Source organism: Pocillopora damicornis, chromosome 4 (assembly GCF_964200805.1).
Source record: "Pocillopora damicornis chromosome 4, jaPocDami1.2, whole genome shotgun sequence".
NCBI classification, from domain to species: Eukaryota; Metazoa; Cnidaria; class Anthozoa; order Scleractinia; family Pocilloporidae; genus Pocillopora; species Pocillopora damicornis.
Window position 1 is genome coordinate 12,029,379 of NC_142673.1, and position 261,734 is coordinate 12,291,112.

The following is a 261,734-nucleotide window of genomic DNA, read 5'->3' on the forward strand; positions in this document are numbered from 1 at the left end:
TGTGCATTGTTAGTTTTCACTCTTATTCAATTATAAGTTATAGCCCCGTGAACTTTTAGAGTTATTCCGTTAGTAAGTTAGCATCTCGTGCACTTTGAGTTTTTATTGTTATCCAATTATTACATTAGTGTCTTGCGCACTCCAAGTTCTCATTGTTGTTCAAAATTTCAGTTAATTCCCTTAGCATTTTAAAAATTATCCAATTATTCCGTTAGTACCTCGTGCCCCTTCAGTTTTTGTCATCCAGTTATTAAATTAGTATCGCTTGCACTTTTTCTTTTCCTTGTTACTGAATTATTACATATTAGTATCTTGTGTATTTTTAGTTTTCCTAGTTGTCCAATAATTACGTATCTCGTGCTCAGTTAGTTTTCGTTGTTATTTAATTATTCCTTTGGTTTTCCTCGTTGTGTTAGATTAACATCTCGTCAACTTTTAGTTTTCCTTGTTGTGTTAGATTAAAAACTCGTCCACCTTTAGTTTCCCTTGTTTTTTTAATTGTTTCATCAGAATTTCGTGCACTTTTAGTTTATCTTTATATCCAATGATTACGTTAGTATCTCGTGCGCTTTTATTTTCCTTGTTATTCAGTCATTACATTAGTGTTTCGCACACTTTTACTTTTTCTTCATGATCAATTGTTACGTTAGCATCTCGTGCATTTACAGTTTTCATTGGTATCTAATAATTATATTCGTATCCTGTGTACTCTAAGTTTTCCTTTTTATCCAATTGCTACATTACTATCTCGAGAACTTCTGGTTTTCTTTTTTGTTTAACTGTATATTAGTATCTCGTTAGCATTAAACACTCCTTGCTGCACTTTTAGTTTTCTTTCTTGAATAATTGTTATATTAATATCTCGTGCACTTTTAGTTTACTTTGATATCCAATAATATTTTTAGTATCCAGAGCATATTTAGTTTTCCTTGCTATCCAATTATTCCTTTGGTATTTTGCACCCTTTTACTTTTCCTTGATAATTAATTGTTACGTTAGTATATTGTGCATTTTCAGTTGTTGTTGTTATTAAATAATTATCTTATTATCTAGTGCACTTTTGGTTTTCCTTGTTGTTTAATTTTAGTTTTCCCGTAATTTTATTATCATGGACTAGTTGTTACGTTAGGATCTCGTAAACTTTCAGTTTTTCTTGAAATCCAATAATTACGTTAGTATATCGAGCACTTAAGTTTTTCTTATTGTTCAACTGTTACATTGATATCTCGTGTACATTGTTTATTAGTATCTCGTGCACTTTAAGTTTTTCTTGTTGTTCAATTGTTTCATTAGTATCTGATGCACTTTTAATTTTTCTTGTTATTTAATTGTAAGATTAGTAACTTGCGCACTTTTAGTTTTCCTTGTTATCCAACAATTTCATTACAATCTCGTCCACTTTAAGCTTTCCAATTATTACTTTAGTATCTCGGGAACTTTGAGTTTTCCATTTTGTTTAATTGTAACAGTATCTCGTTCATATTTAGCTTTCCTTAGTGTTTAATTGTTACATTAGTACCTCGCTCATTGTTAGTCCTCCTTGTTATCCTACCATTGCGTTAGTACTTAGCACAATTTTAGTTTTTCCTCATGATGAATTGTTACGTTAGAATCTTATGTACTTTTAGTTTTTCTTGTTGTTTGATTGTTTCATAAGTATTTCCTGTATTTTTAGTTTTTCTCGTTGTTTAATTTCTTGCACTTTTAGTTTTTTCATGCTGATTAATTGTCTCATCAGTATCTCGTGCACTTAGTTATCCTTTTATCCAATTTTAACAGTAGTATCTCGTGCACTCTTACTTTTCTCTGTTTTCCAGTTATTGAATAACTAACTTTTGCATTTTTATTTTTCTTTGTGATCCATTATTACGTTAGTATTTTGGAAAGTTTTAGTTTCTCTTGTTATTTAATTGTTACATTTATATCTTGTGCGCTTTTTAGTTGTCCTTGTTATCCAATAATTACATAAGTATTCCATGTACTTTTAGTTTTCCTTGTTATCCAATACTTACAGTAGTACCTTGTCAAGTTTAAATTTTCCTAGTCACTCAGTTGTTACACTGGTATTATATGCATTTTGTTTTCCTTGTTAATGAGATGAAAAAAAAAACAGAGAAAACTAAAAGTGTACAGGATACTAACATCATTATTGGATATTACTTTGATGTTTTGCATACTTTTAGTTTTCCTACATGAATAACTGTTACGATGGTGTCTTGTGCACTTTTAATTTTCCTTCTCATCCAATCATTACCTCAGTATTTGCATACTTTAGGTTCCCATAACTATTACGTTAGTATCTTGTGCACTTTTAGCCCTCTTTGTTTTTCAATTTTTAAATTGGTATGGAGCAAACTTAGTTTTCCCTGATGATTAATTGTTAGGATAATATCTCGTGCACTTTTAGGTTTACCTGATATTCAATTATTATATTAGTTTCTAGTGAAATTTTTTTTTTGTTTAATTGTTACATTAGAAACGTGTGCCATAATTACTTAAGTATCTTGTACTTCTTTGGTTTTCCTTGTTGTTTAATTGTTACATTAGTATCTCGTGTACTTAAGTTTTCCTTGCTATGCAATAATTACGTTTGTATCTTAGGGTTTCCTCAATTAACCAACAAGAAAACTACGTTATTATGGTAGTATTTGGACGATTTAGTTTTCCTTCATGTTAAAATTGCTATGTTAGAATCTCGTACACTTTTAGTTTTCCAATTATTACGTTAGTATCTTGCCCACTTTTACTTTTCATTATTGTTTAATTGTTAGGGTGCCTTGATCACTTTTAGGCGTCCTTGTTATCCAAATATTTTTGTGGTATCTCGTGCACTTTTAGTTTTTTCATGCTTATTAATTGTCTCATCAGTATCTCGTGCACTTAGTTATCCTTTTATCCAATTTTTACAGTAGTATCTCGTGCACTCTTACTTTTCTCTGTTTTCCAATTATTGAATAACTAACTTTTGCATTTTTATTTTTCTTTGTGATCCATTATTACGTTAGTATTTTGGAAAGTTTTAGTTTCACTTGTTATTTAATTGTTACATTCATATCTTGTGCGCTTTTTAGTTTTCCTTGTTATCCAATACTTACAGTAGTACCTTGTTAAGTTTAAATTTTCCTAGTCACTCAGTTGTTACACTGGTATTATATGCATTTTGTTTTCCTTGTTAATGAGATGAAAAAAAAAAAAACAGAGAAAACTAAAAGTGCACAGGATACTAACTTCATTATTGGATATTATTTTGATATTTTGCACACTTTTAGTTTTCCTACATGAATAACTGTAACGATGGTGTCTTGTACACTTTTAGTTTTCCTTCTTATCCAATCATTACCTCAGTATTTGCATACTTTAGGTTCCCATAACTATTACGTTAGTATCTTGTGCACTTTTAGCCCTCTTTGTTTTCCAATTTTTAAATTAGCATGGAGCAAACCTAGTTTTCCCTGACGATTAATTGTTAGGATAATATCTCGTGCACTTTTAGGTTTACCTGATATTCAATTATTACATTAGTTTCTAGTGAAATTTTTGTTTTTGTTTAATTGTTACATTAGAAACGTGTGCAATAATTACTTAAGTATCTCGTACTTCTTTGGTTTTCCTTGTTGTTTAATTGTTACATTAGTATCTCGTGTACTTTTCCTTACTATGCAATAATTACGTTTGTATCTTAGGGTTTACTCAATTAACCAACAAGAAAAACCACGTCATTGTGTTAGTATTTGGACGATTTAGTTTTCCTTCATGTTAAAATTGCTATGTTAGAATCTCGTACACTTTTAGTTTTCCAATTATTACGTTAGTATCTTTGTGCTTTTATTTTTCCTTTTTATGCTATTGTTTCATTAAAATCTCGTGTACTTATAGTTTTCCTTGCAATTTAATTATCCATCAGTATCACGAGAACTTTTAATTTACCATGTTGTCTAGTTGTCGCGTTAGCATCTCGTTCATTGCTAGTTTTTCTAGTTCTTCGATAATTTTATTAGTATTTAGCACGCCTTTAGTTTTCCCACACGATTAATTGTTACGTTAGCATCTCGTGCACTTTTAGTTTTCCTTGATATGCAATAATTACCTAAGTATGTCGTGCACTTTTAGCTTTTCTTGTTGTCGAATTGTTACATTAGTATCTCGTGCATTTCTAGTTTACTTTGACATGCAATGATTACGAAAGTATTTCTTTCACTCTTAGTTTTACTTGTAATTTGACTGTTACGTTAGACTTTTCACATTTTCTGTTTTCTCTAATGATTAAATGATTTAATGATTACTATCTCGTTTACTTTTAGTTTTCCTTGTAATGCGTCAATTACATTAGTATCTTTTGCACTTTATGCTTTCCCTGTTATCCAATTATTCCATGAAAATCTCGTAGACTAAAGAACCTAGACTTTTTGTTTTATTTTTCCTTGTTGTTTCATTGTTGTATTAATATCTCTTGTCTACTTTTCCTTGTCTAATTGTTATATTGGTAAGCCGTGCATTTCTAGTGCAATTGATATCCATAATTACGTTAGTATCTACTGTACTTGTAGTTTTCCTCGTTACTTAACTGTTACGTTAGTATATATTCTGCGTACTTTAATGTTCCTTAGTGACTAATTGTTACCTTAGTATCTCGTGCTTTTTTAGTTTTTCCTTGTCATGTAATAATTACCTTATTATCTAACTCACTTTAAGTTTTCCATGTTTTCCGACCGTTACGTTAGTATTTAGCACACTTTTAGTTTTCTTTCATGATTGTTTGTTACGTTAGCATCTCGTGCATTTTTGGTTTTCTTTACTATCCACTAATTGCATTAATATCTTGTGCACTCCTAGTTTTCTTAATTTCCAATTATTGCGTTAAAATCTCGTTTCCTTTCACTTTTCCTTGTCATTCAGTTCTTACATAAGTATCTCGTTTACATTTAGCTTTCCATGCAGTTTAATTGTTACATTGGTATAACGTTCACTTTTAGTTTTTCTTGTTATCCAATTATTACGTTACTATCTCGTTCAATTCTTAGCTTTCATTGTTATCCAATTGTTACATTACTTAATTAGGTTAGTATCTTGAGCACTTTTAATTTTTCTTATCATGCAATAAACATAGGTAATAACGTGAGATCGAGTGCAATTTGTTGTTAATGAGCACGAGTAAATTTTTCAAAGACAACAAAAATTATTACAACAAATTTCAAGAGAAATCATGTTATTACTTGATAATAATGTACATGGAAAAACTTGAGATATTTAAGACAGACGAAGTTTTGAAAACATGCGCGCGCTGTATGTAATTTTCACTTGTATTACATACGAATGCGCTCGTTTTCAGTTTATCAAAAGCGTGCTAGTTCTACATGAACATGATTATCACCTGAATATCGAGTGCACTTTTTGTTTTCCTTGGTATTCAATTATTACGTTAGTATCTCGGGTTCTTTTAGGTTTCGTTGTTATTCAATTATCACGTCAGTATCATACACATTAAGTTCTATTTGTTATCGAATTATTACGTCAGTATTTTGCACATTTTTAGTATTTCATCCTGATTGTGACGCTAGTATCTCGGGCACTTTTGCTCAATAGTATTAAGCACACTTTTAGTTTCCCCTAATGATACGGTAGTATCTCGTACACTTTGAGGTTTACCTAATAACCAACAATTATATAAGTATCTCGAGTACTTTTACCTTTCCTTGGTATCCAATTGTTTCATTAATGTCTCTTGCACTTTAAGTTTTCCTTGTTACCCAATCATTTAATCGATTATTACGTTTGTTTTTTGCATACTTTAGTATTGCTAATTGTCGCGTAAGTATCACGTGCACTTTTAGTTTTTCTTGTCATTCACTGATCGCATCAGTATTAGCCGCACTTTTTGTTTTCTCTGATGATTAATTATTACGTCAGTATCTCGTGCACTTTTTGGTTTACTTAATCTCCAATGATTACATGAGTATCCTGTGCACCTTTAAGTTTACGAAATATCCAATAACTACATTGGTATCTCGTGTACTTTTAATTTTCCTTGTTTAATTGTTCCGTTAGTATCTTATTTGTTGCATCAATATGCTTTTTTAGGTTTCCCTGTTGTAAAAATTGTTACATTGTTATCTCGTGTAGTTTTAGTTTACCTTGTTCTTTACTTGTTTAACAGTATGCACTTTTAGTTTTCCTTGTTATCCTATTATGGCCTTAGTATTTAGCACACTTTTAGCTTCCCCAGATAATTAATTTAGAACATTAGCAATATAAAACCGATCTACCGAGGCCTTGAACTGCTGTATAAAAAGTAAAATCTAAAATCCAAGCTTTCGCCGATCAACGGCATCATCTTCCGCCGTTGATCTGCGAAAGATGATGCCGATGCATTTCTTGTGTACTTTGATATAAAAAATTACGTTAGTATCTACTGTACTTATAGTTTTCCTCGTTACTTACCTGTTACGTTAGTATTTTGCGTTATTTGGTGTTCCTTAGTAACTAATTGTTACCTTAGTATCTCGTGCTTTTTTAGTTTTTCCTTGTCATGCAATAATTACCTTATTATTAAATTCACTTTAAGTTTTCTATGTTTTCTGACCATTACGTTAGTATTCAGCACACTTTTAGTTTTCTTTCTTGATTGTTTGTTACGTTAGCATCTCATGCATTTTTGGTTTTCTTTACTATCCACTAATTGCATTAATATCTTGTGCATTCCTAGTTTTCTTAATTTCCAATTATTGCGTTAAAATCTCGTTTCCTTTCACTTTTCCTTGTCATTCAGTTCTTACATAAGTATCTCGTTTACATTTAGCTTTCCATGCAGTTTAATTGTTACATTAGTATAACGTTCACTTTTAGTTTTTCTTGTTATCCAATGATTACGTTACTATCTCGTTCAATTTTCAGTTTTCCTTGTTATCCAATTGTTACATTACTTAGGTTAGTATCTTGTGTACTTTTAGTTTTCCTTATCCTACAATAAGATAGGTAATAATGTGAAATCGAGTGCAATTTGTTGTTAATGAGCACGAGTAAATTTTTCAAAGATTAACAAATTTCAAGAGAAATCATGTTATTACTTGATAATAATGTACATGGGAAAACATGTGAGAGATTTAAGACAGACGAAGTTTTGAAAACATGCGCGCGCTGTATGTAATTTTCCCTTGTATTACATACGAATGCGCTCGTTTTCAATTAATCAAAAGCGTGTTAGTTCTACTTTAACATGGTTATTACTTTAATATCTAGTGCACTGTTTTCCCTAATGATTAAATGTTACATTAGCATCTCGTGCACTTTTAGTTTCCCTTGATATCCAATAATTACCTTAGTATTTCTTGAACTTTTAGTTTGCCTTGTGGTTCAATTGTTACATTAGTATCGCGTGCACTTTTATTTTTCCTTATTATTCGATTATTACTTTATTATTTAGCACACTTTTAGTTTTTTCATGAGCAACTGTTACGTTAGCATCTCGTGTTCTTATAGCTTTCCTTAATATTCACAATTACATTAGTATCTTGTGCACTTTATGTTTTCCTTGTTATCCAATTATTACGTTAGTATCTCGAGAACTTTGAATTTTCCATGTTGTTTAATTGTAACATTAGTATCTTGTTCATATTTAGCTTTCCTTAGTGTTCAATCGTTACATTAGTACCTCGTTCACTGTTAATTCTCCTTGTTATCTTACCATTACGTTATTATTTAGTACACTTTTAGTTTTCCTTCATGATGAATTGTTTAGTTAGCATCTCGTGCGCTTTTAATTTTCCTAGGTTTCCAATTTTTGTATGAAAATTTTGTGTATTTTTACTTTTCATTCTTATCTAATTATTACGTTAGTACTTTCCCACTTTTACTTTTCATTATTGTTTCATTATTGGGGTGCCTTGATCACTTTTAGGCGTCCTTGTTATCCAAATATTACATTGGCATTTCATGCACTTCTAGTTTTCTTGTTGTTTAGTTGTTATGGTAGTATCTCGTGTACTTTTCGTTTTTCTTGTTATCCAAGAATTTGCAGTTTAAGGTTTCTTTGATACCCAACTATTACGTAAGTGTCTACTGCACTTATAGTGTTACTTGATATGTATGGTTAATTCTTACGTTAGTACCTCGTTTAACTTGTGTTTCCCTTGTTATTCATTAATAACGTGAGTATCTGGTGCGCTTTTTGTTTTCCTTGTTATCCAATTATTCCATTCAAATCTCTCTGACTTTTGGTTTTATTTTTCTCTTTGTTTCATTGTTGCTTTAATATCTCGTGTCTCTTCTTTTCCTTGTTGTCTAATTTTTATACTAGTATGTCATTCTCTTTCAGCTGACTTTGATATCCAATAATTGCGTTCGTATCTAGTGCACTTTTAGTTCCTTGTTATCTAATTATTACGTTAGTATTTTGCTCACTTTTAGTTTTCCTTAATGATTAATTGTTAGCGAAGTATCTCGTTCGCTTTTTTCCTTGTTATGCAGTTATTACATTAGTATCTCGAGTACTTTTAGTTTTCCTTGCTATCGAATTGTTATATTCGCATCTGGTGAACTTTTAGTTTTCCTTTTTATCGAATTGCGTTATTATCTCGTGTAATTTTATTTTTTCCCTTTTGATGCAATAGTTACCTTATTATGTAGTGCACTTTAAGTTTTCCTTGTTATTCAACCATTACTGTAGTATTTAGCACACTTGGCGTTCCTTCATGATTAATTTTAACGTTAAAATCTCATGCACTTTTAGTTTTTCTTGATTTCCAATTATTGCATTACAATCTCGTATACTTTTACTTTCCCTTTTTATCCAATCAGTACATTAGTATCTTGTTCACATTTAACTCTCCGTGCAGTTTAATTGTTACTGTAGTATCTCATTCATTTTTATTTGTTATTGTTATCCAATTATTACGTTACCTGGTGTAATTTTAGTTTTCTTTGTTATCCAAATGTTTCATTAGTATCTCGTGTTCTTTTAGCTTTCCTTGCCATCCAATTACTACGCTACTATCTCGTGTACTTTTAGTTTTTCATCCTATCCAATTGGTACATTTGCTTCTCGTGCATTTGCGATTTTTCTTATTATCCAATAATTACTTTAGCATCTCGTACTCTTAAAAGTTACATTTATATCTTGTGCACTTCTAGTTTTTATTGTTGTTTAAATGTTTTATTAGTATTTCGTGCACTTCAAGTCCTCCTTGTTCCCCAATAATAAGGTTAGTATTCCATGCACTTCTAGTTTTCTTTGTTATCCAATATTTCATTTCACAGTCGCGTGCTTGGTTGCCAAGCGTTTGAACAGGAGTAAAGCTAAGGTTGATCTCGATATGTGTAGCAACTAAAATTTGCACTTCTACTTATTATGAAGCAACTGCGAAATGATTTTATATAGTTTTTCTTTCTATTGTACTACTATTGTGATGTTTTGTTTCTATTCAATTAAGTTCCTGTTTTTGCTTGAGATTATTTACGATTTATTTCTCGCTAGTATACTCGTTGTTTTTGTTAGATAATTCTCATTACCATTTGATTTCAACTAAATCAGTTATTTCGTTAGTTTTTGCTAGTGTCATGTTTTTTTTTTGTTTAAGAGTTTTACTTCTGAATCTGGTGACGCTGCAAATTGTAAGTTCGTTTCTAATTTGCTTTCATCGTTATTCTTGTTGTTGCTTTATATGTATTTAGATATTTGTATTGATTATTTATATTCAGTCGAATCTCATCTACATATCTTTACAGCTAAATACACGTCTATCTGGCTGATAGTTTAAATGCGCATTCATTTGGTCACGTTAAACATGTAGTATTTTATGTACAGTATGATAAACGTTTCTGCTTTTCAAATGTAAATTCACTTATTTTCATGCTAACTAGATACTGGTCTCTCTCACAACGTGGTAACTTCAGCCCCACTCCAAATCATTGCTTTGTAACCAAGTACACAACTTTAAAATGGTCTATTATTGAATTAGTGTTTCATGTACTTTCAGCGTTCCTTTTTATCCAATTAGTACATAAGTATCTCGTGCACTTTTAGTCTTCCCTGTCGTTTAACCGTTACATTAATATCTCGTGCATTTTTGGTTTTCCTCGATGTCTAATTGTTACATAAGTATCTCGTGCACTTTTAGTTTTCCTTAATGATTACTTGTAATGTTAGTGTCTTGTGTTTCTTGTTATGCAATAATAACTTAGTATCTAATGCATATTTAGTTTTCCTTGATTATTGCTTGTTACGTTAATATCTCAAGCCCTTTTAGTTTTCCTTGATGATTAATTGTTGCGCTAGTATCTCGTGCACTTTTGGTTCTCCTTAATATCCAGTAATAACATTTAGTATCTTGTGCACGTTTTGTTTTCCTTGTTATTTAAATATTACGTTATTTTGCACACTCTTAGTTTTTCTTAGTGATTTATTATTGCATTGTTACCTTAGTATTTCGTACTCTTTAGCTTTCTTTGTTTTCCAAGTATTGCATTAGTATTTCGCATATTTTTAGTTTTCCTTGATGATCAATTGTTACGGTAGTATCTTGTCCGATAACTACTTTAGTATCTCATTCATTTTAGTTTTACTTGTTGTTTTATCGTTACATTACTATCGCGTGCACTTTTAGTTTTCCATTGTTATCCAATGAGTGCATTAAAATCGCGTACTTTTAGTTTTCTTTGTTATTCAATTACATTGCTATCTTGTAACCTTTGAGTTTTCCATGTTGTTTAATTATAGTATTAGTATCTCGTTCACATTAGTTCTCTATGTTGTTTAAGTGATACATAAGTATCTCGTTCACAATTAGTTTTCCTTGTTATTCAGTTATTTCGTTACTATCTAGTGCACGTGTAATTAGCTCTTGTTGTTTAATTGTTACACGAGTATCTCGTGGACTTTGAGTTTCTCTTGTTATCCAGTGATTACATTAGTGTGACGTGTACTTTAACTTTTCCTTGCTATCTAATGATTACGTTAGTATCTCGGGTACTTATTGAGCTCCTTGTTGTCCAATTATTACATTAGTATCTTGTTTACTTCTGTTTTTATTTGCTGTGCATTAATTACGTTGTAACTTTTTCACAATTACTTTTCCTTGATGGTTAATTGTTGCGTAAGTATCTCGTGCACTTTTAGTTTTTCGTGTCATCCAATAATTACGTAACTATCTTGGGTTTTTTTTAGTTTTTCTTGTTAATAAAAAGTTACATCAGTACTTTAAGAACTTTTAGTTTTTTTTCATTTTGTTTAATTATTTCACTCGTATCATGTGCACTTTTAGTTTCCTATGTTTTGTAATTGTGACAGTTTACCTTTCGTTTTCCTTACTCTCTAATTATAACATCGCGTACTTGTTTTTTCCTCTTTATTACACCCATTTTGAAATTACTGGTGGTCCCCGTAATCTGATTGGCTCTAATTGGTGCAATTTATGCACGATTCGCACCATTTTTTGCTTTAAATCTCATATTTTTCCCAGCCAACGAGCAGGCCTCACTAAAATCAAAACAACCAATCAGATTTCAAGGCCCGTTTAAAGTAACTAATCAAATTGTAGGAAAATGAAAGACAAAGAGTATCGTGGCAAATTTTGCAACTTTTGTTTCTAAACTCTTATTTTTTTCCTTCCAAAATATGGATGAATTTAATTTCAAACCAGCTCAGTACTGCATCAATAACATATTTGAACTGACCAAGTCCTGTATTTGGGCGATTTCAAAATGGATGTAATAAAGTGGTAATTAAACCTCATGTCGTGCAATTTTTGTCTGAAATCATACTTGTGATTTCAAATCGAGTTCGCACTGCGCACTCGTTCGATTTTGAAATCACGCGTATGATTTCAGCCCAAATTGCACTCCACTCAGTCCAATTACCATTACTTATCCAATTATTACATTAGTATCTCGTGCTCTTTGAGGTTTCCTTGTCGTTTGATTGTTACAAATTACCTTTAGTTTTCCTTGTAATCCAATCATTAGATTAAAATCTCGTGTACTTTTAGTTTTCTTTGTTATTCAATTGTTCCATTAGTATCTCGTGCACTTTTATATTTCCCTGTTATCCAATTACTACATTAATATCTTGTGTACTTTTGGTTTTCGTCATCAAATTATTTATAAGTGTCTCGTGTACTTTTAGTTTTCCATATTTTGCATTAATTGCGTAAGTATCTTATGAATTTTTTGTGTCCTTGTTATTTAATTATTACGTTAGTACCTCGTGCACTTTTAACTTTCCTTGTTATCTAATTAGTACGTGAGTATTTTGTACTCCTTTAGCTTTCCTTCATGTTTAATTGTTACATTAGAATCTCGTGCCCTTTTAGTTTTCCTTGTTATGCAATAATTACGTTAGTATGTCATACGCGTTAAGATTTCCTTAGCATCCACTTATTATCTTAGTATCTAGAGCTCTTTTAGCTTTTCTTGATGATTTCTTGTTACATTAGTATCTCGTGCACTTTTAGCTTTCCTTGCTACGCAAAAATTGCATTAGTATTTTATGCGCTTTCAGTTGTCCTTGTCATTCAATTATTACCCTAGTATTTAGCACACTTTAAGTTTTGCTTCGTGTTTAATTTTTACATAAGTACCTCGTGCACTTCTAGTTTTCCTTGTTATATAATAATTGCGTTAGTATTTCGTTCAGTTTAAGTTTTACTTATTATTTAATTGTTACATTAGTATTTCGTGCACTGTTAGTTTTCCTTTTTATGCAATAATTACATTAGTATTTCGTGTACTTTTAGTTTTACTTGTTATCCAGTTATTACGTTAGTATTTTGCGCGTATTTAGTTTTCCAAGCTATCCAATATTACCTTTGTATTTAGCACACTTTTAGTTTTCCTTTATGTTTAATTATGTTGCATTAATATCTCGTGCTTTTTTGGTTTTCCTTGATATCTGATTGTTACATAAATATCTCGTGTACTTATGTAACAATAAGACATTATCATATAACGTGTACTCTCTCTCGTGCACTTTTAGGTCTTCCGTCTTGTTTTACAATTATTACGAGAGTATCTCTGTGGTTATAGTTTTTTTTGCTATGCAATTGTTGCATTAAAATTAGTTAGTTAATTTCCCCCCGTTTTGTACGTTCCCGCGAAAGTCCAGTTAGAGTGCGCGAAACCTATCGACACAGTATCTCTTGATTTTTAAGGTTTCTTAGTAAGTCAATTACTACTTTAGTATCTCGTGCACTTTGAGTTTTCCTGATCGTTTAATTGTTACATTTTACCATAAGTTTTTCTTGTTTTCCAATTATTACATTTCTATCTCGTGTGCTTCTAGTTTTTCTCGCTATATGATAATTACGTTGACATCTCGAGTCATTTAAGTTTTTTTTATTGTTTAATTGTTACATTAGTATCTTGTGCTTTTTAGTTTTTCTTGTTGCCCAATGATTACGTTAGTATCTTGTGTACATTGAGTCTTCCTCTTTAATCAAAAGTTAACTGAATATCTCTTTGTCCGACGATTACATTAGTATCTCGTGCACTTTCAGTTTTCCTTGTTTTTTATTTGTATCATATTGCTTTCTGTGTCCCTTCGTATCCAAGTATTACATTTGTATCTCGTGTACCTTTGATTTTCTTTTTTATCCAATCATTTCATGAATATCTTTTGCAGTTTTGGTTTTCCTTGTTATCAAATAATTACATTAGTATCTCGTGTGCTTTTAGTTTTCATTGTCATCTACTTATCACGTTAGTATCTCGAGTAGTTTTAATTTCCTTTTCGTTTATTTTAACATTTTACTTTTAGTTTTTCTTATTATCCAATTATTGTATTTTCTTCATTATTACGTTTAACTTTTAGTTTTCCTTGTTAAGCAATTGCTGCAATTAAATCTCGTGTACTTTTAGCTCTCCTTGTTATGCAATAATTACAATAGTATCTCGCACACTTTTAGTTTTCCTTTTTATCCAGTTATCACGTCAGTATTTTGCACACTTTCCGTTTGCCGTAAGTATCTCGTGGAGTTTTAGTTTTCCTTGCTTTTTAATTATTACGTTACCACTTTTGTGCTTTTAGTTTTTCGTGTTGCCGGTTAAATTGTAACATTATCTCGTACACTTTTAGTTTTCCTTATTTTTTTAAACTTTCGTTTCAAGTCAATTATTACTTTAGTATCTCGTGCACTTTGAGTTTTCCATATCCAATACATCAGTTTCTGGTGTACTTTTAGCTTCTCTTATTATTCAATTATTACATTGGTATTTGGGATACTTTCTGAATTTCTTGCTGTTTAACTTTTACATTAGTATCTAGTGCACTTTTAATTTTCCTTGTTATCCAATTTTTACGTCAATATCGTGTGGACTTTTAGCTTCCTAGTTGTTTATATTTTACATTAATATCTCGTGCATATTTAGTTTACTTTGATATCCAACAATTACGTTAATATCTGGTGCACTTTCATTTTTCCTTGTAATCTAATTATTACGTCAGTATTTTGCACACTTAAAGTTTTCTCAAATGATTTATAGTTACTTCTATTAGCATGTCGTGCACTTTTAGTTTTCTTTGTTATGCAATAGTTATGATGGTATTTCGTGCACTTTTAATTTCCCTTGTTATCAAATTATTACTGCAGTATCCCTTTTACTTTTAGTTTTCCTTGCTATTAGTATTTATTATTTTACGTTAGTATTTTACGCACTTTTAGGTTTCCTTAGAGATTAATTGTTATGTAAGTATCTCGTGCACTTCTAGTTTTCAATCTAGGTCATTATCATCACATCAGTATCTTGTACAAAAATTTACTGTCTTGCTCACTTTTAGTTTTTTTTGTTATTTAATCGTTACATTAGTATTTCGGCACTCTTTATTTTTCCTGTCATAGAATAATGGTGTTAGTGTCTCGTGCACTTTTGTTTTCCTTGTTTTCTAATTACTATGTCAGTATCTCGTCTGCTTTTAGTTTTCCTTGTTATCCTATTATTGCATTAAAATCTCGTTTACTTTTAGTTTTTTTTTTCATTTAATTACTACTTTAGTGTATGGTGCACTTTTAGTTTTCCCTGTTATCCAATTATTGCATTACTATATCGTGAACTCTTAGTATTCCACGTTGTATAATGACATTGGTATCTCTTTGACATATAGTTCTCCAAATTGTTTAGTTCTTAAATAAGTATCTCGCTCACTTTTAGTTTGCCTCGTTATCCAATTATTAGATTAGCATCCAGTGCACTTTTAGTTGCCTATTGTTTAATTTCTACATCCAATAATTTTATCCAATTATTACACTATTATCTTGTGCACTTTTAGTTTTCTTTGATATCCATTAATTACATTAGTATCTCGAGCACTTTCAGTTTTCTTTGTTGCTTAATTATTACATGGGTATCTCGTGCACTGTTAGGTTTTCTTGTTATTCAAGTATTACAGTAGTATCTCTTGTACTTTTAGTATTCCGTCTTTTCCAATTATTAGACTTTTACTTTTCCTTGTTATCAAATTATTGTATTACAATAACGTGTACTTTTTGTTTTCCTTGTTATCCAATCATTACGTTAGTAATTATTTTAAAGCTTTTAAGACCACTTGCAATTTTATAATCTATCACAGTATTGTTGGGTGTTGCTTTTCTATTACACTTACATGAATTTGACATTATGCGTCAATAATATAAGACTTGCCGCTAAATTTATATAAACAGTAGAATTCTCAATCACCCTTTCTTGGAAGTGAACAGAACAAAGGAACAGAACAAAAGAAGTGCACACTTCATGCACATTTACATGATTTTAATTTTCAAACGTAGTGTCCTTATGTAAGTAAAAGAAACTATCAATCCGTGTCTGCTTTTGAGGTTCCCTGATCTTAGGATATGCGACACTTTTAGTAGAGTGATTTAAAGTTCCTTGTTACTATGTTAGTTAGCAAACTCCACGGAAAGCTCGTTAGTATCTTTTGGACTTTTAGTATTTCTTGTTGTTCAGTTGTTATGCTAATATTTCTCAGTCTTTTACATGACGAGCTTTGCTCAAGAAAAGAATTCTCACCAGGGATGCGTAAAATGATCCATAGGCTTGTCAAAGTAAAGCGAGAGGGCTCAATTAGCAAGTGAAAGCGAGGTGTTTGGCTTCGAGCGTGAAATTAATTGAAGTTAACAATTTAAATGTAAACAGGCGCGAGGATCCGTGCGGCTTGCGCGTTAGGAGTGCTACGTAAATTTAGGACTCTTTTGCACAATTTTCTCTTTGGAGATAACTACGCATTCATGGCGTGAATGGCAATTTTCATAATTGTAGAATGATTCAGCGACAAGAAAGGCTTAGCTAAGCCGTAGTGTGTCATGGCATTTGAGGATAGCCTGGTTGTAGTGCGTGACATGACTATCAAGTAACAGTTATTGTACCCAGCATGTTTTGTTCGTGATCTACAGATTTATTGGTTTGTGACGCAAAGAGCGATTATCTATTCTGTCACGACAATACCAAAATTAAATTGTGTTAGCCTACTTATATTTCACTCTGATCAGACCTTTGACCCTAAGTCAACATGGAAGCCGGTGAGCCGCTCGGTAAGGACCTTGTTTTCAAAAGAGATTTCGACTGCAGTATGTTCTGGAGATACAAGAGTATCATTTAACACTTGAAACGATTGGGTAGATATTTTGATAATACTTTTCTGGCGTCCATACTGAGGAGCTCTTTCAGTATAAAATATCATTTTAGTAAGTCCCAATCATCAGGTAAGCGCGGGAACTTATCCCGCGAAAATTCTGTGCGAAGGTACGAGTATATTCGGCGGTATCTGCGAAAAGGGGCCATCGTTCTTTCCTTAAGGTAAGGTCTTAACTGTGTAAAACTTCGCGAGGAAGAAATTCTACTCGCTGGCCTGTCCAATTTGGCTTTTAGATAAGGTTGTATGCCTGATAATATCTGTCTAGAGCTATATGATGACGCGCGATAAATCTCGCTGCTTAATAACCTTTGAGCGGAAAATGATGATGCCCAAACCATTTAATCAGCAAAGCAAGGTTTACCTTTACTTCTGTGCTTTCGAAGCAAGAGAAGGAATTATTTCTGTGATAGTTCGGTGACAGATGCTTAAAATCACATGGTGTATTATCAAACTGTTGAAACCTAACATGAGCAAGATGAACTAATTATGGAATGAACCCTGACATCACAGCTCAAATATTCCTTCCCTGTAAGATGACGCGCTCTTGGCAGGTTAGTGTGTTTTCTTACTAATCGTACTGTACTATTTCGCAGTTTCGAAAGCAGAATCCTGAAGATACTCTCGTTCTTTTGTTATTTCTTACCCACTCTCTCGTGTAATCAGACTTATCTCCGTGAGGGAAGAACCTTCATTTTTTAATTTTTTTCCCGGTTTTGTCAATCGTATGTGAGCTGTTGTTATCTGAAGGCAGAACCTTTCCCTTTTTTTTCACCTGGTTCTGTCTCTCTTGGGTATTCAGTCCTGTTTGGGCTGTTGTTATCTGAAGGCAGAACCTTTCCCTTTTTTTTCACCTGGTTCTGTCTCTCTTGGGTAGTCAGTCCTGTTTGGGCTGTTGTTATCTGAAGGCAGAACCTTTCCTTTTTTTCACCTGGCTCTGTCTCTCTTGGGTAGTCAGTCCTATTTGGGCTGTTGTTATCTGAAGGCAGAACCTTTCCTTTTTTTCCACCTGGCTCTGTCTCTCTTGGGTAGTCAGTCCTATTTGGGCTGTTGTTATCTGAAGGCAGAACCTTTCCTTTTTTTTTCACCTGGTTCTGTCCCTCTTGGGTAGTCAGTCCTGTTTGGGCTGTTGTTATCTGAAGGCGGAACCTTTCCCTTTTTTTCACCTGGTTCTGTCCTTCTTGGGTAGTCAGTCCTGTTTGGGCTGTTGTTATCTGAAGGCAGAACCTTTCCCTTTTTTTCAACTGGCTCTGTCTCTCTTGGGTAGTCAGTCCTATTTGGGCTGTTGTTATCTGAAAGCAGAAGCTTTCCCTTTTTTTCACCTGGCTCTGTCTCTCTTGGGTAGTCAGTCCTATTTGGGCTGTTGTTATCTGAAGGCAGAACCTTTCCCTTTTTTTTCACCTGGTTCTGTCTCTCTTGGGTAGTCAGTCCTATTTGGGCTGTTGTTATCTGAAGGCAAAATCTTTCCTTTTTTTTTATTTGGTTTTGTCTCTCTCTTATGACAAACTAATTTTGAATTGCGACATAATTAAATTTACTTGTCTTGATTTTTTTTCCTTTGCAGATTTAATTGAACGTTAACCGCGAAAAGCCGTGATGAAAAAGCAATGATTGTTTTAATAGAAAAAGATAGTTTTCCTGTTTAGATGACCAACCAACCTTAACGTAATTACACATCATAAGTGCACGTTCCGTTGACTGATAATTTTTACGTCGATGTTGTGTTTGCCTTGGTGGTGTCTGTCCTCAAATCCCGTGATTTTTCAATTAAAAATAAATAACGAATTTAGGAATAAAATTACCAACGAGTAAAATACCTCTTCTCGTAACGTATTAAATTGCATTTACATTTCCAACTCTTGCTTCAGACACGAGATGTAAAATCGGTCATAGATTGTAAAAGAAATTTGTGAGTAAAGAACTTTTTCTACTTGTCTTTGTTTATTTTCTCGCAGCCTTATACATGAGGTTCGCTGTGTTCGCAGTGGCGCGCCAGGAAACCCCAGCAGGAAAAATTTTTCTAAAGATTTTACTCCTTTAATGATCTCTTTAAAGTATATTACTTCCTTAGCATTTAGCCAATTATATGGTGCAGGCGGAGGGTACAAAATAACTCCATTATATATTTCTTTACAGGCCAATATTATCGGAAAAAACCCAAACAAACAAACAAAATGAGTTCTGTTGCGCTGTGTGATTCATGAGTGTTCTCATCGCGGTTAGGGCTTGCTGTTGTTTGCGGTATTATTTTCCGGAGTGGACATACCATTACTACATTTTTGTTAGCGTTTAAAAATCGGAAACACATGGTTTTGGTAAAAAAAACTTCATCTTTTTCAACTCTTAACGACTGTCGAGTTGTGTGTATCAATAGAGTGGGTCAGCAAATTTGCATTCTATGTTGCGCAAGGGGCAAGAGAAAATGGTTGACTCCCCGCGAGTGAAGCTGACGCTCTAGGTCGATGTCGATCCATTATTATCCTTTGTAAACAAAATTTCGATCATGGAGTTAAATTATAAAATTACTTTGGCTTACATTGTGCGCTTTAAAGTAAACTTGAGTTGTTAGATCCACGCGAGGGTTTAACCTTGAAAAATGCAATCACGCGAGTGGAGCTGACATTAACGCGTGTCCCTATCTGGAAAACATTCGTATTGTGACATGAAGGGTCTGCTTTAAGGTTTTGGGTTACTCTCGCCATGCAATTTGGACGCCGAAAAGTGCCAAAAAAGTAATTACTGAAAATTCATCCGCAACACCTCGGTCGTTCTGTGGGCGCGAAGTCAGTTCTTCTCTTACAGTTAATAATTGCCAGGCGGATCTCAGATCCGCCTCAGCCTCATTTGCATAAATTCTTTTGGTGAGCAAAGCTCGTCATGTTCCTTGCACACATTTAGTTTTGTAAATAAAGGAGGCAATTTTAAGCCTAGTGATTTAACTAAAGGTACATTTTATTTAGTGAATGACATAGGCGTCATTGGAAAGAGGAAAATAGAGTGAAATTGACGATTGTAAATTTTATCCCCGGAGATTTAAGCGAAAGAAGAAAAAAAACCTACGACCTTCCAATTAGGACTCTGGACACTCTAACAACGAAGTATAGGATACCCATTGCAAGCTAAGCCGTTAAATTAGATCCATGATAACTAACTTCCTGCATACTGTGATGCCAGCGTGATTCGTTACCACTGATTCCAGTTAAGTCTTATAACTTGCATGTTAAACGAAATGCTTAACGTTGGAAAAGACATATTTAACCCAACTATTCACAGTCTGAACCTCTCCATTATTGATGTCATATAGATTTATATTAATGAGATTGACATTCAATGATTTTTTTGAGCTAAGAAAAAACATTGAGTCGACGTGAACATGCCATAAAAAATTATTTGATAAGACATGCGGGAAGAAATGGGTCGTTACAATAATTCTGCAGCTTTTGACACGGTGGATCACAAGATTCTTCTGCAGAGACTCTCTCGTCGCTTTGGTATTAATGGAAAAGCCCTGCGCTGGTTTAAGTCTTACCTTGAGAATCGTAAACAAGTAGTCAACGTGAAGGGGGCAACATCGTGTAGCAAGGACCTGCGGTGGGAAAGCGTACTCCGAAATCCGTCAAAAGGAGGTCATCTCGGGTAGATCTTCAATTACGAAATCGGAGCTCCCCCGATGTTGTGCTCGTGATAAAGGCCCTATTTAGCATTTTTGACCCGCATAATAGAGTAGAAAGGAACATGTACTTCGTTTTTGCTCATGACTTCGTATTAGCGTTAAGATATTTGCATTTTTTTTCGTTACTAACCTATATTACAGACTCCACAAAATTTTTGCGATGCTTCCTTTTCACGGATGGCCGATCACAACTACAACATAGTGACACCTCCACGAAATCTGTCAAAAGGAGGATGTTAAAACACCGGAAATGGAGAGGAAAGATAAATATTACGGTCGATTAACTCCCAGACAATTGAATGGTTCAAACTCGCAAAGGCGGGAAATTTGTTATCGTCCGAGATATCAAAGTATCTGTTTCCTCACTCAATTCGTATTCAGCGTTCGGCCGTATTCCAGTCAATAATTTCGCTTTCTGAAAAAAATTTCCAATTCTATGATGGCACGTAAATTAACTTCTCAAGAAGTGAGTTCCTTGTTTGAGAGAAAGTTGTCTGAAAGGTCAGGTCTGGTGAAGGATGTCATGTCAGCAGAGTTCATTCTTCGAGAGTATGAAACTGCTACCGTCACCAAAACTGCGAAAGAGCCCTTAAGCAGGAAGAGAAAAATAACCATTAATTTAGCATGTAGCATTAAAAACTGATTCTCAGAACATCCCATGAATTGTTTATTAAGATAATCGTCGAAGTGAAATACATCTATGTTGTAATTTTTATCTAAGTACAATTCAGCTAAAAGAATTTTAAAACCTATTCATAAGAAACTGTTTCTTGTAGATCTTTCCCTAAGTACGCTCTTGCATTTTGAATTGAAAATCCTCATCTAAAATATTGTAAAAATATTATCGTGAAATATTTCCAATGATATCATGGCACAACGCAGATAGAGAACATGTAATAGTTGAGACAAGTCACGGATTATCCTTGTCGGTAAACAACGAAAAAAAGAGCAAATATCTTACGGCTAATACGAAGTCATGAGCGAAAACGAAGCACGTGTACGTTTCTACTCTGTTTTGCAGGTCTAATACGCTAAATAGGGCCCTCATCACGAAGACAAAATCGGGTGAGCTCGGATTTCGTAATCGGAAATCTACCCGAGATGACCTCCTTCTGACGGATTTCGGAGTGCGCTCTCCTGGGGAGTGGCGTATGTATTGTGCGCGTCCCCGCTTGGCGACATTATTGTCAGAAGTCGTGGCCCATCATGTCATTTCTACGCTGATGACACCCGCCTTTACTGCTCATTCAAACTTCATGATCAAGCGGCTTCAGTGCAAGCAATTGAGTCTTGTTTAATTGATATTGATGCATGGATGCTTGCAAACATGTTAAAACTGAACAGGGATAAAACTGAGCTCCTAGTGATTAGACCAAAGGGTATTCATGTGGCTGGTGAACACATTAAAGTCTCAAATAATGCTAGAAACATAAGTGTAATTTTTGATTCCCATGTCAAATGTGAACACCTACAAAACGACCTTCTATCATTTACAAGATATAGCAAAGATAAGAAACTGTCTCTCTCAAGATAATGCTGAGACACTTGTTCATGCATTTATTTCATCCGAGTTGGATTTCTGTAATGCCCTCGTATACAGCTTACCCCAATTGGTTATTGATAGGCTACGGTATGTACAAAACTGCGCGGCTCGACTGGTGACTGGAACTCGAAGCTTAGAACATACAACACCAGTTCTTCGTAGACTACACTGACTACCAGCCAGACAACGAATTACGTACAAAATACTACTTCTTACGTACAAAATACTACTTCTTACGTATAAAGTACTGAATGGCATGGCGCCAAAATATATAGCAGATCTCCTTCAGCCCTATACTCCGACGAGGCGATTACGATCTTCTTCAAAAGATCTCTTTGTAACACCAAAGCCTAATCTCAAGTTTTACGGTAACAGATCTATTCAAGTTTCTGCGCCCAGGCTCTGGAACTCCCTAACCGATGACATAAGATCAATCCAGAACCTTGATGTTTTTTATTGTATATATTTTCCTCAGTTAATCTTAGCAAGTCGATTGTATCTTATTTTTTAGAAATTAACTTCTATAACTGTTATATATTTTCTTTAATAATTCATTTTTTATTTTTATTTTTATTTTTTAGAATTACGATGATTGTAAAGCGCCTTTGAGTTCACGGAAAGGGCGCTTTATAAATTTTTGTATTATTATTGTATTATTAACAATTCAATTCAGTTGGAATTTATGTATCATCCGATTCAATTCTAATTTATCTCCTGGTTTAAATATTGTTCTGACGTGAGCAATTTTCCAGATGTTTGGAAAAGTACCAGTTTCAAAACTCTGATTCATTATATAGGTTAAGGATTCAACAATTTCGTTGACACAAATTTTCAGAAGTCTGATGAGGACTTTATTGACTCCTGTACCTTTATTAGCAGTCATTGACTTTATTCATTTCTTGACAAAGCTGTTTGTCATTGGTGGAAGAGAGAACAGTTCTCCAGTCAGTTTCTTCTTCATAACAAATTATTCCAATTTTTGAAAAGTGGGTTTTCCCTGGAGACTTTGATGGAGGTACCTCTGGAGGATGTTCACAGAGGCATAGAGTACATGTCTCTGGTTTTTGGTTTTAGACCACATGACTTTGTTTTGTTTTTTTTTAATTCCATTTACAAGATGTTGTGCCATATTCTATTCAACCAAGATGATTCCTGTTAACTATCCAGCTATATTCTAAAATCTGAAAGGTTGTACTACAGGGTTAGTTAGGCAACTGAAAAAGTGAAGTGACAAAACAGTCAGACTTTGTGATATCAAGATTGATAAATTCAAAAAGAGTATAAATTGCTATGTCCTCTTAGCATAAGCCATGTTCATGGGATTTTCTGGTGATTTCATCCATTCCTTCTTGAGTAACTGTTTTATTTGAGATAACCGCATGTTAGGATTTTCTGTTTTAAGCTTTGGTAGTTCACGCTCTTCAAATGCATTATATGCTGCTTTCATTCTCTTCTCTGGGTGCCGGTCAGTGGGAGTAGTTTTGCTGACATTTAGTACAGCTATGGCATCTTCTACAGAGCGTGCTTCTACAGATCCTTCAGCTGCCAATAGTGCTGCCATCTGCTGATTAGGGTTTTCTTCAAGAATATCACTAGTATCCTCATCTGCTTTTTTAGTTTTAGCTGTTGCAGAGGCAGCTGCGACAGCTTTTCTTTCACGTTCTGCCTGAATCTCTGCAACTGTCATTTTAGCACGAACACTGGAACTTGGCTTTGGCAATTCACTTTCTTCAGCTTTCAGGGCTTCTTGGTTGGCTATCTTACGCTCTGTTGCTTCTTGCCGTTTGCGTTCTTTATCATCCTTAATGAGAAGAGCATAAAAAGCAAGATTAATCACTTCATTTGAGCACTAATCCAAACTGTAACAAAATTCTTGAATGTGATTGGTTATCACAAGTGTGATTTGAGCACTAATAGGGTAGTGTATGCCTCATGCTTGTAATTGGAAAGTGTAACTGGACAGTACAACAGGACAGATAAAGGGACCATTTACACTTCATGCCTGTGTTAGAGGACAGGATGCATCATGTGAGCATGCTGTTGTCTTGCATTTTTCTGAGTTAACTGTTGCTTTTTTTCATGAAAATGTATACTAGTAATAATTACTAGAAACTAGACAACAATTATTGTTGTCTAGTTTCTTTCTCAAATTTTTTCATACTTTTGATTCATTGGTATCAGGAATTCATGTCACCCAATTCTGTCTGTAATCATACTCATAATTAACAAATTAGAAGACTGTAACGGGAGAATCCGATTTGTTAATCCCAAGTATGATTACAGACCAAATTGGACTCCAATCAATCCTATAACCAGAAGTCAAAATAAGACTTTGAGCCAAATTCTAACCTTTAATCTGTTAACATTTATCTAATAGCCATGCATTCAATGCTTGACAATCACACTGCTCCACAAAACATTAGTTTATTTGGCATGATAATAATGAAACTACCTTAAGTAATCAAAACCCCCAAAAAGTATGTACACAGAACTAAGACTGGGTGTGACAAAAATGCAGAGCTCGAACTTTCTTCAAAACTCAGACCTCTGAAAAACTCAGAAACTTGGGTGACTTGAAAACTCAGACCCCCTCATTCCCACTAAGTTAAGTAATTTCAAAATTTATTGTACTTAATGATTTAAACAGCAAAATTTAGAACAGTCATTATTTAGCTTTGGTCACGTCTAGAATAAAGTCAAATGGGGAAATCAAAACAATTGCTGGGCTCATGTTCATGAAATCAAAGAAATAGTTACAAAATTTCTTAAAGAATAAGGGTCCTTGGGGAGAGATGTGTGTTGTGTGATACTTGTCACAACACAGTGACTGGATACTCAAGTTTAAAATTTTACCATTAACATAATTTCAAATACTTGGCCAAGAAAATATCACATTACAAAGACGGAATACTTCTAAAATCTACAACTAACTGGCAAACAAATGATTTGAGGGCTGAATTGAAATAGTCTGTCCATAACCACAGTACTCACTCACAGTCATGGATTGTTTAATTCATGTTAATCATTAACTGCCTCATTAATCTGCCACGTTATGTTGTTTTTCACACCCCCACTTTTTTAAACCAACTGTTTTTTCACTAAAACAATAATGATAGTTCTTTCATACTCTCATTTTACTGTGAGACCAAAGTTAGCCTTTCCTAAATGTATGTAAATGTACAAATGGTTGAGTGTGATGAATCTTGAAATTGCACTAGTAAGCCAGAATTAGAGGGTCTGAGTTTTTATCTGGGTGTGAGTTTTGAGACACCTTGGGATTTATGTCTTTTTTGTGGGTCCAAGGTTGTCGTTACTTCTCTGTTAATATCTGTGTGGAGAGAGTTGTTAGCTCTGTTTTGTAGAACAAAAACAATCTACCAGTACAGGTGTCAAACCTGGCCTCTTGATACTGAACAACAAAATAAAACTGGGTAAAATTTCCGCACAGCCCCATCCTACATTATGCATTCAGTTCTTGGATAGAGAAAACAACGACAAAAACAATACATTGCCATTGGGAAAACAGATTTGTTTAACAATAGCATGGGGCTATGCGGAAATTTTATCTAAAACTGCAGGGCCCTTCTATACCCCCAGACTTTAAGGAGCTCGGTCACATTGAATCGATTGCGAAAAATTTTACCCTTAAAATTATTTATCAGAGGCATGTCCTCTTCGTTCGAGTCTAATTGTCATTTCAAAACAACTTCCAAGCGATATTACAGAGATGTAATCTTTATCTCGTCCTTTTCGCAATTAATATTCAAATTTGAAATGTCATTTGTCTTGATTTTAAATCTACCAACTGACCACAACAACTGCCGTAATTCACCTACAAACAAAAGCGCACCTTCCTTTGCTGTTTCTTCATCACATGTTTATCATTATCCTCCCAGTATTTATCTTCTTCTTCCCTCTGTTTTCTCTCTTTTTCTGCAAGTCTAACAGCATCTTTCCTAGCTCTAGCTTCCTCTGCCTTTGAATTTGTTCCTTTAAACTTTTTAGGCATCCTCGGACAGTGTACTGAGGAAGCTTCTCTCGCTACTGTTTGTGTCTTCAAGGAATAGCTTTGTAGCCAGGCCTTACGAAGAATGATGGCGGTCCCAAGTGGGCCGAAATTCACTCATTTAAAAGATGAAACCAGGGACAATCTGGTGGCCATATTGAAATCGGTAAGTGCTTGAAGAATGTTTTCTTTGACTTAAAACAGCAAATGATTGGATAGATCTTATAAACGGCTTTCGGCTTTTTCCGCAAATCGAGCCTTGACAGTTCTCTCCAGCAGTGTTAGCACGACGATATAAACCTGTATAAACTTATAAATCTACTCTCCCTAACAGCACCAGGTAGTCGGCTGAGTAAATCTATGTGTTATAACAAATTCTCTTTAACATCATGCGATACGCAACGCAGTTCGGGTTTAATGGTTTATTTCAAATATCATTATATTGTGTAAATTCTGAAGCCTGGTATGAGAAGCTGTCAAATTAATTAATTAAAGAATCGGATGCAAGTATCAAAAATGTAGAATACTTTAGAGTAACTGTCAGGGGCTTTAGTAAAATATGGAGTGATTGGTGAGAAGATGTTCTGCCTCATGTAGTAGACAACGGTAGTGAAGAAAACGAAGACCCCGAAAGCGAAAACCTAAGACCCCAAAACACGAAAACGAAGACCCCCAAAAAAGAGCGAAAAAGGCTCCCCGATTGTCATAAATTACCATAGAAACATGACCTTTAATATTCTTGGCAAAGAATAGAGTGTTAAATTGTAGGGATCAGTTGTTTTCGAGTCTGTTTTTTGCCACAGCAGGACCACGTTATTCAATCTGTCATTTTCTAGCTTTTGCCTCAGCAGGACCCCAAGCATAATCGGTGCTATCCGGTCATTGACCGAATGGCAATGACCAGAAAGCATAAGCTTTCTGAGCAAGGCATGAAGTGTTGATAACAAAAAAAGAGTCTCTTCTTCTTACTACGTAACGATCTTGTGGTGCTGATGGCCCACAGTCAGCAGTCTGCAGCTACCCACCAGAAAGCTCCGATTATGCTTGGGGTCATTGTGGTGAAAACAACAGATTGAATAATGCAAGACACAGCGTGTGTATAAAGCTCAAAGATCGAACATGTAAAGATCAAATTTGGCTCCTCTGCTCCCTATAATTTAACATTCTATTCCTTGCCAAGAATATTAAAGGCCATGTTTCTTTGGTACAGTGTAATTTACAATAATTGGGGAGCCTTTACTTTTTCATTCTGGGGTCTTAGTTTTTGTTTTCTAGGGTCTTCTTTTTCATTTTTTGGAGTTTTTGTTTTCGTGTTTTGGGGGTCTTCATTTTCATGTTTTGGGGTCTTTGTTTTCGTTTTCAGGGGTCTTAGGTCTACAGTCTTCGCTTTTGTGGTCTTTGTTTTCTTCAGTACCAGTAGACAACACACAATTCATGTGTTAAAGCACACCTTCCCCCCCTCCCACCTCCTAAGGGGGAATTTTAGATGTTTCCCCAACAAATGTAAAGACATTTTGAGGTTCTGCAATGCTTTCTTGAGCAGTCTTGTGTATGTTAAGTGACAAGGTGATGATTATATTAGTAAACTTTTTATAGCAGTTGCTTTCTTTAGATTTTAATGAATGAATATAATTGGGCTAACATCCCTGTTACAGCTAATTTGGCAACTTAGATCATGTGATAATTCCTTAAGTGGGTTGCAATTTTGTTTTGTTTAAATGTACACCCAAGTACCTTGCTACATGTGGGGATTTGCACAGTAGTAACCTCTGTAAGGAATAATGGTGTGATCTGGATTGGGTGGAAACAAAAATGTAAACAAGTTAGCTGGATCTGTCTGTCACAGAATGTACAGTCAGGTAACTGTTCACTTCTTAAACACATAGGGTTTTGTGACCAATGGATGGCCAAGGAAATGAAAACACTTTTTTTTCTTTATTTTAATATAGCCAGTTGTTGGTGCATATTAACTAGAACTCTTCATTGTGAATTTTTTTATTTCCAAACTTAATCCACAGGTTCCAGAAATGAAAGACCTTGTCATTGATCCTCAGTTGATGAAACCATTAGATCACTTCACAGGTGCATCTTTTCTAAAGGTGACAAACAGACCTTGCAAATAAGTGTAATTTTCATTGGCAATTTTGTCTTTCAACCATTAGATTTATGGGGAAGGGTCTTCAAACTGCAATAAATTCTGGCTAGGTCAAAGTTTTACCCTTCATATTAACCCAAGACAGCCTATTTTCCACCAGTTGTACTTTTTTCTATGTATGGTATTGGTTTAGTGATCCTGTTCAGTAACTAACAGTGAGGAGGTTATTCAGGAGATTGACCAGCATCTAATTTCTCCTTGCAACGTCACCCTGAATCCTAATAAGGTCATGAGAATGAAGGAAATGGTCACCAGCTAGAGAGGCTCTTGGTTTTCAAACAAATTCTTCTTGTTTGCTCTTTAGGAAATGAATAGAGCACAGCATGGAGAAAATGCATACTGATGTTAGGCTTTAGAGGGTTATAGAGTTGCAGGACATTATATTTTCAAGAAGTTTTCAAGCCTTCATTGTTGTTGGTCACTAGAAAGTAAAAGAGAGTGTTTCACAAAATTTATTGCAATGAAAGTACATGATTTGAGATTAATTGTCAAAGGGCTGGTGGTATGTTCAAACAGTAAAATCAAGCCTTTCATGTTGAGGCTTGTAGATTTTTTCTTTCATATTAATTTTTCAAGCCAACAATTAAGTCCATGATTCAGGAAATTCAAACACTAAAGATGTACTCTTATCAGTTGATATAAATTGTAAATTTTTTTTTTAGGAACATGGTGTTAACAAGATATTTAAATTGGAAAGTGGTAAACTTGAAGTTGGTGGAGACAAGTGAGTGATTGAAAAATTAGCCATAAACTAAGGAAATGTTCCAACTGCTGGTAGAGGCTAGCCAAATGTGGGAGGTTGTTCACTTCCAGCTATTAGGGAACTTGAGAAAACCACAACTATGATTGTAAAGAGAGAATGGCAAAAGGAAAGATCTAATGGGCCGAAAAATAGCTCTGCATGTGCATTTAAAAACTTTGTTCATTTCTTAGCCCTCCTCTGCAAAAAAGATGTGAAATACAAAATTAAGGCATGGTGCTGTAAGAGACAGTAAATACATCAAGCCAGTAGCCAGATTCTAACTAAAAGTATCAATTCAGTTTTTGATTGACATCTGCATGGAATTGTTGTCCTTACTGCTTAAGATCCCTACAAGGTGGACTCCTGACATCTTAACCCTTAAACTCCCTTTAGTGACAAACTTTCTCCTCACAGTATCAATAAACAATCAAGTGGAGAAGTAATGAGAGTAAAGTGACATACTAATTAGAAGATTATTAACTGTTCCAATACCAAGTTATACAAACAAACATTACAAGAATTGCATAGCAGACAATAAGGAGAACTACTAATGAGATCTTGGGGGTAAAAAGGTTAATATAGTTTATTTGATATAGTAATAATGATACTGTTTAATAATATTATAACAATTATGTGGATATTTTCTCTTTTTATGACTTTTGAAACAGTGTAAACTTATTAGCTATTGGTAAATGGTTTGAACATGTATGTATTATAATAATTCATTTGAATTTGGCAAGAGACTTCTGCTTGACTATTAACTCAAAGATTGTAAATATTTGTTCAAATTTCCACACAGGAGAATTTACTTGCTGAGACCAGAGCTTTTATCAACAAAATATGTTGCTGGTAAGTGTCCCCAACAATTAAAATTTCAAATGAAAGTTAATTGAAAAAAAAAACCACAAAAATTAATTTACAATATCATTCATGTATGTTCAAGCATACAGTTTTCTGAGACAGTTTTCTAGTATGTTTCTGGAGTACAGAAGATATACCAGTAATCTTTGTGCAAGGTAATGATCCTATTTCATATGCTATCATGGTTTTTTTTCTCTCTAGATCATATAAATAATGACAAAATGAGTGGGAAAAACAGGTCATATAAAATTGTGTTTGTTCCAAGGAAGGTATGTCTTTGATTTCTTTTAATTTCTTTGTTGTCTCAATGTAACTAAATTTAATTCACCTTTTCTGGTGAAACTGGTTTTTCCAAAAACATTTAAACCAGATTGGTCTAAGGTTTCTATTGTTTTTGGCTCATTATCTAAAACTGACTTTGGACAACATTTTTGAGACTTACTGTATTTATTTGTGTAACACTTCTTCCTGTGCAAACTATGTGGGTGACGTAATATACTTCCAGTAAGAACTGTGTGAGTTGTGAGTCACCATGTGGTCTGGTCTTGATATTGAAACACCCATCCACCTTACATGTAGGTCTGTGGGAAAGGGAGGAGGAGGTGGGGGTTGATAGGATAGAAAGCAGACTGTAATTTGTATGAAATCCAAAACCCAATTTTTATCTCTACAAGTTTTATCCAAGATTTTAGCTTCATGAAGAATAATTAGTTTTATGGTTAAGGTTGGACCACTTTATACAACATTCAAGTGCACAGGACTAAAAAGATCTTTCACTCCACTTTTCTCAGTAATACTATAATTTCAACTTTTCTGCACTATTCTTGGGGAAGGGAGAGGATGTTTCTGAAATTACTTGATGGGCTAGTTTTTTTTACACCAGTGCTTGAACTCAACTTTTGAGCTCAATAGTCAGATGGCTAGTACATGGTCAGGATTTACTTGTAAGATTGCTCATAAATGAGCAAAATCCACATATAGCTGAAATTTAAATTCCACTGGTATTTGGCTGGTAGACCACCACCAGGTTGGAGCTCTGTATGCATTGCAATAACAAGTAAAAATTTTGTGTTCCTGTAGTTGTACTCTTGTGAGGTGATTTTGGAGCAGGAAGGAGTGTATGGAGGTAACATTGGGAATTGATTAATTACTATTAGATTAACTATATAAGCAATTTGGAGCCATTGCTAAGGAAGATGTTCAGTTTCCAGTAGATTTTAAGGATAAATATGACCAACAAAGTAATTATTTTACAGGCATGCATTATGATTAACTCTTTAAGGGAAGACATGGTATTTTAATTAAAGTTTAATTTTTGTGATAAAAGATAGGTAACAGTAGTTTTTGTTGAAGTAAATTAATTCATATGCATTTCTGAAGAAGGTTAAATAGTCAAGATGGCAACATAGTAGCCAAGTTATAGAATTCAGCTTTCTTCATTTTTTAGTACTGAGACAAAATCAAGGGTAATTTAAAAGAAAAGTGTAAAAAGGCAAATATTGAAAACAAATGAGGCAAGTACTCAGTCATCTTGATTGTGTAAGCTTTGTCTGTAGGAGATTTATTGTACTGTCAGCAAGATGTTTTCATAAACAAATTGCAAAATGGATCTCTTAAACTTGTGTTGGTTTTCTTTGTCTTTGCTTTCCTTACAATGTGATTTGCAAATCCATTGCTGTAAAAGTTGATATTTATCATAATATTACAGAAAAAAGTTTCTCAGAAGTTATAGAGTATGTAAACTGGCTGGCTACAGATAGTTTTCCTTAGGGATTACAGAGCAAGATCCTGTGTTTCAAAAACTATAAGCCAATTAAAATTTTACAAAATAATTAGAATAAGAAATCCCTTATTTGATGGTTGAACATTAACATGTAATACTGGCAGACATTTTGCTCATTGCTTGCATTTTTCCTCACCCAGGACTTGGAAAAATAGTACTCAACTTGCAAAATATCTGCCTGTATTTATATGTTAATAAATCAAGTAAGGTAAACTGTATACTTATTGTACTAAAAACAAATATATAGTTGCTTCGTATAGATACCCAGATCTGGATGTTTAATTCAATCCTTATGAGAGATTGTACCATCTGTCATTGGTTCAGGATTTAACTGATTCTTCAATTTAATTTATAAAACAATAAGTTTTTCTCAGAGATGTGTGTAAGTCATTCTTAAACCCTTCCAGTGCTCAAAGAGAATCTGAGATGATATGTGTACTAATTATCAGTATTTGATTACATTTTTTAGTAGTGTTTGTCACTTTTTTTAAACTATAAAAATATATTGAATTTTTAGTATTAATGTGGATGTTTCTCTTTGATTCAAGATGTATCTTTTGATGAATTTCAACTGGGATTTATTCCACTTGATGAAGATGTACTGACGTTGGAAATACCAAGCTTTCTCAAAGATTTTTTCTTGGTGAGATTTGGCTGTTAAAAGGTCTATTTTCATAATGTTTATTAGATGACCACTCTTAAGGGGGAATTGGCCAGTTCTTACTAAGGAGGAGATTATTAGAAATTATCATTGTACACAATCATGTGATTGTAAAGTTCAACTACTTTGTACAAGAAATATCCATAACATTTTTCTCACTGCTTCAGGATAGTGGAGACTTGTTACTTATCAGCCTCTTCCACTGGTACTTAACCCTTCAACTCCCAGAAGTGATTATCATGTAACTTCTCCCTACAATACCCATTCAGTATCCAGCAAACATGTAATGATAAAATTCACACTTGAGGTAGAAGATGTAACCTTGATCTAACACCATAATTATTCTTGTCACTGATTTACAAATGTGTAGCAGCAAGATGAGGAAATTATCAATTAGATCTTGGTAGTTAAATTGGGTTAAGGTTCAACCCCATCAAACTGCTTAATAGATAGTGTAGAAGAGCATGGGAAGGCTCGATTGGAGCTCCTGAAGGGGCCAAATGGGTGCAGTTTAACATATACTGAACAAAGCTGACAGTAACTCCACTCATGCTGAGTTTGAAGAAACCCCTGTCAGGTCATCTGTGGCAAGAAGATGTCTCTGCTTGTTTTCTGACACTTGCTCACTGGACTAGTGATGTTGTGTTCCAGTTCCAATGGGAAAGATGGATTTTATAGGTTTTTTTCCCTGGGTGACCACTGATATAGCTTTGATGGTGATTTTCAAATTCAGCACATTTATTAGACATAAGTGAAACTTTGAAGTGATGCACCGCATAAATCATTTCATTTTACTGAAACAGAATAAAATATCTATTTCTGCTCCAGGATGGTGACCAAACATCACTTTCTTTTGTTGCTTGTTCTCTGATGAATCTGCAGAGATGGTATGGTACAATCCCAAGTACATATGGCCTAGGAAACTGTGCTAAGGTAATGATAAAATGTTTTAGATATTAACTCAAACTGCACCAAAAAAAAATTGGTTTCAGATGTTAAACATTTTATCATGAGAGTGGTTATCTCAGATTTGTTTTGGAATGTTCTCAGTTACAGATGGCACATTTCAAACTGTGTCACTGCAGGTGTAAAGGAAACCACATTGAATATAAATTTTGTCGCTGATCTTTTGGTGATGATTTCTAGATGGTTGGAGAATTGCTTAAAAATATGCTGGATGAGGAAGGAGACTATAAACCTGTTGATGGTCCTGAAATAGGATCCCTTATCCTTATTGACAGAGGTGAGTATCAGACAGCTGAATTTGACTGTTTTGTGTTGTGTACTATATATGATCGGAAAAAAGAAAAGAAAGAAAGAAATTAGAATGTCATGTGGCTCAAAGCCACAATTTGGAAGTGCATTATTTACAGTCTATGTATGAAGGCAGGTGCAATGGTGTGGTAGGGGTTTTCTCTTTTCTGTCAAGAAGTATAGGTCTATGACAGTAAAGATTTGGCAGAAACCGGGTTACATATTGACAAGTTATATTACCAGACAATGCTTTTTTGTTTAATTTAAATTTTATCAAGAAAAGTAACTTTACCACATGACTGTTCACCTTTTTCTTTTGCTCATTGAAAAGAGAGTAATGTGTAACACAAATCATTTTCTAATTTTCAAATAGGAGTGGACTTTGTTACACCACTCTGTTCTCAAGTCACATATGCAGGAGTTCTTGATGACACCTTTGGCATTAGAAGTGGTATATAAACATCAATAATATTATAAAAATGGCCAATTTGTCATTCAGTCAATCAGTCATGTATTCAGTCAGTTAGTTGGTCAGTTAGTCAGTTGTTTGGGGAGTCAGTCAGTGTGTCAGTTGTAACATGACATTGTAGTGTGTCAGTTGGTACATCAGTCAGTCAGATAGTCAATAGGTCAAATGAATAAAGGGGTAAGTTTCTAAAGAAACTGTGGTGCTGCATTGGTGGGAGAGTATAGCAGGTAATTTAGTGTTAACAACTGGGTTGAAAACATAAATTAGCCACCGTAAAGGGTAAAAAAGCTGACGTTTCGAGCGTTAGCCCTTCGTCAGAGCAATGGTCAAGTAGTTAGTTAGTTAATTAGTCAATAGGTCAGCTAATCAGTCAGCCATCCTGTAACTCCTAGTGCCAATAGGGACAGTTGATGAATTCTAAAGTTCCAAAATTGGTTTGAATAAATGTATCCAGGAATTGTGGAGCACAGGAAAATTGGTCATTTAGATACTGGTATAAAAATTTTTTTTAAGATTGTGTGTTTCCAGAAAATATCCATACCCCCACCACGGAGGGAATTTCATATAGGACCGCCCCACCCCTTCGGATTTTCCATTTTGGGGTAGCAGTGGTAGCCCCCCCACCCCTCTGGAATTTCCAAAGAATTTTCTACCACCCCCTATACCCCTGGAAATATATTTTTTTCTCGTAGCAAACAACAAACAAGAGGGACGTGTAATTATGTCGCGTGTATATTCGAGAGATGGCGTACACGCGCAAGGTAAACGTCGCTAACTAGCTTAAACTTAATGTTTGCTTTATTTTTAAATACAATACTTATCCTTAAACATTTAACACAGTATTCTCAGTACACGAAAGGAGAAAAAAAACTGTACAAGTCGCAACAAAACACTTTTGAACTGTTAAGTTTGTACAATGTACTGAGAAAATTGCGTGCACTTGAAATGGAAACGTTCGAAATCACATTGAGCAACGTAAATTTGTACAAAATTGTGTCAAATAAGAGAGCAAAAGAGAAAACCGAGTCAGCAGTAAGTTATTTTGAACTCATCTTTCCAAAGTCCAGCCTCTAATGTAAAATTTCTTCACACAAGCATTGATTCTTGTTAACAGCGGGTCGATAATTTCGTCCGATTGTGCATAAACAAACCTTGGCTAGTCACCAGTCCCACGCGCATATATACAAAGCCCTGGATCCTAATGTTTCTCAATGTTACTATCAACTGTTTTCTACTACGGTACGACTGTACTTATCATTCATTGTAACATCGCAAGCAAGTAAGCCATAAAGAAATCGTCAAGTCTCCTACACATTATGATGCAACGGAATTAAGCTCAGTGCAGATCAAAATTAATAGATGGCTGGAGTCAATAAGGGGTAGTGAATGGTAAATTTATGCGAAACTTTGCGAGACGGCGAGACCAGCGTTTTTTTTTTTTTTTTTTTTGCGGGACCGAGACAGTTATTTGTAAATTTTACGAACGCGAAACGTGTTATGACCGAGGAAAATCCCTAGGTAACCACTCCTGTTGGTTGTAATCTTTGGAGACTGGTAACGAGTAATGGCGGCTCCGTTCGAAAAACAAAGTGATTCTCTTCTTTATTTGATGTTATTTATGTTCCAAAGCGCTACAAGGATAAAAGAAAACTTTCTTTTGCTGCAGAACTGTTAGAAGCATCGTAATTTAACAACTTAAACTTCAGAACGTCCCACTAAAGTAGGTAAAAGGCGCCAATTGACATACGAAGAAAGTCGATCGACTTCCTACCCTCTGGACGAAAATTTCGCCTCTTACCCCCCATCCCCTCTGGAATTTCCCGGGACTTTGACCCCCCCACCCCTCTGGAATTTCCAATTCCCTCCGTGGTGGGGGTATGGATATTTTCTGGAAACACACATTGTGATTTTAAGTTTGTTTCATATTTTACATTATGGAAACGTTTTGGAGCATATGTTGAACATGTCTTGAAATCATTAATGTATTTGTGCATTAAAACTTGAGCAGAATGTGAATGATGACCTTTTTTCCTCAAGTTTCACTGTATCTTTTCGTTTTTCCTGAAGGTGTGGTGGAGTTTGGACCAGATGTCACCGGTAAAGATCAGAACACTAAGATGTTATTGAATGACCAAGACTTGGTGAGGTTTGCTTGACATTTAACACAACATTGTACCACAAATGATTATTAATTCTTAAAACACACTTGCAGAATTTGAAAAATCCTGGGGTAAATTTAATGAAGAAAATACAATTGTAGCTTTTACATGTGTAATTTACAGGGGTACAAAGTTGGACTTGTACAGTAAATGCAAGGATTTGATTAAACAATATTCCACCATGGAATTTTACATGTATATTTTGAGTCAGTATAAAAGACATTGTAAATTACAATTGTAAAATTAAACAAGAGGATGTCAATGGTGTGGTGGATTTTAAGGATACTGGCTCATTTCTTCCTGTTAATTTTAAAACAAAGTTTTTTATGGTTAATTTTTTTACGACTAACAGTTAAAATTTGTCAATTTTCACTCCTCGTGGAAATTTTTTTAGCTGTTTCACATCTTACAGTTAAGCTTATTGAGACCCTCTTACAACTGTAGACTCTGCTTGAATGCAGGTGTATCTTTAATATAATAATGCAGTTAAAAATTGCTGCTTTCCTTTCAATGTATGTGACTTTGTTTCGTTTGCTTACAATTGTATTCTTGAACAGTCATTGAGCATGTTATCCAAACAGCAAAAGTTGCTTTTGGCTCAGCTTGTGAGGGAACATAAATTAATCTATCTTTTTGGTGCCACTTTCATCAAGAATGATGAATTAAGTAAAGTAAGCAGTGTGGGAAAAGATTCGCACACAATTAAATGGTGTTGGTGCAAACATAGACAATACCCAAACCCTCCAATGTTTTATGGGCCAAAATTTGCAGGCTTGGTCTACACTCAAAAAAGGAAACAAATCAAAGAAGACTGGTGCAGGGGGGATAGAAGGAATTTGTTGCAAGGAAGTGGAGAAATACTAAAAGTTGCTTTCTTGCTGTTACTCCATGCTCTGTTATGTCTTGTTCTATTCTATATAGGAGGCGTCCACAGGCAGATGAAAGTTCTCTTGAAGTTCCCTTGGATCTTCACAGTTGAAAAGCTGTCTTTTTTGGAAATTCCTAGTTTGGCAGATAACTTGATGTCACTGCAGCTAGTCAGAGCTTAGGAGAGTTCCCTACCAGTATAATTTTACATGTTCTGAATGATTAATTGGTTATTTCTTTCCATTAATGTGTTCAGGTGTTTTGTGACATTAGAGATCGTCATTTTTCCAATGTGTTTGGGTATCTCAGTCAGAAGGCAAAGGATGTTCAATCTGGATATGATGTGAGTCTATGTTACATTGATCAATGACAAAATAAGCCTGAAAACATTCTGACAAACAACACATTAGTGAAATATTCTGACATATGGTCTTTTGTGGTAAGTTACATGTTGATAGACGTCCACATTGAAGTAATGTTTTCATACCCATAGTGTCTCTTCACTGGGGACTGTTATTGGTTGATGATGAAATGTTACTAGGTATTGCTATGCATGTGATGAATCCAGCAGAAATAGCAATATCTTCAGGCTTTTTCTGAGGCACAAAGCTCAGCTAGAAGTGATCAGGCACCAATTCTGTGGCATGAAAGGCACTCACAATCTTTAATAGTTTTGTAGATGTTTTAAGTCCTGTCACTGATAGTAGGGAAAAATGCTTTCTTCTTGCTTTGATTTCTTGTTCTTATAAAGAATTTCTTTATTCACAGAAACGACAACAGTTATCAACAGTAAGTGACATGAGGCAGTTTGTGTCTTCTGAGCTGAGAGGACTGAGACAACAACACAAAGGATTAACTTTACGTAAGTTGATATCAACTAAAAACTCATTTACACAGCAGTATTTTCTCGTATGCATCTAATCTACCTCAGATGTGAAGAGTGTCTTCCAGTATCAACTGCTAATGCTTTTGAAAAACAGAATTTGTTTCCATAATAGGATACTAAATGGTGGTTACTAAAGAGATTCTTTCTTTATGTTTTTTATCTTATTATTATTATTATTATTATTATTATAATTATTATTATTATTATTATAATTATTATTGGAGGGGGGGTAGCTAGGAGGGGGGAGCTAGGAGCAGTATCAGTATCAGGGTTTTAGAAAAAAAGTAAGGTATAGGTTCATATGGCCAAGCATTTCCAACACTGAAGAAGTAATAGGTTTTTATTCCTTCACTTGACAGATATTGGTGCTTGTGAAGTGGTACTCAAGACCAAGACTAAGGAGAACTTTGAAAGGAGGCTTCAAGCAGAACACAGTATGTAGATCAAAAAAGTTGTGTCTTTTCTGCTGTGGGCAAATTTTCTTTTAAACGATGTTAATTATTTTCTGTAAAAACAAAAGGAAAATATGAAATTAGATGTGTAATTTCAGGAGATGTTTTCGTGATAATTTACAGAATTTATATCATACGTCTTTTCATTTCAGATATGTTGGAACTTATAGAAGATAAGGAGGATATTGATTATGCTGAAGAGAATATTATCAGACAGGTTTGTTCTTGGTTGCTTATCACTACTGAACTAGTGGTTGAAATAAAGCCTGAAAACAATTCAGGCCCATACGGCCTGAATTTTTTTCAGGTCTTATGAGAAACCAGGTATTTTGTACTATTAATCTTAGAAAAAAAAGAGTGTGCATTTTTGTGTAACTTATGTTGAAGAATGTAATACCAATAAGCCCTTCTGGGTAGCTTAGCCTGATACTTTATCTCTTGGCTAAGCTATGTCACTACAGCTCACTGGATCAGGATCTGTTAGAGGTAGATACTGCAAACGAAAAATCGTACATTAGAGGGGTAGCACCTGGCTCAGTGTACCTTTTGCTGGAAATGAAGTATTCGTTATTTCATTATAGGGCAATTTCTAATGGAAAGTCTTGTCTTGACTGGTTGACGCCAGTATTATGTTGTTAAATTATATATTTTTGTTCAACAGATTACTCCATTTAAAACACTGCAGCTGTTATGTTTGATGTCCTTAACTCGTGGAGGTGATTTTTTTTGTCTTTCCTTTTTCTTACTTCCTCTTACCCAAGAGTAAAACAAGAAGAAGATGAAATAAATTGAATGATATAAACGTGCAAATCTTGCTTGGATGGATACGTTTTGCTACTGCAGTTTGCATGTCTGCTTTGTTTCTGAGTTGTACCTGAGATTCTTTATCGATACAGTAGAAAGTTCTAGATAACTGTTCCTTGTGTCTTAGTTGTGGTTCTTCATGTGTTAAAAATTTCCAGGAGTTGACCCCAAAGTGCACCGTAGTCTAAAGCATAAGTTCCTTCAGGTGAGTCCGTGTGTGGGATTTTCATCATCATTTTAACTTTAACTTTAACTTTAACTATAATCAATTTACAGCAAATAAATATATGTACATACAAACATATAATTAATAGCTGATGGAAGACCTAGCAACAGGAATGAACTTCCCTAACGATAAAGGCCACCAGAAACTATATGTATAAAAGAGAGAGCAAAAGTAAAGTATACATAATTACAGGCAAAAACGAGTATGGTAAAATGCTACATGTTAAAACTAAGTGCTAACTAAAATTAAGTAACAATCACTTTAAATCACCGCTATCGATGGCAAAACAGTAGCGTCTTAGGTCATTTTTGAACATTGATAGTGATTCCCTTCTCCTAGTAGATATAGGTAAATTATTCCAAAGACGAGCAACTCTGGAAAAAAAAGAAGACCTAAATAATTCTGTTCTTGCATAGTTAGTTTTAAAGGTTAGTTCAGTGTTCCTTAAATTATAGGGTTCATGCTCAGAATCATAAAACTGCAGGTACTTAGAGATGTCGAGATCATAATAACTATGCAGGCATTTGAATAAAAAAAGTCTAAATAGATACGTCTAGAAGATAGTGACATCAAACCAGTCTTATTCAAACGTTCTTTGTAAGGAATCCTATTCCCGACCATGAGCTTAGTCGCCCGACGTTGTACAGCCTCTACCATATCACTTAAATAAGCTTGATGAGGAGATCACACTTGACTTTAAAGAGTGAAAAGTGGGAATCAAAGCTGATGTTTCGGCAAATTAAATGCCAAGAACAATTTGAATCACTACATACACGTATACGTCATACAAACTTATTGTAGTAGGTGGGATACAGGGTTACTTACTTGATCCACCTGATCCAACTGTACGTCATACAAACTTATTGTAGTAGGTGGGATACAGGGTTACTTACTTGATCCACCTGATCCAACTGTACGTCATACAAACTTATTGTAGTAGGTGGGATACAGGGTTACTTACCTGATCCACCTGATCCAACTGTACGTCATACCAACTTATTGTAGTAGGTGGGATACAGGGTTACTTACTTGATGCATCTGATCCAACTGTTTTCTCATAATGCATGCGCTTCAGATTATTTACTCAAATTTTCACTTGTATGAACTTGCAAGAATTTGCCCGCGAAACAGATAACAAACTTCGCAGTTACGAAAGACTTTACTATGACAGAGAAGAAGGACGCAAAAAGAAAAGTCGAATCAAGTTTTTTGTGAGTAAAAATTGTTTTCACAAGGAAGCGAGAAGTGTAATTTTGTATCCACTCCTGGAAGGCAATCATCACACTACTCATTATGTTTGCAGCCTTGCAGAGTATTTTGCCTTCTCCAATTTATGCAGCTGTTAGTGCTGAGAATGAATATGGTATTTGTATTTCTGTTGCAGAGTTTTGGACACGAACACATGCTTACATTTAATTCTCTCAAGCAATTAGGGCTGTACACTGAACCAGATGTAAGTCAATTTATTATTTCACTTTTTTACTCTCTTGAAGGAAGCTTAATTCTCTGACACACTCCTTTGTTTTCATACCGGCTACTTGTCATTCAGTTAAATAGTTTTGTTTGCCTCATATTTAAGTAATTTCTAGTGTTGGTTCTATGGGATATCATCCAATCCCGGATCAGCTTTTTGGCTCATTTGTGGGGTTGTTTTTCCAATAGTTTTAAATACCTACTTTAAGATAATAAATTGAACAACAGTGAACAGTGTCTCTGAACTAGAACTGTTCTGTACGTGATTGAAATTTGTCATGTGATGAAAACGTTAACGACAGAAAATTTTCCCTGGATATTGATACTGTGTCCAGAGGCACTTCTTATTTTTTATTTTTTATTTTTTTCATTTCAATAGAAGAAAGGCACCTTTAAGATTCTAAGTAAACGACTTAGTCTGGTAAGTACATGTATGGCCAGCTCCACTGCGAATCCTGCCTTCTGATTGGCTAACCGAGCGGTCTTTGATCTCACAAAGTCTTTGTAAACAGTTGACATGTACTTTGTAACTTAAAAATACATTTTGTGCCGTAGGAAATTATTTTTCCACGTGCATTTACAACGGTGGAGTCGCCTACAATAGAAAGTAAAAATAAAGGAAACCTCGACGAGTATCACGAATTTATTTTGCAGTTACTTGGTCTGGTCTCTCCACCGTAATTAAATACAATCCATTATTGACCCAGCTTATTCGGTCAAGATGGTGACATATGGGCGTCGTTCTTTTTTACAATTTCATGGACCTCGACCTCGGGCCACAAAAAAGAAAAGAAGAACTCGGCCGAGCAAGCTCGGTCAGTAACGCTCCTGTAATCATGTCTTGCTAGATACACGGGCAAGTTTTAAATCCGATATGCTAATATTGCATTGTTATCAATCTTTGGTTCCGACTGGTTCTGACTCCTTAGCTTTCGGACTGTTATTTACTTTAAGGTGCCAAAGGATGTTGGTAAGATTGATCTCAAGAATCCGCAAGACATGTCGTATGTCTTTAGCGGTGCGTACACTCCTATTTCCTGTAGGCTGATTGAGCAGGTAAGCTACTGCCTATCTAAGAGCTAAGAAATGGAAATGGAATGTTATCTTGATTACCCTCTATCGGTTTAGACTGTAAACCGGCCGTAAATATGTAGAGTTCTATTGTGGGCTAGCGAGAATATGTCGGGGAAAGGCTCGTGCTTCGAATTCAAATGATATATCATCGACTGAAAGTAAACGTGTATGTCGAGAACTGAATGGTTCTCGATTAAGGGAGAAATCAGAGGAATAAGCCTTGTAGTTTTAGACCTCTCTTGTGACGAAAAGTCAGTTTTAAGATGATTTGCTTAATGAAATGGACATGACGTGTTTTCACTTGTGGTTCTAAAACTTAAAAATCTTCCTGTTTTTCGAAGGGAAACTATTTTTGTTTTCGGCTAATTTCAGTCTTTCTGGAATTTTATTTAAAAGGTCCTGCTGAATGGTATATCTACATTTGAAGAGATGTCCAGATTACTGGGTGTTGAGTATTTTTCGTCGCGAATGACATCTTCTGTAAAATCATCTTCTGTTCATGGAACAAGAGGTAACTCGTAACAAAAGCATACTCACCGGTCGCCTTGAAGCGAAATTCGTCCCTTATCGATGACCTAGCTTATTTCTAATCAACGCGTTTTTATTATTCCCTGCCGGGGTGGAATACAGTAAGGGTTTGTCTTAAGTTTTATTTTAATCTGTCTTGTTTTTTAATAATTAATTCTTTTGGCCTTTTTACCATTTATCCTTTCCTAAATTTGTATTCGTCGAAAACTCCCCAAGCTACATCTCTTTCCCCATAGACAGACTATCGTGTCTACTATTTTAACGGGTCCCTGTTATAATAATACATCTATCTAATTATCCAGCATCCAAATGTGTACTGGTTATGTTTCTCGGTGGTTGTACCTTCTCGGAGATTTCAGCGCTCAGGCTTCTGGCGAAAAAGTTAGGTGAGCTATCGACAGATGTACTTTTTTTTATCGTAAAAGGTACAACTTGGATTTGGACTAATAATTGTCGTTGGAAGTAAACATTACGTGTAATGAATTGAGTTAAGAGCAGTGGAGAACGGGGGTGTAACAGCGAAAGCGTTATCTATTCAACTCCGAATTTATTTTACACAGCTAAAAGTTTTAAGTTTATTTTATACAGCAAAAGTAGCAGAAGGTTGAAATTAAGGATGAAAGACGAAGGATAGGGCGCAGTTTTTCTGCTTCATGTGGTCCTATGACGCTCGTCACCTGTCGCTAGCGCTCCACACTAGTTCCTCAGAGAAAACGCGAGCACCTGAGAAAGAGGCTGAGTGCTAATTGTGCCTGTTCAATTGAAATTTCGTTTTCCTCGCAATGATTACGCGATAATTCCATAAGATAAAGAGACGAAATAAACGTAATGATTCTAGGCTGAGGGATGAATAAGTATTAGTGTACAACCCAGAGCATTGGATTTGAACAATCTTGTTTTTGTTTGTATTGCAGGATATCGAATAATAGTGGCCACGACATCAATTTTAAATGGAACTCGACTTTTGGAGTCGGTCACAGAAACCAATCGTAAATAGAACTCCGTGTAATATACGGGTTGTTTTTTACTAATCGTGTCCCATTATCATTGTCATGGACATGACACCACAGTCGATGCAAAACTTCTGAGACACAAGAAGCCTGGCCATGAAGCCTGATCATGAGGCGGATTTACCAGACCTTTGCCTGCATCTGAAATTCCACGGAGTTTACAACCAATGTTGACCTCAAGTTACTTTAAGGTTACTCCAGAACTTCACAGGTCAATCTGTGGGTCTCTAAACTTATGAATATTGTTCTCTTACTATTCATTTTCAACATTGGCATTATGTGTTATTATTTTTGAGAGATTTTAAGAAATCACTTAGGAACGAACGAAAAGCGGAAGACGACCTCAACTGCTCCTAATTCTGTTTTCAAGTTCAAACATGACGTTGTTGATTAAAATTTGTGATACACTCCGGGGCGAGCGCCCATAACTAAGTTGTCTATTTTTACAGACACAAACGATCACATAAGAATATAATGTAGAGATATAGATCTTATCACATAAGAATATAATATAGAGTAGCCTCTTAGATAGAAATCCATTCAACTTTGTAATAGAAAAAAACTAATTTATTAGAACCACAAATTGTTGTAAAATAAATAAATAGATCTTGCAACCTCGCGTATGTCTAGCAACCTCCAACCTTTAGTTAGATCTGGGAACCACGCGCGTGTCTAGTAACCTCTAACCTTTCGTAAGATCCTGCGACCTCGCCCTTGTCTAGCAACCTCTAACCTTTAGTTAGATCTTGCTTGCAACCTGGCGCATGTCCTTGTGACTTAAGTTAGATCTAACAAAATGTCGCGATTTGACTCTTGCTCAGGTCTTTAAAAACTCGATTGCAGATTTTCGACAAAAAGACGATACAACAAGTCATAACGAATGCTCATATATTTTTTTGATCTATGCAACCACTTTTTGGGAGATATTAGTTAGGCTGATGCTTTTTTGGATGATAGGTTAGAGGCACCAACGAATTATCAAATAATGAAAGGATGGTTAACAGGAAATCTCAAAGAGAAACGATGCTAATACCTATAACAAAAACTAAACAGAAATTATTACCGTTTTGGACTCTAGCTCTATAAACTTGGGAGTCTTAGTTGCCTTGAAATCTTTCTGGCCTTTGTTCACTTTTTTCTTTTAACTCCAACCAGGCGGGCTGTGTTACACAGTAAAAACCCGCGTATAAGAACCTTAAATTTAAGGACCCGTTAGGCTAAAATTTCCCAGATAAGCACCCCTCTTAAAAGAAAATCTAAATACAGGTTATTATTTTTAGAATTTAGAGTTTGTTCAAACTTGATACAGTACATCGCCTGCGATACAGAGAATACATGAGCGCGCGTTGATATGGAATCCGAGAAAATTTCGACAAACAACCTTGGATTGAGAATGGTGAAGGCTTTGCTTGCGAAAGGCAAGAGACATGTCAGTAGCTGATTGGCGATATCAAACACGTGAAAAAATATCGTATTTTTTCAGGTGTGTTGTTACGGTTTTTCCTAGGGCTGGAAATTCTTGTGTAACATCGTAGTTTATATGATAAAAAAGGGTAACAAAAACTGGCCAGAACACCGGCGGTGTTATAAGACCACAATACTGTACTGTCAATACATCCATAGTAATGCAACAAATCCGACTGTGTTACCCATGTAAGGGCACAATGATACTAATAATAATAATAATAAGAGTTCTTAAAAACGCATTCTACATATAAATGTCTCGATGCTTTTTACAACTAAAAGAAAGAGCTCTCACGAAACAAGCACATTTTCAACGCCCTTTTAAAACTATCAGCAGAGTTACTTTGTCTAATGGCAAGCGGTAGCTGATTCCATAACTTCGGAGCAATTTTCACAAAAGATCTATCTCAAAAGATCTATCTCCGTAAGAAACTGTAATAGTCTTAGGGATAACGAAAGGTTGGAATCACTAAAACGAAGAGCGGACAGGGAGTGTAATAATGTCACAGTTTATTAATATACATCGGGGCAAGGTCATTAAGAGATTTGTACGTAATCAAAAGTAACTTAAGGCTGACATACAGCGCAGTATCACTGCCACACCCAACAATACAAGTTGTTTTTCTATTAAACAAAAATTAGGAACGCGATTAAAAACCTAGGTAGCCTAATTTCACAGTAAACACTATTTATCTTAGAACCTATGTAGCCTAACTATAAAAAAACCTAGGTTTTTACTGCATTACTCTTCCTTCAGCCTTTTCTCCAAAGTGTATCATGTAAATGAAGTAGTTCATAGAACGCGATCGCACGGAAATAGATGCATAGGATATCATGAATACCGACGCAAACAAAGGAACTACAACTAGCATGGCATGGGCCTTAATAACAAGTTTATCTAATCATTGTCATTAACTACAGGGAAAAAATTACTCTTTCCTTGTAATTTTGCTGTTAAAAGGTCTTGCTGGCAAGCAATCTATAGCAAATCCATGTTTGCTGACAAAAAAGTGACTTGTTAAGACTCTCCTGACTGGATTTTGATTCTGGTCAAAGTCGCTGGCTGGGAAAAAATCCCTTTGACTCAAATTAGGTGAAATTTCTTTTATTCGTCAAAGAAAGGTCTGGTTGGTTCAGCTACTTCTGAGCTCGTAGGATATCGTGTAATTCTTAAATATCAAATTGAAAATAGTGTAAAATATTCTGTTGGCCATGAAGCAACAAAATTACTAATTACATGTTAATTGCAATTTCACTCGTGACTTGTAGTGGCTATCTTCGACTAGATTAACCTGCTTCATGAACAAAGATGTACGAAAGGCGAACCAACGTCCTAACCAATGACGTCAAAGAACGAAAACAAACCATCCCCAGAAAAAAACGCCTGTACACCATGATTTATCTTAAAACAACATATATCTAAGTTACTAAGATTCTGCCATCACCTTGAAACTTGTAAGTGTCCTTATACAATTTCAACTGGCGTTTCCAATTCCCTTGTAACACGGTACGGGAGAATATTTTTGAATTGTTGTAAGTCCCAGTGTAAATTTATCTACTGCAGTGAATTCAACAGTAATTGCATAACACAAACAAAAACTATTACAATTGTTGCCTATCTTTTAGTACATTCAAGATCTGTTTTTCAAGGCACACAGGACAATCTAGAACTAGAATCACTTTGCTTTCTATTCACAACTTGATGCCGTTTTGTTCGTTGTTTCAATACAGTGATGGACTTGAACCAAAGGCAAAGTTAGAGGGGAAATTACCCGTAAGCGCTCGCTTTTTCTAGAAGAAAACTGACACCTGTTTTTTTTTTTCTGAAAGGTCGATCTGCCTTGAAAAATAGATCGTTGAGAATTTCCGTTTTTAAAATGAGCTCCTCAGAAAATATACGCTATGTAGACGAGACACTTCGCAAGAATCCATGCAGCTGATATTTAGCTGCAGCTGATATTTAGCTACACCTGATCTGTTCGTATTAACTGAGATGCTGTCTCTATGAAATGACAATTGTCCAAAGCTCTTCATTCGTCAGCGGCAAAGCAACTCTCTAGTGCCCATTTTTTTCCATTGTCATGTGTAAATTCCAAATACCCGTATGTATGACGTGCCATTCAGAGCCCACTTGAAGCGTGTCCCCGCTGTGCTCCTTATTTTTATTCCCTACGCAATTAAGGTGAACATTTTATTCTCTGATAACTATCTATTTGCCGTAAAATTTCTTGTTCAACAGGAAGATGAGTAGGTTGACATTTATTTTTGCTCGTCCGAACATCTTCATTACTGCAACACCCTCGTACTGAAGTTGAAGTAAGTCCTGTAAAAAAATACCTTGTTTTCAGTGCCATTAAAATGTGCTTTAAATTACCTGAGTGTTCAATTCGAATAAAACGCGATAAAAAGAAAATATATTAGTTGAAGTAAGTCCTGTAAAAAAATACCTTGTTTTCAGTGCCATTAAAATGTGCTTTAAATTACCTGAGTGTTCAATTCGAGTAAAACGCGATAAAAAGAAAATATATTAAATAAATAAATAAAAAAAAACCTAAATAGTTAAAAATTGTTTTCAGCAGGAGGCATATGAGTGGCGTTGAAAATTATTCCCCCTCTCCCTCTTGGAAAGAATCGAAGAATTCGAGAACAAGCAAATGTTGCAAATGTTTTATTTCATATCCTTTTGTTTCCAGAAGACTTAAGTTTTAAAAATGGGAAAACGTACGAAAACTTCGCCCCTGAGTTGAAGGAAAGTTGTTTAAAACTGACTTAGAACATGGCGCCGCTCACCTGAAAGACAAGCTCAACTTTTTCCATGGCCACTCCCATGAATTTGGCTGACACTTCAAAGACTCCGACCTCATCCGCTGATTTGATGTCAAACATAACATTCTTGAACCTGCAGACGAAGAAGAAACACACTTTTCACGAAAAAGAACATTTCAGTATTTGAAACACTTGACGCAGAACTTACTGCGATGGCGGCAGTCCTTCAATTTCCAAAATAACTCCCTTCTCGTACAGTCTTTGCGCAGTATACTTGATTTCACCTCGGTACACGTCTTCTTTTCCCTTTTGTTGCTTGGCTCGAGGTTTTCTATTTTTCATTGGAACAAGAGTAAAAATTAATACAGGTACTGTTAACTGAGACCACATTCACGTGCAAGTGTTGTACAATATTATATTGCAGTGACGAACAACGAAGTAAAAAAAAGATTTCCTTTCGCAAGAAAATGACTTTAGTAACTCGAAATGGCAAATTTTACATAAAATGCAAAAGAAAGCAAGTAAGTTTGTTCAATAGAATTCTGCCTGATGAGTAATCGTTGTGTGGTGGTAAAACTTACTTTCCCTTCTTGGAGAGGTTATCTAAACACACTTTGATGTACTGGTTATAGTAATCGATCTGTTCTTCGTAGAACTGTGATTTGCTATGCAAGCTTTCCAAAGTCTGTCCCAGTTTCTTTTTTTCTTGTCTCCGTCTTTGTCGGTACCGCCTCTGGTTTCTGATGTCCTGCATCAGAGATATTGAGCATAAATGACAATTCATAATTAGAGAAACAAAAACTTAACCGACGCATTATGCATTATCAACCACTGAAAAACGTTTTGAGCAGGGGAGGTTTAAGTGTCAGACTCCTAACACGAGCGAGCCGGTCAGGAGCGATCAGAAAAGGAATACATAGCACTTTGTCCACTAAATCATTTGAGTCTTAACAGGCCACTGTTTTCCTACAAGTTTGAGTTCCGTTTGGAACTTGTTTAATTAGCATGATGAGCAAACGTCTCTTGTGCCATTGTACACTCAACTTCTTTTTGACATTATTAAAACCATATTACCTTCAAAAAACAAAACAAAACAAAATAAAATGATAATAATAAAAAATTCGGAAAAGAAATTGCGCTAAATTGTCACCTTCAGCTCATAAACAGTACAGTTTCAGTGCAGTTTCGTTGTCCTTTCATGTCCTACATATTCAATGTTGTTGACAGTTACCAGAGTTGGGAACCGAGCGGCCTGGCGCACGGGGAAATTACCTTTGCGATGGCGTTAATGATATCTTGATAATCATTCTTGATAGTGACGACTCCTTGACTTTCAAGCATCCGTAGATTTCTTATTATTTTCCTTTTCAGTCCTTCAAGGGGAAGTCTGAAAATTTTAACATTGGAAAAACATTATTTGTGAGGGAGGTTTCTATTTACTACGAGCTGATAGATAAGGAAAGATGGATAAACTCGACTACAGAGAGCTATAAAAGTTTTGTTTAATCCTTGGATACGGTTTGCCTTGCGGTTAATCAGCGATCCTTAACCAAAGGATCATGGATTAAAAACATTGTAGCACGCAAGAAAAAGCTGAGATTAGAGAACGTGTTTAACCCGGTTACATACTTGTTATCTCCATAAGCTGAAGTAGACCTTGCTACATTGCCATGGGATTTACTTTTGTTCTCCTCGTTTAATTCCCTCAGTTTCATCGATCTCGTGTGCTCTTCTTCCTGCATCAAATACAATATATTTTGAGAAATGTTTAACAAGGGCAGCAGACAGATGGTTAAAACTATAATAATATGTTATGTGACAGTACAACTAAATTAGAAAATCACGCACTTGCTCATCAGTGGCGGGAGTCTCTAGAATCTCTGTCAAGTTATCTCCAGCTTGGATTTTGAGAACATCTACGATCATTCTCTTGGTTCTGAAAGAAAAAACGTACAAAAGACATTATCGGTCATAAATGGCAAAAGCTATGACGCCTGTAGCATGAAAATCGCAACTCACAAAGACGACCGTAGACAGAAAGGCTCTGTTACAAGGACACGACAAAATGTATTGTACATGAAATGACGCGATAGAACGTAAAAATACAGGCAAACCGCCGTTCAAATCAACCAAACTTAACGAATCTTAACAAATGACTATTACATTTCATTCCATCTGCTTTTAATCCTTCAACGGTAGGAATTGTCACTCATCAAAAAATTACATTGTCTTCTAGACTGTTTGTGTGCCTACTTTTTAAGATTGAGCAATAAGAAAATTAATTCACATGAGGCGTACCTAACAAACAGTGCTCTCATGTCAGAGTCATCATCATCCGGGACCTCAAACTTGTTGGTCAGCGTTAAGGAGATCTCTGTTTTTGAATGATGTGACATCACCTGTTCTTCATCTACAGGCGATGTTTCCCCTAACAACAAATACGTTTTCTTCTTGTCAATAGTTACTTCAAAGTGCGATCCTTTATTAAGGACAGCGTGCGAGAATTAATTTGTTCAAAGTTCAATGAACAATCAATTCTTGGCTATATTGGGTTAAGGTGCAAACAGCATTCCAGAAACGGCGGAGGCTTCACTTCAGGTAGTTCCTATGTGACTCACGCGCGAGGCAAAGTACAAAATGTAACAAATTTTTTTTTGTTCAGTTTTCTGATTGTCTCCACCTTCTCTAAAGAGGGAATGAATTCGTAATTAATCAATTAATCTCCAATTGCATAATTTATGTTTTAGAAGTGTTACGTTTGTTGAGGAACTCGACATTCCTGAAAGTTATTAAAAAAATTACACCAGCCAGCAAGAACTCTCTAGATGTTGCCTCCTAAAAATAACGAAACGAAAGAATCTAAAAAGATACCTGGGACTGTGCACAGAAAATTTGCCACGCAGAGTATCACGACTTAGAGTGGTAGTTGTCTTACCTATCAAAGCGTCAACAGACGGAGCATCGCCAAGATCATCTAACAATTCGTGCAGAGGGTCGTTGGGATCTGGTGCAATTTCATCTCTGTGATCTAGGAGTAACATGTGTGTATCACAGATCTCTTGCACTGAGATGTAAATCACAGGTTTGGTGACCATAACCACGTCCGTGTACTCGTCGATGTTAAAATGTCCCTCTGGCTCCTCGACATTAGACACCTCTAGGAAAAATCTCCTGCAAACAAGCAAACAAACGCAGCAGAACAGATTTTAATGGTAAAGGACACTACCGGAATACAGACAACGCACTCCTTACGACTACACTGTTAAATCCCTTCAAAAGGGATTAAATCTTTAATTTTTTGAAAAATGTGTCTCATCAGAAAAAAACGCACTCACTTGAAACGTTGATGGGCCTCGGCAATGTAACCATTTAATGGGCTTAAGTGGGCACTTTCGCCCCCAAACTAAAAAGGCAAAAAAAAAAAAAAAATAAAACAACAAAAAAAAGAGTCACGAAGACATAGGTCTAAATTTCAGAAAAAAACATCTACCTTTAAGAGACAAAGTCAGGAAAAGCGATGCCAAATTAAAAAACAAATTATTTGGTTAAGGATTGCTGATTAACCGCAAGGCAAACCGTATCCAAGGATTAAACAGAACTTTTATCCAAACCCAATGAAACAACAGGGTGGGTTTCAGTTACCTTCGAGTAAAACAGAGCTCCTCCTACCAAACCCAACTTTAGCGCACAAGTCAACTTCAGTGAAACTTAACGTAAGAACTTCAAGAGGAACTAAGGTTGTGCTAAGCTATTTGAGCCTGTTTCCCTGGGTTATAGGATTAACTAAAATATGAGTCATCTTTAATAGCGACTCGAAGGATGTGCAGTGCTCAAACCATCTTGTACTAACATCATGCTCGGTTTCCGCATCAGATGTTTCTCGACCCTCTCTCACATAAGGTCTTCCAACCTGAGAAGACCACCTTTTCTTTAGCTCTGGTGAAAACTTAATATGTCTTTTGAACACATTTATTGGAATATTTCACTAACAATGCACGGACATTTTTGGATAAAACAGGAGCGATAATCGGACAGAAAGTTCCCTAATAATGGAAATATTTTTGCATGTTTTCCACAGGTATACATTTTCAAAATTTCCTGACTCTTCCTCGACCTTGAAGAGTGTTGTGATTACTCATACAATTTTTGACCTGTGGCAGCCTTATTTCGGGTAGGTACAGGTATTATAAGCGGCTACTCGATGACCACATGAAGGCGTACTCTTCTTTAAAATTTGGTATACAAGTTAATAACAAAGAACTCATATTTTGATACCCAACGATTACTTCAACATATTACGACAAGTAAAGTTTAGTTACTCACCATTTTATTTGATGCTGCATACTGAAGAATTTTGGCAATAGAACCGAGATTTTTCCTCTGGAAGATAAAGAAATCAGTGATTTGTCTGTCAACTCTGGACCTGACCATATTGTTGAGAAACTTATCCCGGTCAGTAAGTAATGCTACTCTTGATGGATAGGAGATAAGTCCATTGGGGGTTACCCCCTTACATTTCGCAATGTTTTCCTAACAATTACCCATCTATACTCCTATGGTGGAGAGGGGCACTGTCAGAGAAAAGTAACACACGATAACCCGGCCCAGGCTCTAACCCAGATTTCTGGATCCTCAGTCTAGCGCGTCAACCTATGGCTATGATGCGTCAACTCATCAGTAGTTTGACATTTGGTCAATGAAGAAATCATCTCCAAACAACAGTCCGATTTCCACTCCTTACATTCCACTGTTTCTGCCCTTTCACAAGCCACTCACATTTGGGCGTTTAATATCGATCGTGGATATGTTAACGCTGTAGTTTTTCTCGACTGAAAGAAGGCTTTCGACATTGTTGATCATAATATATTATTGACAGGGGAAAATATGGACCATTATTCCTCTTGACTATTTACTAAAATGTACCGGTACGGACTAAAAGGAAGAGTTCTTAGAACGCGGTATTTAGTAGTTTAACTTTGACTGCCCCATATCATACACTGTACAGTTTTTCACCGGACAATTTAATTTGAATCATTTGTGCGGCCCTCTCACTAATGCGTGGGAAACTAAAGGAAATTACGACGGCAAGGACTTAAGCCAGGAATGATGAATAGGATGAAACTGATAATCAAGTGTAAGAAGTAAGTCTACCTGATCAGCCGTCAAACCCTTATCCACGCCCATTGACACGATATCAAAAGCATCCGGTGCTACGATCGCAGGGTTCATATACCTGTAGTATATCAAGTTACTTACAACCTGCAAATCAGCGAACACAAATCACAACGTTTACACATGAATTTTCAAGCTTGCAGAGACAGTTAAACAGTAGTTATTAGAAGAAAAAAGCACTAACAAAATGAAATACAACTCGCATATCTAAAGAGGAACACGAGAATAATTACATGGAGTGCCTAGGAATCAAACAAGCGTAATACCCAGCTTACTTTTAGTATTTCTGATTCTGCTGCGTCTGGAAATTTTTCAGCGAGAGCCACTCTCAAAGACATCGCTACATATCGCATACCATACCTAACGAAATACACCACAACTATCAAAATAAAAGTACTAAAAAAATATTTCCACAGCTATCATGATATTAACTAAATTAAAAACATCAACGTTACAGTAATTTCCAATAGAACACTGTTGAAGTATGTTACCATCCGAGTCTTTTGCTGAGTAATACGTTCTCTACATTACAAGGAGACAAGAAATAGACAGCTTCTGAGGGCGCATACACAACTCCGCTTTATCGGCATTAACTAGGAACATAACCTAACTGCTAAAGGTCTCTGAAGATCAAAAGGCAAAACAACAAAACAGCAATCATCAGCACATTAGCGGGCACACACTACTTACGGTATTTTATGGCCAGATTGAACAATGGAGCTTAAAAATGTATCTGTAACTTCTGTAAGGCTCTTCATGGCAGCTTCTATTCTTTCTCGTACTTCAGGATGTTTTAGCGCTTGTTCCGGTTCCACATCATATGGTAGCTTACTATGCATAAAAAAGAGGAAAACTGATTCGACAATTCAAAACCCTATAATCATTAAGAAATGCGGGAAGAGTGTTAGGTTTCTACCCTTGGTTGGAGTGTTGATTCAATTTCCTTTTTTGTCAAGGCACTTTGTCTGAATTTAAAACTCACTTGAAAAAGCGGCTAATGAACATGATCCTTAACTATTCTTTAACCTGATCGATTTTTCAGCTTACGTAAAGAAAGATTGCAGATTAAAGACGGAGAGAACCGAGTGTGGGTTTCTAACGAGTTCACACGGCCCGTTCAAATTTTCCCTTCACTTTTGGCGCTGTACCTGGGCTACAAATCACACCTTAACTATTACCTCAAACAATTCAATCACGACCAATCAATAGCAATGGTATACATTCGTACCTTGCAGTTCCCGTTTCTGATTCCGTTTGATTAATCCAAGCCTTGTACACTTCAAGTGGGTTTGTGTTGATTGACAAGTTCTTGTCATTAAGGACACCCTCAACCAATGGTTGTAGCAGCTCTCGCAATAAGCTCTGACCTCTAGTACCTCTAAGCAAGCCCGAGTAATACTGGTTAGTAATAGTAATCAATATCATCAGAAGCAACGCTATCCAGTTTTTGCATTTTCATTTTGCGAACATTTCACGCATCCAGAATATTGAACATTGTATATGACAAGCACTTTCAAAACTGTAGTCTTTTTTTTTACTTTTAGATTATCAAAGATTGTGTCGTTTAAAAGGAGTGTAGAAGTTTGCGGCCTTCGATTGACCCATTTCCAAATAATTGTTGTTGGGAGTTAAGAAAAATGTTATTCTTTTTGTTACAAGCGTGGCACAGAGTTAAAAAATCTGAGTTCGACATGAGGAATCGAAACACACTCCATCGGAATGCACTCTTATTCTCTACCACTGAGCTGCAGAGAACTCGAATAGTGACCAAGGCCACTACTCCTCACTACTCATTACTCATTACTCTGGAAAACACATGGCAAACAAACATTTTAGAGAGTTTTCAAAATGAACGGATTCCGCGGACTACGAACGACTGATTCTATTCCATACACTCACCGATTAAAATGAACCAACATCCTAATGACCGCTGGGTTTCCTGTCACGATGTCCTGCATTTGGTCAACTTTTGAGCTAAAGAAAAATTGTCACAAAGACATAGGTCTAAATTTCAGAAAAAAACATCTACTTTTAAGAGACAAAGGCAGGAAAAAATTGTCGAACTCTCTTTCTGTTCCGTTCATAAAACTATTTTTTTTAAAAGCTTAAAACCTTAACTAAGTGATGTCCACGTTGTAAAAACTGGTGGAAAACAGTAATGTTATAGAATGAAGATGAGGAGAAAAGAGATTTCCCGCGCGTTTTCAATACTTACGCAATTACCATTCTTACATTACAACTACCTTCGAGATTAGACTAAAATAAACTAACACAGAAAGTGGAAAAACAAAACAACACTTACATATGTCCTCTTATGGAACCAGTGAGTTAGTATGAATGCATTGTAAGTACTTAAAATTTTCTAAAAAACCTTTATACAGATAGTTCCTCGATACTTGTACTAGGATCAATTAAATTAAAAAAATAACTCGTCACCTTAACCGAGCACATAACGAGTTAACGTTTAACGGATTTCCATAGCATGCAGCAGAATCAGCATTCTAAGTCGATATCAATAGTCCTCTCATCAATTTGAATACTTACACAATCTCCTCTTTGAGCGCTGTGTCAAATAATTTCACAAGCAGATACTCCTCCCTCGGATTAGAGGCATAGTTGTATAATGTCAAAATAACAGACTCCATGAATTTAGTAAATTTACTTTGTGGCATTGCAAAAATCAGCTTGGCCAGGTAAACTGGATTAGTTTGAAGTAAGTAAAACAAGTTCTGGTAAGCTTCTAGTTTTTCGTGGCTTTCTTTACTCAATGACTTGATCCCCTTTGTTCTCTGCATTGCAGTACTCATGTCTTGTTTTTCCCTTTTTAAGTTTTTTCCATGGTGAATTACGTCCTAAAAATAGACAAACGAAAATAAACTTGCGAATATTGGTACTAGCGGTGTGCCTTAAAAAAAGGTTATCATCAAGTTTATAAGAACGTTTATTACCGTTTAGGTCTTTCCTGTTAAATACAACATCTATCAATTCACGCTGAAGGGCTTTTGCAAATAAAGCACACTTTTTATCTTCTGTACCATAAGAGTTTTGGAGTTTAATCTCTAGAAAACTGAAGAGCCACTAGACTAACTGTAGGTGACCCGTTTTCGAAATTTAGGAATTCTCTGTCGAAGAGCAATGTCTAACTTACAGAAGTGTCCATTAAGAGACAGATGACTTTGATAAGGAGTTGACATAGCCTTTACACTAACCACGAAGGGAACACATTCCTTTACTACAGGAAAAAAAATATACATATATATGTACGTATAACCAGGCTGCAGCATAAGAGTGATGCATTGTAAGACTGCTACAACGTTTTTGTTGTAATATTTGTGAAAAAAATGCCAAAAAAATGGTTGTGTACATGATGACGTGGGTGAATGGTGTCAAGAATTTGCGATGATGCCCCTTTCCTCTTGAGCAAATTTTAAGCTTCTCATTTTTTTAAGAAGTCAAAAGAATATGTCTTAGACATATTGGTTTAATACCTGCAAAGTGATTCTGTTTCTAACTAGAAGTCCTATCTTAATGTCCATTAGACTCAAGTCATTTTCGAGCTGTTGGTTTGATCTGATCTCTGTCACAACCTGGGCTCGTAGCTTCTGAAGATCTGCAGATTAGTTCACACTTATTAAAAAATACAAAACTTAGAAACATGTAAATGCACAGATCACGTTCAGTGGTTTAACTAGCCATAAGATAACAGTAGCAATAAATTTATGTCATTTATCACTGAAAGAAAATATATCACAAACACCACAGTAATCTGGACAGCCTCGAGAGACAGGTTAAAGTGCATTAATATCTGCCTTCAAAACAAAGTTGTTTTACGTACCAAGCTCCTCTTCAAAGTCAGCATCACTGTGTTCCAAAAGATGGAGGAATTTTCTTACAGTCTTTACTGGTGGATCTTGCATGGAGACTGTGTGAGGAGGAAAATTAAAATGTGCTTCAGACAAAAACCTGTCTTTTCTTCAAAACTTATTGTCATCTACATGTCAAGCAAAAGATTGCAATTTAGGTAACGTAAACAACCGCATGACAAATTTTCCTGTAAAAGAACTAAGAGTAAAAAAGAACAATTTACTTACTGAGTTTTCTGTAATCATTTTGGGCCACATTTGCTCTCAACCAAGCCTGGATTTTCACTATAGCAGAATTCTAAAAGAAAGAAATTTAGCAGCATGTGATATTTAAACCGGACATCTATTGGAATCAATTCTAAGACATCTCATATGACACCAAGTAAGCTACAATGATCTTTTTATAAGCCCAGGAAGTGCATAATGCCATTCAATTTCATAAAATAAGCAGTTTTGTATAACAACAAGGTTTTTAAGGATCAACTTACATGGTCCTTAAAGTATTTTCTTCTTTCTAGATATTTCTTTCTAGCAAGTGACATCCTCATCCAAGATTGAATCTGTCAAGGAAAAGACAAAAAATTGAGCAAAAACAAACAACACACCAAATGACAGAAGTATAACGGTCTTAACCAAGCCTAATTGTACTATAGTTATGATACCTTACCTTAACAACTTCTTCAGGATGACTGTGCAGTTCATTGAGCCTCCTTCTGTATTTCAATTTTTGAATAAATCCCCTCACAAATGCCTTAAATAATTAAGATTACATTGCAGATTTAGTAAATGGTTTGTGCCTTGGGGTGAGTTGTCCTGAAAAGGGCTGTTGTCAGTAGTAATGACTAGACATTCAGCAACCTGAGCAGAAATAACCCCAAGACTCTAATGATTAATTCCCCCAGATCGATAAAATGTGGGTCACTTCTATTTACAACAGTCCTTTTCCAAACTATCCTCACTGCATGATCTTATGGACAATCAAACTGCAGATTCTCAAGACAAAAACTAATTTCGATTCGATTTTCAGTCTTTATTCTAAAGCAGAACCCAGATTCTCTGCACTAGAATTACATTCATGAGAAAATTCTGTTGGTCTCTTCACATCAGGGCATAAACTATAATTTGTAAATCACTGGCTATTGAATGAAAATAGTATTTTGATTGCTTATATGGTATACCTCAGAACACAATGCATGAAAGTTTCATGAAATGCAATTTTCAGAAGACAACTTTCTTCTGAAACTTACAGGTATGGCAAGGTTACAATCAAATAAAGACACACATGATGAGGGGAAAAAAAGGATAGGGAAGTAGAGAAATAGCTAAGAATCTTAAACTGCCAAGGAAAGCTTGCTCACCAAATACATTTTCAGGACTGTTGTTAAAACCCATTGCTGCAATAGTCTCCAGATCATCACAACAAAACTTCTTTGATATTTCAATGGCATTACTCAGAAAGTGATTTCTAACAACATGCACCTGATAGCACAACTGGATGAGACCACAAAACCCTTGCCACCTAACAAAAGATATTTTGATAAAATACCTAACCTGTATTTTAATAATTGCTGGTAGATGTTCCTTTATGAATGTCTGCCTTTCTTTGTAAGCCTTTCTGGCCAAATATCCTTTCCAGTGAGACTGCAGCTTGATAATCAAGGGTTCATTTGACTCCATGTGAACCCAACGGTCATACTGGCCTGTTACTCTTGATATCACACCCTGTTAAAGATCAAAATAACACTACATAATGAAACTTTTTAATAAACCATTAACCTTTTAGTGATGAAAACTAATTTTCTGCCTACATTTACACTCATGAACCCAAACAGGTAGGACTCTGCTTATCACCCCTCTCAATCTCCTTCATCTACAAATAATTCATAAAAGGCTTTATATTTTAAGATACTAACCAGAACACGCAATAGTTTACTTTTTAATGAGTTCTTATTATCTGTGCATGATGTATAAGTAATGCAACAGGATCACTGAAGAAAGAACTAAAATTAAATAATGAATATTCACCTGAATTTCCTCTCTGGTAAGCACAGCTGAGTTGTTGATCATATCATCAGGTTTCTCCCAACAACTTTCTTTATTCTCAGTATTGTAATAATACAAATAACCCTGAGATATCTTTTGCTCCAGCCACACAGAGTTACTGCCTACAATTTACCAGATAAAGTACAACTGAGAGTTGTCAACACTAATGTTAAAAGAAAAGGCTTAGTTAGAGTTTTATAGAACCAAAAACCTTGAAGGTGGAAAAATATATGGGTATATAACCTTTGGAGAAAGCTATTTAAGGATCCTGTTTAAAACAATGAAAATTATGACTGAAAATAATGATGAGGAAGAGATGGAAGGTAATGGTAACAGATGAATAAAGGGAGTAAGTTTCCAAAGAAACTGTGGTGCATTGGTGGGAGAGTATAACAAGGTAATTTGGTATTATCAACTGAGTTGATAAAGTAAATTGGCCGCTGTTAAGAATTTCAGAGCTGATGTTTTGAGTGTTAGCCCTTTGTCATTCGCTCTGACAAAGGACTAATGATCAAAACGTCAGGTTTGAAACTTTTAACTGTGGCCAATTTACATTTACTTATCAACTCAGTTGATAGTACCTATTAAGTACCTTAAGATGGTAACAGTTTGCTTCATATCAACTTACCTGCTTCTTTCTTGCTATCTTTAAGTTTTTTTAGCTCTTCAAGGTACTGCTGAATACACTGTGATGTGACACCATAAATGTTTGCTCTTGGGTATGTAAGAGCAGCTATCAGAAGCTTCTCATCTTGTGCATCAATTGCTTGGTTGATTGCCGTCACACCCTCAGCCACTAGACGAAAAACAAAATCAAGCTTTCTTATTCTTGTAAAGCATAATTACTGAGACTCTGCTCATCATAAACAAGTACTTACAATGTTGAGCCTCATCACAGTAACGATTCGCACTGTCTAAGCTTCTCTGGATCTCATCATGCCACAGTTCAGCTGTGCCTTCATCAGCTTTCTATGGATTTTAAAACACATGTACTGTCCAATCAATCAATCAATCAATCAATCCTTCATTGACATCTATGTGCTAACAGCTGGCTAAAATACAAATATGCTAACTAAAAACATGCATATAAGAAAAGTTAAAAATAAAAGAGACCAAAAAACAATACTTCTATCCTTTTAAACTAAGAAGACTATCTGCTTAATAAAACTACAAAAAGCACAATTCAACACTGAATTAAAGTGAATGTCACACAGCACGGAGGCTGTGATCTTCTGCTAAAAGTAACCTGAATCCATTCTTACCGCTGCTTTGGCCATCTTCTGAGTGTATAGAAGCTTCTGATAGAGTTGGCTGTTTTCAGGGACAATACCTGATAGTTTGGCAGCAACAGCCTGTAAGGCTTGCAGAGTACTTTGGTGGTCTTCCTTATCAATGGCCTCATTGATAACTGCTATTGCAGATATCACTATCACAAGAAAATGCAGTACCCAAATTGCCATTAATCAGAAATCTCACACTCATTCTCTCTGATATTTTTCAAAACAGATATTCTTGTTTACGTGTGACTGGTCTCAATATGACACGTGACCCAATAGGTACTAACTAAACTGAGGAATGAAAGGCAATATGGCACTAAGTTCAACACATGAACACTGTCAGCCCCCATTTGAATAGAGATTATTCCCTTGAAGGTCAAGGTTTACCTCAAGCTATGGATTCAGAAAACTGTTCCCTACCTGGAACAGATAATGCCAACAGACAAATTTGCAAGATCATTTTCCTTCTGAATGAAGGCTTAAATGTCCACACCCAGAGGTTTTAATCTGGAGTTAAAGTTGGAGGTTGTGATACCTTTTAATGATTTGACTCAGTTCTAAAATTGCTACCAATAGACTTAAGGGTATACAGAGTAACAAAATGGATTCATAACTTGTTACCTTAGAATTGGTGCTTATTCAGGTAACAAAGGAGTAAGGTAAGAGACAGAGACTCATAGTTCAGTGATCACCCAGTCACAATATATCAGAAGACCTTCCCCTCAAATCTTAGCTCATAAACAATGTTTAAACACTCCTTGCAACCTCTGATTTATAGCATTCTACTTGTCTGTGTGAAAAAATAATCAAATGCCCATGGTAACTTACAATCATGCTCTTCTTGAACAACAGTGTTCATGTATTCCACACAAATCTGTATTTCAAGCTTTGTTAGATCATCCTTGCCAACTCCACATTCCTAAGTAAGTACAATAATTACCCATGAAAGGATTTAATAGTCATCCCTCTCCATCTCTACTTCTGTCAGAGACCTTCAATTTAATTACTTGCAAGTGCAAACACATTTCAACCTACCTGTGCTTTGTCCTCCTTGACAGAGATCAAGTAACTTAAGTATCTGTTACATAGACTCTCATCCACTGAAGTCAAACCAGCATTAGCATGGTTCATTTTTTCAATCAACTGAGTTGAATTTTCATTCTCAATGGCTTCATTTATGGCTGCTACAGCTGTCAGAACTGAAAGTTAATGTAGTGTAGGTTTGTTTTAAGTTAACACCTGACACTAACTTAGGTTTAAAAACATAACAATGCCTATAACTATGTCACTAGTCATAACTATGTGTGAATTTACTTCAAAATATTATTTTGTCTTCTTTAGGAGGGAACTGCCCTATTTTTTGGTGTGTCCCTGATGAACAAATTTCATTACCCATTAGTAAAATTACCAAGAGGGCCAGGTAATTTGAAACTCACTATGAAAGTACCTGACAACTGGTCACAGATGGCCTGATGTGAAAGGCACACTTCATTACTTTCCTGCAAAGAAATGAACAAAAACAAAATAGAGTTTGCACCATGATTGTGTAATTTTAAAGCCATCACAATCATCAAGAAAACAATAGTGGAAAACATTTTGTATGCGATTAGTGCTCATTTGTTAAATTTAAAATTAATTAATAAAAATAAGTATAATACCTGATTTGATTACTTAATGATTCAAATAGCATCATAATGTCAATAAAACATTAAGTTTGCACTTTTGGTCTTTTGATCTCAAAGGCTTGAGAAGCTTAATGCATAAGCAGAAAGGAAACAACTAGACAAAAGGAAATATTCAAAAGAAGAGATAAGGTACAGAGTCGAGACCATTCACTTGAGACTTACTTGCAGTGATTGTTGCTTAGCTTTATAAAGTCCATCATGATACAGAAAGGCACTCCTTGTCAGTACTTTTGGAAACATCCCTTCCTGTTTTTGGATCAGGGTATGAGTTTCTTCCACTGTTCCCATATCTATTGACTTGTTTATACAGTGTACAATATCCTCCACTAAAACAGGAAAAAACAACAACAAAAAGTAGCAAAACATTAGTAAAAACAATTAACTGTCAATTAAACAAAGCGCAAATTAAAATGATATAGATTTCAGATTGCATTAAGGTTATCATATGAGTAAACCCCATGATAAAATTATATTGCACCATTACTCTCTAGTCTGATACTGACTACTCAAACAGTGCCTATATTCACTTACAACATAAGTGAATTAAAAGATCATGCTCCCCAAGAAGTGCTTTAAATCCTTTACATTGGCTAGGATCATTGACTTGTAGAGAAACCCAGTTTAACGGGGAAAAAGGTAGTACTCACTTTGTCTGTGTTGTTCAGCTAAATCATTAGCGGCATTGATTGCTTCCTGGATTTCTGTTTGAGTGAGATCAACATCAGAGAGACCAGTGTGCTGCCAAAAGTGATCATAGAATTTTCTCATTAAGTTTTAATGACATCACAGAAATAAACAAAGTACTGGTTATCACCAGTACAAAACATTTATCTCATACACAGTTCCCAGCAAATCATAATTCATGTCTAGAACAAAGTTAATTCAGGACATGACTGTGCATAATTGCAATGTTGCCCAGGTTAAACAAAGTTCCCTCAACTGAGAACATTGCTTTTCCATTCACTTCTATTTACTTGGAATTATGCTCTGGTAAATGAGAAAATAGCAACAAGCATGAATGGAGCATTTTCACTTGTGTGGTCAGCAGCTAGGCATATTCACTGAAACAACAGGAAGTGTGAACACATGACTCAGTACAAATACCACAAAGTTGACTTGATAACCCAATGTGGCTGCTGTTTCACTGATTTGGTGTGTGTATACCATCATGGCCATCAAGGAAGTGCTGAAAATACCTCTTGTTTTATATTTCTTTTCTCCTCTAACAACTTCATGTACCATGACCCATTTTCTTTGGTGAAACCTGTCAACTTAGCTGCTTTGTTGGATAAAGCAATGGTCAAAGCCTCTTCATCATTATTGTTGACAGCCTGGTTAACTTCTCTGACAGCCTGAATCACTATAAACAAACAGATTATCAAATAACTATATGCTTCACACAATCAAGAGAACTCTGAAATGGGATACGAGGTGCACTTTATAGAAATAGCTGCTTGATATACTGTATTTTTTTGGTTATACATGTAAGGTGCACTTGGTTATAAGATGCACCTTTGACTCTTAAACACAATTGTATCAAGTTTACAAACTTTAAATTACTCCTAAATACTCAGCGATATTGATTTTATTGATCAGTTCACCCTTATTACAACTGTTACAATATGCTTCCAAATTTGCTAATTACAGTCCTTTCACTTTTGTAAACAAAGCAGAACAGCCACATTACGAAAAAAAAGCAAAAAGGTCACACTTTGAACAAAAGCAAAAAAGTCACACCTATTAATAATATACAAATTACTCAGAAACAGTTCCTTTAAGTTATGAATACTAATTGATCCATTTTAACGTTTATAAACACCACTCAGCTGATGAAACTTTCATCAGTTTCAAAACTACAATCTCATTCTCAAAGCAATCATGCAGCATACCATAAATCAGAGATCATCATGCCAAGTACTGGTCATCATTTCTATGATCTAAACTTCAAGTTGAAGATTGTAGCAGAAGTAGAAGCAGTGAAAAACAATTGTGAAATTGCTCATGAATACAGCATATTGGAATCGATTGTCCGTAAATGGAGAAACCAGCAACAAGTCTTGGTTACGGGCGAGTTAAAGATGACTGTGAAATGTGCCTCGATGGGTTTTATGTAATACCCGTATTTAATTCATACCAATTCATGCCACCATCGACAAAATGCTTTGATTGTTTGTAGTGCTCATGGGATTGAGGTAAAAGTTTGTTTCTTTCTTTCTGATGTCAATGTATTATCCATTAGTATTAAATTTCAAGCATGTGCTTTTGAGCATGTTCCTTCCTGTGGTATCACTAATGCCCTTGACGGTACAGAAGATGAAGTAGCTTGGAAGGAAGAGGGAGAAGAAGCAGAAGACCCGGAAGACACAATTGACGACAATTTTGAGACAAAAAAGCGAATGCGAGGATAACAAGTAGCTTATCAGAGCTGACCTGTAATAAAATGGTTCTTTTCAGAGCCACCTGGGTTCTTTTCAGAACCACAAATCTCAAAAATTAATGACCAGCAACATTTGTCTCATGTTTACAGTATTTAGAGTACTTCAGTCCTTTTATCTGGAAAATTTAGCAAATTTTATATTTTTTGGCACAAACATACTCGGCTATAAGACGCACCCCAAGTTTAGACCGGATTTCAAGCGAACAGGCGCATTTTCTTTGAAAAAATGCTGCACCTTATAACCAAAAAAATACAGTAAATAATTATCAATGGTTCATGTAAACTGAAGATCAAAGAGTGGACTACTTGCACTCACTACAAAGATTTAGACAACTTGTACTCACTCTTACAGACACCCTAATATAGTGGCCCTCAGAGCAGTAGCCACAAAAACATTTATACCTGTAATAAGCTCTAGAATAATCTGAAATGTTCTTGCCCCCTACTACAGATTAGCTCCCATATGTGTATACCTGTCATTAATAAAGTTAATATTAATAAAAGTTAAGGACAAGACTTAAAATAATTTGTGAATAATCATGGTTCAGACTCACATGCTTCCTCTGCTTTCTTTCTTTTGATCGCATCATTAACCTGACTGACATTTCCTTGAATTTCAGCCTGAGTTAGGAGTGTGTCATATACGTCCATTCCCTCCTTACTTGGTGACTATTAATTAGGTGCACAAAAAAAGAAAAATTATTAACAAATTTTAAATCATTAATTAACAATTACTGGTAAATGCTGAACCAGGTTAAACATACTTTTATGGTGTGATTGTCCTGGTGAGTGTAGTCCTGAGAGGGACCATTGTCCATAGTGTCCCTACTACCAACTTAAGTCCTTCTTAGGACTACACTCAATGTGAATGATCATACTACACTATCACATGTTACCCCTGTGGTTCAAACTATTTATTGTACTGCATTAAATGTATTCAAATAATTCACTCTTACAAATTGAATAATTCCTTCTTTGTCAACAGGATCAAATCTCCATATTTGGAAATTTATGTGCCCAATCATTTATTTTAATTCGACATTATTGTCTCTATTTGAACTTTTCCATTCAAATTTTAAAGACAAATTTTATCTAACTTATGAAACCATGGAGGACTGTTTTCCCAAAATTTACCCCCCATTGTGCATGCAGGAATGCTTAGTTTAAAATTTGACTCTTATCCACTTATAGAAACAGGCAACTTGACATGGTTCATTTGCAATAGTTAATTCCACTATAATTATAATAAGATTTGTAATCAAGTTGATGTTCACTTTGCAAATTTGTAAAATCACTATATTCAGTGGGAAACCAGCTTTTGACATCCCAGTTGCATAGTCAATCCCACTTTTGATTTTAAATTTCTGAGTGCCTAGCATGCTCACTTTTCAAACCTATGCTTAATGCCCTATGGAAAACAACACACCTTGGCTAGAGCTTGGGCAGCCTTAGTAGCCTTAGCTTGGTAAAGGGCCTCCTGGTACTCCTCTGCATTATCTGGACTTATGTCAACTAAGTGTGCACTAGGATTGTGGAGAGCCTCAAGAGTGCCATTTGCATCTTTGTGGTCAATTGCATCGTTAATGGCAATCACTGCAGCATGCACTGTAAGAAACAATAAAATTATCTCCTGATATACTTTTCAAGTAAAAGAAGAAAGAAAATTTAAGAGTGAGAGGTGAACTGCAACAATTACTTGAGTTCGTGGTGAATGTTTTTATTACTAAGCACACTGCAAAAGATGCCTTCAGCAATGGAATTTTTCAGTGAAGGAGCTACAATGCAGCAAACTACTTGGTCTCCCTTGTAGCTGTCATTTGTATTTTGCTCATGACAAACTCTCTCCCAAAGAGCAATTTCTATGATAAGCCTACGTAAATAACCCAAAGGAGACTACCAAATGCCAAAAGAGCATGAACAAAAAATCTGCCTGAAAGGGTGGTCATTTGTAGTAGCTGAAAGAATGATGAAAAAAGGAAAAAAAAAGAGATCACTAAATTTGTAATTGATTGAGTTAAAAGAAAAAGGTAAAGGATTGTACAAAGTATGCAAATCTAACAGAGTCGCCTCTTCCAGAAACTCACATGCAGCTTCATCCACAGGCATCTAAAAACAAGAGATAGACATTAGTGATTGGCTATAATAATATCAACATCTTGCTTGAAAACCATATATTAAATATAGAGAATATTTGTGTTAACACACCTCACTTTCTAAAATTCCACCAATCTTGCTGAAGGCTGGCATTTGAATTCCGTACTTTTCTAGCTCCTTTCTCATGGCACTAATCTGTTCCTCTGCATAAAATTAAAATATATTGAATTTATAAAGTGCAATGAAACCCAAAGGTCTCAACTACTGATGTATCACTTGGCTTGGAGACATGTCTAAGCCATTAATTGTTACCAGTAATAATCATTGTAACTAGTAATACAGAGTTTGAAATAATGCCCACTCAACAGACAAAGTCCAGCAAAAGATGGCTTTTGTCTGATTAGATACATGGATGTCCCAACAATTTCTTTATAGGCAAGGCTGCAGATTTAATTACTTAATACTAATAAAAATGATGAGGAGAAGGAGAGGGGGAGGGCACTAAAAGAGGCATGTAATGAACATTTGCTTGCCAGAAGGCTGAAGCATAAAAATAGGGTTTAAGTCAACAAATACCCTATAATGTTATTAATTACATCAAAAATGCAATTATCTCATCAAATTAAACCAGAGAAAAACTTACCAGTAAATTTGGCCTTGCCATACAAATCTTGTATTTGTGGTGCTAATCCTAACTTGAACAGGAACAAACTAGGTAAGTAAAAAAAAGTATACACAACAAGTTAAGGAAAAAAGTCACTCTTGTTAAGGTCAAAAATGACAAAGTATAATAAAATCATAAGATTGTAACTCTTGTTCAACATGGTTCTTTTTTTCTCACATCAGGTCATGGCAGGTTAACTAACAGGGTCACCTCAAATCTACACAGTGACTAACTCAACAACTATCGCTGATGATAGAGTGTCTTACAAACTAATCAAATTTCCCCTATTTTGAAGATAAGAAAAATGTTTTAATTTTGATGAACTTTTCCACTCACATTAATATCAGACTACAAAAGAAAACCAAAAATGCTCATAGATCAGTTCAAAGGATGAAAACAAGGATTAACCAATAAGAACTAGCACATCCTTGATGATAATTTTTTTTGGCAACAGTCCATGATTGAATAAATTCTGTATATATACTTTGTTGATTTTCCCATTGTTTCAAATATGAACAAGTATTCTCATGGAATTTGTGAACACTTACAAACACTTACATGGCAGGAAGTGTATTAAATTATACATTACAGGTTACAACTTTTAAAATTTGCAGAAGCCAAATCAACATTTTTTATTTATTTGTAATCACTAACTTATTAACATGAAGTTGACCAAAACAAAAGTGCATTGCAAAATTTTTTTTCCAGCAAATACTAAAGCAAGTTCTAAATAAATGGTCAATTGTTACATCCAAACAGATTTTTGGTTCCTTACCCTCAGCTTACAGTGTGGGGTCATTCTATCACATGAGCTCGGTCAATGGTTTACACTTGACAGATCACGTAAATTGTTTACAATTAAGAATAGACTTTGGCATCTTTAAAACAAAAATTAGGCCAACCAAGTATTCTTGAGACAATTTCTAAAATTAATGATAATGACTCATCCATAAAAAATTCCCACTTGAAGAAAACAAAGAAACACGAATCGACATGCAATCAGCAGAGATGCAAATCAAATTAATATTTTCTTATTCCTGGACGAGTTCTTTAGTGATTGCTAAAAGAAAAGAAACATTTCAAGTCTCAATGACTTTCTCACCTCAGTGCATGGATACAATATATTAGCTTTGGCATATTCTTTCTGTCATAAATATCCGTTGTTTCAGGGAAGAAGACCTTGGACAACAGACAGATTCTATTAATAGCAAATTCTTAGAAAACGTTAATGCACAGATGTGCTGGCTAGGTAAAATAATAACATATTAACAAAGCAATAACAGTAAATTTTAGATACAAACAGACTGAAGACACTGTAGAGCTTATTGAATTTGAGACAATTTTAATACTGTACATACAGATAACTGACACGCGCGAAATATTCCAGAATAAACACTTTGTACATCGAAGTGTACATAAATGCCTTCGAGCTAACTGTAAAGAAAAACATACAGAATTTTCCTTAGAGAGGAGTTACTAACCTTCGGTAGACCAACTTTACCGCAGCTGTTCATGAAGTAATTAATATTATCCGTGTGACGAAAGTGAAGTCCCCGAGTCTGTAAAACAATAACTGTTGGTCTAGGTTAATTAGCGACGAGCTCTTGCAAAGTTACGACTCCGATTGTGAGGCTAGCCGCACATGGCTACAAATGAAAACGAAACACCAACAAAACGGGGAAAAATAATACAGCATATGCAAGAAACAGCACTCACATTCACTACTTTGAATTCTTTATCAAATATTTTGCGCAGGGGTACCGTCTCGGGGGAGAAGAAATTTCCCAGTTTTGCTAGAAACACACCATTCCTGAAAGCCTCCTCTAGTTCAGTCGTAGGTGGCAATTCCTCCTTCAGGCAAGCCTCCATCCATCTAAAAATGATAGCAAGAACTGTGATTAATATCAAAAATAGGCGGTGGAGCAAAAGAAGGAGTTCCAATTCAAATTATATTTTGATACAGTGTTGACGCTTTTACAGTTGGGCGAGGGAGTAGTATCGGGAGTATAAATTTTAATTCAGAAATTTAGTACATACAATTTTGCCTCTTCCAGGTGACACAGGTATTGATAGGCCATCTGTTGCTTGCGTTGTTCGTCCATTTCCGAGCCTGAAGCTCTCTCAGGGCTGACCTCTGCAAAACGATTCAGCACAAAAAATGAAAATAGAAAAACTCAGGCTCGAAGATCACCGATCGCAAATTCATTTGGGTTAATTTCTTACCATCGCCAGTGTAGGCCCCAGTCGAGTCATTCCACTTCCCATCTTCGTGTTCCACGCCAATTTCTGGTGTTGCCATCCTTCATTAAAAAGAATTTATCAAAATGAAAATACAGAACCAGAAACTTGGGGGAGGCACCTGATGACTATGCTTTAACCAGCATTCTGGGCTACTAAGAAAATGGAGGGAATTTTGAAAACAACATAATATATTATGGGATGCTAGAACCCAAGCCCCTTTGGAACCAACTTGCCAGGTAAATAAAATATCCATAACAATCGTTATTTTCGCGTGGTGGAATGTCTAATGTGCATCTCTAACATGGCGTAGTACGAAATTTATATCCCTTCTGGAAGTTTCTTAATATTAAAAGCATGGAGAGATCCCACTCCAAAGAGGGATTGTCCCTTCCAGCTATTGCCAATAACAGCAACACAGACGAAAGGTTTAGTCGTATGGAAAATTTAGAGGATCGTTTGGCTGTTCAGGAAAGGACTACAAGATCCCTCGTAGACAGAGCGCTTTCGGTGAAAGAAGATATTATTGAAAGCTTGAGTATCGCTCAGATGAGCTGGCAAGGCGAGAAAAGAGCCAGGAGCTTGCTGCAAGAGCATATACGAACAATAACTACTGTGGTGAAAAGACTGAGTAAGGAAATTGAAACTTTGGAAGGCGAGATCAGGTCGAAGCAAAGTCTAGTGGAAGGGCAAAATACTGCTGTAAAAAACTTAGAGCTTCACCATGTCGCCGGTGTCACGGATTTGAGAGGACGTGTTGCTAGATGTGATGCGGCAATTCAGAGGCTGGTATCGGATATGAGAAGTAACAACGAGGTTATAAGCGACTTCAAGCTAAAGCAAGAACAGGCAGTCAAAGATTGTCGGGAACAAATAAGCTCTTTAGAGAAGGGGATTAACAACTTGACGCTTAAAATGGAAAAATATATCATGGACCAGTCAAACAATCTCGAAAAGTTGAAAGGGGAGTCCGATCAACGCGTTGTACATCTTGACTCTAAGACAAAAACAGTCGTTGAGGATATCCGAGGGAGTATTTCTTCAAATCGCTTGTGGGCCGAATCGGAATATTTTAAACTGACGCAAGATTTTCAAACCAGGTTGGAAAGGTTTGAAGGTCTTATGGTTGAACGTCAGGAAAAACTAGAGAGAAGGGTTGACCATTACCTGGCAAAAGTAGATCGACTTCTGGAAGATGAAAAGAGCAAATATTACAATATCTGGGAGGTGAGACTAAAAGAAGTGAGGTCAGAACAGGAAAGGAATCTCCAACTGTCCTTGACTCAAATGAGAGATGAATATAGAAAGGGATTTAACAATGTTCATGAAAGTATTTCAAGCCTTCAAAAAGTGTTTCATGCAAAATTGAAATTGCTGGAAGATGATTTGCGCAAGGCTATTAATAATGTCTTAAGAATGGTAGTTCTTGTTTGACAAGTGTTCACTGTCTAATAATGAGGTAAAGGGTCTATTGGGGCCAGTGGACTTCTGCCTTGAGTAGAGTTGACTCTTTGAAGGAGGTATCAAAACTTTTAAGAAAGGTATCAAAACCAAACCCTAAAAATTATACCAACCCAATTACACATCCCCATATTGGACAAGTGTGTCCTCCCCATGCCCTCCCCTGTGAGAAACATGTTGTCAGTGGTGGCCAAGAAGTTTGGTTGAGTCTGAACTTTATATATTTTACGATGAACACTGTACTACCACATCAGTCAGAAAGAGAAGCATTTTGTAACTTTTGATTGATTGTGAATATTTTTGTTAGAAGTACAACTACTTTATTAAAAGATTGTGCTCATTAAGTACAGATGATTTATATAAATTCCACAAAGTAGATTATTCTTGCATTGTCACATTTTGTTAAATAAGGGCCCAATTGGAAAACAATTTTTTTGTAAAATAACTAAGATACTATAAGTGCCCTCATGGGTCAAAAACCTTTTGATAATTTCACTGGTAGAAAATTGAAGTTAATTGTACAAAAGGATTGAACCCAACTTTCTATCAGTTTAGTGGCATAATAACCAACTTGGGATGTTGAGAGAACACTAAATACGTTTTTAACTCTTGAGCAAGAGGTAAGTGATATGCAAACTTTTTTAGTGTTTTCCCAACATCCCACACGACTTAATATACCAGTGAGCTGATGGGAAGTGTGCTCTATTGCTCAAATAATTAATAGCTAGTAAGAGACATATTCCCTTATGTCATAAATGTCTGCTAGCACCTACTGCTGGAAAAAATTCTTATTATTCTTTTCACTTTAAGAGCATCAGACATCTAGCCATTAGTTTCAAGTCATGATTTCAATTCCAATAGAGGACCAAGATTGTATACTCAATTACCAAAGTTAATCCTAAAGCTTTCACATTTAAAAACCAATTTTCTGTTGTGGTGATGAACCCATAGCTATTCCCTTAGAGAAACAATAAATGACAATGAACATAATGGGAATTTAACAAGGGACTTTTCCACAAGGTGGCTCTTCTTTTCAACTGTTTTTACATCAAATTGTAATTTAGCATCTTATTGACTCAGACATGATGTTGGCATTAAAAATTAAAAGGTGTTAAATCATGCCCCAATGATTCTCTTAGGTTTGGCAACATCCTGCACTACTTGGTGTTACAACAGTAAATTAAAGAAGAGTGTAGTATATTATTTCAAGGAAACTTCCCTTAAACATGAGAGCAAAATCTCTATTCTTAAAGAAACTTTGATGCATACCTCTCTGTAAAAATTGGCCCTATTCCTTAATTTGCTATGCTAACAAAAAATTGGTGTTTCAGTGAGGACCCGGAACATTCCAACGACACTCACATCAGTGATTAACACATAAAAAATGAGAAAAGATTAATACTTACCAAGCAATACAAAATAGTACAAGCATATTACCACAGAAATCGGTGGATGATAACTATATTCTGTCTGGGTTTACTATGGAATGTTTTTATTGTTTTCATTTTTACTTTAAGCTATGATTGTTTTGTACATCAAACTCTTTTCTAAATTCCTCTCTAATTGTGAGACATTAAATTTTTTATTTGAACCTCCTTTTAAATTGGATGTATGCAGCTTAAGTCTCTTGAAGACCCAAAACTTTTCATGTTCAGTGAGAGGAAGAATTTAAAATTGCTTGAACTTTTGCAAATCAGAGTTGCTTATTCTCCAATAATCGCTGTTCACTTACCAATGACTCTTTTCACGTTGTTTTGATTATTTATTAAGTTACTGTGTTGCTGTGCTTGTTAGACAAAACTCTTTCTACTCAAGAAGGAATTTCTGGCTAATTACTCATTTAACTGCTAAAATGAGTGTTGTTTCTGTAGGAAGTGAAATGAGTTGAAGACAACAACATTTCTCGCAACAAATAAAGTCCCTACCCTGAGAAACTAACAGAAAATGATGGTGCTTTGCATTCATCCAAAACCATTAATCCCTTCACTGCCTGCATGACATACTGAGTATGTAACTAAATTTGCAGTTTGTGTGGCTACATGACATACTCAGTATGTCAAAAGTTAGAGAGTAACAGTCAAATCCCCAGCACTGAAGATGTAAAATAACCTGGCATCTAAGGCTAAAAACAGTTTAGAAGACTGGTAAGAACTAATGCCCAGTTCCACATCTGGCAAAACAGATTTAGTGTCAAATTCTGAAAAAAAGAGTCAATTTGTGTTGGCACAAGACTTCTCATTACGATTGGCAGCAAAGGGGTTAATTGATTGATATTGTCAATCCATAACAGAACATTTTATTACTTTCAATCCAAGATAGATCTTATTGATTTTAAAACCAGTTTCTTGAAAGTGTATAATATAGATTTAGATGTGGGAAATGATATCACCCCTAATTAGAAAGTTGATGAGTTCTGGTGGCTTGGATGAACAAAATTTGGGAGGCAATTATGTATTGTTACAATGATATCAAATGGTACAGAGACAAAACTGTAAAACATTGTTGTTACTGGTTATCTCATTGCCAGGAAGGAGAAGTAATCCATGCCACATTAACAGCATATAAGGGCTGATTTCTATGATAATTGGCCAACCACATGCAACATAACATTCATGGTACTCTTGAAGGTTTTTGGAGAGGTGACTGAATTTAATTTAACTCCAAAACCGAGAGAATCATTCATCAATCAATACTGCACATGGTTATGAAACAGCAGATAATATTCACAATGAATGTCTACCAGTAACTTTGCTTATTGTCAAACTGAGTTTTCAATCTTTGTTCTCATCTGCTAACTACAACATAACTTCCTGTGACCTTCAGAACATTCTAAGACCCTTTTAATTTTCTTAGGTGGCCACAGAAAGCTTTCCATTTTCAAAATACATGTAGTTCTCATGTGATCTCAGAGTATTTTGGACTTTTATTCAAATAGTTGTCATGCATAATTTGAAAGATAGATATTGTGTCTATGAGGGAAAATATGATCTATAGTAATGTGGAGAAAAGTTATTGTCCATTCTTTCACAATAAATGTTTGACGACAGTCACATGACTGAAATTCTGACATCACTGCAAGGCTTGTTTAATTTCTTTGACAAGCATAGAGCTAATTGCCATCTTTTCACAATTCACTGTTATGGAGCTGCTTTTTCCATCAACAGGTACTTTAACTGTCACAAGAACATGTGTTCCTCCAGAGATGGTGCGAGCAGCAAATCGGTATGTTGATGCCCCCTCAGAAAGGGGCGTGGCTCCAATGTAGGTGATAGCAGCAGCCTCCTTCACTTTTGAACATACCACTTCTTCAGAATTAAGGTTGCCAGGTATATCTACTGTTCCAGAACTCTCATTTAAGCCTCGAAGTTTACCTGAGAGGAATTTGTACAGGTAAAATCCTGCTGTTATTATCATTACCAGTAATGTAAGGGTTGTGGTTTAGTTTTAACTTGGGATCAAAAATAAATTTTTTTTCATTGCTGTTTCCAAATCAAAGAACAAAGGAAAACGTAATTAAAACCAAGAATAAATTGAACCATACATACACTAAAAGCTGTTCTCAGAGTCATACCATAGATGATTTATTGACTGGAACAATAAATATGTTAAATATGTTGTTGTGTCTTTCCACAAACAAAAAGCACAAAGTACTGGACAGCAAAACATCACTTTTAATTGAAAGCATTTCATAAAAACCTGACAAAATAGAACTCTGAATAAGGAGGAATTGTTCCTCAAAATGCCTTGATTTTTCTTGCAAATTTGCAAGGAAGAATGTTTGCGAATTACACTTGAATCAATCTTCTACACCACTTTCTGTGGCTGTACAGGTGTTTAGCAATGAATATCACATATAATATGTTGTGAAAGCAATCATTATCTTCTTGAATACCCTCTAAAAAGGAAAGTAAGGGTGGGTGATAGTTGGATTTCTGTATAAAAAATACAAAAAGCAACACTAACAAATTGACCAAATTTGACTATGAAAGGGTGAAAGAGTGTGGAGGCAAAAGCAACCAGTTTGACTAAATAAAGAATACACCCACCTTGTTTGGTCAAGAAGTCAGCTTCAGTCATGGGGCAGCCTTGTAATAGTTCACCAACAGGTGCCTTGATGCTAACTGGAAACTTACTGGATTGAGTACTAAAAGACCCCAAAAATCATGTCACTTTTAAAGGTAAATCTCCCAGTCCTGGGACACTTAGATTGATTGTCTTTTTTAGTTACACAATGACTCAATAAAGACATTTCCAAATATGCACATGTATCCAGGAAAATAAAATAGCTTATACAAACTGTACAAAGCTAAATTTGGTTCCAATACTTACATACTACTTTCAATACTATTTTGAGAGCAGAGTTTCACAGAATTATTTATAAACTAAACTGAATGCAATTGTATCAACACTTTTCAACAAGTAGTCATTTTATGAACACCAGTTTAAATGTGACAGTGACAAAACACATTGTTGATGGCAGCCTACAGAGGTCAGTTCAAATGGCAGCCCCACTATTAAGTTACGTCTGCAGATCTAAGAATTCTGCATTAGTGTCACTGATACTACAGGTTCTAGTAAAATGCCCTGTACCACAGATGAAGTGTGAAATGAAACTCATTTAAAACTTCCTTATACAACAATAGAGAAACTTAACCCACCACAAATTAAAACTGGCAGGCTGAGTTGTATCATTAAAATCAATCCCTACAGTCACTGCAATGGTTGCACCTGGTGCAAGTGATGCTATGTGAGAAATAAATAAAAGATAAGTTCATGAAATAAGTTTAGCAATGATGACCAGTTGATAACCAATCCATTAATGTCAAATATAAGAGCTGGATGAAGTTAGACAACCAGAGGTACATACAAACAATCTCACTTGATTATTTTGTTTACCAAGGTGTATTTTTTTTATCAAATTAACTAAAATGTAAATACAATATCTCAAGAACCCATCTGTTAGGTAGTTCAATGGGACAGATGTTGATTATATTTTGTACATGGGGAGAAGAATCCCTGCTGAACTCTTCAGCACTAGTACATGTAATACCAAAGGTGCCCTAAGCTAACATCTTAAGAAAAAGCAAACAATCAATTCATGAAAGCTCCTTGCACAGTGAGATGGGGTGTTAAGTTACATGGACACACAAGGAGTGAGTAAGTTCTATTAATCTTCCATGTAAAACTTTTATATTTCAGAATATTTAGTGTTGTAAATCAACCATATTTTCTTTCCCCATACTATTTCTTATAAGATGTTCAAATTCTCAACAGGTCCTTGCATAACTTAACATCAGGTTACACAACGCCTGACGCTGTCATGAATTAATCTTTTGCTTTTTCTTGAGACATGAGCTTGGGATGCCTGTGGTAATACAGTAAGCTCGGGCCTGCAACTTACTGATTGGTTGAAAGTCATGCATTTTCATTCCTGCTCCTAGTTTCTGTACCACAAAAAGACAAACAAACTTAGATTAGGTATAAAATTCAAACAAAGTTATTAATTTATCCCTGCATGACCAACATAATTAAACCATTACAAGCACTGATGAAATTTTTGTTCACTGGCAAAGTCCCAGCTTTCTGATATCTCTTCTCTTCAATTGCTCTGTTCAAAATAAAGGTTTTAATAGACATGTGACCCTTTAAATAGACCTTGAAAAAAACCTAAACAAGTGGGAGGACAAATGATTAAAAACTTGCCTTTTCTTCCACAGAAATATTAGAAATGGGAGCTTCAGAGTTGTTGACCAGTGTTACTTCCACAGCTACCATGGATGTGGAGTAAATGCAAGGACCTCTTGTAAATTTGTAACTGCCACTGAGTCCTTTGCCCTGCATGCGATGGAGAAGCTCGTGTGATTTTGCAGATGAAAAACTTGGACTAAGCTGTTAAAAGACAAATTAAATTATTTTGTGACTCTAAGAAATTTAAGAACCACACTGCTTTCAAAAGTGTGCTATTCAAAAATCTGAAAGAGGGAAATAAAGTTTCAGGGCTTAAGTCTACAATGCCTTTTCAATGAGGCTTTGAGTTCTGTTTCCTGCACAACAGACTTGCAACTTAATACAATGTATGAAAAATATCGCCTGGATGGGGACTTATGAAAAGATTTTGCTCATCATATAAATGTCAAACAAGGATATGATCTTTAACACAGTATCTTCACTTACTGGGGCAATGACAGCAGGTGCATCATTTGAAAATGATAAAGATTCGATCTCAGAAGCAAGACTTGGTGACATTATGTTACTGGAACTTGAACCTACACTGGGAGTCACTGGTTCATTTACTGCAACAAAAATCATACCATCATTTACTTGATTGAAGGATAACACTACTGATATACGCACAAAACAGAAAATTTTCTAAATATCTACTCTTCAGATATAAAATGATTTATATCAACCATGTCCTGTTTAGTTAGAGAGTCTGTGGGTTGTACTTACAGTCATCAAGTATCAATAATGCGTTGCCCTTGTCCGAAGCTGGTTTTCCTTGGGATGATTTTTCTTGCTTGGTAGTCTTAACTGGTGTCTTAGGTTTCTTTACTGGAATCTAAAATAGAATGGGATGCAAAATCCCTCTTCAACTAAAAAAGCTTACTTAAGCATTTTAAATCTTTCTATATATGCAAGTACAAAGGATCTGCTGACATGAGCCTAACACATAGCTAAAATTTACCCTCATGTTCTCTACAAGAAATGGTAATGACTTTTTCCACTCTGACAAAACTCCAACCACATTCAATGTTTTTTCCAGCATGTGGTTTACTTCCCCATTCCCCAGGTCTTTAGTGTGGTTTGTATCATAGTTTCATTTGACAGTTCATTTTTTAAAATTCATCTCAAAAAACTAAAATACAAATTAAAACACCATGACCTTTGTCAGACTAGAGCTAGACTGTCTGACCAGGGCTTAACTGCTTTGAGAGTTACAAGTATGGTTTTTAACCATAAAAAAAAACAACAGTGTAACATATGATTGAAGGTAACCTTCTCATCTTCGGATGAAATATCTGAACTGTTTTCACTGCTTTCATCTGTCTCTGACTCTGAAGATGACTTCTCCTCACTTTCACTTGCATCACTCTCCTCCTCACTATCACCTGATAAGAAGAAGCATGCAAAAATTAAATACTTTCAGAGTCTTTTTTTCAGATTTTTAGGTCCATGTTGCAAGTTATTTGATGCTTGATTTGTGGTATCTGCAGGAGAGAGGCCCTATTGAGGGGAGGGAGGGGGGGGTCTGAGTATCCCATATTCTATCAATTTTTGGCCTAAATATCCTGTATCCATTTATTCCTGTGGATGGTTTCCCTATAATTTCAGTTTGATATCCTGAAATCTCTAATGTAAATATCCCTTATACCATTTAATTTTTCCTTAAGTACCATATGTCCTTATAATTTTTTCCCAAATATCCCATAGGACATAGGCCTTGATAAGTCTCTCTGTGGACCACATGAGTTATGTGCTATCAGACCTGAATATCTGTGAATAACCATTACTTATGCACATGATCTCATTTGAGGAATATTGTAAACAGTACCCTTAGTAGATGCCTCTGATTCTGTCTTGCTCTGATCCTCATCTTCATCCTCTTCTGAACCGCTGCTGCTTCCACTCTCTTCCGCACTGTCACTCTCTGGTATTTAACAGTAAAAAAATTAACCTTAATCCAATAAGTGACTTTGAGAAATCCCCATTTCTATCTTCTATGGCTGTACATTTACCCAAAAAATCTCTATCCATGAAGGTAAATCTCTTGAACAAAATACATTGCTTTTAAATCAAACACAAAAGTGGAAAAAAAGGGTAACAGAAACATCAAATTAAAAAATATTAGAAAAAAAAGTGAACTAGCTTCATTGTTTGAGAGGGTAAGTTTCTAAAGAAACTGTGGTGCTGCATTATTGGGGGAGTTATAGCAAGATAAACTTGGTTTCATCAACTGAGTTGATAATGTGAATTGGCCACTGTAAAGAGTTTCAAAGCCAATGTTTCGAGCATTAGCCCTTCATCAGAGCTCTTCATCCTTTTGCTCTGACAGAGCATAGCATACATAACTGCTCTTTACACAACATTCAAACCATTGCCTTGAAATAATTTGCTCATGTCAAATTTGTGTTTATTCACATATGTAGCACTTGAGGTAGTTTCTCTTACTTACACCTCTAAAAAACTCTTGCATATCTTTCTATTTCTCCAAATTTTCTAGTAAGTGATTTATGTCTTGATAAATGCAGGTTGAGGCATGGACCTGTCAGTTATTGTCAATAAAAAGCTGAATTCAAGTATCAAAAAGTTATAACTGTCTCAGAATTTGGATAATAAGTTGTATCCACCAGTCTTGTTATTCTGGGAGCTGTTCAAACAAAAACTGACATCTTTTTCACAAATAGTAATACAAAATAGAATATAACACCTTTCATACCTGATTCTGAGCCTGATTCTGTCTCTGACTCTGAGTAAAAAGAAGTTTTCTTTGCTTTACCAGTTTTCTTCCTAGAGCTTGTTCCCCATACTGGCTCAATCTTAAAAGCAGTAACAATATTTTCATAGTCAGTTAGTCCTCCAGAAAATGAGTAGCAGACATAGAGGTACAGTATGGGGAAGTTGTGTGGGGGGTGTTGGTGCAACATCAAGCTAACTGCATCTAATACTCACTTCTACATTTCTGACAGAAGGATCTGGAGCAACCTCTGGAAACTGAGGTAATTCCTGGTAACCATTAGCTTTAAGGTTCATCATATGAGACAAAGAGCCAACCTGAAACCCTTGGCGATCTGAAAAGAATGCAAGTTGAAAAGTTAAGCAAACACAAATGAGTTTGAAGCATAGATAACTTCAAAGACTTTCCATATTTTTGCTCTGTTCTACACTGTAAAACTGTGGCATATTTTGCATGTTCCATCGCCCTAATATGGCAAAATGGAATATAAGGGGTATAACAAATTTAGGAAATCAACATGTTTCAACAAACATTTTCAAAATTTTCCCTTTAATTTGCCCAATACCTTACAGCTGTATATACTGTGTTACTTTGACATGATTAATAATAAACCTCACCTTTAAACACTGATTGTATAATTGGGGGTGGTTTTGAAGCCAAGAAAATTTTCTTCACATGTTTACTTAGATGACCTCCCTACAAAGTGTGGAAAGCAAAATTGATTAACAGCTGGTTTTTTAAGAGTTCTGTATATAAATAGACTGGAAAAACATAATTTTTAACATCTGTGTTCATATGCATTTTTGTCACTGGTATTAATTCACACTTGCACTTCCTTGCTACAAATGCATTGACCAATTCCCCTCTAAATTTTGTTAATAACATTTTGTACACACACTTCCATTCATTTATAATAATATAAATTATTTAGATGATAGAATGAGCTGACTAGCAAATATGAATGTGAAATAAATTTGTAACATTCAAACATAAGGTCTCAGACAAACTTTTCTAAATAACAGTTGAAGGAAAAGAGAATCTCAGGATTTGGAGATCACAGGCTCACCGTATCACTTGGAATAAGCAGTTGCCGTAGAAACCTAGCTCGGTCTCTGACATCATAACTCTGGTCATATTTTGCAAGGTTCAGTACATACTGACCAAGAAGTTTTGTCTGAAATGGATTAAAAACAAATGTTATGTTCCTGGGTTAGGGGTAATCATCATTTTATTCAAAATATGAAGTAAAGAATTGTTCTTTCTTCAGAGTTGCTGGGTCTAAGACTTTCTAATAGGCTATTGACAGTATACCATTTTTAATGTTTCTTTATATACAGCATTGATCCAAAGCCTTTCTCAAGAGCAAAACATAATGACCCCTATCAACCTCTCCCAAAAGACTACGAGTCAAACTCTGAGATACATGGAATAAACATCTGAATAAATAAACACATAGTAAGTAAATGTACTACATGTGTACATACCTGTTTAGGGTTTGTTATGAAGAGCTTTGCAGCTAAATTCAAAATTTGTAGTTTGACAATGTCTTCCTGCAGTGATGAAAATACAGTCAAGTAATCTATATAATGTATTTGAATTCATATCACGTTGTGTTCAAAACATTCTCTTAGTGGCACAGGTCTGCAGTCCCAGTTAAAAAAGGACTTTCAGTCTACTGTTCTTATTCATCTACTCAACAAGCCTTTGTTATACAATCACTTACTGTAACCATAGTACATTTTTAATGACTGTGAGGGTTAAGGTCACTCTCAACCTATTTACCTGAAGCTCATGTAAAATCATGCAGTACCAGGTATACCTTACCTCTGATCCAAATATTTTTGCCATTTTCCTCAAAACATCTGGTGCTACCTTTGGCACTCTTTCACAATATTCTCCTAATAACCACAGAATACTTGCTCTGGCCATTGGAACCTATTTAAAATATGAAATGCTAAGACAAAGCTACAAACAAAGAGAAAAGAACCTTGCTCATACTTCAGGATTAACTGAGAACTTATTCAAAGATTTGTGTCCAAAATTGACTTTGTTTGCCATGAGCTTGAAATTCGTTAAGAGTTTTACAAAGTTGTTAACGCTGAAAAATGTTGTAGCTTATAACCCATTCACACCAGCAAAACATCAGAAATAGAGAACTAAAAACTGACTCTTAGATCCAAGTAATTGCTATCTTGTATTTTCAGATGCTACATTTGAAGTCCACCAACATCAGTTTAAGTAACTTCTATGAGGAAAAAATTTTAAACCATGTTTAACAAAACAGCTTTAAAACATGTTTAGGCTTTGGTGTGAATGGGGTATAAGATTGGAAGTAGTAACAGTAACTTGCATACGTGTACACTAACCGTGATGGTATCTACTAATTTTGCCATATGCATGATGATCTCTGAATTCCCCTTAGGCTGTGAAAAAAAATAAAAATAAAAGTGTAACACCAATAATAAACAGCAGGTCCACTAAAATCAATTTTTTTTTAAAAATCATTGCATTTAAAACATAAAATTACACAAATTATGAACTGGTGTAACTTTGATGATCATAATAAAAATAATTTAATATATAATTTCATAATTACCTTAAGCTGTAGAAGTTTTTTGATGACCACTACACTCTCTGCTACCACTACCTCTGTTAACAGAATATATTTAACAAGAATGAGTGATCTTTTCAAGAATCATCAGCCTGCAAGTTACACCTACCAGAAATTTTCATGTTAATTTTTTTAAGAATAATGTTTGAAGCTTGGTTTCTAAGCTGGTGTTGAGGTTACACCAACAAATATGTACCAGGGGGGGGGGGGGGTACTGCCTGGTTAATACAAGTACAACTAAGGTTTACATGCAGCCAACACAAAATCTTTATGTACCATCTCTGTTAGAAAGCAGTCGCACCAGGCCAGCTAAGCAAGTCTCTGTAACCTCAGAAATGTTTGAGGCACATCGCCCAATGGCTTGAATTGTTGAAGCTACAAACTGCTTATCTGGACTGGATATATAGCTCTAAAAGAAAAAATTCATAAATAAATTTGATTCACATTGATCAAAAAGATGGTAAATTCAGTGGCTCAGTTGAATCGTAATAATAGTATTGTTATGAGCATGAGAGAAGGCCTTCAAACAAGAGTTAGCCTTGTAACCTTCCAACCACTTTTGACATCAGTGCTCATAGTGGTATGAAGGATTACTTATTCAATGGTTAACAGTGAACAAAAATGAACAGAGAAACAAATTTCAAAATAAAATCCAAGTTACTTAAAATCCCACCTGGAAATAACAAAGACCAATTAGCTATCTATATATAGAGAATAGCCATGAAAGTGGACATTGAAGACAAAGAACAATTCCAGCACATAGCAGAGTGGAGACAACTTAACATAGGCTGTCACTGCCTCAGCACGCACACAGAAGATAAAATAGACACCAGTTACTGCACATGAAATATTTTGAAGTTATACTTAAAAAAAACATCATCTCATACTTGGAACTCTCTAAGTATTGTGCCAATACTTGTCTCTCCAGCAATATTTGTCATAACTTCTAGCTACAATGAAAACAAGAAAATAATTAAAATCACCCACACACAGGACAGGTAAAAACTTAGTAAGGCTTTGGTTAGATTACATGATGATAATGATCTTAGAGAAAACCTGAAATTCCTCCCCATTTTTCATTACCCAAGATTTTGAAAGGAAGCCATGAGGAGTCATGAAAATTAGCTTTATTCTTATAAATTACTTACAGACACTGAAAGAATGACATCATATGACTGGGTGTCATACACTTAAAAAACATATGAACAACCCATTTGATGTCCATTCATTAAAAATCTCAAAATTACTTCTATCATGAGTAACCTGAATAATTTACCTTTAATAAACGGATGTGTGTTGGATCACTTGAATGGACAAAGAATCCTTTCAGGTATGGCTCAAACATTCCCTGCAAAAAAATTATCCATTGACTAATTAATGTTAAAAAATTTATGTAGAAAAATTGATTATGGGTATTAGATGATTAAAAAAAGTAAATAATGAATTGATCAGAATTTTTACTATAAATACAATTGCTGAAAAACTAATTTTTAGCAATACTACCCAATCAACAAGGTCCAACAATAAACATTATTCAAGCTGCTTTCTGCAACCCAATCACAGCCTTTTAGCAAAAGCACTTTTTGTAAAAAAATATATTTACTACTTTGTCACCATCACTTTAACTAAGCATTAAACATGAGAGAGCCATTCACCCTTTACACCTTAACATCAGTATGCCTATTCTTCATACTTTTCTCTATACATCTCCTCAGGTGCTTTAAAGGAGAATTTGTTTAACAATCAAGAGCTTCCTAAGTTGGCGATAATTTCTTTTATTCTTGTGACCTTTATGTGTGACTCAGGGGGAATATTGAAAGTAGAAATAAGATGCTATTCACTCTCTACCTTTCTTGTGAAAGACATTGTTGCAATATTACTGAGGACAACACTTTGGACCTCCCTAGAAGAGAAATTAACTATTTCAAATGTGTGAAAAATCAAATGAATTTTAGTGGCTTAGTAGTTTAGAAACACTCTTTTAAGTCCCTCTTCAGCTTTAACTCTTCAATTGTTTCAAGATAGATTTAATGTGCAACAAAATTCATTGTCATAAACTTTCAAATCTTCAACCAGAAATGTTTTAATCGCTAAAAGTCCCATTTTTCCAGACTAGAAGGACAACTTTTGTCAACAATTTTAAATGTATTTTTTTCTCTTTGTGATACCTTGTGATGCAATAAAGGTATATCTTCAAAGTTAGTGTGTCTTAACACATGACACATTACTCTAGCTTACTATGTTGGTCAATGGTTGTAAACGCATTCCTACCTGTGACTTCTAAGGAGTCTGACTAAGGAACGTGCCACAATTCCAACTTCATTTGTGGGTGCTAAATGATGATACACTCTTGCTACTGCCATCACCACCTGTTAATGATAAACAGTAGATCAAATAAGTATCCACAATCATATACTGGCTAGTTCTGCCACAAGGAATGCTGTTCATCATTTTAACTTGTTATTACAAACTGTAAGTTTCATTATTTCATTATTCAGATGGCAACTTACTGCTGCATTCCTGCTCTGAAGAAGTGGCTTACATGTCCTCAACAGAAGGCGATGATCAGGATCCATCATGTAAGTCTGCTTCTTAGGTTCCTTTCGGGATTCATCATCATCAGAATCATCATCAGAATCATCAGATTGGGGATAGAAGGCTTCCTCTGATGAGGGCTAAACAAAAGTTTATTTAATCAATTCCTTACTTGTAATAAAATTTATCTGACCTATAGTTCTTGCAATCCAGGCAGACAACCTCACCTCTTTGTTTGGGTCAATAAATTGTGATCGGGCATATCTTGTGAGCATATGGATGACAGCAACTTGACCCCACTCATCAATGTCTATCAACAAGTTACACAGTTTGCGGTAGTTTTTGTGAATCAAATCTATTCTCTCTGGGCAAACATCCTCAAAAGCCATAACAGCACTGCCTGCAACAAGCTATAAACAATGTGATAACATTATTATAACCAGAATTGAAATGCAGCCTGTCATATATGAACAAATGTAAGACACCAGGCCAGCTGGAAAAGAAAACATGGCAATAATCACTCTGGGTGATTGTTCAATCCTTACCGTTGTCTTGTCTTTCAATAGTTTCTCTATAACTTCAATAAGACAGTCTTTTTGTTCAGGATCCAAACTGGAAAAGTATAATTTTTTCTGGTTAATCTTTTGGTTTCTATTGATGATTCAACCAAATTACAAGAGGGGAAGAAATGCAATTGCAATTCATGCTTAACAAAATGAAATAAATTAAATAAATCATATGTAAGAAGTAAAATCCTTGCAGATGACCTGCAATTAGAGAAACTGTAGATAAACTTTAACAAGTTTTGTCCCCATTCCTCTCAGGTACAGCTACATATTAAGAGCAAATTTTTGGCAGGTCTTTTGTTCCTATAGAGGAAACTTGTCATGGAAAAAGCCTGAATTTGCTTCTTCTGAAGGTCAAAATATGACTTATTTCATTAATTAGGGTGAATTTTGTCACAGAACAAAGAACATCCTAAAATTTTTCTCTGTCCCAACAAAGTAGCTTTGTAGCTCAGACAAAAGTTGTGCCCAACTCACAAGGGATGCTGGACTATGGAGAAGACATCAAAATTTGAAATGGACCATTAAAAAAGGGGAGGAGGTGGGACTTAAACCTTGGGTAGTTTTTTTTCCTCCAGTATCTTTGGTCATAATTTTTTTTCTTAATGTGGGAGAATAAGAATGTGTGACTGAGTTACAACAAAACATAAAGAATGGCATACCTGTAAAGTTTGGGAATGGCATGAGCAGCAGTTTTCCGAACATAAGGTGACATATCTGCAACTCCCTGGAAAGAGTTACACATTTCTTAGTCTCCTAATATTCCTGATAAGTATAATTCAGACCCCAATAGTAATATCATGGTTATTGTGGATTTCTCACTATGGGATTAGCCTTTCCAAAAGCACAGCTAATTGAACATAAAGTGAAACAAATAGTTGTCCACCAGTAGCTTAGGACAGTTATTACAATCTTTGCATTCACTTACTTCTTTTATTGCTAGCATCATGATTGGTGCAATAACAGGAACTCTGATACTTGACAAAACCCGTAAAGCACTTCCACGGATAAGTTGGTTCGGATCCTGAGCATTAAGAGGCAAAGATGACAAAATTATTGTGATGTAAAAACAGGTGAAAGTGACAGGATCTGCCTTTCTTCAGTTGATTACTAGTACCTCACATTACGGGACTGAGAGTGACTTCTCTGAAAAAAAGCTAGAGTTAAAAATACTTAGAGCTAAAAATACCTAGAGTTAGCAGTTTTCTTGGTTATTATGGTCGTACCTCCAAGACAAATCTGAGTATTGATTAGCATTACAGAGGTTACAGGGAGGTTTATAGCTATAGAGCAGTCTGGACAAGCACACTTTCTGGGTATTCTCATTCAGGTATAATCCAATATATCATCTACAGTAGTTGCTTATTCACATGGATTTGACCAACCTTCAGTCCTTTCTGAAATGTGCTTATAGAGAGGAGAGCTAAGTCTTGTTGTTCTTCAGCATATCTGACGAGGTACAAGTAAACCAGCTTTTTGACCTGCCAAAATAAAAGAAAATGTTGTGTCAGAGAGCATAACTTATGTCAGAATCCCTGTTACTGTCTAAATCCAAACAAGATATTGGGAGAAAAAATACCAGTTAATGCTGACATTTCAGCGATGCTCTCTTAAATAACAAAAAACAAATCACTTACTTCAACATTTTTAGAGACAACATTCTTAACCACTGCAGCAAAAAGGTCTGATACATCTCTCCCATCAGCCATCATCTGTGATCAAAAAAGGTTGTAACTGACTTATAGGTTGCTAAGTAACTCCTCAGAGACCTAATGGGTGAAAGAACTTGTCACAAATCCCTAGCATGAAGTGTCTGAAAGTATTGTTCTTATCCCAGATAGCATGCCAATCTATCTTAAATGACTTTGACAATTATCAACTTGAATGTACTTAATGTGAAATAACTTCCACGCTATAGACAGAGAAATGAAATTTTGAGCATAAGGTCTCTCTCATAGAAAGCTACTGCAGATATCTGCGGCTAACAATGGAACTTATAGTTGATAATCAACCAACTATATTTTATATTTACCAGTAATATACCTTTTGCATTAGTTTCTTTGGAACTAGTCACAAATCATCTTGAATGACTCAAGCACATTACTAGCTTTACTTGATTAATCAACAACAACCTAAGGTCAAGGTACTACCATTGCAATATTTTATCAGTTTATCAGGGTACTTACCTGGGTGGGATGTTTGGAAAACACAAGAGAGACTGGTAAATTTGTTTGCCTTTCCTTAAGGATTTACAAATTTATTGAATTTGTAGGTCATTACTTCAGTATAGTATTATGAGAAGAGATAACCCAAGACCTCAAAAACTATGTCTAAGAACTTCTCCATCCACAAATAAAAGGGTGTTTCATGACTGCCACCATAATTATATTATTTCACATATTTAAACTGAATGCTTTGAGAGTAATTGTATAAAGAAGTGCTTATTTCAATTTTAATGATCCCTACTGTTCCCCCTTTTTTATTCACTACTTTTAATTTAACCCTTGGAAGTTAGCTGTGAGTGATGTTTTTGTATCATCTACAAAAATCCCTTGGGACTTTGGCTGTAATGGACCATAAACCAAGAAAAAAGGTGGATAACTACTATTACAAAACAACTACGGGTGTATTAGTACAATGAATGATAAGTGTTTGACCAATTAGAGTGCATTTAGTGTCTAAGAGGATAGTGTTAAAGCATGGCAGCTATAATGAACAAAACTGCAGAAAATCTTCATTTTTTTTAAAGTTGGTTGAGATGTATTGAGTGTAGTTCTGAATTTTTATCTTCTATTTAAGGGAAAAAAAAATAAGAGTTTATCAGTTTTTTTGACTAATACTAATACAATACTAATACTAATACAATACTAATACTAATACTAATACAATACTAATGTCAGTCAATTCTTTGGCTCAGGTGTCTACAAATCCATAAAGAAATGAGCTGAGGTTAAATACATAAACGTCCTGCTTTTGACCTATTCTAGTTAGCATCACAAGACTATAAAACAGAAAATCCAAGTTCAATTACTTGAAAACTAGAGCACCAAAAAGTAGAAATCGTAATAACGTTTGTCGTGCTCCTAGATTAACACATACTGATCCAGTGTTCGAATTCCGCTATCAAGCCTGTCAAACCTTGATAAAGATGAAAACTTACCCCAACAATCCTTTTCATCGCGTCCAGTTTAAGACTATCCTTTGTACTGTCTAACATATTTTTCAAATCATCGTGTCTGTAATAAAAGTTGAGATTTTGATGACCTCTGGAAATCGAAAGCTCGTGAAAGTAAGGGACATCGATCAGGTTGGTGCAAATCATACAGAAAGGACGAAAGTTACCTTTGAAAATCACTAGAAAAAAATCCGCCAGCTCTTGTATCAGGGACATCTGAGTCCCCTTCCGGTTTTTCAGCGTTGTAAGACATATTCAAAGCACTAAAAACAATGAATCAAATCTCCGACCTAGCTAATCTAACATGGCTGCCGTCGTGGAAGTTCTCCTTGTGACTCAGCCCCAGTCTACCGTGCTAATAATGTCAACAGAGGAGAAAAACCGCGAGGGACGGTGATCTACTACTAGTAACCCGCGCCATTTTCAAGAAAACTTATCGGAATAAATAATGGAGGAATTTCAAACGACTGACGGCAGAGGAAAACATAACCAGGTTAGATTTTCTTGGGTGCTCTTATGAAAGGAAATCGGGAGTGAGTTACTGGAATGATGGGCATGTGAGATTGTTCTGTGTTCTGGTCATATCTTTCCACTTCGAAGGATATATCTACAAAGATTGATACGAACTACTTTTCTAGGTTTTTACATGGCTGCAGCAAGTCTTTGGCCAAGATCATATTCCCCAGTTTGAGATAAACAGCTTCACTTTGAATGTACTGGAACGACTTGCGAAAAGAAATCTGAAACAGAATAAGCATGCTGAACTTGTCACAAAGGACCATACTCAGAAGACGGTGGAATATTCTGCTGAAGGTGCTCTACGCTTAATCTTTATTGGACACATTTTTTTGCATACACATTATGATAAAGTCTTCCTATTCTTTCGGTTTACCTCTATTTTTTACTTGTAACTATAAAGGTAGGTCTGTATGTCCAGGTATTTCTAGATATAAAAGCTTAAACATTCGAGTCTCATGTAGGTCTACGTAATTTTGGTGATTGGTTCAGTTCAAGAACTTTCAAAACAGTGCTTATACCCACCTAGCGTAAAATTTTCTTGCATCATACGAATTTCTATGCTTTAACTTTCCATGTTATCGTGAAAATGATTAATTCAGGACCACTGAAACACATAAGGATGGATAATTTGTTTTGTCTGTAATCAGTTGAAAGACTCAGCAGGATAACAGAACAAGTGGGTTTACCAGTATCCTGCATGTCACAGTCAGGACGCATGAGTTTAAAAACCCTAGCATCTATGTCCTTGTTGCTTGGGACCAAAGACTGCTCCACTTCAAGGTAGGCAGATTTGGTGAATTATTGAATGCAAAACAGTTAAGACAGTTGTTTTCCCTAAAAAATATTGAAGGAGTGGTATCCTTATTGTTATTTTGGTGCTGAGACAAATCCGTTGCACTTTCTGAAGTGGACTGAAGAGAAGTGAGGGGATGGTGGTTTCTCATCCTAGTTGTCCCTAAAAGAAAGCCCATGGCTTGCATGCAAAAAAAGAAAACAAAATCCGAATGGTATTTCAAAATAGGTTATTCATTAGTTAATTTATGAACTGTTTTATAAAGTCAGAGAAAAAAATGGGATTTCTGATGTTTGAGTGGCTGTAGTGCAAGCTGTTGGTACTAGACCCCAAGCAAACCTCTCCTGGACTTGTCTCAAATACACCTGCAGGCAGAGAAATGGGTGTCCTGTGGTACTAGTAATAATGCGGGCCTGTTCACAAGCTAAGTTCTTCTAGATGATCATCTGGGGTCAAGTATGCAATTTTCATGCTTACTTGTAAAAAGCAATAAATATCACTGGACATCATCTGTCTGCAGAGAGAAAAATCTCTCTCTAATAATTTTCACAGTGGTTTTTCATTCATTTTTAGTCTTCTGTTGGGCATTGCTGAGCAAAACCAGGCCCTGTCTGCTGTAGTGGATGCTAACACAGAGGAGAAACGACTTCTGTCCAGATTAGTGGTGAAGACAAAGAAAGCACAAGCTGATGCTTCTGATCTACAGAGGTATCAACTGATAAACTCAGATTACCATATTATGCACCAATTATTACATAACCCTTTAATTCCACCAATTATTATGTAACCCTTGTACTCCAAAGATTAAAATGTCAATTCACTGCACTCTACTCCATTCACTGCTTAATTATATTTTTGGCTTTGAGAATTTGGTGTCAAATCAATCAGCATCTCCAAATTTATGGTTTCCTTTCTTCATCTCACCTTTTTGCTCCAGAATTTATGTAATTGTAATATCCATATAACACCAACAACAACAACAACAACAACAACAACAACAACAACAACAACCAAACAGCATGGTTGTAATCTATTCTGGAAATACTGCAAGTCTTAGTAGCTTGCTGGCCTTTCACTGTTGGAGCTTATCATGTTTTCTTTGCATGACATAACCAAAAGTATTGGTAGTCCATGTACATGGGATACCAGTCCTAGGAGCTACCCTCCAGGGTGGAGATAGGTGTTGTGAAGGTAAAATGTCAAACTAAAAAACATGGTGCAATGACCCAGCCAGAGCTTTGCCACCTTATCTCCCATATTGGAAAAAAGAGGGACTGTTAGGGTAAAGTCTGTAATCAAGCAAAGATATAGTTTACTTCAAGAGTTACATTGTTCCAGGTCTCTTGATGGTCTCCAGGATCAAATAGCATTACAGACTCCTCAGCTGAAGAAAAATGCACAAGAAACTGACTTTGTTAAACTCAAGTGTAAAGAATATGAGAAAAGCAACAGGGAACTTGAGGTACAAGTAAAGCTCAGAACTATATATTTCTGTAATTCTCAATAATAATAAAAACGTCAATTTATTAGTTGAATAATAAGATGTTTGTCACCAGGATCACCTTGCTCAAAACTGTCCAGTCTGATTATTGAAAATGAGCCATGATTCCATAATAAGTGTCTTTGTCATCTCTGCTTGCATTGTCCTTAAGCAGGGATTGGCACAACTGAATTAAAATAGAATCATTTACCATTTCCAATTATTCTCAAATTGTTCTATTGGTGAGTGATGCATTTAACTTTAACAACACAGTACTGTGTAATGATTTCGTAATTTTTGGTTCACAGCATACCTAAATGTTACTGGTCAATGAACTAGGTTATTTCTTGCCCAGAGATTCTTTAGTTGTAAATTGGACATGATATTATATTCCTGGATTATGCTGACTGCACTTCAATGAATCCACCAACCACCTAACTGGTTAAAATAACCTTTCATAAAAAGAGCTTTCCATCAAATGATCCAAAGCTGCAGATTTCTCAAAATAGAGAGATAAGTAAATAAGAATGTCTGTATTAAAGATGTTTCACTTGTATTATTACCACAGTTATTTGCATGTAAAAATTAGAATTACAACTCCTTCTTTCTTTAAAACAATTTGTTTTTCTTGGAAATTGGAAGTTTTTTAATAAGATTATGATGAGACTTCATGTTGTACAGTTAAACCTTGTTTGAATATCTTTGCATACAGGTGGCCCCTTCAAATGTAAAAAAGTATCAGATGCAACAGAGCATACAAACCAGTTATGTTGTTGTTTGATTATTTAAGCTTGCTAGGTATAATTCAATTTATACACAATGTATTAAATCTTTTTTTTTATATATATATTTTGTAGGGATATCAAAGCAAAGCACAGTTAGATTCCTCAATCTACCACAATTCCCTTGTTAAGAAGGCAGAGGTATCAACTTAAGCCATCCTATTCACTGTACTTGTGTACTCTACCTGATCAGAGGTCACTCCTTTATATTGATCACTTTGGAAATTTATTGTGAAAGGTTCTGTTAAAAGGTGGAATATCAGTCAGTCCAAATTTTCATACCTATATATTTTTTGATACTGATAATAATGAGTATAGTATCCTTAGTGAAAAATTTAATGGTAAATATAGAATGTGTTAATAAAACCCACTTGCCATCTGAATGAAACTATTCAGCAAAGGTAACAAATAGAAGGGGGAAACTATTTTGGTTTCCCTAAATTTTGATGTACTTAATATGCAACACTAATACAACTGTAAACATCCTTACTCCTTTTGTAATAATTATATCAATTTTTTTAAAATTTAAAACACTGGTCAAATAAGTTAAATTTGGTGATAAATCCTTTGTAAAAAAAAAAGAAACATTATGGATAACATGACTCAAAAATAACTCTGAAAACTTATGATGATGATGACCCAGTAAAGACTGTCATGTAACTTGCAACATCATTCTTTCAATTTTCAGGAAGTGAGACTAATTGAAGAAAAGATGAAACCAATGAAGAGGAAGTTAGAGGGTTACCATAGCCTTCCACCTGTAAGTGGAGTCTTGTTCAACCCTATAAAGCAAACTTTCATGAATTACCTTTGGCTTCTCGATGAGACTTTGGTACTTTTGAATTGTTATTTCAAACTGCACTGTACATCATTCTTTGATTTGAAGATTTTAATAATAAACAGAAGATAAAATGGCTAGTGTAAGAGACAAATTCTACCTTATCATGCTGGAAACACAAAAAATACCTCAGAGCAAAACTGTACAATTGATTTAAGCCATCCTGCACAACCATGCAATATATTCTATATTTTAATGACTACCAAGTTATCTTTCACTATTATGTATTAGCTCATGTAAATGGTTGACTTGTAATTTTAGGAAACCAATTTTTGTGTCATTATTTTTTCAAGGATATTTCTCAAGCTAAGGTGAAAGTTGAAGAAGCAAAAATGCAATTGGTATGTTTTCCCCAATTAAACATTGAGTAGTACACAGTTGTACATTGAAGTTTGTTTCAAACATGTCTCTCCATCACTATATTCAAATTATTGAAGCTCCAGTCATTCATACCATGTTTTCTATTATTTTTCTCTTCTCATGAAACAAGCAGTCCATGTTTCATGGTTTTGGTCACTAGCCAGGATAAGTTGGTCTAGCACAAAACATTGAAATTTTTTTAGAAAGATCTTAAAAATCAAACAGATTTTTTTTCTTGAGGTTACATGATGTGATTTTAAAATTTTTATATTATTCTCATGAGAATTTTACTAGCAAGACTTGATTTTGGCTCATTGCTTGATCCAAGGTGTGTTACCTGACACAGTTTTCTTAGCGATTGTGATAATTGTTCTCATGTAAAAGGCTTTTAGTTTGGCACAATGAATTTTTATTGCTCTGATGGTCATGTTTTGACATTCTTAGGAAATGTTAGAGAAACAACTATCCGTCAGCATAGACACACTTCATTTATGATCACTCTTCATTGTTATCAAATGTAAGACTACCTTGGTCCATTCAACACACAAATGAAAAGGCAAAGGACAAGGATTTGTTGGAACAAAAGCAACTGTGCATATGGCTTTATAGTTAGTGTCTCGCTTGTGCTGTCCAATGTTCCCTGGAGCTTGCCAAGAACAATTTGGCCCAGTGTTGATGCTAAGAAAGCAACCTTTGCAAGATGGTGCCTGAAGGCACAAAAGCATCATTTCAAATTGGCATGAAGCAAGAAACCAGTTGATATAGTTGAACTCATTTATGGTTTGAAGTTATGCTTGAAACACAGGCAAAGTGCAAGACTATATATTTCATAAGTTTAATGGATTCTTTCAGAATAAATATTTATTATTACACACAAATTAGGCAAAGAGGTACATCTTCAATGGACTAAAAATAGCTATATTTTGGAATGAAATGATGCCTGTTACAACAACATGACATCAACAATTGAAATAACATTTTTGATCTTATGCATGTTACAACACTTTGTTGAAATGTCTTCAGGTGAAGTAGTAAACTTTAATTAGGAAACTGTAAAAAGAAAAAAAGTATTCAGATTTTAAAGATAATGTAAACAATAGTAATAATTTGAAGTGATCCTTATCCCAGACATTTTGTGCAGAAAAAGTCAAGTTCCCTATGTTCAAATCTAGTTCAGTTGCTTTGGCTTACAAAATAAACATTCATAGAGACAAAACTGTTCAACAGTTCTGTTCTTGTTAAATTGAACTTTGTGTCATGTTATACATTATTTTAGCAATTTTACGCTTCTTTAAAGTAAGCATTTTAGTTTACTTCCTACCAGCTTCCTACACATCATCTAGCTGAAACAAATATTTTGGAAAGCTTTACAATAAACTTGAAAATGTGATTTAATGTGAAATGAAGTTGATAATAACATCAATTTACCAAGAACAAAATCCTGTGTGATGTGGGCCAAAATGCCAGATAGAGGAAATTTTATGTTTTTAGCAAATTTTTACTGTGTGCTTCAATAAGCCCAAAAAACTCCTTGTCATGCTTAAATAAAGATCATTGAAAATAACAGATTGAAAAATAAAAAAAAACCTAAATTTAATTTGGTTATGGCAAAGGCAATCCCCTGGATAAAAATTTAACTGTTGGATTGCTTCACTGCTCTTTCAACAATTGGGCCCTAACCAACAACATTGGAAAGATTCATGTCCCAGCCATAAAGGCCCATTTAACTTCAAAGTGACTTCATAGTTTGAGAGGCATGCTGTTGGGGTCCTACATTATTCCCGTAGATTGTGATAGGATTAAAATAAAAGGGTGTCAATAATCCCTGAATTGAGCATGTCCATCAGTTTGCACTCTAGGTGACTGGGTTTCTCTTTATATGTGTATAATTTAAAATTTGACTGTTAATCTTGACTTTAAAATACAAATGATTTTGGTTTTTGCTTTGTGCCTGTTGTTTTTTTCTCTTTAGCTGACTTTGACTTCTCGTGTGTTTTTCTTGCTTCGCTTGTCTGCCACTTTTTTAAACATTGTTTCTCATGGATAGAAATTGAAGCTGAACCATATTCACGGCCACAAAGATAACATACAACCAGAGCTGGTTTACTTGGTTTAAAGCTTTCCTGATCTTGTGCCTGATCACCTGTGTCAGAATCAGAATCTAGTGTAGCATGCTCTGGGGATAAGAGATCCCCATAACTTCCACTCCTTTTGGGCAATGGAGTCTTTTTATTGTTATTTTCTTCAGCATGATCAATTTTTATTGTAACAGGCAAGTGAATAGAGTTCCTTTTCTTAGACTGTAACTCTTTCTTCAACTTTTCAGTGGCTTCTATCTTCTTCTGTGCCTCCCATTTCTTCAAACATTGTTTTTCATGGATTGGTAAGGAGTGGGAAGTAAATTGTTTACCACAAATGTAGCAAAGAACCATCTTTGATACTTGAATGTTGCCTCTGGATGGTCTCCTACTGGTACTGGCAATGAGATTCTCACAAGAAGCAGAACGTTGTTTCTCCAGTTTCTGCTGTGGTATTGACATTAAGGAAGTAACTTGTTGATCATCAAGGATAGTAATGTCATGACTTGTAAGAGAAGAAACTGAATTTGCCTTACTGAGCCCATTTTGACGACCACAAGGGCTGCGAGAACGCTTCGGATTGGCTAAACGCCATTTCTTCAGACACTGAGGCTCGTGAATTTTCAAGGACTTAGATCCATATTCACGTCCACAGATGTAACAAACCATTAAATTGGGGTTACTTGAGGAAAAGAATCTTGCTTTTGACAAAGGTGTGCCCTTCACACTGTCAGCATCCTGTGAGTCTGATGATAATGATTCTGGTGAGCCTTCCCTCCTGGGTAAATTAGATGTCAGATGCTTTCCATTAAGAGTAACTGTCCCTGGTCTTGAATGTGAAAAGTCTTTCTTTTGCCCATTGAGTTCAGACACAGTGCCTATCGCCTTACTACTCTTGTCAATGTCGTCGTCGTCTGATGAATTCTGTTCTGTGGAAGAGTGTGACTGAACGTCTAATTTCCCAAGAGGATCCTGCTCAGAAGAGGAATCTGAAGAATCTCTCGGAGAAGATTCGGGCTTTAACAGTGGTGTCGTAGTGGCTAATGATTTTGAGCGCTCTTGAAGTAATTTTTGCCCCTGTTCCCTAATTGTAACAGTACTGAGTCGGGTTTGCGATGCTCTCCTTATTGAGGAACCTCTTATGTCGTCTAAACTCAAACTTTGTTGTCTGTCCATAGTCGGCACGTTAGGTAAGATTCGTCGCCTACGAGACTCGTGTGAAGATTTTCTCATCTGCTGTTGCTTGGCTTCCTCTTTTTCTTTCTGTTTAGTCATTTCCCATCTTTTAGCACACTGTCGTTCGTGGACATTAATGGAGTGTGAACTGAATTCCTTCCCACAAATGTAGCACATCACTGTTTGTGGCTTCGGCATACTCGACTTGACTTCTCCAGTCAATTAATAGCTTCTTTCTCCTGAAAATAACTTTTAAAATGTAAAAAGGTTACCCTTATACCAATATGCAGTCCAGACCGTGAAGTGTTACATTGAACTCGGTGACATCACTCATATAAATATAATTGAGCCTCTCAAATTTCCTGTCGCCGTGTTTGTCTCTCGAAACAATTACAATATGACCGTCATGTAGAGAGGAGTGCAGAATAAACACTTCCCCAAGTTCGTTGCATGGTCTATATGCTTGATAATTTTTGTAATTGAGCCTGTAAATAAAGAAAACGGCGAAAATCTAATAATCACATTAGAAGAAGAATTAAAAGAGCATTTCTCACACCCTTAAAAATTTTGTAAGTAACCTTTAGTTTCGTAATCAAATATTTCTCGACGAGGGTTTACAACAAATATTGAGTCACGAGAGACAAACAGTGTTGCTGAAAGAAAATCCTTGCATGTCCGCTCATATCATAAACACAAAACACAACGTTCGCAGGCAAGGAATTTTAATTTAATAGAAAATGATGATTCAAAACGGCACTTGAACCTCGTCTCTTCTTCAATATAGCGATAAATTTACGTCAATCGAGCCACAAAAAATACCTGTCTTCGGTGCACTTCGAATGTACTCGTTCATAGGACTTTTCCCAAGCCTGTTAGGCTTCAAATGCACGAATTTAAGCTGCAGCTTTCTGTGGCCACGGGTGGTTTACAAGGAGGCAGCTGGATTTTCTCACCTGACTTGAACAGAAGTTCTGACGGAGATGGCAACATATGCGTCACCATAAAATAAGGAGGACGTTCAAATTTTCCCGTTCTTGTATTCGACTAGCGTCACAGTACAATCGCTTGAACACGGAAAATGAAAAAGCTTGGTTTCCTAGGAACAAAAATTCTTTCCTGGCAGGTGTGGTACTACGGCAACGAAGCTAATAATTTTCTTCATTCAGTTCATAAAGACCGCTCGACTGTAAACAAAATATGTACCGGAAGTGAGGTTAGACGACAAGAATCATTAGGTTCCAAGCCTCAGCTTCCGGTGCGTTCAAAATGGCGGATGCAGCAACCACGACAGCGATCACAAAGACTTGTAAATTTTTCCAGAGGAAAAAAGAGTGCAAGTTTGGAAATGAGTGCCAATTCCTACATCCTGAAAAACCATTAAACTTACCAGGAGTTAATTTAACCGAGGTTAAAAAGCTTCATGATGTTCCAAAGCTTCTGGATCCATCCAATCAGGAGAAAAACTCAGGTTTGCAATCCTGTAGGTTCTTTAAGAGTAAGAGAGGATGCGCGTTTGGAAATAAATGCCGCTTTTTACATTTGGATTTAAAGGTATCCACTGAATCCGAGAAAATTGAGAAGGTTTCTGAACCCGATATAACTGATCAGGGTGAAGAGAAGGTTACAGATCAGCATAAAGAGTCCACAGCACAAAGAGTTGTTTGTAAATTCTTTCCAAAAGAGAAGGGATGCTTAAGAGGTAACATGTGCCCCTTTGCACATGTGACTACTTCTATTGACAAGACCAATAGGAAGCCTCTAGCTGGAAAAGTCTCTAGAAAGGCAGGCAATCTGTCAAGTAACAAAAAACCTCATTCGGGAAAGGACACACTTAAACCTTTCATGGCTGTCAAACAGATCACTGAACAGCCAGTAGAGTCATATATTGCGCGGCCAGATAATCAAAATGAAGTTATCAAGAATAAGGTCAAAGCTCAAATCCCATTGTTGCCCAATGAAGCTTTCATTGCTGAAGACAAGGGGATGGGTGTTAGTGAACAACCACATGATGAATGTAAGAGACTGAGATCAATTGAGATACAGCAACTTAAAAGACGATTCAAAGACAATTACTCTGAAATCACAGAGAATAGTTGTTACAAGATCAAAGTTAAACCAACAGATCCAGACTGGGTGAGTAAAATAAATCCTGTCTTTCACTTTGAAAATAGAGGTACTGTGCATCAGAAAAAAAAACAATTTGTGTAAAAAAGATGGGTAAAAGTGAAGAACAGTTACTAAAAGATGGGTTAAACAAGCCTATTTTACCATAATAGATAGGTACAAATGGTGCGATTGACAGGTTTCTATTTACTGTTTTTAACTGGAAAAGTTTTGACTCTGTTATAAGTCAATTTTTGGTCTACTAAACACTGTCAGCCGACTGTCAGTCATGTGTTGCTAATGTGTCAGTAACCTGTCGGCTGACAGTTGACCGACAGGTTACCGAGAGCCAAAAATGGGAACCATTGTTCACTATTACTGAAAGATGTGCACTCATGGGAGGTCAAAGTGTAAGGATTTATATGCTGATATGATGTGCTGGTGTCTGCTCACATGAATGTTCAGATAAATGTCAGTATCCAAGCAACTGGGCTCTTACCCCTCCCCTAAGCTGACATTAACCCTAATAACAACTTGTTATCAGTTGACTGTTGTTTGGTTAAGGGAGGGCTAAGTGTGCAGTTGCTCATATACTAACAATGATTTGAGTTTTCTTCCTAATGTTAGTTGTTCATTAGAATAGGGTCTTCTTTAATTCTGTTTGTTGTTTTACAACAGGAATCAAATATCTTAATAAAATCAGATACTTTACTAGAAAAAAATACTAAAACAGTCAGTTTTGTATTTACAGATTCACTCATTTTTCCTAGGAAAAAAAAAAAGGTTTTTAGAACATTATCAGTAGCTAGGTACATAAAGTATCACAAGCCACATGCAACAAAAATTGTGTGCAATAATTATTTTATCCACAAAGGGTTCATTTTAAAGAACCATTCTGCATGGAAAATGAAGCCTGTTAAAATGAGATGATCACTTGATGTGAAGCTAGTATTTGTTACAAGAGCTTAAAGAAATTGTTCTTGTAAAGTGGCAATTTTCTGTGTTTTACTTTACAGGCTTTTAAGATTGAGGCAGTATACCTTGATGTATCCTTCCCGGAGGATTATCCTCTGCATGTGAGTTCAGCATACTAGGATAAAAGTTGGGGCTGCTGGCTGGTGAAGTTGATTTCACTGTTTGGGGAATTGTTTTGATTTCAGGCCATTATTATGTTATTGTGTGCAGTGTACTAAGGAGACTTAACAGTACTTTGTGGCCCCTAAAAATGTTTTGTGATAAATTTAAACCTGTCCTACGATTTGAGGTGTTGAACCAGACAGAGATATCAGGAACTGATCATTGTTTTAGAATTAGGAGGCAGTTTTTGCAAGCATAAGATGAAGTAAGAAAAAAATATAACAGTGAGAATGTATCAGAGCATGGACATAAATGTAAGCTAACATCCCAGATAAGGAGTTATAAGGGCATATTATAATTTGAATTCAAACCTTTTTTGAAACTGAACAATTTTTATCAGCCTAGCTTGTAATCCATTCTTAAGCTCTGTGTTCTCATCACTAAATCTCTCTTCAACTAGCACCTCTTACCTAATGATAGTGCATGTTTTTTAATTACTGAGTAATTTTTACTGTTTAGATTTTTGCAGCATCTCTATCCAAGGAACAAGTTCTTTCTGAAGATGTTATCAGGTATGCTAAATATTGTCAATATTCAAATTGTCCTTTTTTTTTCACTGAGAAAGCAATATGTCACCTCTTATACTAATTAATGATCTTAATTCGAATGGGGTGATGTTATTAGGCTGTGCCTTGTGGTTTTTCATTATTTTATTAACATTTGTGGCATCACTTCTTTGATAAGGAAGAGTTTTGTGAGAGTCTTGCAAAAGAAACTTTTCAAGTGATTTTGTGGATGGACATAAATGAAGTTAACACTATTAACCCTTTACACCTTAATATCAGTATGCATATTCTCCATACTGTTCTCAATACATTTCCTAAGAGCTGACAAGTAGAATTTGTTCAACAATCAATAACTTTTTTAGTTGATAGTCATTTCCTCTATTCTTGTGACTTAACTGTTTGATTCAGAGGTGTGAATACAAGGGGAAGTTAGATGTTAGTCACTCATAGGGGTCAGTAGTGCAGTATTGCTCTCCCCTTTTTACTAGCGATAACTTACTTTTGGAACATTGTGCTTAACAGTATGTTTTGTGCACAAGGCACTTCTAACTTAAGGTGCCTGTTTTTGCAAGGTTTGTAACTTTAAAAATTCAACAATGGGCTATGAAGCAAGAGCAAGCAAGTATTGATCAAGGACTTTTAAAGCTATACTTTAGACCATTTCTGCGCTGGTTTGACAGGAACCTGGAATCTTTCATTGTGGATGCAGGAAGACAGGTATACCTCAGTTATAGTGAGATAATTAAAATCTAGTTTGCATGTCCTTCACATTAATTTTCTGGAAAGAAAGAAGCTGGCAGATTGTTTAATTTATTGTTCATTTGTAACAGCTTCTAGAAATTTAATTAATGCATTTACCTTATTCAGCTGTTAAAAGCGTAAAAGTGCACTGCACAATCCTGAAAGGTATTGTGGATAGTTTTTAGGTCACAGCTTCATAACTGCAGAATTTTTTGGGAAATCTGAGAAAAGGTCACTGTAAGGACAAGGTATTACAGGTTTGATGAATTTATTTATTAATTTGATTTATTAAAATTCATTAAATGCCAGATACCCAGATGACCTTTCAAGATTGCCATGTGCACTTTTGTCCTTTTTTCCAACAACCCCTCTGGAAACAGTTGTAAATAGACATTAAAAAAAGTCTTCTTGGAAAAAAGAAAAAGGAAGCTTACTTTTCTCCAGCATTGGCAATGAGCTTTAAATGCCTCAGACATCCAAGAGCATTCTCACAAGAGTGAACCAGGCAATATTTTGCAGACATATGGCATTGTGAGAGCAACACTTCGAATTGACCCATATGTAACTTTGCCTCTGCTTCCAGTGACTTTTGATAAAAATAGCTACTCAAGCAAAACACTAGAGCAAATTATGATTGTCTGAGAAGTAATCATATATTAAAGTTGGAACTCTATGTCATGGACAGGATCCATTTCATTTTGGCCGGCTGCTGAGCAAGATTGGCTTGAATTTCAGCTCTTAACATGTAATGAAGTAATGAAAAAAGTGAACTGTTTACATCAGGCAATTTTAGTGTACATTTAGTTTTAACTATATATGGTCCAAAGTGCACCATAAACTTCTTAAATGTTGTTATTCACATACAACATCAAAATGTCTTGGGGAACCCTTATTGAGTTGCTGTTCATGAATCTTTAAAAGTAAAAAGGTACCTTCCTCAATCCAGAAAGCAGAACAAGAGCAAATTAAGATCATACCAAATTACTAAATTAAGCACTTTTCATGATCAGAGATTCATTAATAGTCATGGTCAACTATGAATACCAAAACCAGTAGGTGTTCATTCATTTACACTGATTCTAACCTATGTGATGCTGTTTTTAATTCTCCACAGGTGAAAGGAAGCTTTTCTTCAAGCAGCACAACTGAGTGTGAAGTAGCTGACAATCCTTCTCAAGACAGTCTATCAGCACCTGCATCAACACCAGACTCAGGGATGACATTGGAAAGTGTTCCTGTGCCTGAAGAAAGCTATGGCAATCAGTCAATTAATGGAGATGGAGATCACTTGAACAGAACTAAAAGTCAAGAACCCTCTGAAAATATGAAGAAAACTGATACAGAGCATGGTGATATAAAGCAGGCCTTATTGTGTCACCAAATTGAAGCTAAAAAGTCCATTGGACATGAAGAAGAAAATTGTACTAATAGAACTTGTGACGCTAACATTGGATTTGGAATAATGCTGGAAAGCAAAAGCTTGAAGAAAACTGTTGACATGGACAATAAATGTCTAACTTCAAGCATGGAAGATATTAACCATGGACAAATGACAAACAATGGAACTGATCAAGACAAAGAGACAAGAATTACCAACGAAAAGGCCTCTGCTGTCAGGAGAGGAACAGAAATTCAGTTTAGAGGACTTGATCTAGAAGAGAATGTGAGCACCCTGATTGGAAATAGGATAGTTTTCACTTTAGAATGCAACAGGTGCAGGCAGAGGATTGACCAACAGTTGCATGGATCAGGGTATGTATTAGTCACATTACCTGCTTGTGAACAGACTGAAAGGAGTATTTGATGAATTACGCACACAAAATTTTCTTCTTATTAATTTCTATTTTTGTTTGTTTGTTTGTTTTTTTCACTGGACTGGATGGCATAATGTGCACAGTGCATAGAGGATGGTGTCAAAGTTCTTAGCTTTAATACCTCTAAACTAAAATGTCACAATCTTGCTTAGTACCCCTTGTGGTTAGGACTTCAATTTACTTCCTTCCTATTACAGATCTGTTTGTAAGCAATGTATCAGATGTGCTTCAGTCTTTGCTGTCACCTACAGACCAGCTGTTATTCATCAGTTTTCGTCGATTTTAGGATATTTAGACTTGGATGGGTGAGTTAAGAGATCAATGAAATTGAACTGTGTAATAAAATTATTTTTAATTTCACATTCAAACAGTATACTGCTTCCCCAAAGCAAAACAAAAACTTAAATGCATTGGAATGAAAATCTCTATACTTTCCTGTGGGTCACCATTTTAAACAATGATGGCTGAAATAATAGTCATGAACTTCAAGTTGGCACATACAGGTTTAATGCCACCTGCACTCTTTCTCATTTCATTCATGAATCATTCATTTTTTAGAATCCAAACTTTTTTTAATTTTACCAAGTGCTAGTTCACTTGCTTGCTTATAAATATTGCCTTTTATGCCTTGGACAGAAGTCTCAAGAAATACCTTGAAACAAAACTGGACCCTTTTTTGCTCTCATTTATTTTCTGCCTTCTGTTGTTTTGAGATCTTAAATTTTGTCAATGTTATACATGTCTTGTTTATCACATTCAGCTGTGTTCCATTTGATGTGGTTCTACCAGAGAGTGAATTGAAGATAGGTTGTTTAAACTGTTCTAAAGAAATAACAGTGAAGGTTAGTTTAGTGATACTTGAAACAGCCATCAAATGTTGTCTTGATATGTACTTACTAAAACGTTTGAGATCTTAAATTACTTTTATTAATAGTTACTGTCAGTAGTAATAATGATCTTTGCTGTTATAAGTATTCTAGTTCCCTTAATCATCACTGACCCACATCAATGATTACATTAACTATGTACAGGAATAACTTTCTCATCAGGAAATGAATCATTCACAAAGGTCACCCAACTAAATGCAAGATCCTCACAATAAAGCTGTAATTATGTAAAGAAATTGGAGTGAACAAAGATCACTGATGGCCTGAAATGTTACTATTTAATAGTGATTTGTAAAACTTACAAAAAGACTGTATGCCAATCCTGACTGAACAGCAAGGAAAATCTTGTTGAATAAGAATGTCTCACAAATAGGAAAGGTACTGACAGCAACTTCAAACTTATCATGTGATTATGTAGGGACTGCAGTATGGAGCCAACTGGAGCTGGTGTAGGCATTGCCATTCAAAGCTTGGATTCCGCATGCAGTCAACTCGCTTTCAAGAATTACAGAATGATGCAACCCAAGCAGGTTTCAAAACAGATACTTTCGATAGCATTGTACTCAGTACTCTGCATGCATACTGATTATTCAGGAATTTATACATATACAAATTGAACAGTAGGGCTGATCCAATAAACCTTTCTCTCCAGTAAGCCCTCAACTTAAACAATCCCCCCTTTCTAATAGGCCTGTCTACCAATCAAGCTTCCCCCCCCTCCCCCCATCTGAAAACCATGGAAATAAATTAGCCCTCAGAGGCTCATTAGAGTGTTTTCAGTATCTTTGTCAAAAATTGGCCTCAGGGGTATTTAGACCTATTTACTTGGTGGGTTTAGTTGACTGAACATCATCATTATACCAATTGCTTGCTTCTTGTTTTTTTTACTATCTTTTGACAGTGTTAAGATAGTGAAGAATCATCTGATACTAATGTAAATTTCATAATACCTTTCTTTAGCCTCCCTTAAAAAAGGTAAAGATTCAAATACTTCCTCCAAGCCTAAAAGGCTAGCTCAGAACTCAGGAATCAAGGAGGGTCAGCCATTACCTGGTAATGGAACGTGTAAACACTACAAGAAAAGTTACAGGTGGCTCAGGTAAACTTATGATGTTGATAACTTAGGGTGTTAAAAGATAACTACACTTTAGTACACTAACCCTGAGTACTTGCCTTTTTCAAAATGTTTCCATTGTAGATTGAAGTAAACTGGTTGATTTGGGTAATGCATTAAAACTGTGTCAAACTCATAAAAGAGAAAAACTTATTTCTTGGTAAGGTGTTTCACTGCTGCTGCTGAAGATCTTGATTGCAGTTTTAGAACATGGTCAGTTGTCATTGGCGTTAGACACCAGATAAAATTAAATCTCTTTTAAAAATTTAAATTGATGACCTCCCTAACACTGATAGAATTTTGTATTTACTAAGTGCAGGAGCCTCTTACCAGATCATTCGTTCACTCCTGTATGTGGCTTTAACGAGCATTCTATACTCTTTTCAAGGTTTCCTTGTTGTGGAAAATGTTATCCATGTGACTTATGTCATGAAGAACTAGAAAGTCACGAAATGAAATATGCCACGCGGATGGTTTGTGGCTTTTGCTCCAAAGAACAAGTGAGTTTGTACAGGAAGTGTCTGTGGAATGGATTCTTAACCTGTTTAAAGTGGAGTTAGATCTGATCCATGAAGTTTACCCTGTTCGCTTGCTTTGTTCATTCTCCCGATGTTACAGCTGTCCTTGTTTTTCTTCGTTGGGGAAGGAATTGGCGTAATATCCACCATCAAAGGAAAAGGGGTGCATCCCTTTTTTTTTTTTTTTTTTTTTTTTTTTTCAGCCCTCAAATAATTGAGGTGATCATAGCTTTAGAAGACCAAGCAATGTATTCCAATAGCCTGGATTAAAACAACCCTGAAGACAGCTTGCACGAGCCCGTCACTAGCTGGCACAGGCTTGATATTTTCGTGATCCGGTTCAATCACTGGAGGTTCGACTGACAAAGGGATTATCCCTCGACACCTCAAATTTTGAAATTCACAATTTTTGATAATAATGAGTGGGGTTAGCATTGCAAGTAATGATAATAAAACCAACTTAAAAAGAATTAGGATATCAGCTGCTAATGTGGGAGGATTCCTGCTTTTAAACAAAGACTCCAAGAAACACGGCAACATGTGTTCTTTTGTGTAAACGATTTAAGTGGGTTTTGCTTGATTCTTTCAGCCATATTCCCAGCGTCCTTGTAATGGCTGTAAATCGTCCGTGACCAAGTCACGTTCTACCCATTGGGAAGGGGGCAAAGGATGTCGTGACAAGCTCACTATGAGTAGGTAAGGTGTTTGCGCATGTTCTTGAGGATGTCTTGGGTGTCGAGCAGAAGAGGCGGCGTGCTTGGGGTGTACTTCATGGTCTTTTTTTCCACTTTTTTTTAAATTTAGAAACGATGACCAAAAATACAGTCAGCAGGGGAAAACAACGTCACGAAAGGCGCAGAAGCGGTCCGAAACGAAAGGAAAAGGAAAGGGAAACAAGGCGAAGTGACTCTCCATGAGCCATGTTAGAATATGTTGAAGAAGCGTGGAGGTGTCATTAAGTGAATTTGTTTTCATTTCAACCATCCACACAGAATCTAGACGCTTTGTAAGAGTCGGATGTAATACTTAAGAATACATCCTAAAGTAAAAAGGTTCGGCTTGAAATATGTTTCAAGCTGAGAGAAATATTAATTCAAAAAACCTGTTATTCTGTTCATGGTTTCTCGTGCAATCAATTACTTTTGAATGAATTAGCACATTTTCTTTGAAAAGCCATGCTCTTGGTACAAATGTATAAACATCAGCATGCTTTCTTTCCTGATTTCAAACTGTTCCGAAAAGTAGGAACTACAGCTGTATTTCGTGTACTGATGGTAACTCTGGCCGCTTGATATAGACTCGCTGTTGAAGTAGCCGATTAAAATTATTTATCAGTAATTATTTTATCAAGCATGAGATACTACACTTGTAGTGTATTGGTTACCATTACAACAAGACAAAATTTTTACCAACATTTGTGAAATTATATGACTGCTGAATGACCTAAAAGTACAATAATCAAGTAAGATGATTTTACTTGGTTTAATAACAGATGGTTGATCAGTCGTTGATTAATAATGGTAATTGAACTGAGTAAAGTGCAATTTGGGCTGAAATCATACGTGTGATTTCAAAATCGAACGGGCACGCAGTGCGAGTTCGATGTGAAATCACAAGAATGATTTCAGACCAAAATTGCACGACGCGAGGTTGAAATCGCCCAAATACAGGACTTGGTCAGTTTAAATATTTAATTGATGCAATACTGAGCTGGTCTGAAATTAAATTCATCCATTTTTTGGGGGGAAAAAAGTAAGACTTTTGGAAACAAAAGTTGCCACATGTTACTCTTTGTCTTTCATTTTCCTGCAATTTGATTGGTTACTGTAAACAAGCCTTGAAATCTGATTGGTTGTTTTGTTTTTAGTGTTGCCTTCTCATTGGCTGATGCGAATTAAAGCAAAAATTGGTGCGATTCGTAAATAATTCGCACCAGTAAGAGCCAATCAGATTACAGGGACCATCAGTGATTTCAAAATGGGTGTAGTTAAAGAGAAAATGTAAAAGCAGTTGAAGAGCGGATATCTTCTGATCCTGTATTAACCGTAAAGTACCTAGTCCAAAGGGTGTCCGCTGAAAAAAAGAGTTCATTGTAATTACTTTTCGTTTGTATCTCCTAAATGTTTATCGCAATCGAGAAAGGACGTTAAAAAAAGAGAGAAATTAACAAACAGTTTCCCTTTTGGCTACCATACGAATTTAGAAACTTAATGTAATGCATTCATTCATTCATAAAAGATTCAGGCCTGTACGGGATTTGAACCCATGTCCTCTGCAATACCGATGCAGCGCTCTACCATCTGAGCTAACAAGCCAAATTTGAGTTCCAAATAAACCCGTGAAGAGGTGAATAAACGACTGTGAATTAATGAAAGTCACATTTGAACTGCGGATAAAGATGTGAATATTAAAGCGATCTTCGCAGTAATGAACACTAGCTGAGCAGTAGTGAAGATAAGGCCTGAAAAAAATTCAGGCCTCATTTTCACTAATGCTCAAGTAGTGTTCATTAATGCGAAGATTGCTTTATCAATCACGCTGTTATGCGCTGTTCTTACATATGACTTTAATTTATTCACAGTCGTGTGGTACATTCTGTCGTTACTTTGGTCGAGAATCCCTGGGAACTGAAGATTGATATCATTTCAATATGGCGAATTTCGATATTGATGAATCACTTCCGACTAGAGACTCCCACTTGCACGAAGTTATGACTTCTCAAGGAGAAATTAATTTAATAAAGACTTTTGGGGCTGAAGATGTTCACGGCTCTGAAGATAGCAAGGAATTTGTGGCTGAGAACAACGATGGAGAGCAAAAACCGGCTGTTCACAGAACTTTGGAAAATGGGACAAACACTTCAGATTCAACAGATAGAACTGAAGTGAGCGAAAAGAGCAGTGAGAATATGAATGAATTAAGAACGATACATCAAAGCGCTTCAGAAACACCGAATCTCGATTCATTGGAACCTGGAGAACAGGAAAAAGTTCTTGATAATAATGTTGAAAAGAAAGAGAACTCTCCAAACGACACAAATCAAGCAGAAGCTGAGGTTTCACTATCCCCAGCTGAAACTAACAGCAGTTCCAAGAGTATTCAGGAAACTTCAACTGCTGATCATGAAAGTGGCAGTCACAGGTCTCCAAATAGGGAGAGTAAGGCTGAGTATAGGAAGATCAAAAGTGAAGTGACAGGAGAAGCAGAAACGTCCGAAAGCGAAGGAGAAGAAAAGGATATAAAGACTAATGATCAAACGGAAGATACTTGGATGGATATACTGGGCAATGGGCTGCTTAAGAAAAGGGTAATAAAAACATGTTATTTTAAGTTTCTTCATAACGGGCAGGAATTGGTGAAACGTGGGTATACGCAACATATGACCGCATATTTTGCAGGTGCAAGTGATCGGCAATACCAGTACCATTTGTAAATGTTATTCACCTGTGTTCTGGATGGGAACTGTCCGAGTTAAATATGTGTGATTACCCTACCTGGATTTCCCAGACTCCCAAGATCTGATTGGTAACTCTCCCATCTAGCTGTTACACATTTCCTTGTAATTTAGTCACAAGAATTTGATGTTTTATTACACCCATTTTGAAATCACTGTTGCAAATTATTCATAATCGCACCATTTTTTGCTTTAAATCACATCTTTTTCACAGCCAGTGAGGAAGCTACACTAAAAACAAAACAACCAAGCAAAGTTTTAAGCTGGGTCAGCTCATAATTTTCGATTTCCTTGGCAATTCCCTTCTCTAAACAACACTTTTTCCAAACCAACAACCAAAAAGGCAGTGCTTATAGCAGTGTTTTTGTTGTTAGAGCTGTTTTTCAGCTGCAGTGATGAAAGAAAACCTACTCAAAATACTGGCTATTGTTTCACTCACAATTTTTCAAATTTTGTTGCAACATACAAGGCTCGCATTTGATTGGCTATCTGTGGGTTCCTTTGATTATTGACCAATTAGAATGTCTGGTTTGTTACTTCTTTTGCACTGAATTAACTCTCTTCTGCACTGAATTTCCTGAAAACTGCATTTATCTTAACCAATCAGAACTAAGTAATTTTTTCATGTATATTATTACAGCCCAAATTGCACTCCACTCAGTTCAATTACCATCATATATCATAATATCAACCTCTAATTGATAAGTTCGCGTAATCTCGTTACCTGTTTGTTGGATAGTATATAGATATTGTAGGGAGAAGTTACATGTAAATCACTTCTGGGAATTAAAGGGTTAAGGCATCCCAACATCTTTAAAGGTTGCCTAACATTCCCAAAGATGCCCTAGTGAATTCCAAGTTTGTCAAATGCTTTTGCACAAAATGCCAAATTTTGGCACCATTTAGTCATGGTTAACGTGCAAAGTAAGGTATCATGAGATCATGCAGAAGTCAAGATCTTTAGCTATGGATGTGGAAGTCCTGGTGAAATTTAATGTTGTTTACAGAACTGATGGTATTAGGAATATAAACTTGACTCAATTATTCATTCTCGTTTCCATTGAGTGAAAAATCCTGAACTGCAATTCAGGGGAGTAAATTGTGTGAAATACTTAGGACTAACATTTTCAATCCAAGGCCATGTAACACACTTATAATGCATGCAAGTTTGCTGGTATAAAGCCATGTCTCAGCTAGTAATAAACCTATATAAATTCTTCTTCTTCTCAATAGTAGTCTTGTCAGTATATAGCTTGGGTAAGGTTTTTTTGAGTTAGAGATCTCTTCTTGGTTTGACTTGTTTCTTGGTTAACCTGAAATTTTTACACCAATTAACCAAGCCTAATCATACCTTCAGGAGATGTCAGAATGCCCAGTTGCTAGGGCTGACTTGGTTTTGCCAAGATCTTGGCACTTTTGTTTTAAAAAAGGAAAATCAATTTTGTGATTATATAACAACAGACAATGACATTACTGGGATCCTGGCTAACTAGGATTGGCTCAGTTGTCATTTAATCATAAAGTTGGGTTTTATTGTGCTATAAAAAAGTGCCAAGATTTGGGCCAGCTGGGCTCATGTAATCAGGCCCTAAGTGACAAAAATGTTGAAGGGATGGGTGTGTTCTGTATGATGTGTTCTTATCCTTGTCTTGATACTTTATCTTCTACTTTTTCTTGAGTAGGTGTTGCGTGAAGGGAAGGGTCAGGATACACGACCAGACAAAGGGCAACGAGTTATGATACAGTCAGCTGGACGTACAGAGGATGGGACAGCTGTTGACTGGAATAGCAATTTGGAATTCATTCTTGGAGAAGGAGATGTTATCCAAGGTATTTGAATTGGGAGGAGAAGGATGCTTCCCTTCTGATTTAAGCTCAGAAAATTACTTTGGTCTCAGTCTGAGGGGATTACATTTAAATGAGGCACTGGTTTTCTATGATTTTATGCATCTTTCAATAGATGACCACTATAAATAACTTTAAATGATGTTTGTGAAAAATCAGCACTTGCAAGAAAAATCCACCTTCTTTAACACTGCTTTATGTGCACAAAATTATGTGACAAATTCAAAGACTGCTGCAATATATAGATTTAAAATGTTTAGGTATAACCCATTGAAGCTCTTCATTGAAAAATAATGTGCAAAAACATTATTTGATATAGACTCTAAAAATAAACCCTCTTCAGCCTTTGACATAGGAATATCCCTGATGGAGTTGGATGAGGTGTGTGAACTTGTTACAGATGCAAGATATGCTTATGGAAAAGCAGGAAAGTATGTTTGTCTACAGATTACTTTAATATTGCTTTGTTTAGGAAAAAATGTCTTAATTACTAAGTTCACTCAGAGGTTTTTGCTGACACTTCAAGTCAAAGACACCGCAAAGTATATCACTTTTACAAAATTAGACTGACAAGATTAGCTGAAAGTTTGGCTTTTAACCCATTTTGCTCTTTTTTTCTGTTTGGCATAGTTTGTAATGATCATACTGAGTTCTTGAAATAGACCTGCTGCAAGTTTGTTTCATTGGGTTTATTTTGTGGCTGAAGAATGAAAGAAATTATCAGGAAAACCGGGGGCAAACTCTAGGGAGTCATTCAGTATTAGATGGCCTTGAGAATTATGTCATTTTATCATCCTTCTCTCTTCCTTTTCAGGCCTGATGCAAAACCTCCTATCCCTCCTGATGCTAAAATTACATATGAAATACAACTGTTGTCAGTCCGAGATGGTCCTAATATTAATAACATGAGTGATGAAGAGAGAATCTCCATTGGGTATGGAATTCAAATTTGTGATCTTGAACAATGCTTTTCAACATTTTTTAGAACATTTCTTCCTCAAACTGTTCTCTTAGATATTTGCAATTTAGATGGGTAAATGCCTAAATGATTCAATCTTTGTGCTTTTTTTCATTTTTTCTTCGTGTAAACAAATGTTGTTTCTCTTCAACACTTTTTTGAATATGTAGGGTGAGATTATTTTTCTAGGTGCTAAACCTGTTGAACTTAGCAAAGTTACAGCCACTTATACTGTTCCTTTTTTTTCCAAGGGAGAAAAAGAGAGAAATGGGAAATGATTTGTACACTGGAGGTGACTATGCTGGGGCAATCAACAGTTATCAAAGGTATATAAATTTTAGATATTGATCTTTAGAGGTATTTCTTACCAATTTAAGAGACCACTTTTTTACAGTGATAAATATATTCATGCAATTTCTTTGTTCTAAATAACAGATTTTCTTTTTTTCCTTATGATTTAAGAGCCATAAAATATTTAGGATCATCTTCATCTGAGGTTTGTATTTTTTCATTCAATATTTGTTTATGTGGATACCACTTAGAGCAGTTCATAGGGTTATGACAATTTGCAATTACTCAGACTTCTCTTGCGATATTTAGCTGGGAAAAGAAGAATGGTATAAGTGATCCTGATCTGTAAAGGGGTGTAAAAGAAAACTTTTTACAAGTAACAAAAAAAGAAGAAGATGGAGAAGAGGAAAGAAAAGAGGAAGTGGGAGAAGAAGTCACTTGTCATTTCCCCCTCTATCTGGTTTTGATTCCAGTTTGTTTGCCTTCACCTTGTGGTATTCTTGGGAAAGAGAGGCTAAGTTCAAAGTGCTTCTTTCCACCCTGACATTCAATTGGGTGATAGCAAATTGTTACTGAAGCCCAGTGTAATATTTTAAAGAGGCTATGAGTTGGAGTACATTTGATAGAGTAATATCTCATCTGAAAGGAGAGATTATTCTCTTGCTGATCATGTCATGTAATGGTGGGCAGCATACGTTAGTATCTGCTAAAACAGTGGGTAGTATTGAAGGCACACTCTGTTTTCTTACTCAAACTCTGAGTGTCCTTTGATATTCACCTACAAGCAACAAAAATATTGTAACCAGTGTGGGTGGCTACTGGTGGATATTTACCTCGTGGCTTCAGGACTCTGTAAATATCCACCACCAGGCACCTCCTCTCTAGTGATTAGTCATTAAATAGAACGGTTGGTTTTTGTGTGCCATGGTTGGACTTAATTACCCAGCAGTTGCATTTATTTTATTTTGAAATGTTGTTGCGCATTTATAAACAAATCCAACTTATGTCATATTTTACAGGAAGTACAAAACTTGAGAATGAAATGTTGGAATAACATGGCTGCTGCCCAGCTTAAGGTAACTAGTTCCTCAATGAAAGGACTAATCACCTGACGTTTAAACCGTGCTAACTTTGAATTTATACACACATCATATTATGACAATGATCATTATTTTCTAGATAAAGGCGTACTCTGCGGCAGAGAAATCTTGTTCTCAGGTATTACAAGTTGATCCTGACAATGTAAAGGCTCTCTTCAGGAAAGGGAAGGTATGCTCTCCAACTAATTTCCCAGCTGTGCAGTAGCCTCCTTGTATCTACAACAATGTGATGATATTGATAGACATGTATTAATCCCAACAGGTTTTAGCAGCCAGTGGAGATACAGGCCAAGCCATAGGGTTTATTAAGAAAGCAGATCAGCTCGATCCAAGTAATTCAGTAAGTTTCTCAGTTTGTATTAAAAAAGGTTTGGGGAAAATCTGTTATCGCCCACCAAACGTAACTTAGGGCCGAACGCTTTCCCCTTTATGTACGCCAGTCCTTCACGATGGTACCAAAAGACTCTGGATTTTCTTATATGTGAACAATTTTTACGTATTAGTGTTGACTTTCTATCTATCTATCTTTCAGTGTGTTGTGCTTTTTTTTTGCGGTCTGACTACAGGCCAAAAACAAGGGAAAGGGACCGGGGGTGTGCCCTCACTCCATTATACAGACTCACTGAACTGTATCACCATAAATTTACACTGAATTTCTCCAAACCTTGTGCCTTTTAAGAGTCATTTTGGTGGTTCGGTGGTTCTTAGGAGTCCAATGGTTACTTTTCAGACAATAAGAAAAGAACTCAATCGACTGCGACAACTACTGGCTTCGGAAAAAGAAAGCGAAAGAACAATGTATCGACGAATGGTAGGAGACCTAACCAGAAGAGGAAGTAAGAAAAATAACCGGTCGGTACGTATTGTATTCTGTGATCCCTTACTGCACTACATTATTGTATTAGAATATCCAATTTTCTACTGAAGTTCCTAACGAGCCACTTTCAGGAGAAGATTGTGTTCAGTAAGGTTAAGCTGTGTTGATACACGAACGAAATATATATAACATACTAGTATCTTTTATCATATTTGGTTCTATCCTGGTGACGAAATAAAGGACGGTCGGCAGATTCATTAGACCCCCCTCCCAAGCCCCCTTCTAACGAACCCTTGTTATAGGTCATGTGAGCTCTTGCTGCGTTCCCTGTAGACACCCTGAAAAAACCGAGAAACGCAGTGAGACTTAATTTGTCAAAAAAACAAAACCAAAAAAAAAAAATAGAAGAAGACTGAGGAAAGAAAACTACTCGTGCCACATGATGTCTGTTTACTAGTCCCTTATGGACAATTGAAGTCGAGCGATCTTGTAGTTTGAGAACTGTTGCCTGTTTTGTTTTTCAGTTTCTCGGATGGCCGCTCGTGTTCGGAGCTACGGTTGTTGCTCTTGGAGGAATTCTTATGGCTATTTACCTAACCAAGCATTGAGGGATTGCGTTACAAGTCTTCAAATATTATGTTTTAAGTTTAATTGTTGTCAGTTGAGTCAAATGGGGTAGTAAGTAGTCGGCCGTGTTTTGAGTCCCGCTGCTTTTACACCGTCAGTAGATTTGGAGGCGCCATATGTTTGTCAATCCCCTTGAGACGTGTCACCATGTTATGTAACGTAAGATACAGCTATGGATGAAATTAGTTATCCCCAGATTCTGCGTACGACTTAAGGTGTGACGTCATCAGAGTCCAGGTTATTTCCGGAAGAGAAAACTCCGCTTAAATTGACTAAAACCCTAAAATTAAGAATCGCAAAGAAAAATGAACATCGCCGAGTGGAAAGTATACCAAAAAGGAACAAGAGCGAGGGAGGTTTGAAAAGATAAGCACGGATTGGAACTAATGATTTTTTAAAGATACGTAAGACTTGACTTAGCTCCTTGAATCACTTTGTACGCTTCCCCAGAAACCTGCAGTTATGTTGTAGTTTTGAGAAGATTAATCCTTTAACTCCTAAGATCTGAATGTTAACTCTCTCCCGTAGCTGCTACACATTTCCTTGTAAATTAGAACTACTACCTGATTAGATTTAGTATTCTCATTACCTATTGTTGGGTAATGCTTGAATAATGTAGGGAGACGTTACTTGTTGATCACTTTTGGGAGTTAAAGAGTTAATGCAAAAGTCGTGGACTCCATGATTGTGGCTGATAAATTGATGTCACCATTGAACAAGGCAGATTATGAATGCGTGTCTCCCTGTGAGCGTGTGACTTTGTTAAAACATGTTAAAAAATAAAATGATTAACTTCAAAGAAACACGATTTTTTTGGTGATTTCCTTAGTCGTGATGTTACTATTTCATTATTTTATTATTAGATAGCGAAACGCTGAATCAGTTCAATCACTATAAATGGGGTGAGGTGGAGGTTTATTTACTTACTTGATTTGCAGATGGCTGCCGAGAAAAGTCAACAAGGGTTTTTTTCTTCTCTATCTACGCTGTATGAACGATCTGATTCAAGTATGTTAAGACTTTCTCAACGTGAGAATCTTAGAGACAGTCTCCGGCGAACCCCAGAGCGGTATATAAGCCATTATTAATGCTTGTTTTATGAACGGCTACTCGATTACAGCCGAAAGAATTTATTTATATGTAGTTCTGCTCCATGGAGTCGACTGAAAGGTTCATTCTTGAGGACAAAAGCATGAACTCATAGCTGGGAAAAATTGTCTTATCAGTTATAGCGTGCGGTCTGTCTTCAAGAATGTAGTATTCTAAGCTATCAGCTTGTAATTATCACGAGTGCTCAGAGTCTGTTAAGTGAAAACCACTCCTCGATAATGGCAACTTGGTTTTATTTCCACTGATGCTTCACCCGGCAATCACATCCGTCTTCTAAGTCATTTGTGTTTACCAAAAGTTTCGTTATATGGTGGAAGGTTGATTTCCCAGACTTCACCATGTGAATTTTTTCTGTCTTGCTCAATAGCTCGCTTTTATTACTTTGAAATTGCCCTTATGAATACCTCTCAAAGGAAGGAAAGTGTACGGCAGCTAGTGCCGCAGACAGTAAGAAACACTGCCTGTTTGATTGCGTACGTATGTGATATGGTTGAAACAATTTAGTGTAGCTACAGATTTTCTCCGACCGCAAGAGCCACTTCGACAGTGGTAGAACACTAAGCCGCCCATTCAGCTTGCAGCTCGATTGATCTTCAAGTTTCTAATCTGCAACTCAATCAAAAAACGTTTTCCTCTGGGCGGGCGTTTCGTAGATTAGATTCTCAGTTAGGATCTAGCTCAAATAAACCGTGTTTCAGATTACATGTTTTATTCATTCCCGGCCACAAATCAAAATCGAAATAAAAATCCAGTTCTATTTTCGCTCTCCGAAAGAAGTTTGATTGTTCTGACAAAATTGAATTTCACAACGAAGAAAAATGCAATTTCTTTCGTGTACTCTTTATATGCAAACATGTTTTAAACAGTAATTGTACGTGTATTATATTAGAAGCGTTTTTGAATTAAGCGCAAAAGACAACTGTTAGCTGTTGAATAGAAACACATGTAAGGTGTCTTGATATCTAGTCTAATATCATCTGGTTTGGAACTGAAGCAGAGACAACTTTCAATCTAATTTGGCTATGGAAGTTTACAGTTCAAACGTTTAATGATAGTCAGTATCAAGCCTCACTGATACTTATGTACATCTTGACCGAAATTTATGGTTTTTCACCAAAGTACACCGTATGTTGACAGTGTTTTTATATTGCTAAATCTCTAAGAAGCTTGTAATTTTTGTGAATGGAACTATGTAGTGTCTTGAAAATTATCATTTCAGTAATTTCGAAATAACATTTATTATCGTCGAGTGAGATTCCTTAGATTGAAAGAGAATTAACTTGATTGGGCGAATTGTGACGAAAAGATTTGCTCTGTAATCGAGCAACAAAGGGCTGCGGATGTCGCGTTCGGCCAATAGGAAAACACAAGTAGACAGCGTCTAACGAATGAGGTATGCGATAAGCTATTTTGATGTCGTGTTGTTTAAAGTAACAATTTCAAAATATATTTAGGAACCGAACACTTGGGATTCCTAAAAATATTTTTCAAAAGAGACCTTAGCCGGCGTTTTCTTCAAAGAAGTTATAATATTTCTCGGGTTTAATTTTAAAACATGACCAGCGAAGAAAGGATACACCTGGTTTCACAGAAAGTGGGTGAAGACGAAGAGTGTACAAAACAAGCAGGTGCAGATGGCGCGGAATCCTCTGATGCCGAAACCGCTTTCGAAGATGTTCCAGTGTACATTACATGCCCATATTGCCATGAAAAAATTGTCACTCGTACCAGTTTCAAATCTGGAAAATATACCTATTGGACCTCGGCCTGTCTATGCATATTTCAGTAAGTATGAATGAGCATTTCGCTCCAAATATATTTTGTTTCTGTTGTATGAGTGACTCTTGGAGAAAATTCATTCTCTGTGGTTGGAAATATCGCCATGAATATGATTGTTCCGAGACTTACATGTATTCAAAACAAGAGTATCGAATCAAATTTTTCGTTTGTGTTTCACGGAGGCAGACGGATTTTTTCATTGAAAATAAAGCCGAATTATTCATACCAATCAGAATCAAAGTTTGTCAATGGAATTTTAGTCAGTTATCACGATTTGAAGTGAAATTTATTTAGGAACAATCTCGGATCAAAAGTCAGTAAAATTAAATAAGTTTGGGTCTTTGTTTTCATCTGAGATCATATACAGTACATTTAATTTCAGACTTCACCTATTTTAAATCGAATCAAACAGGGTTGTTTTGCAAACTGTCTGCCGTATATAGAATAAACAGTACTGATTTAATTTATCGAATGCAGATGAGTAGCTCTTCGCGCGACTTGGATTTAGCAACAGTAATCAGCTTTACTAAGGAGCCTGTGTCGTAAAACTCGATATAAACACATCACCTTTTATCAATTAGTGCCCTAACGCCACGCGCTCTAAAACGAATCTTCCCAACGAGAACCAATCATTTGACCGAGAACTTGGCGTGAAATGTTTCAGTTATGTAGATAGTTGTCAAAACATTCTTTTCATATAACAATCGCACCATAAAGGAGGGGACACCTCATGCTGACATGATACAGAACAAACCTTTGTTACTAATCAGCTTCACTTCATCAGCTTCTCCACCTGCTCAATTTTTTTTTCTGTATTCATTTTCCAACTAGCTGAGACGTGAGGATGACGGGGAAAATTTACAAGCGACGCTGTTCTTGATTATTTGTCTGCCCGGTATACATTTTTCATGTCGCATAGGGTTTTTTTTTTCAACAGTTTCGAACTTGAAAAGTTGATTCGTGTTGTACTACCTTTAATTATTGCTAGAGTATCAACAACGTGTTGAAATAAATAAAGCTTATTCAAATCGCATTTGATAAAAGGGACAAAGAAATCTTTGAATACTAAAAGAGTCACTTGTTAAGGAATGGACTCCCGAGAAACGTGTTTTAGAAGTAACAACATTGAATTCTAAGGAAATATAAAAAAGCAATAACCTTTTCAACTGGTGTAAAAGGTTATTATTGAAAGAATTTTATCTTGTGTTATCTCTCGGGTGTCGTTCATTTTTATTATTCATTCTTTTTTTTTTTAATTTTTAAATTATTTTCATTCCTGTTTAAAAGGTTGGCTCCAGGCCACACAAAAAACCTTAACCTTGTGTCTGATGCATTTGATTTCAAGTCGTCAACTTGGGAGATTCACGTGACTTTTTCTGACAAATAACGCTTGCTTTGTTTATTACCATGGTATGGTATCACTTTCACAGTGATGAGATATATTTTTCAACCTATCCCTGTTAATTTCAAAACGTCATTTTACTAATGAAAAACCCTACTCCTAGACTGCATTTCGCAAAACAGCTTCTGTTTAGTTGATCTCATATGTTTTTGCCACATCGAGCAATAGACCTTAATAAAGTAGTGAAAAACTAAAGCAATGTTGTATTAGTTCTACAAGAAGCTTATCATGCTGAGCAATAAAAATCACCGCCGGAGATCTTAGCCGAGAAATACACAGTCACTTTATTATTTTTTTAAATTTCTCTTATCCTTTCTATTCCTATAATTTTCCATCACAATTTTTACTCTCGTTAATCTTTCGTAATTTTACGGCAAGTTTAAAAGGCACAGTTAATAGGCTTTTTTATGCGCAAATATTTTGTAATGGTTACTTTCCTGTTTCCCAGCGTGATTTCGAATGTCTAAGCTGGTGGTATTACGTTTCAGGTGTTACTGTTGTATGTGGATACCGTTTATAATGGACGGGCTCAAGAATGTAGTTCACACTTGTCCAAAGTGTGGTGAAAAGATTAGTGAATACAGTCGCTTTAGAGTGGATCGAATATGGAACAAAAAGAAGAAACACAGACAAGCACAGCATAATTACACCAGAGGATGACGGGACACAATGGAGATACAGTGGCTGAACTCAATTACTTGGTTCTGCTGTGGTCATTAAGACGGAGAGGATAATGAACAAAGACAAGTTGATGTGGTCGAAATCGTTCTCACAACTGGGAAAAAAGGCTTATGCATAAATGAAGAATCTTTAATTCATGAATTTACTCGCCATAACTGAGATGGTTTCTCGATCTAAACTGACACTTTGGCAAATACACTCTTTACAATTAATTAAAGGAGATCTTCCAGCCCAGTTCACTCAAAAAATGTTGATTATATATTTTTCAGTAATTTTAAAGGTAACTTTGAACAAATTCAAATTATGAGATCGGTTTACTTATGATCACAAAAAGCAAATTTAGCGAATTTTGTTTTCTGGAAAAATTTTTGGGTTGAAATTTGGGTGATAATTTTGTCACCTCGGATCGTATTGAAATCCTACCGGTGTAGTCGAGACGAACTTATTAAACGTTTGTACACTTAATTCAATAAATATGGTAACAAACAAGTTTGTTTCGGCTAATTCGTGCATCTTGGTAAGAGACATTGAGGGTGGGGCTCGGGAAGTAGTTTGAAAGTACCCTAAACTGACCCTTTCCATTGAATGTCCAAAGTATCCCCTTTCTAGATTGTGAGAAGACATTATATTTTCAGAAAATCTGTTGTGCTTCTTAAAATGCTTACATTTGCGAAAATTTGTAAAATCATGAAGTGGTCACTTGCAGGATGCAACACACACATGAACTGGAAACTTACAGAGCGAATGTAAGACAGCTTGATACCGGTTTTACCTTCATAGATATGTGTAACAGTCTATAGTTAGACAAGAGATTTTACATTAATATTCTCTTGGGTTACAAAATTGTAAGTGATTACACCACATCCTATTTATAAATAATATATATGTGTTTTCCAATTAACGGATTCAGGGTACTGTGTTCGGCAATACGTTGATGCAAGTATCACTTTTTTTTTTAGCACTTTTCTAAATGTGGTCTATGTGATATGAACTTTGTTCGATACACCAACCGACTCTTCGATCAACATTTTGCCGAAAACACATGCTTAACACCCACAGAACCTCAAAACCGGTTTTAATTAACAACTTTTCAGTACTGGAAAAATGCTGCAACAAATTCGATTGACTTATCCTCAAAATGATAATTATTCAAGATCTCAAGCCAACTCTGAACGTGCAAAATAACTCAATTCGCGCGAAACTATTCAAGTGAGATAACATGCAAGTGTATATTACTTTAGTTCTTCTAATTTACATTCAAACTGCAATAAAACTGTCATTTCTACCTTGATAATGATGTCCGCAACATCGAAATGTCAAACAGCTATAGTTTTATCATTTCTATTAAAGTTTTTCAGTAAACCACTGTCATTATTATTATCATTATTATTATTACTATTATTATTATTATATTGGTTATATTGGTTACATATTGGTATCAATTGTCAGTGAAAGCAACCATGCCATTAGTCGAGAAAATCGTTTCCCACACACATAAGCTACCACTGTTGACCTCAATGTGCATTCAGCGCAGCAGGCAGCCCGAAGTGAGAGCGAAAAGGCACTTAAAAACTTAGTCGATCATATCAAGAACACAGTACCAAGAAAAGTATCAAGATCTCTAGATCTGGCTGGAGAAAAAGGAACATCCATTTGGCTGTCGGTGGCGCCGATGAAAGAAATGGGTTTTAACCTGAACAAGAGGGAGTTTAGAGACGCTATCAAGCTACGATTGGCCAATTGACGACGCTCCCCGCACATGCGTTTGCGGCGAAACCTTTTCTGTGGACCATGCCATTATCTGTAAACGGGAGGGTTTTGTAATTCAGCGCCATAATGAGTAATGCGATATCGAAGCTGAGTTACTTTGTATGGTATGCAATGATGTTCAGACAGAACCCGTCTGAACATCAGGCGAACAACTAAGTAGAGGGAAAAACTGGACGTTCATGCACGTGGATTATGGGAAAGACGATGCAACGATCTGCCTTTTTTGATGTTAGGGTATGTCACTCAAATGCAGACTCGTATCAAGGTCTTGAACCTCAGTAGATCTTAAGAATGCACGAAAAGGAGAAGAAGCGTCTAAATGTGGACAGAGTTATTGAAGTTAAACATGGTACATTTACACCAGTGGTCTTCACCACAACCGGAGGTACGGGAAAAGAATGCGGTATATGCCATAGCAGACTGGCTGAGCTGATTTCAACTAAGAAAGTAGAGAGTTATGCGAAGACCATCTCATGTATCAGAGCGAAAACGTCTTTCTCATTATTAAGATCCGCTCTATTGTGTCTGAGAGGCTCAAAGACTATTAAGAGAGTCCCGTGCGACATTAAGAACATTGATATCCAAACAACAGAAAGGGCCATGTCCATTGAATTTTAGACGTACATTCTTTAATATGTTCCTTTTTTCTTCTCTTTGTAAATATTGACTTTTAGACTAGTTATCGTTCACAAGTATTTGAGAGATTGAATTCTAAATCGTTGCTTTTTATGTTGATAATGTAAGTTCTTCGGAGTTAATATACATTTTGGTACAAAAAGCACGATTTGTTTTCGCTCTATATCGATCTGTAAATATTCCGACTGAGTTGTGAATAAAGCATTATTATTATTGTAACTTTTTTCTGGCTTGGAATCCGGTGGACTCGTTAATTCAAGCACCATACGATGTACAAAAGACTGTGATTAAAATATTGCAATGTTGTGTGCTGAATTCCCGAAAGTAGAATTGACCGATTTGAGTGACACGGGTAGGCACAAGTTATAATGCACCAGGTAAATTTCGCGACCTGCAATAGCTTGTTCCCTCTATCTTTTCAAAGTAGCCAGTGGACAGAAAACCTGTGGTAATGTCAGACTGGTTCTTCGAGGTTTTGCATGTAGATTCGTGTGAGTGGTTAAAACCAACCTTTGGATCCTCAAAAAAAGGTCCATTTCCCCTGAATAGAGATGGCCCTTTGATGGAGTTACAGATACAAAGGTTATATGAACATTTTTCCGGGAACAACGTTGTTTCCATGGAATGGTGGTGTTCCCTGAGTAGAGGTGTCACAAAAGAGAGGTTCCACTGTACTTAGAATACTCTTTTGGAAAGAAAATCTTAAAATTTTCTCACTTCGATAAAGCTGAAAGCGCTCAGTCCCCGTGGAACTTGTGGAGTTGATTACCGGCAGATTTATAAATTTGTTCCCCATTAGTTATTTATCTATCTATTTATTTGGTTTCACCGCGCAAAGCCTAGAGTCTTGTTAAGTTTCGATAAGTTTTCTGGTCATGACACGATCGACACCCATTCAGAGATTGGCCTCGTGAATGGTAATAAAAATTTACAGGGTTACTCAGCTAGCTTTTCGCTAAAAAAAAAGAAAAAAAAACCCAAGACTAACTTAAACATGTTGATTTCCAATAGAATTGATCTGTGATGAACAGAAATAAATTATTTGCCCCGTTTGACTGCAACACACCTATTTGTAAATGGTGTAATGAAAAATTCACAGTCCTCATTCCCAGTCTTTTTCTTCGTCATGTGTGATCCTCAAACACCTCAGTGACGCTTACACGATAAGCATTTGGAATTAATGAGAGGATCGTGGAGATCGAAAAAACTATGGAAATTGTAAAGGAAGATTTTCTTTGTAGAAAGCACATTCAGTTCTTTAAACGATGCTTAGAAGTACTGCCATCGCCCTATAGCTCTTTAGATACCAGCAGGTTTGTTTACTTGCCATCGAATGGCACCTAGCGGATTTTATTATACTCTTCCTTAAGCAAATTTTTGCGTTCTACACTACTGTCAGACAGATTGGCCATCACTACGACTGTCACAGTATTTCTTCTTTATTCCTGATGTTTTGACGACTTTTGCATACGGCTTACGAAATATTGAAGAATGATCTGTAAGCCCGGCTAACTTAAATGAACTTTCTCATTAACTCTTTTGAAGAGTTAATTGAGCTCTGTAACATACACCGTCATTTACTCTTTAAAACAACAGGGATGGATGTCAGTCCGGAATTTATCAATATTGATTTTCGAAGTTGACCAGGCTTTTTCGGAGCAATTGGTGACTTATCAACTCTGTGTGAACTGAAGGCCTGTTAGATGTAGAAATTTTTGGTTTTGTGGAATCATGTTAAGGAATGTCGTTTTTAAGTATATATTTAAGTATGTTTATTTATTTTTGTATTTAATCATTCATTTATGTACTGAATAAGACTTTGAAAATTTGTCCAGAAACAATGTAGAAGATTAAGAAGATTAATCACTTCATCATAGGTGTTTTTGTTTTACCTCAGATAATGTGATAATTTTATTTTGTAGAATAACTGTGGCATTCTTTGCTCTTTCTGGTTTGGATATATTGAATTCACTTGACTCAGTTGAAAATGACAAAAACAACATTATTGAATGGATATACCATAACCAAAAGCTTCCTAGTGAATCTGGTAAGTATTTTTCAGTTGTATTGACTCAGTTGTACTGATTCATCGAAATACCAACACTAGTCAGTTATAAGTAGTCCCTGTTTACACAGATACCGAGGTTGTCCATGATCTATTATCCCATTGTAACAAAGTATGAAATATGTGCCTGGCTGTGTGTTTTTAATTACATGTATGTTCTGATTGCTTTTTTCCTTAATTGTGGTCATAGCTTACTACTTTTGGTTATAAATGCTTCATATATCTGCAACCCTTTAAATCTTAACAACAGTATGCATATTCTCCATTCTGTTCTCCATAGATTTCCTAAGGTTCTGACAAGGAGAATTTAATTCACAATTAAGAGCTTCTTTAGTTTGGTGTTTCAGGGGTGACATTATAAGGAGAAATTAGATGTTAATCACTTTGAGGGGTCAAAGGGTTTAATTCTTTGTAAAGCATTTGGAGTTAAAATGCATATAAATTTATAATACATTTTTTGCCTTAGATAATTCAGGTATATTTAGATGCGGTTTCCGGGGATCATCAACAACAGCCTGTGACAGAATGCTCTCACAGGTACAGTTATTGTAAATTGTTGCATTTTGGTTTACAGACAGACTTCCTTTGCTGTGGTTTTGTTGTTCCCACTTCAAAGGAATTAAGTAGCCACTAGGTAACAATTACGTTTATCTTTTATATAGTGTTATTGTTCCCACTTTTTAAAAAAAATTAGATGCCTGTTAATAACAACTAGGTTTTTTTCATTCAGTGGAAAATGACTTTGTTGGAAATATTTTACCAGGTAGTAAACCTTAGAAAATATCACGAACTTAGCTGAAACTGTGTTATGCAAAATCACTGAGTGTAGGAGTGTACAAGGGGTTTGGTGACTGTCAGTTCATTTTCACTTTAGGGCAATTGATAGGGTGAGTTCTAACTTAAACTTTTAACTCCTAATTATGACCAGGACAGAATTTCTACTACATTATCAATACAGTATCAAGCATACAAGTGTCAAGAATAGAGAAGAAAACTCAATTAGGGAACTACAAGTTGATACAGTACCAAATTCTCCAAATTGATATCATAAGTATTTTATGGCAGGCAGTAAGGATGAGATCTTGGGAGTGAGAGGGTTAAAGTTATTTGTGTCTACAGGAACCACTTTGTGCAGTGATTGAGTGATAGTAACCTCTATCAGTATGCTTTTTGGTGTTCAGATCATCCCTGGCCATTTAGTTCTTGCGTTTAATGCATGTTCTATCAGACAAGCTTAAAATTGTCTCCCTATTCTCAGCATTTTGCATTCTGTAAGGTTTTTGTTCTCCTTCTTGTCAGCTCCCTTTAGATTGGGTTTTGTCATTGTAAGTTCAGTTCATGCAAATATCATCAAGTTTCTTATTATTTTTCATTGTAGTGATGATCTTCTTTCAACAGAAGTAAAGGTTTCTTTTTTATTTAAAGGATGTTTGTGAGTATGACTGTAGTCATATTGCTATGACTTACACAGCCCTGGCCAGCCTGCTTATTTTAGGAGATGATTTATCAAGAGTGAATCGACCAGCCGTAATAGCAGCTCTGAAGGCCTTACAGCTTCCTGATGGCAGGTCAGTGATCTGTTTTTATGCAGCTATACAAGTATGATTATTATACAGTTGGACTAATAACTTTGTCATTTAACCCTTTAACTCCTGTTAGTGACCAAGACAGAATTTCTTGTTACAATATCAAGAACACAAGTGATTAGGATAAAGAAAAATATCAGTGAGGGAATTATAATTTTTTTCTGAACCAAATTCTTAGAATCAACATCATAAAAATTGTATACCAGGTTGTAAGGAGAATTACAAGTAATATCTTGGGAGTAAAAGGGTTAAGAAATTGAATGTAAAATCATATTTATTCACTAGTGCATGTGTAAGAGACTCTGCTTGAATTGATATTTTTTTTGTGAAATTTCCATAATTATTTAAATGTCAGTTCTTTAAATGTGAAAAATATTTAAAATAGCATTTTACCTTTATAATTCACCAATGAATAAACCTGGTGAGCTTTTGCATGAAAATACATCTTCCCTCAAATCAAATCGAAGGATTATTTGGGTTCAAGCCCTTCACTCTGCTACTCACTGGATTTGTTCTTGTTCTTCTAAGCTCATATTTTATGCTGTGCTAGTCTGCCTGGTCTAGTCTGCCTCCAGTCATTTGATATTTTTAAACACATTTGTTTCCAATTTTGTTTGTATAGGCCCTGAAATGCCCCGTTTGAGAAGAGGTCAATTAAGTATATATAAACAGTTAGTGGTACATTTGGCTTAAATTTGTATTTTTTACCACATGATTTTACAGCTTCCAGCCCACAATGGATGGTAGTGAAAATGACATGAGGTTTATCTACTGTGCCTGTTGTATAAGCTACATTTTAAATGACTGGAGTGGAGTGGACATTCCTCAAGTTGTTCAGTACATCAAGGAAAGCAGGGTATGAATATTTGTACTCAAATATCATTACATTGCGCTTTTCTTGGAACTTTGAGAATCTTGTTTGTACATATTACAAACATTGCTTATCAACAATAAAACTTAAAAAGTGACAATAAAACGTAAAAAAAGTGACCTTCTCCTCTCATTTTTTGTTCTTTAGTCATATGATTTTGGATTTGGTCAAGGACCTAGCTTGGAAGCTCATGGTCAGTTATAATGGAACAGTTTTCTTTCTATTAGGAGTTATTTAATATAATTGTGGTATTGACTTTTCAAAAATTTTAACTTTGATTAACATAATTCACATTCAAGCTGATTGTTATCCCCTCCCTGTTGCAAACTGGGTCAAAGGAACCTCTGGCATAACATTCATTAAAACAATTTTAATCCTTTTAAACATTTATGTGCACTGTGCAAGATGATTTACATGTGTTGGGTTCAGGAATTATCTGGAATGTCACCTGAAATTGTGGTCAAGATGGTCACCATCATGGACTTAAGTTAGAATTTCTGCTAAAAGAGAGATGAGCTACAAATGTATGGGTTAGTGGCATTCACCTCTATCAGCTCCTTGTGCTAGTGATTTAAGTGAAGCAATAATCAAGCAAAACCTTTCAATGAAGTTTCAACAAGGAGTTATTGATAAATACCTTTCACTAGCCAAGTTTGAGCTCCCTACTGTTTGTAACAGACAAAGTTATTTCCATTGGATTTATGGCCGAAGAGGAACTGGGCATACCATAAATCAGAGCATGAAAAACCAGGTGCAGTGACAACTTACAGTATGAACCAAGAAAATGAGGGTAGTAAAATATTTATCGTATCTCTGAGTTCAAATAGTGGGGAAAGATTTCAATTCAAACAAACTTATGCACATAGAGGGCTGTACAGTGAAATACAGCCAGCTAAATTGATTAAACGTATTACACATATAAACTGTGAGATACCAGATATAATAAGATAAGCTATGTGATAGGATGATATAATATGAGTGTCTTTTCTTTAATATTAATTAATCTATTCTTATGGTCATTACTTTAAAGGTGGGTCCACATTTTGTGCTTTAGCATCTCTTGTGTTAATGGATCAGCTTGATTCCTCCTTTGAGGCCAAAGAACTTGAAAGAATAAAGAGGTGGTGTCTAGTGCGTCAGAAGTCAGGCTTCCAGGGTCGCCCCAATAAACCAGTTGATACATGTTATTCCTTTTGGGTTGGAGCTTCATTAGAGGTATGAAGTTAAGGACTATTGAAATTTGTTAAAATATGCTAATTACCAGTACATGACTGTGATCCCTATTAAGTGCCTCTCTCAAATGCTCTTCTGCTTTGAATCTGATGGAAAATGCATTTAGCCTCCTTTTCTTTGTGATAAATGGAATTCAGATTTATGGATGGAGTAATTTACAATAGACCTTCACTTGTTCCTGTCAGAAGCAATGACACTAAGTTTCCTTTGTATGTGTTTTTAGTTACTTGGTGCATTCTCATGCGTGGATTTCCCAGCCAATCGGGAGTACCTTATTTCAGCCCAAGCAACAATAACAGGAGGCTTCAGCAAGTGGCCTGGTAACCATCCTGGTAAGACAGTCAAACTTAGCCCTAAGAAAGACACCAAGTTTAACTATTGCACAGATTCAGGTTATCAATTTATTGTAGACTGTTGTAAATCTATGATGAACATACAGTACTGTTTCTTTTTCAGATGCTCTGCATACATATTTTGGACTTTGTGGGATGTCTCTGATGCAGGAACCTGGCTTAAATTCAATTCATGCAGCATTGAATATTACGCAGAGAGCTGCTAATCACTTAAATAAGTTACACAAGCTAATGAATAGATGATAACTGTTTTGGTATTTGTTTGTTATCTATTTTTATGGATGCAAAAATTAGTAATAAATTTTTTGAGAACTTGAAAAGCTGGCACACGTACAAATGGTCAATTGAAAGGAAAGCCCATAGTGAAGATTTCCTGGAAGGGCATACATTCTGAGGGGCAGAGAATGCTCTCATTTTGGGAATTGTGATGAGTGGATTTACGTGATAAGCCAAGAATCAAGATGTTGATTGCACTAGGAGCATTTCTTTCCTAAGTTTCTCTGAATTTCAAGCAGTTAGTCTCTGAGAGAAAAATGTTTAAGACATGGATGTCACCTTGGCTTATTCTCCCTGAGGAATGTGCAACTAAACACTGAGAAGTGATATAAGCACACATACATGTTATGACGTTTCCTTGGGCTGTAAAGAGAAAATGTACCTTTGACACCTAGGGAAGGTCTCAGACAATTTTTAACTACTTATTAGTAAAGGCAGTGTAGTGTTTCACATAAATTTAGTGACAAAAGTGATATAAAATGTTACTGGAATTTCAATGTAGTAGGTGACATAATAATTCTAATCCAATGCATGATCATTGCCACTCAAATAAATTTTGTTTTAATGGATGCTTGTCAAATAACTACTGACACCAGAACAGTTGTTTCTTTATTTTCATTTGTGAGATTCAATTTGTTACTCTCTTGGCGACTTTCTTGCTAGAATCTCTGATATCATAACTAAAAATTGATAATCAATATTGTTGTTAAAAATATGATTACCATATTTATTACACCCATTTTGAAATCACTGGTGGTCCCTGTAATCTGATTGGCTCTAATTGGTGTGATTTATTCTTGAATCCCACCATTTTTTGCTTTAAATTGCATCTTTTTCCCAGCCAATGAGGAGGCTACACTAAAAACAAAACAACCAATCAGATTTCAAGGTTTACTGAAAATAACCAATCACATTGCAGGGAAATGAAGGACAACGAGTATCACGAGGCAAATTTTGCAACTTTTGTTTCCAAAACTCTTATTACACCAAGAAAACATTTGAATCATGACACAACCATGCCATCAGACAACTTGATGTTCAAAGTCATTAAGGGTTTTACTTCATTTAATCAATAACATTTATCTGTTTCATAGTGATTGTTTAGTGCTACAACCTTTGGTTTTTGTGTGTGTGTGTGAGAGAACATGGCCTGTTCCAGGTGTTTAATTAGCAAACTGGGGTGATGTTTGCAGTAGAGTGAAAAAGCAAAGGTGTGGGTAAGGAATGAGACCTGACCCAAACATCACTCCTTTTTTCACTGCTCTACTACTATTTTGGCATTAGCTATTGCACTTTGTTTTAACAACTGAATGCTAGGAACAGGTTTGTTTAGAGCATAATCTATGACAGAAATTTTAGAGATAGTAAAGCAAATGTAATGCATACAGCCAGTGTCTTTTTACTTTATATTACATTGCTTATCAATTTTCCTTTAATAAATACATGTATGATGCATTAAGTAATAAAATGATAATGACAAACAACTGTGCATCACTTAAGACTGATTGGTTCCTTATCATATATCTTCATTACATGAAAGGTTCACTAAAAAACTCCATGAAATATTTCAAAAGCTGACCACTAGAGGAAAGGGATAAATATCCTATTAGACATTTTGGTGTGTAGTGTCACTGAGTATCTTGGCAAGTTGTACTATAAAATACAAACAATGAGTAAAAATACTCAGCAACTCTACACACCAAAATGTGTGAGAGTTATTTATCATCCAACTTCTTTGTTTTTGTATGAATTTAGATGCATTTTTTTACAGGTTGCCTTTTGAAAGAATAAATACAGAGTTCAATGTGAGATGGCTGTTTTTCTCAGCAACAACTAAATTGTTTTAACCATTTAACTTCCAAGATCTGATTTGTTGTGAGAATTTGGTGATAGACCAAGATAGCAACTTCTACCTGATAAGTGTGAGTATTTTCATTACCTGTTTGCTGAATGTATGGAGACTATAGGGGGAAGTTACATGTTTATCATATCTGGGAGTTAAAGGGTTAACAATGAACAACTTTCAACCCTTCACCCTGACTATAATTATCCTTGAAATTTTAGCCAACAGTTGGCTAATAGTTGACTGACAGGTTTCTTGAGTGAGTTCTTATTTCTACCCTCTGTTGAGACTAGTTAATATAAAAAATATCATGATACGAAATCATAGACAGTGTCTAGATGTAAATTGAAGGTAACTTTTTAGCCATCTGTTTAAACTCTAACAGGGATTCCTTCACTCAACAAATGCTCTTTAACAACATTGATTGAAACTGTGTTTCGATGAAATATTCCTGCTGCTAGTGCTGCATCAGCATGTGCATCTTGGAACACGTCAGAGAAGTGATTGACATGACCAGCACCACTAGAAGCAATCACTGGAATACCAACAGCTTCTTTGACCATGGCAACCAGTTCAAGATCGTAACCACTATTAGTTCTAACCAAAATAAATTCAAAGAAAATTATTAGTCCACAACACCAACTTCTTGCTAGTACTACAATCAGTGAAGACTAAAATCACATTTCCAATTCAGTATTCAGCCAATTTATCACACTTTCTTTTAGGATTTCCATCTGATCAACTTCATCCAATCAAAAATTATGTCACTGTGGTTTCACACCACATAAATAGAGCATGGAGATGAGTTACTACTTGAAAGCCACCCTCCTTTCAGTCCATTCTGTTCACAGATTGGCTGAAATGTCCTTGTGTATGGAGCCTGATTCCTATCAGTGATCTCCTTTTCACTAAATCCTTAAATGCACACCTTACATCCAAGCAGTGGAATACACTAACTGAAGGTTGGACTTGCATTTTGCAGTAATTGAGTGAACTTTGATTTACATAATATGATTTACATTGTTACTCACCCATCCCTGTCAATACTGTTAAGCATAATTTCTCCTGCACCAAGAGCTTCACATGCCTGCACCATTTCATACACTCCAATATCTCGCAACTCTCTCCCTCCTTTCACTGTGCACTGGTACCAACAGTATTCCTCACCCGATGGACCAGGGTAACTTGTGTGAATCACATGATGCTGTACAGCCTCACGGGATTGAACACAAACTCGCTTTGGGTCAACTGAGATAACTACTGCCTGACGCCCATATGCAGCAGCTATTGTTTCAATAGAGGTTTGGCCAGTTGCAATCCCACCACATGATATGAAGTTCTCAGCTGCATACACTGCATCACTGCCAATGGACACCTTGTCTGCTCCTGTCAAAATAGTACAGTGGTCCCCTGTTATCCACTGTTTAGATCCAGTTATTAAACAAGCATTGAAGGTGGAAGAGGCTAGTAAGCTTGTCTACATGAAGTCTTCATTAGATATGTAACCAGGGATTAGAGCTAAGTTCAGGGCACAGACACTTTACTTTTCTCTATTCCTTAACTGTGTTATTGAAAAGTTTATTCTTACTGAAACTCTCTGCAAGGGCCACTTCTACACCCCTCTACAATGGACCATCAGCAATACATATCATAGTAGGATCAGATATTGAACCATAATTTTCTTGTTTGCATCAAAACAAATAATAATCAAAGTTATTTAGCATTAAAATGTCCCCAGCACAGAGTTCTGTGTTAGGTTGGCTGTTACAAAGAAGTTTAACTGTAGTTTTCAACTGGTGATATATGCTTGTACCACATAACACTTTCATAAAATCAATAATTATAGGCAAATATTCAAAACTAGTTTCCAGTATCATACAAAGGTCACTTTATTTACCAAAAAGTTGAATACATTACCAGATCTGAAGTATTCAGCTGCCACTTCCACAGCTGAGTAACACTTCATCTTTGATTGGTCACCATCTTTGCCTGGGGCAATTATCTCACGAATACCACCCCCGACAGTAAGGGGGACAAAAATATTTTCAGATGCTTGCCGAAGTACCTCTAGCATTGGAAGATCATGGAGAGGGCAGTTTTTGAAGCTTGTAATATTCAAAAATACTATTTCGTCTGCTCCTTCCTTGAAATACCTGCGTGCCAACTCTACAGGTTTTCCAAGGTTTCTCACAGCACCCTTAATTTGTGTGACAGAATGAATATTCTCTGTAATGGATTGTTCGCGCACATCATATTGTTCACCTTTGGTGACCACAAGGTCTCCTTGATCATTATTGCGGACATCAAGACAAGCAATGATGCGATGACCAAGTTGTGTTGGCTTACTGGCATCAGGCAGTTTGTAGGGAATACTTGCAACCTTTGCACTCATTGGAAAACTTTCCAAGAAGCTCTTGATTATTTTAATTCCCATTTCTCCACTTTTCTCTGGGTGGAACTGTGTAGCAACAATATTTCCCTTTTGCACAATGCTGATAAACTCCTCTCCATAATCAGTAGTGGCAAGAACCCACTCATCGATCTCTTTGCTTTGTGAATGTAATGCATATGAGTGGACAAAGTAGACTTTTTCTTCACTGGAGAAACCAGTTGGGAACAGAGCTGATCCCTTACGAAGCTTAAGTCCATTCCAACCCATATGTGGTACAGCAAGACCTTCAGCCTTGTTGAATTGTGTCACAGTTGCAGGTATCACAGACAAGCCTTTGGTACCTGGAGACTCTTCACTGCCATCACACAATGTCTGAAGTCCAAGACAAATTCCTAAGTATGGCCTGTCTTGTTGGATGTACTTCTTAAGTGGTTCCACAAAACCACTGCTTTCAAGAAGAGCCATTGCACTTCCAAAGGCTCCAACACCTGGAAAGATAAGTCTTTCTGCACTTAGGATATCCTTGGCATCTTTCACAAATTTCACATTGTAACCAAGAAGTTTAAGAGCATTAATGAGACTTCGGATATTTCCTGCTCCATAATCAAGGACTGTCACTTCAGACATCTCTGAGGTCTTGGGTTTTTGTCACAGGTGTGTCCTGAAAAAAAAATTGGTTTTGAAACATAATGAATAATTGCAATTAAAGAATTACATGTTTACAAGACTGTACAGAAACAGTGAGATGAAATAGTGCAAAAAGATGATTTTGAATAACTTATTTCCCCAACAATTACAAGATTTTTGGGTGCAAACCCTTAGCACATTGCACAGAGGTAAATTGCAAAAGATATCAGAGTTTGAGTACCCAATTAGAGCATTCCCTAAAAGCTATCCACTGTTTAAGTACATACTAACATGGTATAGTCCACTTACACTTACCCACTCAACAGAGATTATCTAGTAGATAGAAATATCCATCCTTCTAACAACCCTGGCATATTTAAGTTCTGGATTATTAAGCAGTGAGATTTTTTCTTGAATTGAATATACCTTTTTCAGATGGCATAAATGTTTGATTGACAATTTATTTCTGTTCCATTGTTTTCTTTCTAATATTCCCCTTCCAACTTGTAAGCTCTCCTTGAGGAAACAGTTTCAAAAAACCTTAAAACAGATGTGTATCAGTTTTACACATGTTCATTACCATTAATCTCTGAATTACTGGTGACACCACCTGTAATTGTTTAAGTTGGACACTTCCTTAAGACTGACAGTTGGAATCTGTGCCAATGTTAACTAAGAGACAAGTCACATCAAGAAAAATAATCTTTTTTGCACAAGAACAGGCTCAGAATCTCATCAATACACTGGAAGTTTGGCCTACCAGCTCCTCACTCAAGACAGATAAGAGGAACACAGGGTACCCACCAGGTATGTATACTGAGTGTGGCAACTCCACACTAAAGCATGCCTAAAGGATTTTCAATCTGATTGAAAATTTTGTCTGCTAGATTATGAATACAATTACACATCCTATTTTTCAGATTGACAGAAACATTTAATATGATTAAAAACAGCTCACAAAGCCCAATGTATATTTGATGTTTTGATTTACAAGGTCTTCGAGGGATCTTGGCAACAAGCAACATTGCTAAAAAATATGGTGAAAATCTTGTTCAGGAGCACCGACAGTCCACAAAAACTGATAGAAAAGAAGCAATATTTTGCAACAGCGACTATCCATTTTTAATTTTGATGAAGTGACATTTCTTTGCTTTGATATTCATGGCAGAGACATTGTGACCAGGACCGCATGACTCTTTTGTGATCTTTCCAGCCTCACTAAACTAATAAACCACTAAAAAGTCAAGACTCCTTATTCAAACCATGATATAACATTTATCTAGAGAGAATTGTGTTCTTCATCACTATACATGTGTGAAAGATAAGTACTCGAGTGGGGAAGCTATCGGCCAACGACCGATAATGAAACACAAATATGAAGCCTTGAAGTGGTCTCTGTAATTCTTACTACTCCTCAAGCCAATAAAAATTTATGTGTGGTTGATCCTTTGTTAAAAAGACAACATGCCCCAGTGCTGGCACAAGTCAAAAATGATTGTATTGCCAAATTTAGTGTGACAACGCCATTTTTATTCTAGTAAAGAACTCGAAGTGACAGCAACATTTGTCCCTTACCAAATAAGAGACAGGAGTGTTGATATACGAGCAACAAGGGGACATCAAAACCCCCCCCTTTGGAAGGCCTCGTTTATGGCTGGGTAAGATTCCCCCATAGCCCCATCCTTCATTATGCATACAGTTCTTGGATAAAGATAACAATGGCAAAAACAATAGATTGCCTTTAGGAATACAGTTTTGTTTTACAATACTACAGGGCTGTGTGGGAATCTTACCTTCATCCTGTAATAGGATGAAATAGTCACATACTCCTATTGTAATAAAGTCTTCAACTTGAATATCTCTTCAGCCTGGCTAACATACCCTCTTTAAGAGCGCGCGCAAAGAACGGGTTCATTTTGATCTTAATGCAGAGTACATCACTGAAACGGACCAGAAAAATACTTAGGTAAAATTTCCGCACAGCCCCATACTGTTGTAAAACAAATCTGTTTTGCCAATAGCAATGTATTGTTTTTGTCATTATTTTCTCTATCCAAGAACTGAATGCATAATGTAGGATTGGGCTGTACGGAAATTTTACGAATGCTTATTTTTTTATCGATCCCTAATTTTCAACACTCTGTTGTTTAAATTAGAATACTTCCGAAGTTTCGTGAAAGGACGATATGCACTTACCACATGTCCCTTAGCTCCTGCAACGGGCTCCGGTGATAGCGGTCATCAACTAAAATTTACCCAGGTTGCCCTTTGTTCTCCCCACTAGAAGGTCACGTGGTCTGATACACTTCTCTCTGGCAGAGGTAGCAGCGTGGACATTTGCCGGAAAATAGTCTTTGCAATCATGCTTTCATCACGACTCACGTCCATTTTAACGAGAAGTTTGGCGAGAAGAACACCTCAGGTAAAGTAATCAGTTTGTTAAAGCCCTTTTAGGTCCATGTCCCAGTCGTATTTGACAAATTAAAGTCGTGAAGGAAGAGCGCGGCCTGGTTGCACCGTGAATCGGCTCGTAATGGTTCAAGGGATGCAGCGATCAAAAGTTCGGAAATTTCCCAGTAATAGGCGACAAAGTCTAGGGAAAACTTTCTTTGATATCTTATTCGAAGAAGTGGATTAAAAGAATAACTCATTGCTCTCTGAAATTTCTGTTGTCCATGGAATATAGTGATGGAACATTTCCGTAACTCAATATCAATGGTTTTGCAGTCCAGAGGGGTGTACCGGATAACGCCGTGAGCCGCATTTACTATTGGTCAGCTACCCAACTTGTAACCAGAAATGCAATTGAGTTTCATGTCTTTTATAAACCACATTTTATCTACTTTGCATAATGTTACGGCACATTCCGTTAGTAAACGTCAAGACTTAAATCTCGCATATGCTAAGTCTTCCTCAATTTATTAAGGGGGCTTTTGATGTGGCCTTCATCGTAACCCTGTGTTTATTGGAAGGTTACGAGAATGGTAGAAGGAATTAAATCCAACTTCTTAAATTTTTCCAACTACTGTGGAAAAAACAATTTTTAGTGTACAAAACATGTTTCAATAATTTTAGGTCATTTTCAGTTACAAATGTTTGTTGTACAATTGGAATTTCATTGTACAGTTGGTTGATATCCTTTATTTTTTCTCTGTTCACTAATGTAAGTGTTGGGAGAATGCAACTAGCTCAGTTTGTAAATTGAGCCAGAGGAGAGAGATTTACAAAATTTGCAGTTGCAGCTCTGCACCCATACACTCTATCAGAACTGTTGAAAACAGTATCAGGTAGAATTATCTGCATACTTGTTTCCAATCAAAATATGGCTTTGGGTGTAGTGTAAAAATGTTGTAGACTGAATGAAATAACATCTGCAAAAGTGTTACAGGCTTTGTTCCAATTTGAGTTTCTGGTTTTCAGATTTATCATGGATCCCTTGGTGCAGTATCAGTTGCTGTACGAAATATAACATCATCTAGTCCACACTTTGCAAGTAGTGGTAAGTTAGCTAGTAATGATTTGTCATTGTTGACTAGTGTATATGTAATTTTGGAAAATGCTTTTTGAGATTACAGAGAGGTGGGCAAGTCACCACTGAAATTTACTCCATGGGGCAGGGATATTTTCTCCTTAGAATCCCACACAAAGTTACTTGTGCTTACTGCTTAAAGCTGATATGTATGATACAGAATTATTTCTGTGTTTCAGGGACTGCAGAGGTGTCTTCAATCTTGGAACAAAGAATTTTAGGGTCTGCACAGAAGGCTGAACTGGAAGAAACTGGACGCGTTCTGTCCATTGGTGATGGTATTGCTCGTGTTTATGGCCTTAAAAATATTCAGGCAGAAGAGATGGTGGAGTTCTCAAGTGGTCTCAAGGTAAAATGCTGCAGCTGCTTTCAGTGACCATCACACTGGCATTTTTTCTTGTGTTTGTGACAATTTTCATACCTTTTTACCATGAGCATTAACTCTTCCTCAGTTTTGCTGGAGATGCTTGCTAATAGTATTATGCAGGTGTTTGTTTGTACCACATATTACCTAAAATGTTGGGCACTTTTTTGTTTTTCTCATTAGCTCTTGTAATATGTATAGAGGATATTATGTGGCAGTGGATAAATACAAATTTTATCTTTGAGTGGTAACACTATCTTTCACAAGCGAGCAAAGTGAGTGAGAGATCTTATCAATGTGAGAAGACTAATTCTAACCACAAATGGGTATATTATGTTCTGTTATTCTCTGGATATTGACTGCATATTTGAATCATAGGTAATTTCGAAAATTGCAGAATGCAGAATGTATATAAACTTTCACAGAAAATTTACTTTAACATCTGACAAAAGGATGCAATAAGGTGTCACTACAAGTTAGAAGGTTGAATTCAATTACAGTGATGTTTGTTAGTTTAAGAAATCCTTTTGTAAAATGTAGAACTGCTATGTGGTAAACCCTTTGTTCTGACAAAGACATTGGTATCTGCACATGTGATGACAAAAATGGTACATTCACTATGCCTAGTGGAGATATCATATCTCTGAAACAGGAGAACCTGTGCTGTTTCATCCATTTCTACATTGTAATTAGGTTTTAAACTTAATTGCAGGGTATGGCTTTGAACTTGGAACCTGACAATGTTGGTGTGGTGGTATTTGGAAATGACAAGCTTATTAAGGAAGGAGATGTTGTAAAGAGAACAGGGGCTATTGTAGACGTACCTGTTGGGGAAGGGATGTTAGGGAGAGTGGTAGATGCATTGGGTAACCCAATTGATGGCAAGGGAACACTGGCTGACACCACACGAGCTCGTGTAGGAATCAAGGCTCCTGGTATCATTCCTCGCACATCTGTGAATGAACCTATGTTGACTGGTATCAAGGCTGTGGACAGCTTAGTTCCTATTGGACGAGGACAGCGAGAACTTATTATTGGAGACAGACAGACTGGGTCAGTTGCTTTTACTATTTTATGGTGGAAATCACTTTCAACTAGTTCATGTAACTATATCCAGTGCTACTTTAGTGTGTCTGCATTGGAAGCATGTTTGTGTTGATTTAAAGAGAAATTGGTAATAATGATGGACTCAGTTAAATTTCTGTTTTTGGAGAAAAATAGGTTATGTGGCATTAGTACATGGAGTACAATTTTTAGCTGAACTGAACGAGATATGATAAGTTACTTGATATCTGCTCATTGATAAAAGAGAATTTAGTTGAAGGGATATTTGTACATATGAATTGTGGCTTTGTTGAACAAGGTAGATGTGATTGGTTTTGCTTGATTTTTTAGCAAAACTGCCATTGCTATTGATACCATCATCAACCAGAAGAAATTTAATGAAGGAACAGATGAAAGTAAGTGTTAAAATAACTATTCCCAGAAAGTGTATTAGTCTGAAACAAAGTATTGTAGTGTTATGGTATAGCTTTAGTGACAGTTTCATTTACTACCATTTTTTCATTGGTAATGTTTATGAATGACAATTGCATCAATTGTTTTGCCAGCTTCAAAAATTAAATAATTGTGCTTAGAACATTTGGATCTCAAATAGCAGATTTTCTTTAGCTTTTGTCCCAAATTTGCTTACCATAGCATAATTAATGTGATATTGGGTTTCAAGGGCATTTCTCAAGTTTATCAGGGAACTCATCCCTATTAGTTAAGAGCTGTCCAACAGTATTTAAACCAAGTTTGTTTTAAAATATTATTGTTAATGAAAATTGTTGGCACATTCTCCAGAAAAGAAACTCTATTGCATATATGTGGCTATTGGACAGAAGAGAAGTACTGTTGCTCAGCTGGTGAAGAGATTGACAGATGCTGGTAAGTTCTGTAGTTTCTCTTGGCCTTGCTCCAGATTCTGTTGTAACATTTGTAGGACTCTTTAGGTGAAAAAGTAGAACAAGATTGGTTGCTTCTTTTGTAGAAACGTGTCTTTTCAGTGTGTTTTTATAGAGAGGTGGTAGTCAGAGAACTTTACAGCCTATATAGCAGTTGATGATACCTTTTTAGAATAATTTACTGACAAAACTTTCAACAAACTTTGTTGAAAGGTAAAAGTTGACGAGTTTGGGACCATTTTTTATGCAATGAACTTTTAACTCTGTACAGATGCTATGAAGTACACCATTGTGGTAAGTGCTACTGCCTCAGATGCTGCCCCTCTACAGTATTTGGCTCCTTACTCTGGTTGTGCTATGGGAGAATACTTCAGAGACAATGGAAAACATGCTTTGATCATCTATGATGACTTGTCAAAACAGGTATGAATGATGTGACTTGGAGATTATTTTTAACTTTATTTATTTGACCTTTTCATACAATGATATAACAATCTCTGTGGCTCTTCACTGGCTGAAATGGATGGCTTCTTGACAGGGTATAAAGATCAAAGGTATAAACATCAGTTATCATCAATTTGAGAGGGGAGCTGATTGTGTAGAGTATTTTCTTTAAAATTGCTCTTGTTAGGAAAAGGAATGGGTAAGGGAAACAGTTTTTCTATTTTTTCCTTTTCAATTAAGTGGCTATAAGTTTTTGGGAGAGTAATTATCCTATTTAATTTTTTTTTTAATTAAATAACTTGTCATGTGGTCATGAGAGCCCTGAGCATTTGCAAATATAGGGTTTTTTTTAGCTGAAATAGGAAAACATTATTTGATTGTCTTTTACAGGCTGTGGCATATCGTCAGATGTCACTTCTATTGCGTAGACCCCCTGGTCGTGAAGCCTACCCAGGTGATGTGTTCTACCTTCACTCGCGTCTCTTGGAGAGAGCAGCAAAAATGAATGATGACAACAAGGGAGGTTCCCTGACTGCACTTCCAGTTATCGAAACTCAGGTCATAGAATTACATTTTTTTTCCCCTCCTTTTTCAATATGTTTTAAATCAATATGTTGTGAGTCCTTTTGGGGAAAGAAGAAAGAAAAACTAAAAGGAAAAAAAACAGCACAACCTATATGGCAGCAAGGGCTTCTGTTATTAAAAAGCAATGTCCAAGCTGTCAACTTTTTTAACCTTGGGTATGTAGTGTTTGTTTCATCTATTGGCTCTTGCCTTCCATAATAATACTTGAAGACAATCCTTTGTAATCACTATAAAATTGAACAGTCTTTCATCTAAACTGTTTTGTTGCCTAAGTATAGGTAATCAGGTGATTTTGAGGGAAATTTTGTTCAAAGAGACTGAAAAAAATTTGCAATTGCTTACATAGATACAAAATTACACAAGAAATCATGTCATTTCTTATTTATGATATACTTGAGAGAAGGAAAAAAGAAAGACAGAAATTAAAACCAAGTGAAACTTGACAGCATTAAATAATAGTTCATTCATAATTTGCACTTGTGTTATAAATTTGCCCCATGTTACACTAGAAATGCACAATTCTCTAAAAAATTAGAACAAGACAAATTTTTCATGTACACATTTATTATTTGATAAACAAGGCCTTGCACTTATACCAAAAGTTGTTTATTTGTTTACTTCTGTTTGTGTTGTACCAACAGGCAGGTGATGTGTCAGCATATATTCCAACCAATGTGATTTCCATCACTGATGGTCAGATCTTCTTGGAGACAGAGCTGTTTTACAAAGGTATCCGTCCTGCTATCAATGTGGGTTTGTCTGTGAGCAGAGTGGGGTCTGCTGCCCAAACCAAGGCCATGAAACAGGTATACTGACTCATCTCACTCTTTTCTTTTCTTTTTTGTAATAATTGTTTTTGTTATTATTATTATTATTATTGTTTATATCATCATCATCATCATCACTATTATTATTATTTTTGTTTATTATTATATGTATCACTGTTATTATGTTTATTTTAATTTCAATCAAGGATTTTTTAGAGGTCATGAGTTTACTAAGGATCTTTGGTATTTTACTAAAAGGCTACAAGTGGGTAATAACCTACACTGGATGGCTCGGCCTTTTATCAGTTGGCTTGGTTCACAAAGTGCAGACTATTTACTCTGTTGAAAAACTGAGCAAACCAAAGGAATTGTGTCAGCCAACCCCATCATCATCACCACCAAGCTGAATATAAAGAAACACTGATTTTATTTCAATCTTAAAACCTTTGGCCTTTGTTAGAGTTGTCCACAACAATTTAAAGTTATTTTTCTGTCCATCAGGTTGCTGGATCCATGAAACTTGAGCTTGCACAGTATCGTGAAGTGGCAGCTTTTGCTCAGTTTGGTTCTGATCTGGATGCTGCTACTCAGTCCCTCCTCAACCGAGGTGTCCGTCTCACTGAACTTCTTAAGCAAGGACAGTACGGTAAGTGACTGAAAGGTCTAGCTGATGTATGCACCCTTTTATAGTATTTTATTTTCTACATTCAGTGTGTAAGACATTAGTGCCCTTGCCGTGGGGGTCTTTGTAAATTCATTTTCCTGTTACTTATTAGCCGTTTTCTTTCTGGCAGTGCCAATGGAAATCGCAGAGCAAGTGGCCGTGATCTATGCTGGCGTTAGGGGTCATCTTGATAAGGTGGACCCTTCCCGCATCACAGCGTTTGAAGAAGCTTTCCTGAAACACATCCGCACATCACAGAAGGATCTTATCGAGACCATCAGGAAGGAGGGTGTCATCTCAGAAGACACAGATGCTAAGCTCAAGAAGGTCGTCACAGAGTTCATCGCATCTTTTGAATAATTTTTCTTAAAAGTGTTAATATTTTTTTCAACCGCAGCTTGTGTTAAATGTGCCCTTTTACGAAATCAACTTGCCAGTTGTTTTGGCGGTGCTAGGAAAATAAAAAGAAACTGGACTGGAGACAAGATACATGCTGCGTCGTGTTAACAGTGCTTTGTTAATAAACTACATTCATAACTGTAGATTCGTACAGCAGAGTGTAGTATCCATCCGAATCGACCTGCGACCAGGATTTCCTGTCTTTTTGCAGATCGACAAGGGCTAACAGCTGAGCCGCCTCTTGCTTTCTCTGGAAAGCCAGACTGGGAATCAACCTAGGATCAAATGGGAACAGCTTAATTCGCTGTGCACTTATAAGTAGACTACAAGCAGCCCCTCCTTCTTAGCTTTTTCCGTTTCGCCAGGCAAAAGCAATCTGTTAATTTTTCCGTGTAATTTGCGGTAACATGTAGGGGTCCTCTCAGGTAAACCTTTCAGAGCAAGGGCCACAGAATGCCGTTGACTAAAGCAAATCGTCCATGGGAGTGATCTGCTTCTGTTGTTTCTTCGTACAATTAATTCTACATCACAAGGCGCTTCGCTTTCCCAACCACTTCAGAATATTGATTGTGTAAGGTACCACCCTTACACTTGCCCAGCCTCCTCTCCCTTCCCCAACAACCTCAAGACAACCACGCCAGCAGGACCTAATTATTGGCAATACGGCTCGTGTGTTTCTTCGCCCGTGAGGAAGGGTCTTTAAGGGGTCTGGCACTGGACCCCATATTACCGTCGTGATGTTATGAATAGATGCATTCATTTAAATAAAAAAAAAAAAAAATGCGTAAATAACTTGGCAGTTTGTCCCGCGATGTTGCCTGCCTCTTTGTGAAAAGTACCTATAAGTTCTTCATTAGGGCGGAATAATGACTGCTATCTTCGATTCACTTTAACCAAGGTCTTTTCCACAAGCGACAGCCATCATCGCAGATCAACGGAACCCTCCAGATCACCTTTGCACAGTGTGTCGTGCTATCATGCACAGATCCCCGACCCATACGAGCCGCAGTGAAAATTCCCCAGTGGACTGGGATAGGGGAAGAAGGTCACGCACCATTGAGGCACGGAGAGTTGTTCTCATGTGGAACAAATATTTTAAAATTTGTCCATTGTGGTCAATTTTCTTTGGTTGGATGGTCGACCAAATCCTGTGGATGCTGTTTCGTAAAAAAGAACGATGTTTAAAAATGTGAAGTAATCTTTTATCGATAAATACATATAAAATACATGAAAAACCGAATACATTCACGGTTAAGCTAGGTAAAGAAAACTGATGACAATGAATGCCACACAAATGGGTAACGCGTAGGACCAACACTTAGCTAAGTCCTATTTACAATTATGCTGAAACACTCCAATGTAAATCTTGGTATTAGTAATCAGTCATTATTTATTGCTAGGACAGTTAATTGGCAGTCAATTTTCTATAGCCCCACCCCCACCCCCCCCCACCCCCTTTAAACTCTGTTAACGACAATCAATTCCCTCCTCCTCCGTTTCCCTTTCCAAACCACGTTATCTCCCCAAAACCCTCTTCCTACCCCCACCGAAGCGAACGGTCCCTGATCTCTTTTTCGATAAACTTTTAAAGGGAATGAGATGGGGTTGACTGTCCATGAGAACAAGAACAAAGAGATTTTTATCTCTATCGCTTAAAATTTAAAACCACATTTTACTAATTCTACCTAGTAAAGGCCTTAGAAGAAAATTCAATCGTCAAAACCATAGCCTCTTGTGGATTGAAATCTTTGCAGTTCTTTTCTAACCGTTTCCTTTTGCTGATCTGTCCAAATCACATTGTAACGCGTTTTACTGGCCTCTGGATATATTCTCTTAGAACAATCCTCGATATATTTCTGATAGCAAGTGAGGTGTAAAAAGTGACAAATTCCCAGCAGAATTTTCTTTGGTTCTTTGATCAGCTCTGAACTGTGGATCTCATGAACTTCCCCGGGGAGAACTTTCTTTAGTTGATTGTTTTTTGCCGCCAAAGCCATGTATTTTGCTATTTGTTTATCCAAATTATCGGTATCATTGATCTGAAATCGAATGTAAGAACAATTTATATGTTACGTTTGAAATTCATCATAAGTATTTTAGATAGTGATCACAATAGTTAAGTGAAAGCGGGCAAAAGGGACCCTAAATATGAAAAACGAGGTAGAAATGCAACTGCTGACGTTCGAGAGCTTATCTCTAAAATATACGAAGATAAGAAAAGTAGTGAAAGATGAACAGTTCATTGGATTCAGAATCAGTTGGGGACAAGCGTTTTACCATAGTACAGTTTAAGGAATCGATCATTTTGAGGATTTCAAGCTAAGAGGTTACTATAAGTGACCCTCATCCTCGACGTATTTGATCAGAAAGAAAGATAAACAAACAATTTGGCGTAAACAAAATTACATAAACAATATAGAAGTGGTTAAATGAATCACTGTCTGGACCAGAATTTAACTTCCCTGAATACTTCCCGAGTTGTTTGTGGCTTGTTTTTTATTTCAGCAAGAACTTATTAACACTTTACAGTTAAATATAAGGTAAGTTAAAAGCCCACGGTCAAATAATTTTATCACCTTCTCTCCGGCGTCCGGTCTCTTTTTCAGATCTCTTAGCATCATGGTTGCAATGTTGTCGTAAGGATTTCGGATGACATGAAGAAACTTCATCGGGAGTTTGAGAACTTGGTGAATTTCTTTTAGTACTTTCAGGTTCTCTCGTTTCATAAGTCGTCTGGTTGTATGACCACCCTTCTTAGCTCCCATTACCTATTCGTTAATGGAAGCAATTATCACTGTAAGGAATTGAATACAGTTAACTACCTTATCACCAATAAGCTTTTCATAGACAGCCACGACATTTAGATCTTTACACTTATGACAAGGAACTGCAACATTATTCTTTGGGGAAACAGAGACATACGGCGCTGAAGCAGATTCAAGCAAATTTTGGCAAATAATAAGTCAATGATATTAAAAAAATAAAATTATATCATTACGTACAATCCAGTGTACCATGGTCTTCAAAAGAAAAAACTTCCGTATCAAAACGTTTAGCACTCACGACCCTATGAGGGGATTCTAAGAAGTCAATTGTTCCCCCGGCCGGCGCCATTAATCAATGATTGACTTGCACCCAGGCTCTAGAGAAGGAATGCATAGGGATGAGGCAACTGGAACTCACCAAAATCTTCTGATTAAATGTTCCCTGCCATTGGCCTGGCACTGAATAATTGAACCGATGTGGGACCGTGGCCGATCGGTAACCGGTATCAGCTTCCATTTTAGAGTTCAGGTACAGCTGGTCAAATAGGTAATACTTGTTTCTGTTGGTTTTAGTCCACTTTTGCCATTCACCAATTACATCAAACTCATTTGCAACCAAGGCGTTAGGATGAGCGTCTAACAAGGAGCTGACCAGGGTGTGGCCACTGCGAGGATAGCCGATGAACATTAGAAAACTTTCCACACCGTCATACAGTTCACGATTAAGTTTATCCTCATTTCTGATCCCATATTGTCGTATTCGGCGTAAGCCTTGAGGAACAAGAAAATTTACATTTGTGTTAAGTCACTTACGCCTGGATGTTGCAACAAATGTTTAACGTTACAGCCGTTCAAGCACTGAGCACCAGCTTCATCTCGGTTAAATAGTCTGTAGCGCGAAAATTAATTAAGATTAGAAATTGTAACCCTACCAGTTTCGCTTGTTGCTTACTTCATGTATCTAAACTGTCAGGTACCTTCATGCTGTCCTATAACAATTTGTCTTTGGTATCGTTGTTTACTACCTTTTGTTCACACTACCCTTGTTATCTACCTAAGCCTTCTGTGTATTTCTTTGTTTCTGTTGTAGAAACCACCGGTTGCGATTTTATGTTCAATAGGAACTGTAAAGTACGGCTAAATAATTTAGATGCGTGGAATACACCATGACTATAAGGTTTTCTATTGCTATAATTGGTACATGTTTGTATTTAGTTATACATACAGTGAGACAGTAGGGAGACATAACAGCATCGACCTCAACAGCTGGATACGATAAAGTGATATCCGACATACAGCTGTTTCGAGAAAGGTTGTAGGAAAAACGACAGAACTGAACGCGACAATGTCGAAAGGTAATCTGGGTATCTGAGAATCAATGAACTTGGATAAGTCAAATAAATAAATAAATAAATGCAACAAACCCACGATGCTTGGTCCTTACAGTGATGTTTCCTTACATTTTCCTAAAATTTTGAAGTCAAAGAACCGTGACCAGAAAACTATATACAATACCTTTCGGGGTTGTTGCGCGCTCTTTTACGCTTTTTTCCGACAACGTCGCTCGAAACAGCTCTATAAAAGTTGTATGCGCTATGTAGGACAAACTGTGAGGTCAAGAGGGCTGCATATTGGCCGAGGTGTAATTGAGGTCCATGAAAACGCAAAACAAAGAATGAGGCTAACATCCAGCCTTCTTGACAAAACAAGCTTGCTCAATGAAGGATTTGTCACATTGCAAAAATATTTCGTTTAGAATAACTTGATTAGTTCTGAGTGTTGAGCAATAAATGAACACTTATCACTCACGAAACTTGTTCAGCTATTTTTCTTTGTTTTGACTGTCTTCTCCAGCTTTTCGCGAGTCTATGGCAGACATTGTGTGACAATTTGTTGGTCAGCTCTACGGAATTTTCTTACTTCTTTGCGCGGGATCAAAGCAGGCAATTCCGAACAGGAAAGAAGGGCTCATCTTGTCCGCGCGGGTAGCCAATCAGAGATTTAGTTCCATCAAGATGCACATTGTAGTAATTGTTTGTTTGGTGTGTACTTAAGGTGCAGTGGACCTTGCCACGGAACCTTTTCTGAACATACTTAGATGAAGAAGGAAGGTATCTGATAATGAGCTTACGGGTAATCGCAGATTGGCCTGAATCTTACGCACTTTATCCTTTTTAATGCAGAATCTGTCCACAGAAAGATCAAGACTATTGTCTTATCAATCAAACATCTACACCTGACGATTTTTTTTTATGAATAGATAAGAATTTGTCGTAAACCGACTAAGGGATTTTCTCAACCTTTCAGCTACATTGTTCTTTGTTTGTTTTTTTTTTTCTCGCAACGCTACGCGAGAGCGACAACAATCATTTGTGAAAGACCAGGAGAGAAAAATCAGTAACCCGACCAAACCCAGATCGAAGAACGTCGGAAATGAATAAACAACAATTAAAATCAAATCAAGACTATCCTGGGAATATCATAATACAACTAGAAAAGACTTGCGTTACTCTCTGTTCTTAGTTAATAATTCCCATCTAAAATGAACGTGAGAAATCGCACATGGCTCCTTGCCGTAAAGATTTTAAGTCAATCACTAGTGACGAGGAGGAAAACCGGGTAGTATAATATGGCAATGACAGTTAAAATCCATTAAAATCTAGTTCTTGATAAAACATGGGAGATATCGTCCCCACGATGAAAGAAAGAAGCCAATCGAATTTTTTCTGAAGTGTAAAAGAGCCGGCATCAGTCATAATTTCATCTTTGGATATGCAGTGACAAGGCATAAATAAGTTACTAATATTACTGTAAGGAATGGTGGGTGCTTGACTGACTTCCTGTAGATCATTCCACTTAAATTATTTCTCTAAATGCAAAGTTGTTTGATGAAGAGGTGAGTCATTTTAAGACAGTCGGCTTGAACATACCTTTCCTTCCCCCTAGTTTTCTGACAAGTAAGTCCTTATAATTTGTTGACATTACAAATACAAGAGCAACGACAGAAAGTACAGTAATCACACACCATAACCTTCGATTCATAGTTCAATTAATGAATCGCAGCGTATCGAAGAGATGTGTTTGTGTGATGATAATGAACATGACCTCAGAAATGACATCTGATCCAAAGTTGTGCCTAAGTCCTACCGGCTAAAGGTACGCCCGAGGAGTACTAGTAGCGAGGATTAGCGGAAATTGTCAGCTATTCCAATATGGCGGACGATTCTAGTTTTTACCAATAGTTAAACGACGTGATTGAACCAGACATGAACATTATAACATGCTGTATACGTGAAGAATACATTCTTAAGTTTAAATCAAGGAAACTTCGCTAAATTTTGTTTGGCTGTTTCCTTCACCCTTGTCGATCTCAAGTTTCTTGTTCAACAGAGTTTTAGCTGAACACTGTAGCCGATAAGATCTACGCTTGCTAAGGTAAACAAAAGTTATGAATAGTATCGCCACTATAATGCCCTTGTCATAGTGCTACTGATTGGATAGATCCTCAAGATGAAATTTCTATTGTCTTGTACCTCTAGCCGGTAGAATCTCAAGAGACTTAGAATATACTACCGGCCAGAGGTAAAGCTTACATAGTCGACTTTGCCCAATTTTTATTAGGGTTAAATTCGTTTGCTCCACACTTTACTTTTCTGCAAAGTGCCTAAATTCTACCGGCTAGAGGTACGCCCGAGGAGCACTAGTAACGAGTTCCCGAGTCGGGTGATTATCGGATATTGTCTGCTAGTGCAATAAGCCGACTATTCCAGTAACATCATTTGCATAAGTTTTTTGGAGAGTAATTATCTTATTTAATTTTGTTCAGGATTTTTTGGCTGAAATGGGAAAAAATTATTTGATTGACTTTTTCAGGCTGTGGCATATCGTCAGATGTCACTTCTATTGCGTAGACCCTCTGATCGTGAAGCCTACCGAGGTGATGTGTTCTACCTTCACTCGCGTCTCTTGAAGAGAGCAGCAAAAATGAATGATGACAAAGATGATAAACTTAAATAAAATCACACAGCATGAAAAGGTTTTGCTAACTTGTGCCAGGAGGGTTCATCAAAGGATAATTAAGTGGAAATACAAAGCTAGACGGTATTTGTTTGTACACTTTCTGAAATATTTTCACTTTTAAAATCCTGGGAATTTCACTGATCAAATAGTTTGGAAGAGTGAAGATTACTTCTCGACTTATTCCAGCTAATCCCTTTCGTTCAATGTATGGTGTCACCAGATAATGACCACTGCTTCATTTTATTACATGTCCTTTTAAGCTTTTGTAATGTGCACTTATCATCTTTAGTCCATCGACGTATTTTAAACTTTTCTTTGCAGCATTTTTAGAATTATCATCTCGGACTTAGAACTCTACCTCAACTTCACCATCCGCGTGCGTTTTGACCGCGACAAAAACGTACCATGGCTTTCCCTTTATCCCAAATTTGTGTTTCAGTTTCAGTTTCAATTTCAATGCACTGCTACCTTTTACCTTTGTTGTTATGACACTATCTGAGGAAAACATTGTTTAAGACTTTTAATTCAACTTCCAGCCTCAGTAATAACTTATTCTGTGCATCGCTAAACTAGGAGGCCATTCAGACTCTTCGTTACCAGCTCTTGTTTGCAGTTCGTTTCAAACGCTATGTGTTAGGAAAAATACGATTTTGTGAAGTTTATAAAATGAATATGCAGATTGAACTTGATTAGTGGCGTCTAATCGTTGAATTTATCTTTTATTATCACAAAACCATCCGAGCAAACAAGAATGTTTACCACCTTACCATAATCACTTCTTAAAATTTAATGCTCTACTTCCTTTGACCTCCGCTGTTATGACACCGTCTGAGGAAAATATTTTAAAAGGAATTAAGAGTGTTGTTATTTAAATTCACTTAGCTAGCGATTTAACACGCCGGCCGGACATCTTTTATTTTCCATCAGGTCTTCTTAATGGCTTCATAAATACAACTTTTTTACGGAGCAATCGTGTTTGTTAAAACAAAGTGACTTCACTAAAGGAAAAATAACCACAAGTCTTTCCCTAAAAATAACCCTACCCCCATATCTCTGGTAAACGCCTCTTTTTAAGAACAACAAATGCTACGTTGGCGAAATAAAATTCAGGCCAAAAAAAAAATATATAGACAAACAAAAGGAATGAATGGAATGATTTTAATAATTTAATGCCACAGTTACATTAGATAACAAGTCAGAAACCTTTAAAAACTGTTCGAAAACTACAAACCCCTTACTTGCTCTCTTAATGTTGATGAATGCAGGCACCATTAAATGAGAGAGAAACTTATGTATAACTTACTCGGCAATCCCTCTTCCCCAAGGTTGAAGTGAAAAGTACCCATGCGCCATGTGCCACGATGCACAACTTGAATGCACAACCCACATAAGCCGCAGAGAAAAGTTCCCAATGGTCTAGGATGGGGGGAGTGGGAAGTAGGTCAGGCACCATTGACGTATGGACAGATGCTCTCATATGCGACAAATACTTTAAAAAATTGCTCTAAGTGGTCTCTCTTGTTCGTTTTCTAATTGGCTGAGAATGGCGCGTGTTTTCTAGACCAATTACAGGACGAAGTTAAGCAAAATTAACGCAATCCTAGACTTCTTTCGACACTCAATTGATAATTGCTCTGAGAGCCAATCAGAAACCAAGGATCGCTTTTGATTTCAAAGCAGATGTAATTAAATTAGAAATATGTCCTATTGAAGGCTTGATACAACTTCTAGCATATCGTGCTTAACGATTAAAACTAACACGTTGATGTAGGCGAATTGATGGAAAACAAAGTGAGAGGTTTCCTTTCAAATTTAACACGTAAATGTAATGACTCGTGTAAGGAAAAACTAAAAATTTGTTCACAAACATGCGTCACATGTTGCGTGTCTTTAACGACATTTATCTCCTCACTGGTCACCCCTTCTGTGAAACGCCCACTGGTCAAGTAGAATTGTTACACTGTTTTGGGTTGGAAGGGAATCTAAAGAAAATCGCGAGCTGTCGAAGAAAAGAAAGCGCGAGATGAAAAATTATTTTCACTCATATCACTTTATACATGACCTTTAGGAGAAGAAATCCAAGAAATCGAGCACTAAATTGTGACTTTTTAATGTTACTCCAGGACAAATTCGATATCAGTTAAGTATGTGTCCTACTGTTTAAATACTTCACTTCTCTTAGATCTGCTCACTTAGTACGTAAGAAAGCCTAGCTTTGCCTAACTGACTTAAGTTATTACTGGATTTTTATCACAAAAATAACGTTAAAATAATATTCAGAATAGGGAGGTATCCACCACACCACCTAAAACCATGTCAGATCTGTTACGCTGGGACATGGCTTCAAATGGTTAACATGCGTATCTCAACTAGCCACAAACCGAACTGTTTCATGTGACAATGATAATTTCCCGTGGTCTTTCATATATGAAACTAATATATTTTCAACTATTTAGCCAATATTTGATGGATACAGAAATGTACATTATTTACAAGCCGAGTCAAAGGCTTTTTATGGTGGTATCCCTCACTATACTCAGGAAACTGTGACAAATTGAATGGTTTGGGTTAGGCGTGACAAGCCAGGACTTCTACTTCACCATCAGTAAATGTAAGTTACCTAATAATGACTAATCTCTTATGTCAGATAAAACACAGCAATGTCAGGATGTGCCAGAATAATTATAAACGTATCACAATGAAATGGGATGGGAAAAGCATTATACCTGAATTACTTATTAGTTACGAGTCTTACTCTTTCTTTTTCACATTCCTGTACTTAGTATCTACGACCCCTTCTAGCAAATACTTCATGCAAAAAATTAACTAGCATCTTTAACTATGAAAATCACCAAATGATCACAAAATAACCACACTATCTTTTAAGCAAGAACCGTGAAACATTTGCAAAATACTAATTAGTGACAATCGAACTCTTCTCAGACATCCACGTTCAGTCCACCATCAGCACTAAATAATCTGAAATTTCACACATGTTAATCATAAGCACACCATTTGAGGCTTGAGAAAGTTATTGTTTGCTGAAATGAATAGCACCTTCTTTGCTCTGCAATCAAGTTTAAAATATACTATTTCTCATGAGTAGCTAACTCATTAGATGGTAATTTGGTCAAAGACATTTTTTTTGGTATCATTTTTAACCAACTCAAGTGGAAGTAATGGACAAATGAGTACTCTATTAGCATTGAAAGAAATGATAATTTGGTGTTCATGAATTCTTTAATACCATCTGATATGTAAAACACAAAGTCCACACACTGATATTTTACAAAATGAAAAGGTAACCAAGTTTCATGTATTCTTGACCGCCAAAATGCCCAGGAAAATTTGAAGCAAAATTGCAATTTATAATATATCAATCCAAACTATGGACAGAGATTTCAAGCCCCCTATGGGTATCTGAGATGTACACGTATCCTCCATGTTACTGACATCAGTCATTTTTTACACATGAAAAAGCTCATTTGGTATTTCCATTGCCCATCTTCAAATGCGCAGACTGTCTGAAAACCACAGACAAGCTGCCAATTCCAGCAGTAGGTGAACAAAGGGTTAACATGTTGACTTGGACTAGGTGTTACTTTTCCATTATCTTAACTGATTAGCTTTTCCTTGGAGTACCAGTTAACAAGAATGGCTTTTTTGGAAACATGTTTGTTATAATGTCTCTGGTTAAAATAAATCTTTACAGTGAAACTGTTAGCATTCCCACATATAAATTATACATTGTTACATAATGCATGTACAGATGCTGCAGATAGGCAGTTGTTCTGTGGCAGAAGAAAGAACTCCTTTGGAATACATAACTCCATTTGCTCTATGATACACATATGTTAACAATTATGAATACAAAAGGGTTGTGTTTTGGTTAGGACCATCTTATTGCTTTTTACTTTTAACCCTGAATAAAATACTAGTTAGAACCTATTTAACTTTACATAGCATGGCATTTTCATTGATTAATTGATATACATGTACATTAAAAAATAAGTTACCCGCAGGATAAAAACAGGTCACCACAATAATGACATTACTACAGCAATTCCACATGGAAATGTGAAGCACTCTATTATCTTCCTTGCTGATTCAAGGCAAACATACAGCATCTTTCTTTAAGAAGTATTTTTTCCATTGTTAATGTAATCTTGTAGCTCTGCAATGAGATGACATATCAATTTAACACAAGACTGAGGAGATGCAGTGTGAAACTGTCAATTATCAATTCACTCCTACAACATGCAAACATTTTCAGGAAAAAAGGCAGAAGGCATTTTCCCAAGGATTCCAGAGAAAGAGGGACTTTTTTGATGTGGATTCTGAGAGAAGTATATTTGAACACTGAGGTGAAGGGCTTAACTCTTTTACTCCCAACAGTATCCAAGACATACTTTCTCTTTACAACTTTAGGATAATATCAGGGAGACAACTGATGAGATAAAGAAAAGTCTCAATCAAAAGACTATCATTGAAGCCAATATTAAATTCTCCGAATGAAAGTCATAAGCAGTGTATGACAGACAGCATGGAGAATTGTAAAAGAGATCTTGCAAGTGAAAGACTCAAAAATACTTTCAACCTACCCAAGGCGGTCCAGACGAAACTGATCTTCAGTTGCAGCATCAGTGAGCTCTGAATCCTGGCCAGACAACATTTGAAAGCCTTCCATGTCCAATGGATCAAGCACAACTTTTTGTAATGGATCATCAGGGGCATACATATCGCCAGAATCATCACCACCAATATGGCCCATGGCTGTACTAAGATCTTTTGCAAAGTCTGATTTGACTCCGTCATCATCTGAACCAGTCACAATTAAATCTGGTACCCTTGCATGGCCTGGACCATAAAAATGTGCTAAGCTAGGCATTCCCTGACCTGGAATAGTAGTTGGTGTTTGTGCCAACAAAGTTTGGAAGGGCAGTTGCATTGAAGAATTCAACATCCCTCCTACTGCCACTGGGCGATGCATAGAAAATTGTTCTAGTTGTTGTTGTTGTAAAGCTTGTGTATTTGATTGCTGCTGTTGTTGCTGTTTAAAGTAGAGCTCAGGATTAAATGATGACAGTGGACTAGTGGGAAGGCTACCAAAGAGTGGAGTCATAGGTGCTGATGATGTAGGGGAAAGTGTTGGTGAAGCACTTGTAGTAGTTGCTGAGCCTCCATGTGAACCGAAATCGTTATTCTGAGGATAAAACTGGAATTGTTGCAACCTGCTTTCAAGAGGCCGTAGATTGGCATCCATTAATGGTATTTGGTCAGTGTATTGTGGTTTCCTCATTTGCTGCTGATTTGCTACTGGCCGTCGAACAGGACTCTGTCTTTGTGACATTTGAAGCTGGGTTGAAGACAAGGCTTGATTCACATGTTCATCATTGTCAAGGGGTGTTATCAGTGGAGAGGGAATAATATTCAGGTTTGTGAGATCTGGAAGAGAACCACCTGTATTGGCAGTGGCTATTGGTAAGTTGGGGCCTGTCTGTGATACATGTTCTGCTGGGAAAGTCCTAGTAATCAAAATATGAAGAAGAAGTGAAACTTCAGTCAAATAGCAATTAAACAAAAGATTACACATAAAATTTTAAAACATTGCCATATTCTTGACAAAAATAGTCATTAGTGTTTGGGACAAGGCAATATTTTAAACCAAGAATTATATTATATTATAATATCAGTTTCCCTTTCTATACATTTTGACTGAATCAATACATTTCTTAAGTGCAATTTAACAAATTTTAAAGAATCACTTGAAGCTGTTACCTAATGCCAAAACAAAACACCCAGACATCACTTTGCCTCACTGCATTTTTAATTTGGGTTCAAAATTATCTAAGGATAGTTGAGAAAGTGGCTTTGTCAAAGAAAGAAGTTCTAACACACCAGAAGTGGTTTATCAGCCTCTAACAATGCAAAAGCTCTTTAGTGACAAAACTTTCAACCATTAAAAAAAGCAAGATAACAGGAGAGTTGAAAACCCCACTAAACTGGAAAATAGAAGGATTGGAAAGTTGTTGCTCTGTCTAGCAAGTAAATCAGCTCCATTATGTGATCATTTCTGACAATGACATCCTGGGTCAGGGAATTAGAGGAGGCAACCTGCCAAGTGGTTAGAGTTCTTGACTTGTTATCTGGTGGGCCTAGGTTTAAGCCCTTCATCCTGCTCCTCACTCCAATTGTTCTTGGTTATCCAGAGATCAACTCCTTGGCTGCACTTTGTATTTGGCCAAATGGTTTGGCTCTGGCAAAATGGTCTGCCTTCCACTAATTTGGATTTTTAACCTCTTTGTCTACTTACAATTACTAATTATTATTATTATAATTACACATTTTTAATTATTATTAATTACACATTTTAGTTACTAAGCACGATACACATAAATATTGTAGATTATCAATATAACATCAATACACTCCAAAGGAAGGAAAAAAATTGAAATCTTACATTCCAGGCACTTCACAAGACTTTGGTCTAGATGGACTGCGAACCTGCAAAAGAAAAGTAACTGTCAGTGAGAATTTTTTTGTTATATCGGTTCAGGACAAAAGAAAGGACACAAGTACCTCTGATTAAATTAAAAAGATATCATTATTACAAATTTTCAGAGTAAAGAAAACATAGAGAAGTGAATTTTTCCTTTGAGTTTTAGTAGAAATTTCAACTCCATCTTTTCCTGATTTACATTTAGATAATCTTAGTACAATTTGAAAAAAAAAAAACTTGAAAAGTGCATTTATAATCTTTTTAAGTTTACAAACAGGAACATTAACAGAGAGCAAAGTAGAATACAGTGAAATTAATGAGTAACCAAACTCTAAACAGTCCATGCTCATTATATCCTCAAAAAAACCTACAGACATAGATTTGACTTCAAACATTTGAAAAATTAAATAAGTTTGTTACAAAAAAATTTTTTTAAAATAAATTTATTGCCAAAAAGAAGACAGAGTTATCTTGAAATCTTTCTTTACATTTCAGTAACAATTTTACTAATGCTTAAGTTTCACTGAATGCAAAAGCAGAGTTTCTTCTTTTTCATCTTATAAAAGACAATAGATACTCTGTGAATATGTACTAATTCTACACTCACCTTTCTTTCATGGGATGGCAATGTTTTTTCTAAATAAACAGGGGTACAAAAAATAATTAAATGTTATCTTGTTGGAAATAAACATGATGACCAATGTCAAATTGTAATCAAACAACATTACTACATCACTACTGAGGTGGAATTTACAAAATAAATAAAAATATAATAAATGGCCACTGGCACTAAAAGGAGACACAGGGAAGAGAGGGAAGTTTTAGCAAGAATGACTTGTCTTCAAAAAGCTTCCCATGTGTAGTTACATGATCTACTTTAGAAAAACTTGTTGCCATTATTCTGGACTACTATTCCAAGCCTTTGTATTTGGAAACACCATTTTAACTGTTGGTTGCAAGTCCAAGCAATAAATTCTATTTTTTCATTATGACCACTTCCATATTGGAGATAAGAAGAAATACCACTTTTTCAATTGTTTATCAATCACGTAAACCATTTAGCAAAGTTTGAGTCACGGAAAAAAATATTGAGGACACTACTGTGGTACTAATGATAATTTTCATTGTCAATGGATAGAGAAAACCCAAATGGAAAATGTTCTCAGTGTAAACTAACAAACTATTTACTACAAATTTACCTTATATCTACAAAGTTACCTTATACAATAATTGTAAAAATAACAAGGAAAAAAACTCATTCTGGAACTTAAAATGAAGCCCCAAATTCAAATCATTCTTTTTGTGAAATCTTTTGAGCCTTTTATGTTGTGACAGTTAACAAAATAAATTTTCATTCCAAATAACCTTAGTGCTTGTTTACTCAATCCATATTTTTGCACTCCCAAATTGAAATGTGTTAAATATAAAAAAGATGTCAACGAATATAGGCATTTTTTAATATATCTTCTTGGTACAATTTTTATAATTTGACAGAAATAGATGATAGAAATTTTATTGAAAGGTTATGACTGCTTCAAGTAGGTTGAGTAAAATCATAACTAAATAACTACACACTAAATAACAAGATAACTAAGCACACAAAATCCTATGTCCAGGTATTAACCTTTGGGCCCCTGAGAGAAATCACCATCTAATTTCTCCTTACAGTGATATTGCTGAATCATTCATTAAGATTATGAGAACAGAGGAAATAATGACTACACCTGTGAAGTTTTGATTGTTAAACAAATTCTCCTTGCCAGTACCAAAGGAAATGTACAGAAAAGAGTAAGGAGAATATGGAAACTAATGCTAGGGTTTACTGGGTTGATACTGATGCCTTTCTCAGTAATACTACTTAATAATTTCCACTTCTTTCCTTTTTGCTACACAAAAGTTAGTTTTTAGGAGCACCAGTAAGGTTTGAGTCTCACTTTAATGTAAAGCTGATAGAAGTCCTACCTTTGGGTTTCACCTCTGCACGAACAACACTATCATGGAGAGCAGAATCAGATGCAATTCTGTAGAAGATAATAAGAAGAAAAAATGCATTTCAGCAGATGCATGTCAACTAAAACCAACAAAAGATACTCAATTAACTGGGTAAGATACCATTTATATATTCAAATACACCATAGCATGCTAAAGGTGCTGTTCCATAGTATATTTCCTCTCTACCCCATGGAGAAATCACATGATGAGTTAATCATTAACCTATAATATTTGGTTGATACTCAGTGAGCATAAAAAGGTTATGTGATAAGTACATAGTCTTGATTTTGAAAAAGTTATTTCTGTTGACTGGGATGGGTCACTTTTCAACAAGAGTTTCTCATTTCCTTATTTCTTTTCATCCAACTTGCATATTTGTATCTTTAGTTTTCAATTCTATACAGTGTTTTCCACTCTCTGTTAATCTTGAATTTTTACAATTTATGCATGCATCTTCTAGTTGTTTGAGTAGAATCTGGGTCCAGTTAATCTACATCGTGCTGAGAATATTTGGTGTTAAATATAAAAACTGTAGATGTAGAATGAGAATAAGTATTTTTATTATATAGCTGGCAGCACCCTTGGGAAATATGAAGCAAATCCTGTGTTCTGATTGGCTACTTGAGTGAACAAGGCTCAGGGTTGCCTGCTTTGATCCTGCTCAAGAAAGAAATTGTGTGGAACAGAAAAACAATGTTCATGATTCTTGGGCATTGTTGGCAATGAAGACGCAAAAAGTATCAGAAGACAGTCAAAATAAAGAAGACAAACACAAATCTGGTGGGTTCATTGTGTCACAAGCACAGTTGACTTTCTTTCCCAGCTCTTAGAAGAAACAAGTCATTCTTGATTTGTGTTAAAGCGCAAAATCTCTGTAATATAGTAGATTCTTTACTGACCAAGCTTGTTTGGCAAAGATGGCTGAATATTAGCCTTGTTCTGTTTTTTCATTTTTATGGACCTCAACTTTTTCTCTGTCCAAAGAAATGCAAGAAAAAAAAAACCTTGGCCAACATTCAGCCATCTTGACCTCATGCCTCATGGAATGTTCAGAGAGGTATAGTAATATGACTAAAATGGGTCTGGAAAGGCAAATAATTTAGAGAAAGTTTCAAACATGAATTAAAAGGGTTTACCCCTCATATTCTTAAAAAAATATTATTTATTCAAAAGTATAACTGAGTGTGTCTAATAGTGACATAGTGCAGAAATTGAAAACTACTACAAAAAGTTGAAATCAATGTATAATAAATTAAAGCGATTAAATGATTTCTCATTGAGATTGGTTGGAGAGCACTTTAAAATTTTTCAATCAAGACAAATTTTACAAGCCCCATGACTTTTCAGTGGTTTCTTTTTCTAAACTATACTTAAAATCAGATGATCACATGTAAAAAAAGCACATCTCTTTGTGTGAAAATAAGTTTAATGACATTTCTTCACTCCTTGTTTGTACTGCTCAGTGCTTTAATGAGCCAGTTTAAAATGCCATTCAACAATTTGGTTAATACATTTCCTGTAGAAAAGAGTTAAAAAGTAAAGGTCTTACAATAATTCCAAAGTCAGTGTGAAACAGGACCAATTGTTTCTATCATAGAGTTCTGCTTTTTCCTATAGATGATCTGGCGATTTTGGGTGCGAGACTGACATGAGAGGGTGGCAAAGCCTTCATACATGACACAATCAATTAAGTCTAAAATTAATGTGATGTGTTAACTTTACAGAAAGGCAAAGTAAGGTGAGATGTGAAGTTTTACATTTAAATTTATGATGTGTGAAATATTGTATAAAGTGCATGTGATAAGTGAGTTTTTCTAAAATTTGTGACTGAGACTTGATCAGCACCCCCATGCTTCCCATGCATAACACAAAGCTAATCTACATCACATGCACTCTTTTCACTATATTAAAACTGCACTTTGATATAAAAGACAATACACATCATAGTATAACAAAAGTAATTTTGTATATCTATGGCAATTGTTAACCTGTGTTACTCCAGTAACAAAGATTTGAGAGTCAAAGAAAACATCAAGGAGTAAAGAGTAAGCATTTGATTTCACCAAATGTAAACACAGTTTTAAGTACATAAAAAATAATTAATTCGTATTTGAACTTCTAGTTCCTAACAATAACTTAATTAATAGACTCACAAATGAGGAAAAAATAGAAAACAAGCTTCTAGAATTATCCATGGAATTTTTTCCAATTTTCTGATTGTATTTTGGGTTTAATTTAGACTTTGAGGCCGTTACCAAATTGACTACGATTGCCTGATGCACTCCTCAATCGTAATAAGTTGTACAAACACTTCCATTATCCCAACCAAACCAACAGGTGAACACGAAATCCCAAAAAGATGAGATCTTATCGAAAACAACAAAATTACCACTACTATTGCCGTAGTAATGAAAACAAATCACTTGCCAAAAGAGAACAGACTCGCTTAGAAAATTTATGTTTGTGCAATGATAAATTTGCGCGGGAAACTAGAGGTCAATTCACCTTTCAACTAGAGCCTTTCGCTACCCAAACAAAATTTGAACCATATTAATCGTTTTGCTCTTCCTGAAAGCACATCTGCTACAGCCAAACAGGTAAGTACAATATCACTGTTTCCAAAAGACCAGTATACGGACTCCTCAGCGTAAGTAATTGAATAACTACGCAAAATGCTAAGTAAGCTCATCAAGCTATTATGACACACTGGGTTGGGATTTGAATGTACCTACCTTCTATCTCGCCAACCTTGATCTTGCGAATACCGATCTTGAGGAGGTGATAAATGGCAACCCGACACATGGTAGGGTGATGTGTCTATGTGATCAAGGTTAAGGCTGACTAAAGCTTCGAAAAATCGATGTATAAACTATGTCATGTTCTTTAAATAACTTCTTTGCAACGAACCCTATAACGTTTCTCTTTCTACACCGTCACGATCTTGACACAACTATTTCACGAAACATTAACGTATTTACTTTCTAGTAAATCTGACTGAGAAAATCAAATAACCAGGAACAAAAAGTAATCGAGAACTGAAAAAAAACAACTTGTGATATCTGTAAACCGTATCGTGACATATGTTACCAAAGTCCCTTAACTTGACTAAGGTGACGATCTGAACTCTTTATCAGACTATGAGAAGGATATTCCCCGAAAACGATTGTTCGGGTTAAATTGAGTTCGGCCGCCTTGGAACCGTTGTTTATGACTTATAGGCATACGATCACCAACGCTGTGATGCAACCCTGTGAGACGATCCAGACTATCTAACGCGGTCTGAAGATCGAAAGCAGTATCATTTCATTAGAATCGAACCTCAAAACAAATGCACAGAAATGTACTATAATCCCATAGCAGATGAACACAATCGTGAAGTGTAAAACAAAAATTACCTGTAGGTCTAATCGGTGTGCATGCGCTAGACTGATGTTCACATTTGGCAACGATCCTCCAAAGTACTGTTGTTGCATCTGCTGGTGTTGGGGCTTTTTGGTAGGCTTGAAAACAGAGAAGAAATCCATATTCAGCTGTGCTACTGACATGTCAACAACGCACAACAAAACGAATAAAAAAAATATCTGTTAATCAAGAAAATTAAAAATACCTCAAGTATGGAAACCTCTTTCATAATCTGTTCGAAAGCACGCGTTCCCTCTTCCTGTTTCTGGTTGTGCAAGGCAATTTTCTCGGCAAATTTCCTCGGGTTCGCCATATTGGAAGAGTAAGTTGGAGCGTGTTGTCAGTCTAGAGCGGCGTTCCATTTGGTCACAGGGGGTCTGTGCATCGACCAATCAGCTAGCAGTAAAACAGAGCTCTACGACGTTCCTTGTTGCCCAAAATGCAAATTAAAAGGACGAAAAGTAGGGCCTTTTTTCAACTAAGCATTTAATGCTTATGAAAAGTGTCACTTTTTAGCTGAATAGTAACGAGAGATATTTAGGGGTCAGCCCTATCAAGCAATCGATCAATTTAAGCAATAAATTTTGGCAGTATCTCAAACACTTCGTGTTGACAAATCCTTCCAAAATTATCAACTTCGGAACATCTCGTAACTCATTCGGATCACCGTCGGAAATTAGTCCCATGTTGCAATGCGCTGTCTCCTCGCCCCAGGGGGCTTTTAGCGAAGTAGTTCATAGGATAAAGAGCTGTAAGAGGGGCGTTTTTTATGGTTAAACAAAAATATAAGAGAGGGAGAGAGAGAGAGAAAGGAAAAGGGATGTTTCCACGATGAAGTTCCATAGGGCCAGGAATAATGGGAACCAGGGAAAACTGACAAATTTGGACTTTTAAAGTCGGACAGGTGCGTTTAAGCAGAATACGGTTGCATCCAGAATCTCAGGCTCTTCGTCTTCAGTTAACACCCATATTTAATAACCGTTGATTTTATGGAACAAACAACTAAGGGCTTGTACGAAATTTTCATTAACAAATCAGTGCACATTTACTATTAACTCTAACGGTTTAAAAGGTCTCATGGTACATTAATAAACCATGTGTGAAAAAATTTAATTCCAAATATTTCGGCTTTTTATTTCATATTTCCAGTGGTTCTAAATGGGGATTTTGGTCAGAATCAATAATCCTGTTTCGTCGTATTTCCGTTTTTGGCATAGTTTTATTAGTGAAAAAAAAAACTTTTTCATTTTCTGATGCTGAAGTGATAATTAAACGGCGATTAATTGATTGAACCATTATTCATCCTTATCCTTAATTTTCTTGATGCGCATTTCAATGGACTTGGTGTTATTGTGTGAGATATTTCTTCGTTCTTGACGGATTTACATGGAAAACGCAAGGAAAAGTTTGATCATGAAGTCGATATGCTATACCCAACTTGGTTTAGTACTCAGTGTTAATGAACCACAATGTCAATACCGTAAGATGTAGCTCAAATTCGCTCAACTTTGAAATATTCAATACATTTTCCTCACGAAAAAGTCTTGAAATCGCCAGCCATCGATCCATCAAACTAACCGGAAGCAAAAACTACCTTAGCTTTGCGGAAGTTTTATTTTCGTCTTCTGTCACGTGATTGCCAAATCAAACATGGCGGACGATGAAGAGGCTGACGCTCGTCAAGCTGATCCTTACGGACCCAGGTTAATTGAATTGTTTCGAGGAGAAAATGGATTTGGATTTAACGTCCGTGGCCAGGTATCAGAAGGGGGGCAACTGAAGTCAATAAATGGAGAACTGTATGCACCGTTGCAGCATGTAAGCGCCGTATTGGAGAGTGGCCCCGCTCATAACGGAGGGGTTAGGATTGGTGATCGAATCCTTGAAGTGTACGTAAACAAACATGACTTACTTTGTATATTATGACTATTATGATTATGCACAGATTGTTTAACGGGGGCTGGCGGATAGTTACAAGAGTGGTCCTGCGTGGTGTTAATGTAGATAAACGTACTTCTTTGCTGTGATTATTGATAAATATCGCTGCCAGCTGTTACCAATTGAAGACTATTTACAATACTTGCTCTTGTGATTCATCAGCCGAAATGTTTCTTTTCGCTTTTTCGAAGGGAATAATCAGATTTTTGACTTAAGATGGAGCTATGGTGAAAGTGGTAATCTTTGCCAACATTCTTTAACCTCCGGTTGTTTTTTTGAGATTTTTCCGGTTGAGAAATAGTTTCATGTAGTTGTTTCCACTTTAAATCATGGTTTAATTTAACAAGTGATTTTTTTAACTTTTAACCTTTAATTTTATTTGATTCTTTCCTCTTGAATGAGAAGTCTCAATTTTAGAATGCAATGGTACCACTCTAACTTGATATGTATTTGACAAGAATATTCAGATTTGAAGTCATTACATCAGGATGAAGAAAACATCTTGAGCTTATTGAGGGATTTTTTGTTTTGAACTAGAAACTACCTCGCTAATTAAGCAACTTATTTCTTTATTCCTCATGGTACTTTGCTTATGAAACCCATATAATGGTGTACAATCGTTTTTGCCCACGCTGACTCAAAGGATGATAGGTTTTTATTTTTTGAACAGCCATTGTTGATCAAATTGTTAGTCTTTCTGTTGATGGATCTCAATCCATTTTGTCTTTTCTATTTGATCTAGCTTGATTTGTTTCTATCAAAATAGTAGCTTCAATAAGAACTGGTCAACCCTTTCACTCTTAAGATCTCATTTAGTAATTTTTCTCACTGATAGCCATACAATTTTTCTGGTGTAAGTTTGGAGAATTTGGTATTGAATCAACCAATGATCTCTTGATTGATATTTTCCTTTATCCTCATCACTTGTTTGCTTGATATTGTATTTGTAGTGTAAGGAAAAATTCTGTCCTGGTCACTCATGGGAATTAAAGGGTTAAAAGTGGTCTACCACTGTCTATAAGACTTTTAACTGCCATCTGTTTAGCTTGTGAGAGAGGTCTTGTGTTTGGGGTTTTCCTTACAGTCCTTTCTGGACTGTTGTACTATTAGCAACCACTCATAGAAAAAGTTATTGAAACCTTTGTCAAAAGATACCTGAATGGTTTATGACAGTGTTATTAATATTTAAGTGAGATAAACACTGTAGTCACATGTGAAGTCACACTTAGCTCATGTTGGATTTTGTCTGTTGGAGATAAGATGTAGATTCCATTTGTTCAAAGTTCACTGTGATGAAAATTACAATCCTCAAAGTTTCACTGGGCAATTATTAAAAGCTGTACGCTTTGAGTGAAAAATAATGGACTGAGTAGTATAGTCCAGAAATTAAAAGGAGTAAATTGGAGATTTGATAAAAACTACTGCAGGGTAAAATCATAAAATAACATATGTTTGGCTAATTTGCTATCTAAGTGTTGGAAATCAACAATCTAATATAAGACTACTTTAAATTTTCCTTTCTATGACATGGTAAACAAGGTGTTTTGCAAACCACAGGTGTAAGCAGTGTTTTTATATAAGAAGTTTTTTCAATATTTATTGACAGGGGATAAAGGGGTAAACGATCTCTTTTTGAGGCAAAAGTTGACACTGTTTCACAGTAATTATTGTTAGGTGGACTCTTTAACCCTTTTGAGTGACTGGCTTCTAGTTTCTCCTCGCCGTTTCACCCTTCAATCAAATGCAAAGAGAACAGGATGGAGAATATAGGTATTAATGGTAAGGGTAAATGGTTAGTGTAAGGAAAAATTCTGTCATATTTATAAAGTGAAAATTATGTGGTCAACAGGAATGGTGAAAATGTGGAAGGTGCCACTCACAAACATGTAGTGAACCTGATCAAGAAAGGCGGAGATAAACTGACTTTAGTTGTGATATCTGTGAGTTCACATGAAGCTGAGAAACTTGAGAGTGAGAGTTCATCTGGAGGAGAATATTATGATTATACAGACAAGAGAGCTGTACCATTATCAATACCTGAGACAAGACAAGTTGTTAGCAATGGTGAAACATATGTGGTAAGAAATGCTAAAGTGTGTGTGTGTGGTTTTTTTTTTGCATGGTACAGTTCTAGTTCTGTGCAGAGTATGAGATCTCTTGTCTAAAGATTATCATGATGTCATCTTGCACTTATAGGATGAAGGCAGTCAACCTGCCAAGAAAGCCTTATTTAATTCACCAAATAACCAGCTGCATAAATATTTATGCAACATGATTGGATGTTTCTGCTCCTGAAGTGGTGTACTTGTATTTGAGGGAGGCAAAGGGTCAGGCAAAGGGTTAACATGTGATGCATGACTTAAAGCCTAAAATTAGTATGTGACACATGTAGTAGTATATCAACCAGTACAATGCTTGATTTGCCTCCCAAAATATGTGTGAACCATAAATTTTTCTTTCATTTCAAAAACCTCAAGATTTCCTTGAAAACTTTGTAGATGAGAAGAGAGATTTGGAGTGTTTCCTTTTACGTATATATGTGATACATGAATTTTTCTAAAACTTGTGCATAAATTGGGATCAGGACAGTGCCCCTTTGTTAACCTCACATTAGTGAGAGTAGGATATATGTCAATAATATGTTGATATACCAGTTTTTTTTAGGAAGTAATTTACAACAAAGGTTTTCCTAGGAAATGCAATCAGTCAACTACTTTAAAAAAATAAATTGATAAAAAGCTGTAACTAGGGTATATTTATCTATTTTTGGTGAAAGAATATCCTTTTTATAGGTGTATAATATCTACTATGGAGACAAGCATATTTGTTCCAGAAGATACAAAGAATTTTCAAATTTGCACAACCAGGTAAAGAGGTTAAGATTTTATAATTGAATTGTTTGCTGAATACAGCAGAGTTGTGTTTCCTTGGAATAGATATGTAGAGCCTCACTTAAAGTCAGTAAGCTATCATACTTTCATTTTCAAATTTTCAAATTTAAAGTTAACCTAGTTTCAACTTTAGCACATTGGACTTGCCATCTAGTTGTCCAGGTTTGAGACCTGGCTGGCATATGGTGCCTTTTTATCACCCAGGGCACTGTTGTTCAAAGGTGGGTTAAGATAACTCAGGGTTAGTGTGAAATCTGAACCTTTAGGAGAAAAATTCAGTATAATTCTTTTTGTGTACAATTTGATGCTTGGATGGACTTCAAACAACAGGAGTATAAATGGGTCTGGTGGCACTGTCAGGAAGGTAACATGTAATGGACTAGCTTCGCATCAAGGGGGAGTGGCAACAATACTAATACCGGCATCATGCCACAGAAACCAAAATAAGCTTTGGCCAGATGGGACACTTGGCCCAAGTGTTAAACTACATCTATTTTTGCCATCATGGTAATGATATAGAGTCACATTGACATACAGGGATAATTTATCTTCAAATTAATTATCACTGGTTACATTATTTTTAACCTTTAAGTAATCTGAGGCTTCTTTTGTCTTTGCTATCAGCTAAAGAAGGAGTTTAGAGATTTCCAGTTTCCTAAGTTTCCTGGAAAGTGGCCATTTCACTTATCTGATCAACAAATAGAAGCTCGTAGAAAAGCTTTGGAATCTTACTTTGATCAAGGTTAGACCGTAGTTTTTCAATGAAAATGTGTTCAATAAGCTCATAACTCTTGTTATAGTAAAGAAATGATTTACCGGTACTCTTAGACTGTCTTGTGAAGAGGAAGGTAGATGCCATGGAATATCAGACCACAGAAATTATAATATTTACACCAATGCTGAAAGCAATTTTGCATTTCTTCTACACACTACACACAAGGTGCAGCCAAGTGTGTCACTTATGTTCCTACCACATTTTAATATCTTCTCTGATCTATTAACAGACCCATGGAAATATAGAGTCTATTTGTTTTATATTCTAAATAAGAAAAAAAAAATGTTAGTGATGATGTGGTCTAGTTGTCTGTTCTCCAATAAATGTTTTAGTAAATACCAATCAAATTGTGTGTGTAATTCAGATACCTGGCCTGACTCTTCTTTTGAAATCAATCTTCTCTCTCTTACAATTTTATTAATTAAAATAAACTATTATTACCTAGTTAGTGTGTTAAGCATTGAGAAAATTCAGAATAGTTTCCCTGTCATGTCCTGGAGTTTGAATTTCTTAGGAACCAATTTGATGACCAAAAGACAATAACAAACTGTGCTTGCCTATTTTGTTCTAAGATGCAAGAGCATTTAAGTTGGCTGAGCAAACATTATTAGTTTTTTGCATGTTTACGCTTGCCCACCTAAACAGAAATAGATATACTTTCAGATTCTATTGTTCATATGTTTTTCATAAATGATCATATTAGTTATCTGAGGTTTCTTCGAAAGCAAACTATATGATAGGTATTTCTGTAAGCACCCCTAAAATTTGAAGTTAACTACAAACAAGAGCATTTTTTCTTGTAGTAAGATAAAGAAATGTTTCATTATCAGCTTGTTTCAAAATGTTTCCACAACTCTCCTAATCACTACATATGCTGTAATGAGGCCCTGGCAGGAAGAGAGGGGTCTCATTGATTACCACTGCCCAGTAAAGAGGAGGGCGTACATAAAAACTTATTGATGAGAACCAAAAAATTTAAACCCTTTTAATTTTCATTTGATGTAGACTGTCATTGTCATTATTATTATTAGGGCTATTAGAAACAAAAATTCAACTGCCCAAAAAATTTTCAATTTTAAGAACTTTTTCCAACTAGATGTAAGTAAGTGTGAATTGACAAGTAATTTTTTATACTTTCTTAACAGTTAATTCAGTGAAAGTTATTGGAGAGTCAGACATCATGGTAGACTTTCTCAAGTCTTCAGAAAACCAACTCCAGGTATTTTGTGTGTTTCAAAATAAATTTTCCCCAGAGATGGCTTTGAATAAGAGTAATTTGTTTTATTGAATTTACAAGTATACTTGAAGTAATGCTGTAAAATGGTATTTGTCTGTGTATTTTTGAAGAACATAAAGTTTGTTTTTTTGCCTTGAGATTGATATGTTAAAATTTTGAAAGATATTTAATAATAGTTCATAGATGGTGAGACAAAAATTGTGTATTATCTCAGTCTCTGGTGCAAATTTTTGTCCAAGATTAGGGAGCTGGATGCATTTTTAAGTTTTATTAAACCAATTACATCCAGGTTTAAACCTGAGTTGGGTCTTTGAGTGTTTTTAGATTAGAATATAAGGGCATTAGAGTAGTTAAAAGCATTTGGAGATTATTTTCCACATCTGAATCAAATTACTGGTGAATTGTTGAAACCATCAAAATTTAGATGCAGAAGTCTCTTCACCTGGGAGTATAAGTGGGTACCAACAAACTGCCAGGAAACTGGACAAAGGGCTGGTGGGTGGGGTGAGTGGGGGTAACCTTTGATGGACCAGCATCCCCCATAGAGGAGTAGCAATACTCTTACTTGCTTCATTTTGTGTCTGCTATGGAAATGGAGATCTGATGTTTTTCACAAGCTACATGGCTCTCCTGCACACTTTACCTTTTAAATAACTAGACAGGATTGAATGAGCTTTAGTTTCTCTAATTTCTTAAAGTGAACACAACGTTGTTGAGAATGAGAACAAGGAGATTCTCTTCATTTTCTCTTCCAACATTGTATTTCAGCAAGAGAAAGAAGAGGAAGATGGTTCAATGAAAGTTGAGTTAAGAGTATTTTTACCAGATGATTCAATTACGACTGTGACTGTTCTGAAATGTCACAAAACAGTTCAAGTATATCAGGTGAGCAGTGAAAAACATTCATGCACTGTGATTTACACAAATATGCATGTAATGTTTCTTGATTCTTTTTTCTCCGGTTTCTGTCAATAGTAAGGAAGACTTCTATTACAAAATGAATTAAAATTTTTAGAAAGAATTTTGCGAATGGCTTGATGTGTTTACGGTCTCTAACAGCACTACACTTCAACTTAATGTATACGAGAAGCATTTAGTTCCAGACGGAAACATGAATAATTTTCTTCTGGGTTTCCATTCTCAGGCCACTTAATATTTGTGATTTCACATAGTTGTTCTGCAGAGGATGGCAAAGAAATGTACAGTTTTAAAACAAACATACTGAGCTGTTGTTCTGCACATGAGATCTTCTGTTTTGCCACATCCTCCATGTCATTGTGGGGTTAGGCTTAATTCCCCTAATGCATCATGTATAGGGCAGCAGAGAACTGAAGGACAGTAAAAACCTTACTGTGTGAAAACGTTTCTAGCTTCAATTTATGCAAATCCTGTGGCAAAATATTTATCTGATCACAAACTCTTGTGTTTAGTGCATTTGGTTCAGTCACCAAGTTGTATTTTTTTTTTTTAAGTTTTTGAAAACCACAGATTTACTATTAACTGGAAGCAAAGGGTCTAGGGTGAAAGGTAGCTCATCCACCCAAAGTAAATTAAAGTTATTATTGTGAGCAACAATAGTATAAACAGATTTCTGTTGACATAAAGTGTGACATCACATGCAAAAAAGAGGGATGTGGTGTACCCTATGTTGATTATGAAGGAGAAATTAATAGTTTTGGTTATTTGTGGTTCCTAGCAACAATCTGATTGAGACAAAAGCTTTAATAAGGAGAGTTGATAGTTAACTAGAAATTGTCTCACTTGATTTTATGTTATGGAAGGCCATGACAGAAAAGCTAAATTTGGACCAAGACAGCATCTCAAACTTTGCACTCTTTGAGATTGGTGATGATGGTTTTGGTAAGTGAAGCATGTTATGCTTTTGTCCATTAACATGAAGGTTGGGTAGTGAATATGTTAGACTAGCTCTTCTGATCGGTAGTGTGAGTCTCAGTGATATGTGACTCTAAGCTGTTGTTTATATTTCAGATCACCACCAGTCCTGAGTTGACCTTAAAACTACTAGGTTTTCACCACTGCTTAGTATAGATTTGTACTAGTTATTCCTTGAATAGCTTAGCTTGGCTTGTCTGAGCATGTAATTTTCATTTTGCTTTAAAGGGTTAGAGGCATAACATTTTACTTTCAACTCTTAACTTTTTCAATTTTATTATCACCAAAATCTCTTTGCTCAAGGTGTTTCTCTATTGGCTTTTTTTTCCCTCATATTAGAACGCAAACTTGAACAGAATGAGTTCCCCCACAACTTATATATCAAGAGTTATACTGCATCATCTACAACCTGTCTTGCTTTTCGAAAGTGGATATTTACCTTAGCAAGGGTTTGTATGCTAACGTTCTACCTAATGTTGAGCCTGGTCATTCAGGTTGGATCTGTTTCTACACAAGATATAGAGTAGACAGAGTACTCAATGTTTCATGAGAGAGCACCTCAGCCAATTTAAAGTGATGTACTGGAAAGGAGTGGTCTTAATAATCTTTGTGCTTTAGTTCCCACCAGTTTCCAAATGGGCGAAAGAAAATATCAATTTCACTTTTGTTTTCTTTTTGCTTTTGTCCATAAGAGAGGGCATTTACCATCTATGTTTGTTTTTCAATTGTCCCCACTAAGTTGAAAACAAAAAAGTGACTTCGTGTTTTTGCCTTTAATTTGTTCTTTGGCTGAAGTAGGGTGGCTCACCCAACCCATACATTACATCCACTTTAATGGTGAATGGGATGGTAGATTTATATAAAGGTTGCATACAAATGCAAGGACATCTGTTGGTTAGAGTGTGTAGAATTCAAAGTCTTTGATGAAATGTGGTACTGAGGATTTGAAAGGAAAGTGTTTTATGTATTTGTTGTGTAATTGAACAGGAAGTGCAGATGAACAATGATGAGAGTGCGGTTAACCTCCTATATACTCAGGTATTCATTCTTCTTAGGAGGAGATAGATATGTTTACAAAGATTTTTCCCCTTTTTCTCTGTTATGTCCTTTGTACACAGTTGTTTTGGACTGAACCAGACCATTAGCTGCTCATTTTAAGTCTCAGATCTTTTTGTCAATAAACTGGCATGTGTTTATAACTGTTATAGTTTATTGCTCAGAGCTATTGAACCATAGTCTCCAGCCACACTGTAGGAGAATGATATGTGATGAGCTTTTTGAGAAACCATGTTGTTCTTTGAACAGTTTGCGTGTTGGGCAGTAAAGGGTCAAACTTTATTGCAAATTAAGCTACATTTTTGAATCGAAGTTCAACCCTTGACCTGCAATGTTTTTCATTCGCAAGACTGAATTTTTATCATTGAAAATAATGTAAAGGAGTACCAGTGTCCGTTCATACTGGTACTTTTTTAGTGATGATTTGTCAAACGTTAATCCCAAAGTAAGAGATTTTTGTAGCGCTGCAAAAATGGTTTCTTAAATAACTTATTTAGTGTTCGTATATTTTCTAACAGTTATGTTGTTATTTTAAAACACACGCAGGCAGTTAGTGACTTGAGAAGACGAAAATTGTCCCCTGGAAAAAACCTGCAAAAACTTAAAGACCTGCAGGCAGCAAATAAAAAGAAAGAGGTAGGAGATTCCCTGGTGTATTGATTTTTGCATAGAGCACTCTGCCGAACAAACATGTGCTGTGTTGTAAAGTATGCCTTTGTTCTATTCAGCCACAGGCTGAAGTATTTGACTCAGTTGGTTCGCAATGTTCTTCCAGAGCTTGTTCAAAACATGGCTCACTCATTTGGATCCGATCATTTAAGATTTCCTGCAGTGGAGTGCTTTGTTCTTTTTAATGCACAGTTCCGTTTTTAACAACTCTTTCTTAATTAAACCGTCCGCTGTTACGAGATTTTTTGCAAATCAAATGGCACTGAGAGAGTTGAATCGATGAAGAAAATGAATTCAATGTGTTAACCTAGCTTATTTTGTTTGCGAATCCGTTACTAACTTAGACCAGCACGAAAATGCTCGCTGCATACACCATCTCTTTGTATAATTTGTATGGAGCATTATCCAGTCATGGCAAACAGTTTAAACGAGAAATCTCTGTTAAGAAAAATCTGACCTATTTTTGAAATTAAGGCAAAGTTAATGACATGTTACAGTGGCGCCAAAAATGTAATTGGAATCAGGTGAGAACAAGACCAAAATGTTTCTCATCTCCGGGACTCCTCTCCAATGGCCACACGGTCAGTCATGTCCTGTGAAATAGGAGGTAGGGGGTAGGAGAAGGGGATTGAGTGGTCTTTGTCTTTGTCTTTGTCTTTGTAGTGATGTCAGTTTAGAAACAGATGATTGGCACGACACCTCACGAAAAACAGTAAAAACTCATCCCTTTTAAAGCATGCGGTTTTTTCATTAAATGTTTGCAGTATCTTGATGTTGCAAGGACGTTGGATGGATATGCAACTGTTGTTTTTCCTCACTGTGGTTGCGATGCGAGAAGAACTGGTCATGTGATCGTTTCTATCGGTTTAAACTGTTTTCAACTACAAGCGTGTTCCTCCGAGGGTGAAAAAGAGGTCAGTATAGTCCTATTTTTCATTCACAAATGTTAACTCAATCCACATACATGCCAGTGTCTTACCCATTTTCTGCGATGAGGGTCTTGATGAGGTTAACCGATAACTGTAAAAGAGGCAAAAAATTTAGCCGTTAGGCGTAAAAATTGCCAAATTTTAACCGGTAGTCGTAAAAAAAGTTCACCGTTTAAAAAAATTTCTGGTGACAACAATGCAATGATATTAACCATTAGCCGTAAAATGGCTAGCGTTTCAACCGGTAGCCGTAAAAGCCATCACCCTATTGAGACCCTCTGATGCCTGTAGTTTTTGTGGCATTTGTAAACTGCAAAAACAATATGAGGGACAGAATACATCACCTAATTTTTTTTGAAGCGTTTTTTTTTCCTATTATTGCAATTTTCTTGACGTCACGATCTGCAATATTTAAGAGATTTCTAAGTCGTAGCAACAAATATTTTGAAATGGGAGGGAACAAGGATGGCTTAGTGGAGAGACCGTTCGCCTCCTACCTCTTTAGCCTGGGTTCAATTCCTGGACCTGGTGTCACATGTGGGTTGAGTTTTGTTGTTAATTCTCGTCCTTGCTCCGAGGGTTTTTTCTTCGGGTCCAATTCTACCTAGAAACAGCGGACAAGAAGAGCCACCTCGTGGAACGCCCTCTGCTAAATCCCACTTATTTTGTTATCATTATTAAAATGGCGAGTGAGTTGGCCGGCTTCTTTGTTTCAACAGGAGCAGGAGCACACATTTAACTGGGAGGAGCTGACACAATGGGAGGCTGATAGAGAAGCAATGGCATTTTGTTTTGAGTACAAAAAAGGGGATAAAAAGCCAAAATGGGTTAAAGTATATTCCACATATGTAAGTAGATATTTTATGTGCTTTTTCCATTCATGAATGAATGACCGGCCAACTAAATAATATTTCCTAGCAGAGTGAGCGATCGCGACGGCCGCCGAGACTTGCGGAATTGTTTTAACCCAAGACAACAATGGCGCTGAGAACGTTATGAAAAAAGACTCGATGAGAAGTTCAATGGTTATAAAACCATGAAATTATCTTAACAAACAAAGAATGCGAAATCAGCCCGTTTCGTCATTTTCTTGGTGCGAGAACCTCATCGGCTCGGCACTAATTAAGAAATAAACGTTGTGATTTAATTGAGAAGAGGTCGCTTTACAACATGTCGAGAGCGTGTGGTCATTGGGAAAATATTAAAGGCCAAGGTTATCTGAAATCGATGTCGCCATAGATAAGGTTGACATGAATGGTGACTGTCTGAATGACTGGGTAAAATATCGTCTCTAGTGCGTATGGTCGAGTGTATGAGGGTCATGGTGGGGAACAGTGAGAAATTGGACTGTGCACCAGCCTTACCTTGTTTTTCATGTTACATTTGTTGACCAGGGCTCTTTTCGTAATGTTTTTTTTTCGTCTTTTTTTTGCAGTATGTTTATATGAATGCGTGCGTTGACAGAGTCATGGCTGAGATCGAAATGAATAACAAGGTTACCTCAGAATGGGGCACTTTATACACAACTTTATATATCTGAAATCGACTGGACTTTTAAGTCGATAGGTTTGCAAGAAACTGAAATGCTTCCATCTGGTCTCAACAGGCTTGTGACCCACAAAGTTAGCGAAGTTGTTTTTTCATCGAAAAGTCTCGATACGCAAGGCCATAGTATTCTTAACTAGAAAGCTTAGTTACAAAGTTTAGTTTTCCCGCGAGAAATGTTTTTTTGTAGTTAGGCATGGGCTTACTGATCGCTCTCTTAAACCATTCACTCCTAAGATCTAATGAGTGATTTTCTTTACTACCTGCCATGCGATTCGTCTCATGATGTTAATTCTGAGAATTTGGTATTGGATCAACCAGTAATTCCCTAATTTAAATTTTTGTCTTATTCTCCGGCATCACTTGTTTGATATTGAAAGGAGAAATTCAGTCTTGGTCACTCATGGAAGTTAAAGGGTTAATTAACGGCAGTCGTAAGTTGTTGTTTTCTTTTGGAGAGGTTTTGCCAAACAAGATTTTGTTCGATTTGTAACTGATCTTCTTAATAACAGCACCCGAGCCCCGCCTTACAATTGATTGCTGTGTTCACTTTTTTAATGAAATGTGGAGAGCTTTAACATCCACGACTGTGGGGTACGATACAAACGATGTGTCTAATTGCCAACTGGTTTGTTACAGGATGGTATTTTACCATTGTATCCAGGCGGAATAAAGGCAAACATGCCATCAGAAGAAGCAACTGGGGACATTACAGATTCACAGGAAACGGTAGGTGAACGATATCTACTCAAGCTGTGACTGTGTCACGCGTACATTATACATACTTCAATAGCTTCGATCGACTTCAGTGTGGTCATTGAAGCACCGAGCGTGGATGTATTTGTTTTGTTTTGCTTTGTTTTCAACGTAACTCGCTTTCGTCGCAAGTAGTATCATAAATTGAACATGATTTTATTTTCTTTACCTTATCTTGTGAAATCTCCTCCCTTTTACGGAACTCAAGTCTTACATTAGCGCCATGACTGTTCCAGACAGTGTCTTCGTACTACTTTTATAGAGAGCGTCGAGCCTCTTACCCAGTCCTCCTCCACTGAACCTACATATGGATACTCTTCCGTAAGAGGTTTCACGTGAAAGAATACAAACAAGACAAAACGCTCTAAGACATCTGAATTTAGACTGATTAGCGGTGACCCAAATATTCGCATTTCCTTGCCCGATTTTGTTTGTCATTTTTGCTTGTACTGACCACAGGCGGCCCAAGCTCCAGCTGTGAGATGATTATCTTGCGAAATAAGAGTCATGGCGAAATTATAAGAGTTTGTATGGGAATATTTACGACCGCTCTTAGGAATAAAAAATACAGTCAAATTCTCAATAAAATATCTCACCTTACTTCCACAGTACATCGCTTGCTATCTGAGCGCTTACTATGTTGAAAGGAACCCATTTTAGCGAGTTATCAATTTCTGTTTACTACGTACGCAAGAGAAGCTTTTCTTATTTACGCAGTAAACCTAGAAATGGATAACTCGCCAAAATGGGTTCTTTTCAACATAGTAAGCGGTCAGATAGCAAGCGATGCACTGTGGAAGTAAGGTGAGGTATTTTTATTGAGAATTTGACTGTATTTTTATTCCTAAGAGCGGTCGTAAAATATTCCCATACAAACTCTTATAATTTCGCAATGACTCTTATTTCGCAAGATGATCATCTCACAGCTGGAGCTTGGGCCGCCTGTGTACTGACTTGCCATTTACACGATGTATTTCAACAAGTTAATGTTCTGGAGTTTCCAGCCAGAGTATGTCGAGAACTGTACGTTCCAATACCATGAGAATAGGAGGACCGCTGAGCAGTAAACTTATATGTTCTCTTTCTTTAGGAGATCACTGCCGCTTCCAACCAGAAGAGTCATACCAAACCATACTCTGCCAAGAATAATAAATTTTCAATGCCAAGGACGTCCTCAAAGAATTTTAATTCCGCCATCGAAGATGAGGACTTGTGAATTAAGTACAAGTAGAAATGGTCTGAGACTGGCTTTCCTCGCTGGATTTTTTACTTCACTAGAAGCACGTGTGTTGCCAACAGAGCTTCAATTTGTGCCTTAAAAGCTACTAGTGATCATTATTGAGGCTTCTTCGAGGCATATGAACTGTCAGCTCCTGATAGACAATACTTTTTTACTCACGGCTAACTTCTACTGATAGAGGCCTGTGTAAAGTCGATTTGCTTTAAGATTTATCGTTTTAACTCTGACACAAAACTTAGTAATCAACTACAACCGCAACCTTGAATGAAGTCTGAAAGTCTCGCATCTTTGGCAGATAGAAGACATCGATGATTTTTCATGCCTAAAGAAAGATTGCACTGTTTCTGACCTCTGAATCTTTCGTTAGAGGAACCATTAGGATTCACGCCTTATCCACTTAGGAGAGTTCAACACATTTATAATGTTGTATTTGATTTTGAGTACTACACAATTTTCATTCTTGAATGCGTGTAAATAAAGGTGATTGTACAACAAATTAACCCTATCGTTCCCACAAAGGAAGCTTGGGAAGACGGCAATTGAAAAAAAAATATATTAAGAATCGTAGTAGGGGTTTTCAGTTGGAAGAAAGACTACAGTAGTTTTCGGTTGTATAGGCAGGGCTTCAAAGAAATAGGCGCATAGTGTTTTGTCTAGCTATTCATATGATATAGATATCAAATACAGAGTCCAAGTAAGAAGTTGTATTAAAATAGTAAATAGACAATACTAGGACAAATACTTTCAAGTTATTAGATCTGAGTCAATAACCTATTCCTTGTAGCCAGTAAATATATTTTAGAAACAGGAAATACGTGGCGGGTCCTAACATTCTTTTGATCTAAATTATATTAGTACTTTGTTTAGTAAAAGTATCCAAAAAATACTGATTGGAAGTGAGTCTGTTTTTCTTTTCTTTCCTCAGATATATCTCTTACGGTATCGGATGTAAATATCGTCAAGCGACTGTTGAACGAGACACGGCTCGCGACTGTTATACGGCTCTCGCGAATGTGACTTGAGCGCGCGACACTGTTGACGACTTTTACACGACCCCAACGTTCTAATGCACATGTTTTTCCTTATTACACCGGAACCATGTCCTTTTTTTTTTTAACCCTTTATTGTTACACTGGGAAAAATCAGCAATCGAGAAAATAAGATAAAGTAACATTTGTAAGTGCAGTCATATTGTATGTCTGCATTCGTTAAGATACGAATGGATGCATGGACGCCAGTTTTTTCTTTCACAAATGCCAGTTTTCTCGTGCACAACCTTGGCTGCTAGATGGGAAGGGGAGCTCTGAGTTATGTGTAAGTGCTGTCGTTAACTATTGACCTCTGTCAATTGACAATCAAGTTCTGACAGGAGAATAAATTAATTCTCTCTGGATATTAATTATTCCATAGAAGGATTCTTTTTGTATGTCAAATTCTATTGTTACCTCACAAAATATTTTGAACGACTTGGCAGAAACGAGGTGGAGAAAAATAAAACTAAATCGATTATATAAACAAAACAGCGGCTGTGGAAAAAAAGATATAAGGAAAAACTGATCAAATAAACATGAAGATTTCCTCGCAAATTGAGTGGTTTAAATGTTACAAGGTAATTTGGTATTATCAACCGAGTTGATAGCGTATAGGAGTTTGAAAGCTGACGTTTCGAGCGTTAGTCCTTCGTCATTCACTCTAATGAAGGGCTATCAGTCAAAACGTCATCTTTCAGACTCTTAACGGTGGCCAGTTTCCGTTACCAACTCGGTTGATAATATCAAATACCTTGCTATATTCTCCCACCGACGCAGCACCACAGTTTCTTTAGAAACTACCCCCCTTGATTATTATGGTTTGAATGTTGTTTTGTGTTATGTAAACAGATATGGGTCATTTGCAACAGCCCTAGCCAGTTATAGACATAGCTATAAATCTATATAACTTTCTCGTTGATTTTCGTTTTATTGATTTTCGTTTCGGTCATAACTGCTATATAGTCATTTCGAGGCAAAACAACAATGTGTCTTCAGAGGCTATACAAGTATGAACTTGCAGCAATGTAACAATCCACTGGTCAGAGCCCAAAGAAGGTTTCCTCACAAACTTCGCTCCTTTGGCAAATTTGGAAACAGTAAGTATTTAAAGCTAAACAGTTGGAAAAAAGGAGGTTGAAGGGTTTCACAAACAAATTTGTTAAAGAGATTACTCACAAAATGTGTTTCCTGTAAAATAATAAAAGCATTCTGAAACAAATCTTGGTTGAAGCTCAAGAGCCGGCATCACGTGCTGTGGTCTGGCGCACTCACTGCCTCAGCATTTATTTCCTTTTGCTGACCTCGATAATTCACAGAGACTATTTATACCCGCGGGTGAAAAGGCATTGGAAAGGGGAAAGATCGCATCCAGCATTCGCACGAGATCCCACGAAACCCACGAATTGTTTGTTCATTGCGTTACCAATAGTAAGAGCCCCCTTCCATATGTTAAATTTTTGGATAATAGATGGTTGAATCCCGTTGGAAGTGAAACACTGGCTTTCTAATGGACATTCATATTTAAAGGTCGATTAGAAGGTGAGGAAGACATTCCCTTTTTGCGTTATTTGCACTGGTATGTAGTCTCACGCTGCATGTGCATATGTGTTTGGCACGTTTCTCGTTTTCTCTCTTGGAGACAAAGAAAAATCTACAATCTCTTAAACCAAGCAACGTGCATGTATGCATTGTGGATGGACATTTCCTAAACGGTCTGGTAGTATGTTTATAAAGATTGTTTTTCGATCTTTACTTCCTCCAATCCGAAAAAAAGCGCAAACGCTAAAAAGCACCAAATATTTATCGAGAGAAGTTCCATGAGGCGGAAACAAACAGAGACAAAAATACCATTCCACAGGTGAAGCGGAAAGAAAGGTTTGAATTGTAACAAAAACAATCTCACACTTTCAGGAGGGTAGGGAAGGGTTTTTTGAAACGTGACACGAGCATGATTAATGATTTGCAAGTGAAACATGATAGTAATTAGGAGGGAAACGTGTTCCAGAATTAATGATAGGTTACCAACGTCTTCACCTGGAATGCACGTCAAACGTGCATCCTATTTAAAAGCATATAAAGAAAAGCTAGCGATTTTTCTGTGGATTTCCTGAGTTTCTACCCTGAGGTAGAGCTGCTTGTGCAAAGCTGGTCAACGGTGCAGTTGGTGGGATTTCTTTTCCGTGTCAGCTGTGAATCCGACTTAAACAAGGTATCATTTAAATGTCAAGTCGGTTGTTAGCTTTCGCAGTCAATGCAAACACATTTTTCTAAAGGCAGTCAATTACAGGATTTTCTCTCCCTTAGCGAAAATAACGAAATGATCAAAATTATAATGTACAAACAATATAGACACATTGAGACAGAGCCTCCGTAAGAGTGGTCCGGTCCATTTGGCCTGAAATACAGATTTCACTAATTTCTTGTGTGTTACAAGAAGTTCATGTTCTTCCAGTAACGATTCTATTGAGCGCCCGGGCTCTTATTTACTTATTGGTAATTTCCAAAAATGATAAAGGAGGGTGATAACAAGATGACTATGAATTTCGGTTTTTTTAAATTTTTTTTATTTTTTAGTATTTCACATTGAGTATTTTACGTTGAGTATTTCATGTTTCTCATGGACTTTAGAACCAAGGGCGTTAAAACACAGAATTTTGTGGGAAGTTCTAAGCTCTTTGTCTTCACCAGTGAATGATATAACAAAGGTAAGTAACTTCCTCCTGCTGAATAATGCATGAATTTTTATTATGATAATCAAATGACGAGACATCCATCCTAAATTATTATGCCGCTATTAAAACAATCAATATTTATACAAAAAGAAGACATACAAACAAACCTAAATTCCACAGACTCACTAGTATCATGTCCAGATGAAGAGGCGATAAAGCTTTTAGTCTTACATTCATTTTGCTGTAGGCGGAAATTAGTATGCAATGATTGAGTGATCGGGTTAATTAGCACTTTATTCAAGTCCCACGTGTCTTATTCATAAGTTTCTTCAGAGTACGGATCAAGGCTTCATGAAAGGACTTACTTCTCTTGAATAGAAATTATGGAGTGCATGGTGGGCGAATCAACTTACTGTGGTCGCACTCTTTTATCCAAAGCAAAAATATTTTTGTGAATTGTTGGTTTCCTTAGCTCTTTCAAAAACGCTCGGAATGTACAGCACTCAGAAAGCGACACCCAGCCAGGATATCTAGCTTTGCATCAAACATGTATTAAAATTATTTAGAGAGACGATAGAGAGATTTCCTAAGGTTCTGTTTTCTACAGATTTCGATGAATTTGGCTGTACGATTAAAAATGATCCGGCTCGAAATGAATATATTCATGTTTAAGGTTGCTAAAAGTTGAACCACCAGAAAAATGGTAAAAATTCTATTAAGACTCTTGCTGATGATCAGCTTTCTGTTGCTCTGTCTTATAAAAGAGAATGAACGTTAAGCTAAAACTTTTTCTTTGGACATGCTTCAGCAAAGCGGGAATAAAACATGAGGAAAGACGGGTACGAGAGCGTTAAAATTTGATTTAATTGGTCACCACGTTTTAAGTTAAAATGTAGGCGAGCTAAAGATGTCTATGACTTTTCTAGCCTTTACTGGAATGAAATGGGGATATCAAGTCAACTAAAATGGTGTTTTTCATTTACGCTTCACTTTTAGTTACGTAACGTGGCTGGCTGCTAAGTGGTTAAGTTGGTCCAGCATGATATAATTGTATTTTTATTTTGTAACTTTTAGACGCACATGCACTAAAAAACCGATTAAAGCTATTTCATTTTCACATGATTTGCATTAAAGTTGCGTTTATTTTTAGTCTGGTTGGTTCGGCTACTTGAAGAAACCACACTGATTGTTATTGAGTCTTTCTGCGCTCTACCATTACTTGACGGGCCGTTTTAATCTTTCGATCCCTTTTATTTCCTGAGAACTATATAAGAGTTTTCACTTCAGAACTTCTTGCAAAAACTAAAAAAAATTAAATTAAAAAAAAATTTTAAAAATCCTCGATTTGAAAGTATGGGAGTACAATTTGTGTTAGAGCCAGCGAATTCATTGCTTCGAGAATTAAACTGCATCAAGGCTTAAAGTTCTGTTGCTTATCTCAATAACAACGCATGATAAATTTGTGCTTTTGAAAATGAGTCAAAGAACGCGTTTTGATGATAAAACTAGTAATGAGAAGAACGGAATTTATTCAAGGTAAGTAAGGGATTTTCTCATACATATTTCTTACTCTGTTCTTTTATGTAAAGTCTATTCTATCGGATCCCATTATCCAATTCATGGCGACTTATTTTACATATCTAGTTGTCGTTCTTGTCTTTGTTTTGTTCTAACGCCTAGAGATGGAAACCAACGAAAGAAGTGATTTAAAAGGGAGGAATTAAGTATCTGGTTATTTTGTTTAGAGCGGCGGGCCGATCTCCTTGTTTTCGAAGACGTGCAGCATTCATGCAATGAGCATAATTCCTCACTGATGTTTATAGAGACGTTTCTCCTCATTGGCCAGTCCTTGGCAGCTGGAGATCACATATTATTTGCTATTATTTGCATATTCACAGTTTGGGAGGCAAGGTATAGACGCACTACAGCGCAAACTAGAGCAAAGCTCGTAGGTTTTCAAGCGAAAGTGTTGGCTTCACTCACACTTGACGATGTCTTTTTACAATCCTCAGCAAGCAGGAATCTGAGCTAGAGAATGCAAGTCGACGTTCACAGGTTAGAATCAAAGCAAGAGTTTCAGGGATACTGTGATCAAAACAATTACCACAGAGATTGTGTTGATTTTTCGACCGTACAGCATTAAATTGGTTTTAGCAAAAAATGTTCAATGAAAAGCGGACATTGCAAAAATTGTCAAGGTCTTCCTTCCGTGGAATTGCCCTTCAATTTTTCCATCAGGGGTGGCTATATTTTTCGGGAATAGATTTCGCAGTTGCGGATGGAAATGCCCAATAGTTTTATTAAAGTTGAGCGGCGGAAGGTTTTCATTGTCATGAACACGCACCTGCTCAGAGTTAGGAGTGAAATTCAATTTGTGTCATCTAAGTCTGCTTTTTGTCTTCTACTTTGCAGTTTTTCACGGAAAATTCTCTGTCGAAGCCATTGCGACAGTTGCAAAAAAGTCATCCGATTTCTTGGGGTGCGTTGCCAGGATTGCAGGTTGGTAGAAGCTTGAGGATTTAACCAGCAATGACCTGACTGTAAAACTACTCACAATCTATGAATAGTAATGTGTATACAGAGCACAACTGACTTGACAGTCTTTCTGTTCTGTGTTTAAATGTTCAGGCGAGAACGAATATCTTCAAATATCTCTCTGATTTATAGGTTGAAATATCACCAACATTGCTCGACATCTCTTTCAGCGGAGTGCGATCGTCGATGCCGAAAACATCATGCCGGTAAGAGAAAGACAAAATATAACTTTTAAGGTGTAATTAATATTTATTTTAACTCGACAAATTCTTTTCCTTCCAGTTCATGTGTATGAATTAATAGTTTCCCAGCGTATGGATGGTTTTGTTTTGTAATGAATTTCAATTTTTTTTCTCTTACTTAATGGCTATTCAGGAAAAACAAGAGCTAACCGATTTTGGCGAAAAAGGCAGAATGCTTGTGGGAAGTGGTCATTACATCACGTCACCCTGGAACAACTCGCTCGGAAAGGAACACAACAAACAATTGTACCCTTAAGTGCTAAAGGTAAAATCCGACAAAAACTTATCAATGGACTATACGAGTCCTTCTGTTACAGCCCGAGGCATGCTCTCGATTTTCGACCGAATAACTCGGATGAATTACAAGGGACACCGCTCACGGTAACAATTGAGCGACATCCTTCACCGGAAAGGTATTACCCTTCACGAATTTGTGAAAACCTGACCACAATAGATCAAGACGACGCGGCTAACGAAAATCTCTTGGCAAGCTCCAACTGGCACCGTGCAAACTCTTGGTCAACATCAGCTAGTTGTGCATATTCTTCCGGCTATTCGTCTGCGAATACATCGTGTCCTTCTTCAGCTAATTCACACCGCAGTACCTCGCCTACACCAGATTTTTCCAACATTAAACTTTTAAGCGCAACTTTAGAGGATTACAACGGTGAAAATAACAATTTTTCAGAGGATGGTGGTCTAGGGATTGGTACTGACGATGTGGATTTAGGAGATGAGTATTTAACAGAACCTTGCGATTTTTTTGCTACTTGGCCTCAAAAGAACAGAATGCAAGACAAGCAGAGAGTCAACAAGCGAATATTTTCCGGTAAGTTGTGTCTACATGTTTACCGTTCACATTGAAACTTCGCGTTTTGCCAAGGGCATCTCAGGAAGAGAGGTTTCTTTCGCGGAAAATTTAACTGGAGAACTAGAAAAGCCGGCGTGTATGCGATATAAGAAGTATCAACTTGTTTTAGTTTATCATTATCCAACATGACAAAGCTGAAGTACTGAGTATCGGCGACGATACAAGCAAGGAACTCCTTAATTTTAAATGCCAAACTTAGATGAAGTCTCTGCTGACAGAAAAAATAGCTAAGTACACAAAATATCAGTTTCACTTCAATCACGTTTGTGATTCTTCATGAATATGTATTCAGTAGTGTGCGCTCGCGTAGTCAATATTATTGATGATGATTTTCCTGTTGTGATCGCCGTCGATCTAAGTTGCCCACCTGTTTGTTCTTTTATCATTTCATCCGCCCTTCGGGGGCGAAAACTGAGCAAAAACCTGACTCATTTGATCATGACCTATGGACTTGAATTAAATATCATTCGCTACATGCAGCAGCCATGAGACACGATTCGCCGTAAAGTATCTTCAGTGTCGCTTACTGAAACATGGAAACCTACAATGTTGATATATTTTTACACGGGAGTGTTTTTTCGTTAAAATCGACTGGACTTCCTAAAAATTACCGGTTCTGGAAAGAAATTCTTATAGCAGTATCAAATCAGTAGTTTATCTCGGTAGCGCTAATGCAAGTTTGGAATCGTCTCGGGATTAATTGCTCATGGTTGGATGATAGCATTCAATAAGCCTCGCAAAACCAGCTTCAGATGAAAAGTTTCTGGAGCCTCTTGTGTTTTTAATTCCAACCCAATTCAACTGAATTTTAATCGTTGCGTGTTCATAGCTCTAAGAGCTATGAACACTATTATTCCCTCAGAGCTCAGTTAAAAAGAAGTTGGGAATTTAAGAGGGCGAATTTGTAGATCAGATTTTTTTCCTGCCATATTTTTGACCCTATAGTCACGGAAAACCTGCTTAGTACTTCTAAAAATTTTTTTTAATGATCAGAAGTCAAATGGAAGTCTATTCACTTCCGCTGGCCTGAGTAAGGATATGAAATTAACAAGTAAAGCGACAAATTTTTTTTGAAATGATTCTTTGATCTGATCAAAATATTTTAAGGCCCTCTTAAAACCCAGCGAATGAATTCGAAGCTGACTATGGGTTGCGCTTGTTATTATCTTTTAACTAAGACATTAAATTTAAAAGACAAAAAATCTTACTGCTTCAGGGGACACGTTCGGTAATGCAAATGCGGAGGACTTTGTTTAGTCTCTATGAATATGCTGTTTTTATTTTTCTTGTTTGGCGAAAATCCCCCGGAAAAAGTGTTCAATGAAACTGGTGTTATCTTCATTTGTATGACAAGAATCCCCCAGAACATGTTGTGGTCTAAAGCTGTAGTTCGAGAAATTTACTCAGCTTGATGTCCAACTTGTCGATTTTAATGCGCACACCAGTTGGATGAAGATTAACTAGCATTTTATAACTGCTGACGTAAAATGATCATGACGTATAGATAAGCCTTTTTTTTTCCCGTTTTCCATTTAGACAATTTACTGAGAGTGAATGCTACCTTATGAATTAGAAATCTGCGCTATTTCACATTTTTACCTTGTCGTTTTCAAAAGACACGTCAATAAAGTTATCGCATTTCTTCGAATTGCAATTAATAATGCATGCTGTCTGTCTCTCATTAATGCACCAATTTATTTTTCTGCAGCTGATGACTTCCAGGCATTTAGGTATCACGAACCACTGCCCACGGTAAATAAAAGGTAAGACTGGATCTCTTCACGGATCACGTACAACCAATTAACTGCTAAAGGATGCACAAAAAAAAAAAAAAGGAAAGAAGGAAGAAAAAATTCGTACCTCAAGGTTTAAGGTAAATTAGATACCACTATTTCGGAAATGATTTTATCTTGTAAGTCTCGAAAAGGGGAATAGAAAAAAAAAAACGAAAGAACAAAGCGATTTTCAATTTTTTTTTCCTTTTGAAGCTTACTTTTACATATATAAGTTACTGTTGCGCAATAAATTGAAAAATGCGATTATAAATGTTTAGAGGTATTTCTAGCATTTTAAATTCCTCGCGCGGGACTTTACTTTTTTCTTTGCTTTATAAAGGCTTTAGATTAATATTTTGATGAATGACAGGATATAAAATGAAAAGAAACCAAAAAAGCATCCACCCTCTATGTAAAGATCTATTTTTAGCCGTCTTTAATTGAATTCGAGCTGAATTCAAATCGTATGTTTAGTGAGTGTCATATTTTGGACATGAAAGCAGGACTTTGTCAATTCTTGCGAAATCGGACGCGGTCCAAGATGAACAAGAAGATAAAATTACAGTTGAATACACGCATCAGTTCCTTAAACATGCTGCAGATTCTCCACTGTTTCCGGAAAAAATCTAAGTCCCAAGCGAGTTTGGCCTACGAGCTGATTACGGATAAGTGCCACATGTGATTAGTAACATTCATATTTAGTAGTCTTAATGCAAAAAGTTGTCTGGACTGCCAGACGACGCAAGCAATATGCACTTCATTTCAGAGGTGTTTTCTCAGTCAGATATTATGACACACGCATCGGAAGCATTCTGGCTTTCATTTAAAACATTCTGCAATGCATCTTCCGAGTAATGTGTCTGGTATGATAAGTGACGGTAAATTTTATAGGCCTTACTGAATATTTTCTATTGAATCTTCTTTACAGCTTGAAAAGAGATGAGCAGGATGAAGAGGATATCAAGGTAGGGAACTTTTTTGCAGCATCTAACGTTGCAACGTTATTGTGTTTTCCAGCTAACTAATGTCGAGCACGATTGCATGGGGAATGTGTAACGTTCACGCTACATGCTCCTCCTCTCCCAACCCTCCTTCTCCAATTCTTTCGGCGCCGCCCCAAATTTAACCCAAAACACCCATGCAAGACTATTTCCGTATGCAGATCGAACGTTATGAATGTAAGTTTGCTTACATGTATGATGCCTAGAGAAATATTTTGACTTTGAGCTCGAGAATCAGGTACAAGACTAGTAAGTGACAACAACTTTGGGCGCAGAAGTGAACTTGGTGTCTTCGTCTTCAAATGCAATAGCAAGTTAAGGATAACTTAAGATCATATTTGTTCTTCTGACCTCTTTTTTACATGAACCTTCTCTAATCCTTCTTTCAGAAATCTCTTCGAGAATGGAGCATCCCTTACTCAGACTTACAGTTTGGGGAAATAGTGGGTGTCAGCTCCAAAGGATATGTTTACAAGTGAGCATTCTATCGACATTAGTATAGGTGATAACATGATTTTGAGTGCAATTTGGTGTTAATATACAGGAGTAAATTTTTCAAATACAAAAAAATTGCACGAGCTCGTGTAGTCTTTAAAATAATGACAAGTGTTCATTGACGCCAAATTGCAAGAGAAAACATGTTATTACTAGTTAATAATGTACATGAAAAAACATCACAGAAAGTCAACATAGACGAGATTTTTGGAAAGCTCTATTTGTAATTTGCACTCGTGTTACAACTTTAAAATCGAGCATGTGACTTGTGAGTGCACTTTTTTTGGCCAGTCAAAAGCGCGTAATTCCTTCAGGTTCATTATTAACGATAAATTTCTTTGTACATTGTTGGAGTTTACGGCTTTTTTTTTTTTTTTTACAAAAAATTACTTTGAGGAATTGTGATAACAATCAGCTGTGGCAAAGAAAGATGCGACAGCTCTTGCAGGCCTTTAAAAACAATTTCTAGTTTGTTGACGCCTCAAATTTTTTATTATGTCAAAAAGAGATGCCATCCTTAGCTTAATAGATTAACCTGCACCGGTGTAGAAAACAACATTCCTCAAATCCACCTTATTAACTAAAAAAGTGCCAGTTTTGGGAATACTTTGTGATGAGAATGGGAAGAAGGTTTAAATATTGAAAACTCTTTTGTTGTAAAGTTAGCCTCAAATCTTTATTCCGTTTTATTTACTTGAAAATTTGTTTTTCAGGGGGAGATGGCATGGGGACATCATGATTCACACGCGGCGGAGGTCAACGAAAGAAGACGTCGAGGAATTCCTTAAAGAAGTGTCTGTGTTGAGTATGATCAGACATGAAAATGTTGTTCTCTTCATGGGCGCGTGTCTTGAACCACCCAACCTTGCAGTCATCACCAGGTACACATTTTTTGCTGTCTGTCTTCTTGAATATTCATACGAATTGTTAGTAAAAATTGATATTCAATACGGGGAAAACCAATGTTTTAAATGCATTGTTATCTTTGTTTCCAGTGTAAGAAGAGGTTTATCACTCTACAACCATCTTCATGTGCGGCAGGATTTGTTCTCATGGCAGTTTAAGATTTCTATTGCGAAGCAAATAGCACAGGTTTGTGTCCACAATTCAGTGAATCTTCAAAATTAGTTCACTTTAGTTGAGGTAAATCTTCTGTTAAGTGCGCTTAGATTACACAGCTGCGCTCTAGAAGAATTTGATTTTTAGTACTATTTGACTGACACCGATGGAAATCGAAAAAAAATCAACCTTAAAATTAAGGTTGATTTCAAAATGCGCCAGAATTCTACTTTGAAAATCAACCTTAATTTAAAGGTTGACTTGAAATCAATGCACCAGAACCGGCTTTTTATAAATACTATTCCTACTGGGAACTTTCCGTAGGTCTCGAAAACGCCATTGTTTTTTTTGTCAACCGACGCCGTTCCCTTAGATCAGGTATTAGGTTTGTTTCTGATCACTTGACTGGGCCATCGCTATTTTTCAAAATTTTTTGCAGGGTATGAGCTATCTTCATGCAAAAGGCATCGTTCTCCCGGCCCTTACCACCATGAACGTGTTTCTAGAGTCCAAAGTCAAGCTCTGTGTTTCAGGATATTGCAACAGGACAACACGAGTTGAAAGGTAAAGGAAACTGTTTTATCTGAAGCACTAGAGAGCTTATTCCCGAGTAATAAAATAAACAAACTTGCATTGGTCTGAAGTTAAGATGGGAGAGAGCCAACATTACTCTAGTCTATTATTTACGCCGTTCCCAGTCTATTACTAAAGCAACGCTTTTTGTTATTTCAGGGAGGGATATGCCAGCATACCACAAGGACACCTGACATACCTGGCTCCAGAGCTCATGCGCACACTTTCAAGGAAAGGCTGTGTTTTATCCACAGAGGAAAAGAACTCTGACTGGTCAAACGTGTATGCGTATAGGTACGTTTCCTAAAATTTGAAACAGAAAATAAGGGCCTTAGCTTGAGTTATTTGCTCGGGGGAAAATTTTTTGGCACTTCAAAAGCTATAGTCATCTTAAGGGTTACGATATATGATATACGATATCGCTTATGATAGCGACCCAAACATACTTACGAACACTCAAAAGGGTTGCAATTTGAGCTAAATTGTTTGTTAAAAAATGCCATGTTTTATAGCACGATCCTGTACGAGATTTTAACTGGCAGATGGCCCTTAAACTTCCCAACACATTCCATCATATGGATGATCGGCAAAGGAAAACAAGAAAGCGTTGCACATCTACAGTGCCCGGAATCCTTCAAGGTCAGTTGAACGACTAAAAAGCCATGATCATCAGTTTCCGCTTTACCTCTGTTTTTGTGTGATTAAAACATAGAAGTGTTTTTCACCACTCACCTTAATTTTCATTCTTTCCAGAAACTTATAAAAGACTGTTGGAGTAACAACCCTAAAAGCCGACCGGAATTCAGCCGGATCGCTGAGTTTCTTCAGCAACAGAACGTGCGTGTTATCGGTTACATCGCAGTAACTGACTCTAATAACTTCTTTGGCATCTGACACTTGGGATAAATACATTTCACTGGGATTCTGATTATGTTATCTCTTCCTTGATACGATCGTCGGGCTTTGTATCTCAGTTTGATCGACCTTTTTTTCAGAAACCGCTTCTTAAAGCTAATTTTTCTTTATTGCTATGTGGCTCTATACCATACAAGATACTGATGATAATTGATAAAATTCACGAAAGTAGAAAGCAATCCGTGCATTTTTAAAGATATTTATGGTTACTTTTGAGTAGTCAACGATTAACTGATATCCATTTACATTCAACGATTAGCCTGGTCAGGACTGAAAATCAGAGATAAAATTAAACTGACACTCCGAACCCATGCACCACAATTCATGCAACAACACCACATAACACCATGATTGATTCTTCGAGCCAATCTTTTTTTCTTTTTTTTTTTTTTTTTTTCACAGGTCCCTCCAGAGCTTGCTCGTAGAAGAATCAGCTTCTCGGAGCCGGAAAAAATGAACTTTGTTGGCCGTAAGATGAATACGTTATCTATAAAGTAATTCCTGCTGCCAAACATGTCGGCATCATTCGGCCAAATAGCCGCAGTGATTATGCTTTAAAATGATAACTTCGAGCAAGTTTCCCACAGCATACTTCCATACGTATTTGAAAAGGTGAAATGCTGTTGGAAGCGTTCGACAATAACTTAGGCCAATAGTTATTGTTCTTGCGAGATGAAGAGCTTTCGGCATATTTGTAAAATACTGAGTGGTGTTTCAACTCAGGGGGTTACCGTGCATGGGACATCCTCGCTGCTTCATCGATAATAGAACACTCCACGAATATTTTGGCCAGTAAAAATTATTTGTAGACGATAATCATGGGTGCTCCCAAAGTTTTCAGATTACCTTCGTTTGAAATTCAGTTTTTTTATCTTCATACCTTTTCATGTTCAAACTTTCTGGGGCTGAACAATCAGAGAAAACTAAGAGTCTTGTAAATTCAAAGCTATTAGGCCAAAGCAGGTGCCTCTATGTTTAAGCGACAAGTTTACATTTGATAAAGAAAAAGCAAAAAGAAATAATAGTGCATACCGTATATGCCTTTGCTCCAAGCATGAAGACAGCTGTCGCTACAAAAACAATGATTTGTGATTTATATGTGATATTTTTTAACTTATATCGGGGTATTTTAGTAAGAAAAACAACTAATAAGCATCAAAAGGTCTATAAAAAGGGCTGATCATTAGAATCGATTGAACTACTGAAATCAAAAGATTTGTTTTGACACATCAGTACGTAGAGAATACTTTCATCTTTTATACTTTATTTGATATTGACCGGCATTGTTGCCTTTGCATTACTATTGTAGTTTTGTATATTTTATGAAAGTTTAATTCTTTTTATCTTTATGTCCACGAGGCGAACTTCGCCCTGTGTAACGCACACATTTTTTCGTATTGACGGCCCCTCTGTAGCTCTAGGGAAGGAATAAAATGGTAGAACCTTGAAAGAATCAGCAGAAAAAAAACTTGGATTATCCAATGAAATGTTTTGAATACATATTCAGTGCTTTACTTGCGAGGTTCAACATTGTGATACTGTTCCACCAGCATCATTGGTGGCCATAGCATTTAAACTAATGCAGTTTAATTCAAGTTTATCGCGATAAGTTACTGACCGGTTCGTATCAAAGCTGCATCAGGCGCTCAAGTCTTAGTATGTGGCAAACCCTACTGTTTCTGTTAACAAAGTGAGTTAAAACTTTGAGGCACAAGAGAAACGGGTGACCCAGGTAAGGGGAGGTTGAACAGAAATTTTGCGATATGTTCCCTATATGTCCTAAACCAAAGATTCACACGGCAGTGTTTAGTGGGACTCGTGTCTAAGGGAATCATTTTTACTCAAATACAAAAATATTTTTATCGGTTGTAACTTCGTCCAACATTTGAGAACATGTTTTTTTTATACAGGTACTATGATTACTTTTTAAATTTTGTGGGGGGATCGTGTAGTGACCTCATCCAACAATTGAGAGCATGTTTTTTTATGGTACATTTTTTTCTTTAGGATGCAAATTTAGCACTTTTTAAATTTTGTAGGGTATCGTTTATAGCGACGCAAGGTTCTGTCTCACTTCCCCATGGGGTTTCTCCGTGTATTGATATTTTTCGGGCGGCTTCCCACCTCCCCTTAGAGTTAGGTCAAGTTCACTGAGTTTCTAAAAGACGTTGAATAAAGGGATTAATTTTTGTTTGTTGTACTGATCTCAAGTGCTGGCCACTTGATAAAACTTCTCCGACTTGCAGGCAATGAAAGAGAACTTGATCAACCAACAAACAAACAACATGTGAAGAAACAAGATATGATTAAGTTATAGGATGAGCGACAATTGATAGTTGAAAATGTTATCGCTATGATCCTCTTCTCTTGATTAGCTATTCTTCTTGTGCTGGAATCGCATAGGGTGGGGTAGGGTTTGGGGTACACTGCTGATATAAAAGTGACGGGGATGTGAAGAAATATCGATGCAACATTCTCAGGCCTTGTTGTAACGTCTTACTCGTAATGAACCGGTTTGGACTGAACGAAATAGCGATGGTACAGAGTTGAATGGCTGCGTTTGAAGTGATCCTTTTTGAAGTAAGGAATTCGTGTTTTTGAAAACAATCTTCATTTGTTTCTCCGTCACTTTGACTTCTCAGTTTTGTTAAAGAAATAGTTGAATAGCAGGACGTGATGTTTACTATGTAAACTTTGATTGAAAATCAATCTCAAGTAAGCTGTTACATCGCCGAAAACATATTTTGTTGTCGTTTTCGGCTGGTTTACGAATTTCAGTTTTATTTCTTTGACACTTTTTGCATATATCAGATCAGCTTCTTTTCTCGTGAATGCATGACGATTGTGGACATGTGTAACTGATTTATTGAGTAACTGGTTAATTGAAAGCCTGAAATTATTGTATAAAGAAATCTTAAATAAAAAGTTTGAAAGGAGGACTGTCTTGTCTTAACTTTACTTCACACATGCATAGATCTACCTTAGAGAGACACATTATGGTTCATACGTCTTTAAGATTTTACTATCAGTTAAACTGTGCTCTTGGGACTCTTTCGGATTGATAAATCTCAAACAAGTGATGTCAGTATTCTGCACTTAACATTGAAAGTTTAGAAACTATCTTTCAAATGGATTTACAGCTCCTCCTCCTCCGGCGCCCCTTCTCTTCTAACGGTAATTGGGATTTTGTCACAGCATCCTCTTGAAAGCAAAAATAATGAGACACGTGAATTACTTTGTTTCGTTTGATTTAGAAGAACACGATCTATTTACAATGTATTCGCTGTGTTAAGAAAAAAGACTAAGTTTATAGCTCCAGTTGTGCTTCGAAGACCTGAACAAGTGAGTAAAGAAGGAATTCCTTCCGTAACCTTCTATGGTTCGTTTTCGAAGTCGACCTTAAGTTCAGTGCAAAACCTCCCGTGGAGCGTGATTTGCCTAACTCCTCCTTTAAAACCCTGTAATAAAAATAAGGTAAATGCTTTTTTTTCGGTGAAGATTCATCTGGATTCCTTCGTTCTGGACTTGACCGGTATAAATTTCTAATCTACCTGAAGATTCGCAAGGATGGAAAATCATGAAAGTGGACCGCCCCGATCAATGAAACAGTACGAAAGAAAAACAGATTTACTAAAACGAAGAGCATAAAATACCAAGGAGTACAACAGAAAGAAAAAACTGAAAACTTCATTATCTCTAATGGCAATATCTCCTAAAAGTCTAATCATAAATTGATAGTATTAGGTCGAAGTCTTCTGTAGGCCATCATGGATAGAATGTATATGCAATTTCACCATGTCAGGTCAACGAACTATCTTGATAAGTAACCGATATTACGCTGCTATGCTGATGTTCGGTGAGCTGACCCCCAGTAGCGCTGCTACAGCATTCGTGAACTAAGGGCCGGTACGAAGGCCTTTATTAGTTTCCGACATTTATCTGTATCTCTCTATCGGATACACGAGAGATTCAGATGATTTCAGACTTTAAGTCATTCTTTAGAACAACGAAAAGTGCAATGGCATCGCTCTTTAATGAGCCGCTAAAAGAGAGGGAAGAGCTGGTTGCGAGTTGATATTTCACTCCTCCGTACATGACGCAGCCATAGAGCTAAACTGGTAGAAGTACATCAGTAGGAGATAGCGTGGAAGAGAAAATGAGGAATGTGTTGTTTAGTTCTTCGGATTTCGAACTCTTTGACCCAGATATCACACCTCAAGACTATGAATTCTACCAGAAGCACAAGGACGCATTGAAGAGTTTACTGGAAGACCAGGTATTGAAATGATCCGTGAAAATAATGATATCATTACCATCGAAACTACCTCGAATCGAAATCGGTGTTCGATCATATGAATTCGTGTTTTTCCATTTCTACCAAGTTTAATCGTTCTCTGGTACTTTTAGGACAGTGGGTTCATTTTCAATCTAATTTACCGATATTTGAAATCGTGCTGGCTAACAATAACTGTGTTACTCTTCTCTTCATTCTCCAAACCTCTTCCCCACATGAAAAACAGTGTAAGTCCAAAACTAGTATACAAGCTTACCTCAAGAACAAAACAGCTGAACTATCAGCTTTCGTGTAAATGACGTAACACGATCAGTGTAAGAGACAATTTTTTACATAATTTGTCAACTAATATTTTGATGAAAATCAGCTCGAGTCAGAATTGCCCCTGAGAGTTTTGTCAAATGTTTCTATCCTAGTTGCTTATCTGATTGAATCTATATTTTGGAAACAAAACAAAAAAATAACAGGGATCTCAATAATCTTTTAGGAGCAGCAATGTCTGCAAACAGTTGCTTATAATTTCATACTGATTTGTGCCACAGAAAAAAAAAAAGGTTTAAGATTTGTTGGTGCTAATCATGTTAGCCACCAACACTGAGGTGAATTGTGGTTTTTGTCTGTGTGATGGATGTATTAGCCATCAAAATTGTAATTCTCTTGTGGTACACCATGTGAAAATTTGAATCATTTCTAAATACAATTCAGGAAAGATTTCCATTTGCTAGGTGACATGATCAGCTGTTTTACACTGCAGCAACAAACTCTGGGTCTCTGCTCTTGTAATGGCAGATTAAACTTTGACAAGATCTTGCCGGTTTTAAATGTCTCTAACATTTTTAATCATTTTAGACACAAGAACGAAAGCAGAAGTTTGTTGAGGCTTTCAGGGATTTTTCATTAAATCATGGTTGTATGAAAGACTTTCCACTTAAGGTATGTATATAACCCTTGATAAAAATTTCAATCTTAGTATTGTTTAAAGAAACAAATCTTAGTGAACATTGTTGATTTCACTTTTATGATCAATTAGGGTATAGAAAATAGAAAATTGTGGTTGATTTGTCAACCTGATATCAGTAGCATGAAATTATTTAAGATCTACTCCTTTCTTTAGGAATTGGTATATATGGGAGGAACATATGTTTATATATATAGATATATTGAGATAGGGGAAAAGTGAAGAGACTGTAATTTTTTCCTTACAAACCTGTTTTGTGATTACTAACTCATGAGGGGATTTTGAAGTCCCATGGTGAGTTAGTAATCATGAAACAGGCTTGTTTTAAAATCAGGGATTCCAAAATTCAGGGATTTCAAAATCTCCTTATTAGTGAGAAATCACAAAACAGGATTGTAGGGATGAAAGTATTGTCTCTTTATTTTTCCCTATATCAACATATATTGTGCTCTACTTCTATGAATCAAGCACTGCACACTGGAAAAATTGAAACACAGACTTCCCATATATATATATATATATATATATGACTAATTGAAACTTCTGAGCTTTTGAATTAAATATCCTCCATTGATGATGCAATATTGAGGCAAAGAACCAAATTATTTATAATGAAATTCTCAACAGGAAAGTATATTTTTCATCTTAGAAAGCTAATTTTTGATTTTTAATTGTTTTTGCTCTCTCTTGACAGAATGAACATAGTTTTATAGTTGATGTCATAGAAAATATTTCCAAAAGTTTTGTTGAAGGTGATATTCAGTTTTGCTATTTAAAGCAGTAGGTTAAGAAGCTAAAGTAGGCACCCTAAGACAACAAACATTTTTAAGACCACAGTTTTAATAACATCTTAAGTAACTGGATTGTGATACAAAATGGGTGGTATTAAGCAATTCTATTTCTCTGAATTTCATGCTTCAGTACTGAAAATTGTGACATAAACATTTGGAAAAGATGGCATGTTTTTTGGTGGGTGGTGATATGTAGTGGCTGCTGGCATATTTTGACAACTCTGTAGGACTGTATTTGTTTTTTTTTTTTTTTGCTTAATTTGAGTGTCAATGAAATAATTAACTGGAAGCTGTATCATGGTTTTAATAGGCGCTGACTCAAAAAACAGACTAACATTAGGAATGCAATTTAAAATGAAGAGCACAAAAGAACACAGGAAAACTAGAAATAATGTTCTTATGGTTCATTTTCCTTTGCTGTTTTTGAGCCCCATTGGCAGTATATACAATTTGTTAAGTCCTTTCTGCTCATAAACTTTCTCTGAGGTTTAAAAGTGCACTTTTCTGTGTTGTCACAGGTAAGGCAAGCAAAGGTAAATATTTGGTCACAGATGCTGTTTGTCTGCTTCAAAACAGGGGCATGATTCAGAACCTGGGTGGTAGTTCCTCATGTGGTAGGTAGACACCTTTAATTATTTAAACCTGAAATTGTTTTTGTTGCACCTGTGAACCCATAACAGTTCTGCCCTTGATATTAGTATGATCTTGCAGTGTTGATTTCCTTTACTGATTTGTTTGTATTTTGGGGAACATCAATCTTCAGCACATGATTTCATTTTGGTTAACTTTGTAACTCTTATTTACTCTTCATTCTATGCTTTATCATGAATTATGATATATGAACCAGTTTGGGCTTTTAGTCATCATCTTCTCACTTGCTCTTTAACTGTTGTATTAATACATTTGTCTCAACAGTGTGTTGGGAACTCCATTATTTGCTTCTTATCACAAGCTCTGAACCCTTTCATTCCCAAGATCTCAATAGTAATTCTCCTTACTCTCTTTCATACAATTCTTATGATGTCAGTTCTGTGAATTTGGCATTGGGTCAAATAACAATAGTTGATATTTTTCTTTATTCTCATCACTTGTCTGCTTGATGTTGTTTTTGAAATTGTAAGGAGAAATTCTGTCTTAGTCATCCATGTGAGTTGAAGGGTTAAAATTGCTGGGTACTTTATTGATAGCTTACCAGAGATGTGTAGTATTGCATGTTCTAGTAACTCTGCAGTCTAAAACATATGTTAAACATTTGATTTTTATATCCTCAGCCAAAGATCCCTTTGTTCACAAAGATACAAGGTATGTTTTGTAAAGTGACAGTAGCCTGGGATTGAGTTTGCTATGTTTTTGATTAATCTATCACAGCTCTTAGAAATTTACATCATTTATCTTTGATGTAACGAAATTGTTGAATAACTGTGAGGTTGATTCTTTCTTTGTTTTTAGAGATGTGTTTCGAAGGCTCTTTGGAGAACCAGACCAAGAGTCCCGATTAAAGGTTATTATCTTTAGTTTCACCATACATTTATACAGACGGAACATATATATATATATATATATATATATATATATATATATATATGTAGACGCAACTACATATCCCGACAAGCCTGTTTCGTGAATCGCTTCACTCTTCAGGGGTTTAATGTATGTTTAATATATATATATATATATATATATATAATTTGCACAATGGAGAATGTGCTTCCGTTTTCAACGCTTTATTAAAGACCCGACGTGTTTCGGCATTTGCCTTCCTCAGGGGCCTTAACATGCAATTGTTACAGAGTCGTAATTGGTTAATTGTGTGACGTAGTACAGTGCATGTTGCTCAATTAAATGCTGAGTAAAATCTCTCGTAAACAATTAGTGTTTCTAATTGGTAAACAGTTTTAAAACCTTTATAACGTATGTTATAAACAATTTATGTACCTAAAACTTTATAAAGGTTTTCGCGTAAAAGCTTTATCCAGTTCTTTTGTTTAGTCCATATGGCTGAAAGGAGTTTAATGTTCTTTGCCAAAAAATCTCTCTTTCTCTAAGAACTTCTTTCTTTTTGTCAGTCTCTAAATGATCTTTTCGGATTTGCTCTATAATGGTTATGGTAACATTATTGTTAAAGTCGTGAGTTCGTTTGTTATGTAAAAAGTGTTCCGTGAGTTCGCAGCTACTCACTCCCTTTTTGATATGGTTTCTGTGATTGTTTAACCGTAGGTTAAATGCAGTTTCGCTTTTACCAATGTATTGAAGTTTGCAAATGTTGCACTCGATTATGTAAATGATCCATGACGATTGGCAGTCCACTGTATGAAATATGGTATAGGTCTTGTTGTTATTGGGACTGGTGAAAGTTGTGGTCTGGTTGATCTTTTTACACCAACTACACTTCGTTCTTTCACATGCTCTACATCCCTTTGGTATCAAATTCTGAGGTGTTTCATTTACAAATCTTGAACGAACAAGTCTGTCTCGTAGACTTTTCGGTCGTCGGTAAGCTACTAAAGGTGGCTTGTTGAAGATGAGTGATAATCTTTCTTTTGATTTGAGAAAGTTCCAATTTCGTTTAGCAATTTCTGCAATAAATGTGGTATGGGGGTTGAATGTAGTAACCAGAGGAATTCGATCTGTTGGTTCACGTTCTTTGGTCTGTCAAATATATATATATATATATATATATATATATATAACTGCAGACAGTACTGTTTCGGCCTTCTGGGCCTCATCAGTGCAGTGCTGATGCTAGGATGGAGGTAAGGCTATATAGCCACCCCAAGTGATCTCACATATGTGGTATCATCTAAGCCATGCCAGAGTGCTCAAACTAGAAAAACTAGTGAGCATGCATAATGCTAGCAGCAATGACTCATCCTAGTAGAGTGCTCAATTTGGACATGAAAGCAAAGCTTTGTATGCCAAAGAGCTATATAACTATATATATATATATATATATATATATATGAAACAATTTTGCATTATTTTTCTTCCTTGCTTTTAAAAATTCTATTGAAGTTAATCAACAGTTAATCATCAAGAATGTGGACTTGATGTTTATAGGCTGTGGTGGTATTTCCTCTGTACGTTAAGTTCGGTGGATCAGTTTGTCGCTATTTAAGGCGTTGGCTAGAAGCAGGGAAACTCGATGAGCTTGGTGTCACGCCCTTGTCACAGGTGCCTGTCAGCAACTCTGAATCAACCCAAAGCGTAAGCACTAAAGAGGACAATACCACAAAAGCTTCGTCCACTGAAGTTGTCAAACCAAGCGGAGGTCCGATGGTGGCAGTGGCTACTATCGGTCGGAATGGAGGAGCGTCAGACAGCTCTGAGGAGGAGGAGGAGGAGGAGGAGGAGGAGGAAGATAGCTGGGAGGCCAAAGTCATAAGAGGTATAACGTCAGTGCTAACGGACAGGGGGGGAGCCTCTGCTATTGATTTCATGGAAGTGTATAAACGGGACAAAGACGGCTCCTACAGGAGGCTGAGAGAACAGTTTCACCTTGGAAAGCCTCACCCGAACGTCGAATTTGAAGAAAGGTGTAGGAAGAAAGAGGAAGAAGTGATTGAAGGTAGTCGGCTACGTGAGGTGATTATGAAGGACTATGCTGAGAGCTGTACTAAGAAGAAACACGCCTGTGCTAACTGTAGGCAAGTTGAGAGATACGCGGGAACGTTTAAGAAGTGTCAGAGGTAAGGGTACCTTTTGTATCTGAACAATGGCTTCATAATGGTGGAATGCTTCCAAAGCGTTCATATTTAGGCACGAAGCAGGTGAACTCAGTCTCACCTTGAGCGCAAGTTCTGTCTGATGATTTGTTTTGTTTTGTTTTCTGTTCTTTTTTTCAGTTTTGCGGACTGAGGTGGTAATCCACGATTCTCAATTTCCGGCAGAAAAAAAATCTCGTAAACTTTGCTACCGTTAGTAAAAAAAAAAAGTTGATTTATGGCATCTGCTTCCAAATGAGTTGTGAATTTGTATTGTTCGTTGTCACCTCCAAATAACTTGACATGTAAGAAATTGGAAAAGATGACGTTCCCTTCCCAACTTTTTCTTGCTTAGATAGAAAAGCGAACGAAGATATATTCTTGGAAGAAATGTTACCCATCTGAAACTGCAAGAATTTGTTCCCGCTACGTCGAAAACAAATTGTCAATTCGCGAGAAAAAACTCGTTCTGGATTCTCATTTTACATGATGTTTGTTTTTCTCTGGGAAACCTACTAGTCTCGATCGTTTATTCTTTTACATATTCTGATAGGTGCAGTGGAAAGGGTACAAGATTTTACTGCAGCCGTAAATGCCAAGGTGAGACAAAGTGGCGTGAATTTTGACAACTGTTGATGAGTTTCAATATTTTACACGAGGGAACTCAAACAAGTGGCTTGAAATGGGGCCTAAAACTTGATCAACAGGTCACCCAGCGGCCTATTTGTACAAAACTGTGGGCTCAGCCTGAAAACTTAAATTACACAGGAGAGTGGAGGTTTAGGATTGAAACAATAAACTTTGTCTTTAGATGAGTATTGACTGCTCTATTCTATTACTAGGTGAAGACTGGGTTTCAAGGCATCGACAGGACCACTCTACAATGGATTTACCATCATAAAATTGTTAAGTTGCTGGCCTATTTCTCTCCACTATGGTAATCAAATACGATTCTCATAGTTTACTGAAACGATCACTGAAGAAGTTCTCAATAGTTACCTTTGTAAAGTTTTGGTAAGTGAGAAGTAAAACTCAGATACTGTGTGGCCATCCAGCGAAGAGATAACCAACGTGTGAACGTCAAAAAAAGAAATTATGCCAAATAATTTTTTATGTGCTAGACTGCCCTCAGGTTCATTGTACTGATTTTTGTTGACTGTTATGAATACAAGTGCATGGAGTCTCCTTTGCAGCCGTTCTTTTGTCTCGTTACGCAACACCTCTTTACCCCCAGAGAGAGATAGGGCGTTGCGTGACGAGACCAAACAACGGCTGCGAAAATATGACATAAGGTGATCCTATCGAACGTAAAATGTGGATGACAATTTACCACACTGCCGTCTTGAACTGTATGTATAAGGTCAATTCTATATCTATGTGGTAATAAGATAACTCCCATAATAAAGGTGCAACTTGTGAGGTTGATGTTTAGTTCCTGTGAATGATGTTTTGAAGTACGCATGGTGACAAAATCTCCTAAGTACTGCACAATAAGACAAACAAGATTTCAAACCTTTATTCTCGTACTTACCACCGGTATCCGGTTAGATCGCACCATGGTTAGATCGCTCCACTCGGAAGTTAGATCGCTCCACTCGGAAGTTAGATCGCTCCATCAAATAAGTTACTTCGCTACCAACATAAGTTCGCTTCATGCTGTAAAGTAAAGTATTACATACCAATGATCTTTTAAGTTTAAAGGTGATGATGTGTCTCGCGACGATTCGTGTACATCGTATTCACTCTGTCCTTCAGATTATTTACCGATGTATGATGTATAGCGATGATGGAATAAATGATCGTGGAATAAATGATAACGTTATCGTCTGATTATTAGAATTAAAATACCAATACTATCCAGTGTGGCCTTTTTTGCTCTTTGATGTGAGGAAACTGATATCCGCCATCTTAAATAAATAAAGTATATTACACTTCGTGAGTCCCTTTCATAAGGCCTTTTTTGTTCTTTCTGCGTAGCTCGGATCTATTTCAAGTGCGCGCGAGCGATAATCTATTGTTCGGTAAGATATGCACATCATTTAATGAACTATCAATTTAGACACGTTAGCTTTGCTACCTTTACCTTAGTTTTCTACACGGAGCGAAGTAACTTATGTAGGGAGCGAGGCGAGTAATTTGTTTTAGTATAATTGCTCAAGTGCTATCGAGTTGTGTTGTAGATTCATTCTGATGTTGACACCATTCCGTAAATAAAGAAAACTTTTGCGTATTTTCTGTTACAATTGTTTTCATTATTTGCATCAAGATAAGTAGCCTGTTTCCTTTAGAATTTTACAGCGAAAATTTTATATCCTACTTTTGAAAAGGGTTGCACCAAACTTAATAGCATCTTTTGTGCTTTTCAGAATTGAATTTCTTCTACTGCGTTTACCTTTTTCTCGGTAACGTTGACAAAACGCGAGGCAACCATTTTGAAATTTAGCGCTCAAGCTATGATCCCCAAACACGAGGTGATTATAGCGAGATATGGGGCAATCCTTTACTAATCAGAGCGTGCGCATCCTAATAATCACCAGAGCAATTTACACTAAGGGTCGTTATAGCTAACCTGTACATGGAAAAGTTTGAGGAACAGTCGATGATTACATCATCTCAAAAACCAAAGATCTGGAAGCGATATATAGATGACACCTCTACCATTTTAGATCTAAATAATGTTTAGAGCTTATTACAACATTTAAATAAACGAAAGCCTTCTATCCACTTCCTGTGGAAGTCGAGAAAGCTAACACCATTCTGGACATGTCAGTTTGTCGGGCCGCCGAAGGTTAGCTCAGCACCGGCATGTTCAGAAAACCTAGTCATACTGACTAACATTTAGCTTATGAATATTACCATCTTCAGTCAGTAACATGGGTTATTGTGAGGTTTGTCTATACGACCGGGCCAAACACCTTATAACACCTTATATCACCAGTTCTTGTTGTTAACAGAAATCCACTCTCATTTGTGCGAAAGATTGCAGAGACAAAAGAATCAACAGTCAATGAGAAGCCCACACATGATTTCAAGTCTACTGCGGTTCTATCCTACATTAAAGGTGCCTCAGAGATTCTTTACCGCTGTCTTCAACAACAAGGCGTGTACACCATCTTTAAATCTAACACAACTACACGAAGGGTTAAAGGGTTGAAGAAGCCATCCACGTGAGACTTTATCCTTAAAACGTCAATAGAGATGACGAAATTGAAATTCCTGAACCGTGGATACCTGAAAAACCTTAGCAGCTGATTAGTAACGGAGCGGACTTATGAGGGAACAACATATTTCTATAAGTAATAATAAGGATCGAAATGCTAGCTATAACACCAATAACAACAAACCAAAGTGCTATAAGTAGGGACACATAAACTTTCGACCTTTTCGCTTGACGAAGACTGGCAGCATAGCAGTACAAACGTCGTGATCAATGCACAATTGATTAGCGTGAGTCTTACAACCCGAGACACGACAGTTATTTAAAAAAAAGAACGATTTTGCACATCCACCTATCCCTTTAACATTTTGGTAAACAGAAACCTGTATTAAGTGTGCACCTTTGTGAGGCCGTGTATCAAAGGTTGTGATAAATTGCGAGGTAACTACAAGGCTTACTTCTGTTTTCTAGTATGAAAATCTTTCATTATCTTCAGCCACTTAATGAAATTAATTACATGGAGCGTCTCTCTCGTTTCCATGGTGAATTGTTGGAAAGAAAGGTGATTACAATTATGGCTGGAAACAAGTTAGCCGTGCGTTTCGCTTGTTTTCCAACTGACATGCTTTACTATCGCAAAGTGTCCGTTTAACAGAGGTGTGGGTCACAAAATAGCCCACAGGGTCCAAGCCTATTTGGTGGAGGTGTCGTTGAATTCCGTGTTCACCATTCAAAAAGAGCGACTAAATTATTACCAAGGAAAAGTTCTGTTTATTTACAAAGATAATTCCAACAATATTTTACACAACGGCATTGGTAAAACCCTCCCTATTTACAATCTACATTCTCCACTACATTAGTCGACCGAAAATAATTTCAGGAACTCGTGTGTTACTTCTAGCTTTTCCAGGGATTTTGCTCCTGATGTACCATCTGCAGTTTGCGCCAAGTCTTCTGATTCGTTTTCAAAGCCATCTGCAAGAAGAACAACGAAACAATAAATGAGAAAGTGGAGCCAAGGTAATGAGAATATGACACGCATTTCCAAGGATTGCTAAAGTCGTTGGACAAAGATTTAAGTGACAAGACAGGAGCATTGATTCTCAGCTAGGAAACAAATCTTATGCACTGATGGTTGAAAACTATTCACCGAAATGGAAGGGAATAGTTGTTTTAGTTCACAGAGAGGTACTATAGCACAAAAAGATTACTTTAAAACATTTAATTACTTCAACGATTACAATATTTTCGGGCACAAAACTGCGCGAGTTGGTCAGGGGTGAATAGCATATATTTGGTGTTTGAGTAGCTAATCAGAGCGTGCTTTCGACGCTATCCACTGTTTTAGTATATTCTGACAACAAAAATCCCGTGAAAATGCTACAAAAAGCATGGAAATATCAACATACTCACCCGTGCTATTTCCACCTTTCTCTCCCACATGTGAACCTGTAAAATGTAACATACCATTTATGATCAAAACTTCATACTTTGGAAAAACCTGTTTTTTTGGTGGTCTAACATAACAATTAAAGTTTCATTGTGAAAAAAACACTAAATCAAACAAAGAAAGCAGTCTTTAACCTAATCAACTACCTGATCATTCTATTAGACGAGTGAAGGGGTGTCCTTTAAACGCTTTAAGAAAACATTTGATTTGTTTGACAACCTTTGCTTTAGGGATAAAAGGAAGTTCATGCTTAGTGATGCTCTTGAATAGTCCATTTCACAATCATGTGCTTCTTTGCCAAGCCTTTGAACCATAGTAAGGCTGAGGGGGACCTCAATATTATAGAGATGGGGAACTTGCATAACAAGAGAGCCATTAACCATGAAAAACAGCTTGGTCTATATCATAACAAGGTTACCTCCAGCCAAAATCCTATTCAAGGGTTTTATGACAAGAAAAAAACTGAAAATGGACCACACACACAAAACTGGTTAGCAAACAAAGTATGGGAACTTACAGTTTTGTTGAGTTCGTACAGGTCTGCTCGTTCAGTAACGTAATCCAAAACCTAAAAGACAATGCATTGTGAGATTATATTAGCTTCACATCATATGCACAGCAGCTGTATCAACTTGACAGAGGTTACAACAGTGAATACTCACATCAGGTACTTTGTAGTCTGCAAGTTGTTGTTTCAACTTTGAGTTTAATGTCTCTGCTTTTGTTCGCTCCTTAAAATTAAGAACATGTAAGTTAAAAAAAAATTGCATTTGGATATGCTGTGAAGTTGGGTTTGATAGAGAAGGAGAAATAATCTTCTTTTTCGGTTAGAGTGAAAGTCATTAGAAAACTTCACAGAGTCATTAGGAAATTTCAACACTTTCAAGATACCCTGTTCATTACCAGGGGCATACTTGAAGAGCCTGGGGTTAAAGTGAGTGAGAGCTAAAATTCCAAACAGAAACCAGGCTCTACTGTTTTGCTGGAAGTATAAAAAAAATTTACACTGATAAAACATCATCTGAGTGCTTCTGCTGTAAATGGCCTTTTTTTTTTGGTAGTTGTCCACCTCAATTATTCCCAAACCAGAAGCCCTTAAAAGAAAGAAAGAAAAAAAAGACTAAAAAACACACAGGCAAATGAGCAACTGAAGAGAGCAAGTACCTTTTCAACCATATGTGTTTCCGTATCAATCTTAGATAGCAGCTCATTTCTTTGCTGAATTTCCAGTTTTAACCTTGAGGACTCCATTGTCAGGGTGTGTAACTTTTTCTTGTATGTGTTGAGAATTTGTTGTACATTGCCATCCATAAGTTTAAGTCTAAGTAGATCTTGATTTTTTTCATCAATCTTTTCAAGGTATTGTTGGTTTTCAATTTTCAATTGATTGAAGTCCACTTCATGTAGAACTTCGCCCATTTCTTCTTTCTGGAATAACAAACACACTCAGTTCATTTCAACGAAAAAAAATGCATCTCCTCATATGTGTAAAATATTTATCACAGACCTGCTTTAGTTGCATGTGCAGTTTCCTCTTCTGAACCTTCAGTGTGGAGTTTTTAAGTCTCAACTTCTCGATTGTAGTATCCTAGAAAAGCAACATTTGGATATTCAGTTGAAGAATCTCTATATCCACTCAAAATACATTGGTCAATAGGTGGCAACAAGTTTGAAATCAGAGTATCTAAATGACTCTGGGGTAGCAAAGCAAGCCCAGAGTTCAAAGTTGTTCTTCTCAATGTTTACAAAAACTAACATAGGTATATTGTATGAGGTCCACAATACATGCACACACTTCAACAAAATGTAGAAAAAGTTCAGATATAGCAAAAGAGTTTCCATTGTTCATAAAACTCTAGCTGGTGTATTTAGTGATACACCTGCAAGTACATTTTTGCTAAGAAAAAATCAAATTCTCATGGACTAACCCTCGCTCTCAGTTTATCTTCAATGTATCTTGTGACTCTCTCTGCAATAACTTTATTGGTTCTCTGCCAAATAGAAATAAAAGAACAAGTCATTCAGGATTTGTAAAATGTAAAAGAACTGCTTGGATCTAATTGATTAAGCTTTCTCCAATTCTAACAAACACACGCACATAAACACAGTACCTGGTTGACAGCTCCTTTGACAACATCTCTCTCAAATTCATAAGAGGCCTTCTTAATTTCAGCACTTCGAATATCTGCCTCTTCCATGACAGCCTTAAAGCCAAAAAATATGGTAACGTTATGATCTCCCCTTCCTGTTTTATTACAGTTTAAAGAATTTCCATATGTTTCCTTTGATGCAACATCCTTCATGAGACTATTTTAAACTATTACATTGACTACCTCCCATTTGCCTTGCAAGTTCCCATTCATAGAAGTGCTTCTGCAGTATCCCAGGATTTTCACTGGTTGGAATGCCATTCAAGACACACTTTTGTTCAGTTAGTTCTCCTTTTAAATCATAAAATACATTACTTTCCATGGCTCTTTTTTCAGTTGATGTTTACTATGAATTCTGGTAGAGAGGTCAGTCTCAAAAGTGCCAACAATCATATAATGAAGGCATTCCTTTTCTATTTTTGTTTCCACAACTTTCAATGATCCACATTAAAATTTCAAGGTCCAGGGGGCCTTCAATGACATATGAAAAACCCTGTATTGCAAGATACACATACCCGGAAGTTATCAAGGATCTTTTCAGATTCATCCCTGCGTTTCTCAATGTCATCTCTAAGTTCTTCCAGTTCACGCTGGGCAATGTCACATTTCTGCTCTGCATTTAATTTCAAATGCCTTTGGGGTGGGAAATTTGTTACATATAAAAATTAGTTTGTTTTTCAAACACTTTTCATAAAATCATCAAAACAGCTTCTTACACAACTAACAAAGGATCAAAAACATTCAAACAAGTCTTTAAAAACCTTAGGAGTCTATGTTATGGGTTAGAAGGGAATTCAGGTCAAATTGATTTCAAACTGTGTTGATTTGTAAGTTTCTTTTTTTTTAAGAACCACAACAATGTATTGCAAACAAAGTGAAATAAAAACTAGTCAGACTAGTTTATGAATTATGGTCAACTTGCCGATGGTCCAACTCGCCAACGCCAATGTATAAAATCTAGTAGAGATGTCGGTGAGTTGGTCCTCAATCCAATACAACTTATTAGAAGTTAAACATACAGAAAAGTAAACGATATTTAGTAAAAAACACTGGTGAACATTGGTGAACATCAAACAGAAGCCTAAACATTGGTGAACATTGGTGAACATCACCAATGACTATAACAGCTTAAGACGCAAACGAGTTATCTCGTTCACGTCCAAAGCAGATATAGTATATATATATATTATATATTGTATATATAATATATATATATATATATATATATATATATATATATATATCTCATGTCAATCTGTCTTATTTATTTAAGTCAAGTCGCTTGGTAAAAAGTCAACGCACAAACAGTGTTGTTGTCACACAATAATTATCTTGTTCGCGTCTGAAGCGGATATAGTCATTGGCGAGGGACAATTAGGGTAAAGATCTTGTCTAGAAAGCCAAGTTTTCTTTAAAAAATCTGAGCAATTGACATGATGAGTCTTTACGGTGTTGTTGTCACACAATAGCTCGTTTGTGTCTGAAGCGGATATAGTCATTGGCGATGTTAACTTTGCTTTTTCGCCTTGAGATCCTTATAAACTTTGTTGCAAATAAAAAGAATTGAATTTTACTAAAGATCTTGTCTAAAAAGCCAAGTTTCTTTAAAAAATCTGAGTGATTGACTTGATGAGTCTTTACGGTGTTGTTGTCGCACAATTATAAACTTGTTCGCGACTTAAGCTGTTATAGTCATTGGTGATGTTCACCAATGTTTAAGCTTCTGTTTGATGTTCACCAATGTTCACCAGTGTTTTTTTACTAAATATCGTTTAATTTTCTGTATGTTTAACTTCTAATAAGTTGTATTGGATTGAGGACCAACTCGCCAACGTCTCTACCCGATTTTATACGTCGGCAAGTTGGCTTCGGCGAGTTGACTGGATACCCTATTTTATTATCAAGAGGGTAAGTTTCTAGAGGAACTGTGGTGCTGCATCGGTGGGAGAGTATAACATGGTAATCGAGTATTATCAACTGAGTTGATAATGTAAATTGGCCACTATAAAGAGTTTAGAAGCTGACCTCTTTATGGTAGCCAATTTACGTCATCAACTCAGTTGATAATACTAAATTAACCCTTTTTTGTAATCATTTTGAATTGAATTTATACTACAACATTTCTATTGGGAAAAGGAATAATGCATTGCAAATATCATATTTTCCTTTGCTTGTTTGTACATTAATTTTATTAATTCTCTTACCTGTCTAATGATGGTCCTCTTGATCTTGATCTCTTTCTCAGTCCTCTATGACTTTGTTCAATCACAGGTTGGGTTGGGCCTTGAGTAGCTTCAATGAAACATTTGATTATGTGCTTACTGGAACATTTCTAGTAAACTTACTATTTAATTGCAATGTAAATCTCTATCAGCATGATTTTAGCACATAACACTGATCAAAATAATTGCTTACACCTTCCCCTGTATCAAACACCAAGGAATAATCAAAGATGAGAGGAAGAGAAACAAAATTTTTTTACAACTTACTGGCTTGCTGGAGTCCAATGTCCTTCGGATCAACTCTCTTGAGGTATTTTTCAAACATCGTAGTCTCGTTTTTGAGAACGTCATTGGCATGTCTAAAAAGGACCATATCGCGGTTAATCGAGATTTTAGTACTGGCAGTAGTCAGAATTATTCGCAAAATGTAACTTGATAAACAACCCCCTTCGAATCAACAATTACACCAAGTTAATCTAAAACTATCCTTTTAATTCTCACTCTTCCATGCTTTGCCTCTTTCTTGTTGTCACCATTTATCACAATGAGCATTTTTCTACTTGTTATATATCCAACTTCCAACGCTTTGTACATTAATTAACTGAAAATGACAGAAGTTTCTGTCGAAACATGTTTTACAAACTTAAAAGTTTTGTCGTTTACTTCCAATTCTTAACTTGATAAACAAAGTAAATTTTACTAAAAAGACAAGAGCAACTTTTTTGCGAGACAGTAATGAACATGGTGATAGAACCTTACATTTTGCCCGTTAGAGACCACCAAACAAAGTTGCAACAAATGCTACATACAAGTAAGCAAGCTGAAGACTTATGACCAAAGTCAGTTATACCTTTGTTCCATTTATTCTCTAAACATCCATCCTCCGAATTTAAAATAATCACTTCAGAGCTTGTCTTGTACTTACATTGTTTCCTGAACAAGATTGTAAAGTTCTTCGTCGGTGAGTTCCGCCAAAGGCTCTTCATCGTGATCCAAAGAACTACTAACATCCACATCGGACATCGCCATCTTAATTTCCTTTCCGTTGCTACGACGAGACGTTACCATGGCAAACATACAGCCCATGCAACCGAGGCTGGGTCTGTACATGGGCATGGGATCGAGGCAGAACGTTTCTAAACGTTTGGCGGCCATCTCTGAGGTTTTCAAGGAGTTGGTAATTTTTGCAATCCGGTTGCATCTGGTAACTTCAGCTTGTAACCATGAAACTTGTTAGGTGAGCCGACTACGAATTTAGCGGTGCCTTTTTACAAGGTCGCACAATATTGCTTGCTCTATAACTATAATGATTATCTTCATTTGGCGTCTTCTCCTTAAAAGGTTTTTGATGAAACTAAGCCATGAAACGGTGACAATCGAACTAAAAAATGGAACAGTTGTTCATGGAACTATCACAGGTGAGTATGAATGCAGCTAGAGCGCGATATACGTCTGTTTATGTTCTGCGGAGGCAAATAGCAAAGATATGTTCTTAGGTTGATCAGGAAGCTTACATTAATCATATGTAGACAACGTGGATTGAGCCTTAATCTCCTATTAGCTTGTATAAATCTAAATACATGTTCGCTTTTAAGTTAATTTTAACTCTCCTTAGCTCAGATACCTTGATTAAGCTGGCAGATCGTTTCCAGAGATAAATTTTACTAGTCATGTTTACGTGGGAAAGTTGTTGCCTAAGCTGAGTTTCCAATGCCTGGCATGGTTTTTATCTTTGTTTGGGTCATGACCTCAGCAATATCATGAAATTTTCCTTCTTACAAGCTTCAGAATTATTAATGTTTTCTCTGAAGTTCCCGTGCAAGGAGACATTTTCCTTAGTAACTGTTGTACGGGTGTCATAAGTTATCAAACAACAGACACAATGATATTTGTGGTTTGATGGTCCAGGTGAGGATAGTCCTGTTAAGGGTTTTCGTGACAGCAATATATGACTAAACAGTATGATCAGAGGTCACTATCAGAGTCAAGTAGAGTTTTGTCAGTAATGTGGTTGGCCAATTTCTCTAGTCATTTGGTAAGCTGGGGTTTCAAGATCCATCCAGGTTAAGGTGCTGGACTTGTTATCTGGTGGTCCTGGGATCAAGTCTTCCATCCTTGGCCACCCCAAGTTCAACTCCTCCACTGTGCAGTGTGGATAACTAACTGCCTGCCTCCTACCTGTTGGATTTTCGAGAACTTTATGTATATTTGCAATATTTGTTTTTCCCTCCATCATGTTTTAAAGTGCTTAAAGTGCTATATAAATTGTGAATTTATTTATCTAATTTTTTATCTGTGAATGTGGTTAGTACTATCAGCCAAATATTGAAGAGAGAGTTTGTCTTAGAGGTTGTTTGTAGGTTTGAAAAATACAGTTTTGTTGGGTTGATTGACTGATGTGTTGCAACTGTTTCTAGTTCCCATACCAGGACCATGTATCTTAAAAATCAACCACCACTTGTGGGTTCAAACTAGTAATTTTGATGAGATGTTGTTTTTTCCCTATAACTATAGGTGTGGATATGAGTATGAACACACACTTGAAGGCTGTGAAAATGACTATAAAGCACAAGGAACCAGTACAGTTAGAGTCACTGAGCATCAGGGGCAATAATATTCGCTACTTCATTCTCCCAGAAAGCTTACCATTAGACACACTTTTAGTTGATGATGCTCCCAAAGCTAAGGCTAAAAAGAAGGAAGCAGGTATGTTCTTGTTGTTTTATTACTTTACATTCCTTTTGTTAAGTGGTATTTGTAACAGCCATTCTAGGACTAATTCTTATGTTATACTGCATTAAAGAGAAAGGCTATGAGAATTTATGTTCCCCGCATTTTGCAGTGAAAGCTAATCATATAAATTTGTTAATTTTTTTTTGTAACATGGATATTTATTTCTGGTCCAAACAATGTTGCTTTGAATACACAAGTAAATGAGAAGTTAGGAGGAAAGAAAAATGAGGTCTGCATCTCTATATTGAAGTGCAGATCTGATTTTGGAATGTGAAGGTTAGAAAAAAGCTTTTAACTTGCTATATTTGCTTTAAATAGCTGCCAGAGGAAGAGGTCGTGCCACTAGTGGGAGAGGCAGAGGGCGTGGCAGAGGCAGGGGTAGAGGAAGAAGGTGATCTTACATTTAGATCACAAAGCTAAAACATTAACATCTAAAACTGGAGGATCCCTCAAGTTTCCAGTGGCTTTTTTTATTCTAAAAACTCTCCTAGAGATGCTTAGAATTATTAAATTGGATCTATGCTAAGGTGATGTCATTGACAATACTGCACTTTGTTAGTGATAGCAGCTTAAATTAAAATATTTTAGCATTCATAAAGCCACTGCAATGAGGCCATGAGGACCAGTCTTAACTACACTATTGTATAGAGCATAGGATTGTGGGATAGTGTGGCCTCAATCCAGAGGGATAGGATTTAACCTGATCTGCAGGAAAACAGGAGTTTGTTAAAAAAGAGAACAGTTTGCATGCAAGTTTTTTTGGTTTGTTAGTAAAATGTAAATAAACATTTTGAACTGATTACATGAGGTCTGTGTCTTCACTGACCAACCTGTTCTGTTGAACTGTTGAATCCAATAGACAGGATAATTTTTAAATTGATGACAGATGAAATGAAGCATTTCTTTATTACAAGTTGTGTGTTAGGAAGTGCTTCACAATTTATTGATCATATATGGATGACTGTCTTTTTCAAGTGCATTTGAGCCCTTGCCTACAAAGCTTAGAAATTATTAGTCCTTCTGTGGGAAATTATGAGGCTCCAAGTGACAGGAACTGGCAAGGGGTCTGTCTCTGATAAAGCAGATCTTTTGCTGACTTGTCTTGTATAAGGACTTAAACTTCCTTTCAGGGGAAGAAACTTTGGCCATAGGGTTAATAATGAGCTCCTGCTCACAGGCTAAAGTTTCGAGGATTACTACTTGTGGCTGTGAAGCTGTAGTAAATTTTTTATATAGACAATCTCCAATCAATTGAAGTGCAGTAAGGATTGTTTGATGTATAATTTTCTTTGTCCTCCACGTGGTTTTCACATAGAGATTAGTTTACCAAGGTCAGCTATACAAAGTTTCATCATTGGGGTTGATTTGGCAAGGAGTCCATTTATGGTAATTACCATGGGTTCTATGTGGAAATAGAAATGAGCAATAGGATATGGCCCGCCTGAGAAGGTGTGTTGTTTCAGCTTTAAGCAGCAAAATTACCCGGTGGGTGGAACGAAGAAAATGCTTATTTTAGAAGCCCTGTGACCTTTATATTCATTGAGTACAAGATCCTAGCAATGTAGGCAAGAGTTACTGTAGAAAGCACCATGAGTAGGGAAGAAGGACAGTGACTATTAAAATGAACTGCATAGAACGCAGAAAGGTGGCAAAAAAAGTCAGATACGGGTCAAAGAAGTACTCACTAGAGTATTTTGAAAAGGAAATTAACACGAAGTCGATAACCATAAAAACGGAAAAAAGTAGCATAGGGAACTCAAGAGAATCGCTAATGTCTTCTTTGTTTTACTGTACGTTTTCTGACGCTTTTTTAGACTCCATCGTCAACATTGTCTCTAAACTTCGAAATTAGTCCGCCACACGTACTACTTTTTCTTGCGTGCGATCAGAGCGGGCAATCCCGAGCGGGAAAGATGAACCCTCTTACCCGCACGGTAGCTAATTAGAACACAGGATCCTCGTATCGCCCACGGGCACTGTCAGCGATATAATAAATAGTACATCCTGGAAGTATGAGGATTACTTAAGGACTGGGCTATTACCAAGGGAATTGGCTCTTATTTGTGCACTCAGGCTCGAGATGAGGCGTAAACTGTACAAGAACTCCCTTTTATTTTCAAACCCTAACACGTGACACTTCACCAAAGGAGAACTGTCCTTTGGTTGACTTTTTGGTCTTTATTACCAACCTGTACCAGAAAGTACTGGAACAGAGTAAGCTAACGCATCGTTAACTTTGTTGATCTACTGCAACCTAATTAATTGTATTTACATCGATTAACATGTAAAGCAAGTACCCCAAGTACACAATCTAACCCACTATAACCGGGACTGTAGTTAGTCTACTTGGATCTGATTAGTGGTGATCAAGGCATACATTATTAAGCTTGGCAGGTTGCAATCCTAATTTTTCCTATCCTTAGGGGTTTAGAACTTCACTTTCAGCAATATAGCCTTTCTATTAGCAATATTTGTTTCAATTACCCTTACCTATCCTTGGTTCTAAATTTAATAGGATTCTACTAGAATTTTGTCAATATTATCCTATGCACGCGAACCATGCAATCAGATAAATTTAAGTATGAGGCCATTTTAGCAGTTACATAAGGAAATGGAAAAATGATTCTGAGTCACTCTCTTTTTTAGGAATTTCGTAATATAAACTCGCATAGCTAACAGCAACGTTTACAACTGAGGTCTGTATTCAGAGCGCACGCCTCCTAAGAGCCTAAGACACTCATCCCAAATACTCTCCAGGAGAAAGTATGCCGAGAATCAAACTGGTGTAAACATACGCTCTGTTTTGAAAGTATGGGCCGATACCGGGTTTTTCGACATTAATATCGACCCTGTGGTGTTATCTAGTTTATGAGCAGGTCAGGCGATCTTTCCGAACCAAATACAAGGTTGTCTCGCACTGAAAATATTGATTTGTGTCTTATGTCCTATTATTGCATGAGCACCACAAACAAACAAGTCGATGATTAAAATCTTAATTTACCAATGTTCATTATCCCTTAACACACCACTCGCAAGCACGCAACTAACATTCGAGAAACCGCACACGACAGTGCTCTTTGCCTTTAGGTGATGACCCGAAATAACGCAGGCTCAGGAAGACGTCAAGTATCGTCATTGATAATTCTTGCAGTAACGATATTTTCGGATCCTCCTGTATCGGCCCATCCTTACAGCCTTGTGTTTCAGTCCAACAGAAAGATGAAAGGAAATGTATATTCTTCAGCTACATTTAGTTTTGGATTTCTGAAATAACTTCAAGAAAATTCTTTTTTTTTCACAACTATGAAATACAAGAAAGGCGGAAATCTTTTCAGTTTTTCACAAGTCTCCACAGTTTCCCGCCCAGCCAGCTGAACTAAAGAAACTAGATTTCGAGGTATCAGTTCAAGTTGTGTGCTGCTTTTCATACAACATTTTATAGACAGAGAGGAGGGAACTTTTCTCATCAAGAAATCTTCCTTTCTCTCGATTGGCATTTTTCCATTAAAAACACCCACCTCAAACACCCACCTCAAACTCCAAGACCTTCTGAAGTGCAAAATGGTCTGACCCAGCTATCGACAATTTTTCCATCCATTGATTTGAATTATCTAATTTATCCTACACCTCTATTTATCTTCGCCCGTTCTGCAGTTTTGGCTTATACGAAGACATGTACGCGCAGCTATTATTTACTCACTGATCAACATTTATACAAAAGCAAAAATCCAGCTTAGTTAAACTCGGCCTCATTCTAAACACTATACCATATATTTTACACGTGTAAATAAGATTCATAAAAAATATTCCGACAATTTAACTACCTTTCTTTCTTTAACTTGTTCTTCTTAGTTTTAAGATATTCTACATAAGACTTGCCAGCACCTCGTCTACCAAAAGTTCGAAGATAATTACTATATGCATTGTATTGTAAAGGATTACGGTACAGTGTGGTCTGTCTCCAAGCCACCGGTTGATAAGCCAGTTGGTCGTTAGTTTGTGCTACTGCAGGGTTATTCACTTGCGTAACGTATCCTCTTGGATTTGCAGGAGCCGCATAGTGATAATAATTAGCTACCTGATTCTGATGGTAGTTAGCTGGAACATAGTTGCCGTGAAGAGGTTGTATGGGCGAGAAAAGGGCTTCCTTGGATGGTAGCTGAGGGTGTATGTTAGCTTGCTGGTCTGGTGTGAAGGTGTTTTGTGTTTGTCCTACTTCTTTATTGTTCGACATAAATTGATTACTAGGTGTTTTAAGTTCTTGATGTAAAGGAACTACGGACTGGGGAGTAATTGTTAGAATGGCGGGGTTTGAAGATGTAGAAGTTGTGTAGGTTACCACTTGAGGTGCAATGTATTTCACAGGAGTAGGTGGAGAGGAAGTAAATGTGTAAGTCGGTCCGCTAGGAACTGCTTGGCGAAACTGTGGAGGTGACGGTGATTCGGGCACTGGAACCGAGTCACGTGGTTTTTCAGGGTGTTCAATGGGTTGATGATTGGGTTTTTGTTTGGTTCCATGTATAATAAGCTGCCACTCTGTTAGTAGGCCATGATTTGGTCTGTTATCTCCAAGGTCCTTTATCTCTAAGGTCCACGTTCCGCGTGGGTCCTCGCCCCATGCGTGCGTTGTCATGAAGGGCCACTTTGTGAAACCTTCGTCTGAGAGGTCCTCTTTTCTTGGTGACAGCAGGCAAGATTTAGTTCCCATGGGGGATGTCAAGTATACGACAAGGTCCCCTCGCCGTGTGTAGTCCAAGCTTAACATGAGTTGCACGTGTTCAAGGTAGCGAATCTCAGCAGCAGTTCCTGAACATCCATTCGAATGCATTGTTATCTTCAATGGCTCGTTGAATTTGATGGGTCTAGAAAGGCAAGCGTCGTAGGTTATCACTTTATACCGGTTTTGGGATTTTGAATTCCGTTTTTTGTTCTATAAATTTCCTTCGCTTTCTCTATTCGCTGCCTCAGTCATTAAGTAATTTCATTGGTTACTTTTTTCAATAAGCAAAATCAGTCGCTCCGTGCTTTTGTTTGCAAAACTTACTTGCGGTCCTGATTGATTTGTCCCCTACAAATGGTCTTCTCAGGTACAGTTTTAAACGTGTTGGGTTTTGCTAATTCCACGATCTTTTCAGCAACTAACAGTCCGAAACCAAATTTCCTATTGACGTGTAATCCGACTCCATTAGGGCTCCAATCCTGATCGTGCTTGAGTGGTTCCCAGTTTGATGTCCACACCACGATATGCTGCACGTCACGCCATGTCAGGCGAGGACTGTGGCAAAAATGTAACAAAATAACACTTGGGGAGGGTTCTCTATAGTTTGAACACTTTGGTTGAAACTCTTCTAAATGTTATAGTTTGTAAAAAAGGCTAGGATTACAGCGACAGACGGAGAAACTCGAGATAGACCGACAACCTTCATCTGACACGAAGATGAGATCTCGCTAGTTCATCACTTGATGACAAATTTGCTCCGTCCTTAACCTTTTGTACTGCTTTGTCAATAACCCTAGTTGGTGTTTGTTTGTCGTTGCAAACTTTAATTTCAAGGTTCTCTTCTGTTTTGATGAACTTGAAAAAACTGAGGATAAATTGGAGCTTGGTTCTCTCTCTTGAGTGTGTCTAAATTTAGACAGAATTTAGTGTGGCTATGGATTTGCATTGAAATATTGGAATGAACGCCCATATTTGGTGGTATAAGCTGCCAATTAGAATCAATCTGTTTTTTTCTCAACTAATCCAACGAAACCTCTAGTGCGCTCAATGTGAGAAATTTCCCTCGCTAATAATCGCTAATTCCACTTAAATTTTCCCCATCAGCAAGATTTCTAAAAGCCGTGAAACTAGCCAAGTGCAATAAACTTTACTTGACTTCCAGTGCAAGAGCTATAATTCCTGCTGCCAATGGAGCCGATGCAGAAGTTCCTGTATGTCTTTCGGTGCATTGGTTATGCAAATCTGTCGTGACCTGAAAATGAAAATGAAAACCATCGAGGGCTTGGAGTCTCTTAAATGACATGCTTTGACTATTATGGCTCAGTTTTTTGCAATTAACCGCTCCTTTTTCCGCCTGTTTGGATTAGCCCTGGAGACCTTTACATTTTTCATTGGAATAAATTATAAGACGAAAACCCGGTCATTCTACCGTTTACGATCAACAAGCAAAGCAAGCTCAGCAGACTGGACAGAGCTAAACCAACAACAGTGTTCTTGCAGATAAGATTTCCATTCTTGCAAAATCCCATTGAAGAATGATCGACTGCTACCATTGGCTTTTCCTGCTAAAATCGCTCTGTTTTATGCTCGCACTGTTTGGGAAAACCCGACATGGTAGTATACTTACGATTCGTTTCTCGCCGTGCGCTCCGCTACTGAATGTTGTCGCCAGTGTAGATGAACAGCTTTCTGAATACCAGGGTGACTCGCCATGATCGGAAGCAGAGCTGATCGACAGGGTGTATATACTGTCTGTGTAACCATCACAGTTGCAACTATCCTCGTGCCGACCTCCATTGCCTGACGCCCACACGAAAATAGAGCCCAGTCCGCCGCGACCCTATATCAAGTCACATACAAACAAGCCGTATTATCATACTTTCAACTCGCTATCTCTTTTCTGATTGGCCGAAAGCGTGCAGTGAATTTTTGAAATCAGCGCCTGGGACGTCATCTCGCTGAAAATTATACAATAATAATGTCAAGGACACTCAAGGTCACGGGTAGTCAAGTTCGCGCGCTTTGTGTTGCTCGCTGGTTTGTATATTTTTACACGTTTAGAAATAAATTATCACTTCCACTTGCTGACGGGACCAATTTTTTTTCATTCAATGTACAATAAAACAATTATTGGATTCGGTTTTTGTGATATCCAGAATAATCAAGGTCTCGATAAGGGTTATCAGCCGAAGCCTAAGACCTTGATTATCCTGGATATTACAAAAACCTTATCCAATAATTGTTTATAATCAGTGCTCCAATATCTCACAAGACTCTATCGACATATAACGCTGATGCACTCTGGTCGAGTAAAGGCTAAGTGATTTTGAGCTTAAGTTCACTTACGTCATGATTGTATGTTAGCAGCTAATGCTTCTCCTCCTTGCAACCAAATAACCTATGATTAGTTGGCTTGGAGATTCTGCAGATTTTTCGGATTGGGAGTGCCCAATTCGTATGTAACGTATCACCGTTTTCTATAATCGATGGAGGATTAGAAAGATAAGCCGCATCATGAGCTTTTGAGGAGCGACGTGAGACGTTAGAAGATTGTGATTGTAATGTAATTTTTTTGTTCTAAGTCGTTTACTATAGTCCATAATGACTGTTGTTATTTTGAGGAGCTATTGTGATGGTGATGCACAATACCTTTGTGATTCCATTTTCAAATGCAGCAGCAGCTAGAGTTCCAGGTCCTTCCACAGTGGCTCCGTCATCGCTAGGTCCCCAACTTGCAGAGTAGATGTCAATGAACTGGGGATTAAGACTCAATGACGCGGCTTCTACTTTGTCAGTCACTCGGCCGTCAAGCATGCGCACTCCTATAAAAATATACCATGCTATATGGATCAATTACGTATGGTGCGATAACGAAAATGTCACTGAAAGGCCAAAAACGTTCACAGATTATAATGAAGAGTTCTCCTACTTTATCATACTTAAATTTACACTTTTTTAAGAATTTCCCAGCTCTTCGCAATGATAAAGAAACTAGGCTTCCTGATAAAAAGCAGCAAAGGAAAAAAAAGTTATGCTCAACCAGTAATGCCGTTTTTTCTACCTCCTATCTTCGCATTGTAAGCCACGCCCACTCCACAAATGGTGTTGTTCGCCTGAGCAGCAACTTCCCCTGCACAGCGGGTGCCGTGTCTACAAAAGAAAGAAGTTAACGACATAAAGGCAGCTGTCCTCCCTTCAAGTTTTAAGCAGACTGTCTACAACCAGGTAAACACAATGCGGAAGTCATGCAATGATTGCGAGTGGAGTTGGGAATGACTTACTTATTTTCATTAGTAGGATCATAGCGAGGAAATGGGTCACCATCTTCTCCATTTACATCCCAACTGGCCTGCGGATCCTGTGGAGATCAAATTGACAGGATTCATTCATAGAAGTGCACATACTGAACCTAAAGATTTATAATTAGAGCTTTTTATCTATACATGCAGTTTGCACCTAACGTAAAACCGGCGAGTTTCACTTACATAGTTTCTGATGAGGTCCGTATGATTGTGTTCAATACCTGAAGAATGGCGAACAAAAGTAAAAAAAAAAGAAAAAAATGACGATCAGTCTTATTAACTGCAACACTGAGTTAGTCCATAACAAATAATAGCGGTACATCATTTCACACTTCATCGAGTACTTTTTGCATTCACTGAATCCTTGGAAACAAAAGCTTCAGAATGTCTTTTTTAGATCTGTTTTGTGAGATTTTGTTTAGCTGCAACAGAAACGATTTTCGCTGGACTCGTGAACACGGAAAGTCCGCTTACAAAAGATGTAGTTACTGTACTTATTCGTGGTAAAATTAAATAGCACTATGTAGTTAAGTGGAGGAAAAGTCTTTGTACCATCATCCAGAATTGTTACGACAACGCCTTTTCCTGTGATCCCTTGATTCCAAACAGGGAGAACATGCACATCTAAATCCAGATCCGCTCGTTTGTCATCCTGTCCAATAAAGATAAATTGGTCTGGTTAAGATCTAAGTCAAATGATTTTACCAGCATTTAAATATAAAGGTTTTGTCTGCGATTCAATCGAACTCAAGCGATTTCTCTGATTTGAAGAAGGGGTCAGCTGGGAGTGAAATATTTACGTTTTAATAAACTTGTCTTTCCAGAATCTTGCTGCACAAAAAAGCTGCACATACGGCCCCTATTCATTAGTCAAGTTCACGAAAAACCCCCTACAGATTTTAGATGAAGCCCACGTAGTTTAAGTCACAGCGAAGAAGCGGTTTCAACCTTGTTATGGTTTCGCTTACAAATGTTGCTTGAGATCACAGTATATTCTTTAAAATGACTGTAAAACAAGTTCTATACATCGGGAGAAACAAATGCTAACCACTTTAATGTTTCTATTTCTCACAATGTGCCATTTCGGAATTAATTACGTCACATGAATAATGAGGTAAGCTTCTATAGCAACTGTGGTGGTATAACAAGATAATTTGATTTCATCAACTGGGTTGATAATGTAAATTGCCACCGTGAAGAGTTTCTCAGGCTGAGCGTTAGGGCTAACAGTCGAAACATTACCTTCAGAATCTCTCTATGGTGGCCAATTTACATTGTCAACTCAGTTTAAACAAAATTATCCTGTATTACATCACACATTTGATACCATGTTTCCCAATGGGATCGTGCGGGTAAAAGTGGAAACTACAAAATATGACACAATCCAGAAGAGAGGCAAAAAAACTATTATTTTAAAATAATGAAGATGTATCCCTCTTTAATCTTTCAACTATATTATTGTATTATTCTTCGTGCTTAATTACCATTTTTGTCAAAAAATTTTCGTTTCACAAAATATCTCCAACCATTCCCTAGCAAATGGTTTCGGCAGTAACAGATTTCCTCTCGGTTAACTGATTAAAATCGATTTAAGTCAAAAGAGCTCACCAGATACCACTGTCCATCCCATAAGGGGTCTGTGAATCGAGGCAGGATCCCTCTGGCAACCATTCGGTCGTGAAAGTGACCTCTTTTGACGCGGATTTTCTCGTGTTGTTGTTCCGCCCAGATTACCTGCAAAACAAATTATGATTGTTTTGAAAACCTTGGCTGAGTCATAATATCACTTTGGTCATGATAAAACTTCACTACAAATAGAAATTTTAACTCCGAAATTGAATGATTCTTGCTTTACTCGCTAATGCAGTGAATTAACCATAATTTTTTTTAAGATTGAGCAACAAAACTATATCTATTTTTGTTAAAGTATTAAAATAATTCCGCTTCAGACTTTAATATTTTGAGGCTTTAAAAAAAAAGATGGTGGTACTAAATAGAAGAAAAATATCAATTTTTGTAAAGCATATTTCTGAGTATGGCGTGTTATTCATACTTATACAGTCAGACAGAATATCGCTATGTAATTGATTGTACAGGCACTTATCAATCAAATGGCGAATCTTACCTTTGGATCCTGTGTAAGTCGCTCTGTCCTCTCGTCTGCACTCCTGCGGGAACGATGTGGCAACTCTGCATGTTCTAAATGATAGAAGCCTTCCAAAGTACCAATCTGCAAATAATGAATTAAGGAAGATAAATGAATGAAAAAATATTTTCTCTTTCCCAATAAATCGAGTTTTTTTTGGTGAACCTTAGAAAAACTATGGACGGAATGTCAAATTGAGGCATTTATTTGACTAATTTCGATGATTACTACTTCAGAACATTTTATCAGGGATATGAAAAGTTTACTAAGTCATTGCTACGCTGCCGTTGCTAACTTTAAAAAGAATGTTTTACAATGTACTATGGTTTCAGTAGGTGGATTTTTCGATGATTAACCATCAATTTCCTCTTGGTTGTTATGAATGCCCTGCATTGTCGGCACCCCTTTTATACTAATAAGTAGACCTTAACAATAGTTTATTTTTGCAATTTTCATTCGGCGGAAGACGTAAAAATGAAATAAATCAATATAAACCTCTATTTTTGACGTTTAGGGTGCACATTAAATCCGAATTGTAGCAGAATGTTGTTGCAGCTTTCCGGATTTTGACAATAAGGACAATGGCGAAATTTTTGTTCTTCCAAAAATGTTCAGCTGTTTTAACAAAATCATTAGATCGTGGGCAAATGTCTCGAGGAAGAATGTAATTTGAAAACCTTTATTTTTTCGCACCAGGGTAACACTACTCAAGACTTGACGATGAATCAGTGTCAAGAATGTAGGTCGAAATTTGGTAATGAAGTCACCAGCAGAGTTCACTTAAAAATTGCTTCCGCCAGAAATAAATATCTTCGTTTCTTTCTAAATTTTGCATTTAGAGGAAGATGTTGAATCATGTCAGAGTTGTTAAGATAATGAATTGAATCAGTTGTTAACATATAGGAGAAACTTAGTTTTGTTTTAAACATGTGGTTCCATTCGTTGCTAAAGAGGGAAACATCGCTCCCGTAATCAACCAGCTCATAATATTTAATATCGGCTTTGTAGGGTGTGAAGACTTTGACGATGAATTTGTTGATATACAACACCGGATTTGCTTGAAAAATAATGGTATAGAGAGAACGAAGTGGGAGAAGGACAGATAAAATTCAGTATTAAACAAAACTTCATAGCGATTGGGAAAATATCGAGATTTGTTGACCGAGTTCGTTGTCTGACCTGCTGCCCGGTGGCCAGTGTTTGAGCCAGGCAGGCCAGAAAAAACATCATACTACAATTTATATTAAAAAACGACCGGCAAGTACTTGTAAATCCCGCAAAACAAGCAGTGAAAAGAACCCCGTGAAATCCATTCTTTACTTGGTACTTACTGGTTCAACTTTGTCAAATCCATGAGAACGAGCAATTCGTTTGGCAGCCTCAATTCCTCCCTCTACCTGTATTGCCCATCCGTTGGTGTAGACTTTTTCTCTGTTGTTTCCGGGCTTCTGGGCGTGTACGCTGTTCTGTTTGGGCCACGCAACGACGAAGACACATATTATTATCTTGGCGAGGCCCAAAGCCCGTACAACTCGAAACATCGCATCGCTCCCAACTTTTTCGTGAAAGAAATCTGACCGAGAGTCGATGGAAAACTCTGGCTATTTATTATTAACGGCAACGGATGTTTGGTTAGTTGCGGAGGTCATCTGTCGTACGACTGGCACCTGTCACTTACTGTTATAATCAATTGATCTCTATCCCCTTTGAGCCAATCACAACTTCTGACGTAAGGAGGAGAAAAGACTAAACTTAACGAGGACATGTGGACGATCGAACGTTCGATCGAATCTACTTGAGGTCGTAATGTAATGATCAAACATTCTGTGAAACAGTTATAATTTTTTTTTCCAATACCTCTCCTTTGAAACCATTTTAAATTAATCTAAAATGTTTCTGCGTTGTTTTCCTTCAGACTGATTATGATTTTGATCACGAATTAAGTGGGACGAATGTTGGAACATCTGCCAGGTTTTTCAAAATTCTGACCAAATTATTAGCATTGACGAAATGTAATTTGACGGCCACTTTGTTGCGCGTTTCCTTAGTTCGTTAGATAATTGGACATTCAGACTGTTTTTGAGAGCAAGATTCAAGGTAATGTGCATTCAATGAATGTCCTGAGGTGTGAAAATTAACAATGCAATGCACAAGAATAACTCAGCAAAGATGTTTTATAACCATGGATTATCACAGTGAATGGCTTGAATACTGAAGAGTCTGAAAGACACCGCACCACAAGGTTGAGCGTAGGTGTTACATTCTAATGCAGTACCTCTCATCTACATTTTATGACGGATTTCATATCAATATGGGAGTTATTTTGCGGTTAAAGTAAATGCGTTAAAACGGAAAGTTTGATGTCAAGAGATGTTTAGCCATGTTTGTCTGACGCACGAACTTGCGCTGGATAGAAAATGAAAAAGATTTAAAGAATGCGGTAAGCCGCGCTAATCTGATACTGTAAAAAGACTAATGTGGTACACATGGTGTACTGAGTAAGAGAATCCATTACCAAAGAGCTAAAGAACGGATGACAAGCGCGAGCCAACATCCTCTTTAGCTCATTTACAGATACACGAAGTACTGCCCTTGAGGCATCTATTTCACAAAGTAATGACCTTTTTCGCACTTAAGACGCAAAATCCGTGTGGACGAACAATTTTAGTTCTTCTGGTTATGCGTCTCTGGTATAGAGACGGCCACAAGAAGCTTTATACATCGAGACGAACTATCCTTCCCCTATTGCGTGGCCAATCTCACTTGCGCTCCGTCGTTCGATTAATGTAACCTAATGGAAAAATCACAACTATCTTGAAAACCTTATAAAGTTTCCCTTTTTCAATATCTTTCAGTTTATGTTATTACCAAACAGTACTAGACTGAAAATTGACTGAAGTATCAGTACGCAAAAAAATGCTTCATGAAAAGTCAAACTTGAAATTGTAAAAAGCGTAAGCAGCGTTCAAAAATACTGCTCCACTATGACGTTTTAAAGATGGTGAAATTCGTTGTATATGAATAAAGTGGTCGACCAGTGGTCAATAGGACCTTAGGCCAATCAGCTGACAGAATACTCAGCCTCGCCTAAAATCAACCTATATCATCAAGTATCTTTGCTCCGAGCTGTTATTGTGAAAGCATATAACTTGTTTACATAAGTATCACTTTTTACGCTGCTTTGTTGGTATCAATTACACCCTAAAGTTGCTTATTTACAACTTCTACATTCTATTTCATTCCAAGAGAATAAAACTCCGGCTATAGCCAAAGGATTGAAGGTTTCGTTCATCTACGAAGATGAAACGTTCTTTTGTTACTTCAACAAAACCGTTTGTTCTTCCCCTGTAAAACGTTGTTTTCGATTCACGCATTCTTAACCGATTTGTTGCACTGCCAAAAGTTTTGGCCGATTTTTGGGATGGAAAATCTTAACCGGTATTTAAACTGACTTCGATGTCAAGGTGATCGAATTTTCTGGTCATTGTAGCGAACAAGGATTATCATAATAGCTCCTTAGGAGATAGGTAGGACGTGCGCCCGTGATATGTTCTAATTCTTGTTGTTTACAGAATGGTTTACGGTTCAGTTGCTTGCGACACCAATGGGAATGATATTCGATGAGATTTTTCGTACTTTACTTTTCACTTGCGACAGGAGAATTAAAAGCATTATTTAAATTGTGCCTTAGAGGAGATAAAAAGTTTGCTCCAACAAGGAAAGCGAAGACGGAGAAATCCAACAACTTGAGGATACGAGTAGTGAAAATCTTGTTCCGGTATCAACTCTGCCAACCCCTGACGATTTTCAAACCGAGCGTAGACAGCGAAGAGCTATGATTCTGCACGAAAGAAACGACGGTTCAAATCATGACATAAAAAAAAACCAGGCAAGGCTGTGGGTGGACGTCGAACAATAACTCTAGAATATTAGAGTGGTTGTATGCCAAGCAATTTAAGTCTTAGGGTCTGGCAACTTGCGCTTTTTGTGGTCTTCGGCAGAATCGTTTAGCTTTCTTTACTTCAACCATGCACCTTTCTAAGATTTGTTCTGATTTTCGCTTTTCTTTGCCACCACCATTAATGATTCTTTACAAATATTTTAACTTGTCCATGTTGAAGTTCGAGAAATCTTCGCTCGGTGTGGTTTATTTCATTACCCTGGGTTTACATTTTTCGTGCTGTCGAAAGTCGAGTTCGCACTTAGCCTCGTTCTGGCGCTTTTTCTTCGGCACCAGATCTTTGACTTGTGAGAACTCGAAAATAGGCTATTTATAGTGCAAACTAGTCGCTGATCTCTCAAATCATTCTAAGCAGTCATATAAGCAGTGAAATCGGCACTCTTAATTCCCACGGTGTCAACGAACGCCTTTTATTCAACTAATGTAGTTTTATTTTTGTTTTTCTCGTTATCACGTTGTTAGCAAGAGCTTAGCTCCATATTCTGTATATAAAACACACACAACCCACAATTCTTCCATTCGCTCAGACGAAGGGCTAACGCTCGAAATACTAGCTCTAAAAACTCTACGGAGGCCAATTTACATTATCAACTCAGTTGATAAAATTAACTGTCTGTCTTGTTGTACCCCCCCCCCCCACCCCACCGACACAATACCACAGTTTGTTGAGAAACTTTTCCCTTTCTTTATTTGTTAGAGGTGAATTTAGGGGATTTTATCACTGCCTGATTTTAATAGGTGCGTAATATAGACTGAAGTTGGAGTCATTGTTCATTATTATGTGATTATTTCATTTTGTTTAAGTGACCTCTGTAACAGTTTTAGTGACGAAAATTCAGCTTATTTCACTAACGATCAGAAAACTGCGCGCGCAACATTAATTACTTGCGTTTATTTGACTAACCTCTGTGACGTCAATTGATTCAGACATATTCAAACCTTTCTCACAATTTGTGAATATGCCTTTTGTCACAGTGTGGCAGGCATTATTTACTGTTAGTGAAATAGCGAAACGCGTTTTAGAAAAACATGATATGGAAGATTATCCTTCAAGCGACGGGGTAGAGAAGGTACTACATCCTAATTTAACATTATCAGAGTTTTCGAAAAGCGAAAAAAAACCACTAAAATCGTCAGGGACCCTAGCAGTGAGATAGCCACTGTAAACACTTTCTCTTGTCACATGGGAAAACGAGATTGAACTCTTCGCGATTGGTTTAAGTTTTGAATCTGATTGGTAAAGAAAGTGGCGCAAGATTTCTGAAACAAGTAGATAGAGTAGTAAAACAAGGCCAAAGTGACATCGCATCAGCTTGGTTAGCATTCTCAAAATGAGACAGAGGGTAAAGGAGTAAGTTTCTAAAGGAACTGTTGTGCTGCGTCGCTGGGGGAGTAGAACAGGGTAATTTAATTTTATCAACTGAATTGATAACGTAAATTGGCCACCGTAACAGTTTCAAAGCTGACATTTCGAGCGTTAACCCTTCGTCAGAGCGACGGGTTCTGTCTCAGAGCGATGAGACAGAGGGTAATCTTTCCAGAAATCACCTTGCGTAGTAAGAAGTCAACGGGTCCAGTGCAAGATCGGAAATTGTCTTCCCCATTGTTTCTCAGAGAAGATTTAGGGGATCGTGGTAATAAGAGAGACTGCGCGGAAACTTCAAATCTCTGTTTTAAAAATGGTTTAGGGTAGCAGATAAAAGAAAATTCAGTCAAGACCACTAGCATTTGTACCTATTTTAAGCTATTGAGCTGGCGCAAAATATTTATGACAGATCAGACTCCGGTTCTGTGTCAGTTTGTGGGTTCTGTGGGTTCTGAGGGCTCTGAGGCTCTTCAATCTGGTTTGAAAGATTTCGGTGGCATAAATACAAAGGCGTCATCGAATTAATAAATGTCGGATTTATTAAATAACACTATGCTTTTTCTTTAATCCCAGTCACTGAGTTTGAGGTCAACAATAAAGAACTTGGTTTCTCTCGGTAAACTTAGAGAGTCATCAACCTTTGAACAGTGCACCAGAACCGTTCTCAACGGTTTTGGTGCACGGGTTTCAAGTCAAAAGGAAGGGTATCAGCATTTTTGTTTCCTCCATTTGGTTCCCACGCGCAAGATCTTTTATTAACATTGGAAGAACTTCAGACCTCTCACAGGTGTCAAGTTCAACACAAGTTGTCCCTGTGTATGACCCCCGACATCTGGAATGAGAAAAGATTCTCAGAATCTTTTTCATCCCTGTTCACAGTGTTCTTCAAGCATATAATTTTCTTGGAATATATTCTTGGGTATCGGGAAAATCACCATCTGACGTCTGTTTCTTCGTTCCACACAGATAGACGAGATGCTTGACCGGTATGACAAAGAAGCGTTTTTCCTGTAGCCGGCCATCTCTTTCTGAAATGAAAGAAAACAAATTCCTTTGCAAACTATCATCTTTACCCGGAGCTTAGTATTTGCCTTATTAGGATTGAGTTCAAAGAAGTCTCCAACAAATAAGCGTCACGATCCCATCTAAGAATTTGAACTCTAGATGTTTTTGAGGAGGGATTATATCCTAACGAGCTTCTTCTGGCATAATTTCTCTACAGAATGTTTCACCAAATAAAGAAGTGCAACCCAAAGGGAAAGGTCCGACGATGAAGAGTTATGACAAGGAACCAGTTCAAGGGCGGATGCGATCATGTGGTCCTCTGCAAATGCTTGGGGTGGAGGCACCTCCTTGGAGCCATCCCCTGCCTAGCCATCTCCCGCCGATGTTCCATCCCAGCCCATCAGGTAAGTACGGAGAACAGACTTATCGTAGCAACTTAAGATCATACACACTAATGTTCTCGTTCTAGTGAATCTTATTGTATACATGGCTCCTTATCTCTCAATACGATGCGATTACCGGTCCAGAGTAAAATACAGTTTAATTAAAAACTTGGTGGTTCAACGCAATGGAGAAATGTCAGGTGCAACAAAATGCAGAGCAATGCAAAGAAAAGCTCTTCAGCTTAGCTCGAATGGAGGGACACAGCTAAATTCGAACTCAGCGGAATACAAAGCTTCTCCAGTTTCTCTAGTTTCATTTCACAGCGGAATACGAAGGTATGAAAATACATCACACATATGCACAGCATGCAACGAAAATCCATGACGCACGATTTAACGGACTGTAAGGAAATTGAGCACAGCCAAACGCAAAGCAAAGCAACTTACGTGATTTTTTGCCATTAATAACTAGAAAGAGTGTTTTATTTTTTTATAGGGAGACACTTTAGGATGGAAACACCAAGGGTGCGGTCTCCTGCCTCCAACACCCGGTCAGCTTACCCTCCGATAAATGTTCTGCCAGATGCTACATGGACAAATACCGACAGGGACCAAAGAAATGTTGTACCTACGATACCAATTCCAAATGTTTATAATCCCATGATGGCGCTTAGGGCATGGTATCTTGCCTCCAGTAACTGGCCAGCACCCATACCGATGAACATGAGGCCAATGAACACAATATCGATGATTATGATGCCGATGAACATGATGTCTCCATATCCTGGTTATTCTTTGGGGCCGTCATTAGGAGTAGCACCATGCCAACGGCCTCTTGTCCTCAACAACTGGCAGACTCCCACACCAATTAACATTGTACCCAACATATGGCCAACTACCAACATGGGTCACATGGACCAAGCAAACGGTGTACTTGCAGTGCAGAATCCAAGTGCTGGCAATCTTTTGAGGTCTATGCCAGGAGTTGCGCCACGGCCTCTACCCTCTACTTCCAATACCTGGCTATCTCCTTCACCAATGAACGTTGTACCCAACACATGGCCAAATGCCATCATGGATTACACGGGCCAAGCAAACGGTATACCTGCATTGCAGAATCCTAATGCTGGCAATGTTATGGGGCCTATGTCAGGAATGGTGCATTGGCTACCTCCCTCTGTTTCCAACACCTGGCCAACTCCTTTATCAATGAACGCTGTACCCAACACATGGCCAAATACCGAGATTTGTTACACGGGTCAACGAAACTGTGTACCTGCGGCACAGAATGCACACCCTAGTAATGCCATAGGACCCCACGTACCAGTCTCGGTACAAGTTCAGCATTTATTGCCATACCCGACAGGTTTGTAATTCGCATTCCAGTTCTTCTTAATGCAGGGATGAGAGGCCTACAATGTTTGTTGATGAGCAAACTGCTTATTTGTGCTCATCAGAGGCGAGCATATCAGTAAAATAACCTCTCTATGAGTTTACGTGGTCTTTGGACGACAAATATCTGTGTAAATAGAACATAAAAACATAAAATGGCACATTATTAGAAAGCAACATAAAAATGGCATATCACTAGAAAGTGATGAAGGTACCAATTGATCGAACAGCCCTTTTGGTGTATTTACATACGTTACTAAACCTTGGAACTCGATAATTTATAAAGTCGGACGTGTAAATCAAGTGCGGCCAGGTATACTACGATAATTAAGTTCTCCAAGCATCATCAGGGAATGTAGATGGAATCTTTGAAGTGGAGAGTATATTGGGCGAGGTGTTAGGCTAGATAATAGGGGTTCAGCTGACAATAGGACAGAACGATGGCAGGTATGTAAATGCGGTATACTCTCCACTTCAAAGATTCCGTCTACATTCTCTGATGATGCCGTAGATCGGCGAAAGCTCGGAAAACTGAATTATTGTAGCATACTGACTTTATAACACTGTGCCACTGAAGGACAACATCCAATGCTTGATCAATAATTTATGCCTAACGGAAATGATGCTAACAGAGCTAATTGTAATTGTTTCTTCTCTTAATTCACTATAAGATCTCGAGCGACATCACTCCGGATTTCGGGCATCGGCCAACATGACTAAAAATCGTGGGCGATATAACTTTAGTTTGGTCGACATAACTTTAGATCGGGTGACATAACTTCGAGATGTGAGGTGGGAGGGGTGACTTTTGGGTGACTTGACTAGTTAACGTGAGTCAAATGTAAGGTTATCAGAATATAGGAAATGATCACCGACTTAAGAAGCTCCTGATTGTTAAACAAATTCCTCTTGTCGGCATAATGAAGGTGTAGAGGATAGACTACCCACGTAGAGGCAGGGAGCGACAGCATTAGGTCAGCGTCTGTTGCCATTTGTGTTGCCAGCTCATGCTTCGTTCAAAATGGAGGATGTAGAGATGTATTCTGACCATTTGCTTTTTAACAAGCGTCAACTAGGACCGATTGGCCAATACACAGTGTAAGTTTAATAGTTTGACCTGTTTCTCTATACCAAATTCTCTTAGAAGGTAATTGAATCGCCTGTAAAAAAAATATCCAATACAAAATATTTTAAAAGAAACTTATGTAAATATGGGAGTAATTCTAGGGCCTTAAATTCAGAAAAACGAATTGATCTCAATGAACTGAATATGCACGACGTGTGTGTAAAGGTAAATACTCACTTTAATTTCCACAAAAGAGATGGACACAAACTACCCAAAAAACTATTTTTGCGCAAAAATTAAACTCTGCATCAAGCCATTTTTTCGTTTCGATTTGAATTGTACATTGGTAGTTTTAAGTGACTGAGTTTAATTTTTTTCAGAAAATATCGAGCAGAAACCCATAGCGGTGGTTCTGATATATTGTAGACTTCCCATTTTGATTGTTTTGAAGGCTCTGATCAAATATAATAAGTTAAAATTAGTCTTACTGGTTACGGATGTTATATCTTGTCAACTAAGCATGAGCAAAAGATAATTTTACAGTATTCTCTGAATGTTATGTGCATCAAGGTCTTTTACAGAGAAAGGAAATACTCAATGTTCTCTTAAAAAATTTCTCCTTTCAGTAACAGCTTTTTTTTTTTCTTTTTCAAACTGTATGGTCACCTCAACATATTACCATGTTGCTGCTTATGCCTGGTTTATTTTGACTTAAATCTTTAACCCCTAAGAGTGAGTAACATCGAATTTCTCCTCACAATATCATCTCTGAATCACACATTTAGGCTATGAGAATAAAGGAAATGATCACCAACTCAAGAAGCCCTTGATTTCTAAAAAAATTCTCCTTGTCGGCACCTTGTGAAATGTATAGAGTATAGTATGGAGAGTTTGCATACTGATGATAGGGTGTAAAGGGTTAAAACTATTCTGAAATTTGGACCAATGAACTTAATTAACAAGAGCAAGTCCAAAAAGAGCACAACACACCAAGCATTAACTGAATAAGAATAACAATAAGTCAATCAAGGTAGCAGGATGTTTAAATGATACTTTTAGATGTATGATGCACTGTAGCTTTGTTAGCCATATCTATTGTTATCATTATCATTATCAATAGATCCTATGCATGATGGTGTTGTACACTGAAAACCTTCCCAAAACCTTATCTTCATGCATCATTACTGCTTTCTTGTTATTTTCTTGTGGGTATTTGTTTCATTTCAGTGTTTTGCACATACTTTCAATTAAAATTAATCAGTCCACACCTTGAAAGTAAGGCTTGGGGGTGAAACTGGGTATTCCCACACAAGCCTAAGGCCTATTATTATCAATTACAGTTTTTGAGATTGACTTTTAAAGTAGTTTTTTTCACCTTGTTGTTTACAGGACTACACCATATGTAATCGCACTGGTGGTTGCTAAATTTCTTCATACATTTGGTTTATTTGTGACATATGAGCAGCTGAAAGTCATTCATGTTGTTCAATTCTTATTTGTTGTTAGGCTTTGGTAAGTACCAGTAACTATTTAAGGATACCCTTGCATTTTTTATTATTACATCAGATGTTATTCTAATGAAGTTGCTGGATTTTTGTCTGTCCTTTTTTAGCACTACTGTTGTCCTCGTTATATTACAAAGACCTGTGTCATCAGGAAAAAAAATTACTTCCAATCAGGTACAGTTACATGCTTTTTCTTACTTGATGACAGAAGGACAATTTTTTTTTCACTGAGATTTAGTTTGATGGAATTTTGATGGAAACTTCCCAGAGTTCATTAAAAAAATACCATATTTTTTTCAGTGGTACAAGATTGGTAAACATGCTTTAGTATCAACTATAATAGGTCTGATATGGCTCGAAGGACTTACCCTTTGTGGTGCTTTAAGGTAAGCAGTAAACCACACAAACTACTATACACTCATAGTTTTGATTAACTCTTAACACCCAAATGTCAACAGTATTCATATTTGAATGAAAGTGATCCTCACATTAATGTGCACTATGTTGGTTCCAAAGTGTCAAGTGATGATCACTTCATGGGTTTATTTGGAACCAACATAATGACCAGCTCCCAGTTGGCTTGTTAGCTCAATTGGTAGAGCGCTGCACTGGTATTGCAGAGGTCATGGGTTCAAATCGTGTACAAGCCTGAATTTTTTTTTCAGGCCTTATTTTCAGTGCTACTTAAGTAGTCTACATTACTGCGAGGATCACTTTCATTCATGTCTTTATTCGCAGTTCAAATATATGACTTTCATATATTCTTAGCCGTTCAGTATGCATATTCTCTATACTGTTCTCTATACATTTCTCTAAGGCAATGATAAGTAGAGTTTGTTTGACAATCAAGAATTTGTCTAGTTAATGACCATTTCCATTATTCTTGAGACCATAATCTTTGATTCAGGGGTATTATTATTAGGATAAATTAGATCCTAGTTATTCTCAGGGGTCTGAGGGTTAATGAAGGCCATGATCTACATGTATATACATCATTCTAAATGCAGTTTTGTACGCAAGAGTATGCAAGGTTTATATATTTTCTGCCATTCTGCTTTCTTCTGAGATTTTTACAATGGTATAACTTGAATTGAACATCTTTAAGGTAGTTACTAAATGTAAGCTCATTGTGATCTGGTTGTTTTGTACAGAACTGTTTTACTCTATGAACATAGTGATGCTGTGGTATTGGCAGCATTAGGAGTTCTTTTTCATTCTGGTGGTACTGGCCCATCAAAGGTAATTTCAATAGATCTGTATTTCAATAGCTCCTCTCTTTTTATGTTGGACACCTATCCTCCAATGGTATTGACTGTGTTTTAATGACTGGTTTTAATATCTTGAAGAAACTTGCGTAGATAAGATGCTCTTTGGAGGAACAGTAATATCTTAAAGAATTCCTTGAATCAAGAGATGTCAGATTTTTATTAATTTTAAAGAATTTGCAAAGGAATAAATGGATGAACAATCAAATGAATGAACCATCAAATGAATGAACCATTAGATCAGTAGAACTGCTGATGGCCAGACAGACTGTCACACAAATAATGAAAGAAAAAATCATTTGGAAAACTTGCATGGGAACTTTATTAACTTGTTGTTTTATTTTGATTGTTTTTCAGGTCAGAGGATCATTACTGTTTTTATTAGGAATTTTGTGTCTTCTACTGTTTGATAATGATTCTCCAAGTTTGAGCCATCGTATCTTTTTATGTAGAAAACTCTATTTTTAAATAATGATGTTTATCTTTAATGTTGACTCATGGAGCCTTACTCTACAAGTCAATATTTTGATGGGTTGACATGAGTTGGTCCTGAAAAAGCAGCCCCATCACTTACATGGCTATGTTACCAAAAAAATTGCCAGAAGAAGTCTTTTAGATTGGTTAGCCAACCATAATACAAAATTGTTGGAACAATAATTACTGTCACAGATTTGCACCTTTTAGATAACTTTCTTGCAAACAATAAGCATTTTCAGGGAACGTGAATTTAAAAAAAAAATTGAGAGAACAAGTTTTCTTTTCCAAGGGAATGTGAGTTTCTTTTTTGACTGAAAGAAGTTGGGTAAAAGTTCTTCTTAGTAGGATTTTTTTGTAGTTGTCCTCCACAAGCCCTTTTGTATGAAATTTATGATTGTATCTTGGAGTATTTAGGTTCAAACATAACTTCAAAATTTTCAAGACTTAGAGGTCATATGATAAAGCACTTACAGACTGAGTTTGGTTTGGTTGGATGGGAAACTATTTGGCTTAAGTTTATGACATCCAAACCTGTAACAAAGTTGGTGTCTGGCCTGACCAAAGTCAGTTAATAAGTAAACATTCCTCTTCTTGTTCTGCAATAATTTATAACTTTTGGACTGAAATCTGAACTGAAGGTTACTGTTCAGATACTGTTAATTTTTTATCAGAGTTGGTGTACTTTCATAGTAAGAAGCTGTATTTTTAAAATTGAGAATATCCAGGAGTGATGTTTTCTTAACTTGTGATCAGCGGAGGGTCATCACAAAAGCCAGTGGATTCATTGGTACTATCAAGTCTTGTCTTGGCTAGGTTTACCAGATCACAAGGTAATGAAGAGTATTGATTGGAAGAAGCTCTTAAACAAATGAAATTGTCGTCTTTCACTTTTGGAACTATGAGGGTGTTAAACATATAACTATATATTTATTGCTCTAGACCAGTTTGCTCAAAGTTGGGTTAAGATAACCCAGGGTTAGTGTAAAATCTAATTTAAGCTTTAAAACAAAATCCAGTCTAATTTTTTTTTTCTACAATTTGATGATTGCATGTTTTAAAAAGACGAGAGAAAATTATCCCATTAAAGTCTTGTGATCAAAGGAATATAGAAACCTGGACTAAAATTTAACCCTGGAGTAACCTTAATCAGCCTTCAAACAACTGGGCCCTGGAATTTCCTTTCCTTATCTTAGTCAAATTAAGGCAAAGGAGTGGAAATATAGTATACTATAAAAGGAGCAGTTGTTCACTCTCTTGCTCCTAAAAGCCACCTGTTACAAATCCACCTCTATGGCATCATTACAGTGTAGAATTCCAGGAGCTTATCATAAGTGATAAGGATGAAGTATATTAACTTGAGGATAATCTTGGACTGGACCCTAAATTTTTAACTCCCATGAAAAATGTATGGCTGATGTTAGAGAGAATGAATATTACAGTGTTCTTGGGAATAAAAGTTTAAGTGATAATTTCTGTTATCAGAATTAATTGTAAATTTAATAATTGCCTTGTTTTTTAATTTATTATTGTTATTTTTTATTGTGGTAGGGTGGCCTGATTCTTTTAGTTCTTGTTCTTTTGTTTAAAATTGCTCACAAGAATGTTTCAAGAACTTTAGCAGTTGAGATTGGAGGTAAGATTATCAGGGGGTCTCTGGTTTTGATTTTGAAGCTTCAATACTTTCTTACACCAACATTGCCAAGGTTATGGCTTTGAAAACTCTGTCCTACATATATGTATGCTTGGATTTCTAAGTAAACGTAAGGAAATACAGTCTGCATTAACTGTCTTTCAATTTTATTGATCTCCAGGTGCCAAAAGACTAGCTGCTCTTTCAAGTTGTGTTTCAACTGTGCTTCTTCTTCCTTTGGCTCTGTTATCAAATTTTACTCAAGTATGTGATAGCTGCCTATAAATAGGCAATGAAAAGTCTCAACTATCTTTGCTTTTATTATGAGTTTTCTCCTGTAGAGCTTGTTCATCTTCAGAGTTCTGCCACATTCTTATTGGAAAAAAGAAGCTCTTAAAACCTCAAAACATTCCTTTTTGAAGCTATTATGAATTTATGCATTTAAAAATGAATGTCACAATCAGAGACTGTAATGGAAGAGGGATTGGTAAAGAACCAAAGGAATACCACTATATCCACAAGATGTTAAAAAATGTTCTTGGGTTTGACAGATCATTGACACATTCCAAAATAGAGTCTGTATAGTCACATGTACCTACAAAGATTCAGTGGTGAAGGTTGATTTTTCATGACAGTAAAGACGACAATTTTGAAGGTCATGAAGGTTAATCTGAAAGAAAGGCCAAACTCAACTCATTGATAGATGTCTTTACTTGCCCATTACCTAATTATTATCTCTATCCAGTTATTTTCTGGCACAGTACACACTACCAAAGGCACTGCATGATGGAACTACTGCAGACTCCCATCAATAACAGAGTAGTTTTTGAATATAGAAAGTGTTGCAGGTTGAATAATAAATGTATGTTTTTTTTCTCTTATGGCTAAACAGACAACAGATGTTGACTGGCTTGAAGCAATAATTCCTCTGGCTGTGGTCATTTTTGTTGTATTCATTTTTGACTTCTACATTGAGTCTTTCTGTGTGGCAAAACTGGAGTCAGTTAGGACAGGAAAGATAGGCTCCATAGCTTCATTCTTATCAGCTGTGATCATAGCATTGTTGTGGGATAAGCCATGGGTGTGGAGCATGCATGAATGGCACCACGGCAAACAATCTGAACCACATCTAGTATCAGCTGGAACACTTTTTGCTGCTTTTTTCTTTGTGCTGGGTAAGTTTGGTGTTTTTGAGTCATCTTTTAAATAAATGTTTCTTAAACAGTGATTAGAGTTTGAACTTTTTGTTTATTAGTTACACTGGGGCAGTACGTGATGCAAATTGTTAGACTGTAATATGAATTTGCCCTGATGTTTTTGTTATTTCCTTAAATGTTTTCAGTATACTTTTTTTGGTATGTTCCAGTGAGCTTGAAGATGAAATTAATAGATTATGATATGGATGAGAGAGGGGGATAATGATTCAAGCATGTTGGCCCAATTTCATAAAAAATTTTGTTCTCCAAAAGCTCTTGCTGCATATCCATATCCACATGATAACAGACTGTTACCATCTCAGATTGTCACATTACTCATCCATAAACAGCTATGCTTATTAAGTGGCATAGTATCATGTGGTTACTCTGTATTAAGTGGTCACCAGCAGTGGAATTCAAAGCCCCAAAATTTTGTCCCCATCCTTATTGTAATTTTCTCCGCTAAGGAGCAGTCACCTCCATTAAGTGGTGGTGGTCAGCCTTGACTGAGTCCCAACTGCCTATTTGTATTGTTCTCCACCTGTTTTGAATGGTCACTTTAAGCAGAACCATTCGAGGAAAACTAAGAATAATCTTTCAAGTAAAAGTTAATCCATGTTTATCTCCTGAAATCAGTGGTAGTAGTATTTTTAAACAAGTTTTTGTCCATTAATTGGTAAATTACAGAATGAAATGGTATTTTCCATTGTCTTTGTAACGCCTTATTCTGTGGAATCTTTATCAAGAGGTCACCCTGCCACTCCACTTAGTTGACTGCTTAATACAAGTTCAACTGTAGTTGAATTGAAAAATCGGAAATTAATGGCAAAACCAAACCAGCCTAATTGTCTCATAACAGTTTTTCTCCCCTAGTTCTCCATGTATCATTAGTCCCTTTTTATAATATGAATTGTCAAAGTTTTGCATAAGACCATGTGGTAAACATGAACGATACCATTATTTCAAAATACTGTTAAGTTTGGAGCTAACTGTTGCATATTTTCCTAGCCACAAGGTTATTGTCAAGGCCATCTCCTCGTATGACCAAAGGAAATCTGATTGGTTACACAACTGGTGGCCTGCCAATCTATAACTTCCAAACACCACAGTCAGTACTGACGACAGTGCAAAGTCTTTTGAGACAAATTGTGGAGCAGTCAGAATCTAGGCAGATATTTTACTTCCTTTGTCTCAATCTGGTATGCAATGAATTCTGTCCATAATACTTGGCAAAATCTGTGTGGTGTTCTGAAAGAATCATGCAGAAACAAATTCTGTAAAACAGACTGAAATTATAGGATAAGCTGAATTTAACATGTATTTTTGTTCTTTTGATCTAGTGGCAGACAAATGCACAGACAATATTGACGCTTTTATGAATAAAACAAATAGTGTCTATGCTCAGCAAAAAAATCACAGAAGATGTTGAATTTGTCAACATGAGCAACACTCTTGGCTGCACCTTGTGTGCCACTTTGTTTTTACCACATTTGGACGTGATCTGTGATCTATCACCAAACAGATGCACCACAACATAGTATTAATAATATGTTTTAAATTCAGGGTTTGTCTCATGATTATCGTACCTTAATTTAACAGGTTGATCTTATTAGGTTTTTATTTGTCTATTTATTTATTTATTTTATTGTGGTTGTTACATCAAATGTCTCTAAAGTTTCATTTCATTCATTTGACTGTTGGTTTAGTTGAGCTGCACTGCCTCATCTCTTTTTTAGGGTGATCTTCTTTTGTTTCTTGTTTCCTTGGGTAACTCTTCACCCTCATGTGATTTTCTGTTTATCATGATTGCAGCTGTTCACAGGAATAGAGCTGTTGTATGGTGCCTGGACCAACAGCCTTGGTCTGATATCAGATGGTTTCCATATGCTGTTTGACTGCACTGCTCTTGTTATTGGACTTTGTGCAGCTCTCATGGCTAGGTGGAAAGCTTCTAGGACATTTTCCTATGGGTATGTACAAGATACATTATTGTCATGGTTTTTAAGCTTTTATTTTGATCCTAGCTGCATATTCTGCAGGTTTAGGTCTGCACTATCCGTGTGACAGTGCAAGACACATGGTGTACTTGCCTGTTCTGTCTTTCTAAAGCGGTTATTTTAACCCTCAGCTTTGACCTAAGTGTGACTAGCATCTGATTTCTCCTTACAATATCACCCTTGAATCACACATTAAGGTCATGAGAATAAAGGGAATGATCACTCACTAAAGAACCTCTTGATTGTTAAACAAATTCTCCTTGTCGGTGCCTCAGGTGATGTATAGAGAACAGCATGGAGAATGTTTACTGATGTCAGGAGTACAGTAAATGTATCGAGAAAGGTTTCAATAATAGGCATACTGATGTTAGGGTATAAAGGAATAATTTGTCAGTCAACTTTGTTTTCTCGTATAGTCGTATTTTTTAGATGCCACGTAATCTTATTTAAGTATATTCCGCGAGAAATACGTGGTTATGTTTAATTAGGATAGTTACTTTATTCTAATACAAGCCTTGTCTTTGCAGTTATGGCCGTGTAGAGATTTTATCAGGCTTTGTCAACGGTATTTTCTTGGTGGTAATCTCCTTCTTTGTTTTCATTGCCGCAATTCAGCGTCTGTTTGATCCTCCAACAGTCAGCACTGAAAGATTATTAGTGAGTACTGTTTGTGTTCAAGTGGAGTGCCATTGTTGTGTTGTTTTGAGCTTTGTGGGTAGTTCAGAGTATTTGAATGAATCGGATGAAAAGTTTCATTTTTGAGCAACCTACACTTGTGGAAGTCTTTGGAAGGTTCCACTCTTAAAATAACGACTTTCCATAAAGTGTGAACTGGAAAATAGTTTTCTGTTCCATTAAATAAAAAAAATGGACAGATGCCACGAGGTTTTTTCGTGCGTGTTAATGGAGATTCTCATCTTTACAAGACAGACCCTAACGTAGAGAACTACGAAAATGCTTTTTACTGTTTGTTAGAATTGTGTTGCTTTTTCTATTTACGGTGACGCTGGAAAGTGATTGATCTGTAGAATAGCGTTATCCAACCTTCGAACAATCGGGCCCAGATTTACTCGCCTGTTGATGGACATTATGAATAGTAATTAAAAGGTATAAAATCTCTTCTTTAGGTTGTTTCTGTTGGAGGACTTGTGGTAAATTTGGTTGGTATATTTGCGTTCAGACATGCGCACTCACATGGTAGCAGTTCACACGGTCACAGTCACCATGGCCATGGTGGCCATGGTAGCCATGGGCACAGTCATGGACACCATGGTCACAGTCATGGACACGGGCACGCCCATGATGAACATCATGATCGTAGTGTAAACATGCAAGGTAGGTAAGATTCAATACTACATATATCATTTTACGAAAAATGCCATATTTGTTGCATTTTTAGATTCACAAAATATTAATAAGGTACTGAAATTTTCCTTGAGTCGTCTTTCTCAATCCACCACTTGAATTGGATTGAAATTGGCATTACAATGCTCTTTTTGATGTTACAATTTACCCGTAATCATACTCTATACAAAGAAAGAAAACACACGCAATGGCAACTACAGTACTAAGGCGGCACCAGGCCATCAGCTAATACACCAAGAAATTCTGTTGATGCTTATTAGCTCAAAATGCAACGGTCGTCATGCTAACATTCCGGGTTAAAACCTGGCTTTGTATGGTACTATTTTCAAATAATCAAGATTTTTGTCTTTTGCAGGTGTATTTCTTCACGTTGTCGCTGATACCATGGGAAGTGTAGGAGTCATAGTGTCCTCTGTGCTCATTGAACAATTTGGATTCTTTATTGCTGATCCTCTTTGTTCGTTATTCATCGCAGTTTTGATTTTCCTCAGTGTCCTTCCTCTCCTACAGGAGTCCTCACAAGTGTTATTATTAAGAACACCAGGAGACTTGGACAAAACTCTAGGCAGTGCTTTTAATAAGGTAGGCCTAACATGAAGATTACACCATTCTTTATCTGCTAAGGGCTGAGGCGTTTTGTGAAGGTTTGTCTTTCAAAGACTCTAGGTTCAAGTTTGGGTTGGGGTTAGAGGTTATTGTTCTTGGATATAACATAGTTTGAGGCCACGGTGCCTTCGCTCTCCTCTTAGATGGATAGGGTACTGACGTAAGTTTACTTGACTAGAAAACGTATCACTGAGATGTTAGTTGCCAAGCTTCCTTCATCCCACGTCTTCTTAGTCCTTCCCTTCAAGGAAATTTGGTGAAAAAAACTAAACAAACAGTTCTTTAAATACTCAAAAGACATTTGATTTCTTCGTTTGAAGTCCTACGCAATGTTCTGAATAATAAAAAACAAAAAAAAAAACAAAAAATAAAAACGGGCCTCTATTGTTTTATGTCGGCAGATTTTATCACTGGACGGTGTTTTGTCGTACCGTGATCCTCATTTCTGGAGACACTCATCTGATTCCATAGTTGGCGTCATTCATGTACAAGTAGCTCCGTCAGCAAACGAACAGAGGATTATTCAGCAGGTTTGTGACTAGTAGAAATAAACGCAATAAAGGCAAGTGAAAGTTACAGAAAGAAGCAAAACCCGAAGTATAACTAACATCAAGCAAACTCAAAAATAGTTTTTCGGGCTACGGTCATGAGGGGGCACCATGTACATATGGCGCTCGGTGGGCTTGCAAATTTATGAGCCCTCCATCCCCCTACTCATCGGGTTTGTTTCACGGTCCAACTCGTCTTTAGATTTTCTGCCTCGCTAGAAAGAAGACAAATATTTTTCCCTCCTGAGTTTTGAAAATCGTTGTTTTACCTCTTGTGGTTCTGCTAGGTAGGCGTGACTTCTTCCAGTTATTATTTTGTTAAATTACATTTTTGTTTACTGAGCAACGATGCGTTTCGACAGAGAGGGTTGGTTGATCGCTATATCTATTGGCATGCTTTCTTTGAGTTTAACGAATGGCAACCTTTTCTCTCTTTCTCCAGGTCAGCGCGCTTTTCAAAGAATACGGTATCAATAAATTTAGTGTTCAAGTGGAAAAAGAAGCTTTCTTCCATCATATGTCGGCCTTGTCTGCTGGATACAAATCTGTGTTAGCCCTGAAGCAGGGTGCTGATATGGGATTGTCCTCCTCTGGTGGAGAATTTGACTACGGTGTGATAAAAGCCGTTTGACGAATAATGTAATTTATAACTGATATAATTGTTATTTATTTTCCATCCAACGAAGTTTTAAGGAGCTATGTCACGACTGGGGCATCGTGAAATATGTGGTTCAACTTTTCAGGGTTTTTTCTGTTTACATTTGTTTTTACTTTTCTCCATCGTTGGCAACTCTCTCTTTTTTTTACGGCTTTGTATTTAACACTTTGCAGTATTTCATCCTGTCCAACCTCGAATTTTCTTTCTTTTTGTTGAACTTTGTAAAAATAGTTCAAACTATCGTGATGTATCTCCTGTAAGACTTCTTATGCTGGCGAATTCTGATGTTTGTCAGAATTTGTCATGTAGATAGGTGCACTCTTGTAAAGTAAATGAAACAATATATTGTCCTGTACTCTTACCATTTTACATGGGGCCTTATACGTGTTATTTATCAGGGGGGGGGGGGGGTGGCATTTCTACAGAACTCTTTTACGCTGAAAGGCCCATTTTTCGTCAGCGGTTTCCGGTGAAACATTGTGCCGACTGCGGCCGCTCGTTAAACATGGCAGGGAAATAGAATTTTTAAACAACAAAAAAATCCACCAGCTCCCCAAATGTCACCTTCTGTAACGAATGTCCCTGAATTTAACTATCATTCCCTATTCCGCCGTAAAAGCAACAAAAAGGGCTTCATTTGCTGCGTCAACGCGATGGGATGACGACCAAAAGGGTTCATAAAACCGAAGCGACACAAATGATAAGCTTAAGGAATATGAAAATTGCTTCGCTTCCGAAGCTGCTGATATTTCCCTAAGTGTGCAGGACCTTTCAGCTTTTGCAGAAGATGTGCCGGCCGAATTACTTTACGTGAAAGCATCACGGAAAGTCAAGACCGAAGAAATTTTGACATCACGCGCGCCAACTGTAATTTGCACTCGTCCTACAACTTTGCACTCGTTTTCAGCCAATAAGAAGCAGGTCATTTTTTACTTCTATTATTATAAACCAAATCACGAGCATCCTTGATCACTAAGGAGAAAGCGACCACCAAGAAGTTACAAATTTTGGAAGAAAATATTTGCTTAACAAGCTCCGATTTCTTGCTGTCCGCTTTTGACTCGAAGCAGGTGTTAATGCTTTTGACTTGTCTTATAAACGATGCCGAGCAAAGTCCACCCGTGTTTACGACTCGTAAATTACAGAATCTAAGTTTCGACCGAATTCCTGGCTTCTTAATTACGTGCTGTTGTCCTCTTACCCAACGGAGTTGTACTCCAAAGACTCAGTGGCCATGCGCGGTGAAGTGGGTGCACCCTTTGATGAAACAACTTGTTTGACTGGTCATGTTGAGGTCAAACGGGAAATGATTCGGCGAGACCACTAAAATCTGAAAATAATATTCGACGGCTTTTAACCTCCCTCGTGAGTTTCACAACTCAGGCATGACGAGAAGACCACTGGAGTCCTCCAGTTCACCCACCGACCAAAACGGGGCGTTGGGTCTTCGATTTTCATCTGAGTTAAAACCTGAGCTCACTTTCTTCACCCAAAAAATAAGACCACACAGTCACATTGCCCACAATGTAACCAATTTATTTCGGGATTATCCTCTAACAGTTCCCTTTGTATGATACATTAGACATCTTTTAATTAGGTATTTACAGTTTTATGAAGGATTATAATTTCCGAATTAATTTGCTAGGTTTAACTGATGTTTTCCCATTGTTACAAGTCTGATGACAGGTGCTCTTAAAAACCCTCTTTCTCCCTGGCAAAAAGTACATCTCCGGTCCCCTCATCAATATATACATAAGCGGAAAAACCCGACAATAAATTAAAAAATGTACAAATATATTGAGTAATAATTATAATACGTCAAGAATTCCACTTAAATAAGAATATTACAGGCCGTATGAGTCGCAAATAAGTTACGTTTTGAAGAAAGATCACCCACTATTCTTAAAAAATACATCTTCCACAACAAACACCTTCAACCAAAGTTCTTCATGATCATTAGTGCAGTACACGTCCTGCATGTTCATCACACTTTAAAGCGATTTTACAGAAGAGAAACGAAATGGATGTTACACATTGTATAAATATGTTAGTATGTAGCATTATATGTAGCTTGAAACAGGCTGCTTTAAATACACTCTTGTACCATTGTTAGCTCTAACCCAGTGTAAAATCTAAAAATATTTTCACTTCAGTTTCAGTAGAGACACTACCAGGTGAATTATATTGATGTGTCAAAACAAATTTCCCGAAAATTCATATGCTTAAATAAGTGAACTGAAATAAGTAGAAACATTTTCTGTATAGCAACCCCCTCCCCACCCCACCCCAACCCATCCGCACTTACTACTTTGAAGAGACAAGTTTCAAATTGGCGTCGAAGCTAATCCAGGATTGCATTAGCTTGGTTTTATCAAATCCAAAACTAAAAACCATAGGCGACCGAGCTGTCTTATTTGGCTTTAGTGACGACTTTTACCTTATTTTTAAACTGACATTAAATCAAAGTGCTTCTGATTGTTTAGTTCATTTTGTTGTATTTTGCCCAATAGGTGTTACGTACGAATAAAAACTGCTATAAGCAACATTTCAAGACCTTAATCAAATTTAAGTCTCGGACAGGCTTAAGGGTTGCCATTTTCTTTAACCACGCGGCCAGAGAAAAAGGCATGAACTGCTGTGAGGTACAACTGAATACATTTTAACAATCAGAATGGTCAGCAGAGTAGAACGAATGGAAATTCAACCTCTTTTCCAAGATCGTTTGTTCTCCTCTCTTTAGGAAAGAAGAGAAAACAACCTGGGAACAAGGTCGGGATTAATTCTAAGGGGTGACTGTGTGCGTATGAATTCGAGATATACCATAGTCAGATGTCGATTAAACCTTCCAACATAAATAACGAATGGTGAGTTTCTATGCAATTACTTCACTTGCACTGCTTCCGTATGTCTGGGACAGGATCCGTTGCGTCAATTTTCACTGGAGGCGTTACGAAAACCGTTACATTGAGTGAAATCATTGCTAGGGCCAGCGGTATTCTCTTGAGCGGCAGGCATGTCCCTTTTTTTAAGAGCCCACTGCATGGCCCAAATACTCAGCGGTCTCATGTACGCCAACGAGCGAAAGTTGCCATTAGCAATAATAGCCTCTGGAGTCTGGAAACCCATTCCAAGTCTCTCAAAACAAGTGTTGTATATACCACTAGCTGTTTTGAAGCCCTCGTCCACCAGACCCTAGAGAAAGAGGGATTTTGAGCTTCTTTTCTGATAAACTTTCCTTACGTAAATTGACGCATGATATTTTAGAAAAGTGATACTATACTCAGCACCTCCTGAATCATAGCAGCTGCAACAGCGTAAGTGATCCCGGTCCAGACCTCCTCAGCCTGTAAACTGCTTGTATCTACCTATGAATTTACAATGGATTAGCCAAATCATCTTCAAGAGTGACAGCTTTCTACATTTTTAGTAATCTTCAGCGACACTTTCCACACAGCCATGTCCAGCCTCAACCAGCCTTAACGCACTGGGGATATAAGTCACAGAGTGTTCTCCAAAGAACGAATTAATTTCCGCCTTTTTAAAATAGAATGGAACAAGTCTATTTCATACGCCACAGACAAGGACATCAGTGTCACAACACAATTTCATCAGGTGTAGTCTCAAAATTGTTTTTGGAGGCGATCATATTCGTCGCAATCGACATGTAAAGTCAGACTTGTAGACACCACTGTTTTGGAAAATGATATGTTATCTAGTGAATAACACAGGCCTACTTGGAGAAAAAGAAATCTGAGTGTTCCTAATAGGTGTCGAACCGTCGACCTTCCGATTAGTACTTGGGATGCTCTACCTTTGAGCTATGGGAGACTCGTGCTAGGCTAAGCTGTATAACTAGGGCCATGGTGAAATACTTCCTAGACGCAGCGAGGATCGATAGGAATGTCGACATGTGATGCTGAAAATGTCAATGAAGATGGTAAATTCAAAGCCTACTGTTTGTTGTACAGAAGTAAAACAAGTTCTCTAAACCTAAATAAAGAATCCGTTCTGATTATGTCGAAATTGACAAACCTGGCCGTTAGGTCTCATGCCATTCACAGCACCCATCCTTCCATCTTGGAATTTAAGCACATTGTTCTTGTATACGGTTGTCAGAGCACTGAGCACATTTGCTTGTGGAAAAACCTATGAACAATGGTGAGAATTAGATAACAGAGAACTAATATTCTAAAATATTTCTAGCTATCTACTTTCAACCTCATAAATAAATGATCAAGCATTCCTGACCATGTATGATATTTAGTTGCTTTTACAATTTTCCTCCGTGATAGGTCTCTGGCCACAACCGTGCGTTCTCTTGTCATATCATCACAAATTACTATTTCTTTCTCTCGTCTCCTATTACAGAAGTTCCATGTTGTCATTCACTGGCTAACAGTGTTTAGTGCCTCCTCAAATGTTTAAGTCAACGGTAACCACAGGGTACCATTAATAGAATATACTTTGCCGTCTTGTTCACATTAGTTATTTCAATTTTCTACCAGGTTCTTATCAACAAAGTAACTATTGAGTCAGAGAGAAGATTATAGAGAGAATATAGAGTAAGAGAGTATATAAAGCTAAACAGATGAGAAATCACATTGGTTCCTATTGCCTCTGTTTCAGGTACCACCTTTATAATAGTTGCATCCCTTGTTTTACTTTGGGCTCAAAGCCCAGTTCAAACGCAGAGTCAGTGGTTTAACATTTGATGCAAGGCAGTGACAGGTATAGGTTATGACATGATTTCGAGTGCACTTTGGTGTTAAGAAGCACGAGAAAATTTTTCATAAACAAAAAATTGCACAAGCCCGTAGGGTAAGTGCAATTTGAAGTCTCTGAAAAATTTACGGGTGCTTATTTCACCAAATTGCTAGAGAAATCAGTTTATTACTTCTTAATAATGTACACGAAAAACCGTCAGAGAAAGTCAAGACAATCGGCACTCGTGTTACGTGAGAATGCACTCGTTTTCAGCCAATCAGAAGTGCGTAATGTTTTCATGTACATTATTATCCTTAGTTTGTGTAGTGTGATCGTCCGGGTGAGTGTAGTTCTGAAAAGAACTGTTGTTGGTGACTGACGTTTCGACTATCTGTGCGATAGTCATCTTCAGAGTCAAGTAAGGAATAGTTGTCAGTCGATGATGTTATAAAGTCTGGTCTGTTGAACGTGATTGGTCTGTTTAGCCGTGATGTGATTGGCTGGAAGACTCATGTAGAGTTTGTTAACAGTCATTGGTCGGTTTCGATCCGTCTGTTGTTTGTCGGTCTGTTTGTCGGTTTGTTCACGTCGTTAATGAGTCGTTTGTAAGGTGCTGGTAATTGTTGACATCTGTTGAGAGGCGTCTGTTCTAAGTTAGTGAACCAGCTTTCCAGAGTCAGTCGTTGAAAGTAGTTTGTACTGTAGGTTAAGCATTTAGCAGAGTCCCAGTCGATTCTGTGATTAGTTTGTCGGTGATGTTCAGAAATGTGATTGTTTACATCGCCATTTCTAGTAGATCGTTTGTGTTCAGTTAGTCGCGTGTTAAGGTTTCTACCAGTCTCACCAATGTAGGAGGCCTGGCAGTCGGAGCATTCGATCTTATAAATCGCTCCCTGTCTGTTGTTGGGTTCGTCTTTGTCTTTAACGTTGGTCAGCAAATGTCGTAAAGTAGTTATAGGCCTGTGAGCTACGCGAATGTTGTAAGGTTGTAGGATCCGCGCGATAGCCTCAGAAGTGCCTTTGATGTAGGGTATAGTAGCTGTAGTCGTGATAGATGTGGAGTCCCTGTTAGTTTCTGTAGTGTCGGTCACCCTGTGAGTGTTTCGTCTAATGAAGTCAGCGTTGTAGTTGTTTTTGTCAAAAACACGGTCTAGGTACTTGTTTTCGTCAGATAAACTGTCCGGTGTGTTGCAAACAAGTTGCGCTCGTCTTGTCAATGTCTTGATAGTCGTAGCTTTGTGGGAAGTCGGGTTGTAGGATGATTCGTCAAGAAGTCTGTCGGTATGCGTCGGTTTTCTGTATATTGTTGTTCGTAGTTCGTTGTTGTTTCGGCCTACCAAACAGTCGAGAAAAGGAAGCTTGCCGTCTTCTTCGATCTCCCTGGTAAACTGAATGTCGGTGTTTTGTTCGTTAAGGTGATTGTGAAAAGCGTCAATTTCGTCTTTGTGTACGGCGGTAAATGCGTCGGTAAATGTGTCGTAGACGACACATTTACCGCCGTACACAAAGACGAAATTGACGCTTTTCACAATCACCTTAACGAACAAAACACCGACATTCAGTTTACCAGGGAGATCGAAGAAGACGGCAAGCTTCCTTTTCTCGACTGTTTGGTAGGCCGAAACAACAACGAACTACGAACAACAATATACAGAAAACCGACGCATACCGACAGACTTCTTGACGAATCATCCTACAACCCGACTTCCCACAAAGCTACGACTATCAAGACATTGACAAGACGAGCGCAACTTGTTTGCAACACACCGGACAGTTTATCTGACGAAAACAAGTACCTAGACCGTGTTTTTGACAAAAACAACTACAACGCTGACTTCATTAGACGAAACACTCACAGGGTGACCGACACTACAGAAACTAACAGGGACTCCACATCTATCACGACTACAGCTACTATACCCTACATCAAAGGCACTTCTGAGGCTATCGCGCGGATCCTACAACCTTACAACATTCGCGTAGCTCACAGGCCTATAACTACTTTACGACATTTGCTGACCAACGTTAAAGACAAAGACGAACCCAACAACAGACAGGGAGCGATTTATAAGATCGAATGCTCCGACTGCCAGGCCTCCTACATTGGTGAGACTGGTAGAAACCTTAACACGCGACTAACTGAACACAAACGATCTACTAGAAATGGCGATGTAAACAATCACATTTCTGAACATCACCGACAAACTAATCACAGAATCGACTGGGACTCTGCTAAATGCTTAACCTACAGTACAAACTACTTTCAACGACTGACTCTGGAAAGCTGGTTCACTAACTTAGAACAGACGCCTCTCAACAGATGTCAACAATTACCAGCACCTTACAAACGACTCATTAACGACGTGAACAAACCGACAAACAGACCGACAAACAACAGACGGATCGAAACCGACCAATGACTGTTAACAAACTCTACATGAGTCTTCCAGCCAATCACATCACGGCTAAACAGACCAATCACGTTCAACAGACCAGACTTTATAACATCATCGACTGACAACTATTCCTTACTTGACTCTGAAGATGACTATCGCACAGATAGTCGAAACGTCAGTCACCAACAACAGTTCTTTTCAGAACTACACTCACCCGGACGATCACACTACACAAACTACTGATACTCCTGGGTTCAAACCATTTACTTTATTATTATCCTTCTTATCCGCCACTTATAACAATGTAACGCTGACTCAAAGATCCTAAACTTTTCGAAATACAAAGCAAATAAATGAAAACCGGCTAATTTTCATTACCTTGTCGCTGGGTGATTGTCCCAGGTCACATGCCTTCAGATACCATTGACCAGCCATCTGATCCGCCATGATACTGTTGTGGTATTTACTGGTGCTGCTGTCGTAGTTGTAGTATATCCCTACAAAATGATTTAACCACATCAAATGTTTCCCGTAATTTCATTCGAATGACTAAGCATCTGTTGCATCTGTTATTTTGGACAATGGTTTATATCATGTGATCTATCTATACTCCTTTGTATTTCAAACAAGCTGACAGCTCTCAGACGTATTATTTCATGATAAATAATTGATTCACTGATTGCTTAATTGATCGATGTACAATGTATGAAGTAACAGTTTGTTTAGCATTAACCCAAACGGCAGTGTTTCGTTGCCTTAAGTGAAATTATTTGCCATTACATGATCGACAATGTGTGAAAAACACATCTAAATTACCGTTCCACAGCAGCTTGTTATACGCCTTCTTTCCTCTTTTAAGGGTGTTGACGTATTTGACTGCTTCTTCTGGTACTCCCAACACATGGCCTATCTCCTGCATGACGCGCAGAGATGCCAGCCACAGTCCCCCACAATAGGCACTATGAATAAACCAAAGAGAGCTTTTTAAGAAAATCTTGTTGGCAGCATTAGATGCAACAAACTTTATTATTGTACTTTACGCGCGCTTGTTTTAATTTTCTCTTCACTTTCAGTGAAGAGGAAACGAGTTCACACCATGTACACTCTAGACTCCATAAACATACCTACTACTGTCAAGAGAAATATATCTTTGTATATAACGGAATTTAGTGGTTCAACTTCAGGTGTCATGGGTTGACACTCAACTATTGAATAGGATAAAGTGGGAGACGCGGTAAAAGCAGGCTGGACTTGGAGCTCAGACGTGCACGTTCCAGCCCATCACAGGGTATGAACTATTACGGACAAAAATGTCGAGGAAACCTGCATAAACTCAGTTGCATTGTGGGCCACTTGGCTCGTGTGCAGACTTTAGCTTTGCCTTTCGTACAAAAGGAAGATCACTTGTGACAGTGGGGGAAAATAAGGTGACAAATGCATACCTAGGACCTGTCACTGGCCAAGCATCGTATGTCTGATCTGCAAAGCCAGAGTTTTCTATCAAGCCATCACCATCTGTATCGTCCAAACTGGTTTTGTTCATAACTATCTAAAAATAACCAACAAAGAAACAATGGTAAACTTACTCAATCACCTTATCTTTACTTAAGGAACGGGTGCAAAGGCCAGTTGATTAACAATAAAGGTTTCCAATAATCAATGTTGACATCAATGCTAAGTGTTCACATGAACAATCAAAAGGCAGCGAACAAATGAGAACGTGACTGAAGGAACTTAAAATGGCATCACCAGGACGCCAGCAGCACTTCAACTTTGTGTTTATTTGAATAAATGGCAAGAGTTTTGTTGCCAGTTATAAAATGGCCTGTGTCTGGCCTTCAGTCAGTCAAAGGAAAAAAATTAAAAAAGCGGGTGAACGAAGAACGATGAAGTTCTGGGAGATGGCCTTCAATGGCTTGGCCTATCTTTCGTCTTGTCTGCAATAAACTTTTACGTGTCAAGGTGACTTTTCAGCAGGTAAGGACGAAGTAGGATTTAGAAAATACTACTTGCCTTGAGCAGCATTCATAATAAAAGTTGTTAATTTGCTAACTGGAAGTACCTTTGCAACAGGCCACATGTCTTTAAGGTATTGAATGTCCTTTGTTGCCTTGTAGTCTCGATACACCTGCGGCGAATGAATTTACTTGTCCGTGAATGTGAAGAACGTGAAATCAAATAAACGTAATTTTGACCTAATCGACTATATTGGCTAACCAGTAGTTTTAAAACCAAACCATACCTGTAGAACAAACTTGAGGTTTAGATCTTTCCAGTGAGCGGTGTCATGGATGGTATAGGCATTCACTTTCTCCCACGGCTCTTCAGCTACAAGGTAATCATCAACTATACATAAGATCCCATGAAGCACTTCTTTATTTGGCCTAAACAGATAAGTACTGCCGTACAGGGCATATTTTTTGGGGTCTTGAGTCTTGCACAGGGTTAATAATTTCTCTAGACTACGGGCAGTCCCTCCTTTCCGGCAAGTCTATTACGTGAGCCAAAAAAGGTTCGTGAAAAAAGTAAATTTGGAGGACTGCTTGGAGTGCACAATTTGTCTTTTTAGCCTATTTAACAGGAAGTCTCTCTGGACTGGGAGCTTAAATATGATGTGTGCATTGGTAATTCACGATCTAAATGTATGTTAACCCCCGTTATAACAATTTAACTATTCGGCCTGAGTATGCTGGGGGTAATTGCTCAATTATTTTTGTCTAGAGAGCCTTTTTTCTTTAACATGGTCAACGCCAACCAAACCACCCTTAAATGCTTTCCCCTTGAATAAAGACCATCTTCCCACCTCTTTTGATACAGGCTGGGTGAGGTGAAAACTTAGCTTGATGGCCCAGCTACCACAAGTCTCCTGTAGCTTGGTGGTAGAGCATCTCAGGACCTCTTCAAAAGATAACAGATTCGACTCCACTACTGCTCAGAGCACGAAGCATTTCTCATTGTTGGGTGTAGCTGTTTCACTGACAGACTAAACTTTTGCATTTCATGCCTATAAGGGGACATGTATCTTGCTTCAAAGGACACCCATAGGCAGAGAGTTTTACAGTGACTTGGTGATAGCTGGCACAACACACTGACCTGGATCTCCAACATCATGTGGTATGCACCCTGCTACCTTCCTCTGACAGCTTCGACCATTCATCATAGTTAGCATACACTGATCATCTGTCTGATTCACAGTCTGAGCTACAAGGAGAAATTCAAACATAATCAAACAATTTTAAGTCTAATAATATACATGGAAAAGTTACTCAGTTCTGATTGGTTAAGATAAATGCAGTTTTCAGGTAATTCAGTACAGAAGAGAGTCAATTCAGTGCAGAAGAGGGTTAATTCAGTGCAAAGAAAGTAACAAATCAGACATTCTGATTGGTCAATAATCAAAGAAACTCACAGATAGCCAATCAAATGCGAGCCTTGGATGGGCACCTCCTCCCCCTTCCCCTGCATTTGAACTTTTGAAGATTGTTTGTTTTTTTTTTTTACATTACACCTCCTGGGACCAAAATTGTGTTCAAATGCCCCAATTAAGTACTAGACTTCAAGGTCAATTTTTTGTATGAGGCAAAATCAGCAACTGTGACTTTCTACTCTTTAACCAAGCTTTAAAAATCAAGACCTTTCCGACCTTTTCTTCTGAGCCATTCTCTTGAGGCACAGATGATGGTCACATGCCTGTGGGTTGTTAACCAGGAAGGGGGGGGGGGGGGGGAATGTTGATGCTTCAAATTGATTGGCATCAGATGATACCATACCTATGTCATACTGAAGACTCAGTTGTAACTTTGGCCACAGCATGGCAAGAGCAAATGATGCATAGAAGTGGACATCATATGTGTTATACATTCTGTATTCATGACCTGCCAGGAATAAGATATCGATCTCAGACTAATTGTTAATATATATGATCATTACAGAGTGTGACTGGATATCATGTAACACTGATGCAAATAACAATCATCTCCAGTTTGTTTTTGTGAAAGTGTTGTCAAACAATACCTTCCAAATAGGCAAATCTGCCATGCTCCTTCACAAACTCAGGAATGGTGGTGTTGTCACTACATGTGGCATCATCTACATCCATCCATACTGTTCCCCCATCAGCAACAAAGTACAGCTCATTAAACAGAGCTGACTTGTACCATGATGGCAGTGAACTACAACAAAGAACAAATCAAACAAACAAATATTAACTAATACTACTCCCACTATAAGACAAATCCTGGTGAAAAATAAAACTTCAGCAAATGAAACCATTTTCAATTGAATGGCTGGTAAAATAAAGTTCTACCTAGTGAACCAGACAAAGTATTCAGAGACATATATGTGATTTAAAGAAGTCTTGATAACCTTCTGGAAAAACTAAAAAAAATGGAAGGTAACTACATAGTAATTTTGAGTGCCAGAGAAATTAGTCTTACCAAATTTCAGTAAAAGCAAAACAAGTCATCAGTGTGTTTTCAATTAATCAAATCTTGGAACTAAGTGGTAATTACACAATAACAAAATGCAACTGATTTATTCAATTTCAGCTTGTTTTAATCTCCTTCTTCCAATGTCAGCTACATGTAACATCAGGGCACTGATTGCTCTGTAAGCATAAGACAACATACTTACTCATTTTCTAAAATTGGCTTTTGCCAAGCATCAATCTTGGATTCCCACTCAGGATAACGCAGTAGAGCATGACAACAAAGTGCTTTACCTGCATCACCAAGACGACCAAAGAAGCGAGTGTAAAACCTTAAAAAATTGATGTGACTCAGTTTAAAAACAACATGCAACCTGTAAATCTAGTCTTCACTCCTATCACATAAGTGTACCCTCGTCCCTCTGTTCATTTTTAAGTATCTAAAGATTAAGATCTACAATTTTTAAGAAGGCTTAAGATTTTTTCTTTCTTTTCATAGAGAAATGGACTGTGTTGGTGCTGAAGATATGAAATATCTTTCTGCCTCAAACATTGAAAAAAACAAATCAAAAGCGAGGTAGTTATATTCTGACAAGCAAGCTTTGTGATATTAATATTGTTGGATAAAATTCTGTGTCTTTCTTGGCAGAAAAGGTAATGTTGTGACTTTCTACTACCTCAAATACAAAATCAAGTATCTGTCCACACATTCAGATGTCATAAATGTAAAGTGTCTGATATCTTACCATCTCAGTCACATTTGATCTGGTTATTGTTAGACCTGTCCTGGTAACAAATACAAGATAACTTGTGTTTTAATTTCCCCCAAATTTCTTCAATTTATGATTACACACCTGTAGTGTTTCTTTTTAGAGGATCCAAAATGGACCACAGGATTATCCCACGAGAGTGAAAACTCCAATTTAGCTTTACCATGGGCTGCTATTTTTGTTGTAGCTGCTACTGCTGCACACAGATTATGCTCCTCTTTAGATTTCTCACTTCGTCCTGGAAGACAAATCAAAATCATAACATGGTGAACATCGAGTTGACTACAATTCAAAATTACTATGGACAAAGATACAATGACAACAAACAAACAGTTTACATTAAGTCTGGTGAAAAGAAAATCTTATTCACTCAGTCCTCATTACATTAGAACATCATTAGTTCTTTCCACCTCAAATACCTTACACATCAGTAAACTGTACATAATTATAAAGTTTTATCAAAATTGTAGCAGAGCAGAACACATCAACTTATTGGTATTTCTGACATTAAAACTAGGATTTTCCAACAACTTCCCATTCTACCTGCTGTAGAGTTGAGTTTTCCATCATCTAGAAGATCTTCCCATACCATTCTACAGGGAGTTTGTGCATCAAATGCAGTTTTTGTTGTTACAGTGACACTGTTTTTCCCGGCCTACATATAGAAATAAATCAATAAAAATGCAATCTATGCATGAAACCAAAACATTAAACACTACCTATGGTCTAGGGAACAATACCCAACTTGCCCTTGAGGACAATTATTATGAACCATCCTGTCAAGGGGTTGGGGGTTGTTCAAAATTGTAATCAGTAACAAAATTGGGTGTGCAGGAAAACTGGATTTGATGCAAATCTTATGGTCCTGTTGCAGAGTGGAGATATAAGTCAGACAAATAAGTCACCAGTTTTATAAAATGGGATAACATTTCATCACTGTAGGTTCCTAAGGCACTGATGAAGTTAATCATGCAAAACATAATGCTATTTACAATAATCAATAGTGATTGAGATTTTTGAATTTTATACAAACAACATCACTTTGATTAAGATTTGGGGTCTAATATTTCAACTGAAAATTGACAGCGGGCATCCAGAGTTTAAATGTTTGTCTCCAGCAGGTGAATAAATTTTAACCTTGATGATGTTCTTCATGTAAACCATTGTTTTAGAAACAAAACATCTATCATTCTTGGGGTTGATTCCATAATTTCAAGTGGTGACCAATTATAGGAATAAATGTATACATTTATTAAAGAAAGATGTGTTTCAAAAAAGTTGAAGTTGCATTAGTGAAAAACAACATACATTACTAAAGATCTACTTTAGATGAAGGATCATTGCAAAATGATAAACTTAATGTGCTTTTAGTGAATCCCTTTGTATTCATTGCCAGCGATGTAAATAAAGATTCATATTCTTGGTGTCAAGTTTTTACAAAACATTGATGTATTCTTGTACCTGATTTTGTGCCTTTGCGGCAATTCCAAATGTATATGGTTGGGTTGGGTGGTTATGATGAAGAAGAACTCCTGTTACTTCACAAGAGGTGTTGGTTAAAACTGAATTTCTCTTATCTGCAGAAGGATCCTCCATAGAGCAGTGGCTTCCAATTTTACAGGTAAATGGTTCATTATAATGACCACTAAGTCCTTCATTTACATTTCCATCACTGTTCTGGAAAGTAAACATGATTGAAACTTCCACTTCTTCATCATTGTTATTTTCCACCTCCCAGATAAAGACAGCAACTGGTAAACTGGTGTCCTGTGATGCAAAAGCAAACAGGGTAATTGCTATTTCCTTGAGGTAAATTTAATTGAATTGAAACTGTTCAAAATGCATCTATTTGCAACTTGAGTAACTAATCTGCTGGGTTATCTAGGACTATCAATTGTTAAATCAAAATATTATATTACTTGGAAGAAATTGTTATGCATATTTTTATTCTTCAACAAAATAACAGTTATCGTTACAGCCTAGTTCATTTTTTAACTGCTGCATGCAATACTTACGCGATAATCATGAGGGAACACAGGTGAAACTTGGCGACAAATAAGCTTGATGTTTTGTCCTGGCAGGTAATAAATTGTCCATGCACGTGGATAGAGAGCATGGTATGTAGCATGGGCACCATTAAATCCCCAGTTCCAACCCTGTAAACTACGTCCACACAGCACACCATTTGGACGGTTTGGGGATAACACAGCCTATAGATAATAGTGATTCTTTCTCAGGTACAAAGCATTCACTCTATTTTTTAATCAGTAACTCCTGATTAGTTTTCAGTCTCTCCTGATGTAGAGATTACCCAGGAGAAGTCAAATAAGGACAAGACAGGTCCACCACCTTAAAATAATACTAATCTACCAGATCCATCTCCAAAGGATATACCCGTGAAGAACATGAATATACTAAAATAGTGGATAGTGTTGAAGGCCCACTCTGAATGGCTACTTAGACTCCAAGTATCCTTTGCTATTCAGCTCCAAGCAACTCTTGCGAAATTTGTGCTCCAAAATGTTGTAATCATTATGGCAGTAAATGAGATAAAATCATTTTTTAGTGCTATGTTATCTCACTGTTTTAGTACATACTAAAACATCTTTTCACCTCAGTGTGTGGTTGGTGGTGGAGCAGCTAGTTTGATAACCAGCTGCTCAGTTTATGGCAGATGGTGGTGGTGAAAGCAGCTAAATATCCACCACTAGCCACTTCCACTTTGGTGAGTAGTTGTTCACTATAGTGCAGCTAAAGGTTGCCCCTCCAAACCATTTGTTCTTTAATAAGGGATTAAAGTAAAGATCACTGTAAAAATTACAAGTCTAACCTACTTTGTATTTATATATACATGTACTGTAGAATCAAATTCATGAGTACTAATGAATTGAAAATTTAAAAATTACACATTCAAATGATCCTGAACCCAGTCTATAAACACTAACCTGATAAGTGGTTCTTCCTTTCTTTCTCACACAAACAATGAACTGTTGGTACAGGAACAAATTATTAACACACTTATCTAAACAAAAGATGGAATGGTAATGGGGCTGAGTGGAGTCTAACTTGGTCTGTAATCATACTTGTAAGTGATTTACAAAGTGGGATGACCAAGAAGCATGAATCCAATTTGTTAATTACCAGATGATTACAGACTGAATTGGACAAAACAAAGCCCTGTTACCAATTAATCACAAAATCTGTGCAACAAACTGGCCATCAGTTAAATTCAGGGCTCCAAGCTCAATTTCTTGAAAGGTCACCTTTTTGACAACCTTCACCCCCCCCCCCCTTAAAAAAAAAAAACCTTATGTAGATGAGAGGACACTTCATGTTGCACTACATGGCACAGTTAGTGATTTCACAATCCCATCACAGTACTCGTTTTCAGTGGCTAGATTGTAAGTGATTAAAAGATTGTAAGAACAGTCAACAGAGAGAAAGAATGAAGAAACTCCGATGACTGGAAGCAAAACAATTTACTACAAAGTTGCTGAGACTGAGTAACAAATTAAGATGTTTAACACAATTTCATTCTGTTGCTCCACTGAGAATCATCTCTCATTTGAAGTGAACTGAAATATTGGTATCAAAACCTTTCATATTATAAATAACATCTTGAATCACTTCATTTTTCAAAATTTTCTTTTCCTTTTTTAAAATCTGTTGGGCACCAACGTGCAACTTTTGTTGAAACTTTAGTTGCCAAATATTTTTCACCATGGTGACCAAAATGGTTGCAACTTGGAGCATTGAAACTTTTATGTTTTCATCAAAAACAGTGATTTACTTGGCAAAATGTCTGACAATGGCAAGCACACATTATACATACTGTCTAATTACACATTGTCAGGTACAACACGCACACTCTACAATTATAGCGGAGCTTGCAGAGCGTATCCCCATAATTAAACAAAATAGTAGTAACCCATCAAGCCAAAAAAGTTTGGATGTATGACCGTACCACTGTACGACCATATAAGGTGCTACTTTTAACATGCGTGGTCAACTGTGCCGCGGGCACACCAACGCCACAGCTTTGTTCAGTAGTCCAGTGGTCAGTGCACTGGGCTCCAAGTTGGATGACCTGGGTTCTAGTCCTGACCGGGGCAAGGTGTTGTGCCCTTTGAGACGTGCGGGAAAAAAAAATGTGAGCTCTGCTTTTAGGCTTAGCTAAATCTATATATTACTGTCCATTTAATGTTTGAATTGAACAGGTGATAACCAATCATGTTCAAGAATTTTTTTATAGTTTTGATCAATTTAAAGTAACCAAACCAGTCAGGTTTAAGTCTACTGAGTAAAGTAATAATAATAGGCAAAATAAGTTTTTCTGTACATCATAACGTAATTGTGTAAAGAAAGATGTTGCATGCTGACACAAATTATGTTCACGGTAAAAATGATTTGACAAAAAGTTATTTAAAACAATTCAATAAGTGTTGAATCTGAACTTTTAGTCATACTTTCAATTTCTCTCTCTATAACTTGGAGATCTCTAATCAATAGATTTGTGTCCTTAGTCGTTAAGGTATCAAACATCCTTGTCCTTTTCAGTTAAGTTATTGCTGATAGTGATTGCAAACAGAGGCAGAATAATAACAAGAAAGATGACATAGACCAACAGAGGTGTATTACACATTACCTGATTTGCCTCTACATAGGTGTAGTTGTACATTCCTGGGGTGAGCTGCCATCTGTTAAATTCACCCTTCCATCCTCGTCCAATACTACCACATCCTATTCCACCCAGAGGTACCCCTACCGTCAAAGGCAATCAATATCATCAATTAAGCCATAACATAGATATTGTATGGACTAAGATAAAATATAGCTACCAAGAATGTCATATATAGAGAATAACACATGGGCATACCAGGATAGGGAATTTCTCTGTAAGTGTTCACTTCAATAGCTCATGAATGAGCACAGCCAACGAGTGAGATGTCAAGAAGAGAAGAGAAGAGAAATTCCATATCTACAAGCAACCATGTATTATTTTGTTTATCATATAAACACAATAGCGCCAGTTTTAGTGACAAGAAAAGCCAACTTCACTAACAAATGAAAAGAAAAGAATCGGCAATCACATAGTGTGTTGGCACTAAGGCTCAAGATGGAAAAATGCCTTGAATCATGATTACAAAAACAACAATGGGCATAATTTACAATTCACAAAATCCTCATTTATTGACTTCTTCCCTACTGACAGAAGAAGTCTTTCAGGTAAAGGGCCAAAATCGGCCTATGGCTAATCTTCCAGTTGTAGATTTTCGTTCTCAGCCGTGAGAAACGTCATTACCAAAGCCATTGCATATATAACTTTTGGTTTTCCTCCTCTATTTTGGTTTTCTTTTCCTTCTTGAAGAGTTTGAACATCACTGTCTGTGAGCAATACCAATTTTGTAATGATCTAGACACCAAAATCCAAGGAAGTTCAGAAAACTACTCTGTATGGAAAATCATGAAGGTTTTGCCATTTATTTGTCAACCTGACTGAGTGGCGTGAAAGCCAAGGGACATGTCAGCAGCTGATTGGTGATATCAAGCTGTTTTTACAGTTTTTCTCAGGGCTGGAAATCCTTGTATAATGTTATTTTATTATATGACAAAATTGATCTAACAAGTTGGATCTCATCATTAAATTAGAGCAATTATCTGTTCTGCCACGAAAATTCCAAAGTTAAATTGTACCAGCTAACTAATATTTCACTCTGATCCAACCTTTGACTCTGAGTCAGCATGGAGGCCGGTGAGCCACTCAGCAAGGACCTTGTTTTCGAGAGAGATTTTGACTGCATAATGTTGTGGAGATACAGGTCTGGAGTATCATTTAATGCTTGAAATGATTGGGTAGATATTTTGATATTACATTTCTGGTGTCTATACTTAGGAGCTCTTTAAGTAACAAATATCATTTCAGTAAGTAAGTCCCACACATCAGGCAAGTGTGGGAACTTAATCCTGCTAAATTTCTGTGCGAAGATACAAGTGTATACGGTAGTCTCTGCAAAAGAGGTTACTGTTTTCTCTTTAAGGGAAGGTCTTAACTGTATATTACTTTGCGAGAAAGAAATTCTACTTGCTGGCCTGACCAATTTGGTGTTAAGGTAAGGTTGTATGCCTGATGATTTCTGTCCAGAGCTTTATGATGATACATGATAAATCTCACTGCTCAATAATGTTTGAGCTGAAAATAATTTATCAGCCAAGCAAGGTTTACCTTGGCTTCTGTGCTTTCAAAGCAAAAGAAGGAATTACTTCTCTGGTAGTTTGATGGCAGATGCTTAAAATCACATGGTGTATTATCCAACTGTTGAATCTAACATGAGCAAGGTTAACTAATTATGGAATTAATCTTGACATCACAGTTCAAGTATTCCTTCCCAGTAAGATGAAGGCCTCTTGGCCGTTAGTCTGTTTTCTAACTAATTGTAATGTACTATTTCCCAGTTTCAAAAGCATAATCCTAAACATGCTCTCATTCTTTTGTTATTTCTTACCCACTCTCCTGGGTAATCAGTCTTTCTCAGTGAGGAGTACTCTGACAAGATGTCTTTAAGTTGAGCAAGAGTTCTGAAATGCCACAACTTTACTACCCGTAAACAACTGAGATGCTTGGGTCCTTAGAACACCTGTATTTTGGTGTGAATTTGTTTCACCTGGTATTTACAGGAGTATTTTCACAAGAGATTTCCTAGCTTGACTTGAGCTTTGAAATGGTACGTTTCACCTGGTGCTTACAAGGGTACTCTGAAAAGAAGTTTTAAAGTTGAATGTTCACTACCCATAAGCAACCAAGATGTTTAGGTACTTAGAATACTCGTATTTAGGTGTGAATCTGTTTTGCTTGGTGTTTACAAGGGTACTCTGAAAAGAAGTTTTTAAGTTGAATGCAAGTTTTGAAATGCCAACAGTTCACTAACCGTGAACAACGGAGATGCTTGGGTGCTTAGAATATCTGAATTTCGATATGAATTTGTTTCAATAATGTAATAATGTTAGATTGTTTTATCCAGCAGACTGAGTGGATAGTTTGGCCACAGCTTTAGTCACAGATCTTGAAAAAATGTGACAAATGCAAAAATTTGATTCACTCACTTTCAGAACTATCCTTGTACATGCACTACGGGATAAACAAGTAATTAATTTAAAATTTGTAGTAACTCTCAACAAAATGAAATATTGCAATGGAAAATATTCCACAAGCTTAAGGAGATGTTACATCATACAATTTTTGACGACCACTTTAACCCATCATTTTGTTGTGGTAGCGTGTTGCAATAATGTAGGCCAATTGCCTGCAATATCCTTGTTAAGAATATGGTCTGCACTATGTTACATGATAACAACCCTCAAGGGATCAATGTTGCATTAAAAGTCATTCCATATAAAATCACCTTTATGCGAACATGTAAAGATAACAATAACAAAATTTTTAAAGAGGATGCCCTATTTAGTGGTTCACAAGTGAAATACTTTCCCAATGTAATACCGCAATGATATTTTTGCTGTACCTATAACAAAGGAATAAAAATATCTATCAAAGCTTAAACAAACAGTTAATGTATTTCCTTCTAAAAAACTGTTTGATAATTGATTATTGACATGTTTCCCTATAGAACGTTTCATTTGGGGATGAACAATCTGTTAGAAAACATAATGGAGATATTGGAAATCCTGTGAAAATGTTGTTGTTAAATTTTGTGCATTTGGTTCTACAAATAAGAGCACAGTTGATTGATGCCTTGGGAAAAAAGACATATCTGCATTTACACCTTTGGAAACTGCCTGTGTGAATCAGAAGTATCTGGTTACTATGTAAATGAGATTATGCAAGATTGAAGTTTGCATAAGCTCATTTGCATAAAAGGATTAAGCAGCATAAAGCTTGTCATGATCATTCAGCAAAGAGTGGTTTTGCTCACTAATTTATAAATTCTTATACCTCACTTTTTTTCAGTTGGCTTATGTTTTCAATGTGAATGTACAACATGTGCTAGCTGGAAAATAAACTGCATTATAACTGAAGGTCCAACAAGAAAACAGCTAAGGCAACCAATATTTAGCTGGAAAATTTGTTGTATTAGCCAGAGAATTCTCCACTCTTCTAGTCAACATCCTGCCACATGAATACTCAGACATTTATAACAGCCAAGGAGGCATACATGAAATTTGGGTTTTCAACAAAATTAATCCAATATAAGAATAGTTGAAGGAAAGACTTAAACAATAGTAAAATTTCATCTGAGCCAATCCAAAATCTTGGAATGTGAACCAAACTTATCAGAACCATGGCAAAAATTATCCTGTCAAATATTTAAATGGACGGTTTTCACATTTTTTGTCTAACAATTTAAAACTGGGCTAATTAAATTTTTGTGTATCTACTTATAATAATTATATCAGAGATACTGGAAAAGTTTGTAAGAGAAGTAACCATGACACCAAATTCCATGACACTACATTTATTTCTCCAAAATAACACTGAGCCCAGTTGTTGACAGAGACATGGTAATTTGTAGTTTTTCCATATTGGTTGATGCCAGTGCATGATATGAGATTAGCATCTTTCAGGTTTGATAAACTATGTCTATGAAGGAATAAGCTTTGTCTATCAAGGTCAAAATATCTATTTATCAAATTTAAAAGTCTACATCTGTTTTGTCAGAATGGCTTGTGTATTCTACTCAAAAATTTTGTTCATGGTTACTTTAATAATTGTCACCTGTCTGCTTGATAGCATAATTTCATTATGAGGATGTGAGTTAATTTTACATTTGGGAATTTGATTATCTTGTAGTGGTAACAATTTTAAAACAGATAAAGACCTCTTCTCTTTAAAGAGCTACTTGAATTATAATAACAGGATTAAAACTCCCCAAAGTGTCAAATCCTCATTCACTCATTTATTTAATGTGGAACTACCTCAAATCATATTCCTGGGTGTTTGTGTTGCTGAGACTAGTCTATGTAAAACAGGGAACAGCTGATGTTTAAACTTGTAAACAAGTGACACACGTAGTTCAAAAGCACCATATGGTGAAAAAAGTATCATTAATTTTTTTTCTGGAACTGCCACATTATAATTTTCATGTGGAAGAAAATCTGTTACAAGAGAAAACAGCTTGATGCTTTTCTGAAAATTGATCAAAAGCATGTGAATATCAGTGGTTGCTCTCATGCAATTTGCTCCAGGCTGTAGTGTAAGTATCACAAAAGCTAGAGAATGACCAAAATTCATCTTCCCTTAAAATAGATGCAAACTCACTTGAGCCAAGTATTTTATTTAGTCTTCAAAACAATTAGCAGTTTTTCTAATCAAGCCTACTATGCATGACACTGAATTAGAAAAGCTGTATGGTATATAAATGATCACAAAACATCCAGGATAAATACGCCATCACCAATTTTTCAAAACTGTAGTCTTTTCTTTAAGGTCACAAAAGAGAATAACATGGGAAGAATACTAGAAATTATCACCACCTGCCAGTACCTATCTCACTTATCTCACTGAGTCAGAATACCTGTCTTATTATTGACCACTACAGGAGATATAAGTCAAAACGTATTCTTACATCTACGCATTGAAAGAGAACACTGTCTTTTTCGAC

At 36.5% G+C, this 261,734-nt stretch overlaps 24 protein-coding genes, 2 long non-coding RNA genes and 1 pseudogene across 35 annotated transcripts in view; 17 read left to right on the top strand and 10 right to left on the bottom strand.

Moving 5' to 3' along the window:
- Positions 1-22,656: 22,656 nt before the first annotated feature.
- On the bottom strand, positions 22,657-25,876 carry LOC149046827 (coiled-coil domain-containing protein 124-like). Its single transcript, XM_089202708.1, has 2 exons — positions 25,679-25,876; positions 22,657-23,629 (listed from the first exon to the last, which is right to left on the bottom strand). Exons 1-2 carry the CDS (start codon positions 25,835-25,837, stop codon positions 23,117-23,119), a joined length of 672 nt encoding a protein of 223 aa, XP_089058834.1. The 5' UTR covers positions 25,838-25,876; the 3' UTR covers positions 22,657-23,116.
- Positions 25,843-43,857, top strand: LOC113668339 (vacuolar protein sorting-associated protein 33B). 2 transcript variants are annotated; one of them, XR_016185523.1, is made up of 24 exons: positions 25,843-26,000; positions 27,853-27,933; positions 28,652-28,713; positions 29,531-29,580; positions 29,794-29,861; positions 30,673-30,718; positions 31,924-32,018; positions 32,865-32,969; positions 33,183-33,279; positions 33,664-33,741; positions 35,827-35,900; positions 37,042-37,128; positions 37,554-37,647; positions 38,031-38,105; positions 38,276-38,340; positions 38,785-38,839; positions 39,086-39,132; positions 40,267-40,364; positions 40,538-40,606; positions 41,006-41,047; positions 41,581-41,682; positions 42,097-42,211; positions 42,531-42,614; positions 43,143-43,857. XR_016185523.1 is itself a non-coding variant. In XM_027184231.2 (23 exons), exons 1-23 carry the CDS (start codon positions 25,920-25,922, stop codon positions 43,223-43,225), a joined length of 1,755 nt encoding a protein of 584 aa, XP_027040032.2. In that variant the 5' UTR covers positions 25,844-25,919; the 3' UTR covers positions 43,226-43,857. The 2 variants fall into 2 exon arrangements, 1 of the variants encoding a protein (XP_027040032.2); XM_027184231.2 differs by lacking the exon at positions 40,267-40,364 and having other exon boundaries at positions 25,844-26,000.
- A 1,934-nt stretch (positions 43,858-45,791) lies between these two features.
- LOC113668226 (ras GTPase-activating-like protein IQGAP1) lies at positions 45,792-69,219 on the bottom strand. Of its 2 annotated transcripts, none has more exons than XR_016185522.1 (43): positions 68,927-69,219; positions 68,741-68,837; positions 68,420-68,576; positions 68,185-68,262; positions 67,806-67,882; positions 66,683-66,750; positions 66,151-66,242; positions 66,030-66,051; positions 65,372-65,550; positions 64,500-64,614; positions 62,705-62,868; positions 62,156-62,246; positions 61,671-61,834; positions 61,271-61,322; positions 60,859-61,022; positions 60,652-60,742; positions 59,809-59,972; positions 59,425-59,515; positions 59,175-59,342; positions 58,529-58,668; positions 58,055-58,225; positions 57,171-57,254; positions 56,992-57,063; positions 56,732-56,801; positions 56,476-56,562; positions 56,129-56,250; positions 55,185-55,492; positions 54,540-54,614; positions 53,869-54,018; positions 53,331-53,471; positions 52,916-53,000; positions 52,620-52,727; positions 51,792-51,848; positions 50,804-50,871; positions 50,404-50,639; positions 49,767-49,896; positions 49,317-49,404; positions 49,098-49,204; positions 48,619-48,855; positions 48,050-48,216; positions 47,677-47,799; positions 47,493-47,601; positions 45,792-47,025 (listed from the first exon to the last, which is right to left on the bottom strand). XR_016185522.1 is itself a non-coding variant. In XM_027184110.2 (43 exons), exons 1-43 carry the CDS (start codon positions 69,000-69,002, stop codon positions 46,912-46,914), a joined length of 5,037 nt encoding a protein of 1,678 aa, XP_027039911.2. In that variant the 5' UTR covers positions 69,003-69,219; the 3' UTR covers positions 45,792-46,911. The 2 variants fall into 2 exon arrangements, 1 of the variants encoding a protein (XP_027039911.2); XM_027184110.2 differs by having other exon boundaries at positions 48,741-48,855.
- Positions 69,220-69,298: 79 nt separating this feature from the next.
- Positions 69,299-71,523, top strand: LOC113668215 (protein FAM81A). Its single transcript, XM_027184102.2, has one exon. The coding sequence runs from the start codon at positions 69,299-69,301 to the stop codon at positions 70,373-70,375; it is 1,077 nt and encodes a 358-aa protein (XP_027039903.2). The 3' UTR covers positions 70,376-71,523.
- Positions 71,524-71,871: 348 nt separating this feature from the next.
- On the bottom strand, positions 71,872-88,087 carry LOC113668207 (AP-3 complex subunit beta-1). Its single transcript, XM_027184092.2, has 31 exons — positions 87,912-88,087; positions 87,730-87,805; positions 86,207-86,281; positions 85,955-86,050; positions 85,498-85,593; positions 85,232-85,296; positions 84,549-84,615; positions 84,231-84,413; positions 83,979-84,143; positions 83,740-83,837; positions 83,317-83,371; positions 82,745-82,816; positions 82,356-82,418; positions 81,745-81,877; positions 81,454-81,506; positions 81,224-81,280; positions 80,682-80,792; positions 80,342-80,407; positions 79,924-80,031; positions 79,475-79,553; positions 79,073-79,191; positions 78,840-78,939; positions 77,955-78,050; positions 77,399-77,511; positions 76,853-76,961; positions 76,577-76,695; positions 76,106-76,291; positions 75,804-75,846; positions 75,061-75,145; positions 74,449-74,546; positions 71,872-73,773 (listed from the first exon to the last, which is right to left on the bottom strand). Exons 1-31 carry the CDS (start codon positions 87,995-87,997, stop codon positions 73,472-73,474), a joined length of 3,174 nt encoding a protein of 1,057 aa, XP_027039893.2. The 5' UTR covers positions 87,998-88,087; the 3' UTR covers positions 71,872-73,471.
- A 32-nt stretch (positions 88,088-88,119) lies between these two features.
- On the top strand, positions 88,120-93,764 carry LOC113668326 (HAUS augmin-like complex subunit 1). 2 transcript variants are annotated; one of them, XR_003445987.2, is made up of 9 exons: positions 88,120-88,237; positions 88,383-88,557; positions 88,911-89,043; positions 89,630-89,764; positions 90,395-90,518; positions 91,394-91,569; positions 92,007-92,078; positions 92,450-92,497; positions 92,961-93,764. XR_003445987.2 is itself a non-coding variant. In XM_027184215.2 (9 exons), exons 1-9 carry the CDS (start codon positions 88,193-88,195, stop codon positions 93,009-93,011), a joined length of 849 nt encoding a protein of 282 aa, XP_027040016.2. In that variant the 5' UTR covers positions 88,120-88,192; the 3' UTR covers positions 93,012-93,764. The 2 variants fall into 2 exon arrangements, 1 of the variants encoding a protein (XP_027040016.2); XM_027184215.2 differs by having other exon boundaries at positions 91,394-91,459.
- LOC113668302 (uncharacterized) lies at positions 93,338-96,980 on the bottom strand. 3 transcript variants are annotated; one of them, XM_027184192.2, is made up of 2 exons: positions 96,590-96,980; positions 93,338-96,019 (listed from the first exon to the last, which is right to left on the bottom strand). In XM_027184192.2, exon 2 carries the CDS (start codon positions 95,966-95,968, stop codon positions 94,433-94,435), a length of 1,536 nt encoding a protein of 511 aa, XP_027039993.2. In that variant the 5' UTR covers positions 95,969-96,019; positions 96,590-96,980; the 3' UTR covers positions 93,338-94,432. The 3 variants fall into 3 exon arrangements, with proteins under 3 accessions (XP_027039993.2, XP_027040008.2, XP_027040000.2); XM_027184207.2 differs by having other exon boundaries at positions 96,724-96,974; XM_027184199.2 differs by having other exon boundaries at positions 93,338-96,255; positions 96,724-96,858.
- LOC113668293 (uncharacterized) lies at positions 96,971-106,081 on the top strand. 2 transcript variants are annotated; one of them, XM_027184180.2, is made up of 12 exons: positions 96,971-97,903; positions 98,890-98,949; positions 99,470-99,522; positions 100,089-100,233; positions 101,372-102,009; positions 102,269-102,376; positions 102,832-102,913; positions 103,377-103,488; positions 103,919-104,057; positions 104,461-104,572; positions 105,180-105,286; positions 105,395-106,081. In XM_027184180.2, exons 1-12 carry the CDS (start codon positions 97,037-97,039, stop codon positions 105,495-105,497), a joined length of 2,526 nt encoding a protein of 841 aa, XP_027039981.2. In that variant the 5' UTR covers positions 96,971-97,036; the 3' UTR covers positions 105,498-106,081. The 2 variants fall into 2 exon arrangements, with proteins under 2 accessions (XP_027039981.2, XP_089058832.1); XM_089202706.1 differs by lacking the exon at positions 105,180-105,286.
- A 1,099-nt stretch (positions 106,082-107,180) lies between these two features.
- Positions 107,181-114,485, top strand: LOC113668378 (peptidyl-prolyl cis-trans isomerase FKBP8). Its single transcript, XM_027184279.2, has 11 exons — positions 107,181-107,897; positions 109,727-109,874; positions 110,233-110,320; positions 110,704-110,823; positions 111,099-111,173; positions 111,310-111,343; positions 112,158-112,214; positions 112,318-112,407; positions 112,501-112,578; positions 112,969-113,094; positions 113,580-114,485. The coding sequence occupies exons 1-11, from the start codon at positions 107,241-107,243 to the stop codon at positions 113,661-113,663; spliced, it is 1,557 nt and encodes a 518-aa protein (XP_027040080.2). The 5' UTR covers positions 107,181-107,240; the 3' UTR covers positions 113,664-114,485.
- Positions 114,486-116,160: 1,675 nt separating this feature from the next.
- Positions 116,161-119,143, top strand: LOC113668282 (LITAF domain-containing protein). Its single transcript, XM_027184170.2, has 2 exons — positions 116,161-116,577; positions 118,462-119,143. Exons 1-2 carry the CDS (start codon positions 116,348-116,350, stop codon positions 118,631-118,633), a joined length of 402 nt encoding a protein of 133 aa, XP_027039971.1. The 5' UTR covers positions 116,161-116,347; the 3' UTR covers positions 118,634-119,143.
- On the top strand, positions 119,130-121,166 carry LOC149046828 (uncharacterized; annotated as a pseudogene).
- A 1,025-nt stretch (positions 121,167-122,191) lies between these two features.
- On the top strand, positions 122,192-128,928 carry LOC113668271 (geranylgeranyl transferase type-1 subunit beta). The gene is made up of 9 exons (XM_027184159.2): positions 122,192-122,373; positions 122,983-123,107; positions 123,592-123,662; positions 124,551-124,693; positions 125,435-125,567; positions 125,730-125,775; positions 126,613-126,797; positions 127,039-127,147; positions 127,272-128,928. The coding sequence occupies exons 1-9, from the start codon at positions 122,270-122,272 to the stop codon at positions 127,409-127,411; spliced, it is 1,056 nt and encodes a 351-aa protein (XP_027039960.2). The 5' UTR covers positions 122,192-122,269; the 3' UTR covers positions 127,412-128,928.
- On the bottom strand, positions 127,985-134,565 carry LOC113668256 (uncharacterized). Of its 2 annotated transcripts, none has more exons than XM_027184141.2 (4): positions 134,503-134,565; positions 131,205-132,340; positions 130,319-130,673; positions 127,985-129,884 (listed from the first exon to the last, which is right to left on the bottom strand). In XM_027184141.2, the coding sequence occupies exons 2-4, from the start codon at positions 132,304-132,306 to the stop codon at positions 129,659-129,661; spliced, it is 1,683 nt and encodes a 560-aa protein (XP_027039942.2). In that variant the 5' UTR covers positions 132,307-132,340; positions 134,503-134,565; the 3' UTR covers positions 127,985-129,658. The 2 variants fall into 2 exon arrangements, with proteins under 2 accessions (XP_027039942.2, XP_027039947.2); XM_027184146.2 differs by lacking the exon at positions 134,503-134,565 and adding an exon at positions 132,733-132,870.
- LOC149046829 (uncharacterized) lies at positions 129,125-133,362 on the top strand. Its single transcript, XR_016185524.1, has 4 exons — positions 129,125-129,261; positions 129,295-129,366; positions 133,029-133,113; positions 133,227-133,362. It is a non-coding gene; the product is annotated as an uncharacterized LOC149046829 (long non-coding RNA).
- Positions 134,566-134,600: 35 nt separating the features above from the next.
- LOC113668236 (ATP synthase F(1) complex subunit alpha, mitochondrial) lies at positions 134,601-141,094 on the top strand. The gene is made up of 11 exons (XM_027184120.2): positions 134,601-134,728; positions 135,727-135,805; positions 136,015-136,184; positions 136,912-137,252; positions 137,595-137,659; positions 138,045-138,128; positions 138,417-138,568; positions 138,980-139,147; positions 139,816-139,980; positions 140,443-140,587; positions 140,736-141,094. The coding sequence occupies exons 1-11, from the start codon at positions 134,669-134,671 to the stop codon at positions 140,963-140,965; spliced, it is 1,659 nt and encodes a 552-aa protein (XP_027039921.1). The 5' UTR covers positions 134,601-134,668; the 3' UTR covers positions 140,966-141,094.
- LOC113668245 (uncharacterized) lies at positions 139,721-146,917 on the bottom strand. Of its 2 annotated transcripts, XM_089202709.1 has the most exons (5): positions 146,700-146,895; positions 144,188-144,540; positions 143,581-143,772; positions 142,690-143,043; positions 139,721-142,161 (listed from the first exon to the last, which is right to left on the bottom strand). In XM_089202709.1, exons 1-4 carry the CDS (start codon positions 146,809-146,811, stop codon positions 142,714-142,716), a joined length of 987 nt encoding a protein of 328 aa, XP_089058835.1. In that variant the 5' UTR covers positions 146,812-146,895; the 3' UTR covers positions 139,721-142,161; positions 142,690-142,713. The 2 variants fall into 2 exon arrangements, with proteins under 2 accessions (XP_089058835.1, XP_027039932.2); XM_027184131.2 differs by lacking the exon at positions 139,721-142,161 and having other exon boundaries at positions 142,185-143,043; positions 146,700-146,917.
- A 39-nt stretch (positions 146,918-146,956) lies between these two features.
- Positions 146,957-147,873, top strand: LOC149046830 (uncharacterized). The gene is made up of 2 exons (XR_016185531.1): positions 146,957-147,204; positions 147,643-147,873. It is a non-coding gene; the product is annotated as an uncharacterized LOC149046830 (long non-coding RNA).
- Positions 147,874-149,875: 2,002 nt separating this feature from the next.
- On the bottom strand, positions 149,876-160,046 carry LOC113668405 (CREB-regulated transcription coactivator 1). The gene is made up of 9 exons (XM_089202710.1): positions 159,888-160,046; positions 159,676-159,780; positions 159,428-159,559; positions 159,013-159,098; positions 156,251-156,309; positions 154,896-154,924; positions 154,250-154,293; positions 152,391-153,314; positions 149,876-151,963 (listed from the first exon to the last, which is right to left on the bottom strand). The coding sequence occupies exons 1-9, from the start codon at positions 159,993-159,995 to the stop codon at positions 151,945-151,947; spliced, it is 1,506 nt and encodes a 501-aa protein (XP_089058836.1). The 5' UTR covers positions 159,996-160,046; the 3' UTR covers positions 149,876-151,944.
- A 1,260-nt stretch (positions 160,047-161,306) lies between these two features.
- Positions 161,307-175,423, top strand: LOC113668394 (sorting nexin-27). Its single transcript, XM_027184287.2, has 15 exons — positions 161,307-161,571; positions 163,470-163,698; positions 164,413-164,487; positions 165,136-165,253; positions 166,432-166,505; positions 167,292-167,408; positions 168,305-168,383; positions 168,756-168,865; positions 169,404-169,454; positions 170,019-170,108; positions 170,906-171,055; positions 171,790-171,918; positions 172,506-172,565; positions 173,255-173,344; positions 174,462-175,423. The coding sequence occupies exons 1-15, from the start codon at positions 161,333-161,335 to the stop codon at positions 174,585-174,587; spliced, it is 1,737 nt and encodes a 578-aa protein (XP_027040088.2). The 5' UTR covers positions 161,307-161,332; the 3' UTR covers positions 174,588-175,423.
- A 2,463-nt stretch (positions 175,424-177,886) lies between these two features.
- LOC113668368 (uncharacterized) lies at positions 177,887-190,716 on the top strand. The gene is made up of 14 exons (XM_027184261.2): positions 177,887-180,369; positions 180,727-180,813; positions 180,982-181,055; positions 181,225-181,920; positions 183,671-183,725; positions 184,666-184,702; positions 185,128-185,213; positions 185,947-186,114; positions 186,229-186,325; positions 186,732-186,856; positions 187,025-187,159; positions 187,378-187,504; positions 187,619-187,702; positions 188,183-190,716. The coding sequence occupies exons 1-14, from the start codon at positions 180,350-180,352 to the stop codon at positions 188,276-188,278; spliced, it is 1,887 nt and encodes a 628-aa protein (XP_027040062.2). The 5' UTR covers positions 177,887-180,349; the 3' UTR covers positions 188,279-190,716.
- A 1,145-nt stretch (positions 190,717-191,861) lies between these two features.
- On the top strand, positions 191,862-199,754 carry LOC113668448 (uncharacterized). Of its 2 annotated transcripts, XR_016185525.1 has the most exons (10): positions 191,862-192,056; positions 192,924-193,007; positions 193,727-193,784; positions 194,342-194,437; positions 195,095-195,125; positions 195,273-195,324; positions 196,881-197,509; positions 197,666-197,737; positions 198,078-198,124; positions 198,367-198,438. XR_016185525.1 is itself a non-coding variant. In XM_027184351.2 (9 exons), exons 1-9 carry the CDS (start codon positions 191,937-191,939, stop codon positions 198,423-198,425), a joined length of 1,176 nt encoding a protein of 391 aa, XP_027040152.2. In that variant the 5' UTR covers positions 191,862-191,936; the 3' UTR covers positions 198,426-199,754. The 2 variants fall into 2 exon arrangements, 1 of the variants encoding a protein (XP_027040152.2); XM_027184351.2 differs by lacking the exon at positions 197,666-197,737 and having other exon boundaries at positions 198,367-199,754.
- A 1,678-nt stretch (positions 199,755-201,432) lies between these two features.
- On the bottom strand, positions 201,433-207,673 carry LOC113668415 (cilia- and flagella-associated protein 263). Its single transcript, XM_027184309.2, has 12 exons — positions 207,429-207,673; positions 206,771-206,862; positions 206,486-206,573; positions 204,797-204,914; positions 204,243-204,335; positions 204,060-204,122; positions 203,639-203,719; positions 203,296-203,559; positions 202,794-202,862; positions 202,649-202,699; positions 202,095-202,130; positions 201,433-201,656 (listed from the first exon to the last, which is right to left on the bottom strand). Exons 1-12 carry the CDS (start codon positions 207,656-207,658, stop codon positions 201,579-201,581), a joined length of 1,263 nt encoding a protein of 420 aa, XP_027040110.2. The 5' UTR covers positions 207,659-207,673; the 3' UTR covers positions 201,433-201,578.
- LOC113668423 (small nuclear ribonucleoprotein Sm D1) lies at positions 207,631-210,038 on the top strand. Its single transcript, XM_027184322.2, has 4 exons — positions 207,631-207,740; positions 207,845-207,921; positions 209,018-209,209; positions 209,555-210,038. Exons 1-4 carry the CDS (start codon positions 207,727-207,729, stop codon positions 209,629-209,631), a joined length of 360 nt encoding a protein of 119 aa, XP_027040123.1. The 5' UTR covers positions 207,631-207,726; the 3' UTR covers positions 209,632-210,038.
- A 1,291-nt stretch (positions 210,039-211,329) lies between these two features.
- Positions 211,330-221,060, bottom strand: LOC113668359 (neuroendocrine convertase 1). The gene is made up of 12 exons (XM_027184248.2): positions 220,736-221,060; positions 219,384-219,488; positions 218,867-218,992; positions 217,811-217,910; positions 217,442-217,479; positions 217,238-217,314; positions 217,018-217,106; positions 216,606-216,778; positions 215,584-215,796; positions 215,108-215,208; positions 214,281-214,511; positions 211,330-214,098 (listed from the first exon to the last, which is right to left on the bottom strand). Exons 1-12 carry the CDS (start codon positions 220,943-220,945, stop codon positions 213,057-213,059), a joined length of 2,505 nt encoding a protein of 834 aa, XP_027040049.2. The 5' UTR covers positions 220,946-221,060; the 3' UTR covers positions 211,330-213,056.
- Positions 221,061-225,829: 4,769 nt separating this feature from the next.
- LOC149046831 (uncharacterized) lies at positions 225,830-227,588 on the top strand. The gene is made up of 2 exons (XM_089204606.1): positions 225,830-226,140; positions 226,616-227,588. The coding sequence occupies exons 1-2, from the start codon at positions 226,002-226,004 to the stop codon at positions 227,491-227,493; spliced, it is 1,017 nt and encodes a 338-aa protein (XP_089060732.1). The 5' UTR covers positions 225,830-226,001; the 3' UTR covers positions 227,494-227,588.
- An 874-nt stretch (positions 227,589-228,462) lies between these two features.
- Positions 228,463-240,193, top strand: LOC113668349 (proton-coupled zinc antiporter SLC30A5-like). The gene is made up of 17 exons (XM_027184239.2): positions 228,463-228,609; positions 229,967-230,089; positions 230,190-230,256; positions 230,383-230,468; positions 231,234-231,321; positions 231,705-231,783; positions 232,578-232,654; positions 233,373-233,457; positions 233,636-233,718; positions 234,347-234,629; positions 235,659-235,849; positions 236,463-236,620; positions 237,175-237,304; positions 237,775-237,982; positions 238,368-238,594; positions 239,020-239,148; positions 239,609-240,193. Exons 1-17 carry the CDS (start codon positions 228,533-228,535, stop codon positions 239,795-239,797), a joined length of 2,280 nt encoding a protein of 759 aa, XP_027040040.2. The 5' UTR covers positions 228,463-228,532; the 3' UTR covers positions 239,798-240,193.
- A 1,128-nt stretch (positions 240,194-241,321) lies between these two features.
- The window catches only part of LOC113668437 (non-lysosomal glucosylceramidase), a 21,269-nt gene continuing 856 nt past the window's right edge, over positions 241,322-261,734 (bottom strand). The window contains exons 3-20 of the mRNA XM_089202711.1: positions 256,766-256,881; positions 255,066-255,107; positions 254,136-254,330; positions 253,582-253,887; positions 252,664-252,775; positions 252,205-252,358; positions 251,557-251,682; positions 250,939-251,096; positions 250,695-250,799; positions 250,018-250,125; positions 249,167-249,252; positions 248,987-249,052; positions 248,367-248,473; positions 247,741-247,883; positions 247,303-247,421; positions 243,857-243,970; positions 243,112-243,189; positions 241,322-243,016 (exon numbers count right to left, since the gene is read on the bottom strand). Coding sequence (XP_089058837.1) covers positions 242,753-243,016; positions 243,112-243,189; positions 243,857-243,970; positions 247,303-247,421; positions 247,741-247,883; positions 248,367-248,473; positions 248,987-249,052; positions 249,167-249,252; positions 250,018-250,125; positions 250,695-250,799; positions 250,939-251,096; positions 251,557-251,682; positions 252,205-252,358; positions 252,664-252,775; positions 253,582-253,887; positions 254,136-254,330; positions 255,066-255,107; positions 256,766-256,881 — 2,399 coding nt within the window. The 3' untranslated portion in view covers positions 241,322-242,752. The remainder of the gene's footprint in view (positions 243,017-243,111; positions 243,190-243,856; positions 243,971-247,302; positions 247,422-247,740; positions 247,884-248,366; positions 248,474-248,986; positions 249,053-249,166; positions 249,253-250,017; positions 250,126-250,694; positions 250,800-250,938; positions 251,097-251,556; positions 251,683-252,204; positions 252,359-252,663; positions 252,776-253,581; positions 253,888-254,135; positions 254,331-255,065; positions 255,108-256,765; positions 256,882-261,734) is intronic.

What these genes read in the sequence shown, in the direction of transcription:
- LOC149046827 (XM_089202708.1), bottom strand. Translation starts at nt 25,837, where the DNA reads ATGCCTAAAAAGTTTAAAGGAACAAATTCAAAGGCAGAGGAAGCTAGA. An exon ending in TGAAGAAACAGCAAAGGAAG is followed by an intron (nt 23,630 to 25,678) that starts GTGCGCTTTTGT and finishes CTTCTCATTAAG; the next exon opens with GATGATAAAGAACGCAAACG.
- LOC113668339 (XM_027184231.2), top strand. Translation starts at nt 25,920, where the DNA reads ATGATGGCGGTCCCAAGTGGGCCGAAATTCACTCATTTAAAAGATGAA. An exon ending in AAGAGAATATTATCAGACAG is followed by an intron (nt 38,341 to 38,784) that starts GTTTGTTCTTGG and finishes TTTGTTCAACAG; the next exon opens with ATTACTCCATTTAAAACACT. An exon ending in TTCTGTTCATGGAACAAGAG is followed by an intron (nt 42,212 to 42,530) that starts GTAACTCGTAAC and finishes CTAATTATCCAG; the next exon opens with CATCCAAATGTGTACTGGTT.
- LOC113668226 (XM_027184110.2), bottom strand. Translation starts at nt 69,002, where the DNA reads ATGGCAACACCAGAAATTGGCGTGGAACACGAAGATGGGAAGTGGAAT. An exon ending in GAAACAGAATCACTTTGCAG is followed by an intron (nt 55,493 to 56,128) that starts GTATTAAACCAA and finishes GTCTATTTTTAG; the next exon opens with GACGTAATTCACCATGGAAA. An exon ending in GAAGGACTGCCGCCATCGCA is followed by an intron (nt 47,602 to 47,676) that starts GTAAGTTCTGCG and finishes CTTCGTCTGCAG; the next exon opens with GTTCAAGAATGTTATGTTTG.
- LOC113668215 (XM_027184102.2), top strand. Translation starts at nt 69,299, where the DNA reads ATGGAGAGATCCCACTCCAAAGAGGGATTGTCCCTTCCAGCTATTGCC.
- LOC113668207 (XM_027184092.2), bottom strand. Translation starts at nt 87,997, where the DNA reads ATGTCTTACAACGCTGAAAAACCGGAAGGGGACTCAGATGTCCCTGAT. An exon ending in TGATGCTAGCAATAAAAGAA is followed by an intron (nt 85,297 to 85,497) that starts GTAAGTGAATGC and finishes AACTCTTTCCAG; the next exon opens with GGAGTTGCAGATATGTCACC. An exon ending in TTATTGACCCAAACAAAGAG is followed by an intron (nt 84,144 to 84,230) that starts GTGAGGTTGTCT and finishes ACTTTTGTTTAG; the next exon opens with CCCTCATCAGAGGAAGCCTT.
- LOC113668326 (XM_027184215.2), top strand. Translation starts at nt 88,193, where the DNA reads ATGGAGGAATTTCAAACGACTGACGGCAGAGGAAAACATAACCAG. An exon ending in GATGCTTCTGATCTACAGAG is followed by an intron (nt 89,765 to 90,394) that starts GTATCAACTGAT and finishes ACATTGTTCCAG; the next exon opens with GTCTCTTGATGGTCTCCAGG. An exon ending in AAAGCAACAGGGAACTTGAG is followed by an intron (nt 90,519 to 91,393) that starts GTACAAGTAAAG and finishes TATATTTTGTAG; the next exon opens with GGATATCAAAGCAAAGCACA.
- LOC113668302 (XM_027184192.2), bottom strand. Translation starts at nt 95,968, where the DNA reads ATGCCGAAGCCACAAACAGTGATGTGCTACATTTGTGGGAAGGAATTC.
- LOC113668293 (XM_027184180.2), top strand. Translation starts at nt 97,037, where the DNA reads ATGGCGGATGCAGCAACCACGACAGCGATCACAAAGACTTGTAAATTT. An exon ending in CTAAAGAAATAACAGTGAAG is followed by an intron (nt 102,914 to 103,376) that starts GTTAGTTTAGTG and finishes GTGATTATGTAG; the next exon opens with GGACTGCAGTATGGAGCCAA. An exon ending in AAAAGTTACAGGTGGCTCAG is followed by an intron (nt 104,058 to 104,460) that starts GTAAACTTATGA and finishes ACTCTTTTCAAG; the next exon opens with GTTTCCTTGTTGTGGAAAAT.
- LOC113668378 (XM_027184279.2), top strand. Translation starts at nt 107,241, where the DNA reads ATGGCGAATTTCGATATTGATGAATCACTTCCGACTAGAGACTCCCAC. An exon ending in AGAAGGAGATGTTATCCAAG is followed by an intron (nt 109,875 to 110,232) that starts GTATTTGAATTG and finishes AACCCTCTTCAG; the next exon opens with CCTTTGACATAGGAATATCC. An exon ending in TAGGATCATCTTCATCTGAG is followed by an intron (nt 111,344 to 112,157) that starts GTTTGTATTTTT and finishes CATATTTTACAG; the next exon opens with GAAGTACAAAACTTGAGAAT.
- LOC113668282 (XM_027184170.2), top strand. Translation starts at nt 116,348, where the DNA reads ATGACCAGCGAAGAAAGGATACACCTGGTTTCACAGAAAGTGGGTGAA. An exon ending in GCCTGTCTATGCATATTTCA is followed by an intron (nt 116,578 to 118,461) that starts GTAAGTATGAAT and finishes ATTACGTTTCAG; the next exon opens with GTGTTACTGTTGTATGTGGA.
- LOC113668271 (XM_027184159.2), top strand. Translation starts at nt 122,270, where the DNA reads ATGGAAATTGTAAAGGAAGATTTTCTTTGTAGAAAGCACATTCAGTTC. An exon ending in AAAGCTTCCTAGTGAATCTG is followed by an intron (nt 123,108 to 123,591) that starts GTAAGTATTTTT and finishes TTTTTGCCTTAG; the next exon opens with ATAATTCAGGTATATTTAGA. An exon ending in ACCTAGCTTGGAAGCTCATG is followed by an intron (nt 125,776 to 126,612) that starts GTCAGTTATAAT and finishes ATTACTTTAAAG; the next exon opens with GTGGGTCCACATTTTGTGCT.
- LOC113668256 (XM_027184141.2), bottom strand. Translation starts at nt 132,306, where the DNA reads ATGTCTGAAGTGACAGTCCTTGATTATGGAGCAGGAAATATCCGAAGT. An exon ending in AGCTGAATACTTCAGATCTG is followed by an intron (nt 130,674 to 131,204) that starts GTAATGTATTCA and finishes CTATTTTGACAG; the next exon opens with GAGCAGACAAGGTGTCCATT. An exon ending in AACAGTATTGACAGGGATGG is followed by an intron (nt 129,885 to 130,318) that starts GTGAGTAACAAT and finishes TATTTTGGTTAG; the next exon opens with AACTAATAGTGGTTACGATC.
- LOC113668236 (XM_027184120.2), top strand. Translation starts at nt 134,669, where the DNA reads ATGCTTTCATCACGACTCACGTCCATTTTAACGAGAAGTTTGGCGAGA. An exon ending in ATGATGACTTGTCAAAACAG is followed by an intron (nt 138,569 to 138,979) that starts GTATGAATGATG and finishes TGTCTTTTACAG; the next exon opens with GCTGTGGCATATCGTCAGAT. An exon ending in AAACCAAGGCCATGAAACAG is followed by an intron (nt 139,981 to 140,442) that starts GTATACTGACTC and finishes TCTGTCCATCAG; the next exon opens with GTTGCTGGATCCATGAAACT.
- LOC113668245 (XM_089202709.1), bottom strand. Translation starts at nt 146,811, where the DNA reads ATGAATCGAAGGTTATGGTGTGTGATTACTGTACTTTCTGTCGTTGCT. An exon ending in AAAACTAGGGGGAAGGAAAG is followed by an intron (nt 144,541 to 146,699) that starts GTATGTTCAAGC and finishes TTGTTCCTCAAG; the next exon opens with GCTTACGCCGAATACGACAA. An exon ending in GACCGGACGCCGGAGAGAAG is followed by an intron (nt 143,044 to 143,580) that starts GTGATAAAATTA and finishes ATTCGATTTCAG; the next exon opens with ATCAATGATACCGATAATTT.
- LOC113668405 (XM_089202710.1), bottom strand. Translation starts at nt 159,995, where the DNA reads ATGGCGAACCCGAGGAAATTTGCCGAGAAAATTGCCTTGCACAACCAG. An exon ending in ACAATCGTTTTCGGGGAATA is followed by an intron (nt 159,099 to 159,427) that starts TCCTTCTCATAG and finishes CTTGATCACATA; the next exon opens with GACACATCACCCTACCATGT. An exon ending in TCTTGTGAAGTGCCTGGAAT is followed by an intron (nt 153,315 to 154,249) that starts GTAAGATTTCAA and finishes TTTGATTACTAG; the next exon opens with GACTTTCCCAGCAGAACATG.
- LOC113668394 (XM_027184287.2), top strand. Translation starts at nt 161,333, where the DNA reads ATGGCGGACGATGAAGAGGCTGACGCTCGTCAAGCTGATCCTTACGGA. An exon ending in GCAATGGTGAAACATATGTG is followed by an intron (nt 163,699 to 164,412) that starts GTAAGAAATGCT and finishes TCCTTTTTATAG; the next exon opens with GTGTATAATATCTACTATGG. An exon ending in TTACAGATTCACAGGAAACG is followed by an intron (nt 173,345 to 174,461) that starts GTAGGTGAACGA and finishes CTCTTTCTTTAG; the next exon opens with GAGATCACTGCCGCTTCCAA.
- LOC113668368 (XM_027184261.2), top strand. Translation starts at nt 180,350, where the DNA reads ATGCAAGTCGACGTTCACAG. An exon ending in GTGCGTTGCCAGGATTGCAG is followed by an intron (nt 180,814 to 180,981) that starts GTTGGTAGAAGC and finishes TCTGATTTATAG; the next exon opens with GTTGAAATATCACCAACATT. An exon ending in CAACAAGCGAATATTTTCCG is followed by an intron (nt 181,921 to 183,670) that starts GTAAGTTGTGTC and finishes ATTTTTCTGCAG; the next exon opens with CTGATGACTTCCAGGCATTT.
- LOC113668448 (XM_027184351.2), top strand. Translation starts at nt 191,937, where the DNA reads ATGAGGAATGTGTTGTTTAGTTCTTCGGATTTCGAACTCTTTGACCCA. An exon ending in TTTGTTCACAAAGATACAAG is followed by an intron (nt 195,126 to 195,272) that starts GTATGTTTTGTA and finishes CTTTGTTTTTAG; the next exon opens with AGATGTGTTTCGAAGGCTCT. An exon ending in ACGTTTAAGAAGTGTCAGAG is followed by an intron (nt 197,510 to 198,077) that starts GTAAGGGTACCT and finishes ATATTCTGATAG; the next exon opens with GTGCAGTGGAAAGGGTACAA.
- LOC113668415 (XM_027184309.2), bottom strand. Translation starts at nt 207,658, where the DNA reads ATGGCCGCCAAACGTTTAGAAACGTTCTGCCTCGATCCCATGCCCATG. An exon ending in AGAGGACCATCATTAGACAG is followed by an intron (nt 204,915 to 206,485) that starts GTAAGAGAATTA and finishes CCCACCCCAAAG; the next exon opens with GCATTTGAAATTAAATGCAG. An exon ending in AAACACATATGGTTGAAAAG is followed by an intron (nt 202,863 to 203,295) that starts GTACTTGCTCTC and finishes CTTAATTTTAAG; the next exon opens with GAGCGAACAAAAGCAGAGAC.
- LOC113668423 (XM_027184322.2), top strand. An exon ending in TGTTCATGGAACTATCACAG is followed by an intron (nt 207,922 to 209,017) that starts GTGAGTATGAAT and finishes CTATAACTATAG; the next exon opens with GTGTGGATATGAGTATGAAC. An exon ending in GGCTAAAAAGAAGGAAGCAG is followed by an intron (nt 209,210 to 209,554) that starts GTATGTTCTTGT and finishes TGCTTTAAATAG; the next exon opens with CTGCCAGAGGAAGAGGTCGT.
- LOC113668359 (XM_027184248.2), bottom strand. Translation starts at nt 220,945, where the DNA reads ATGTTTCGAGTTGTACGGGCTTTGGGCCTCGCCAAGATAATAATATGT. An exon ending in GATTTGACAAAGTTGAACCA is followed by an intron (nt 219,489 to 220,735) that starts GTAAGTACCAAG and finishes CATTATTTGCAG; the next exon opens with ATTGGTACTTTGGAAGGCTT. An exon ending in TTACAATGCGAAGATAGGAG is followed by an intron (nt 216,779 to 217,017) that starts GTAGAAAAAACG and finishes ATATTTTTATAG; the next exon opens with GAGTGCGCATGCTTGACGGC.
- LOC149046831 (XM_089204606.1), top strand. Translation starts at nt 226,002, where the DNA reads ATGAAGAGTTATGACAAGGAACCAGTTCAAGGGCGGATGCGATCATGT. An exon ending in GTTCCATCCCAGCCCATCAG is followed by an intron (nt 226,141 to 226,615) that starts GTAAGTACGGAG and finishes ATTTTTTTATAG; the next exon opens with GGAGACACTTTAGGATGGAA.
- LOC113668349 (XM_027184239.2), top strand. Translation starts at nt 228,533, where the DNA reads ATGGAGGATGTAGAGATGTATTCTGACCATTTGCTTTTTAACAAGCGT. An exon ending in TCGTAGTGTAAACATGCAAG is followed by an intron (nt 237,983 to 238,367) that starts GTAGGTAAGATT and finishes TGTCTTTTGCAG; the next exon opens with GTGTATTTCTTCACGTTGTC. An exon ending in TAGGCAGTGCTTTTAATAAG is followed by an intron (nt 238,595 to 239,019) that starts GTAGGCCTAACA and finishes TTATGTCGGCAG; the next exon opens with ATTTTATCACTGGACGGTGT.